This window comes from Lampris incognitus, chromosome 1 (genome assembly GCF_029633865.1).
Source record: "Lampris incognitus isolate fLamInc1 chromosome 1, fLamInc1.hap2, whole genome shotgun sequence".
Lineage (NCBI taxonomy): Eukaryota > Metazoa > Chordata > Actinopteri > Lampriformes > Lampridae > Lampris > Lampris incognitus.
The window spans coordinates 128,910,915-129,199,272 of record NC_079211.1 but is presented as its reverse complement, the minus strand read 5'-3'; the positions used below and the strand labels follow the sequence as shown (position 1 = coordinate 129,199,272).

Here is a 288,358-nt window from a genome sequence, read left to right as displayed (position 1 = left end):
TACACGGTTTCCCATTATCTATGACTTCATCTTCTCATTATCTATGACTTCTCTCTGAGTTTATCTACCTACGGTAGATAATCATTCCTGCAAGGTGAACCAGGAAGTAGCTCAGCAATGTGATCAATTATTGTTGATAGTATTGGTCATTTTGAACAATAACTTTTAACCTTCTTTTCCATTGATACTTCCGAATACATAGTTTTAGATAATTGGGTTGAATTGGATAATTGTGTTCCACGGTGCTGTAAGACACCGCCGTAAAGCTGAGTCAAGGGGTGGTCCCGTCTTCGAGATCTCCAAAATGACACCGGTAAGTAAAATGATATAACCATTATGCATGATGACAAAAACTACAAAAATAGGGCCCAGATTGTTTAAAAAATGAAATTATTCTTTAATTGAGGCCCTGCACCACTACGCTGAAGAAAACCTTCATGTCTAGACTGAGATGTCAGATGGACTTCTCTTTTGTAATAACAACCCCTCCTCTGATTGAGGACTAAGCTGATTCCTTCATGTTAACTTCAAACGCTTCCACGGCAATCTCAATACCCCTGTACACTTTTATAGTGGCAATACCACATTCCACTCGCCTCTTACACCACAGACACACTGCAAAGTAGTTTAAATTGAGGTGGACAAGGTAAAGTCAGGGCACCACACATTTAATGACTGAAATGACAACACACACACACACACACACACACACACACACACACACACACACACACACCACACAGATAACAACAACTATAGTTCTGAGGAGCACAAACATGAAGACAGAAACAACAGGACACACACACGCCCCTCTTAATCGCATATAGTTCTGTTTTGCCACCACATATACTACATATAACAACCCAGTTTCTCTCTTTGCCAATTCCTCAAGTTGACAAGACTGCATTACGCATGTTGATGCCATTGACTCATGTTGATGCTATTGTTCCACCAACCATGCCTTCAGTATATTCACTGTTTGTTTGCGCTTCATCTTTTGTTGCTTTCTCTGCCATTTCATTTCCTGTATTTCTTTCCCTTTCCCTCCTCTTGTACCCAGTTTTCATTAGCTATTGACAACCTCCATTCTGATTTGTGTCTTCAACCGACTCGCTGCAAGAACATGTAAAGATTTGTCCAGATTCCAGATGCAAAAATCAAACACATTTGACTTTTACAACGCAGATCTTGGCCAATCGTTAGGCAAGACATTAGATAGTGGGGTCTTCAACCCTCACACACAATAAGATAATCCATGAAGCCTGGCAACCCCAAATCAACCCACATTCAGCCCAATTTTTTAAACCAGTCATGATGGCCAAATCGTTGCTAAATTGATAGTCCATGGGCCAGACGATATTTCGGTACACTCAAGGTGGCAAAACTTACTTATAATTTTTGAAAGGATCCATGTCTGTAGATGATATTTTGGTATGATAACCATTCCTGAGTGGCAGCTGTATCACAGTTATCAGCTCATGAAGTTAACCACCCCCTAAAGTAAATTGCATTTTAGACGCTGGTGCATATCCTGGTTTAGCCTCATGGTCAGGACATTTTTCAATGTTCTATAATATTGTCTTTGGTATCATTTTAAAGGGGACCTTCTTAGCTTTCATTCAAGCCCTGTTGTGGATATTTCTCACAAATATAGAGGTCACTTGAGCTCTTCAACCCGTCAATAACACACATCTTTCTGCAATTTTCGCCTAAACTATATACTTTCTTTTAGCCCTGTGGCATCTAGGAATATCAGGGACACAAAACACAAAAACTGGAATACTCACAGGACTGTAAAGATTCAGGAAATGTATAATATACCCATACTATTTCATTGTGTGAGGTGATTGTGAGCCTTAAATGAGAACTAGACCAAAGCCAGTTAGGTCACAAACTGGTCTCTATACATTTGTTTAAATACACAATCAAAATACATGATAAAAAGGAATACCATAGTGAGGTAATGAACTATTTTAATATTTTAAACAACATTGACATTTACATATACTTAGTCAATGATACATGTAATCCCATATCATTAGTGGGTATATGTAATGGTAATGGGTAGGGTAATGGGTATATGTGAATATGGTTACATTATTGTTATCAAGCTCTGGGTAACCAAGTCCAGAATCAACATCCTGTGCATCAATAGACTACTACCACAGTAATACCATCAGAATCATCACACTGTCATTCATCAAACTGCTCGTTTCTCTCATCATCTGACTCCCCAAGTTCAAAGTCCAGTTCTGGACCATCCTGCTGTTTTTGGTTACTGCAGGTCTGTAACCTGCACATGTCTGTGCATGGAAGTCCATTTGACAGGCACATGCAGCTTGGCATTTTGCATGAATGCACACACTTGCATGTTAGCATTTCCAAGACCACATCTGGTGCAGGTGGGGAGCGCATCCAGTAAATGGCCAGCTTGCCTTCATCGTCTGTCCATCCATACTCAGTAGGGCTTGGCACCACAGGGTTAGCCTGCAGACAGCACTTCCATATTGCTGCCTGATAGTTGGCTCGTTGAACATGCATAAAGAGACAGTCTCTACATGGTGGCAGCTGGCTGGACTCAACCTCTCCCCTTTTGGTGCAGAAGAGCTGGTAACGCAGTTTGTTCACCTCAGCAGTGCTGCTATTAGCAACATACATCCGACAGGTGAACTGCTCAATTTTCTGGAACAGCTCATCACTCACATTCCATGTCTGTCCCAGTTGACTAAAAGTCTCTTGGCAGGAAGTGTGCTTTCTCACTATCTTCAGGGCATTCAGCTTCCCTCGACCAGCGAATGCACTGACAGTGTCGCAGCCTGTGAAGGCATGTAAGCCAATTAGGCTGTCACAGATGCTGTCTCCAAGTGAACTTGCCAGTTTGGTGATGTCGACAAACCGTGTGCGGTTCTGAGTCCCACACTTCTGGTAGATGGGACAGGTGATGTCCTTCTGGAAGCCAAGACAAAGCACCATGACATCAGTGTCCTCAGTTGTGATGATAACTGACTTTGAGCCCGCATTTGCTGCATGCAATGCATGCAGGAGCAGACGGGTGTCAGCTTCTTCATGTGTGGAGTGCAGTTCTGCTGCTTCCTCACACCCATCTTCTGTCAACTTGTAGCAGGTTTCCTCACAGGTCATGTACAACACCTGGCCATGCAGCATAGCTCTGTATCGTGGGAGTTTCCACTCTTCCACCAGAAACTTGATGAGACTGGTCTTGTTGGAGGAACTGCACAGAAATTTTCTCCACTGCTGGACGTGGTGTCCCCCTGCAAGATTCTTGTACTGGAGAGTGATGTCTCCACCCCGGTTCAGTCGTTCAGCATCTTTGATCGAAGTCTGGTGATAGACATCAAAAACAACATCAATCCTCCCACTCTGTGCTCCCTCATGGAGGACCTGGGTCAAGGCTGACTCTGCCACCTGTGCAAAGGTTTTGTTGTTGCCATTCATTTTTTGGACCAGGCTCATCCCATCAATGATGGAAGTAAATGGGATTGGGATGTCTTCTGCAGGAGATACATTCTTTTCAAGCTCTCTGGCAAGTGCAGCCTTGTTTGTTTTTCGTAAGGACCCATCAGCATTTGCCAGTGCCCATGGTAGTGGCCCAATGGGTAGGCAAGGACATCCTTCAGATTCACCTTCCTGCTTTCAGCCACCAGGATCATGTGACTGAAAAGGTTTCTATCTGCCTTCAGAACCACATCCTGTGCTTTCTTTCCATGAGCTTGTTTTGTGCTGACATTGGAGAATGTTTTCAGGCTTTGCTTGGTCATCTTGTCGTGGAATTTCACAGGTGGTGGGTCTGCATCTAACCTTGTTTGCTGGAATGCTTGGTAGGCCTCTTCTCCTTTCTCAAGAGCTCTCAAGAGATCTACACTACCGTTCAAAAGTTTGGGATCACCCAAACAATTTTGTGTTTTCCATGAAAAGTCACACTTATTCACCACCATATGTTGTGAAATGAATAGAAAATAGAGTCAAGACATTGACAAGGTTAGAAATAATGATTTGTATTTGAAATAAGATTTTTTTTACATCAAACTTTGCTTTCGTCAAAGAATCCTCCATTTGCAGCAATTACAGCATTGCAGACCTTTGGCATTCTAGCTGTTAATTTGTTGAGGTAATCTGGAGAAATTGCACCCCACGCTTCCAGAAGCAGCTCCCACAAGTTGGATTGGTTGGATGGGCACTTCTTGCGTACCATACGGTCAAGCTGCTCCCACAACAGCTCAATGGGGTTCAGATCTGGTGACTGCGCTGGCCACTCCATTACCGATAGAATACCAGCTGCCTGCTTCTGCTCTAAATAGTTCTTGCACAATTTGGAGGTGTGTTTAGGGTCATTGTCCTGTTGTAGGATGAAATTGGCTCCAATCAAGCGCTGTCCACTGGGTATGGTATGGCGTTGCAAAATGGAGTGATAGCCTTCCTTATTCAGAATCCCTTTTACCCTGTACAAATCTCCCACCTTACCAGCACCAAAGCAAGCCCAGACCATCACATTACCTCCACCATGCTTAACAGATGGCGCCAGGCATTCTTCCAGCATCTTTTCATTTGTTCTGCGTCTCACAAACGTTCTTCTTTGTGATCCAAACACCTCAAACTTGGATTCATCCGTCCACAACACTTTTTTCCAGTCTTCCTCTGTCCAATGTCTGTGTTCTTTTGCCCATCTTAATCTTTTTCTTTTATTGGTCAGTCTCAGATATGGCTTTTTCTTTGCCACTCTGCCCTGAAGCCCAGAATCCCGCAACCGCCTCTTCACTGTAGATGTTGACACTGGTGTTTTGCGGGTACTATTTAATGAAGATGCCAGTTGGGGACCTGTGAGGCGTCTGTTTCTCAAACTAGAGACTCTAATGTACTTATCTTCTTGCTCAGTTGTGCAACGCGGCCTCCCACTTCTTTTTCTACTCTGGTTAGAGCCTGTTTGTGCTGTCCTCTGAAGGGAGTAGTACACACCGGTGTAGGAAATCTTCAATTTCTTAGCAATTTCTCGCATGGAATAGCCTTCATTTCTAAGAACAAGAATAGACTGTCGAGTTTCAGATGAAAGTTCTCTTTTTCTGGCCATTTTGAGCGTTTAATTGACCCCACAAATGTGATGCTCCAGAAACTCAATCTGCTCAAAGGAAGGTCAGTTTTGTAGCTTCTGTAACGAGCTAAACTGTTTTCAGATGTGTGAACATGATTGCACAAGGGTTTTCTAATCATCAATTAGCCTTCTGAGCCAATGAGCAAACACATTGTACCATTAGAACACTGGAGTGATAGTTGCTTGAAATGGGCCTCTATACACCTATGTAGATATTGCACCAAAAACCAGACATTTGCAGCTAGAATAGTCATTTACCACATTAGCAATGTATAGAGTGTATTTCTTTAAAGTTAAGACTAGTTTAAAGTTATCTTCATTGAAAAGTACAGTGCTTTTCCTTCAAAAATATGGACATTTCAATGTGATCCCAAACTTTTGAACGGTAGTGTATGGTCACATCAGGTGGAGCCATGTTGCCAGTGGAGAGGCTAACCAAATCAATCTCATCAGGGGACATAGGATTGAGCCAGTTATTCTCCATAAGGTCCATGAGAGACTGGACATCTGCTTCATCTCTCTTGATCCTTGGACTCTGTAGATCTGGATGAGACCATTTGCACCTGCCTTGACCTGTCAGGTCTCTCAGCTGTCTGAGGTACATGCTTCTATACTCAGCTGTGAGATAATATTTGGTCACAGCTCCTGGCTTCAAGCTGAATCCCTTTGTCCCTCCAGCCGTTTGGGTGTCTTTGTTCACCGTTTCTTCTATAGCTTGGTCAACAGGGATTCGGCCAAAGGGATTGGTGGAGCACAGTTGGACTGAGAAGCCTCCTTCCATGAATTCTGTGTACACATCTGGGTGTGTGATGGGCAGCTCAGACATCTGGGCGTAGTAGTAGGGGAGGTAGCGTGCATAATTCATCCTGTCATAAGCAAAGCACCATGGGATCATTGCTCGAATGCTAGCCAAGTGTAGCATCCAGTCTCCCTCTCTGGATGCTCGGATGAGCCCCAACAAGATTTCAACCATGTCCAAATAGGACATCCAGAAGTTCGAGAGGCTGCCGTTTCCACCTCTAAGGAACTCACGGTAGACTTCAAATAGATCCATGATGCGTGTACAAGAGCTGTTCTCGAGGACCTCCTTCAAAGCATGTTGTGAGACTTCTTTCCCAAGGCTGTCAATGGTCTTCAGTGTCTCATTCAGGTGAACCATGTCATTCCTGTGAGTTTCTTCCGACCAGGACAGGAAACCATTCAAGGTCAGTCGCATGAGAGCCTCATACAGGAGCTTGTGTAGTCGCACTGCCCTGTTGTACTTGCGGCCATCCATAACACCAGCAATTGAGCCTTCTGCAATCATGCCAGACTCAATGCAGAGGTCTTTGAGTCCAGCATCTTGGAAACGCTTTCCTATTATTGCCAGCAGTGTGCAGATGGTGTGGAATACCCCAAGCCTAACGATGATATCATGGAACTTGTCATGGTGTTTCCATGTGATCTCGACAGCCTTCGCATACAGGGCTTGGTCAAAGACACAGACAATCTTCCTCAGGCCTAAGCACTGCATGATGCTCAGTGACTGGTTAAGCACCTCGTTGACAGTAGACATTTGTGTCGCTGGAGCATTGATGGTAGGCAGATAGCCTATATTGTCGGGGATGACCGTCATCTCTCCTCGAGTCAGGATGTTGAAGCCTGTCCAGCTGCTGACTGACTGTTCTTCTTGTTGTGACATGCGTGCTAGGACCCAAAGAAGGTTTTTCTCTCTGGCAAGCTTAGTATTGGCTGCAGTATCGGCATCTGACTTTTTGCTTTGTGGTGGCCCTACCCGTTGTCCAGCATTGTAAGTTGGTAACATTGGTGGGGGTCCATCAATGCTTCTCTTCTTTGTTTTGGGAACAGTGGGCATGGGTTGGACAGGAAGTGGGTTGACTGGCTTTGCTTGCACAGCAATCCCATTGACTCTGTGAGATGTTCCCTCACCACTGACAGTTTCTTCAAGACGGTCGATATTGTCCCAGGCTAAAGTTGTGAATATGCCAGGATGGATGTTAGCTGGAAGGGCAATGCCACTCCCTGATGATGAGAGTTTCTGGAGACACAGGGCAGTGTTGATCTCTTCCATCTGTGAATAGGACACACTGTGACCAAGTCGGTTGAGGATGTTTATCAACTCTACATTTCCTGTCAACGATTTGACACTGAATGGCAGAACAATGTGCTTGGAAGGCTTGGTATTTCCACATGTCACTGCATATACTATGTCATGGCCAAATGACTGCAGAAGGCACTGCACTCTCTGGGATGCATGATCAGGATCATTTGAGCCTGTGAGTAGAGAGTACAGAAAGATAATGAGCGACTCTGGAATGGTAGGACATTCTGCTTCTTGTTTGACTTCAGGCGGCCAGGTTTGAGGAACATCTTGACTTTTAATGTCTGCTCTCAATTTGATGGCTGCTTTGGCTATAACATCTTGTGCACTGACACTTTTCAGGGTCTGCAGCTCCCTTTTGAGAGACTGATTTTCTTTGGCAAGTTCCCTCATGGACAAGTTATCGGGATAGAGGAGGAATTTTCCTTTCTCATCAGGGAATATCTGCAAGGCTCCAGCAAACTCACTCTCCAGGTTTCGCCTTATGTGCTTCTTGGTTGATTCCTTGACTTGGGCAATGCCTTGGGAGTTCATTGAAGCTACCAGTCTAGAAGAGAGATCAGTCATTGTCATCACTTGAGGATTGCCAAAAAGCTCCATCCTGATGAAGAGGAACAGCTCATTGTATGCCTTATTCACAGCAGCTTCATACTGGGCTGCAGCATCATCATCTTCATTGCTGGCAACCTCTCCTTTGGAAACCTCTTCTTTGGTGTAAAGTCTATAGCATGACCTGTGGTAGTGCCCTTCAGCTGCTACAAGGTCTCTACTCACAATGGCAAGGATTCTGCTGTCCCTTTTCTTTGTGGCTGCACTACTGATCTTTGCATCAGCTCGCAGTTCTCGACACTGCACCAGTACTTCTCTCGTATTCTGTCTCTTGGAATATTTGCTGTTTTTCTGACAAAATATGCACTCTGCATCATAAGTCCTAGATGTACTTGGAGCATGTCGAGCTACTCTCTTAGATTGTTTCTCTTCAGCAGAGACACAACTTTTCTTTTCTTTTGCAAGGAGGCCATCAAGAATTTGCTTCATAGTGAAGATACTGCGACACTTTCTGTGGTAGTAGATTGCTGGAATCTGTCCCTCAGGAATGTCTTTTGCCAGTTTCAAAACTGGTGCACGATTTCGTATCTGAGCTGCCCTGAGCAGAGTTCTCCATGAGTCGACACTTTGTAGTGAAACCAGCTTATCTGTATCATCAGAACAGTGGATAATGCACTCCACCCGTGGGCACTTTGGTATTGGGTAAAAACTTGCTTGTTCACCAGTGGCCATATTCAGTCAGTTTTCACCTGCCACATACAAACAAATACATGTAACTTAGGTGTATGAACACTACTAAAACAAAGTTTACTTTGCTTCACCAACGTCATATTACCATTATTTATCTTACATAGCCACAAATAGATACATTACCTAGTTGCTATGCAACAGCTGTATTTTGTCCACATGAGGCCGCTAAAATCAACACAAGATGAAAGTTCCTCGTAGCCACTTTAACTAATCATATTAACATATACATTAAAAGAACATGCTAACATTATGGGAAATTAGCTTACAATCTTCTCCAGAGTGAGACAAGAAGATAGATACCAGTTTCCTCTATATGTGTTTAGTAGAAAGCTATCTGGCTGCACGTTAGCCTAGCTTAGCACAATGAATGGAAGTACACAGTACTGGTTATCCTTGGTTGTTGGCCAACTAAGAACTGTCCCAGAGTTTAAGCTAGGCTAATCAGTACCAGGGGTGTTGAAATGCTATATTTGTAAAAATCTGGGCAAATACACAATCGTGAGAGGCACAGAAACAGGTTTCCTGAAAGAAAAATGAAATAGCTGCTCATTTGGAAAGGTTATCATGTATTATTTTACTTCTGTTAGTGTACCAAATAAAATGGCACCAGTGAAGTTGTGTCACCTTGGGTGATATCGATATCTGGTCTGACCCATGGACTAACTGGCTTTGGTCTAGTTAGTTTCTTAGTAATAATGCCCTTCTAATTTAAGGTTCACAATCACCTCACACAATGAAATAGTATGGGTATATTATACATTTCCTGAATCTTTACAGTCCTGTGAGTATTCCAGTTTTTGTGTTTTGTGTCCCTGATATTCCTAGATGCCACAGGGCTAAAAGAAAGTATATAGTTTAGGCGAAAATTGCAGAAAGATGTGTGTTATTGACGGGTTGAAGAGCTCAAGTGACCTCTATATTTGTGAGAAATATCCACAACAGGGCTTGAATGAAAGCTACGAAGGTCCCCTTTAAAATGATACCAAAGACAATATTATAGAACATTGAAAAATGTCCTGACCATGAGGCTAAACCAGGATATGCACCAGCGTCTAAAATGCAATTTACTTTAGGGGGTGGTTAACTTCATGAGCTGATAAATGTGATACAGCTGCCACTCAGGAATGGTTATCATACCAAAATATCATCTACAGACATGGATCCTTTCAAAAATTATAAGTAAGTTTTGCCACCTTGAGTGTACCGAAATAGGAAATGTTGGGCTCTGGCCCATGGACTATGAGCTTGAAAGTTGCCTTGTGTGTCCCTGGCTGAAGAGGATCCAACTTCGGCTCTTGCCAACTTATGCAGGTTGTGCAAGAGTTTAAAAAACACCATTTGCTATGAAAGCAACTAAAACAAATCTCTAGCCTTTTTTTTTTTTTTGTGGATTTGACCCCCTTTTTCTACCCAGTTGTATCCGGCCAATTACCCCACTCTTCCAAGCCATCCCCGTCACTACTCCACCCCCTCTGCCGATCCGAGGAGGGCTGCAGACTACCACATGCCTCCTCCGATACATGTGGAGTCGCCAACCGCTTCTTTTCTGCTGACAGTGAAGAGTTTTGCCAGGGGGACATTGCACATGGCAGGATCACGCTATTTCTCCCAGTTCCCCCTCACCCCCAAACAGGCACCCCGACTGACCAGAGGAGGCGCCAGTGCAGCTACCAGGACACATACGCACACCCAGCTTCCCACCTGCAGACACGGCCAATTGTGTCTGTAGGGACGCCCGACCAAGCCAGAGGTAACACAGGGATTTGAACCAGTGATCCTCGTGTTGGTAGGCAATAGAATAGACTGCTACGCTACCCGGACACCCTACCTCTAGCCTTTTTGATAACCATTTCAAACAATACCCGAGTACCTGTCTGTTATTAGTTTTCATCATAATTACCATCATATTTTCTATTCTGGAGCCCATTAAAAAAAAACAAAAAAATACATTATGGATCAAACCTCTGCTCTGGCTAAATGAGAACATCTTGGCTGCAAAAAGAAAGAACAACCACCATTAATGGAAGTCACAGAGTATCTATGATTGAAATGAAAGGCTTTTCTGCTGAAGTGTCAAAAACTGGCTAGACATAAATGAACCACTTATTATCAGTAATTTCTCTGACCCTAATTGACATCTCTTAACCCCATAAAACCTTTTTTTAAGGTTCTAGTATCAATAGTCAGCTTCTCTTCTATAATCATAGTCCTAAGAACGTTTTAAATATTCTAAAAAGTTGTGAAGATAAGGACACAGATCTCCTTTTCTGATTTGGACCTATCTGACAGCACTGATAATTTTGCAGCGACATGTTGTTTTGAAGTCAGATCGCCCCTGGACTTAGATAACACCTATTTTGGAGCCAACATTGTGACAAAAGGCTTGTATCTGATTTTTTTTTTCTTCATACAATAATTTTTAGGTTCTCTGGCTGCACTCAAGTTTTGTGCACTTAAGATGAAAAGTTCTGTAGTTGCAGTTTCAGTTTGCATACTCGTGACAGTTGTTTTGTAATAATTGCTTCGTTTTATAACCTTGCACCAGCAAAGTTGTAGTTGCACTTGAATTTAAAAACCTGCGTTAACAGCATACTAACACCGTAACATCAGTAGGGCCACTGACTAACCCGGGCCTCATGTACACCTTTAGGAACTTTTTCAGGGACTCTGAACTCAATGTGGTTTTCGGGTAGTGTAGCGGTCTATTCCACTGCCTACCAACACAGGGTTCACTGGTTCAAATCCCCGTGTTACCTCCGGCTTGGTTGGGCACCCCTACAGACACAAATGGCCGTGTCTGCGGGTGGGAAGCCAGATATGGGTATGTGTCCTGGTCATTGCACTAGCGCCTCCTCTGGTCGGACAGGGTGCCTGTTTGGGGGGGGAGGGGAAACTGGGGGGAATAGCGTGTTCCTCCCACATGCTACGTCCCCCTGGTGAAACTCCTCAATCAGGTGAAAAGAAGCGGCTGGCGACTCCACATGTATTGGGGAAGGCATATGGTAGTCTGCAGCCCTCCCCAGATCGGCAGAGGGGGTGGCGTAGCGACCGGGATGGCTCAGAAGAGTGGGGTGATTGGCCAAGTACAATCAGGGAGAAGGGGGGGGGCAAAAAAATAAAATAAAAATACAAGTGTAGTCCACCGGCAAAAACAAAAAAGATTACAAAAACAAGGGAATGGGAAATTTATTACAAATGGCTGGGATACATGAGTGAGAATGTGTACTAGGCCAACTGCACCGTTTGCTACCGGGTTTTCTCTTAGTCATAGAGGTTTGTGACATCTAACAACATGCATTGGGAGAGAACGAGCAGCTGCGGAGGACACAGGGAGTCCTCTCAACCAAGTATGTGGGCATTTTTGTTATATCTTTAGATAAGTCTGCTACTGAAGGGTAATGCAGGTGAAAGAGCAAGACCTGTCATCTTGGACAAAAGGAGCAGTTTTTCCAAACGAGCACTACTATTTATCGAATATTTGTTACAAGTCCACAGTAGTCGGAGCTCCTCAGTCAAAGGTCAGATAGTCCAGCCCCCACTCTGCCGGAGTTCCTTTCAGGAAGTTGGCAATCCTACCTTGAACGCCACATTCTGCTAACTTGTCTGAGGGCTTAAATGCTTATAAACTGACAAACAAGAAACAAATGGCCGTGTCTGCGGTGGGAAGCCAGCTATGGGTATGTGTCCTGGTCACTGCACTAGCGCCTCCTCTGGTCGGTCAGGGTGCCTGTTTGGGGGGGAGGGGAAACTGGGGGGACTAGCGTGTTCCTCCCACATGCTACGTCCCCCTGGTGAAACTCCTCAATCAGGTGAAAAGAAGCGGCTGGCGACTCCAGATGTATTGGGGAAGGCATGTGGTAGTCTGCAGCCCTCCCCAGATCGGCAGAGGGGGTGGCGTAGCGACCGGGATGGCTCAGAAGAGTGGGGTGATTGGCCAAGTACAATCAGGGAGAAGGGGGGGGGGCGCCTCCTCTGGTCGGTCAGGGTGCCTGTTTGGGGGGGAGGGGAAACTGGGGGGAATAGTGTGTTCCTCCCACATGCTACGTCCCCCTGGTGAAACTCCTCAATCAGGTGAAAAGAAGCGGCTGGCGACTCCACATGTATTGGGGAAGGCATGTGGTAGTCTGCAGCCCTCCCCAGATTGGCAGTGGGGGTGGAGCAGCGACTGGGACGGCTTGGAGGTGTGGGGTAATTGGCCGGATACAACCGGGGAGAAAAAAAAATTCCATGGGTGTTTAACAACAAAATTGTAATGAACGATTGATGAATGACGCTCCTGGTCATTATGATTGAGTTAGTTTTCTTTGGACTGACTGTGGTTCCTCTTTAAAACAGGTATATTATATTGAAATCTGTGATTATTCATTCTGAAGCAATACTATTATACACCACAACAGACCATCTGACTAATTAGTTTGCTTCTAAAGGTAACGTTGAATTGAGATTTGCCAAAGTGAAAGGGGTTGAATACTTTTGGAAACACCATAATGCATTTTTCATTTTCTTAAAACATATTTTGTAGTGTAAATCTCATGTTATTCATTAAAATTAATGGTTATTCATTAAAAAGTATTTTTGTAAATTAAAATATCATATATAGAAAATATTAATGTTCTGTGTTGTTACCCAATGAAATAAGGGATTTATCAGAGGGATTGAACAATTTTGCAAGGCACTGTATGCATGCCACATTCTCACTAGGGGCTGAGCCCCCCCAAAGATCTGATCCTAAAATCGCCCCTACTTGACCCCATCTCACTTGTCGGGGAATGGAGGCAAGATTGAGTGAAACCCAGATTGAAAACAAAGCTATTCTAATTGACTCTATTTGCAATCAGTCTGTAACAACGATTCATCATGAGTTAGACAGAGGATGATATTTCCAGTTTCTTCATCATGAAAATAAAGATGCAATCCAGATAAGAGGCCCTTCAATATTTACTAATCATTTTCAAGGCAAAGCTGGATCTGCCACCGAACTTTATGACACAAATTTTAATCCTGTAGGAGTTTGTGCAACATGCAATAGAAGATACTAGATTATTAGATTAACACCGACTAATGTAATCCACAGAAAGAGCCACAACACCCAGAAAAAAAGCTATCACAAACAATCCCTATGTCTCTCAAACTGTCATGTATGAGCGATAAGAACTGGGCAACGCAGTAAAACAGCATGACAAATCAAGAAAAAAGAACATTATTTCTTATAAGTGGGCATCGCCATCATCATCTACTTTACATGAAATTTTAAAACTGGTTTCCTCTCAGAGCAGTCTCAGAAGAAAAATATAAATAGCAAATTGATTGCAGCTTTATTTCTGTTGCTATTATTTGAATTTAAAGTATTTCCGATGACCCTTTAGCGCATGCCTCGACTGAGTTTCATCACTCTTGGGCCCTTGAAACCTGATGAAACCATGGTGCAAAGCAACATTGTGAAAATAAATATATTTCAGATCTGAAAACAGAGATCGGGTACAAATCTGTTTTATTGAAACCTTTGATTGTGTTATATGCAAACGCTTGCTTCATAAAACTTGCTGGCATGTGCCACACACACACACACTTTCTCTCTCTCTCTGAAGGATAACACGTCAAATGACGTCACATATGTGGGAAATAAAAAAATGAAGAAACTACAGGGGCGAGAGAGAGAGAGAGAGAGAGCGAGCGAGCGAGAGAGAGAGAGTACAGGCGTATTCGAAGCATTATGGCTGTAGCGGTTTGTCAAGACAGGTGTGTCCTCATGCAATGTTTGCTGGTACATGTAGGCACTGCAGGACTAGCTCTCTGAACCGGAAAAGGTCATTTTCTCTGTAAATATGAGTAACACCAAAGCGGTTCTAAAAGTTTTAACAGACAATATAGGCCATCAGCCATCAGTACTTCCTTGATGTGCACATTATGAGCAGTGAAATTATCCTATGAATGTAAACTGAAATTCAAGCATCGTGACCTCATATCTGAGCCAAAAGAGATGAAGATAACATGCTGCCTAAATCTGACCCAGAAAATATTTGAGCAATAATTGTTCAGGAGTTAAGCTCAGGACTCCAGAGAAGCTCCTTCTGTCTTGACTCAAATGTGCACACACACACACACACACACACCACATTACAGGGTGGATTTGTATTCAGAGACCTTTTCATAGCTGAATACCAAAAGGTTAAATCATCAAAACTACTGCTAAATCAGAGCCGTACAATGACTGCCTGACAGGCAGGTACTCAAATATATATAAAGAAAAAGAGGCCCACCAAACTAAAGTGAAGACTCCACACATTTCACCATCATCAACCTTTCACACATGGTCGAGTCACAGCTAAGGCAAGGTAACATCAACTAAGTTTACAATTGCCATCACTGATTTGCCTTTTAACGCTAAATACCATTTACCAAGGAAAATGTAACCCATAAAGAGGCTAGCTATTGATATAAATAATGATTAATGTTAATGATAGAAATTAAAGAGCTTATACGACTAAGATTTCTGTCAAGGAGGCTCAGCACCCAATGAATAACCCCCTATTTTAAACACATCTTGAGTTAATCTGATAGCTATCCGATTTAGTCAAACCATGTAAAAATCCAAGTGTAAACAGACCCAAGAAGCTTTGAGGAAGGATTTAAATCCGATTGCTCAAACTACCTCCCGAGCTGGTTTTGAGCAATCCTTTAATTCTTCTTCAATGAGTCTTCTTGGGTCTGTTTACAGTTGGATATTGATTTGGTGTGACTAATAGCTATCAGATTTACTCAAGATGAATGTTTCTGCTACAGTTGAAACACTAGGCTCTTAGACCATTAAATCAACAATTTGTCACACCATTTTTCTGTGCTAAAGGACACTGTTAGTCTAATTTATACTGACTGTCTTCCCCGTCATGTTCCACCATCTTGTCTGTGGAAGTTTATTTGGGCTTTACGCATTTTGTCTCTTCTGTATTGAAGAGTGTCACCAGTGGAGTTTCTCAGTATTGAGTCTATAAGACGTCACACATCACTCTTCCAGCAGTCTGTATGGCGCCCCATAGTGGCATTACAACAGACATACAAAAACATTCACAACGTTCACATAAATTGTCAAACATGCCTGACACTTTTCTTATCAACTCTTAATATTAGAAGTTACCCACCCAGCATGTATTCATTTTACATTTGCCATCCATTTTGGTTTTTTTATTTTTATTTTGAGATACTTTATTGATCCGGGTGGGGAAATTACGCTCTGCATTTAACCCATCCTAGCTGTGTAGCTAGGAGCAGTGGGCAGCCGCCATGCCGCACCCGGGGACCAACTCCAGTTCGTCTTGCCATGCCTTGGTCAAGGGCACAGACAGGAGTACTAACCCTAACATTCATGTCTTTTTTTTTTTTTTAAGGAGCACCCGGAGAAAACCCACCACAGACACGGGGAGAACATGCAAACTCCACAGAGGATGATCTGGGATAACCCCCATGATCGGACAACCCCGGGGTTTGAACCAAGGAACTTCTTGCTGTGAGGCGACTGCGCTAACTACTGCGCCACCATGCCACTTTAACTTGCACCATATGGGATATACTATCATCAGCTTTCAGGCACACAGCATTCATTACAGTGGCTTGCAGAAGTATTCATACCCCTTGAACTTTTCCACATTTTGTCACGTTTCGACCACAAACATAAATATATTTTATTGGAATTTTATGTGAAAGACCAACACAAAGTGGCACACAATTGTGAAGTACAAAGAAAATTATACATGATTTAAAAAAAATTTTACAAATAAAAAACTGAAAAATGCGGTGTGCAAAAGTATTCAGCCCCCCGAGTCAATACTTCGTGGAACCGCCTTTTGCTGAAATTACAGCTGCAAGTCTTTTGGGGTATGTCTCTACCAGCTTTGCACATCTAGAGACTGAAATGTTTGCCCATTCTTCTTTGCAAAACAGCCCAGGCTCAGTCAGATTAGATGGAGAGCATTTGTGAACGGCAGTTTTCAGATCTTGCCACAGATTCTCAATTGGATTTAGGTCTGGACTTTGACTGGGCCATTCTAACACATGAATATGTTTTGTTTTAAACCAATCCATTGTAGCCCTGGCTTTATGTTTAGGGTCGTTGTCCTGCTGGAAGGTGAACCTCCGCCCCAGTCTCAAGTCTTTTGCAGACTCCAACAGGTTTTCTTCCAAGATTGCCCTGTATTTGGCTCCATCCATCTTCCCATCAACTCTGACCATCTTCCCTGTCCCTGCTGAAGAGAGGCACCCCCAGAGCATGATGCTGCCACCACCATGTTTGACAGTGGGGATGATGGTGTGTTCAGAGTGATGTGCAGTGTTAGTTTTCCGCCACACATAGCGTTTTGCATTTAGGCCAAAAAGTTCAATTTTGGTCTCATCTGACCAGATTACCTTCTTCCACATGTTTGCTGTGTCCCCCACATGGCTTCTGGCAAACTGCAAACAGGACTTCTTATGGTTTTCTTTTAACAATGGCTTTCTTCTTGCCACTCTTCCATAAAGGCCAGATTTGTGCAGTGCATGACCAACAGTTGTCCTGTGGACAGATTCCCCCACCTGAGCTGTGGATCTCTGCAGTTTGTCCAGAGTCACCATGGGCCTCTTGGCTGCATCTCTGATCAGTGCTCTCCTTGTTCGGCCTGTAAGTTTAGGTGGACGACCGTGTCTTGGTAGGTTTGCAGTTGTGCCATACTCTTTCTATTTCCGGATGATGGATTGAACAGTGCTCCGTGAGATGTTCAAAGTTTGGGAAATATTTTCATAGCCTAACCCTGCTTTAAACTTCTCCACAACTTTATCCCTGACCTGTCTGGTGTGTTCCTTGGACTCCATGATGCTGTTTGCTCCCCAATATTCTCTTAACAAACCTCTGAGGCCGTCATAGAACAGCTGTATTTGTACTGAGATTAGATTACACACAGGTTGACTCTATTTAGTCATTAGGTCAACATTCGGTCATTCCTCAATCATCAGGCAACTTCTGAAGGCAATTGGTTGCACTCAGAGAAAAGGGGGCTGAATACTTTTGCACATCGCACTTTTCATTTTTTTATTTGTAAAACATTTTTTAAATCATGTGTAATTTTCTTTGTACTTCACAGTTGTGTGCCACTTTGTGTTGGTCTTTCACATAAAATTCCAATAAAATATATTTATGTTTGTGGTCATAACGTGACAAAATGTGGAAAAGTTCAAGGGGTATGAATACTTTTGCAAGCCACTGTACCTACCTATTTACTGACCTGACCAATTATCTGTTGTTTTCTGTTGCCAACAGTTTGTCTAGATTTGTGTAAGTCTGCACAGACATGCTTAATGCGCTACTAGGCTGTGTACAGACAGGGGGAGGAGGATTTGTGCGGGGCAAGTGGGCACATGGGAAAAGAGAGAACAAGGGGCATTGTATCTGAAATTATGCTTTTTTGTTTTTTTGCTCATAGGCTGTTGTATGATATGCATCAGTTCATTATTTAACAAACTAAAGAAAGGGGTATCTCGGTCAATGAGGGAATGAGGACACGGGTTCAAGCCTCTAGGGCAACCCTGTGTACATGTGCCTGTGCTTTTTCATTCAATAGGATGTTTCCCTGGTCTGATATGCATCAATACGGCTAAAATGTAGGCACCACCACCACCATTCACACATACATGCAAAACAATGCATTCTACAGTCACATTAGTTTCATAGTTGTCATTAAAGGATGCCAATGAGACTAACCACTCAGATAGTGGCAGTGGATCAATAGTCCAGATAACACCGGCCTACAGAATACAGTTACCAGCAGCGCATCCAAATCAACTTTGACAAAAGAATAATAACAGACTCAGTTGTTCTTCATTGTTTTCACATTAGCTCTCATTGATTTTTTTTTCTTTTTTATGCTCCTTTTGAGCATACCGGGATGGTAGTTATTGGCCTTGCAAAACATTGACATCAGTATGGAAAACTAACATTAAGTCTTGACTATGGTCTCCCACAGGTTCCATGGTCAAAAATCTTGGTCTCTTGGATGATGCTGAGACCTTTATTCCTTATTTTGTTTCACCTTGACTTGGTTATTGTAATGTCCTTTCTACCTGCCTGCTACGCACCATTATCAAAAACCTCCTGATGCACATGGACTGCACAAGTAATTGTATTTTCGATCGCGATTTCAATATTGGCTTTCCACAATTTATTGATTGTGGCTGGGGGGGGCGATTATTCACACTGGGTTTAGCTTACTCTGGAGTGAAGAAAGTATTATTTTGATTTGAAGATTTGTACATTTGATTGTTTATTTATTAATAATTTTATAAAATCCATTATGAATGTGGAGGCAGGCTTCTATTGATTTAAAATGCTCATTAAAACAATTCTGTTCCCAAAAATGGACAAATGATCATAACTGATTATGATCAGTATTCAGCAAAACAATCGGGATAAATATTTTAGGTATCGCCGTGCAGCCCTAGATGATATGGAAAGCCAGTGCTAGAAACGCTGACTAGAAACACTAGAAGGTTTGTTCATGTTACACCAATTCTAGCCCCCCTTCATTGGCTCCCTATCCATGCCAGATCTGACTTTAAAGTGCCACTGGTAACATAAAATTATTTCATGGGTTTGCACCAGCTTATTTTGTCAGATTTTGATGAAGACTTATGTACCATCCTGCACTCTGATCCAAAGGCATAGACCTCGTTTATGTTCCTGCAGAGTCCAAAAGAAATCAGCAGGTTGCAGAGCTTTCCCTCGTTGCACCTCTTTTCCTTGGAATAGTCTTCCTGCAGACATCGAAAAGGCTATTTCTTGTAGTTTTTTTATAATCTAAAACTAAACCCCACTTATTTTTGTACATTGTCATTTATTCTGTTTGCCTGTTTTGGTGAATGTAATGTAAATGTAAACCCCTCTGAGACCTATCTGTGCTTTAGGGCTATATAAATAGATCTGATTGAACTTCAACTTTTATAATTCCAAACTACTTACGTTATCTGCATGCATTCACAACTGGGAGCTGCTCCATCATAACCGTCTTGGCCCCTGAGCAGCTCCTCCCGAGTTGTTGGGGGTCAAATGCATTGCTCAAGGGCAGGTTGATAGTGACTATTTGTGTTCTTAAGCCAGTCAGGGGAAAAACAAATGGTGTGACATTGGGTCACAAGCCTGCTGAGCTAGGCAATATCTGAAAGGAAACCCTTTCATCCAAAATATAGTGGGTGTATAATTTATGACACTGCCACAAAATGTTGAGTCAAAAGCAAAGTATGGTTGTAAATCTTGATCTGCTTAGAAATATTGTAATAATAAGATTTTACACACATTTTTCAAGTGTGTTTTAGGGATAGAATTCAGGTTAAGTTTAAGGTTAGACACGGTTACAGCTAGGGAATTAATGTAGTCAGTGAGGGTCCTCAAATGGATAGAAAAACAGGTGTGTGTGTGTGCGTGTGTGTGTACGCATGGACAGAGTGAGAGAGCCTGGGAGAATACTGAAACTGGTTGATTGGTTTGTTTTTTTTTCTTCTGAAGATTAAACCGTCATGTTGTTTGTTATGGACTTTAATGAACTTGAATTTAGCTGCAAAGGATTTAATAACCATGCGCCAGGCTTCTCTAAGAACATGTTTTGTTTAATGAGTGTTGCAAGTGGGTAAATGGGAGCAGTGTTTGTGTCCTACCTGAACCTTGTCACAACTGAATTATTCCTTCTTTATAAAAAATAGTATCCTGGAATTTAACAGCATAGTATAAATTAAGAGAATATAAAGCTCCAGGTGAGAACTGCGTTTCAAGCAAAACTTATCAAGGTCTCTCTGTGCATAATTAATGGAAAGTACATTAGCATTACTTATACAGAAAAAAAGACAACAGTATTTTGTGGTACACCAGAGATCAGCATCTTTTGTATGAACTGGAAGAAAATAAAGATGAAATTATTGCCCTTTATAAAATGAAATGAGGAGTATACTTTGATAAGAGATAAATAATTTAAAATTACATTTGGACTGCATCTGGGCGGCATAGCGGTCTACTCCATTGCCTGCCAACACGGGGATCGCCGGTTCGAATCCCCATGTTACCTCCGGCTTGGTTGGGCGCTCCTACAGACACAATTGGCCGTGTCTGCGGGTGGGAAGCTGGATGTGGGTATGTGTCCAGGTCACTGCACTTGCGCCTCCTCTGGTCGGTCGGGCTGTCTGTTCGGGGGGAACCAGGGGGAATAGCGTGATCCTCCCATGCGCTACGTCCCACTGGTGAAACTCCTCACTGTCAGGTGAAAAAAGAAGTGGCTGGCGACTCCACATGTATCGGAAGAGACATGTGGTAGTCTGAAGCCCCCCCCACCCCGGATCAGCAGAGGGGGTGGAGCAGTGACCAGGATGGCTCGGACGAGTGGGGTGATTGGCCGGATACAATTTGGGAGAAAAGGTGGGGGACTACATTTGGACCATTTCTTTTCAGCGAGATGACTGTGATAATAAAAAACTTGGTGTACTGTATAGGAAAAAAGATAAGATGCCACACCTTTGACACAAGCGGAGAATGAGCTGGCAAGGGGAAGTGAGATGTGCCAAAATTGGATAGACTTCCTATAGCACAGTCAATCAATCTTTGATTAAGTCTAAGAGAATTTTCTTGTATCCGTGCTGTACAAACTTCCCCGATGTGCACTTGCTTGCACATGAATGAATGGCATGGCAACACAACATACCCTTCCTAACACCCTTCATCTGAAACCTCAAAGCAAAAATGAGTGAAATGTTGATTAAAAATGCAACACTTGGCATAAGGAGTGCTCCCTGCTTATTTGCATACATTACTATTTGCCCAGAGGGTGTTGCTGATGCTGGAAATCTGCATGCAACAAACAGCGCAAAGGGAATTACACTTGTCGAGCATGCATTCGTTATACACTGATATTTTTACCAGAAGCAACATGACAGAATACAAATTACGATACATGTGCCACGACAGAGTTTTGACTTATTACTTGTGATCTGCTGTGTAATCCACCACCAAAGTTACGGGACCATTTTCCAGTCACATAACCAACAACCAGATGAATCTTTATGCATGCTCAATAATCCAGGTAAGAAAATCACAGAAAGTTGAATCAGTTCATCTGGACACAACGTTTATTGAGAGATACATGCATGATTGACTTTCTCTCTCATTAAATGTTGTGTCCTAGATGAACTGATTCAACTTTCTGTGATTCACTTGATGAAATGAATTGCACAAGAAAGAAGAACCATGAAAGCCACTTTATTTTTGTCATTGTACAGGTTACAGTGAATTTGTTCTCTGCATTTAAGCCATCCTATTGTATAGGAGCAGTGGGCAACTGCAGCGCCCAGGGACCAACTCCAGTTCTTCTTTCCATTGCCTTGCTCAGCAGCACAGACAGGAGTATTTTCCCTAACATGCATGTCTTTTTGATGGTGGGAGGAAACCGGAGCACCCGGAGGAAACCCACACAGACACGGGGAGAACATGCAAACTCCACACAGAAAGGACCTGGGATGTCCTGGGGTTCGAACCCAGGACCTTCTTGCTGTGAAGCAACAGTGCTATCCACTGGGCCACTGTGCTGCCGCCCGCAACAGCAGGTTTTACCATTAGAGGCCTCTTTAAGAAAACCATTTACCATTTGTTGCTGACTTATCTAGATAGAGCTTTTTGGTTACTGGTGTCCAGGATACCTGAAATACGTCTGACAATTATAGAGAAATACACAACGACTGCTTGACATACAAACCCAGGAGGGCTAACTTGAATAAGAGGGCACTGATTCCAGTAACTAGGAGATAGATGAGTGAATACAAACAGTATTCCTAAGGGTGCAGTGCAGGTAAATCTAAATCAACATATTGGAAAATATCAAACCATGTTTAAAGGATATGAATACTAAGATTTGACTAGGTGAACTGTGTCTAATACCAGTGTTGTATAATTTATACTTCAGTTGGTAGTAGAAGGTTTTCTAGGGGCAGAAGCCTTGGTTTGTGTGACTGTAGTAACCCCGAATAGATCGTTAGTGTGAACTAAGCTACGTCTATCACAATTAGGGTTCCCACACATCCTGGAAAACCTGGAAATTGATTGAGACTGTGGAGGTTTCCTCTGATGGTTAATAATGAATAATATGACCTTCCACGAGTAATGGCTGTCATGTTTATCCAGGCAAAAGTCCTGGTTGAAGATTCCTGGAAAATGATTTTAAAAAAGTGAGCGGGAACCCTGCACAATCCATTTAACATTCTCTTTTCTAATCAATCATCCAGCTGCACCCATTGACTGTAGGCAATGATGGGGGGGGGGGGGGGCTGTATCTCCCTCTACAAACCAAGGCTGTTATGCAGCTCTTCATATGAATTAAAAGGTTTTTCCTGGTGTGCCTAGTATGTGTGTATGTGTGTGTTTTCCATGTGTGTATGAGTGTGTTTTCGTGTGTGTGTGTGTGTGTGTGTGTGCGTGTGTGTGTGCATGAGTCCCTTAGGGACTCTGGATGTCAGGGTGCCATGTGTGGTGGCGGTGGCCCTGTTTGGGAGAGGCACGTCATGCAGATGCAGGAGCGCTGCTCCACTTTAACCTGTTTGACTGACAGCCTCCTCTCCTTACTCTTAACACACCATGACAGACCCAGAGCCCTCGGGATAACTCCGACCCCAGGATGCAAACATGTTTAGTTTTTTTTTTAATTTAATTACATTTGCAATTCCAAGTTTTATTTTTTCAAAAACAAGCTATAAGACATCACACAGAAAACTAAGGGCAAGGGTGTTTGTTTGTATATAGTATGGTTACATTAGAAATATGTAATTCAAATGGACAGTTTGTATATATAACAATGTTTTGTATGCAACACTGGTTCAAAAATCAATAAAAAGATTAAAAAAAATACGTCATCCGTTTAATTAAGAACGTTACAGTGCTGTATGTGGCTGTATGGAATATGTTTCATGTGGTAGTAAAGACAGCAAGCCAATGTGATAGATATGAATATAGGGGAAAATACAAGACTAGATAACAAAAAAAAAGAACACTAATGCACTCTTTGGTGGAAAACAATGTAATTTATGACCCCCACCCCCACAATTTGAATTTAGTTTACCTTGTTATTTGTTCCTTGAGTGGGTTTGGTAACTCATAATCTTCTGGAAGTTGTTCTATTAGCCAAAAACTGCATTGATGGCAACAGGCCTTCTTCATATTTGAAAAAAGTGCAAATGTGAGGTTTTCATGTATAATAATAATAATAATAATAATATAGTGGCACATGAGAAATCAGGGTTGCGACTGGACAAATATACCTCGACAAGCCTGACTTTTCCTCAGGCATAATCTTGGAGCCCAGCCATGCACAGCAAAAGTGGATAAGACAGCCGCTAATCTGTTCCCCTCTCCGGACCTTTCATCAGCAGCATATGACTCATATGGAAAAGAATGATACAGTTTCATGATCAACACGCATTACTGGTTGGGCAGGAAAATTGATATGGCATCTCTGTGGGATGGAGGGGAGACAGACACTGACTAACAAGACATAATTAAAAATCACCAACGTAAACTTAGAGGGATATCCCATCATTAAACTGAATTACAAATAAATTGAGAAATGTCAACATAGGCTTAGCTAAACTATATTGATGACTGTTTATGTAAATGCATGTAAGAGTCAGAGCAGTGGGCATGTTGGTATGAGTAAGTCATATTGTAAGGCCAATATCATTTGTCTGGTCTGGGGCTACCCTAAAATCCCGTGGTCCCCCTGCAGGGAGGGGTCTTGGGGCCCTTTCGCAATGGAGGTGCGGTTATAGTGACGCCAATAAAATCAACTATTACAAGCGCGCACGCAACAATTACGTGACTTGCAATAAAAGGATCAATATGCAATGTATACTGAAAGCTCGGTATTATAGCTAAGTTAGTAGTTAATGTCGTCTTCTGATGACTCAACTTGGAATAAAACCCATCACTCAAACCATGTAACGCTAACCAACATGCAGCTCTGTGACAGCAAGCCGAAAACGATCGATACCTCGGCAATGGGCAAAAACAAACTGCTCCGCTCAACCTAGGCCGAGACAGATCTTTTGGTAGCCAGCACAGAACAAACACAATTCTAATGGACCATCCATTCGCAAACGAGCACAGAAAACAGACACACAATCAGGCCTCAGGCTAGGCCAACAGCTCACCATGTGTTAATCTGATTTCATGATCCAATGTATTTTTCTTACCTTTCAGAATGACCAAGCCGTCCTTTCCTCTGCGAATTTGTTAAATCCATCAGACGAGCGCGCTGGCCTTCAATGCCGACAATCGCTAGTCTGTCCTGGGACATATTGCTTCTCGGATAGTTTTTGATGCTTTTCAGTTTTGAAAAAGATCTCTCGGCACTTGAGACGAGCAGCCACGTCTGTGACACTAGGCAGAATAGATGCATGTCTGGTGGGACGAACGCTTCCTATCAGCAAAAAAACACGGCTCACAATACACAGGCCATCTTCGGAGAAGAGCATAGCCATTTACGAGGGATCGTACAAAAAGACTTAGCTCGTTTGCAATAATAGTCATTTGAGAAGCACCTGCCGTTTTCCTCCCTGGGAAAGGGTCCCTCAGGTTTGCATGAATCCAAGTCAAGTATGGGCCTCTTTACCGTGGGATCTGTTAAATCCACCAGGAAATTAGCTCTGTCTGATGGCTACTGTTCATCATTTTCTGTATGTGATTAATGTTTACCTCCTCTTGATTACCATCATCAGGCTCAGTCTCCATGTCTGTTGATCAGTATGGGTGCAGCTAGTAGCGTAGCCTCCATGTTGCTAACAACATGTTCACCTAAATTTGTCCCAGTGCTATCTGCATCTGCATCCCCCCCCCAACACCACACACACACACACACACACACACATTGTAATCGCTTTCTCAGCCATGCATATTGAAGATATTTTCGGCAGTTTTGCTTGATTTTTTTTGTCGTTTCTCATTTTGCCGTTTTTGCGCTCAGCTGACGTGTTTCCGCTTGCTCATTTTGAATCGTTACCGCAGAATTGCCTTTTCGCGGCCAATGTTTCACGTGACGTCTGCACAAGGTTAAAGTTCAAAATCACTGGGGCGACTGTGATTGGATAACACAGGCTGCCTACCATCTTCACTCACTCACCCACGCACTCAAGTTGCATTTTATATAGCGCTTTAAAACAATTTTGAGGTTGATAGCACAATAAAAGTTTGCTTCCTGACGTTTTTATTTAAAAAAATCTATAATAAAAAATATTGACGCTACATATTTTTGCCCCCTGCAGTGCGTGCCTTGCGGGCCCCTCCCCTACGCCTCTGTGCCTGGCTGCATAGTTTAACGAGCAAGTTGCAGCTCCAAGATACAGATTTATTTGACGTTTGAACCTCTAACCTAATATATAAAAAGGTCACTTTTTAGGATTGTTTCGCAACATTATCAGTCCCCGAAACAGGTACACTTTTAAAGTAGAGCCAGCAGTATTTAACGAAATCATCACCCATGATCAAGCCAAATAATGCTCCCTCAGGCGACGGTGCTGTTTGTGCTTAATCATGACTAATTCACATAAAATTACCATTATGCTAAATGCTATTTCACACCTTTCTTGTCAGTTATCAGGCAGTGAGCTGGTTTCATTTCCTGATTAAATTATGTTTTTGTGTGCACATTTAGTGTGCAGATAGTTATGTGTTCTTCCTATGTCTCTGTGTGTGTGTGGGGGGGGTTGAAAGAATCTGTGAAATACTCTTAGGTAATGACTGCACAATTTGTCTTCGGCTTTAGGGAAATTTAAGGAGGCTGTGTTTCAGCCTGAGGAAATTATATGGCAAAAATATTTTATTAATGTACCATTAAAAATTGATTCGTGTTCATTACTTTCCCTGATAACTTTCATCCACTTTGTATGTAGAGCGAGAGCTTCATTTCCACAGAGATGGCATTAATGATTCGATGCAGCATGATGGCTGGATTACTCTATGGCCAGAATTATGAGCTGCCAGTCAAGTAATACATTCATAAGTGACTGTAATAATGACATTAGTATCTCTATTTAGATTTTAGTGACGCTTCCTCTAACATCTGTACTAAAAACCCACGTCACTATTTTCGAGCAGCAGACACTAGGGGCATACAGTAATTAAGTACTTATACACAATAACAAAACAACATCCAGGAGAGTCAATGTCAATGTAGCATAACTGCAAATACAGTATTGTAACGTGCATGGATAAGTAGACATGTTGGCCCTTGGCTAACGAGTCGGACCCATTAGTCGACTGGTTAATGCTGTCACTTGCAGAGTGGGAGATACGGGTTCGCGTCCTGGCTGTGGCGGTTCTCGGGCTGCTCCACGAATTCGCTACAGTATGTAATGTACATTGAAAATGAAGGGGTTTTCACAGAAAGTTGAATCAGTTCATCTGGACACAACGTTTATTGAGAGAAACATTTCATCACTCATCTAAGTGACCTCTTCAGGCTCTGAGAGTGAAGAGGTCACTTAGATAAGTGATGTTATGTCCAGACGAACTCTCTGTGATTTCCTTACCTGGATTATTGAGCATACATGAAGGGTTTTTTACATTGTCCTTTGGGTCATAAACGATCTGCCAATTTTTACAGGGGATCTGCTAAGCTCCTTAAATCACTCCTAAATTCCTTCAGCATTGGAAAAGGAGCAATTATGTATAATGGCTATGCAAAGCATGACTACTAATGGGACTCGCACGGGATTGTTTGGGTTCTTCTCAGAGCCATGAGTGAAATTCAGAGGCTGCCCTCCTTTTTTCTTACTGTTTGTATCCGTCTGTTCAGATGTGATGCCTTTCTCCCCCTCCCCACAGGCCTTGTGGGAGCATCCGCTGATGTTGTGGTATGAGCTGGAATGGATTTGCGGGGGTTGGGGGGGCTCATTCTTACCTTTGCCCCAATCCTTAAAATAAACCTCTTCTTCTTATCAAACCCACACACTCCTGGCTTCAGATACCATGCCATCCAGCCCGCAGGCACTCCCTCCTCTCCTTGGCTCTGATCCCAACCAGATGGAATGTGAAATGATCTGATTCTCTCTCCGGAAAGCCCATTTCACTAGATTAAAAGGATATACATACGTGTGATGTCTAACTTTCACCAATCAGGAGGCAAGCTTGTTAAATAGGATAAAAGTGTTACACCAAAACCTGATTTCCACCATCCAAAAATTAAAGGTTCCATTCCAAAAGTTCTACCTATTTCTTATAGGACAAGAAAAAGAAATCCATAACCAAAACTGAATACCTCAATATAAAAGTATATAACAAAGGGGTTTAAAGGAAGATAATTTTTTGGAGTACATCCCTATTTTATACTCACTGCTCACGTAGTACATGTATTAGGTAAGTTTTGTTTTCAAAGTCATCCATCCGTTTCTTCTCACTGGACACGCAGATCCAGCTTGTTATCTACTATTACAGTGGTGCTTGAAAGTTTGTGAATCCTTTAGAACTTTTAATAAATATTTCTGCATAATTATGACCTAAACATTTTCACACAAGTCCTAAAAGTAGATAAAGAGAACCCAATTAAACAAACGAGACAAAAATATTACACTTGGTCATTTATTTATTGAGGAAAATTACCCAATATTACATATCTGTGAGTGACAAAAGTATGTGAACCTCTAGGATTAGCAGTTAATTTGAAGGTGAAATTAAAGTCAGCTGTTTTCAATCAATGGGATGACAGTCAGGTGTGAGTGGGCGCCCTGTTTCATTTAAAAAACAGGGATCTATCAAAGTCTGATCTTCACAACACATGTTTGTGGAAGTGTATCATGACAAGAACAAAGGAGATTTCTGAGGACCTCAGAAAAAGTGTTGCTGATGCTCGTCAGGCTGGAAAAGGTTACAAAACCATTTCTAAACAGTTTGGACTCCACCAATCCACAGTCAGACAGATTGTGTACAAAAGGAGAAAATTCAAGACCATGTTACCCTCCCCAGGAGTGGTCGACCATCAAAGATCACTCTAAGAGCAAGGTGTGTAATAGTTGGCCAGGTCACAAAGGAACCCAGGGTAACTTCTAAGCAACTAAAGGCCTCTCTCACATTGGCTAATGTTAATGTCCACCATCAAGAGAACGCTGAACAACAATGATGTGCATGGCAGGGTTGCAAAGAGAAAGCCACCGCTCTCCAAAAATAACATTGTTGCCCGTCTGCAGTTTGCTAAAGATCACGTGGACAAGCCAGAAGGCTATTGGAAAAAAGTTTTGTGGACGGATGAGACCAAAATAGAACTTTTTGGTTTAAATGAGAAGTGTCACGTTTGGAGAAAGGAAAACACTGTGTTCCAGCATAAGAACCTTATCCCAGCTGTGAAACATGGTGGTGGTGGTATATCATGGTTTGGGCCTGTTTTGCTGTATCTGGGCCAGGACGGCTTATCATCATTGATGGAACAATGAATTCTAAATTATACCAGTGAATTCTTAAGGAAAATGTCAGAACATCTGTCCATGAACTGAATCTCAAGAGAGCGTGGGTCATGCAGCAAGCCAACGACCCTAAGCACATAAGTCGTTCTACCAAAGAATGGTTAAAGAAGAATAAAGTTAATGTTTTGTAATGGCCAAGTCAAAGTCCTGACTTTAATCCAATCAAAATGTTGTGGAAGGACCTGAAGCGAGCAGTTCATGGGAGGAAACCCATTAACATCCCAGAGTTGAAGCTGTTCTGTACGGAGGAATGGGCTAAAATTCCTCCAAGCTGGTGTGCAGGACTGATCAACAGTTACCAGAAACGTTTAGTTGCAGTTATGCTGCACAAGGAGGGGTCATGCCAGATACTGAAAGCAAAGGTTCACATACTTTTGCCACTCACAGATATGTAATATTGGATAATCTTTCTCAATAAATAAACGACCAAGTAAAATATTTTTGTCTCATTTGTTAAATTGGGTTCTCTTTATCTACTTTTTGGACTTGTGTGAAAATCTCATGATGTTTTAGGTCATATTTATGCAGAAATATAGAAAATTCTACTGGGTTCACAAACTTTCAAGCACCACTGTAGGTCAATGCAATTAACAAGGGGACAAATCCACAATCCTTGTTCACTGCAAACAAACAAACACTCCGCAGTTCAGCCAAAGCTAACATGATGCTAATGTAACAGTGTAACGACCACGGATGTGTCGACTCGCTAGTCCTTGGCTAATGGATCGGACCCTTAGATGACTGTTAGCACAGTCGCCTGTGGTGTGGGGAACTCAGGTTCAATTCCCGACTGCCCCTTGAATACTCGCTACATTGGACGTATGTGTAGACTCGATAGCCCTTGGCTAACGGGTTGGACCCTTTAGTTGACTAGTAAGGGCTAGCGAGTCTACACTGTTACACTAACATGATGCTACAGGAGTCTTAGCAAATTTGAGTGGTCATTGTAAACATTTAGTCATTTTCATTGCAAAATTCCCTCTCAGTGTTTGCTTTGCTGTGCCGTGACGGAGTGACTGCTGCTGGATTGTCCTTTATTTGTTGCATTGAACTGTAAGATGGCAAGCCGGAGCTGCATGTCCAGTCCGAAGAAAATTATATTGACGTCCGTGAAAATGAAACCTACCTATGAACTAAATGGGTGGTGGGAATAAAATGGGGATAAACTTCAAAAAATGTCAAACTACTCCTTCAAGATGACTCACAACTTCACAGTATAATGTATACTTTCATGCAAATCATTTTGTAAGAGATGGCATGGTGCAGTCATGCATTTTGACTGGTGTGTCATAGATCCATCCTTGCAGCCTTGAGACCCGTACACATAATGATTGATGGCTAAGCTAAAAACATGTCACTGACAAATTGATTGATACGGTCACGCTGTTTTGAGAGAACTTCAGTGATACACCAAAGAAAAATACGAATTCCCCAGCATGTGCCAGCATGTATTCCCTACACGCTTCTTGATGCAAAAACCCATTTGGGACCTGTGATGAGAACTACAGTGCCCAGCATGCTGTGTACATAAGAGGAGGGGCACGCAACTATATGTTTTAGCGCGGTTCTGTACTGGGGCATTCTGGGGATTGTCCGGGTCGGGGACTGGAAGCAGATGGCTGAATAAAGCACGTTATTAATCGCGACTCCCTTGCCTGTCGTTTATGCACATGACATGGTGTCAGAAGATCTTCGAATCCACTTACCTCAATAATCGGGAACGGAGTTAGTCCGGTGAGACGAGGAATGGCAACATTTAATCCCCCCGAGGAATTTGATTTCACGCAACCGGCGGTATGGCCGATTTGGATTCAGAGGTTTTCCCGGTTTCGACTAGCAACCAAGCTAAATGCGGAGGACGGTGAGATCCAAGTCAATTCCTTGATGTACGCAATGGGGAAAGATGCAGAAGCTATTTTTAATTCATTTACGTTCGAAGAGGCTTCTCACGCTAACGATTATGGCAGGTTGGTCAGTAAATTCAACGAGCATTTCGTACCACGGAGGAATGTCATCCACGAACGTGCATGTTTTCACCAGCGCTCGCAGAGAGCTGGAGAGACTGTCGAGGCCTTTGTGAGGAGGAGTTTATATGAGTTGGCAGAACACTGCGAGTTCGGGGCATTAAAGGAAGTGCATATTCGTGATAGAGTTGTGATCGGAGTTGCTGACCGAGACGTGTCACAGAAGTTGCAGATGGAAGATGAGCTCACGCTAGGAAAAGCGGTACAAATGGCCCCCCGTCAGTTCGAACTGGTTAAACAGCAAAATGCGGAAGGAATTACAGCTGAACTGAATGCAGTTAGCAAAGCACAGGGCGCCAATACCAACCGCGACCGCAGTAACGCTAGCAACCACTACAATAAGGGCAACGGAAACGCACAGCGGCCCAAAACAGCCTGCCCCCGATGTAACCGCGTGCACGGGCAGCAGCAGGAATGCCCTGCACGCAACGGGCGTTGCAGGAAATGCGACAAGCTGGGACATTTTGCTGCCGTATGTGTGGGGTACTTGGGATTTAGTAGCCCCCCATCTATTTTTTATTTTATATACTTACCTTCATTGACCACTCACTACTAGTAAAGAGGAGAATTGTCTGCTGTGTTGTTGTGATAGCCGGTTCTCGCCACAGGAGGGCACTGCAGGTTAATTGCTTCTAGCCTGTGTGACGTAGTGCTGGCTCCCGCGGTGCACTCTGGGGCATTCGGGTAGAGTCGTCAGATGAGTGTTGCCGTTCGTATAGTGAGCCATGCTCTGAAAACGTGTCCTCTGTAATGTCTATTTGACAGGTAAGCAGACTAGTTAGACATATGGAATTAGGATGGTGATTAAATATGATGTGTAGGTGGGATATGGATGCCTATTAGAAATACCCACGAAGGGACTTTCATATTTATTTTGATAACGTCATATCACTGGCTAACGTTAGCTAGATTGCTAGCGAGTTGCTAACGTTAGCATAGCCATAGCTCCCGCGGTCTGAACCCATTGTTGTGTAGCTTGGCTTTGACATTGTCTGTATGTGTGATTAGTCTCCATTTACTATGTTTAGTGTCTCCACACTGTGTAAATATGAAGGTAGGCCTATGTGTGTTGCTATTTTGATCCCCCCATGTTCCGTAATGTTATATACTGTTTAGCTTTGCTAGCGGTAGGCTAGACTAATGTGAATTTATGGAAGAATATATTTGGTGCTCTTATTGTGTATAAATTGGAGATGAGTGTTGCCGTTCGTATAGTTAGCCATGCTCTGAAAACGTGTCCTCTGTAATGTCTATTTGACAGATGGAGTAAAACAACAAAAACACCAGCCCTTGTAAGTGTCATTCTTATCAAGTGTGCTACAAATATTGGTGCCGAAACCCGGGATCAGCGCCATTGCCACCATTGTCAGGAGAAGAAGTGGGGAGCGGAGTGAGAACACGTGACCAACAATGGAACTGGAGCTTGAGCAACTGCAAGACAGGCTGAGTGAGACCCTCCTGCAGTTAGGGCTGGACCAGTTAAAAGAGGTGTGTGTTATTGCTTAAGTCCCCACTGAAAACCAGACAAAGAGGCATGCGCTGAGCAGACTTATTAGTGAAACTGTGGATGAAGCAATTGAGAAGGAGGATGAAGAGGTAGCACGTCAGTTTCTGTCCAGACTAGTGGACCTCTCTAGTGAAATGAAGCAGAGAGGGGCGGAGTCACATACTGGTGCAGGTGCAGACAGTACTAACAAGGATGTTGCTGAATTGGCAAGCTTACATGAACAATATCAGGCCTTACAGTCCAGCTTTACTGCATCCACAAAAGCGCTTGAGGAAGAGATATCACGCCTCAGTGAAAAACTAAGTCTTAAAGAACCCAGTAGACCTAGTCAACCTTCAAACCCAATCCCATCAGTAATCCAACCCCCTGAAGTGACCATACGCAGAGACTTTAAGATAAATGGCCAAATAGGAGAACGGGGGCAGATAGACAAGTTGTCTTATATAAATCTTACGCATCAGATTGATATGGGGGTGAGAAAAGGCCACAGCGAGTTGGAGATAATAGAGGCTGTAATCCGAGCCATCAGCCCTGGGCTGACTCTCCGAGACTTGTTAGAGATCAAAACCGAACTCACCCTCCCTCAGCTGAGGACCATTCTGAAAGGCCATTTCAAAGAGGATAGCTCTGTGGACCTATATCACCGACTAATCAACATCACACTGGACAGTCAGGAGTCACCACAGAACTTCCTGTTCCGAGCCATAGCATGTAAAGAGAGACTCTTAGCAGCAGCGAGAGAGCCTGGCTCTGATGAACAATACAGCCCTGAACTGATACAGAAGAAGTTCCTAAGAGCTGTGGGAACTGGGCTAGTGAATGACCAGGTAAAATATCAGCTCAAGAGCTATCTCGATGATCAAGCAACTACTGATGATGTTCTCATTGTTAAGATGATAGAGGCCGCGAGTTTCGAGTCAGAGAGACAGCGGAAATTCAAGAAGAGCTCCCACAGTAAGGAAACCAGAGTGCGGGAAGTGCGAGCTGAGGCACATCAGTATCTAGGAGCGGAAGCTGCAGTGGTCGGGGGTCAGGAGTCGTCGCCATCAACATCCGCGAGTGTGAAAGCCCTTAAGACACAGGCAGGGAACCAAAAGGAGTCTGCGTTCTACGAGATAATCCAACAGCTGAAAGGAGAAATGGAACAGATGAGAAAAGCCATGAACCACTCCTCTGGCCAAAGACCTTCTCGTCAGCAGCAGCCTGTGAGGAAGCGCGGATGCAAAGCCTGTCAAGACAGTGAAAGGGGCGACCAGTGCAACCACTGTTTCAAATGCGGACAGAGTGGCCATCTTTCAAGAGGGTGTAGAGCTCAGAGGCCTGAAAAATCGGAGCAGGTAGACACATCTAGCTGTACTGTCACCAGCAAGCTCATCGACGACAGTATTCAGCTACTAGAAGCCAGAGTGTCTGCCCGACAGCGAGACGAGGCAGGGCGGGAACAGCAAGCACCCACAGTGAGTCATATCTCCTCAAAACGCCAGTCACAGCTGCTGAACCTAATTGGAAAGAAATACATGATAAACTGTTACATTGATGGTGTAGCCACACAGGCATTGTGGGATACCGGGTCGCAGGTCTGCCTAATCAGTGAAGAATGGAGGAGAAAACATCTCCCACACACCAAGGTGAGAAGCACAGAAGAGATCCTTGGCCCTGGCACCCTGACTGGTAAAGCAGCAAACCAGACAACCATTCCTTTCTCTGGATGGGTGGAAGTGACTGTCCAGTTAGCACCGAATAGCACCACTCAGACCCCACCAATGGAACTCACTGTGCCAATACTAGTAACCACACACCAGGGCACCGCAGAAGAACCGATCATCGGTTACAATGTAATTGAACACCTGTTAGAGTCTGGAGCTGGACAGCCATCAAGTGTAATCACAAAGGCACTAAGCATTGCGTTCGCGGTTGACTACAAGAAGGCTGAAGTCCTCGTGAAGCTGATAAAGAGCCGAGATGATATGGAAGGTGAGGGGATGGTTAAAGTGGGCCGAGAAAGCATGACTATTCCGGCGGGCCAGACAAAGACTGTTAAGTGTGGTGTTAGAGCAGGGCCCCTCCAAGCAGACCAGAACGTCCTCTTTGAGCCTAATGTGAACCCAAAGTGGCCAGAGGGCCTGAAGGTGGATGAAAACATTGTATGTTTACAGAAGGGAACCTGGTCACGCATCGCTGTCCCAGTGACTAACGTCACAGCTCATGACATCACACTGCCGCCACGGACTCCCCTGGGGCAGACCCAAAGAACTAGAGCCATCTACCCTGCCGCCGTGAAGCCGTTGGATGTGGATGGGACTAGTACAGTGAACCCAGTCATCCCAGGGACCTCCACAACAGGTACAGAACGAAGACCTGTGATTAGAGACACAACAAAGCTGAAAGGGCCAGGTGATGTCAAGACCGAACACCAGGAGGAAGATCTATGGGACCCGCCTGTCCCTCTGAACCACCTGACACCTGAACAACAACTGCAGGTGAGAGAGCTACTGCGGGAGGAGAGTAGTGTGTTCGCACGCGATGACCATGATGTGGGGACTATTCCATCACTCCAGCTCAAGATCCGCCTGAGTGACACCACACCGGTGAAGCGGACATACACATCAGTCCCAAAGCCTCTTCATAAAGAAGTGAAGGAATACCTCGAGGATTTACTGAACAGAGGCTGGATAACTAAGTCAAAATCACCCTACTCAAGCCCAATCGTGTGTGTGCGGAAAAAGGATGGGAGCCTCCGCCTCTGCTGTGACTACCGTGAGTTGAACAAGAGGTCCATCCCAGACCGCCATCCAATACCACGCATCCAGGATATGCTCGACAGCCTGAAGGGGAGTGCCTGGTTTTCTGTCTTGGATCAGGGGAAGGCATATCACCAGGGATTTCTTGAGGAGTCCAGCCGCCCACTGACTGCATTCATCACCCCGTGGGGATTATATGAATGGGTGAGAATTCCCTTCGGACTGTCCTCAGCACCAGCAGAGTTCCAGAGGTCCATGGAGGAATGTTTGATTGGGCTGAGGGACGACATTTGTCAGCCGTATTTAGATGACAACCTGGTCCACTCAACCACATTCGACGAACACCTCCAGCACCTGAGAAGAGTACTGCACCGCTACAGAAGCCATGGAATCAAGCTGACGGCAAGAAAATGTGAACTCTTCAAAAACCAAGTAAGGTTCCTGGGAAGGCTTGTGACCAAGGATGGATACACAATGGACCCCGCTGATGTGGCCCCGGTCCAGGCACTGAAGGAGAGAGAACCTACGACCATCGGAGAGCTCAGGAAGATGCTGGGATTCATCTCGTATTACCGGCCCTACATACCTAACTTCTCCCGAATCGCAAGGCCTCTCTATGACCTCCTCACCCCAGAGAAGACAGCAGCGGGGAAGCTCAAACAAAAGAGAAAGGACAAGGGGAGGAAGGGCTCCCGAGACCATCTGCCCTCCTCCCACCCAGTTAAGTGGACAGCTGAACACCAACAGGTCCTCTGTCAGTTGATTGAATTCCTCATCCAGCCACCAGTGTTGGGCTACCCAGACTTTGAACAGCCCTTTATCCTTCACTGCGACGCGTCACGAGAGGGCCTCGGGGCAGTATTGTATCAAAGACAGTCACAGGGTGGGCTGGCAGTCATCGCGTACGGGTCTAGGACACTGACAACTCCTGAGAAGAACTACCATCTCCACTCAGGGAAGTTGGAGTTCCTCGCGATGAAATGGGCCATATGTGAGAGATTTAGAGATTACCTCTACCACGCTCCATCATTCACTGTCTACACAGACAATAATCCCCTCACCTATGTGCTCACGACAGCCAAACTGAATGCGACCACCCACAGGTGGGTAGCAGAGTTAGCCGATTTCCAGTTCTCTATCAAGTACCGGCCTGGACGAGCCAATGGGGACGCAGATGGCCTCTCACGCATGCCGATGGAGCAGTACATGCAGACCTGTTCACAAGAAGTACACCCCGAGGTCATGAACAGTGTGACCCAGGCGCTGTCAGTACAGCTGGAGAGAGCTGAGCCTTGGATGTGTCCGGTAACCATAGCCACAGCACTAGCCGAGTTTGAGAAGGAACATACATCACCTGTGGCAGAGATACCCAGTCAGACGGTGAGAGACGCCCAGAGGGAGGATGCTGTCATTGGTGAGGTGCTGAAGTACATAACCTCCAATCAGTGGCCTCGGGGAAAAACACAGTGTGCGAGCAGGGGTGTTGCGACACTGATGAGAGAGAAGCATCGGCTGTGCCTTGATGATGATGGCATCCTGCGCCGGAAAACAGCTACCCGAACTCAGCTAGTCCTGCCGAAAAAGTTCCATGAGCTGGTGTATAAAGAACTGCACAGAGACCTGGGCCATCTAGGCGTGGAGAGGGTGTTGCACCTGTTGAGGGACCGTTTCTATTGGCCTCACATGCAGAAAGATGTGGAACATTACATCACACAGGTGTGTAGCTGCCTGAAGACCAAGCGCCCCAACAAACCAACTAGAGCCCCTCTCCCCAACATCGTGACCACACACCCATTTGAGATGGTCTCCATTGACTTCTTACACTTAGAGAAGTGTAAGGGAGGGTACGAGTATATACTGGTGGTTATGGACCACTTTACCCGTTTCGTTCAAGCCTATGCATGCAGAAACAAAGCTGCCAAGACCGCCGCAGAGAAGGTATTCGGGGACTTTGTGCTGAGATTTGGTTTCCCGGCGACGCTGCACCATGACCAAGGGAAGGAGTTTGACAATAAGCTCTTCGCCAAGCTGCAGGAGTACAGTGGAGTCAGGGGTTCTCACACAACACCGTATCACCCGCAAGGAAATGGTCAGGTCGAGCGTTTCAACAGAACGGTTCTGGCGATGCTGAGAAACCTGCCAGCGGTTGCGAAAACGGATTGGAAAGCGTCACTCCCAAAGGTGATACATGCATACAACTGCACCCGAAATGAAGCGACCGGATTTGCACCTTACTATCTGTTGTTCGGCAGAAATCCAAGACTTCCCATTGACCTGATGTTTGGCCTTAGAGCAAAGGACCAGGCACTATCCCATCAAGAATATGCAGAGAAGTGGAAGGCCCGCATGAATCACGCCTATCGCCTAGCATCAGAGACAGCATGGAAGGAGGGGGCCAGAAACAAAACACTATACGACAAAAAGGCCCACGGGACAGAGCTGTATCCCGGATGCAGGGTTCTCATCCGCAACCTGAACGAGAAAGGAGGACCGGGGAAATTAAGACCATTCTGGGAGGACCAGGTGCATGTAGTAACACAGAGGAAGCACGCCGACAGCCCTGTGTATGAGCTGAAGCCGGAGAATGGAAAAGGACGAACCAGAATCATGCATAGGAACCTTCTTCTGCCATGCGACTTCCTGCCGGTGGAACCAAGAGAAGAGGACTTACCTGTGAAACCTAGACGGGAGAGAAAGAAGACAGACAGACAAATGCAGTGGAACCAGGAACAGGACAGTGACTCAGATGATGAGGATAACTGGAGATGCATCGTGGGACGACCAACAGTCAGAGCCAGTGAGCGGATCCAGAGTCAGCTGAGCCCAGACGCCTTGGAGTTCTATCCGGAGGAAAGAGACGGTCAAGATGAAGAGGATTTTGCGGAGCAGCCTGCAACAATAGAGGACAATGGGACAGTGTCAGAGAATGGCGAGACATCTGGAGCTGAAGAAGAGGATGAGCCCGATGACGACAAGAGCCCGGAAGATGCCTTGCAGCCTCCACCAGAAGATGCCTTGCAGCCTCCTCCAGGGGAAGCTGTGCAGCCTGCCAGAGAAAAAGCATATCCTTTGAGAAATAGAAAACCTACACCAGTGTTTACTTATCACAGACTAGGGCAGCCTAGTGTGTCTGGTAGATAAGCAAATCAGACAAGTCAGTATAAATAAATAAATGAAAAAAAATTATTTTTTTTTAAAAAAAACCCAAAAAAAACTTTTGACATGTTACAATTGTTATAGCTATGTGATTTTAGTTGTCCTGTGATCACCAGACATAGAGTTACTGTAGCATTGGTGTTTTAGAACACACCTGTTACCATCAGGGATATTACTATTACAAAGTTATTTGCTTTTAGTCAGATACTATAGCTCCCCGGCCTCAAGACGGACGAAGCAGTGGATTCAAGTGCACATTATTTACTGCAAACATATACCATTAATAGGAGATGTGTGTTATATGTTATGACTGATTACAGTACAGTATCCAGATTGACTCCTGCTTAGTAATAACCTATCTTTTCAATGAAAAGTTATGCAATGTGGACTGGTAGATTTGTTATCTCGGGACGCCATTATCTTTTTGAGGGGAGAGTGTGGGGTACTTGGGATTTAGTAGCCCCCCATCTATTTTTTATTTTATATACTTACCTTCATTGACCACTCACTACTAGTAAAGAGGAGAATTGTCTGCTGTGTTGTTGTGATAGCCGGTTCTCGCCACAGGAGGGCACTGCAGGTTAATTGCTTCTAGCCTGTGTGACGTAGTGCTGGCTCCCGCGGTGCACTCTGGGGCATTCGGGTAGAGTCGTCAGATGAGTGTTGCCGTTCGTATAGTGAGCCATGCTCTGAAAACGTGTCCTCTGTAATGTCTATTTGACAGGTAAGCAGACTAGTTAGACATATGGAATTAGGATGGTGATTAAATATGATGTGTAGGTGGGATATGGATGCCTATTAGAAATACCCACGAAGGGACTTTCATATTTATTTTGATAACGTCATATCACTGGCTAACGTTAGCTAGATTGCTAGCGAGTTGCTAACGTTAGCATAGCCATAGCTCCCGGGGTCTGAACCCATTGTTGTGTAGCTTGGCTTTGACATTGTCTGTATGTGTGATTAGTCTCCATTTACTATGTTTAGTGTCTCCACACTGTGTAAATATGAAGGTAGGCCTATGTGTGTTGCTATTTTGATCCCCCCATGTTCCGTAACGTTATATACTGTTTAGCTTTGCTAGCGGTAGGCTAGACTAATGTGAATTTATGGAAGAATATATTTGGTGCTCTTATTGTGTATAAATTGGAGATGAGTGTTGCCGTTCGTATAGTTAGCCATGCTCTGAAAACGTGTCCTCTGTAATGTCTATTTGACAGATGGAGTAAAACAACAAAAACACCAGCCCTTGTAAGTGTCATTCTTATCAAGTGTGCTACATATGCAAAACCAGAGACGTGAGGGAAGGTCGTTTACCAGGATGATGCGTATGAGGGCGAAGCGGAAAGTGGAAGCCGCCCCTACTTCCTCGGTTGCATAGAGGGGATGGATTTTGAGAAAAAGTGGCAAGTGGAGTTACCGATCTGCGGCAAGTTGGTTAATTTTAAAATCGATACGGGGGCGGACATCACTACCATGTCACAGAGCGCATATAGGTCACTGCCTGAACGGCCACAGCTGGTTAAAACATCAATCGACCTGAGAAACCCAGGGGGAGCACTGCAGTGTGCGGGGAAATTTGTGGCGTGCACTGAGAGACGGGGGAAGATGCACAAAATTGGGATTTTTGTGAAAAAGGGCCAAATGCCAACAATCTATTGAGTCGCAGAGCTGCATGTGAAATGGGCCTAGTTTTTAGAAGAGATCGGTGTAACAGAATTGAAAATGACCTCACTCAGATAAAGTGAATTCTCCCAAAATTTGTATTTTAACATGTTATTGTAATCCAATGCTTTTTGATGGTTTGTGTAAACCCCAGATGTTGTACCGCATTCACTAAGGTTAAATATGAGGCTGCGCGACTGTTTGTCTATTTACTTTCGCTTTGACACATTTTGAGCATTTGCGCTATCCGTACCTTAGAGCTAGACCATCTCCGCAGGAAACTTGTATGCAGTCGCGTTGCAGCAGAAATCTCATGGATTGTTGTTTATTTGTGAATGCAGGCAATAAAAGCCACTGTTAGGAACCCCTGGTCTGAATCTCTATCACGAACACCTGCACAAGTGAGGGTCGTTACACTGGTGCCGTGACTTCTTCTGGATCAATTGGATCAGCTCCGCAAGCAGATCGCCGGCTGCACTGCGCTGTCTTCCTGGAATGTGCAGCGTGATTTTTCTGGTGATTCCGTATATGACCGCTAGGGGACACTCTAACACTGCATTTAAGATATATCCATGGTAGTTTTAATACGAGGAAGCGTAACCACTGTACATTGTCTAGCCATTTCTCTTTAATTTCAGTGTACTATATTGCTATATTTAGAAATATTTTTCTCACATCACACTACAGTTTAGTGTTCCGTATTTTTCAGGTGGTGTGACAGCAATTTTCTGCATTTGTCATTTCTAGTTTTATTATTATTTCTTTTTCTAATTTTATGTTTCTAAAGGTATCATGGCTGAGGGAAATAACAGTCAGGTCAATGGGTTTAAAGGCTTCTCCATGAATAGGGGCAGGGTTGCTCATTTTAATGGTCTGAATGCTAACACATTGTCTAGTGGGTATGGAAGTGAGAGTGCAGGTGGTCTTCAAGAACATGTTAGTGATGTTTGGGACAGGGGGCATAGTGTGAGCCCGGGCTGGTCTCCTAGTGAACAGTTTTTGAGGGTGGATGCACAGACTTCTACTCCGGTGAATGATAGCATTGCCATGCAACGCCTGACTGATATGGTAGGCCAACTGGGAGAGCAAATAGGTAACTCCATTGCAGCTAGACTTTTCTCTTCTGGACTTACTGATCGTACTAATACACATGATACACCTTTGACTGACAAACCAGCGACTGTTCTGACTTCAGGCCCTACACAACATAACACAACGCCAGTAGTAGTTCATGTCAAGACTGAACGTGAACCTGTGACTTTTAGGGGAAATAGTTCTGACAAGTACTCTGTTCAGGAATGGATAGCCATGACAAAAGCTCACCTTAGGAAACAGTCTTACACAACAGCTGAACAGGCGGATGAGATACAAGGAAGGCTTTTAGGAAAGGCAAGAGACGTGGTCAAAGTAGCTCTGAGGAGTGATGACACACTTGATGTGAAGCAGAACCCAGATCTCATGTATGACATTCTAAAGCGATATTTCAGTCAGTCTTCATCATCACTTCCGTTGCAAGATTTTTACACCACACTGCCCAATCCAAAAGAAAATCCAGTCGACTACTGGATCAGACTAAACAAAGCTGCAGACACAGCTGATGAGGGACTGCACCGTCAGGGTAGGAGAATGGAGAACATAAGTGGAGAGGTGGCACAAATGTTCGCGAAGCACTGCCCTGATCTGCAGCTTTCCTCAATTTTGAAATGCAAGCCTGTCAGTGAGTGGACCTCTAAAGACATCCAGCTCAGGATAGATGAATATCAAAGGGAATGGGGTGCATCTGCAACATCTTACAGTGTCCCACAGCTGAAAAGTCACCCTGCAGCTGTGTTCGACAATGATTCAAACACCTGCGCTCACTCTGATTCTCATCGGATGGACCACCAGTCAACTTGTCCACCATGTTCTCATGCTACGTCTTTGTTTCAGACTCCCAGCTCATGCTCAGACTCTGCATGTGCCCAGCAGAACGTCCAGCGACCACAGCACGTCCCGCCGCCACAGAATGCTCAGCAGCCTGATGATGGAGTCCTTGGCCGCATGATGAGCATGCTTAAGAGAGTCTTGGCCAGGGTGGAGCCGCGCAATCCTGAGCGTAGTCAGAAACGCCCCAGCCCTTTCAGCGCACCGCCATGTAGAGTTTGTGGAGATGTTAATCACTCCACCTTGTTTCACTGCAAATCTGACCATCTCTGTTTCAAGTGTCTGGCCCCTGGTCACTCAAGGCAGCACTGTCCAAACAATGCCCCGCCCCAACTCAGCCCGGCTTCGGGAAACTAGCTGACCTGTATTCAGAGGGAGGCAATACAGGTCATAAAGAATCCTCCCACTCGCTAGACACCGATATTTTTGATTCAACTTTTAATTTAGTCAATTTTTCTCAATTTCAGTCAACAAACATTGTGTATCAAAACACTCAGACTGTGGGTGGCAGTGACAGCTTATTTTACGTACTAGTGAAGGTGGGCGGCAAAGTGACTCTTGGGGGTATGCTAGATAGTGGCTCAATGGCATGTACAGTCAGTGATACTGCTATGCGTAATCTGCTCTCTGTTGGGGCAGTGTGTGAAGCAGAGATTCTCCACCGATGTGACTCTCACTGGTGTCGGTGGTCGACGAGTGCACCCGAAGTCAGCCTTTTACATTAACATGGAAGTTAATGACTGCAAAATGATTGTGCCGACGATTGTAGTTGAAGGACAACATGATGACCTAATTATCGGAACCAATGTGATCAAACATACTGTGTGAGTCAAAGAAGTGTAGTACGTACTGGACAGCAGTTTCTGCACCGTCCTCTACCGACACTGAAACCGAACATTTTCTCTCCATGCTAGCTGGCTTGCATAGATGGGGCGCTGGTGAAATGCCTGACAAGATAGGCGCAGTACGTTGCAACTCAGCCACTTGCCTTCAACCCGGCTGTGAATACCTTCTGTGGGGAAAGCTGCCAAAACTCACACATGTGTCTCCTGGTAGTGCGGTGATGACAGAGCCTACGTCAGCACGGTCTGCACCCAAAGGACTCATGGTCGCCAGAGTTGTCACACCCCTGTGGGCAGATGGATGGGTTCCCTTGAAAGTGATGAATGTCTCTGAAAAGCCTTTGTTTTTGAGACGTAACGCTAAGCTTGCTGACCTGGTACCCTGTGTCGCTTTGGAAGATTTAGACCTAGTCGGTGGTCATCAGAGCGCTTCCACTGTGCCTGCTACTCCTGTCTGTCCTGATGCAAGATGTGTTGGGGAGAATCTAGAGTCCATTGGCCTGAGTGAGCTGGACATCAGCCTGTGTGATGCATCATCGGACTGTAAAGACAAGTTGTCCAAACTTATTGTTCACTACCAGGATGTCTTCTCACGCAACCACCTTGACTGCGGCAAAGCAGAAGAGTTTGTCCACAGAATCCACTTGATTGACCAAAAGCCATTCAGACTTCCTTTCAGACGTGTGCCACCGAGCCAGTATCAAAAACTACGTCAGGTCTTCAGTGAAATGGAAGAAAAAGAGATCATTCGAAAGTCAACAAGCGACTATGCCTCACCATTAGTCCTTATCTGGAAGAAGAATGGTGATTTGCGTGTGTGTACTGACTTCAGGTGGCTGAACAAGAGGACTTTGAAGGACGCTCACCCTCTGCCACATCAGGCCGATTGCTTGGCAGCACTTGGTGGCAATTCACTGTTCAGCACAATGGACTTGACTTCAGGATTTTATAACATGCCCTTACAGGAGGATGACAGGAAGTATTCAGCGTTCACTACACCTATGGGGCTTTACGAATACAACAGGCTGCCACAGGGGCTCTGTAACAGTCCAGGGAGTTTCATGAGAATGATGACTTCCATTTTTGGTGATCAAAATTATCTAAGTCCGTTATGCTATTTAGATGATATTTAGATTTTTGCTCCTGATGAAAGTTCTGCCCTTGCACGTCTTGAAATGGTGTTCAAAAGACTCCGTGCCCACAACTTGAAATTGGCACCTAAGAAATGCTACTTTTTGAGGAAGTCTGTCAAATTCCTTGGCCATATTGTTGACGAGCATGGAGTTTCGACTGACCCAGGCAAAATTGAGAGCATAAGCAGCATGACTGTGACTGACTTGATGGAAGCGGATGGAGTGACACCATCTGAGAAACGTGTGCGATCTTTTCTTGGCATGCTAAATTTTTATCAGCACTTCATCCCAGGATACTCAGCCCTTGCGAAGCCCCTGTTCTCACTGCTGGCTGGTCAGAAACAGAAGAAAGGCTGAAAACCTAGGTGTGCTGTAGTGAGCCGCAAACTAAAATCAACCGACTGGACTACTGACCATGATAGGGCATTTGCTGAACTCAAACAGGCCCTCATAGATTCCGTTGTTTTGGCCCACCCAGACTTTAGTCAACCGTTTTTGCTGTCTACGGACGCCTCATTGGATGGCCTTGGGGCCGTTTTATCTCAAGTGCGTGAAGGTGACTCAGTGGCTAGACCAATTGCATTTGCTAGCAAGTCCTTTACTCGGTCACAGAAGAACTATCCAGCCCCTCGATTAGAGTTTCTTGCACTGAAGTGGTCAGTTTGTGACAAGTTTAGCCACTGGTTGAAAGGCCAGGACTTTACTGTGTGGACTGACAATAATCCATTGACTCATATTATGACTAAACCTAAACTTAACTGTTGTGAGCAGCGATGGGTGTCAAAATTAGCCAGTTACAATTTTGACATCAAATATGTGCCAGGCCCAAGAAATATTGTTGCTGACGCTCTCAGCCGTGTCCCTTTTTGCAAAAGTGTCGGTCGCAGACTGGTCAGTGAACCACTTCATGACCTCACCAGAGAAGCTGCTGTTTTGTCTGACACAGCTATTCAACAGACCTTCAGAGAGTCAACCAACCAGTCTGTAATGGCAGAGAAGCAAACACGTCTTGTAGCCACAAATACCCAGTCCCTTCCTATGTCAGCTCAGTCTTTATCCACACAGGAAGTCTCTGCTGTTATCCAGTCACACACTGAATGGGCCTCTGGAGCAAAGACGCGTGCGACAGCCCTTGTGCGTCACCTACCCCAGCTCTTTCCTGACGGTTTGCCCAGCCTGCCTGCCTTTACTGCTGGAGATCTCCGTGATGCACAATCTAGAGATAGTATGTTGTCTCGCATTCGTTTTTTTGTTGAGAGGTCTCGGAGACCATCTAGATGGGAAAGAGCACAGGAGTCGAGTCAAGTCCTGAGGCTGCTGAAACACTGGGAAAAGTTTGTTCTGAGTGATGACGTCTTGTACAGAGTGTCACGTGATCAAATTTCGAAGACAAGACGCCATCAGTTTGTTGTTCCTGATTGTCTGAAGACTAAAGTCTTGAAAGGAGTGCATGACAGTGCAGGTCATCAAGGTCAGTCAAGAACCCTGAGCATTGCCAGACAGAGATTTTTTTGGCTGCACATGGACAGAGATGTGAGAGAATACGTTCGTCATTGTCAGCGTTGTATAGTGAGCAAAATGGCCGAGCCTGTAGGAAGAGCTCCTCTTGAAAGTATTGTCACTTCCAGACAACTGCAACTTGTATGCATTGATTTCTGGTCAGCTGAAGATTCGCACAACAAATCTGTGGCTGTTTTAGTAATGACCGACCATTTTACCAGACTGGCTCAGGCCTTTGCCTGCAGGGATCAATCAGCCAAACAAGTAGCGAAAGTCCTCTGGGAGAAGTATTTCTGCGTCTATGGATTCCCTGAGAGGATCCACAGTGACCAGGGTCCAAGCTTTGAAAGCGAGTTGATCGCTGAACTTCTACAGTTATCTGGTGTGCGAAAGTCCCATACTACTCCATACCACCCGATGGGAAATGGCAGCGTCGAACGTTTTAATCGAACGCTGGGCAATATGATCAGAGCTCTTCCCTCAGAATCAAAGCAAGACTGGCCCAGATGTTTACAAACTCTCACATTCATGTACAATTGCACTGCCCATGAGACAACAGGATATGCACCATTTTACCTGATGTTTGGAAGGGTGCCCCGTCTTCCAGTAGATATCCTGTTTGGAAACATCTTGACTGACCCTGATGTGACCGACTTTGGCAGGTATGTCACGAAGCTGTCTGAGGACCTTAAGGAAGCCATGCTAATTGCTCAAGAGCATGTGACAAAGGAACAGAACAGACAGGCAAGACTGTATAACAGGAAAGCGAAAGGACCGACAATTGAAATTGGAGACCGAGTGCTTGTGGCTAGTAAGAAAGAGAGAGGAAAGAGAAAAGTTGCTGACCGATGGGAGTCTTGTTTACACTGTGACTGAGCTGAATCCCCAAACGCACACATATAAGATACAGGACACTGTCACAGGGCATGAGCGGACTGTCCATCGTAATCTACTTATGCTGGTGAATTTTCTTCCTATTCAAGATGTGCCACAGTCTTCTCAGTCTGGTCTCTCAATGTCCTCAGTCCAGTCCTCCGTCTCTGTCCATTCCATGGCCTCAGGTCAAGCTACGTCAGAGCACACTCAGACTCAAGTGTCGTTCAGCAGGATGAGACTCAATGTGGAGTTGATGATGTGCACAGTCTTGTGAGCGTCCCTGAACCTGAAAATTACTCAGATATCCTGCCTGCGTCTGAGGAGAGAACCAGAGAATGGGTCAGTCACCTGAACAACACCCCAAGTCAACAGTCTCCTGAAGGAGGTGCTAGGGAGCCTTCTACTGACTTTACTAACGACGTGTTGACTGACAAGGTCCCAGACTCACACTCTGAACTCTCTCACGCCTCACTCACTGATGACACTGTTGATAGGGATGACACCTCGACTGTTAGTGGCCATCACACAGTTTTGTTTACAGTTACTTCTGACTCTGTAAGTGACGCTGCACATACTGTTGCACCCACTGAACTGCCTGAGTCTGCACCACACCACACTACACGTCAGGGTCGTGTCGTTCGACCAGTTAACAGGCTCCTTTACACGATAGCTGGACGAGATGTCACTAGACGACTGCGGCAGAATGTTCAGACTGTATGCAGCGCTGTAGTTCAAGCTCTTAGGGCATAAGTCTCTTTGTTTTTTCTTTTTTTTTTGCAGATCTTTCTAATGTCCTTAGAAGTGCGGTACTAGGTGAACACTTATACCTACTTCTATGTGTATTGACAGTTTTTAGGCAAGTGTAGAATGTGTACGGCATTCTATAACCAGTGGTTGGTTGGAGAGTTTTTGACGTCGCTCTCTGTCCACCACATCCTTAAAGGATACTTCTAGAGTCGGTCTTCTTGTGTGTAGTCCCATGACACCAGATGAATCATAGCTATAGTTTACGAACGTGTATAATTTTGTCCAGAATTCAGTGGGGGTGGGTGTAACAGAGTTGAAAATGACCTCACTCAGATAAAGTGAATTCTCCCAAAATTTGTATTTTAACATGTTATTGTAATCCAATGCTTTTTGATGGTTTGTGTAAACCCCAGACGTTGTACCGCATTCACTAAGGTTAAATATGAGGCTGCGCGACTGTTTGTCTATTTACTTTCGCTTTGACACATTTTGGGCATTTGCGCTATCCGTACCTTAGAGCTAGACCATCTCCGCTGGAGACTTGTATGCAGTCGCGTTGCAGCAGAAATCTCATGGATTGTTGTTTTATTTGTGAATGCAAGCAATAAAAGCCACTGTTAGGAACCCCTGGTCTGAATCTCTATCATGAACACCTGCACAAGTGAGGGTCGTTACATCAGGTTAGCGAAGATGTTTTCGGGGACATTGGATTGCTTAATTGTGAACCTGTCATGAATGAGCTTAAGCCCAATATACAGCCTTATGCCCTCAGCACGCCACGCAGGGTCCCTTTCCCTCTCATGCCAAAGGTGGACGACGAGCTGCGATGCATGCAGTCCTTGGGGATCATCACAGAAGTGACCGAGCCCACAGAGTGGTGCGCACCCATGGTGCCCGTAGTCAAAAAGAACGGCAAGATACGGATCTGTGTGGACCTAAAGCGGTTAAACCAGGCTGTTAAGCGCGAGCGGTTTATGCTTCCCACGCTGGAGGACATTATGCCCAAGTTAGCAGGGGCGGGGGTTTTTACAACGCTAAACGCATCGTCTGGCTTCTGGCAAATTCCGCTAGATCCCAGATGTGTAAAACTAACCACTTTCATTACTCCCAGAGGCCGGTTCTGTTTCCAGCGGCTCCCGTTTGGCATCACATCGGCACCGGAGATCTTCCAGAGGAAAATGTGCATTCTGCTGAGAGACCACAAGGGCATGGTCGTCGTCATGGATGACATACTCGTGTACGGCAAGGACCAGGACGAGCATGATAGAAACTTGGAGGCGGTACTGCAGACAATCAAAACATCGGGGCTGAAGCTCAACCGGGAGAAATGCCGCTTCAGCAGGAGCGAGTTGCAATATTTCGGGCACATCATCAGCAAAGGCAGCATCAAACCAGATCCAGGCAAAGTGAAGGCCATCTCAGACATGCAGAGCCCCGAGAATGTCCCTCAGGTGAGACAGTGGCTGGGTATGGTAAATTATCTGGGGAGGTTTCTACCCGTACTGTCATCAGTGCTACACCCGGTGAGTGAGCTGCTGAAGAAAGATGCAGAGTGGCAGTGGGGGGAGCCCCGACAGCAAGCCTTCACCAAGGTAAAAGCAATGTTGTCTTCCACTCCTGCCCTGGCATACTATGATGTAGCAAGGCCCACCATTGTGAGCGCGGACGCTAGTAGTTACGGGCTGGGGGCGGCACTGTTGCAGGTTCAGGGGGACAAAGTTCAGCCTGTTGCCTTCTGCTCCAGAACTCTCACAGATGCAGAGAAGAGATGCTCTCAGTTAGAGAGGGAATGCCTTGCAGGGGTGTGGGCCTGTGAGCGGTTTTCCCGTTATCTGTTAGGCTTAGCTGAGTTTAGCTTACCGACAGACCACAAGCCCCTGGCCCCCCTCATTAATGCATATGATCTGGACAAAGTGCCGCTGAGATGCCAGCGGCTTCTAATTCGTCTAATGCGTTTTAACCCCAGAGCAGTGTATGTTCCGGGTTCACAGCTGGTGGTGGCCGACGCCCTTTCCAGGAACCCACTCCAGGACGGCCGCGGGGCAGACAGACGGGGATATGCATGCGCATGTCGAAGCTGTGATCGAAACCAAACCGGTGTCGAGCACGAAGCTGGACATGTTAAAGCAGGCCACGCGTCAGGACGACACAATGCAGAGGGTGATCGGGTACACCAGAGAGGGATGGCCGAGGCACGTGCCCTTTTATCTGCATTGCTACCACGCTGCAAGGGCATCGCTGTCCGAGGCAGACAGGCTGCTCCTGTACCAAGACAGGATTGTAATTCCCCCCGTGTATCAGGAAGACATCCTACACAGGATTCACGAAGGGCACCAAGGCCTTACAAAGTGTCGTGAAAGAGCCAGGATGTCTGTCTGGTGGCCCAGCATCGGATCGGACATTTACTGGAAAGTTACACAGTGCACATTCTGCCAAATCAATAAGCCTCACAGTACAAAGAGCCCCTACGTACGACACCACTGCCGCCCGGCCCATGGCACAAGATTGGGGCAGACCTTTGTGAGCAGGATGGAAAAAACTACCTAGTGGTGGTTGATTATTATTCCAGGGACATTGAGATCGCCCAGCTACGGACCACCTCCAGTCTACAGGTGATTGAGCAGCTGTAAGGTATGTTCGCACGATGGTGCGTCCCTGGGGAACTTATTAATGACAATGCCACACAGTTTACGTCAGCCGAATTTAGGCAGTTTTTTAGGAACTATGATTTCCGCCACACAACCTGCAGCCCCCACTTCCCCCAGGCAAATGGAGCTGCCGAAAGGGCCGTCGGGACGGCCAAAAGAATTTTGCGGCAGCAAAATGCGGAAGGAATTACAGCTGAACTGAATGCAGTTAGCAAAGCACAGGGCGCCAATACCAACCGCGACCGCAGTAACGCTAGCAACCACTACAATAAGGGCAACGGAAACGCACAGCGGCCCAAAACAGCCTGCCCCCGATGTAATCGCGTGCACGGGCAGCAGCAGGAATGCCCTGCACGCAACAGGCGTTGCAGGAAATGCGACAAGCTGGGACATTTTGCTGCCGTATGCAAAACCAAAGACGTGAGGGAAGGTCGTTTACCAGGGTGATGCGTATGAGGGCGAAGCGGAAAGTGGAAGCCGCCCCTACTTCCTCGGTTGCATAGAGGGGATGGATTTTGAGAAAAAGTGGCAAGTGGAGTTACCGATCTGCGGCAAGTTGGTTAATTTTAAAATCGATACGGGGGCGGACATCACTACCATGTCACAGACTGCATATAGGTCACTGCCTGAACGGCCACAGCTGGTTAAAACATCAATCGACCTGAGAAGCCCAGGGGGAGCACTGCAGTGTGTGGGGAAATTTGTGGCGTGCACGGAGAGACGGGGGACGATGCACAAAATTGGGATTTTTGTGATAAAAGGGCCAAATGCCAACAATCTATTGAGTCGCAGAGCTGCATGTGAAATGGGCCTAGTTTTTAGAAGAGATCAGGTTAGCGAAGATGTTTTCGGGGACATTGGATTGCTTAATTGTGAACCTGTCATGATTGAGCTTAAGCCTGACCCTCACCTAGCGCTGATGTGCTACCGCGCCACACCAATTGCTGCCACAGGTGCGAGCCCCGCGTAGCTCATGACCGGCCGCCAGATCCGGACCAACATGCCTGTGCTGGAGAGGAAACTCCGGCCACAGCTCTTCGACCACAAGGAGGTGGAGAAGAATGACAGAAGGGCAAAAGAGGCTTATAAGTTTTTCTTCGACAGGAGACACTCTGCACGTGCCCTAACCGAACTGCACTCAGGTGAGAGGGTACGAGTCAAACTAGACGGGCAAAAGGGGTGGAACATGCCCGCAGTCGTGGTGAATCCCTCAGGTGAGCCACGCTCCTACACGGTGCGTACGGAAGACGGGGCTGTCTTCAGACGGAACCGCAGGCACCTGCAATCCGTGCCTGCCCCTGCAACTGTTGCAACCCAACCAGCCAGAGACAGCAATGACTTGCAGCAGGAACAACTCAGCCCACCGGTCGCCACCTCATCGGGCACTCCCACGGAGCTGGACATGCCAGCAAGGCCCTCTGGGTTCACCAGCACCTCCAGTGGCAGAGTTGTAAAACCCCCAAAGCGGTATGATGTTTAGATACTGAGTGAGCAATGGGGCAGAATAATCCCCACACTCAGTCGAAGGGCTGGGCAGTCTACCTCACCCTTCAGGTTAATTTTTGAATTTTGAAGTGCATGTCTTCATTGTTAGTTGGTTATGCTGTTAATTGATAAATTGCTAATATGGTATTGCTGTTGCTATGTTTTATAATCTAGCAATGTTATTGTTTCCATTGGAACATACATGTTCTTTAAAAGGAGGGAGATGTGATGAGAACTACAGTGCCCAGCATGCTGTGTACGTAAGAGGAGGGACACGCAACTATATGTTTTAGCGCGGTTCTGTACTGGGGCATTCTGGGGATTGTCCGGGTCGGGGACTGGAAGCAGATGGCTGAATAAAGCACGTTATTAATCGCGACTCCCTTGCCTGTCGTTTATGCACATGACAGGACCTTTGCCCTTTATATTCGGTTTTTAAAAATTAAAGTGTAAATTAAAGCCTTTTTGGTTCATAATTGGCTCATGTGGTCTATGCGGCTTAATTAAAAATAATCTAACGTCATAGGTCAAGGCAAGTGAAGCCCAATGCCACGACAAAATTTCATGGGAAAAGTTCATTATCAAGCAGTAGCTGACTGGTTAATGATTCGGTGATAACACTGAAGAACTTGAAATCCATCATTTCAGTTTAAGGAGCTCGGCAGCTCATTTGGCTGCTTAGCAAATAAAGATGGAGGGGGGGGGGGACCCAAGGAGGCGGCTCTGGGATCATGCTTATTAAAATGGATTATATTATGTTCGATTGCATTGTCAGCTAGGGGACAATCATGTACAGTATTTCTATTTAATAGTCATATGACCTTACAAACCATGACACAAAAACGCATATTCTGTGATTGAGAGTCTCTGTTTCACTTGGTAATTGATAACACTGCCCTTATGCATTCCTCTGCAAATGACATTCCTCATGATGACGAATGAGAGCAGATACAATCAGTAAATCATCAGGGCTTCTTTTCAATGTATTCTCCTCACTTGATATTCATATATCTTCTTTGTCCAAATCTAAGTGTTAGTGTCATTTGGTTTCTGTAATGAATTCTGTTTTCTTGGCATCTTGAGTTCTTCCTTGTTTTAGATATAAAGCACCTCATGAACCTGGTTTCTGACACACTCACTCCCAAACCGACATTTAGTCTCATGTTTAGCTTTACCATCTGTGTAGATTAATCTTCAGGGTGGTTGCAACTACTTGGAAAATGTTTGTCAGTGAGTGCATCTAAAAATATATGCTGTTTTTCACATATTAAAGATGTTAAATTTTTTAAGTCTATATATTATATTATATTATATTATATTATATTATATTATATTGCCGGCAGCCATACCAACATGTACCCTGGCTCTGCTGAATGACAGATGCTAAGCAGGTGTGGGTTTGGTAGTACTTGGATGGAAGACCTCCGGGGAAAACCAAGTTGCTGCTGGAAGTGGTGTTGGTGGCCCGGTAGGGGGCAGTCTTCCCTCTGGTCACTAAACAACAAAAATCCCAAACCCCACTGCAGTGAAGGAGACAGTGGGCTTGAGATGCCGTCCTTCGGATGAGACATTAAACCGAGGTCCTGACTCACTGTGGTCATTGAAGATCCCATTGCACTTATTGCAAAGAGTAGGGGGTTCCCTGGTGTCCTGGCAAAATTCCCAACCTGGCTCTCTCCATCTGGCCACCTAATCATCCCCCCATGTAATTGGCTGACTGACTCCCCCCTCTCCACCTCAAGCTGATGTGTGGTGAGCATTCTGGTGCAAAATGGCTGCCGTGCATCACCCAGGTAGGTGCTACACATTGGTGGTGGTTTAAGTGAGTTTCACCCCTTCACTTTGAAGCACTTTGGGTGTCTTGATAAAGTGCTATATAAATGTAGTCCATTAATTATAATCCTCATTGGTGAAGGTAAGAAAATTAGCAAAATATAATTTTTCTGCACCCCCTGCACTATTCTGTTAGTCTGTTAGCCTCTCCCTTGTATTCTATCATTTGGTATATTGTCCATGTGTTTTCCTTCAAGATAGGATTTCACTGAAACATCATTGACAGAAATACATGTAAGATGTTCTTTTTCACCTTTAATATGTTCAAACTAATAAATCTTTTGCTGAAAGTTTTTAAGTGTTTGTGATTTGTCAACTTGCTTTTCTTGGTTGTGGATTAGCATATCTATCAACACTGACAGACAGAGCCAGCATTAACAGTTGTCAATAGTACTGTCGATGCTGGTTCTTTGGCACACCTACATCAAACAGAGCCATTATTAATGTTATTGTCTAGAGCGGTGTTTATCCTGCTTTGCTAACGTCACAGAGTACCAAGACCAGCCTGCCATTTTTTTAACCTTTAAATGGGTTTTTAACCTGTAGTTATCAGCAAACTCACTAAAGTCTAGGGTTTAGTTACTCTTGAAGACAATGATCTTACAACTGTTTAGAATTGTTTTAGGTGTGTGTGTGTGTGTGTGTGTGTGTGTGTGTGTGTGTGTGTGTGTGTGTGTGTGTGTGTGTGTGTGTGTGTGTAAACTAGTAATGTCTCAAAGTTGGTGTGACCCACAGTACCCACAGGCGCAGTTAAAAAAAATGTTGGCGAAGTTGAGGCTGGTTGTGGGTGAATCAGGTTTATGCAGAGAATATAATGATGAAAAAATCTGCAATTAACGTCCCTTAACTACTTAATCTATTTCTATTCAGATAATCTATCCTGACCTGTCTACACCTGCCTACGCATGCACAACACGTCTATGCTGAGACGGCTCTTCCAATCTCTGGGCTGTGTCGATTACATAACATTTCACATTCCCACAACACGTTCAGGGTTTCAGTCAAATTTTGCAATCAACAAAGCAAATTTGCAGTAAACTTGCTTCAGATGTGCTGTTTAGACATACTGATTTATTTCACCACACCTGCAGTTTAGAACAAAAAATGGCAGACAAGCAATTTCTACAAATATGTCTCCAAGCTTAGACAATGCTTTTTTTGATTGTAGGGTTAGTCCCTTTATAGCCTAATAGCCTATCAAATGAGCACATCTGATCTGTTCAATCCATAGCAAACACAGTAAGCCTAGCTAATTACTCTGTGTTTTAACAATAGCGTATGCCTAAATACTAAACAAATATCCGATCCGGCATCTAAGCCAATGGCGTAATTTTGTTACCCTACAAAACAGGCTAAATTTATAAGCAGGAAACTAAAAATGAAGTGACAAAATTCAAAAAAATTTTAGGCCATATATCCACTGACGTCCGTTTTTCAACCACGGGTTGGGTTGCGGGCAGGTTTGGGTGGCTCCAGAGCTGACCAGTACATCCCTAGTGTACATGTATTAAACAAAAGGCAAACGCACTCAAAATACACTGAAAATCTCTCGAAAGCTACAGCTCTTTAATAACTGGGAACACAATTTTGCAAAAAGAGTTGTGTTTCACATGTATAACACTACATGTTCCTCGTTTGTCCTCTAGCGGAAAGATTTTTTTTGACAACTTCCCTTCATTTTAGGAGTGTTTAACATTTAGTATGAGCAAATAAAGGAAAGCCTTTTTCAGTATCTCTGAATGAAAGCACCAAGGTCTAGACTGGACTGTTTGTATAGTTGCACGCGCCTTTTATTTTTTTTCTTCTCAGATACAGAAAAGCACATAACCCAGAGCATAGAAGACCAGGCCTGGATGAGGGAGAGACAACTTCATCCAAGGGGGACACGTTGAACAGAAAAAGGACTTGGGCTGAGCACAGCAGTTTAGTGTTTGTTTTTTGTTTTTTTATAACAGTTGGATTAGCAAACTGTACGTGCACATCTTATTTGAAATATTAAAAAAATATTTCTATAAATCACCTGTAAATAATCAAGGCTCTCTGCTCTGACATCGGCCACTGGCAGTCCCTTCTCCATACATGATATTAGCGGCGTTTAATTTTTCTTTTATTTGCTCCATGATGTTGATGATGTTTTTCATTGTCTCTCAACAATACATCTCACAGGTCTGATGGTTAAATCATTTCTGTCAATAAACCTGGGATTGCTCAAAATACAAAACAAAAGAAAAAAATGTAAAAAAAAAAAAACACACACAGAAGAAAAAACAACAGATAAAGGATTACAATTGGTGAAACATCTCCAAAAAAAACCTGTTTTAAAACAGATTAGGCATAAATAAATACATTTAAACAAGGCTGCATTTTCATTAAAAACAGTTCTGTGGTAACCCATCACCCTGCCAACTACCGCTGAGTTCAGCAATAGAAGGAGCTTAGGTAAAAATAGACAAGCCAAATAGGGAGAAATTCAAAATAGAAAAAAAAGAAAAAAGAAGAACTGCCTTCATGTGTATACAGATACCAATTTTAATTGAGTCACAAAGTAAGTAATAATTAAGAGAGTGCTTTGCAATGTGTCTCATTTATACTGTATTAAATGTACTAATGTGAAATGTTAGAAAGAAGAATGCTACATATGTTTTGAATATGTATTATATTGAAGAAACATATATTCGAATTACTGTCTTTTTTTAAATTTGTAAAACTATTATTCACTCCGTAGCTCACTAGATTATTCCTGCCAACAAGTAAGGCCCAAGTGGAATGGGCTCAGTAAATGTGAATCCTAAACTCTTAACAGCAGTGCTAAATTTTGTACGCAACCAAAACCAATTGCACCTCCCTGAGATGAAGACTATTCCAATTAAATAATACCTCTAGTTTGACAATGCAACCAAGAAGGTAAACATTGACAACACTGCGACGGCTATAGGTTGCTTTTACACAGCAATGGAGATCCAATCTGGATCTTGGCTGTTTAAAAAGAAAGGAAGTCCAGATTCCTTGCAATTTCCTCCTGTTTAGGCCATCATGAAATCAGATCTACACCACAGAGAGTTCAATTTTCTTTTTCCCTGTGTAATACGTAGTGATGGGTTAATTCCACAGGTTTTTAAGCCCCACCAGACACAACGTAATTTATTGTTCAATAGTGCCAGTAGAACACAATACAATCACAACCTACAGTCACGTCCAGCTAGTCTACTTATTGCCATGAACCCCTTTAGCCAATCGACATTTTGATCCACTGTGAGTTTCCAGTATGTACACCCTAAGCGCATTACAATAAACTTAGATTGTGTGCACTATATCTGAGTGCAGAAAATAATGATTCTCCCATGGATAAGTTCACAAACGTTCGATTGCAAGTATATCGTCTTTTATCTTCAAATAAATAAGTCTTTTTTTCCCATTCAAACAAAAGCAAACAACATTATCTCGAACATAATACAGAAAAAAAAAGAAGGTAACTTGTACCCTCAAATTAAAACTTCACTTGCGGTATTCCTCTCCTGTTTTCTTATAGAAGAAAGTACAAACTAGTCCACACTTTATAAAGAGGCTGCCATGTGCTGGGTCCACTTTAACACACTCAGTCCAGTGACTGACTGATAAAACAACAGAAATAATAAAAAAAAAAGGTAAACAGAGACAGTTGCTGTGGAATGTCAACAGTCATGTTTTCAAAAGTGGCTGGGAATGGGATGAACTGTGTGGAAGCTGGACATATTTACAGGTGAGGGTTTATGTGGTACCAGAGTGTTAGAAAATCTCTATTCCTTCCAGTGCCTGGTATGCCAAAACTGGCAGATTGAAAGAGAAAATGAAGGAGCTAAAGACGTGTATGCGTGTGCATGTGTGCGTGTGTGTGTGTGAGGGTAGGAAGCAGGGTAGAGGCAGAAGAAGTAGGGCAAGCTGACCACAGCTTGTCTGACATCAATCTAGAATGGTTGTTTGTTTTTCTCTTCATCCAACATTCACTGAACACATATCTGATTCTTCAAGCTGTCAAGGAGAGAGAGAGGGAAGGGCATTAATGATAATACACAACAAAAAAATATCGCATATGCTTACAGGACATTATGTTTTTATACAACCTGGGTCTGATTTCGAAGTTTTTGCCATCGTTTATATGATATTGTTTCCCTCACCGGCTTCATTTTGGAGATTTCGGACATGAGACACCATTGGACACAGATTTACAACATTGTCCGATGGGGCATCTGAACATATAAGCCAGACATGTTTTAACAACTCCAACTGAACCCAATTATGCATTTAATGAATTTGGAGGTGAAAACCAAACTGCAAGTCAAAACCTATCCCCAAAAATGTCCAATATAATCGATTCACCATATTGCTGAGCTACTTCCTGGTTCAACTTGCAGAAGTGAGCAGCCCATAGTAACCATTCAAAGTACATGCCAAGCCAGCACAACAGAGAAGTCATATATAATGGGAAATTATGTCTACAGTCTAACTGACGAACTAAATTTTGTTGCTCTTGTTGATGGCGGCGTGAATTCACGTTTGCGGCGGCCTCACCCAGTACTGTCCATGCTGTGTCTTTTGTCCACGTCTAAGTTGTTTCTTTGTTTTTGGCTGGAAGAGCTGGCGCTCGATTGGCTGGGAGAGCTTGGTCTGCTGTATCCTGTGGAGTATGGACCCAGGGACCACGGCCCTGCCCGGAGCTGTGCCCGCGGAGGTAACACTGAGGGCGGTCTAGTAGCAGCCTCACCTATCATTGACTGTGTTTTCAGTGTCATCATGTGGAGCGCAGGGAGGTGTGTCGAAGGTGTCTGGCTGGGAGAGCTAATGTTGGATCGGCTGAGGGAGCTTGGTCTGCTGCGTCTGGTGGGCCCAGGGACCACGGCCCTCCTGGAGCTGTGCCCGAAGAGGAAACACCGAAGGAGGTCTGACAGGACGTGGACGCGGGGCAGGCTAAGCTAACTGCTAGCCCATGCACACTGGCTGTTCTGACAGCCGTCCTGGCTGGCGTTCGTTCTCTTAGACCGTGATTTTTTTGTTTAGTTTGGATATATGTGTTCTTGCAGTTCTTGCAGTTTTTGGATATGTGTTTTTGACTTTGGGTTGCACTGCTGTGGGCCGGAGGGAAACGATATTTCATTTCAAAGTGTTCCTGATCCCTGAAAGGACAGGTTTACAGTTGCCCTTGTAAGACGGCTTTATAAAGCCGTGTCTAGAGGTAGTATAATGTCCAAAATCTCCCTTAAGAAGCCAGTGTGTAAAATAATACCATAACCAATATGCATGGTTGCAAATTCTACAAAAAATAAAACCCATGGTGTAAGAAAATTAATTTTCCCTGAATAATCTACATATTTACAATGCCACACATCAGCAAGAGGTTGATTGCTTCTACAATGCAAGGACATGTCAAACTTTTAAAGAATCAGATCCTTTGGCTTTAAGGTGATATAATATGTGATATATCTTACTCAAGGCAATTCAGTACATACAAAGTAAAATACATTGAATTCAATCCATATTAGAGACTTACTCACCCTGTTTTGTTGACAGCGTAGTGAATGAATATTGCAATAAAATGAATTCTTAACACATCAAAAGCATCCGAAGTATGGGAATACTAAAAAATGATGCTATTATATTATTTTCAAAAGTAGCGTTTAACCACAAAACTAAACCATAAAAATAGAGATATTATTTCTCCCTTTGTTTTCTGCATTCTCAAATGGTTTTTTAATATGCTGGTGTAAGAAAATCTTACATTGTTGGGAATATGTAGGCTTATGACTGCAGTTTAACATGTGATTGTGGTTTTTTTGAAGCCTGTGCACCCCACACACACACACACACACACAAACACACATGCACACACAGACACACACACACACACACACACACACACACACACCGCCAGAGCCCTCCACCCCCCGAGATGTTTCTACAAATCGACCATTTGTGCCTCCCCTCCTTGCCGCGTACTTCAGGCAATGCTTGACTTTAAGGGGGCCTCATTTTTCCACAGCTACACTTAATTCTCCATATGTTCCCGTAATTCTCCTGATAAAACATGCAGCAAAACGATTTCATTCAAGAGGTTAAATTTGTCCTTTGAGGCATTCTACAGCGCCCATTTTTAAAATGAAACCAAATCTAATGGGTTGATGTACTGTATGAGAAAAACCCAGGCTGAAATATGGAGTGTCTAATTGCGGAGGTCTCAGAAGTATGGTTCATTTAACCGTTCAGTTTTGTATCCACTTAATCCAGTTCAGGGTCACATGGTGCTGGAAGCTATCCTGGCAATCACTGGGTGGAAAGAAGGGGGGAGACACCCATGACAGTTTACCAGACCACCCCAGGGCCCACACACCCAATCAATCCCACACATTATGCGACTGTGACAGTCTGGAACATTTACTATTGTCTATCATGCTGTATGATGGGAAAAAGGTAAAGTCATGGTAGAGCCCTCCTGTCAGACTGTGTGTTGAAGTGAAACTACAGTACTATTGCATGTCTGTCTGTCCTGGAAGAGGGCTCCCTCCTCTGTTGCTCTCCCTGAGGTTTCTCCCATTTGTCCCCCCCTTTTTTTTTCCTCCCTAATTGAATTTGGCCAACTATCCCACTCTTCTGAGCCATCCCAGTCACTGTTTCACCCCCTCTGCCGAGCTGGCGAGGGCTGCAGACTACCACATGCTTCCTCCGATACATGTGGAGTTGCCAGCTGCTTCTTTTTACCTGACAGTGAGGAGTTTCGCCAGGACGTAGCACGTGGGAGGATCATGCTATTCCCCCCAGTTCCCCCCCCCAAACAGGCACATACCCACATCCAGCTTCCCACCTGCAGACACAGCCAAATGTGTCTGTAGGGAGGCCCAACCAAGCCGGAGATAACACGGGGACTCGAACTGGCGATCCCCGTGTTGGTAGGCAATGGAATAGACCGCTACGCTACCCGGACACCCCTGATAAGGTTTTCTTGTGGAGTTTTTCCTCATTCACATCTAGGGTCAAAGGATAGAGGGTGCCATATATTATTGTATATTGTGCTGACTGTAAAGCCCTTCGAGGCTACTTTGTGATTTACGGCTATTCAACTAAATTTGACTGGACTACAGCTTGTGCGATTAGTTGAAAAACAAAGTTATATGATCTACATTAGCTGGAAGCAAGCCGACTGTGCCTTATGATGCCAAAAAAAAAGGCATTCAAAATGGTCTCCCAGAAGAAATCATGCAGTTGCATCAATAATGCCAAGTTTTTACCTTGAGAAACCTGAAAATAAAAAGAAAAGGGGGATTTGCAAACATTCATCATGTTTACGTTCTGTCCATAGCTGGCATGCTAGGATGTGGTTATTTTCTACCATGCTCCTGCTAGGATGGTGTCATGGCTGTAGTGTCTATCGACATATCCCTCTGCCACACTACACAAACACAGCCTAAATTTACTGACACCGCTAAAACTTGGTCGAAGCCTACAAATCTGTGGGCCGGCACTGTGTCAGCTGCGCACCCTGAACCACCCAAGACAGCAGACTCGACCATCATTCATGACAAATTAGTTGTCCCACGACTTGAAAAATTTGTCTGGAACAACAGAATTCACAGTATGTGGGGGACCTTACATACATACCTTTGGACTGTGGGAGGAAACTGTAGTACCTAGAGGAATCCTATGCAAATACAAGGAGAACATGGAAAAAAATTCATGCAGAAGGTCTGGTGTTGATGTCAGGACCCTCTTGGTGTGATTGGCAAAAGTGCTAAATACTAAGCCCCTGTGCCTTAGCATTAGTCGATTTTTTATTTTCTGATCAACAACTAGATTATAAATCAACTATGACCAAGACCATATTGAAATGAGTAATAAACCTTTTTTTTTATTTTAACATATTTGAGATGAACATGTTGGTACTGACCTAGGATTGTGGAACTGATTGTCTTTGTGAGAAATTTAAAAAAAAAGTCACATCACACAGCCGCTTTGAGGGAGAAATTGATTTTTCTTTCTTCCAGGGGAAAATGCAACTAACCATCGTCATCATCATCATCACCTCCCACCTGCTGTACCAGGGGTGACAAAAAAAATTTATAATCACACTGTCTATATAATTTTACTGCAAGCTGATTGTTAAAACTGCCCCTTTGTGGCTTTGTTCTTCACGTTGATGTCCTCTGTAAGCGTCTTTGTTGAAGACCTTCCGCTCAAGCACAGCATCATTTCCTTTGCACCGCAGCTCAAGTAGTTTGAGCAGTTTAATCAGTCGGGTGAAGGCTCTCTGAGATCCGTCTTACAATGTTCTGGCAACCATTTGGTTTAAATGGAAACTAATAATTCAAATCCTCCTGCTTCACTAAAAGAAGTACGAGCGTCTAAGATCCTCTCCACTATTTGCCATCCCCTCCATCAAAATGTCAGTGCTCAAATGTGTATCTTCCCCAAAATGACAGCTGGACAGGCTTTTAAAGGAGCTTGGGAATGATATGTGGCCTAAAGCCCAGTCTTCAAATCCCACTAGCACTGCAAAATCCTGCACACACACACACACACACAAGCACAGACATATGTGCACATCCACAGATTCAAAAACCTGAGTGAAATTTTCTTACAGCTACTATATCTTGGTTGCCAGCTTTCTTCTTAAGGGAAAGGGGCTCATAAGTAATTCACCATGATGTGGGTGTTAAGTTACACAGCTCCACAACTCCCAACGGGCCAGCAAAACCATACCACCTGATTGCACTGACCCTATACTTGTGGCTACTCTTGCAACTTAAGTTCATATGGTGTGTGACAAATTGTGTCAGCACATTTCTCAAGTGAAGCATTAGTTATGCATAATTCATCCCCATGCCAGCATTCCACACGGACATTTGGAAATTCCTTTGAAGTTAATTTGCCCTCAGTGGTAAACAGCCTCTCAGTTTCCACCGAGTTGCAGACTGTAATTGTCTGTCGCCGTGTTGGAGGAAGGAAGTCACCTGTCCCGAGACTATTTCACTGCACAATACTGGATTTGCAAATAGAAAGGTAGCATGCAAAAAGTACAGCATGAAAATTCCGGTGAGTTTCACACGTTTCATTATGGATTAATTGGGGATGTTGATGATAAGATTTTGCTGTGAGCTGTCTCAGCAGATGTCAGCTGTGAAGCTGTGCACGTGAAAGGGAAAGACATGGGAATGAAAATCAAGAATTCCCTTTTTGTTTTCCACAACACTGAAAATATATATGTCGAAAGGGCCATCCTCAGAGGGATGTTTTTCTTCCCACATATCTGCATGGAGTGCATATGGAGTAGCCTACTTCAGTCGGAGAGATGATTTCCGATTACTTCCACAAAGAACAAAGTGAATATATGATAAGCAGTGAATGGCAGCAAATGAACAGAAATGGGGGTTAGTATTGCTTCTGTGGCACTGTGGCAAGAGAAGAGAATATCAGCGAGAGGTAGAGAATTCGATAGATATATAAAGAGAGTCAGCAGGTGCACCGATGGGGTCTCATCCCATCTGGAGGCTCACTTATTTCTGCTTCGGCACCAGTTGGGTCCTCAAGCTATGTCCCGGTGCTTTGGGAATTAATTAGAGAGCTGATGATGTGGGAAATGGAGCTTGAATAGTAAACGTGTGACAATCTGGCGGCCCCTCGGTTGCATTGTTTCTTCCCTCTTTTCGTCTTATCTCATCTCTGACGGCTGTGTCTGGGAGCTGCTCTTGTCACTGATGATAGCTACCTTATTCAGAGGCGTAAAGTGGTTTGTCTCTCCAGTGAGCAACTAATGGGCACATGGCATAAAACCATGGCCCAGCCCTCTGTAAAGTCGCCTCTGTGCACTGTTATAAATCACAAAGCCATCATACAGGGGATGCGTGAAGGGAAATTGCCCCCTCCCAAATCCTGGTGGTTTTCTGCTTCAGTACACAATGTGTTTTGCTCAATATTTAGCATTCCAGCACCTTCAAAAACAAAGTGCTTAAAATCACTGTCAGCTTCCAAGATGCTATTCCATACATATTCATATATATTCTAGTTTCTGTAGGGTTTTTTTTCAATCTGAATAAATATAACGACCTTTTAATTCATCATTCAGCCCCCCATAAAGGAAGATGATCATCAACAATATGATTGCTTATAGAAGTATTATTTTGCCAACCAGTCAGGCCCCTTAAGTAACATGAATTTCCTTAAATGTTAACTATAATTCTAATTTTATTTTTCACAAACGAGGGGAACCTAGTTTTGAAACATTTTTCCCAGCCGCTCTCTGTTAATCAATTTGCCTTAGCCAATCAATTTGCCCTTTGCTAATCTCTGGCTTGATACAGATTGATGGTCTCACCAGGATACCCCCTTATGGCAATTTTTGCTGCATTTGACAAATTGTATGCTGCCTGCCCCTGCCCAAACAAACGCCTCCTAGCTTTATCCACCCTCTGTAGCAGACGGTTGATAGGAATTATATCTTGTGCATACTGTACACATTATGCATGCAGGCAGCTTAATTCTGCAACCATTGAACAGATATAAAATATGTTGCTGCCTTGCACCGCTCTGCATGGCAATAAACATGAGCAGACTGAATAACGAGCATTCTTTCTGGCTTTGAAGTCATGACTATTTACATACATGCATGTACTGTGTATGTCTGAAATGCGTTAGCGAGAGAGAAGGATGGTGCTGACATTGGTGGAGATTTTATGGCATGCTGCATACACCCTCAAGGCGCTGAATTCCTCCCCGAGTGACACGTGGCATCCAGAATTGAGTACCATGTTTGTGATAGCGCCAAAGGACGACTCTGAACAGACCTGTCAGTAACCCCCAGAGCAACTGTCTGCTGTCAGGTGGCCTTAAGTACGGAAGGCCAAAAGTCAATGTGTATGCACAATGTCCTCAGAAAATTATATAGCAGATTTGACACTTTTAGCGTTACCTGTACATTTAATTTCAAGAAGTATCAATCCCTATGTGGACACAACTTCATATACCGATGGCACAGGCTGAAATCAACATTTCAAAACCACACAAAATGAAAAAGAAAAATAATAGCCCACCCAGGTTTTCTTCTTCTTTTTTGAATTATTAACTACTGAGAGTTTGACACTTCCAACGATACATCAGCTAGAGCAAAGATTAAGTCAGAGGGATGAGAGTTTACTAATGTTTGACTGAGTAACTGAATGAGTATGTCTTTGATTCCAGTTGATTGAGTAATTCCTGTATATTTCAAGCAGAATGTGGCAATAAAAACACATTTTGCAAGCAAAAAAAAGAAAGAAAAAAAAGAAAGAAAACCACTGCCCGCAAGACAGTAATGACTGTGATGAGACGTGGGGCACAGACAGTATGAGTAGTAAATTGGGCATCATGGATGAGTGAAAGGAAAGTGGTGAAATTCAAAGACATGTCAGGCGGCTGAACTGGTGAATGCATGAACCCGAAACCATTGATCAGTGAATTCCCCCATGATGATGACCAAATAAAGACATTAATTTCTATAAAGTTAAGGACTGCTGACCAAACACCAGATCATTCCCACTGTCTACCATGTTGAATCTCCAATGTAAACAAAAATACTGAAACAGACACTTTTAATGGCGTTGAAGAGTGATCACCCTGTTGAGTAGGGTGTTGACATGTTTGCAACTAAATTTGTGGACCCGAGTCTCACGTCAACAGCAACGACCTGCTACTAACTGGATGATCAAACACAGGTTGAACCCATGTTTGGTAATTGGGTGGCACGGTGGCCCAGTGGTTAGCACTGGTGCCTCACAGCAAGAAGGTCCTGGGTTCGAACACCAGGCTGTCTCAGGGCGTTTCTGTGTGGAGTTTGCATGTTCTCCCCATGTGTGCGTGGGTTTCCTCTGGGTACTCCGGTTTCCTCCCACCATCAAAAAGACATGCATGTTAGGGTTAATACTCTTGCCTGTGCCCCTGACCAAGGCAATGGAAAGAAGAATTAGAGTTGGTCCTCAGGCACTGCAGCTGCCCACTGCTCCTATACAATAGGATGGGTTAAATGCAAAGAACACATTTCATTGTAAGAATACAATTTGTTGTAAGAATACATGCCAAACTAAAGTGGCTTTCTTCTTCTTCAGTACCCCATGTAATACACAGGTTTTGTGCATGAAAAGGGTGTCATGAAGGGGGGTTAGGACCAAATAGAAATGGATTTTAGGTGAGGAACTAAATTATTCTAAGAATATCCAAACCAGAAAGAGCCACATATGTATGTGTGATATGAAAGCAGCAGTGATGTGTATTCTTGCCCTATACCACCTGCTGTACACCTCAACCTCATTTTACCTTGAACTGCAATTTCCTGGAGAAAGAGACTGCTCACAGGGAAGATTGAAATTTCTAATGGGATGCTGAGATCACAGGGGGAGGCCTTTAAACTGAGAATTGATGTGACTCAGACAAAAACCCCTTTTCCCTGGCTTCCCCTGCAATATTTTGGTAATGAAAAACAACCCAAAACGCTGGAATGACCACAAAATGCCTGTGAGCTCTCCAAATAGTGAGTCTATAAAAGTCCTTCATTGAACCACCTTCGATACACAACTTGGTTGTTACAGACGAGTAAAGAGAAATCCTGTTAACCTATTGTGAGGTCAAACAACTGCGGGGGTTAAACAGGTTGAAACGACGTTATAGATCCCCGCATTCGTAAATAAATGAATGATTTGTCTCTGTCCATGGCTTTGTGTGAAAGTGAGAGGGGGTCTGGAGGGTCCGAGAAGAGGTGGGAGGGAGAGAATTGTAATTATATCAATATTTTAGTCCTTTATTTATCATGTCGTTGTCTATGATTTTCAGGTTATGTAATGTTTTGTCACCATATCTATGACGTGTTATTTGGGTGTGCTTTGGTTGATTGTTGTTTGTGACAGTCATGCCAATTAAGCATATTGAGTTGAACTGATTAAAGAAGCAGAGAGAGGATGTCTGGGTGGCATGGCAGTCTATTCCGTTGCCTACCAACACGGGGATCGCTGGTTCGAATCCCCGTGTTACCTCCAGCTTGTTCAGGTGTCCCTACAGACACAATTGGCCGTGTCTCCAGGTGGGAAGCTGGATGCGGGTATGTTTCCTGGTCGCTGCACTAGCGTCTCCTCTGGTCGGTCGGGGTGCCTGTTCAAGGGCGGGGGTAACTGGGGGCAATAGCGTGATCCCCCCACATGCTACGTCCCCCTGGTGAAACTCCTCACTGTCAGCTGAAAAGAAGCGGCTGGCGACTCCACATGTATTGGAGGATACATGTGGTAGTCTGCAGCCCTCCCTGGATCAGCAGAGGGGGCAGAGATGCGACCGGAATGGCTTGAAAGAGTGGGGTAATTGGCTAGGTATAATTGTTGTGGAGAAGGGGAGGAAAAATCAACAAAAACAAAAAATGAAAAAAGAAGAAGCAGAGAGAGAGTGGGGAAAAGAGATGGCTATAGTTGGGAACACATGAGAGGATTTTAAAGGCCAGACATAATCCCAATTTGGCCATGACGACTGATTTTCAAGATCGTGGAGAGACTGTACCGTTCTAAACTGGTCACGTAATTCTGTGGTTGAAGATAACGGCATCATGTTATCTTGGTTGATGATGACAACATCGCATTATCTTATTTGAAGATAATGGCATCACGTTATCTTCAATTGGTCAAAGCGGTCACAACAATATCAAAAAATGTTTAATTTTTACAACCGGAATCTGGAAAAGTCTGAGCTCGTCGGCAGGAGTGTGCGCCTCGGTGACATGACTTGCCGTCACAACCGGTGTGCTTTTCCCCACCGTAATCCGTGAAAATCAGTCGTTAAATAACATGTGATGAGGAGTCTTTTTCCAGTCAGTTGGTACTTTAAACGTCTTCTAGGTGTATTACCGTTTTAAAGCAGCTTCCCTAATCCAGAGGTTAACTGGTCATATCAGCCGAGCGTCTCTTATCGACTCTGCTGCACTCAGCACAGAACCCAACCTCTCCCCCCGGCTCCACACCAAGGCTCTGGGATATTTCCGTCAGGAAGAAAATAAAGAAATTGAAGCCGGGTCAAAGCACAAATTCGAAAACCGAGCAAGTGAAGTGGGCTCTTGGATGAGTGTAGGCAGAGGTGGTTCAAATTAGTTCAATATATTACAGGAGAACACTATTATGGTGGGCCTCTGCTTCGGATGACAGCAGCCAGGGAGAGGGCTAACGTATCCGAGTTTAAGTACTCGTAAAGCTGGCTTGTTAAACAGAGTATTGATCAGACTTCTCATTAGTGCCATTGTCATGAATAAGTAAATTATTTCCTCCTACTGAGTTAAAATTCAATCCTCTAACTGCCTTTCTGGCTTCAGTTCAATGTAGAAATGAAGGGGCTATGTAAGGAAATGGGTTGTAGGCATAGTTTCATAATAACACACAGATTAATGAACCTCTCTTACATAGATCTATCTCTCTGCTTGTGTTTTCATCAGTGTGACCATTTACATGGCATGCTGTGTCCTGTAACCTACTAACCTAAGCTACGCTGTCGGTCTACTTAGCAGAAACATCACCATCAGTGAACCCATGAAAATGAGAATATGAATCACATATTACACAGTATCTGTAAAAATCTGCTTTAAAAGAGAAAAAAAAACAATTTTTTTTGTTGATAAGGTGGCAGTATGTGAAGTTAGATTATACAACTACTCCAAGGAGTGAACAAATGACATCTGACAAGCTCTCTGCAAGTAATGCCTCAAAAACAAACTGTATACATTTTTAAACACTACAATTTTGGCCCTTGTAAGTCATAGACCTGGAAAGAGACTCATTCATTCACATACTCAGGGATGGATAGTCTCTACACGGGCAGGTGGAGAGCGAAGAAATAATTATTTTTTTTTACAGCAGTGTGCTAAAGTTAAATTGCGTTTGGCGAGGCTTAAGAGGTTTGAAAATGAAAACCAAGTGATTTCAACTATGCCTAAAAATGCTCTCAGGCCCTTGTGAGTCACCCTCAGATGGCCCATACAATTTTTCGTCTTGCTATTAGCTGCTTAGAAGTCTTTAGTGAATCATGTCCCCATTAGCCTCGTACTTACAGAGCACCTATGGAGTAAGCTATGTTGCTAGCGCTAGCACTGGGGGTGAAGCAGCTGGGCTCTGATACAAAAAAAGGTTTTTTTTTGTCTTGCTTTCTCTGTTTCTTTTTATATGTGTATTGTGATAATACAAGCATAGCAAAACTGTTATCAAAACTGTTTATTGATTCATTTTCCCTAATTTTTTTAATTTCTCCTTTCTGCTTTGAGAAGGTGGATTGAGCCTTCATTATCTCTCTGGTCACATCCCTCTTTCATTCTTATTGGTTGGTGGAACATCGACCTCAACAGTGTTGTCATTAATATGGAGCCCTCGCAATCCATCCCGATCTATTTATTTTTCACCTGTGATGAAAATGAATAGGGTTTTGGAGCCAGTTGCCAATCAATATACTTATAAAATATAAGCCTTCCCCCGGTCTCATTCGCTGTACCAACGCTCTGACCTGCTGCTTGGCCCTCTATTTCTTGTCTTGTTCATTTTGGTTTTGTTTAGTTGTGTTAAATTCTGTTTCATTGTTAATTTTTCTCTTTCTACACTGTAATATGAACTTGGGTACCTGAGAGGTGCAAATCAAATGTAATGTAAGATAATAATAATAATAATAATAATAGTGTTACAATGGTAAAATTTCATTTAGCAGACAGTTTTATCCAAAGTGACATACATCTGAGAGTTAATACAACACAAGTAAGGATCTAGTCAGGAGGTGACAACGCAAGTAAGCGCCAAAAAACTAGGTTCAAGTCCGATAGGACATAGGTGTGAACAGGCAGTGCACAAAGGCATAGGTCATAGGGTGCATAAAATCGTTTTTTTTCTTTGTATTTTTATTAATACCATCAGGTGTGGAGGTGTAATAATAATAGGTGAAGGTAATAATAATAATAATAATAATAATCATCATCATCATCATCATCATCACCATAATCATAATTATCATAATCATAATAAGTAAAAGCTACATATGACCGGGTTATTACATAATTTAACAAGTTAATGAATTTTAAGAATTATTTTGCTAACAATCATACTTCAAAGGTTGCATCCCCGGACTACATAAGCATAAATAAAGGGGAAAATAGTTCTTAGCTTATGCCAAGCTAAGAACTCCTAGCGATTTCCTAATGCAGCTTCAAAATGAATTTAAAGCCACCTCAACCAATCTAGAAATGCATAGGAGAGCAATCCTCAAAAGTGACGAGTCAATATTAGCGTTAAACATAGTTAAAGGTAATTATTTTAAACTCTGTGTGTTTTTCCATCAGACTGAAACAGGGTTGGATCTGGAATCACTTATTGGGCCATAAAATGTATGTCGTGCTTTTGTCAAGTCAAGTCAACTTTATTCATAAAGCACATTTAAACACAACTAATGATGACCAAAGTGCTGTACAGAGACTAACGACATATATCAAGTAAAAAGAATAGGTATAATCATTTAGATAATCCATAAAAAGACAGCAAATTACTAAAAAACGAGGTCTTAAGAGGCTTTAGAGGTCTATTAATGAGTCGTGGGCTTCAGCAAAAACTGAAATGGATTCAGCTTTGGAGGGAAGAGGAGCCCTTACAGCATATGCTCTAAAAAGAGATGTGGTCTCTGCATTGGGTTGAGAGCCCTCAAAACACAACCTTTACACATGCCCAAAGTCCACTTGAACACAAATTCGCCGAGTTTTTTCTTGCTTGCACTCTACAACAGCTGTGCTTCACATCTCTAACAAGGTACGTCCTTGTTTTGCCATTGCAAAGATGAAGGTCACAAGAGACATAAAGCATCAACATCACCAGCTTCCCTAACCCCCTTTCTGTAGTGTGTAAAGATGTGTCTTTATACTATCTGTGCCAGCTAGCACCAAGCTGTGACCTATACATATACACGCAACACAGGCTACTGTAGGCGATGTGGATGAAATCAGGCTGGTTGCAGGGGGATGCGTATGGTCTGAATCAGGCATGCCTGTGAGAGCTCAGGCTCCACTGAAAGGAGGGTGGGGATGTGTGTGTGGCGGGTGTTGACGGTAAGGGGGATCTGTATGGAATGCCACTGGCTCTGACAAGACAGCGCAGGCAACCGTGACTAAAGCACTGGGCTCTTAAACGGCATGTCACGTCTCCTGATGCCTGTATCCCTATGGATGTGCACAGCCAGCAAGTGCCCAGCAGGGGGAATTAATTCCAGGACATGCACCATGTAAGGCCCATCACTTCTCACCTACTTGCAAGGGCTACGCTGAACCCGCACACAGTTTGCTGACAGAACATCCCAGAAAAGATCAAGGCTAAAGAAAACTACACTCGTCCTGAAAGGGGTGCTGACGGTCCGGGTGATGGGGGGGAGGTGACAAAATGAGTATGAGCTTAGCAACAGGACATCTGAGCCTTGTAAAATACACACACAGTTAGATACTAAACATCCTTGACCAGCGATTTTTAATAAAACATTGATTAATAATGTAGACAGTAAACACATGCTCCTATAATAGTACATTTAAAAATGAAGTATTTCCCCCCCCTTTTCTCCCCAGTTGTATCCGGCCAATTACCCCAATCTTCTGAACCGACCCGGTTGCTGCTCCGCCCTCTTTGCTGATCTGGGGAGGACTGCAGACTACCACATGTCTCCTCTGATACATGTGGAGTCGCCAGCCATTTTTTTCACCCGGCAGTGAGGAATTTCGCCGGGGGGATGTATCACGTGGGAGGATCACACTACTCCCCCCAGATACCGGCCGTGACTCTCATTCTGAGGAACAGGTTAGTGTATACACAGATTCTTATTTGAAATTGGTGGTTGGTTGTTACTTGTAGGTCAAGGCCTGTTGTAGCGTGATTTGTGGATATTAGTTGTGTCTGATAGAGCTTGTTGACTCTGGGTTCGAGATTAGTTCCTCTAGGCACAACAGCCAATTAGCGGCAGTGTGAAAGAAGTGGGCAAATGGCTCAGTTATACGAATTTTCCCTTTAAAACTAATTGCTTTTGATAAGACTGATCTTAAGGGAGAAAACATTCATGGATGCCGACAGTGACCCCCCCCCCCCCTGATATTTGTGTCTTAGGAAGCAGCTCTCACTAAAACACCAACATCATGTATGCATGTTATGTGGAATGCACCATATCTGGAGAGGAAAAGCTTCTTTAGGATCAAGGGATTTCAAGGACAAGGATGAAAGGAGAGAAAACGGCACATCTCATGCTAATGCAGTAGCATTAAGCACTCAGTATCTGCGGTAAGAGGGTGAAATTAGCCCTGTTGCCAGGGTATGTGTGAGTAAGATCCACTCACTTGTTTTGGTGCTTTGAGCCCTGCAGATGTGCATGGTACTGTGCCACTGAGTTCAGTGTGACGCTACACACGTCGCAGGTATAGCTTCGTTTCAGACCTGGAATAAAACAAAATGACAGGCATGCTTAACAAATATAATCTAATTCAAACACATTTTCTAAATCATCATGAAAGATTTAAAAGAGCTGAGAACTTGTTGGGCTTCTTCCTTTTGATTTCAAAGTCATCCATGGGGTGAGAGTGGACATGGCCCGAATTTCCCTCTCTGCACAGACTGGGGTTGCTGGTTGGACGGGTCCCGTTTGGCACGGGACTGGAATCCTGACATCTTGCTGGGATCACAAAACAGCAAGATGACCTTCCCATAAGCAGCGGCATCGCAATTTTCTGGGATTGTATCCAGTTGACCATTTTGCACACATTCCCAATCGCAATCGCACATTTTTTTCTCCACTTTCCCCCCCTGATTTCACACGTCCAATTCCCTGTTCCACCACTGCATGACCCCTACAGTAGTTGGGGAGGGGGAAGACTTTCACATGTGTCCTTGGATACACGTGGAGTAGCCGACTTTTTCTTTTCACCTTGACAGCCGCGGGTCTCTCCAGGGGAATGTAACGTGGGCCAAGGTCCGTATTTCCCCCAGATCTGTCACTTCAGAGTGGTGCTGATAATAATGGCAAAAAAAGCAACCGTGTGTTGCACAAGTATTTGTCAACAAATGAAAAATAGCACCACATTGGCATAATCAAATCCACTCACCATTTATTTACAATGAATGTAAAAGATGTAGTTTTTATGGAGATGATCATCAGAAAAAGGGCTCCGATGTCCTTGTATTTCATGTATGTATCTGAGAGGGTATTTTGCAGGGGAAAAAACTGGATAGAGTGGTTAATCAACAATCCTGGTAATTTGAAATCCAGGAAAATCCTGGGTTTGTGGCCTGAAAGAGACCTACTATGTTGTGTTTTGGTGTGTAGATGGCAAGCTGGGTGGAATGAGTCAGAGGAATGGTATAGCTGTAGAACAAGGTGTCTCCTACATTCTATCTCAGTGGGTGTTGGACAAAAACGTGGCAACTGTATGCAGTAGTAGAGGAGGTATGTAGTAAAATCCTGACTTTTAAGGTTTGGAATTAAAGTGCTAGCACTTACAAGAATCCCTAAGCATGAGTATGTTTTGTGTAGTTGAGCAGATTAAATTTACAACCAATGCCAAATTCAGGGAACCCCATAACCACATGTTCATAATGCAAAATCAATATCCTTGATGCAGATGCATGACCAATAAGTGAGCATTTTTTTAAGCAACGCTTCATAGACTAGGACAATAGGGGTTCATGTTGGAAGAGTGGAGCTATTCAGACAGTAAAATGTCATGCATTTCACATCCCTGGAAATAAGATGCAGAACTCAATATGAGAGCTGAAGGTTCTCAGACACTCCTCACTTCAGTCTTCCTGACAGAAGTGAATCTTTTTCACTATGAAAGTTCGAGTACCTACTGGCAAAAGGATGCAAAGTGCAAGAGGTTCATATTCATCTTCTGATGCTCCAAGACAAATCAATGATGATGCCACTGATGGTTTCTGGGTATTTATGACCTTTCAACATCAGACACACTTACCCTGGCTAGTGAATAAATGTGATGTGTCTGACGTGTCCACGTAGAGGGACTCTGTGGTCCTTAGATTGAGAAAAGGGGAATTTAATTACTTGTTACCTTTTTAATGACATGAAAATGAGATTTAAATTACCAGCATTCTTGTCCATTTTGTGGATGTGTTAAAATCACTCCACTTTTATAAGAGACCATCTGACAAGTTAATTAAACAGACAGTTCTGTCTGTTCAAACAGTAACAGCATCGGGCTGGGGCGGAGGAGAGTTGCAGGTGGAGGGATTGTCACACACCTACATAGACACATTCAATTCTTGCAGCTGTTAATTAGTGGTATTGGCCACAACATAGACCACAGTTTAGACCACATTAGTAACCCTGCAAAGCCTTCCTGAAAGGCACCTTGAAGCTAATTGCTGAATGAGAGCAAAAGGGAAAGTTGAAGCCCAGAGGCAGCAAACCACACAAGAAGATCTATGGCTGTAAAATTAGTAAGCGATAGCACTGATGTCATCATGCTCAGTGTCACCGACAGTTTTACCAGTGCGTTTTTGCTTTGACTGTATAAGCACCCTGTATAATTGTTGTCATGTTTCACTAATGACATCGTGCCATCAAAAATGACCAATTCAGTTGTCGCACTCTCACTTTCAAGTCCCACATAAATATGTCTTGGGGCAAAAGGCCAAGACAAAATAAATGTCTCTTTTGGTTTATTGAATCATATTTTCATACGTTCATGTCTGCAGTTAGATCACTCAGATTGGTTTCTCTAAATTAAAGCACAGGCACATTGATTGGTGGTAGGGTGATGCTGGAAATTTGCTGCCAGTTACCAATTTACTTCTCTAGATGTCCTTGTCAGCAGTTTTCCATTTTGATGAAGGATAATATGTCCCAGAGACTGAAGGGACAAGTCTGCCCCCCCCTGCATTTGTTGATCAGCCACAACATAACTGCACTGTCAGACAGCCCCCACCAGGACCATGATTTCAATTTTGCAGGAGTCCCCTTGGTACAGTCAAGAGCTGACATTAAAATATGGCGATAAGCAAGCGGAGCTGGTGCTATGCATTGGCCTTTTGACAGCTTGCTTCTTAAACAATTTTTGAAAAGGTGAAAAATTGTTCAATGGCCCAGCATCCATCACTGCCAGCCACCTGCGGCACTTGCCCTGCAGCAGTGGTGCACATGAGTGATGGAGCACTGGGAACCTTCAGGCCTCTATAATGTTTCCTCTCCATCACTGTGACTTCCTTCTTTACAAGGCTTTGCTACTGCGTCACAGATGAGTCATTAATTTTGGTTAACTCAAATTATCTCTGGCCTAAAAACAGTAGAATGTGGTTCTGGAGTGGATGCACATCAGGTAAAATGCAGACTGTGGTCTCATTTATTTGGGTTGAGTTCAAATTTTCCAGACTTGAATCGGAGTAACAGGTTAAGCAGGTTTTGCATGTAAAGAAAAATGTTCTGCTATCCCACTTTATTCAACTGATCTTAAGTTCACAGAGGTAACCTTGAACAAAGAATTTGCCCAAAGCCAAATTGAGGATTGCTTTTTAATCTGAAGGGACATGGTTATAGCCTCCACTGCCGGAAAAAAACGATTTTATAAAGTTAATATGCCACAACCCTATCTAAGGGTAAATGAACAGAAAATGGCATCTTTTATCTAGATTACATCTTACATGTGTTACATGCTGGTCGAGCCATTTGTTATCTCATCAGACGAAGATTAGGGTCTCCTATTGGGTTCTCTGTCAAGTAATTTGATTGGCTACCTGCAGGGAAATCTCTTGTGTCCCAGCTACAGTTTAATGGAGAACTATTGCCTTATTGTCCCACGGAGGAAAATGTGATCAATTAACTCTTTAATCCTCTGTGTGGATAGTTTGTGGTGCAGGTGGTGCAGGTCCAAGGTTCATGCTAAATTAACCAGAAACCATCTGCTCCACTCCGGTGGTCCAACTTCAGCTCATTCCCCTATATCACTGCAGCAAAGCATTCAGGTTTGCCATACGGTCTCACAATTCATTTACGACAAACTGTATGACGACTGACAGAAGTGAACAGGCTGGCGGCATATTACAACGGATGGCTTTATGAATTATATTTTCAAAGTGAAACAACAAAATATAACAATGTGTTAATTTTCTCCCCATAAAGGCAGTGGGAATGGGACTGGAGGAAGTCCTGCAACATGCAGCAGTAGTCTGAATGTAATGCAGAGATCTACTGTACGCTGAGGAGAACTGGAAACAGTTTGAAATGAAAGGTGATTTGTGGTCAACTCTGTCAGGTCTATACATTAAACACTTTCCAAATACAGCGGACAGACCCCCTCCTGCTGTTCCTTTTTGAAGATGATTCTGATCTTGGTTTTGCCATCTGTCTCACACTATGAGTTTACAATTAAGACAGCTATCAATCTATTTTAGGGTCTGGAGAGTGGCCAAGAATAAACAAAGCAAAGGAAATGGCTAGTGAATATTGACAGATGGAGATGCAGCAAAACAGATGAGTGGAAAAGGGAGGGAGAGAAAGCGAGAGTGAGGGATCATGGAGAAGCAGGGCTGGATGTGTCAAACTGCATCTTCCGAGCCATCCCGGTCACTGCTCTACCCCCTCTGCCAATCCGGGGAGGGCTAGAGACTACTACATGCCTCCTCCGATACATGTGGAGTCGTCAGCCACTTCTTTTCACCTGACAGTGACGAGTTTCGCCAGGGGGACATACCACGTGGGAGGATCACGCCAGTTCCCCCTCCCACTAGAACAGGCGTCCCGACCGACCAGAGGAGGTGCTAGTGCAGCGACCAGGACACATACCCACATCCGGCTTCCCACCCACAGACACGGCCAATTGTGTCTGTAGGGACACCCGACCAAGCCGGAGGGAACACGAGGATTTTAACCGGCGATCCCCGTGTTGGTGGGCAATGGAGTAGACCGCCATGCCACCTGGATGCCCTCAAACTGCATCGTTAAGGTGTGTTTCACCGATCAACAGCTGTGATGGAATCCGGAAAAAGGAAATTTGATCGGCAGGGTTATTGACAGGTCTGGTCGAAATTTAGCATCTAGGAGGACGTTGCAATCACTAATACACTCATTTAGAATAAATGTGGCCGCTGTAGGAAGAGTTCAAGGAAACTTGTTGACTAATGTGATGAGAAAGAGAGATCATGCAGGTGGCTGTTATGTCTTTATGGGAGTCTAATGTGGTTCCTGTTCAGGTGAGAATAACATTGGTAATAGAGCGAAAGCTCCATGTATCTTTCCTTTTTTCCTTTCATGTTCTCATGTAAGCGTGTTCTCATGGGATAAACAACAGAGAAATAAAGGAGTTCAAAACCTGTAAATCCCCTTAGAGCTAGTTAGCTTCAACACAACAGTATTCAATGCTTTCTCATACAGCTGACGTACTGTACGGCAAGATGAATTTAAAAAGATGAAAAGCAATTCAATGCACGAACCCAAAAGACCAATGTGATATGCCTTTGAAATAAAAATGAAAATTACGTTCCTCTCAGTCTATTTCCTTAGTTTAAAATGATCGCAGTGGACTACAGCTTGGTGTGACCAAAGGGTCTTAGAAGCAGAATTGTTTCTCCATGATTCAGTACATTTAAAAAAGCAGCATATGCTCCATGTTAACGAGGAAATAACTGTACTTTCAAATAAGGCAATAAATATTATTACTTAAATAACACAAAGAAGCTAAAGATAGATCAAGTGAACCTATTTCTTAATATACACCGATCAGCCAAAAATATTAAAACCACTGACAGGTGAGTGAATAACATTGATTATCTCGTTACAATGGTATCTGTCAAGTGGTGGGATATATTAGGCAGCAGTGAACAGTCAGTTCTTGAAGTTGATGTGTTGGAAGCAGGAAAAATAGGCAAGCGTAAGGATCTGATCGGCTCTGACAAGGGCCAAATTGTGATGGCTAGACGACTGGGTCAGACCAGCTCCAAAACGACAGGTCTTGTGGCGTGTTCCAAGTATGTAGTGGTCAGTACCTACCAAAAGCGGTCCAAGGAAGGAAAACCGGTGAACCGGTGACAGGGTCATGTGCGACCAAGGCTCACTGATGTGTGTGGATAGCGAAGGCTAGCACGTCTGGTCTGATCCCACAGAAGAGCTAGTATATATCAAATTGTTGAAAAAGTTAATGCTGACTATGATACACAATACAATGCAGCTTGCAGAGTGCTCATGATGACCCCTGTCCACTGCCTAAAGTGCCTACAATGGGCATGTGAGCATTAGAACTGGACCATGGAGCAATGGAAGAAGGTGGCCTGGTGTGATGAATCACCTTTTCTTTTGCATCATGTGGAAAGCCAGGTGCATGTGTATCATTTATCTGGGGAAGAGATGGCACCAGGGTGCACTATGGGAAGAAGGCAAGCCGGCGGAGGCAATGTGATGCTCTGGGAAATGTTCTGCTGAGAAACCTTGGGTCCTGGCATTCATGTGGATGTTACTTTGACACGTACCACCTACCCAAACATCATTGCAGACCAAGTACACCCCTTCATGGCAATGGTATTCAGGCAGTGGCCTCTTTCAACAGGATAATGCATCCTGCCACAATGCAGAAATTGTTTAGGAATGGTTTCAGGAACATGACAAAGAGTTCAAGGTGTTGCCTTGGCCTCCAAATTCCCCAGATCTCAATACGATATAGTAGCAACTGTGGGATGTGCTAGAAAAACAAGTCTGATCCATGGAGGCCCCACCTCACAACTTTCAGGACTTAAATGATCTGCTGCTAATATTTTGGTGCCAGATACCAGAGGCCATCTTCAGAGGTTTTTCTTTTTTTCTCTCTGTTTTTTCCCCCTTTTTCTCCTCAGTTGTATCCGGCCAACTGCCCCATGCTCCCGAGCTTTACCGGTCACCACTCCACCCCCTCTGCCGATCGAGGGAGGGCTGCAGACTACCACATGCCTTTTCCGATACATGGAGTCACCAGCTGCTTATTTTCACCTGACAATGAGGAGTTTCACCAGGGGGGCGTAGCATGCGGGAGGATCACACTATTCCTCCCAGTTCCCTCTCCCCCCCGAACAGGTGCCCCGACCAACCAGAGCAGAAGCTAGTGCAGCAACCAGGACACATACCCACATCTGGCTTCCCACCCGCAGACAAGGCCAATTGTGTCTGTAGGGACGTCTGAGCAAACCTTCAGAGGTCTTGTGGAGTCCATGCCTCAATGGGTCAGAGCTGTTTTAGTGGCACAAGGGGGACCTACACAACATTAGGCAGGTGGTTTTGAATGTTTTGGCTGATCAGTGTACAACTGCCCCTGACCAAGACTGCAATTTATCATCATCGGCAAAATAAATAAAAATACCTTTGTTCTCTGAAACAACAGTCCTATTGAATAGTGATTACTTAATTTCAAGATGTGCACAATAGTGACTAAATTGACGACAGTATGTGCAGTAGATTCGTTTTCCATCTCATTAACCTCTCTGGTAAATTCAGCATTCTTAATGTTACCGGGAAAACAATATGCAATCTCCATGCTATTCACCCTTCACATATGATAAAGTGGTAAATAACTTAAACTAAACATTTCTATCTTCATCACGCACACTTTTGTCAACAACAATAAGTGCACAGAAAGACACTACAAGCATAATAGGTGGGTATAATTCTTTGTAGTTATAAAATAATACATTTTTGAAAATAAACCGCTTCAAATGTCACATACGAAGCTGGCACTGACAAAGGGTTCAAAGAGTCATACTGTTCACAACCTAGAGATATACACATGCCAAGCATAAATGTACTAAAAAGTCCAATATCTCTCTAAACTACTCAAAGCAATACACCACAGGTACAGGATTAAATTCTCCTATGAAGGTTATCCAAACTATTTTACAGTCTGCTGTAAATCCCAGGGATGCAAAAAACCCACAAAAAAACCCCACATAATGCTCGAACTTTACACATGCTTACTTACAGTGCCCCTGCATATACAGGCAGCTATAGAACATTCAAAGAGCTCCTTTGAAAAAAAGCAAATGTAGGACGTCTGTAGGGAAACATACAATCGAGCACTCATCCAAAATCCCTGCCGACGAGAATGGCTTGAGGTGTCGAAAATTACAAAGGGTGAAATGGAGCTGATATTAAAAGCATGACAAAATAAAGGGAGGATAACAAACAAAAAAAGAATTGTTTCATACTGTATAATACTGTGGATGGAGCAGAGAGGTAGCTGGGCAGGTGCATTACAAGCCCCGAAGGTGTTTCTCTCTGCAGTTCACACATGCTGATGGTGGAGTGCTAATGGTTTGTTCTCCAACTGTGGAGCTGGTGCAATGTTCCCTTTCTCTTTCTCTTTCCCTCTCTCTCTCTTTCTTTTGCTCTCTCATTCCTCATTCACTTTCCACAGACATCTTTATCATGCGGCTGCACTGCAAAGTGTACACAACGATGTACATGTCCCAGGCCAATAGTACCTTCTCCTCCATAGACGTGGTTTAATATTTCAACGGGGCAACCGTCAGAGTCAAAGTGCACCATCTTTTCTTCAGTGCGCAGCCCATCAGACAAGTTGAGAGATGTACAAGGGTGTTGGTGGTGGTTCAAGCATAGCAATGGAGAGGTGGTGGTGGTGGTTGCTTGGGTGTGTATATGTCTGTGCTTGTGTGTTTGTGTGTACGTGAGCCTGTGTATGTATGTCTGTGGGTGTGCGTATGTTCTTGTTCAGCAATGTTTTTGATGACCAATTTGAGTTTTTAACCATGGAAGTGAGGACATTTTGGCTAGTCCTCACTTCTTCAAGGGTCTACTTTAATGTTAGGTCTTCGGTTTAGGGTTAGATTAAGGTTAGGATAAAGGGGAAATAATCACAATTTTCAACACTATCTATCTATCTATCTATCTATCTATCTATCTATCTATCTATCTATCTATCTATCTATCTATCTATCTATCTATCTATCTATCTATCTATCTATCTATCTATCTATCTATCTATCTATCTATCTATCTAGCTAGCTAGCTAGCTAGCTATCTGTCTATCTGTCTGTCTATCTATCTATCTTTGTTGGTGGGATAACACTCCATTGGCAGCCATAAAACTGAGCAGTCTTGTGTGTGTGTGTGTGTCTTGGAAATGCCACAGAAATTGTGTGGAAATGGCTGACATTGAGTGTGAATCACCATCTTGATATGGCATTTGGTAGCATTCACTATAACAGCTGTCTGTTGCATTGTTTTTAGAATTTTCTTGGACATTTTCTTATATAATGTAATTTTCAATCATGTTCCAGTAGCATTTGATAGACACACAGGAGACTGCTCAGTATAATGGCTGCTAAAGGAGTATTTTCCCTATAAACATGTATATAGAGATAACGTCAAAATTTTGAATGTGTCCCTTTAAGGTTATGGTTAGAGACAAGGGACTGAATTAAGTTGATGAGGGTCCTTGCAAGTACATAAAAAAAAGTGTGTGTGTGTGTGCGTGCGTGCGTGCATGCGTGTGTGTGTGTATTGAAGTGAAAGAGGGGAAAAGAGAGAAGAAGGAGGAAGACAAAAAACTGATAAGAAAAATCAACAGAGAAGATCCCAAAAGTGGGTCTTTGCTGTGAAGAATGGGCCTGCCAAGAGCAGCTCAGCAGCCTCATGAATCCAGCAGTCTCATTCCAGCCCCGCCAGCATAGCTGCCTCATACACTTGCTGTGGCCTCATTCCTCTATCTGCGGACGCACAGCGCAAATTTTGACTGTTAAGATGATTTGCAACTTTCTTACTAATTGATAATCACTGGAGAGAAACCCTCATTAGGGGCTAAGTGCTGCACAGCACAGCGAGCACGCTGATATTTTGCAGCCTTGTCAAAATGACTGAGTCGACATTCGCAAATCCGTCTTTGCTAACACAGCCCACTAAATGGGCATTGTGCAATGGAGATGAAGCTGGGAATGGAGATGGCTCTGCGTTACAGATCATCAATTTCAAAGCAGAGGCAGGAAGGCAAAAAAGCAGCCTTCACTGTAGGAGTGAGTATATCCTGTCTGGAGGGAAAATTCTTCACCCAAGACCCAGAATTTACTTGCTCACATTCAAACAAGCTTTTGAACTAACTCACTTTTAAACTCACTTTGACAAGAATGCTGAGTGTTATACTTGTCTAACTTGAGATTGTGCAGTACTGAGTTCCAAAAGTTTAGGGTAAATGCACAATGTGTGTGTGTGTGTGTGTGTGTGTGTGTGTGTGTGTGTGTGTGTGTGTGTGTGTGTGTGTGTGTGTGTGTTCTTACTCAGCTATATTTGTGAGGACCAATTTGAGTTTTTAATCAAAAGAGTGAGGACATTTTGGCCAGTCTTTTCTTCTTCAAGGGTCTGTTTTAGGGTTAGAGCTTGGGTTTAGGGCAGAGCTGTTCCTGACCTGCCTGGGGCCCTGGGCAAAATTCTGCTAAGGGGCCCTCCTACCTGACCCATGAGCCATGTACACCATTTACCATTGCCACACAGTCACACATAACACCTCAGTGCTCCCACTACACTCCTCCATCCTTTAAAATGGGTTGTTTGCTCCATCAGTCGGTCTAAGAATAAGTAGACCTATATAGGACATAATGAGATATAAACAAACAATATTGAATAGAATATTTTTTATAGAATCTTAAAATAAGCTAATGTTAATATTAATATAAATAAGAACATTTCAGAAAATATAAAATGTAGAAAATAATAAAATATATCACTGAGCTTGGGTTCTGCTGTTTGGTAAATAGTCCAGTCCTCACAATATCATACATTTGGCTTTGGCTACACAATGTAAACATTAAGCATACAGAGTGTGGCTGCAGCTATATGTTACTAAACAGTAAAATAAAACCTATAAAGCTGTGTGATTAGCTTTGACTATACAATGTAAACATTAAGCCTAGATGCTATGGCTGCAGCTATATGCACCGCCCGGCTAGGTTAGCAAGACAGACAGACTAGAGAGAGATGCACTGCATGCAAGTACATCAGTTTATTGTCACTGTTATTTGCTGACATCAAACTTGGAGAGGAGAGAACACAAGTTTCTCTGATTGCTGTTCCCGCAATTTACTCTCATATCGTGTTTTTTTCTCTCTCTCTTTTCGTGACCAGAAGGATAGTTCTGCTTCATCCTCTCATCAAAGTTGTAAACAGTGACACCCACTTTGACTCAAGAGGGAGGTAGGGCCCTTGCGTAATTTGTGGGGCCCTGCCCAACTTGCGTAGTGAGTGTATAGGGCCACCCGTCTCTGGTTTAGGGTTATGGTTAGAATTAGGATTAAATGGCGACGGTGTCCAGGTAGTGTAGCGGTCTATTCTTTTACCTACCAATACGGTGATTGCCGGTTCGAATCCCCATATTACCTCTGGCTTGGTTGGGTGTCCCTACAAACACAATTGGCCGTGTCTGCGGGTGAGAAACCGCATGTGGGTATGTGTCCTTGTTGCTGCACTAGCACCTCCTCTGGTCGGTTGGGGCGCCTGTTCAGGGGGAGGGGGAACCTGGGGGGAATAGTGTGATCCTCCCACGCGCTATATCCCCCTGGTGAAACTCCTCACTGTCAGGTGAAAAGAAGCAGTTGGCGACTCCACATGTATCGGAGGAGGCATGTGGTAGACTGCAGCCCTCCCTGGATTGGCAGAGGGGATGGAGCAGTGACCGGGATGGCTCGGAAGAGTGGGGTAATTGGTTGGATACAATTGGGGAGAAAAAGGTGGAAAAATCAACAACAAAAAAAGTATTAGGTTAAGGTTAGACTTCAGATAGTTCTGATGGTTAAGTTTAGGATTAGGTGCTAGGAAATGAATGTGGTCAGTGAAGGTCCTCACAAGTACAGAAAAACAATTGCGTGTGTTTACATATTGAGTATGTGTGTAGGGCTATGGACGAAAACAGACAAAATCATTAACAGTCACCATAGTCTGGACTCTCAACAGCCAACAGAACAGAGCTGTGCTGACAGACACCAACTCATTTCCATTTAATTAGCCACAGCCCACCTATCGACACACAAAGAACCAATCACGGCTGGAGTTGGCATGGCTGGGCTGGGGTGATGGGGTGTCTGGGGTGTGTCTCTATGTCCAATCAGCTGTGAGGAGTTATCTGTTCCACTGGGTCTGGCCATGCACCAATGCCCTTTACAACACCTCAGGGCTCCTTCTGCTATACTGGCACCCAGCCATTCACTGGCTGGAGTTATATTCTGTAATTGTTATTGACATATTGTGACTAGGAGACAATAAGCAAAAGCATTCTCTCCTCCGTTCTGAACTTAACAGCTTGTGACATGCTCGCACACCGAGGCTACTTAGAGACACTCGGGTGCTTTGCTTCCTCCTGCAATCAAACTGACAAGTCAGGTTGAAAGTCAAAGCATCCATCAAAAATACCGCACTGTGCTCCTGGAAACAAGTGGAATAAAAAAAAACTGAATTCAAAATTCCATGTAGCTGATTTTTATTTATTCATTTATTTTCATTAGCTGATTTTTTAAATACCTCAAGTAGTCAGAATCTTAACCAATCTTTAAAACGTCAGTCACATTTTCCGCCGGCCATCTCAGGCAATGTTGATGCCATTTACATTTCATTTTCCTTAATAGTGACAGCTTTTCACCAAAATCTTCGACGACAGAAATGAATTGCAACACATTTCAAAAAACCCTCACAAACCTGTACAAGGGAAACTACACTATGTCGTTACTTATTGTCTATACTACTTGGTGCTTGGCATGTTTCCTGCCTGTCCAGGGATTTAAACCGACAACATTTTGGTGACAGCCTGTTCTGTGACTTTTAGGCCACAGATCTCAATAAAAACACATGGTGGCCAGTGTTGCCTCTAGAACTATTGTATTAGAGTGGGAGTGGTGAGGTGTAGGTATATTGTCCACTGTTGAGGCTGTGGCCCGTCTCGCTTCCTTTACTCCCTCGCCTGGTCATACTGAGGCTACCATTAAACTTTCCCCAGCCTTCCATTACATCACACTTGCAAATAATCCGTTCTACCATGGTAAATGAGTTCTTTAAAAAAAAGCATGCGGCATGAAGATACAAGCAGTCTCGTCACGCCGAGTCACCTTTCAATTCTGATGTCCTATCCAGGGACACCACCTAGCCATTGGTTCAGATTTGTGGATGACACCTGGGTTAAAATTAAACCTCAGGACGTACCACATTTCACTGACCACATTAACTCTGTGGACAATCATATCAAGTTCACCAGGGATGATGTGAAAAATGACAGATTGGCCTTCTTAGACTGTGAAACTGCAATTGGTGATGGGGGACATTTGATTGTTGATGTTTACCGTAAACCAACGCATACTGATCAGTACTTAAGGTCTGACTCTCATCATCCACTGGAGAACAAACTAGGAGTCATCAGAATGCTGTACCACCGAGCTGACAATGTCCCCACCGACACAGCGGCGGCAGAAGGGGGAAAATCCCACATTAAACAGGCCCTGGTTAAGTGTGGTTATCCTAACTGGGCATTTGTCAAAGCCAGGAAGATGCCCAAACAGTGCACCAGCCAACTGAAGAGAGAAGGACAACTGCTGCATAAGCATAAACCAGCGGTGATTCTGTTTGTGGCGGGAGTGTCGGAAAAGGTGAGACATGCATTTTCAAAACATTGCATCTCATTTGCTTTCAAACCCCAAAACACACTGTGCCAGAAATTGGTCCACCCCCAAGGATTGGGTCCCCTGGCACAAACAGAGCAATATAGTGCACGCTGTTAAGTGCCAGGAGGATTGTTGTGACTTGTACATTGGGGAAATTAAACAGACGCTGGCCAAGAGAATGGCACAACACAGAAGAGCTAACACATCAGGCCAGGACTCTGCAGTCTACACCCATCTACAGGCCAGTGGCCACTCTTTCAAGGATGAGGATGTGCACATCCTTGATAGGGAGGAACGCTGGTTTGAATGGGGAGTCAAAGAGGCCATCTAGTTTAAGAGGGAACGACCATCCCTGAACAGGGATGGAATTAGCTGGAATAATAAGAACCATATGTACAACTTTTGTTGTACATATGGGAACACAGGGGGAAACACTTAAGTGTTTCACGTTTTACTGTTGATGGGGGGGGGGGGGATTAGTGGCTATAGCAGAGGACCCACTGGTGGCCCTTGACCAAAGCTCTGCACTGGTTTATTATCAGCGCAACCCGTTGTAAAAAAAAGCGGTACAGTGCAGTGAGAGATGGACTGGACCGCTCCATACCTTTCATCTCACCCATATCCAGGGTCTTTCCCAGTTGCTCCAGGAGGTCTGCTCTTGCCGCGTTCTTCTTGTGCTTTTTGCCATCGTAGTGTTGCTGAGCCATGCCGGGGTTGTTGAACCAGGCGTTGCATAGCTGGCAGTAGCGATCTGAATCCCGACGCAGTCGTGGCGAGGCCATGAGGGCTGTTTCTGGGGAGCTCTTGACAGGACTCGGGGGTACCTCTAAAAAGAGAGGAGAAAAACAAACATATGAAATCATCAAAATGAGGTTGTGATGATTTCCTGAAATAAAAAAAATTAAAAGAAATGACAACACAACTTTCAACATAAGGATGTATTTTGGTTCATTGACAGCTGGGATATCTTTGACTAAGAAAGTAGGAATAAGAAGGGCTTTGGGCTCGACAATTAAGTTGGAGCTGAATCCAAAACAATTTAACTTGGTGCAAGACGCAACACAGTTTAACTTGGTTCTAGAGCCAATCTTGAACTGCCAGTTTTGTGTGTGCTCCCTTTTGAAAAACATGCAACCAAAGTGTAGGTCACAGAGGGTGTGTTGACAAATGCACAAAATAAAAATCAGCTCATTAAAGGGGCGGTTTGTGAGGAAAAAAGGAGAGAATGATGCGAGGGCTTTGAAAAGCACTAATCAGCAGCGCTATATCAGTAAGACTGATTGTGGTCGCCCTAGTACAGTCCTCTGAATAACACACTGTTATCTCAATGAGATGTCTGAAGAGAAAAACCTAAATTCTACTTGGCAAACGGAATGAAGAGCCTGCTCTTTTCTTGGTTGCCCACTTGTGCTTTCATGCATGGATTCCCCCATTAACCCTGGACAAACATCCCTTTACACTGAGTGTTCCCCATCACAAAACTGCACCATCAAGTTAATCAGTTGTAACACGTGAGAGCAGTGGTCAAGTTGACAATTTGTGACATCCCGTTCTATACCATTAAATTTATTCAACATTTCTTGATTTGCAGGCCCTGTGAACAACAAGCGGGCAGGGAGGACGATACAGAAACCTAGCTTTCCTCTCTGGGATGTCAGACTGTAGCATAATAGCAGTATGTTGTCATGGGATTAAGGACTTGAATTGGGTACACGGTTTAGCCGCACTTTCTTGGAGCACTTTTTCATGTGTCTTGATAATACAAAACCAGGCAAAATGACAATACAACAAGCAATGTTTCCAATAATGGCCTGGGGAGTAGGTGAGAGGGTGTGTGAATACGCACACTTTCAAATCCAAGAGCTCACGACTACAACTATAACTTTGCTCTGTTTGCAAAGAGCCAGCTTGGTTGGAGCATATTTATTGTTCACCTTTCCCATGGAGTCTAGGGGATTCAAACCAATAATCTTACAGTCAAACGTTATGCTGGGTGATATGTAGATTGTTATCATCACAATAATTATTGGGAATTTTACATGATATCGAAATATATCATAATATCCATGTTTAAGAATCCAACTGAGGCTCATCACATTGAACTGTTTGGTAATATAAAACCAAAATTAGTTTTCTAATAATAGCCCCTCAAATATTTTAGACCTCCTTTTGCGAGAACTTTTAGACAAGAGATTCTTGTTATAATTAATCTGGACAGCAAAATTGAGTTACACAATATGACGGCATCTGGATTTCATCCTGATACAACACCACTGCAAACAATATTATTTAATTTATGGACAATGATTCAGTATTATTGAATAGACTTGTATTATTGCCCTGCCCTATCCAAAGGCATCTATCAATCTTTAGGTTATTGTTGCCCCATGGCTTTCCAGGTCAAGTCAAGTCACATCAATTTTATTTGTATAGCCCATTATCACAAATTATAAATTTGACTCAGTGGGCTTTACAGCAATACAAAATTCTGTCCTTAGACCCTCGCATTGGATAAGGAACAACTCCCTAAAAAAACCTTTAATGGGGAGAAAAAAATTGGAAGAAACCTCAGAGATAGCAACAGAGGAGGGCGCTCGCTCCCAAGATGGACAGACGTGCAATGGATATTGTGTGTACAGAGTAAAACACAATTTACAGAATACAACATTGAAAGAGGATAACAGAATTATAATGGAATTATAAGATATTTGAAGAATATGATGAGGAAGATGCCACGCAGTGTGCAGATGCTCCCGGAATAGCTTAGGACCTGAGCCACGCGACCACCATCACTATGTAGACCTGGCAGGAAGACAGACTACACATGCACACAGGGGAGACTCACACCACACTATTCACATACACAGCAGAAGAGAAAAGAAAAAAAATATTAGTCACACATTGGAGTGAGAGAAGGATATAACATTGACCACCATCACCATGGAGACCTGGGAGGAGGAAAGACTACACGTGCAGATGGAGGAGACTCACATCAAACCATTCACATACATGGGAGAAGAGAAAGGAGAAGACATCATTCAGAGAGAGACAGAAAAGACATGTGAGAGAAGAGGACAGTTTGCAATAGTCAATCTATACTCTATAATCTTGTTAGCAGAACAGTGCTTGGTAAATTCACTGAGACAGAAACCGGGCCACCATGCAGTGCAGGTTGTGATGTACTCAATTAGGCAACTAATTGTAGTTTAAGGCAAAAAGATGAATTTTAAGTTTGGATTTAAAGGACTCAATAGACTCTCATTTTCTGATGGCAGCAGGCAGGTTATTCCACAAGAACAGGGCCTGATAGGAAAAGGTGCTGCCACTAGCTGACCTCTTTTTTATTTTTAATTTATTTCTGATTTTTCCCTTTTTTCGCCCAATTTAGTGCCCAATCGATCCCTATTCTAGTTCAAACAACTACCCTCGTACTGCACGCATTCGCCAACTGCATCTCTCTGGCCGGCATTCTCGAAGGAGACACCTCGCCACTTTTGTGACAAGGCGAAACTAGGCCGAACCACTGCTTTTTCCAACACACACAGAGACGCATTCATGTGACGAACACAAGCCAACTCTGCCCCCCTCCCGAAGACAGCATTGCCTATTATTGCTGCTTCATCGAGTCTGGCCATCTGACGAGACCGGGGCGCGAACCCTGGTCCCCAGTGGGCAACTGCATCGACACAAAGCCGATGCTTAGACCGCTACACAACGGCAGACGTCTAGCTGACTTCTTTTTAACTTTGTGTACACAAAGGAGCCCTGTATTTTGAGAGCAGAGAGCTCGAGATGGAATGTACGGTTTAAGGAGATCTGACTGGTATGATGGGACAAGCCCATTAAGGCTTTTATAAGTCAGCAGAAGCACCTTGAAGTCAGATCTAACGTGGATAGGAAGCCAATGAAGGGAGGCAAGAATTGGTGTCATCTGGTCAAATTTTCTAGATTTAGTCAGGATTCTAGCTGTGGAATTTTGAACCATCTGAAGACATAGTACTAGCATGTGGCAGATGTGAAAGCAGAACATTACAGTAATCAAGTCTGGATGAAACAAATGCATGTATTAGAGTCTCTGTGTCAGCCATGGACAGGAAAGACCAAATGTTGGCTATGTTATGTAAGTGGAAAAAAGGCAGTCTTGGTGATTCCTTTAATGTGCTTATCAAAAGAGAGGCTGGAATCAACCGCAACACCAAGATTTTTGGCTGCCACACTTTGTGAAATCACAGAATTGTCGATTGTTATTGTTAATTGATCAAATTCGTGTCTATGTCTAGCAGGTCCAACGACCAGCATCTCAGTTTTATCCAAATTTAAAAGCAGGAAATGTTGTGACATCTAATTTTTCACAGCAGCCAAGCAGGCCTCTAAATTAGTCATTTGAGTTTGATCGTCAGCCCTTATAGGCACATACAGCTGAGTATCATCTGCATAGCAATGAAAATGTATACCATGACAGCATATAATTTGGCCAAGAGGGGAAATTAAAGATAGAAAGGTAGAGGGCCAAGCACTGAGCCCTGAGGTATGCCACAGTTAATGTCAGAGAATTTCAATGTAATATTATTATAGCAGACACACTGTGTTCTTCCAGATAAGTATAGCTTAAGCTATGAGAGCGCTAAGCCAGCGTCACTAAATTACAATTTGTTCTGTCTAATAGTATACAGTGATTAATGGTGTCAAAGCCTGCACTAAGGTCCAGTAGTAGAAGCACATAGGTGGAATCAGAGTCCATAGCTAGTAAAAGAGCTTTCACCACTCTGGTCAGAGCAGTTTCAGTGGAGTGACTGGCCCTGAAAACCGAGGGTCTAAGAACAGGATGTTGTGTTGCTTTAAAGCCCCTTGAGGCAAATTTGCAATTTGCGATATTGGGCTATACAAATAAAATTGACTTGAGTTGACTTGACTTGAAAAGGTTCATATAAGATAATATAAGATGTACTTTATTAATCGCCACGAGGAAATTCATTCTCTGCATTTAACCCATCCCAACACACACTGGAAGCAATGGGCAGCCAAGTAGCTAGGAGCAGTGGGCAACTGCTGTGCAGCGCCCAGGAACCAACTCTAATGACTATTGCAAACTGTTCTCTTCTCTAACATGTCTTTTCTCTCTCTCTGAATGATGTCTTCTCCATTCTCTTTTTCTTTGTTTGAATGGTGTCATGTGAGTCTCTCTTGCGTGCATGTGCAGTCGGTTCTCCTCCCAGGTCTCCGTGGTGATGGTGGTCGTCATTTGGATGCTGCCTGCCCTTCCACTCCTCACATAAGTTTTTCTTTTATTACATGATGATGCTGGTCATGTGGCTTGGGTCCTGGACTGCTCCGTTGGCATGTGGACACTGCTTGGCATCCTGTGCATCATGTTCTTCATAAATTCTATGTCCACTATAATTCTGTTATCCTCTTTCAATGTTGTATTATGTAAATTGCATGAACACAACATCTATTGCACGCTGTCCGTCTTGGGTGAGAGATTCCTCCTCTGTTGCTCTCCCTGAGGTTTCTTCCTATTTTTTCTCCCTGTAAAAGGTTTTTTTTAGGGAGTTGTTCCTTATCCGATGAGAGGGTCTAAGGACAGGATGTTGTGTTGCTGTTAAGCCCACTGAGGCAAATGTGTAATTTATGATATTGGGCTATACACATAAAATTGACTTGACTTGTAGTGCAATACACACATCAGCTTTGGTGATGACACATGGCAGCCATTTTCTGTCATAAGGAGGTCAACCCGTCATGGTTGTTGGGTAAAAAAAGAAAAAAGAACAACTTGGAACAAATAAAATTGATTTGATTTGACTTGAACTCTAGCTCTTCTTGCCAAGCCTCGGTCAGGGGCACTGACAGGAGTATTAACCTAAGCATGTCTTTTGATGGTGGGGGGAAACCAGAGCACCCAGAGGAAACCCACACAGACAAGGGGGGAACATGCAAACTCTACACAGAAAGGACCTGGGATGACCTGGGGTTCAAACCCAGGACCTTTTTGCTGTGAGACAACAGTGCTAGCCACTGTGCTGCCCCAATAGATAGTTTTCTTCTATATGGGTCAAAAGTTGTTGATATACAACACTCTATAGTACTTTAGAAAAGAATGAAAGATTAGAGACTGGTCAATAGTTATTAAGTGACCCTGGATCGAGGTGCGGTTTAATAAGTAGAGGTTTGACCACAGCCATCTTAAAACTGCTGGGAACAGTGCCAGTAGTGAGTGATAATTTAACAATGTCCAGCATTGTAGGTCCCAGGAAAGGCCAGCGGTCTTTTAAAAGTTTTGGTGGTAAAGGGTCAAGTAGGCAAGTAGTTGGTTTAGAAGCTGACACGAGCTTAGTCAAAGTATCAAGAGAGATAGTCTCAAAAGCTGTAATAACAGGGGCTATCAGTGACTCATTGAATAGATATGAATTTGGTAAGACACGATCTGCAGGAGTAGGTGAACTTGACCTAATTTTGTGTATGATCTCATCAACCTTATTGCAGAAAAAGTCTAGAAACTCATGGGCCGTGAATGGTGAGCAGCTAATAGACAGCTTCTTTTTAGTAAATTTAGCTAGTGTCAAAGAGAAATCTGGGATTATGTTTATTAATATCGATTAAGTGAGAGAGAAATGCTGCTTTCGCAGCATATAAAGCATGTTTGTATTCAATAAACACTCATGTCAAGATAGATAAAAAATTCAAATTTTGATTTTCGCCATTTACATTCCAGTCTGTTGTAGGCCCACTTAAGAGCATGTGTCTCATCGTTAAACCAAGGTGTATGCCTCTAGTCGCCTAGCTCAGGTAGTGAGAGGTGCAACTGAATCAAGAAAACTAGAGAGGGCCACATTTAAGTCACTAGTGACATTTTCAACAGAGTCAGTCACTACAGTGAAAGGAGCGAAGACTTCAGGCAGCTGCTGGCTAAATGCAGCTACAGTGGATGGACCAATGTGGCAAGTGCTGGACAGGCCAATGAGCTTCAAATTTAATGATAAAATGATATGACACAGCTATCCCTTTAGATAAAACCATAAAACCAAATCAAGGGTGTTACCACTGCAATGAGTTGACTCTTGAACAAACTGAGTGAACCCAAAAGTATCAACAAGCGCCAGAAAGGCTTTACTTAGAGGATCGCCAGCCTTATTCAGATAAATATTGAAATCACCAAGAATTAGAATCTCATCAGAATGATTAACAAGACCTAAGATAAATTCTCCAAGAAATAGTAATGGCCAGGAGGTATATAGAGTATCACAATGTGGACTGAGCAGAATCTGTTCATGGCTGAGGGAGATTGACTTCAGAGTAAATCTCAAAAGCCTCCTGACCCACCTCTTTCTGCTTTTAACAGACAATTAGAAAAACACAGTTGTTCCCCCTAAACCCGAAGAAACACATGCTGCAACTTTAAGGAGTCATAATGTTTGTTTTCATTTCCGGTTTATAGTATGTCACATGGCCTTATAAAAAGGTTTCAATTTAGGCAAAATCAAATTCAAGCATTGACCTGCTATTGCAGAAAAAGAAATGTGAGGATATGAAAGGGTGAGTTTAAGACAGGTGACAAACTCATGAGATGTTTCATGTAGAGAATGAAAATTAACCCACTGAAGCTGAAGAAAAAAAAACTGTATTTGGTAGCCCACCATGTTATATATTATGTAGAATGTCCATCCATCCAACCATTATCCAATCCGCTTATCCTGCTCTCAGGGCCGCTGGAGCCTATCCCAGCAGTCATTGGGCAGCAGGCGGGGAAACACCCTTGACAGGCCGCCAGGCCATCACAGCCCCCCCCCCCCACACACACCCCACACCACACCACACACACCCCCCCCACACATTCACACCTAGGGACAATTTAGTACAGCCGGTTCACCTGACCTACATGTCTTTGGATTGTGGGAGAAAACCGGAGCACCCAGAGGAAACCCACACAGACATGGGGAGAACATGCGAACTCCACACAGAGGACAACCCAGGATGGCCCCCAAGGTTGGACTACCCTGGGGCTTGAACCCGGGACGTTTTTGCTGTGAGGTGACCGCACTACCCACTGCGTCACCGTGCCACCCCTATCTAGAATGTGAGCATTTTATAGCTTTTTGTGTCACCTTTGTAGTGTCATATGAATATAATCTCATCAAGTTAGCAAAAATACCAGTAGTTTATCAGCATCAAGTGTCAAACATAGAAACATTCGAGATTCTCTCCAAAGAATTAACCTCATCAGTAAGTACCAGTGTTAAACCAAAATTTGGGACCCTCAGTTTTTGTGACCCTGCCCTTAAAACACTCTACTTCGGTCACCTCCCAGATGCTAAACCTAATATTAACCACACCGGACCCATATCCAATATCACCTGTCTCCAACCAATACCTAAACTTAACCATCTTGAACTTTGTGCCTAAATTTAACCATATCTAAACTGCCATTTCCTGAAAGAAAGAGTATTTTCATGGAAGGCTCACATAATGTGACAGGTCACAGATCTTATTATAACACCAGCAGGTCAAACCAATATTCACAGCCTCCTCAGTTTTTTCTACTACCCATAAATCATTCAAAAAGGCCACCCTTTTCCCATGGCTAATTGCTGCTGTGACATTTACAGAGCCTGACTAAAACATCGAGCTCACCCACGCTTGCTTCACAGAAACAACTATTTTCATTACACATTTTGAATTAATCTAAAGGTCACCCTCCGTGTATAGAATTAAGATCAATCATTAATACTGTAAATACCAAAGTTTTTTCAAATCATTCAGAGAAAGGCACAGACTTTAATTAATACTTTAAAGTTCAGTGAATGAAAGAATGGCATTTTGGCAAGGTGCCATATTTGGTTAACATAAAAAGGCAAAGGTAATCTAGAACAAGGTGAAGGTTTGTGTTTTTCAAATCCGGATCGGCTCCTCATTACACTCTTTGACCAAGAGAAATGGGATGAGAGAGAGAAGGAATGGAAAAACTAGCTAAAACTAAATAAAATCACATACCCCGCTGCAGTACACAGGGACAACATTACAAAATAAGACCCAACCAAAAGCCATTTATCATTGCAATCTGCAGGTCTTATCCACAATTACAGTGTGTGCAAGTATAATCACAGGCTTTAGTTTAATTTCCCTGTGGCTTATACAAAAAAAAGGTGGTAAGGCCATTCCTCTAACTGCCCACAAGTCTTTATGTTTAGTAGGACCAGCCAACTTGTCACTCATTACGTAAGCTTTAATACTGTGGGATAACTAGTTACCTACACTAAAAATTCCAATCACAGAAAACTAAATAGCACAGAATGAGACCCTTTCCCACCATTCTGTGCATCATTATATTCTTTAACATCCTTCTGTGTTTGATTCAAAGGATTCAAAGTTCCCCTGTGTTCAGCAGCAGGCCTGAAGACATTAGTTTTCCAGGCACTTGGTACTGCAAATTTTCAGTCCCGGGCAATAAATCCCTGGCTGAGCTTCAGCATTTTCACATTCAAGTCCTGATCATGTCAAGAAAAAGAAGCAATCCATGCAGCCACATCTCCCTTTTTTTCTATGTGATATTCACGTTATGTGTGGAACGGCCCCTCTTATGTTAAACTATTTCATGTGTGATACAAGCCAATAATTGCATCGTTTGCAAAAACACTTTTACAATGACAAGGAAATTAGTAGTCAACAAACATAGCCCAGTATGTGGACTATAATCCATTCTTTTTATGTTAGAAACATGTTTTAGCAACGCTGGTGCACGTTAAGATAAATCAGCCGTTGAGGTGACAGTCTTGATGACTCTATCAGGTCAGGGATTAGCGTTAGCGGGTAATTTTGCTCTACCCACATTTTGCTGACAAGTGATTGATACTTAATCTCTCCGTGAATGTGTCCGAGTATAGTATATTGTTGTTAAAAAAAATTATTGAATTAGATTTTAAACTTTTATTTTATTTTCAGTGTAAAAGGAGAGCAATGAAGTTAAGGGAGGTTAAGCAGATGTGGCACCAAATGCAATGACAGGTCATGATTACAGAGGATAGGTCCCAATTAACACACTACCGCTTTACGAATTTAAAATGGAAGGGCAAGAGGTTTTCATTAAAAGCTACAAATGCTCAGTTTAAGACACAGATCACCACAATTATGTTCAGTACTCTGACAAAGACAAATACAAACACTGTAAAACAGATGCATACTTTTAACATTCTTGTTTCAAGTTTCTAATTGCACCTGTGTTCTATCATCTTAATACCACAGTGGATATAAAAATCTGCACACCTCTGTTAAACTGGCAGGTTTTTGTGATATAAAAAAAAAAAAACCCAAGATAAATCATGTTAGAACTTTTTCCACCTGTAATGTGAAATTGCAATCTACAGAAATAAAGTGAAAAACAATCAGAAACATTTTAGGGAAAAAAAAAAAAAGAAAAACACAAAACTTAACATAACTGGGTTGAGTTGCATAAGTGTGCATAAACTTTTAAAATTGGGGATGTGGCTGTTTTCAAAATTAACCAATCAAACCATTCAAACTCATGTTGAATAGTAGTTAGTATAAGCCTGCCATGAAGTGACTCTGATGAACCCCCAAATAAAGTTCAGCTGTTCCTGTAGGATTTTCCTGACATCTTCTTGGGTGCATTGAGCTGCAAAAGCCATGGTCCACAAAGACCTTACAAAGCATGAATGGGGACTCATTGATGAAAGGTGTCCATCAGGAGAGGGGTACACAATAATTTCCAAGGCATTAAATACACCATGGAACACAGTGAAGACAATCATCAACAAGGGGAGAAAATATTACACAAAAGTTTACACTGTATAGTGACCCCTTTGCAAAAGTAAAATACAAAATATGTACAACCCCAGAGCACAGCTGGGCAACAAGATTACATGGGGTGACAGATGGTGCAACTCACTCGTGTCATAGCACAACAATAAAACCTCCTGTGTTAATGATATTTACAAGGCCATACCTTTTCCAATAAATTATGAAGGTAATAAAAACAAAAAAAACAAAAAAACAACACTAAGTCAAAACCTAGTATATGGTTGGGCAGTGTGTGGTCAGTGTTTGAAATTGTGGCCAATTTGTTACAGGGAGAGCAGAAGTAGTGTCTATAATGTGAATTCCTGGATATCAAAAGTTTATATGGAAATTTTCTGTAGTGGTCCCAATAATATTTGTTATTAAAGTGTACTGATGTAGCATATCACATAATCTCTATTATTGCTTGCTGGTTGTCCATCGTGCCCGATGATGACCATCTTCTTCTATTTGTGGGTCCTTTGAGGACTCAGATAGCAGAAGATACCTGCGCAGAGATGGTTTTTAAAGTGGCATGGGGGGTGCGCTTCTCCCAACGCCACATGACTTGATAATCTCTATTAACACACACACACACACACACACACACACAAATATTTATATATATATATATATATATATATATATATATATAAATATATACATATATACACTCACTGGCCACTTTATTAGGTACACCTTGCTAGTACCGGGTTGGACCCCCTTTTGCCTTCAGAACTGCCTTAATCCTTCGTGGCATAGATTCAACAAGATACTGGAAACATTCCTCAGAGAGTTTGGTCCATATTGACATGATAGCATCACGCAGTTGCTGTAGATTTGTTGGCTGCACATCCATGATGCGAATCTCCCGGTCCACCACATCCCAAAGGTGCTCTATTGGATTGAGATCTGGTGATTGTGGAGGCCATTTGAGTACAGTGAACTCATTGTCATGTTCAAGAAACCAGTCTGAGATGGTTCGAGCTTTATGACATGGCGCGTTATCCTGCTGGAAGTAGCCATCAGAAGATGGGAACACTGTGGTCATAAAGGGATGGACATGGTCAGCAACAATACTCAGGTAGGCTGTGGCGTTGACACGATGCTCAATTGGTACTAAGGGGCCCAAAGTGTGCCAAGAAAATATCCCCCACACCATTACACCACCACGACAAACCTGAACCGTTGATACAAGGCAGGATGGATCCATGCTTTCATGTTGTTGACGCCAAATTCTGACCCTACCATCCGAATGTCGCAGCAGAAATCGAGACTCATCAGACCAGGCAACGTTTTTCCAATCTTCTATTGTCCAATTTTGGTGAGCCTGTGCGAATTGTAGCCTCAGTTTCCTGTTCTTAGCTGACAGGAGTGGCACCCAGTGTGGTCTTCTGCTGCCGTAGCCCATCTGCCTCAAGGTTCGACGTGTTGTGCGTTCAGAGATGCTCTTCTGCATACCTCGGTTGTAACGAGTGGTTATTTGAGTTACTGTTGCCTTTCTATCAGCTCGAACCAGTCTGGCCATTCTCCTCTGACCTCTGGCATCAACAAGGCATTTTCGCCCACAAAACTGCCGCTCACTGGATATTTTCACTTTTTCAGACCATTCTCTGTAAACCCTAGAGATGGTTGTGCGTGAAAATCCCAGTAGATCAGCAGTTTCTGAAATACTCAGACCAGCCCGTCCGGCACCAACAACCATGCCACGTTCAAAGTCATTAAATCACCTTTCTTCCCCATTCTGATGCTCGGTTTGGACTGCAGCAGATCGTCTTGACCATGTTTGCATGCCTAAATGCATTGAGTTGCTGCCATGTGATTGGCTGATTAGAAATTTGCGTTCACGAGCAGTTGGACAGGTGTGCCTAATAAAGTGGCCGGTGAGTGTATATATATGAGTGGCAAAGTGGTTAGCGCGGTCGCCTCACAGCAAGAAGGTCCTGGGTTCAAGCCCTGGGTAGTTCAACCTTGTGCATTGTCCCGGGTCATCCTCTGTGTGGAGTTTGCATGTTCTCTCCGTGTCTGTGTGGGTTTCCTCTGGGTGCTCCGGTTTCCTTCCACAGTCTAAAGATATGTAGTTCAGGTGAAGCGGCTGTACTAAATTGTCCCTAGGTGTGAATGTGTGTGTTGGCTGTGTGATGGCCTGGCAGCCTGTCTAGGGTGTCTCATATATACACTACCGTTCAAAAGTTTGGGATCACCCAAACAATTTCGTGTTTTCCATGAAAAGTCACACTTATTCACCACCATATGTTGTGAAATGAATAGAAAATAGAGTCAAGACATTGACAAGGTTAGAAATAATGATTTGTATTTGAAATAAGATTTTTTTTACATCAAACTTTGCTTTCGTCAAAGAATCCTCCATTTGCAGCAATTACAGCATTGCAGACCTTTGGCATAGCCTTTGGCATGAAGGCTATTCCATGCGAGAAATTGCTAAGAAATTGAAGATTTCCTACACCGGTGTGTACTACTCCCTTCAGAGGACAGCACAAACAGGCTCTAACAGGTACTATTTAATGAAGATGCCAGTTGGGGACCTGTGAGGCGTCTGTTTCTCAAACTAGAGACTCTAATGTACTTATCTTCTTGCTCAGTTGTGCAACGCGGCCTCCCACTTCTTTTTCTACTCTGGTTAGAGCCTGTTTGTGCTGTCCTCTGAAGGGAGTAGTACACACCGGTGTAGGAAATCTTCAATTTCTTAGCAATTTCTCGCATGGAATAGCCTTCATTTCTAAGAACAAGAATAGACTGTCGAGTTTCAGATGAAAGTTCTCTTTTTCTGGCCATTTTGAGCGTTTAATTGACCCCACAAATGTGATGCTCCAGAAACTCAATCTGCTCAAAGAAGTGCCCATCCAACCAATCCAACTTGTGGGAGCTGCTTCTGGAAGCGTGGGGTGCAATTTCTCCAGATTACCTCAACAAATTAACAGCTAGAATGCCAAAGGTCTGCAATGCTGTAATTGCTGCAAATGGAGGATTCTTTGACGAAAGCAAAGTTTGATGTAAAAAAAATCTTATTTCAAATACAAATCATTATTTCTAACCTTGTCAATGTCTTGACTCTATTTTCTATTCATTTCACAACATATGGTGGTGAATAAGTGTGACTTTTCATGGAAAACACAAAATTGTTTGGGTGATCCCAAACTTTTGAACGGTAGTGTATATATATATATATATATATATATATATATATATATATATATATATATATATATATATATATATATATATATATATATATATATATATATATACACTACCGCATACTAGCTGTTAATTTGTTGAGGTAATCTGGAGAAATTGCACCCCACGCTTCCAGAAGCAGCTCCCACAAGTTGGATTGGTTGGATGGGCACTTCTTTGAGCAGATTGAGTTTCTGGAGCATCACATTTGTGGGGTCAATTAAACGCTCAAAATGGCCAGAAAAAGAGAACTTTCATCTGAAACTCGACAGTCTATTCTTGTTCTTAGAAATGAAGGCTATTCCATGCGAGAAATTGCTAAGAAATTGAAGATTTCCTACACCGGTGTGTACTACTCCCTTCAGAGGACAGCACAAACAGGCTCTAACCAGAGTAGAAAAAGAAGTGGGAGGCCGCGTTGCACAACTGAGCAAGAAGATAAGTACATTAGAGTCTCTAGTTTGAGAAACAGACGCCTCACAGGTCCCCAACTGGCATCTTCATTAAATAGTACCTGTTAGAGCCTGTTTGTGCTGTCCTCTGAAGGGAGTAGTACACACCGGTGTAGGAAATCTTCAATTTCTTAGCAATTTCTCGCATGGAATAGCCTTCATTTCTAAGAACAAGAATAGACTGTCGAGTTTCAGATGAAAGTTCTCTTTTTCTGGCCATTTTCAGCGTTTAATTGACCCCACAAATGTGGGGTCAATTAAACTTTTGAACGGTAGTGTATATATATATATATATATACAGTACCGTTCAAAAGTTTGGTATCACCCAAACAATTTTGTGTTTTCCATGAAAAGTCACACTTATTCACCACCATATGTTGTGAAATGAATAGAAAATAGAGTCAAGACATTGACAAGGTTAGAAATAATGATTTGTATTTGAAATAAGATTTTTTTTACATCAAACTTTGCTTTTGTCAAAGAATCCTCCATTTGCAGCAATTACAGCATTGCAGATCTTTGGCATTCTAGCTGTTAATTTGTTGAGGTAATCTGGAGAAATTGCACCCCACGCTTCCAGAAGCAGCTCCCACAAGTTGGATTGGTTGGATGGGCACTTCTTGCGTACCATACGGTCAAGCTGCTCCCACAACAGCTCAATGGGGTTCAGATCTGGTGACTGCGCTGGCCACTCCATTACCGATAGAATACCAGTTGCCTGCTTCTGCTCTAAATAGTTCTTGCACAATTTGGAGGTGTGTTTAGGGTCATTGTCCTGTTGTAGGATGAAATTGGCTCCAATCAAGCGCTGTCCACTGGGTATGGCATGGCGTTGCAAAATGGAGTGATAGCCTTCCTTATTCAGAATCCCTTTTACCCTGTACAAATCTCCCACCTTACCAGCACCAAAGCAACCCCAGACCATCACATTACCTCCACCATGCTTAACAGATGGCGTCAGGCATTCTTCCAGCATCTTTTCATTTGTTCTGCGTCTCACAAACGTTCTTCTTTGTGATCCAAACACCTCAAACTTGGATTCATCCGTCCACAACACTTTTTTCCAGTCTTCCTCTGTCCAATGTCTGTGTTCTTTTGCCCATCTTAATCTTTTTCTTTTATTGGTCAGTCTCAGATATGGCTTTTTCTTTGCCACTCTGCCCTGAAGCCCAGAATCCCGCAGCCGCCTCTTCACTGTAGATGTTGACACTGGTGTTTTGCGGGTACTATTTAATGAAGATGCCAGTTGGGGACCTGTGAGGCGTCTGTTTCTCAAACTAGAGACTCTAATGTACTTATCTTCTTGCTCAGTTGTGCAACGCGGCCTCCCACTTCTTTTTCTACTCTGGTTAGAGCCTGTTTGTGCTGTCCTCTGAAGGGAGTAGTACACACCGGTGTAGGAAATCTTCAATTTCTTAGCAATTTCTCGCATGGAATAGCCTTCATTTCTAAGAACAAGAATAGACTGTCGAGTTTCAGATGAAAGTTCTCTTTTTCTGGCCATTTTGAGCGTTTAATTGACCCCACAAATGTGATGCTCCAGAAACTCAATCTGCTCAAAGGAAGGTCAGTTTTGTAGCTTCTGTAACGAGCTAAACTGTTTTCAGATGTGTGAACATGATTGCACAAGGGTTTTCTAATCATCAATTAGCCTTCTGAGCCAATGAGCAAACACATTGTACCATTAGAACACTGGAGTGATAGTTGCTTGAAATGGGCCTCTATACACCTATGTAGATATTGCACCAAAAACCAGACATTTGCAGCTAGAATAGTCATTTACCACATTAGCAATGTATAGAGTGTATTTCTTTAAAGTTAAGACTAGTTTAAAGTTATCTTCATTGAAAAGTACAGTGCTTTTCCTTCAAAAATATGGACATTTCAATGTGATCCCAAACTTTTGAACGGTAGTGTATATATATAATTTGTAGGCACAGGACAAGATTTTGGTATCGGAAGCATTCTGGTTTCTGTTCCGTTTTAGTCTGAATAGTATTGACCAATCACGTTTGAGTAGGCCATGATTTCTGCAGGAACATGCTTTGGTTGTATGTTGTTAACATTCGTGTGGGGAGCGAAAGAGGTTGAACGCATTGACTGAAATGTCGTCTGGACCTATAGGATGTCCTTTATAAATCCCCATGGGAAAATTCAACCTCTGCATTTAACCCATCCCAACACACACCAGCCAGGAGCAGTGGCCAGTCACCGTGCAGCGCCCACGGACCAACTCCAGTTCTTCTTGACATGCTTCGGTCAGGGGCACAGACAGGGGTATTAACCTATGCATGTCTTTTGATGCTGGCAAGAAACCCACACAGACATTGGGAGAAGAAGAACGAAAGCCACTTTATTTGTCATTACACAGTTACAATGAATGTGTTCTCTGCATTTAACCCATCCTATTGTATAGGAGCAGTGGGCAGCTGCAGCGCCCGGGGACCAACTCCAGTTCTTCTTTCCGTTGCCTTGCTCAGGGGCATAGACAGGAGTATGAACCCTAACATGCATGTCTTTTTGATAGTGGGAGGAAACCGGAGCACCCAGAGGAAACCCATGCAGACATGGGGAGAATATGCAAACTCCAAACAGAAAGGAACTGGAATGGCCTGGGGTTCAAACCCACGACCTTCTTGTTGTGAGGCAACAGTGCTAACTACTGGGCCACCGTGCTGTCCTAACGATGTTGATGTATTGTGTGGAGAAACATTCGATTCATGTTGACTACTTGTGAAAGAACCCGGTCATAGATGTTGTCTCTCTACTTCAACTCCATTCTCGTGTCTCAAGTTACTAATATATATTGTATACAATGATGGGCACACAGAAGAGGAAGTCTTCGCAGGAAACAGGCGCCAGCAGCCAGCAGCTACACTGCCCCATAATATTGGCTGTTGCATATCATATAAGCTACAGTCGAGAACAATACTTTCCACTCAAATCTTGGGATGTTTGATTTGCACAAGACCTTTATTTAATTATAATTATAACTATTCTAATTATTTGTTTATCTCTAATTAACTCCCCCTCCTCTTTCATATGTTTCTATTTGCGGATGTCTCATTTTTCTAAGACTCAACGTGGATTGCGATCACTGATAGCACCATGATTGTGTATCATTTGCAACTGCTATCTGCCCCATCTCAAGGTCCATTTCACAAAAGATATTGTGCTAATGATATTACAGTGCAAATATGCTCAGCTTTTGCAGCTGAATGCAATTTGCCCTTGTTTTGCATCTGATTGCAATTATCCATGTGGTAAAGTATCAATGGTGGCTTTGCACCAAGAACACAGTAGGCAGGCTCAATGTCATCCTTGATGTCATCAAGTATAGCAAGACTTGTTTGACCTGCCAACCTGTATCTGCGAATGATTTCAGTCTCAGTTAAATCAAAATGTGATAGTCTCCTTCGAAATATCCACTCAGGAACACGCCTGGCATGATGATGCCTGCGCCTGGCCACAATCACTGCTGCCATGATCACTGGAAAGTCTGGCGTCAGTTTCCACCAACTCTCTGAAGATGCCAATAATTTTCATTCTAACTGCATGTGGCTTTTAGCGCTGGTGTTTGTGATTTGGACATTTTTTGCAATGACACTCATTTGCATTGAAAGGGGCCAATTTTGAGCCATGTATCCATATTACCTAATATAAATACATGCAAATAGCACCGGAGTACCGAGACGCTATTTGCTTGGTAGCACAGTTAAGGGTGTATTTCACCCTTCTGCGGGTGCTTTGAGAATTAATTGGTTTCTTTTTGTCTTATTTATGCAGGTTTAGCGGCCACAAAAGTCGGGCAATCCTTTTGCAAATTCAGAAGTGAGTGTTTCGTCAGAGTGATTGTTATTTGGGGTGCTTTAACTGTGCACTCCCTCTCATGCCTCTCGGCGCTTGGCCGACCAATCGTGTAATGTTGTTGGTCACCTGATACAATGGCCCAGTTGTGTCAGGCTGATCCCTCAGTCACTCTAAACATGATCTCTCAATCAGTGACTTACCACGACCACTCATTCAGGGACATTCACATTTGTAGGGCTTGCCTGCTGGCCAGTCCAACCAAAAATGTACTACATCTACCACTCAGGAACCAGGATGGAAATTGTGCACAGATAAGGACAAGATACCTCTGATTTGCTTGGTGAATGTGAAGATGCCGGGACCGTGTACTGAGAGGATTACATCTGATCTCTGAGGTGTTTGAAATAATATGACACTCACGCCCGAGAAGAGCATTTTGGGGTAAAACATCAGTAAACAAGTTTATGAATCACCCAAGTGTGATGGCATGATTCATCATCATCATCAACTCAGTTAGACAGAGAACATGCCAGTTTCCATAATAGCAGCTTTCTACTCAGTCTGGGGGACACACAAGTATGTCTGCTTATAGGTCTGAAAAGCTTTGTGCTATTTGATGAGGAGTGGGGGTAAATGGCACTTTTTGTTAGTTACAGTTATAGATGTTACCTTCACAATATTCAGGCTAACATTAAGCTTATCTAAGCATCTTATCTCTATTTAACGTTTAATGTTCCATCCATCCATCCATTATCCAAACCACTTATCCTGCTCTAAGGGATGCTGGAGCCTATCCCAGCAGTCATTGGGCAGCAGGCGGGGACACACCTTGGACAGGCTATCAGGCCATCACCACACACACACACACACACACACACACACACACACACACACACACACACACACACACACACACACACACACACACACACACACACACACACACACACACACACACACACACACACACACACACACACACACACACACACACACACACACACACACACACACACAGGGACAATTTAGTGGGGCCGATTCACCTTACCTGCATGTCTTTGGACTGTGTGAAGAAACTGGAGCACCCGGAGGAAACCCACATAGACACGGGGAGAACATGCAAACTCTACACAGAGGACAACCCGGGACGACCCCCAAGGTTGGACTACCCCGGGGCTCGAACCCAGGACCTTCTTGATGTGAGGCGATCATGCTAACCACTGTGCCACCGTGCCAGATATCACTAACCATCTCTTGTTAACTGACCTGCAAAGTTCGAGAAAAGGCTTAATCAAAAACACATGAAACCATAAATGAATCCCACACTCCTCATGATTGTTATGTAAATAGCTGTCTGGACTATATAGACTGCAGTACATTTCATTTCCTGACTGAACTAGTGTGTCACTTCATCATAGTCTTCACTAGACTATTTAGCAGCCAAACACTGTGTCTAAAAGCTGCATTTAGAACTTGCATGACTGTCCGGGTAGCGTGGCAGTCTATTCCATTGCCTACCATGGGGATCGCCAGTCCGAATCCCCGTGTTATCTCCGGCTTGGTCGGGCGTCCCTACAGACATAATTGGCCGTGTCTGCGGGTGAGAAGCTGGATGTGGGTATGTTTCCCGGTCGCTGCAACAGCGCCTCCTCTGGTTGGCCAGGGTGCCTGTACGGGGGGAGGGGGAACTGGGGGGAATAGCGTGATCCTCCCACGTGCTACGGCCCCCTGGTGAAACTCCTCACTGTCAGGTGAAAAGAAGCGGCTGACGACTCCACATGTGTAGGAGGAGGAATGCGGTAGTCTGCAGCCCTCCCCGGATTGGCAGAGGGGGTGGAGCAGTAAACGGGATAGCTTGGAAGAGTGCGGTAACTGGACAGGTAAAATTGGGGGCCCCCCCTTTTTCTCTCCAATCCCCCCCCTCCCAAAAAAAAGAAAAAAAAAGAACTTGCATGACTTTTGTATGCTGAGTGGGGGAAAAAGCACCATGCATACTGTGTGAGCAGTAAAACAATCTAAAAAGATTAAGCATTCGCCAACAAAAGGGATCAAAGCAATCCGAATAATTGCATTTACCTCTTCCTGACTGTGCTTTTCCTACTGGGCTTTCTATTCCCCACCTCCACCCCCGTTCCACCTCAAAACCCCATCTGTGCAACTCAGGAAACGTGTTCTTGGATTTTTCTTTTGTCTCTGAAGAGGGATCACTGCAAGCTGTGCCCGCCGTGGAAAACAAACAACCAAAGAAAACATATCTATCCTATGATTTATCGCCATCTGCAAGAGGAAGTCCCCTAATGCTCACCTGCACCACAGTCTATACGCCGTCTCTCTTACAACTGTAGGAAGGTCACCGATTATTTAAGTCAGGGTGCTTTAGTTTGCTCTCTGCAAAGACTGGTTAAACGTCAACGGCTTAATGAAAACACAACAGAACGAAATTACGTGTCACACAAAAAAAGCTCAGCTGAGTGATTAAATTGAAAGAGTACACAATGCACAAGCATTCATTTGAAATGAGACCTGTCGTGTGATGCTGTGATGGATGTCAGAAGAACTTCTTACAATTGAATGTGTCAAAAACAAAGGATGTGCAGTGACTTTAAATGTTATTCCCCCCTGTCTCCCAAAGCACTAGTATTAGGGGTCTGACAGCGGCGATGGTGGAAGCCTATTAATTATTACTATTAATCCCTGGGAAGTGTGACTGACAACAGGTTGACCTTTGAATGCCATATTGACATAATCTGTAAAAAGAGTCGATTTTGTCTGGGGACATTAGCCACATGTCAAGTGGACAAGACACGGATGTAACTGTTTTATAAGTCTATCCAGACCTTCTTTTATCTGTTGGCATGGTATAATGTTATATAGCCAACTCTTCAAACAAAATGGCTAACGTGCAATAAGATAAAACAAGGTAAGAATCCAGCTTGTCGTCTTTCTGATCTCCACAAGAAACAGGTATTAACAAAGGTCAAATACACTGTGTCCTCTCATCTCTAAATTACCATTAATTTCTCCAGGTGTACGGTTGAGGTCAAGTCAAACAGGTATTAATATGCATTAACACACATGGTTATTGCTTTTCTTAATTCAGAGATGAAGAAGGCTAATTGAAATTTCAAAATTATTCCGTAATTTTACTTATGAGTTTTTATTGGCTGTTTAATGACTTGCGTATTTATCATAGCTACAGTTGCACATGTGGAAGACTCAAATGTGAACACTTAACTGCTTGACTTTATCCATCGTTTCACTGCATTGTCCTTCATTTGTGTCCATTGTTTTGCTTTAGTCATGATTATTATTAGGAATGCACTGATACCACCTTTTCATTGTCAATACCGATTCCCAGTGCAAATCTTTAAGCATCAGCCGATACTGAGTGCCAATCCAATCCAATCCATTACTTCTGCCAAACAGTGCAGATTTAAACCACTGGTGTGGGGTTAATGGGCAAAATAATTAACATATAATCCGTTTTCTTCCAACATTAAAGAAATACTGGCTTCAATGTGCCAAAAATGCAATAAATCAAGCCATTTTGCTTTTGTTAATGACATATTACTCATGGACTTTGGTATCGGATTTCGGTCTTGGGTAAAATCTCTGATAGCGATATTCCATGTTAGCCTGGTTATTCCTGGTTAGCCTGACATCTGCCAGTATCAGTATAGGTGTAGGAGCATCCCTAATTATCATAATAGTGTATTTGTATGGGTCATTTTGTGTCATTGACATGATGGCGCAGAATTAATGTAGATTCAACACAAAGGAAGTACATTTAAATTTGAATACTAAAAAAAAACTTCATTTTGTCTTTGTAGTTACAATGAATTTGTTTTTTGTTTCAACCCATCCTATTGTATAGAAGTAGTGGGCAGCTGCAGCGCCCAGGGACCAACTCCAGTTCTTCTTTCCATTGCCTTGCTCAGGGGCACAGACAGAAGTATTAACCCTAACATGCATGTCTTTTTGATGGTGGGAGGAAACTGGAGCACCCAGAGGAAACCCATGCAGACACGGGGAGAACATGCAAACTCCATACAGAAAGGACCTGGGACGGCCTGGGGTTCGAACCCAGAACCTACTTGCTGTGAGGCAAAAGTGCAAATACTATTGTTTAGTAGCATCTTTTCAACTTTGAACACAGATTCTCTCCTGTGAACTACAGATTTCCAATAAAACCATCAAGGCCATCAAAATTGACTGTTAGCTTGAAAGGCAAATTTCTTACATGCACTAACAGAAATAATAACAAAACCCACGCCTATATGCTAAAGTGCCAATCAAATTTCAAAACAATCAAGGCCATTAAAATTAGATAACAGCTTAGAAGACCATAATTTCTTGTGCACTAATATAAATGAAAATGAACAACAAAAAATGTGTCCCATGCTCAAGTGCCCGTTGAATTTAACGTGTTGTGAATTCATGACGTTCGTTACGTGTTCATCACAGAAGCCCATATGCAATCCAATGGCACAGCGTAGTAGAATATATTCTGCATGAGGGGATGAGGGCTGGGAACAAATGAAGCCTGCTGCTGCGAGGAAGCGGGCATGAAGGCTACACACTGTAACAGTCCAGCTAGAACCAGAGTAGGGGGAAGCATAGCTCTCCATTAGGGCTGGGAGATGTGTCAACATTTTCCTACTGGCCACCGTCAACCCGCCAATCTGCGATTGCCAATATACTGCAGTTGTGGCAGTAAAAGTGGATTTCTGTCTCTGCTTGGATATTGGAAAACTTCTTTTCAAAAAGAAACTTTGAAGAAGGGCTTACTCCAGGCAGCAGTGTGTTTGAGAGTAAGCAAATCTTGCAATGCACCTCCATTATATTTGTGGTGCAGGAAAAAAGTCGTAATCGTTAGATGAGCGTGGCTGGCAGAAATTATAGCTCCTGTATACAGAGATACACCATGGGTGTTTCTCTGTACAAAAAGATCAGAAGAAAAGCTTAATAAGATAAGTGTTGATAAGATCGGAAGAAAACCTCTTAAAGTGTCGCTGTTTGAGCAATTCTGACACCAAAGACCGGTTGCAATCAAGTCTGAACCGTTTTATGATGCTAAAATTTTAGCTCGTGAGCTAGAGGCACATTTGCCAAAAGATTTCACAATAAGCTAGAATTAATGCAGTGCTTCCTCCATATGCCTGGGAAGTCTATCCCCATATTAAGCTGCAGATGGTATAGGAAGTGACATTTATAGCAGCCATTGTGTGTTTTTTCCCAGACTGTTGGATTCAGGCCAGCAAGTGACAACGTGAGCTGGCAGCAGAGTTTAGAAAAATCCCATTCCCATTGTGGAGGCATTACAAAGCATTTGTCTGTGATTATATAAAAAACATCTAATGGCACTTTATATTCATCTAGCCTGCCTGATAAGGGGGGGGGGCAGAGTAATTACTTAAACATGGAAAACTGGACTGCAATTCACACCAACAGTTAACGTTAAACAAAAAATGCATCTGAATGAGTTTGTGCGGCATCGGTAACTGAAATCATGCACGTTTACATCACTGTGTCCAGGAAGCTGAGTAAGAGAACAAAAGGGATCATGCATTCATTTATATAGGCCACATGTGCATCAAAATGCAGCCTCCGTCCAAGCAGCTTATCCTAAGCAGGGTCACAGGGATGCTGGAGCCTATCCCAGCATTCATTGGGCGGCAGGCAGGGAAACACCCTGGACAGGCTGCCAGTCTATCTCAGGGCCGAGACACACACACACACAGACACACACACCTAGGGACAAGTTAGTATGGCCGATTCACCTGACCTACATGTCTTTGGACGGTGGGAGGAAACCGGAGCACCCGAAGGAAACCCACGCAGACACGGGGTGAACATGCAAACTCTACACAGAGGACGACCCGGGATGACCCCCAAGGTTGGACTACCCCAGGACTCAAACTCAAGACCTTATTGCTGTAGGCGACTGCACTAACCACTGCGCCACCGTGCTGCCAAAATGCAGCCTGTGAGAAAAAAAATTGTCTATCATTTTACTCTTCTTGACACAATAATTGTCTTCAAACACTCAATTTTAAATATAAAAGCCTTGTGTGATCCAAATTATAATCGGTTCATACAAGGACACCAAAATTAGAATCATATCTGCACTATACCAAAAATTGAGGACAAATGAGTATTCAGCTAAATATATAAAAGAAAAAAGCGGAACAGTTCAACATAAAAATTTCAGATGGTGATTGGCAAAACAAGTAGAAAATACATCAAACACCCACCAGTTCATGGACACGGAGAGAATTCTCTTGGAAAAATGTGACCCATTTTTTTATCACGCCCAAAATAAAGGGTAAATATCTGAACACAAACCTACCATGCTGGTGGGAATGTGGAATATTAGAAGCAGACCACTCACATATATTTTGGAAACACCACAAAATATCAATGTTTTGGAAAATGGTACACAATACTTTACAAAAGATACTAAGATATGATATCCATATGAGCTACATGGTGCTATATCTGTGTAATTTTACTGAAGGAAATGTACACATAACAGATAGACATCTGGTCAAAATACTGTTAACAGCTAGTAAAAAGGCTATTACAAGGAATTGGGGTAAAGTGGATTCCCCTACCGAGGATCAACGGTTAGAGATAGTAGAGGAACTCTATATAATGGAGGAACTCTATATAATGGAAAAACTGACAAATCCTTCGAGATTACAAGAAGCACAACTAAAGAAAAGTGGCTGGACATTATTCAGAAGCCAGAATAGCGACAAAGATGACAGAAAGACAACTGATCTAGATATGGAAACTGTAAGAATGGATGGACTACTAAGTTTCTAACTCCCAAACAACATTTACTTTTAATTTTTACTTTTTTGTGTTTCATTTTAGGGTTTGTTTGATGTAAAATAATGAAAATACCAATAAAAACTAAAGTAGAAAAAAAGAAGTCCTGTTTCAGATTGTTAAGTATAAATTTAAGGTGTTTTTTTTAAACAAATGAAAACATGAAAATCAACATTCTCCACACTGGCAATGATATCTGCTCATTGGGGGCGCCTATTATATTAAAGTTAATGGTGCAATGTGTGGCTGCATACCCTCTGTGTTTGGGGTGACTAGATAAAGGATGTCAGGCCGCCATGTGCGTTCTGCTTTATCGACAGACAGCAGCCTCCAACAACACTGTCCCTCCCATGAGACGAGCAGATCAACCGTCCCACTCAGCTACTCCAGTCATGTTACTTATGTAGAAATCAATACGCCGGACTGCCTGCTGCCCCGATTTGTCTTCCTGACATTTTCTATTTGTGGCAGATCTGAAGTGCAATAAAACAGAGGTGCTTTAAATTATCACTTTGCAAGATAATAGCAGGTTTTGCTCCGGAGAGGCCGGCTGTTTGTTTTCATTTGTTCTTTGGATATTGAACAGGATGTTAAAGCAGAACCACAGACACACCTATCTTTCTTTTTTTTTTACTTCTTATGACAGTGGTGCATCTCCTGGTACGGGTACATAGGATGTGGTTTGGGATGGTGAGAAAAATCATGAGTGTGCGTGTACACTAGAAAGCATTGTAATGTCCCCGGAGTGTACTTCCATTGTCCAAGCCTAAATCCTGCACCAACCAGCATGACAAACAACTGTGACACCAGCTGAGGCCAAACAAAAACATGTGCCGGAGTTGGAAAACGATTAGTTTTTCTATTGGAGCAGTAAGTTTACATTTTTTCCCCCCACAACACATGCACGTGTGTGTGTGTGTGTGTGTGGATTACATGTATGTGAGTCTGTGAGGAATTGCTTTGTGTCAGGTGTAAGAGGTTCTTCTGGGTCCCTGCAGTTTGCTAAATGTCAGGGCGATTGATAGGTCTGCCAGAGCCTCCGTTGGCTGGGACCAGTGCTGCCTCTGCTCTGGACCATTGGCCACAGATGGCACGGTTAATGGCTGTATCTGTCTTTGACATGTGGGGAAAGGAGGAAACAGCAAATGGGCTGTCTGAACACTCCATCATTGCAATACAACCAATGTTCTTAGACAGCCAGCTGCAAATACAGCGACTGACTGACAAACGGGTTTTCAAACATGCTTGACCTGTGTGGAAATGTATTTATTTTTAGTAGTTGTTTGCTGACCTACCTAATTGTTCTGCACCAGAACAATTCAGATACACTTGAAAAAAACAAGACAAAAAGGAATCTTGGATTTTTTTTTTTTTGGACTGTAGTGAAGGTAACGCGGGACGGTGAACTAAACCCACTTTTATCTCTTCATCTGGTGTGTCACGTAAGTTCAAACAACCTGAACGATTACTTGCAAGTCTTGTTTTCGAACTTTCTCCTACTTTCTCTCCTAATTTGGCTTGTCCGATTCACTTTCCTCCTAAAATCCCGCCATTGCACAACCCCTGCAGTGGCTGAGGAACGTAAGACCACCACATGCATCCTCCGGCTAAGTGCTACTTTTTTACCGCCCCCCCTTTTTCTCCCCAATTGTACTTGGCCAATTACCCCATTCTTCTGAGCCGTCCCAGTCACTGCTCCCCCTCTTCTTCTGCCAATCCGGGGAGGGCTGCAGACTACCACATGCCTCCTCCAATACATGTGAAGTCGCCAGCCGCTTCTTTTCACCTAACAGTGAGGAGTTTCGCCAGAGGGACGTAGCACGTGGAAGGATCACGCTATTCCTCCCAGTTCCCTCTCCCCCCTGAACAGGTGCCCCGACCGACCAGAGGAGGCGCTAGTGCAGCGACCAGGACACATACCCACATCCGACTTCCCACCCGTAGACATGGCCAATTGTGTCTGTAGGGATGCTCGACCAAGCTGGAGGTAACATGGGGATTCGAACCGGCGATCCACTTGTTGGTAGGCAATGGAATAGAGTGCCACGCCCCCCCCGGCTAACTGCTCCTTTTCACCTGCCATCTGCCGGTTGTCTCCAGGACGGTGCAACATGCTCAGAGGCTCACGCCATTCCTCCCACATTTGCCTGCAGCCATATGGGCACTCCCACCACTTATAAGAGTTTCTAATTTTAATAATAATATCTGTGTTATTCAATTGTTTATGTTGTTGTGTGTCTGCGTGTGTGTGGGCGCATCCTCAGAACGCTGATTACCCAGGTGGCCCCAGCCCTCGCGTCCTTCCTTCGGGTCTGTTGAGTCCAAATTAAAACATGCTCCGAATGCCTCAAGTTATTTTCTTTGTATCTCTGGAGTACAGAGGATTTTGTCTGTCAAACTGTTTTCATTTCCTCCACCACGGCCTAAATTAAGTTACCTGGGAAAACAAAAAACAAAAACCCACAATTGGTTCTCATCTTGTAAAATTCATGATATTGGCATTTTACTGTTTACTCTACGTGGTTGTTCATTATGCACGCTGTGGCTGGGTTGAGTCCAGACAGTGTAAAAGACCAGTAAATTCATGTGCACTAGCATGATTGGATGATGAAACTGGCGTTGAAACAAGTGTTACCGAGGCCAACGTTAATTCAGTATGGACCCTGCATAGACGTTGATTGAAGCGGTGCCTCGTTTATCAGGTGTGACAGATCTTTAAGTTGTGCACTTCGGTTCTCACGTTGAGCTACTTCGATTCAGATTCCTGCTTAAGTCAAGTCAGACATACCTTTCTTATGTACCAAAAAACCCTCCCATTTTTAATGGTGTAAAACAAGGAATCTATATAGGAATACATGCCAAAGACTTCGATCATGTCATCGACTGGATACGAATGGTGAAAAATGTGAAACCTTGAGAGAAATTTATCTGATGAAGCAAAACTTTGGTTTTAGGCCAGTTGGGCTGGTTTTGAGGATGGTTCACAGCTTAAGTACCATCCATCCTGCCACTTCATCTTAAGAGAATGAGAAGACAAGACAGTGCAATGGTATGGGTGGTTTCTCCTTTTTTCACCCTGTGGTAACTTCCATCCCTTTTAACATGGCCAACAGTTACAAGTGCATTTACAAATTGCAGGTGTAGATTTTCCTTTCAAGAGAAACGCAACTGGAGAGTAGTTTTTGCACAACTTGGGTAGGAATCATCTGTCAATAAAAATCTTACATAGGCAAAAATAACATCTAATATATTCTTGATTATCCTTATTATTGAGTTTCTTGTTCCTTCATTGTCTACGGTCATCCTAAACAAAACTAAATCCAGCGCACACTTCATTTAAAGGCAATCCATGAGCAGAAATACAGGAAAAGCAAAAATTCATTAGACTTCAAAAATTCATTAACCTGTGGAGTTAGAAAACAACGAGACAGGAGATGTGAGAGTAGACGTAGTCGAGGTAGTTTACTAGCTCCAACTTAGCATGTCATACATTCGACAACGACACTGAACTGTGAACCGGAAGCGGAAGTGCATTATCTGACCCCTCGCCTCTTCCCTTAAAAGTACACCGTCCTCTTAGGTGAATGTCTCCCGTTATATAGATGTGGGTCACCACACAGGCCCCCCCAGAATTCACCTACACAAAACAATGCAAAACAGCAAAAGTGCAAGTCATGAACATAAAAATAGACTCTACAACAGAACAGTCAATGGCATAGTGCAAAGTCATGGGGAAAACAGGTGACGAGTCGGGGGGCAGACCCTGCGGCCATAACGGCTGCGCTTCACAGGAGGGGAAACAGATGGGGCCGAAACCCGGGCCATAGGCGGGGCCGAAGCAGGAACAGAGGCAGGTGCCGGGGCCGACCTAGGAGGGTGCCCCCGCCGCGGGGGTAGGGCCAATTGCATTGGCTCCCCAATGTCCAAGTGAGCGGGCTTGAGACGGTCTATAGCGACCCGCTCCGGCCTGCCTCCCATGTCCACCACAAAGTTCTTATCCCCCACCTCCAGGACGCGGAAAGGCCCGTCATATGGGGGCTGCAGCGGGGACCGATGGCTGTCGTGCCTAATGAAGACATACCTCGCCGATAGCAGATCCTTGGGGACGTAGGACCGGAGGAGGCAGTGTTGAGACATCGGAACGGGAGCGAAGGCACCGGCAGCACTCTGGGACACACTGAGGTGAGAGGCGGCCGACCAGGGAGCCGTAGTATCCGGAAGAAACTCCCCCGGAACCCGCAGGGGCTGGCCATACACCAGCTCAGCGGAGGAGGTCTGGAGGTCTTCCTTTGGGGCCGAATGCAGGCCGAGCATGACCCACGGGAGCCGGTCCATCCAGTCGCAGCCAGTGAGGCTTGCCCGCAGAGCGGCTTTCATGTCCCGATGGAACCGCTTACAAAGTCCGTTGCTCTGCGGGTTGTACGCCGTAGTGCGGTGGATCTTCACCCCCAGGTGCTCAGCGACCGCCGTCCAGAGCTCCGAGGTAAACTGGGAGCCCCGGTCGCTCGTGATGTCACCAGGTGTGCCGAAACGGGCCACCCAGCAGCCGATGAACGCCCGTGCTACCTCTGCTGCCGTCGTGGAGGACAAGGTAATAGCCTCTGGCCACCTGGTGGCCCTGTCCACAATAGTGAGGAGGAACGTATAACCACGGGAGGGGGGCAGGGGACCCAACAGGTCAACATTGACGTGGTCAAACCGCCTCTCTGGAACCACAAACGGCCCTAAAGCGGCCTTGGTATGGCGGTGCACCTTGGCGCGCTGGCACGCCACACACGAGCCGGCCCAGGCTCTAACATCCTTACGGAGCCCAGGCCAAACGAACTTGACGCTCACCAGCTTGGTCGAGGCCTTCACTCCCGGGTGGGAAAGGCCGTGGACGGTGTCGAAAACTCGGCGCCGCCAGGAAGTAGGCACCAGGGGGCGCGGTTGACCGGTGGAGATGTCACAGAGGAGGGTGGTGTTGGCCGCGTCGAACGTCACGTCCTCCAGCCGTAGCGCCGTAAGGGTTGACCGGTAGTCTTGAACGGTCGCGTCCTTGGCTTAATCCGCTGCCATAGCGGCGTAGTCGAGTCCCAAGTGAACGGCGTTAACAACCGCCCGTGAAAGGCAGTCGGCGACGAAGTTATCCTTGCCCGACATGTGTTGTATGTCCGTGGTAAACTCGGAAACCGCCACGAGATGGCGCTGCTGACGCCCAGACCACGGTTCTGAGGTTTTGGCCATACAGAACGTCAGCGGTTTGTGGTCCACGAAAGCGGTGAACTGTCGGCCCTCCAATAGGAACCTAAAGTGTCTGGTTGCGAGGAAGAGACCCAGTAGTTCCCTATCAAAGGTGCTGTATTTGCGCTCGCTCTCACGGAGCTGTTTACTGAAGAACGCCAACGGCTGCCAGCCCCCCCCCCCCCCACCCACTGCTCACACACGGCCCCCACGGCATAGTCGGAGGCATCCGTTGTAAGGGCAATGGGAGCGGCAGGCGATGGGTGAGCTAGCAGCGCAGCGTTGGCCAGCGCGGTCTTGGCGGCCACAAAAGCCTCGTCCATCCCCGAAGACCAGTCCAGCTCGTCCTTAGACTTCTTACCCCGCAGGGCCTCATACAGGGGACACATGATGTGGGCGGCACGGGGCAGGAAACGGTTATAAAAGTTCACCATGTCCAGGAATTCCTGCAGCGACTGTACAGTGCGGGGGCGGGGGAACATGGTGACAGCCTCAACCCTGGCAGGGAGGGAAACGGCCCCCTGTGGAGTGATGTGGTGCCCGAGGAAGGTGATGGACGACTCCCCGAACTGACACTTAGCTGGGTTGATGATGAGGCCGTGTTCACTGAGCCTGTCGAACAGCTGTCTGGGGTGCGTCATGTGTTCCTCCGCCGACGCGCTGGCCACGAGGATGTCGTCTAAGTACACAACAAAAATGGCATGTCGCGGAGCACAGAATCCATAAGGCGCTGACACGTCTGCGCCGCCCCTTTAAGGCCGAAAGGCATACGTAAAAACTCAAAGAGCCCAAAGGGTGTGATGACAGCCGTTTTTGGGACATCCAGTGGGTGGACCGGCACTTGGTGATACCCCCGCACTAAGTCGATTTTGGAATAGATGGCAGCGCCCGCCAGGTGGGTAGAGAAATCTTGTATGTGCGGTATGGGGTACCGGTCGGGGGTCGTGGCATTGTTTAGGCGACGGTAGTCCCCGCACGGGCGCCAACCCCCGTCGGCCTTAGTAACCATGTGAAGAGGGGAAGCCCACGGGCTGTCAGAACGGCGGACAATGCCGAGGCGCTCCATAGTCGAAAACTCCTCCCTGGCTATTGCGAGCTTGGCCGAGTCGAGGCGTCGGGCCCGGGCGTAAACTGGGGGGCCCACTGTGGTGATATGATGTTCCACGCCGTGCTTGGCCACCGCCGAGGATAAGGTGGGTGTGGTGAGCTCAGGGAAATTTGCGAGCAGGCGTTGGTATGGATCCCCGGTGGAGAGTGTGTTAGCGAGGCACAGCGCTCCAGCGCCCCCAAGCGTGCAGGGGTATGACGCAAAAGAGACGGCATCAGTCACGCGACAGTTTTTAACATCCACCAGCAGGTTGAAAGCACAGAGGAAATCCGCACCTAGGAGCGGGGTGGATACAGCAGCCATCACAAAGTCCCAGCCGAAACGTCGGCCGCCAAAACACACGTCCACATGTCTGATACCGTACGTCCGAATGGACGTGCCGTTGGCGGCGTCCATCTGGGGGCCGTGACTGTCGGTCATCGTGTCCACAGCTTGTGCTGGTAGTATGCTGCGTTGAGCGCCAGAGTCAACCAGCAGCCGCCGGCCCGACAAGGAGTCTCTGATGAACAACAGCTTGCAGTCACGGCCGGCGCCCATAGCCGTTAACGAGCGCCGGCCTTGGCGTTTCCCTGAACCCTGTAACTGCAGGGTTTGCGACACCGTTTTGCTTTTGCCCCAAACCTGGCATGGTAATAACAGAGCCCGTCGTCAGGTTGGCGGCGGGCTGTCACCGCAGCCGCGGTGTCCATATAGTCGTACACAGGTGGTGGTGGGGCGGTCTGGTGGGGTAGCAGGGCATGCACAAACTGTTGCCGGTTGGCCAGGAAAACCCTGTCTGCTTCAGCAGCCAGAGAACGGTAGTCCTTGGAGGCGGCGAGAGGAGAACTGGCCAGTGCTGTGCGTACAGGTGCGGGGAGCTGCCTCAGAAAAATGTGTGTGAAAAGAAAGGCCGGATCAGCCGATCCCAGCACAGACAGCATTTTTTCCATTAACTCAGACGGTTTGCCGTCGCCGAGGCCATTCGGGGACAGTAAACGGTCTGCCTTCTCCAGCTCCGACAGTTCAAATAGTTTCAGGAGGAATGTCTTTATAGCATCGTACTTGCCAGCAGCTGGCGGAGCTTCCAACAGTGTCATTGCTCGCGCCGTTGTCGATGCGTCTAACGCCGCCACTACGTGGAAGTACTGCGTTGCATCCTGCGTTATCCCTCTCAGCTGGAACTGGGCTTCCAAATGTTGAAACCACGGCCGTGGATTATGCTGCCAAAAGTCGGGTAGCTTCACAGTAGTGGCGTAAATGCTAGCGTTAGCAATAGCCATGTTGTTAGCACCGGCGTCGGGAGCGGGTACCGCGGCAGCATTATTCCCGGCGTCTTCGTTGTCAGACATACTCGTATTAGTAGTTCGATCACGTCGGGGTCACCAATGTGGAGTTAGAAAACAACGAGACAGGAGACGTGAGAGTAGACGTAGTCGAGGTAGTTTACTAGCTCCAACTTAGCATGTCATAAATTCGACAACGACACTGAACTGTGAAGCGGAAGTGCATTATCTGACCCCTCGCCTCTTCCCTTAAAGGTACACCGTCCTCTTAGGTGAATGTCTCCCGTTATATAGATGTGGGTCACCACAAACCAAGACTTTGGAAAAAGCCAGTGTGGGAACAAACTCGTAGACAAAAATCCCCAGTCTATACAATGAATGGGCCGAGTCTGAATTGGAACAGCTCGGCGGACACATCGCAATATGCACAAAACCCAAACAATGTCAGACGGTCAGAAATGGAATCTGTCCTGACCAACGTTTCCCAGCAGACATTCTCTCCACGTAGAGTTAAATTCATCTTGGTGGGATGATGAAAATGCAAAACAGTCTAGACAAAAGCCTTACAGAGAGAAAACCTCTAAGAATACCGGACATTTTTTTAACGCGGGGCTGCAAAGAACTGTCCATTTAATATACTATAATAAACGAGAAAAGAGCTTTGCATTCCACTATTGCTGATCAACTCTGTTGTCCGTCTGAGAAAATAATAACTGCAGATGCTTTTTCCAATGCCAGTGTAGAGAAAATTCAGTCTAGACAGACCTGCACAAGGAGACCTCAACCTCTCTGAAAAAAGGGTCAGCATCACAAGACAATATTCAATTCACACCAGAAGATTCCAGGGTGAAGAAAAGTGCCGACGAAGAATATTTGAGTCCGGAAAACAACGAGATGCACTCACTGAAAATTTTTTTTGTCTGGAAATCATCACCAGGCATTCTGGGTGAACAAACAAAGCTCAAGGTTCATCTATTCTCATCTCTGGCTTTTTTTAGTGGACTCAGGTGTCGGACCAGGGAGCAATCAAAGTTTAAAGCATTCGCTATGCCTCTCATTCACTTTCCCCTGTGCGGCCATCTCGTTATTCTAGCAACTGTCAATTTGCATGTAGATTCATGGTGAACAGCTGCCTACACATTACAACCACTGTCACACCGCCATCCCCCAGCAGCAGCTGATTAAATCCTAACAAAACAGGCCCAGAGTGGAGAAAAACCACGAGACCCAAGTGACCTGCTGTTTGACAATCTGTAGATAACATGTTGCTACATCGTTGAGGTTTTGGGGCTGGATGAATTTTCATTTGCATTCATGCAATTTCTTTTCTAGCCAAATTTGACGAGCAACACGGGCTTGGAAAACAGGCTCCTTACGACTTTCATAACCCGCATCATGACTCAAAATAGTATCACTATGATGGTCTGACCCTTTCAACTATATTCTGCCCTTAACAGCACTGTGTGTGTGTGTGTGTGTGTGTGTGTGTGTGTGTGTGTGTGTGTGCCATTTTTAAAAAGAGCACCGACTCAAGCCACATCAATGATGCATGTGCAGCCCACTAAGATACCGGATAAGAGGAACAATTATTGGGTCAAAGTTCAACCTGAGAGGCAAAATGCTGCAGAGAGATATTTCACGTATCGATAAAGAAATGGAGAAAGCATGTGAGGAAGATGGCTGCATCAATATGGAGTGAACACACATCCAAACACCCGGAGCAGATATCTCTCACTGCAGAATTAAAGACCAGCTTATCAAGGAATTTCTTCTTGTTTTAAGCCTCACAGAGCATATTTCAAGATACTGCTGGTAAAATGTTCATTACCCTACTGGCAGACATCTTCACTTGTTTCAAGAAATGTGCACTTCATGATAACAGGACTTGTTTCAAGACACCTACTCCAAGACAGAGATTATGTTAAATCAATTTCATGTTCAATTTTAAGTTTCACTTTATTGTCATATGCATATAAAAAACTACCATGTACCTTCAAATGCAATGAAATGCATGTGCCCTGTTTGTTGCTTTAAGATTCTTTTCCTGTTTTTACTTATGACAAGTCTTATAACCAGGAAACAAGTACACACTCTTGAAACAAGCAATATCAACTGTCAGTGGGGTTGGAACATTTTAGCAGCAATACCCCCCCCAATTATACCTGGCCAATCACCCCACTCTCTGAGCCTCCCCGGTCGCTGCTCCACCCCCTCTGCCAACCTGGGGAGGGCTACAGTGGGAGGATCACGCTATTCCCCCCGAACAGGCGCCCCAATCGACAAGAGGAGGCGCCCCAACCGACAAGAGGAGGCGCTAGTGCAGCGACCAGGACACATGGCCACATCTGGCTTCCCACCCTCAGACATGGCCAGTTGTGTCTGTAGGGATGCCCGACCAAGCCGAAGGTAACACGGGGATTCGAACAGGCGATCCCCGTGTTGGTAGGCAATGGAATAGACCGCTACGCTACCCGGATGCCCCTACCAGCAATAGCTTGAAATAAGCATTACAAGACTTACTAAAACCAGATAAAATACCTTGATAAGTGTGTATTTTTTGCAGTGTATTTCACCTTTAAGTTTTTTTTTAATAAATCCAAATTGTTTTTAGTTGCTTTTGCAATATTGCTGATGTAAGATATATATACAAAAAAAAAATGTTGAGGTGAGACAGGTTAGATACCTTTGGCTGTAATGTTGGGCTGCTCCCCCAACAGCAGCTTTAGCCTCTTGGCATGGATTTTACCCTGGTAGTGTGACTGTGCCACCACTGCAGAGGTGAAGGACATGTTACATAGTGTGCAGCACTTGTTCTTGTCCACATCACCTTCCTCGCTACCCTGCAAAAAAAAAAAAAAAAAAAAGACACACAGAAAGGTTTATTGACACAGAAAAAAGAGGGGGGGGGGGCAGAGGCCATCAATACAGAAGTGAATCAAAGACACCTTATAAATGGAAAAGAAATCTGTGAAGAAGTCTGAATGCAAAAAACCGACGTCTATCAGAGGAGGAAAACAGGACCCTGTGTTGCCACTGTCTAATAAGAACTAGCATTTATTGACGTACATTATGCAGTGTATTTTCCACTGGTAGGGCCTAAATGATTCGGTGGGCTACCCCTTTATTTCACAGAAACAAGTCTTGTGCCTTTACGTGTGTTAAAAGTAATCTCTACCACTCCAGCATCGGCTTTTGGTGCAGGATTCTTGGTTGGTTAAATTGTTTTCTGTCCCGGTGCGACACAAATGGAGTCAACTCTTCTCGGAAGACTGATAGCGGAACCGGTTGGACTGATGGCAGACCCCTTCCCGAGTCTCCATCTGTGTTGGCTGATGGGAAACACATTAGAGAGCAGCCTGCCATGCACTGAGAGATGGATGCTCACCGTTTCCACTAATAAAGCAGGGGGGAGGAGAGGAAAACTTAGTTGCACCAAGCGGGGTCATTGGAAGGGCTGCTATTTATCGTTGAGGAAGGAAATGATACGCAAACTTTATTTCTGACGTCTGGTCTTTTCCTTCTAGTGCTTTCCAGAATCAGAAAGTGAGTTTCTAAGCAACCGCTATGAACACGTAGAGATGTGTGTATACTTATTTGTCTATTCCTCATTGCTAAATTGGGATAATTAAGCCATTATCCTTCATGCTGTGTCTGTCTGTGACAGTTTGTGCATTTTATCCCATGATCTCTGTGGTGGTCTGTAGAGCATAACATGGGCGGCACACTGGTGTACATCTGTAGATCTGTAGAGTAATAAACACTCATAAAATCTGTATAGGAACAACAAATCTCAGACTGTCGTCATAAAGAAATTGAAACTGTAATTCTACTCTTTCCCCTATGATGCTCTGACTCTAATCTGTATCTCTGTATCTTTCTTGAATTGAAACCAATTTTATTTACTTTACTTTCTGATTGACTGACTGAGCTAAGAAGCAAGACGTGAGAAGTGAAGATGAGTTTTAAATCATGTTACAAACAGTTTGATTACATTGTCAGTGCTATAGTAACATGAATTATAAAAAAGACCCATTTTTTGAGTTTTGAGATGGAATTATTTATGGAAATCTTATTCTTGATACTCCAACTGTTGCCAAGTCAGTGCAAATACACTTAAATCCCCTTCGGCTATGTACATTTCAAATCATTTTTAGCAGACCCTTGGCCCACCATCCCTAAAAAACATTTCTATCTTTCTCCATTCTAGCCATAAATGAATGCACAAAACACATTCATCCAAGCTGAGCTGAATCTCGGAGCCAGGAATACCATTTCAGACTCTTCTCAACCAGCAAACCCATGTTTTGATCCGTCTGCCCCCGGGTAAGTGTTTCAGGGCAATAATGACAAAAATGAATCCTTCTCCCAGCAGCATTTGCCCCGAGGCCTTCTGCACCTCCTCCTCATTTTTCTCCCCAATTGTATTCAGCCAATTACCCCACTCTTCTGAGCCGTCCCGGTCTCTGTTCCACCCCCTCTGCCAATCCAGGGAGGGCTGAATACTACCACGTCTCCTGCGATACATGTGGAGTTGCCAGCCGCTTTTTTTCACCTGACAGTGAGGAGTTTCGCCAGGGGGACGTAGCGCATGGGAGGATCACGCTATTCCCCCCCAGTTCCCCCTCTCCCCTGAACAGGCGTCCCGACCGACCGGAGGAGGTGCTGGTGCTTTGGTCAGGCGCAGTGACCAGGGCACACACCCACATCTGGCTTCCCACCCGCAAACACGGCCAATTGTGTCTGTAGGGACGCCTGGAGGTAATGCAGGGATTCGAACCGGTGAGCCCCGTGTTGGTAGGCAACACAATAGACCGCTATGCTACCCGGACACCCCCGTAAATTGTTTGGTAGAACAAATAAGAAACAGGTCTGGAAGAAAAAGATCGATTCAGCGCAAAATCGCGATACAAAGCCATAACGGTTTTGTTATCGTGACGATTCTCCTGAATTGCAATAGACAGGTGCCTTGAGGAGGTTTGATGTGATGATTTCTACATCTATGAATGTCTGAATTTAAATTGTTTGAATCTTTTACTCAGGGAAGTATACTCATTCATGTTTTAAGTTTTTGTAATAACCTTTTGCGCGACATACGTTTTTAGAAAGAAGCAATGTCGGAAGAACAATTCCGTACTCGCATTTCTGCCGAAGCCATAATCAGTGTTTTGTTATTTAATAATGAAATCTGAATATCGAATTGCAATATTTGTAATATCATTAAAAAAATATTGCAATATGTATTGAATCAACACTAAAATATCATTATAATGTCGAAGTGGGAGGTGCCTGGTAATTTCCAGACCTACAAAGACGGGAACATTGCTAACGTCCTTTGGCTGATATGGCATTAAAGTTGTTGAAGTTTTGAATCTCGAAAATTTCCGCCCCAGCCATAACATTCACTGTGTGTTTGATCCAGTCAAATGACTGTATGTCAACACAGCATGTAGGGGAGAGAAAAGTTGTTCATTTCAGGGAACTATGCTGCTACTGTAGTGGTTATAGGGGTACATAATTCCCCTTATTGAGCTAGTAGGAACGTTGGTTTACAGCTGCTGTTTTCTTGGTTCGGGTTTACAGTGATACACTTCCGCTGCACGGGTTTTTGTGCTGTTGTTGTAGTGATGGTGAAGGAATAAATGGTGCACGTTGTGTAGCCGAAAGAGAAAGTTGTCACGACTCCTGCTTGAGCTCCTCTACACTACCTCAGATACGGCCTCAGTGTAGTGAGCTGTAATCTGGCCCTGATCATTACTGTGTGGCTGGATAGAGAGGAGGCAAAAGCATCCCTCTTCCTCCCACAGTGTGATAACAGCAGAGTAGGCCTGCCTGAGCGCTGCTGCACTCCCACATATTCTGAGACACACCAGTGTGTGCTGCAGCGCCTACACACAGATGTACAAATATGTATGCGTGCACATATACACACACACACACACACACACACACACACACACACACACACACACACACACACACACACACACACACACACACACACACACACACACACACACACACACACACACACACACACAGCCCTTCCTTTTGCCCTTGCCACTGTCCTTCACTGTGTTACCGTTACTGACTAACACACATGCTAACTAACACACATCAACTCTCTCTCACACACACACACACACACACACACACACACACACACACACACACACACACACACACACACACACACACACAAAATTCCTTACCTAAGGGGGACTTGTAAACTATCATTTCATTCTATTGAAATGATGGCATACCCATTCATAATAATAACAATACAAATTCAGGTTTGGAGCAAAAACAAGGGTTGAGTCGTCATCTAGAAATGGAGAGGAAGCATCATTTCATGGTAAATTAATACTGGGTAAAGCGGTGGCTAATTGCAGGGAAATGTAAGGGCTGGAGTGAGGTGTACTGTTATGTGCCAGACTGATGATCACAGTGTGTTTGGGAGAGCTGAGGAAGGCATTAGCATCTGCACCATGTTATGGATCTATGCTAGTATGCACTGGTCTGGTTAATACGACATGTGCAGCTCAGACACAATTCAGATACGACGTGCCTATTTGGGCATGGGGATTTATAGGGATTTCTAACAACCCTCAATGATCTAAATGGTACTGTCTTGAAGTTTTTCTTCTTCTCAGAAACTGTACATGTCATTTGAAACACATTTAATCTTTTGTCATATTTCAGTAGTCATGTATGGTCAGGCTTTTTTTCTGTAATCTGAACACAAACACTAAGAAATAATTGGAGTTCTGCATGGGCAGGATATATTGCTGTGCTGCACTTTTCTGAAGAGGTTTGTGATGGAGAGAGAGAGAAAGAGAGAGAGAGAGTGAGAGAGAGAGAGAGAGAGAGAGAGAAAAGGCTACAGAAAGCACAGCAGTTCAGAGAAAAAGGGTTTGCCTCATTTCCATTCATGTGAAGCATAATAAAATAATCTTTTTGATTTGCAAGCAGTAAATTCTCTTTGTTGTCAGCGCTGTGCTGCACATTTTCAAGTGAAACGGCGTTTCCTTGCCTGCCTGTATACTTGGCATAATAAAGTATAGTAGTAGCTTTGTGAAGTCTGACCGCACTGGACTTTTATTTTATTGGAACTATACAGTTGGGGGTTTTCCTTCCTGTTGCCAGTGCCTCAGAAGGGCATAGCATTAACTTTTTCTGGATTCCATTCAAGCGGCCTCCATCTGGGGTTCTGCCTTGTGTTTCTAATGCTCAAGTCAATGCACTTCATAGTCCAGGAGCATGGTGCTCCTTGAGATCGTGGCTTTGGGATGCAGCGACGTCTGGTATCCGGATCGGCCCCATCGGACGGCCAGATGGCTTGTGCAGGGCAGCATAACGCTGGGGCTAAATCTGTAGGTCAGGGAACACTCACAACTCGTGTGCATCTCCCCCTGAGGCGTACACGGTAAAAATAGGACAGCTAAGTGTGGGGTTATCCCTAAAAAAGAACTAAATACAGCTTCGGACAATGCAGTCTATTGCTGTCAAGCAGACCGTGCAGGGGAGTGCTGAGCAGTGCACACACACACACACACACACACACACACACACACACACACACACACACACACACACACACACACACACACACACACACACACACACACACACAGTGGTCAGACGCACAGGACTCTGACCTTCACAAGCAAACAGCAGCCGGTGCCAACAGGGACTGAGAATTATCCAACCCTGCAACCCAGAATTCAATCTAAATAATGTGTCACTAGGGAACATGGACCCTCCTGGAGCAGGGCCGAGGAACAAAAATGATGAAGACAAAATTATTACACCCATTGGTGGGGAAAGGGGGTGTCATCCTAAATCTAGTCTTCACTCCATTTTCATACCCAATTAAACCAGCGACTGGAACTTCTATAGATGCAATTTGTATTAATCTGACAAAAAAGCTTCTTTATTTTACTAAATTAAAAAATGTCCTGTTCATCTAATGCCTATTCTGTGTGGGACATCATGGACAGCCTTGCTGTGAGAAATGAAGATAGTCAGATTGGGAATACCATTTCAAGGACACTCATCTTATGAAAAGCTCATTGGCTTGCACAGTCAGCTATTTTGAGGAAACGAACACTGGCTTGTCAATGCAAATGACTTTTCTGCTCTTTTTTCACTCATCCATCCTGTTCTGGATGGAGACTCGGACCCCCCAGGGGCTAGCATTGAGTCAATATCCACTGTGGGAATGGGCTGAGTTTGCCTGGGGTGAAGCTCAATGACAGAGATCATTTAAATGTGACTTTTCATTTTGAAAGGATTTTGCCTTGCACGCGTGCATGCTCTTTTTCACGCATGCTCTTTTTCACCGTTGGACATCTATACTTGGGAGCTGCTCAGTCTCCAACAGTCTCTTAAGCTTGGTTTACACCGCAAGTCTTCAGAAATCAGGAACAATTTATTTGTCATTTCATTTCATGTACATGAAATGGAACAAAATATTGTTTCTCCCAGCCCACAGAAGTGCAACACAAAGACAAAAACAAATATCCCAAAACTAAAAAACATATATATCCAAACTGCAGAAAACTACAAAAACTACAAAACTACAAAAACACTTATCCAAAAACTTCCTTATGTAGCATATCCAAAAAAAATTCCTTGTCCAAGAGAAAGAACGTCAGCCAGGACGACTGTCGGAACTGCCAGTCTACATGGGCTAGCAGTTAGCTTAGCCTGCCTCACTTCCGCATCCTGTCAGACCTCCCTCGGTGTTTCCTCTTCTGGTGCAGCTCCGGGCAGGCCCGTGGTCCCTGGGCCCACCGGATGCAGCAGACCTGGCTCCCTCAGCCACACCAATGCCAACTCTCCCAGCCAAACACCTTCAACACACCTCCACGCACTCCACACAACGGCACTAAAACACAGCCGATGCTAGGTGAGGCCACCGAACAGACTGCCCTCAGTGTTATTGGAACTGCCAGTCTGCATGGGCTAGCAGTTAGCTTAGCCTACCCCGCTTCCGCGTCCTGTCAGACCGCCCTCGGTGTTTCCTCTTCCGCTGCAGCTCCAGGCAGGGTCAGGTTCCCTGGGCCCACAGGTCACAGCAGACCAAGCTCTCTCAGCCGATCCAGCGCCAGCTCTCCCAGCCATCAAACGAAGACACAAACTTAGACACAGATGTGGACAAAGACACTGCATGGTCGGTACGGGCTGAAGCTGCTGTACAGGTGAGTTTGCGCCGCCATCTTGATGCCCAGTTCCAATTTTTTGCCTATATGCAATATTTTTGATCACCTCTTAACATCTACTTAAAAGTGACCCATGTCCAACTCCTGTGCTTACACTATAACTCTTTTGGTTTGCTCTTGAAACAAGCCGCGTGACTGCCTACACCAGTTTGGTCAGAAATAAACAACTAAGACGTGTACACCACATCGTTAAAATGTGAGTGTGTTGCATTTTGAATAATGTAAAATTTGTAACGACCTGAAAAGTCCGACCTGTGCGATAATGTGAGTCTCATCTGGCAGATATCAGGTTCCCATACAATTTATTTCCATGTATGAATGTGGTCAGAATCAGATCTGAAAATATCCCATTCCATTTTTTTCCTGGTTACAAGGTCATAATACAGATTTGCTCTGTGCCACATGTGAGCAAAAAAAAATGTAATTGGGTCACTTGTCCCAGGTCACTGCACTCACTCCTAAGCTACAGCTTAACAGTGGCTGGTTAGGGGTGAGTTGAAGGTGAGAGAATGGGGGTGCATTGACACTAGTTTTATGAAGTTGCACTGTTAAATAGAGAGAGTGGAGTCCACCGTTGTGTGGAGATTATACACACCAATGTTTCCCATTACTTGGCACTATTGTTCCTTAGCGTGTGTGTGTGCGTGTGTGTGCGTGTGTGCGTGCACGCGTGAGGGGGGTTGTGGATGATTCACATCCGGTAATTAATGGGCTTTGAAATACTTTTTTTTTTACATTTTCTTTTTTATTGGCAGACAGAGATCTTACCAGAGAATATTACAAATCTGTTACTTCACGTCTGTTTTGACAATTATATCAATTAAATATCTCAATAAAATCAGGTAAAGGTAGCAAGGAAAAAAAAAATCCAGGTTCAAAATTATTTCCATTAGGTTCACCATCACGACAGCCATCTCTATTATCCGAGGGAATCTTACTTTATTTTTCTCTTACATTCTCAAAGTCACACTTTGACACGAATAAAAAAAATAGATAAGTAATAAACAAATAACTTGGAAATATGAAAACAATTACACTTTTATTTGCTACTTGTTATATTGTGTACTTGTACCTGACAGTTAAAGTGTAATTTTTTTTGGTGGGGGGGCAAAGCAAACATAAGAAAACATAACATTTCCAGATGAACGTTTATCGGGTTCCTTCCTCATTGGCCATATTTCTCAGGCACCAGTTGCTGGTACCAAACAGAACTATGTACAACTGGGAGGAATGGTAATGTTCACGTTATACACACACGTGTCTCACATAAAGTCTTGTCTTTGGTGTCTGATAAAGTCAATCCACCTGGACCACATGTTGGTACATTTATCTTGGTGTACTCTCAGGGAATACACAAATTTCTCCATTGTATATATTTGATGGGATAGGCTCCAGTATCCCCGCGACCCTGAGAGCCGGATAAGCGGTTTGGATAATGGATGGATGGATGGATGTCAATCCATTCCTCTATCACAGGAGCTCAGGGCTTTAGACTCTTGCGGGTTATGGCTCTTTTCCATGCAGCCAGCAGGATTGTCATAAGCATGCTCCTATCTATGAAGTGTATCTCTTGTGGGATATAAGTACAGAACATCGAACCTAAAAGGGGTAGTGGGGCCCTGACACAATGTCAGGCTGTCGGTGAGCGTCTGTGGCCCTAGTTTTTGCGGTGTGTCCCCGAACTTTTCGATTGAATCGGTGGAGTGCGTCGGTGAGAGAAATCACTCTGATTGGCTGTTCAGCTTAGCGAATCAGTGCAGAACATGCATGCTAGTTATGCCGTCGGCTGTAGTCTTTGTGGTGTGTTCAAGCGCTACATTTTGGCCCAGACGGCAGGCGATGTGAGGTGACACAACAGTCGGCCTTCGCCACCGCTAGTCGGTTTGGTGTGTCTGGGCCCTAAGACATTACAGAACATGTGTAGTGGTGAAAACAGAACTCTGGCATAAGATCGAAAATAAACTTGTTATATCAGGTGAGATTTTCTTTTTGGCCACTGAGCTCTTCAGAAACTGTCCGTTGTTCGCTAACATATATCCAAAAAAAAAAAAAAAAGGAAAAAGAAAAAAAAAATCACTGTCCGGGAGAATGAACGCCAGCCAGGATGACTGTCAGAACTGCCGGTCTGCATGGGCTAGCAGTTAGTTTAGCCTGTCCCGCTTCCGTGTCCTGTCAGACCGCCCTTGGCGTTTCCTCTTTGGGTGCAGCTCCGGGCAGGGGCGTGGTCCTTGGGCACACCGGAGGCAGCAGACCAGGCTCCCCCAGCTGAGCCAATGCTAGCTCTCCCAGCCAGACATCCTCGACACACCTCCCCACACTCCACACAATGACACCAAAAACACAGTCAATGGCAGGCGAGGCCACCGCCAGACCGCCCTTGGTGTTATCGGAACTGCCGATCTGCATGGGCTAGCAGTTAGCTTAGCCTGCCCTGCTTCCAGAAGTCAGCAGAAGTCTTGCTTTTCAAAATTACTCTTCCTGAAAAGTCCATAGTGCCCCATATGGCTCGGAGGACAGTAAGCTGTATTGCCTTCCATCCATCCATTATCTGAACTGTTTATCCTGCTCTCAGGGTCGTGGGGATGCTGGAGCCTATCCCAACAGTCATTGGGCGGCAGGTGGAGAGACACCCTGGACAGGCTGCCAGGCCATCACAGGGCAGCTGTATCACCTTTCCTTGCCCATATACTAAACCTTTTTTTCATTCACACTGGGGGAAAAAACCACAACCGAAAACACACCACCTTAATAGTTTTGATATTCTCTATATTGCACACTTTCCAAGTTACCTTCGAAATCATCGAGGACAAATTAACAAATAGATTTGCTCTGTCCAACATACACTCACCGGCCACTTTATTAGGCACACCCGTCCAACTGCTCATTAACGCAAATTTCTGATCAGCCAATCACATGGCAGCAACTCAATGCATTTAGGCATGTAGACATGGTCAAGACGATCTGCTGCAGTTCAAACCGAGCATCAGAATGGGGAAGAAAGGTGATTTAAGTGACTTTGAACGTGGCATGGTTGTTGGTGCCAGACGGACTGGTCTGAGTATTTCAGAAACTGCTGATCTACTGGGATTTTCACGCACAACCATCTCTAGGGTTTACAGAGAATGGTCCGAAAAAGAGAAAATATCCAGTGAGCGGCAGTTCTGTGGGCGAAAATGCCTTGTTGATGCCAGAGGTCAGAGGAGAATGGCCAGACTGGTTCGAGCTGATAGAAAGGCAACAGTAACTCAAATAACCACTCATTACAACCGAGGTATGCAGAAGAGCATCTCTGAACGCACAACACGTCGAACCTTGAGGCAGATGGGCTACAGCAGCAGAAAACCACACCGGGTGCCACTCCTGTCAGCTAAGAACAGGAAACTGAGGCTACAATTCGCACAGGCTCACCAAAATTGGACAATAGAAGATTGGAAAAACATTGCCTGGTCTGATGAGTCTCGATTTCTGCTGCGACATTCGGATGGTAGGGTCAGAATTTGGCGTCAACAACATGAAAGCATGGATCCATCCTGCCTTGTATCAACGGTTCAGGCTGGTGGTGGTGGTGTAATGGTGTGGGGGATATTTTCTTGGCACACTTTGGGCCCCTTAGTACCAATTGAGCATCATGTCAACGCCACAGCCTACCGGAGTATTGTTGCTGACCATGTCCATCCTTTTATGACCACAGTGTTCCCATCTTCTGATGGCTACTTCCAGCAGGATAACGCGCCATGTCATAAAGCTCGAATCATCTCAGACTGGTTTCTTGAACATGACAATGAGTTCACTGTACTCAAATGGCCTCCACAGTCACCAGATCTCAATCCAATAGAGCACCTTTGGGATGTGGTGGACCGGGAGATTCGCATCATGGATGTGCAGCCGACAAATCTGCAGCAACTGCGTGATGCTATCATGTCAATATGGACCAAAGTCTCTGAGGAATGTTTCCAGTACCTTGTTGAATCTATGCCACGAAGGATTAAGGCAGTTCTGAAGGCAAAAGGGGGTCCAACCCGGTACTAGCAAGGTGTACCTAATAAAGTGGCCAGTGAGTGTATGTTTGATGAGTGTTTCCTCAGAAGTGATCGCCGGAAGTGGGATCTATCAGTCATATCCAGCTCTAGTTCCTTCTACCTAGCAAAATAACACTCGATATACTCTTTTCAATCCTGCCATCATTATATTTTGGCTATATTTTAGTTGAAATTGCCTTTAACAAACTCAGCCATGTATCTTATCTCTACTGGCCCCACTTGAGGACAAACACTAATGAGTGCACCCTTAAATAAACTTGCTTCATTTTGCTTTGTATTTGCATTGTACAACTCGGTGCATGCCCGAGGGTTGATTAATATGCATTTTCCCTGCAAAAATAATGAAATGAAATAACTAAAATTAAATGCTTGCTAAACTAACAGAGTTATAGATGCACTTCCTTCTCAAGATTTTGTGCACGCTAAATTTTTAATGTGGCCTCACCATTAAGTATGACCAGCTGCTTCATGCATTACAGTACTCAATAGATTTACAGTAGGTTTAAATAGAATATGGTCTGAGTCACTCATGACCAGGTTTCTTGATGTTTGATAGTGGTGAAATAGGCTCAACGTCAGGTTTCTTTGCCGACAGAGCCCTGAAAATAAAATAAAGCACACCTGGGCAAGTGTTAATTTACCTGGTCTGACATCTAATGTAACAAGATAGATTATAAAATAAAACATTATAATGCTGTCCTAGTTGCAGGATTATTAAAAAAAACTATCCTTTTTGCGCTTTGAAATGCTCTTTGTAGACATTTTTTAAGCTTCTTTGGATCCTGTGGTTAATTTTAGAAATGGTTCAATACCTTAAGATGTAACTCTGGGCTACTGCTTTAATTCTTCTGATTTGTGCCTTTAGTGAGGTAGTTTAGCCTTTGCTGAGAATGACAGCCTGCGTTCCTCACAAAGCAGTGCTTCACATTCATCTGCGTCTTGCAAAGCTCTGAGAACATTTAAGATGTGGGACCGCTTTTAGAAGAGAATGGAAGAGCAAATACAAGCTTTTGTTGGTGGAGGGGGAGTTACGGGAAGCTGCAAGACATGTTTTCAATTAATTGCATTCACAGGAATGATTAATACTTTAATTTTTGAAAAATATTTTCTTTAACATAAAGCAACCAAACCCTAAGCATTAATTTACACAGTATACAGAATAAGTTCCTGCACACTTTTACTGCTGCTCGGCAGATGTGACGGCTGAATTCACCCTTTTTCATTCAAGTATTTTATTCAAGACCATCTAAATGAGCAAGCTCAACTACAAAATCAGAGTTGTGGATAAACAAATGACATTACTGAACATAAACAAAAATGTCATGTTCCTCATATTTTAACACATACTGGAACCTCTATGAGTTCACATCTACTGGGGACATATAGTAGGAGGGATTAAAATTTTACAAAAAAATTGGACTTAAAACATTTTTGTTAAATAATATGATTATACTTCACATAATATTTATTTCTATGTCCTTCAGACGTCTCAAGAGGTGATTAAAAACACATCAGTTATAGTCTTTTTGTCTTCATCCTGGTCATTGTGGCAGCAAAATAATTCACCTCATTAATTTTTCAAGAGGGCTAGCTATTCTTTTTTTTGCCATTTTCCGCCTTTATTAGATAGCGATAGTGAGACGACATGCAGCATAGGGCTTGGGCCGGATTCGAACCCAGGCCGCTGCAGCAAGGACTGAGCCTTACGTAGTATGCGCTCTACCAGGTGAGCCACCGAGGCGCCCCAAGGATAGCTATTATGCCAGTATTTGTAGGTTTTCAAACTTTTTGTACCTTACTTTGTCTTTAAGACTCGAGTAACATCTACTCTATGTCTATGAAATAGCATTTAAGGTGGCTGTGCATTGTTGTATTCACAATCCTGGCCATAAAGACGCAAAGGATAAGCATTCACCAACAGATTATCTGTCAGAGATCTGCGATAAGGAAACAAGGGGTGAGAAATCTGAGAAGAGCTCTGACTGATTATGTCTGTGATCTGTGATGTCTGAACTTTTCTAGAGTTGGTCAGGTCTACAGGCCCACGCCACCGATACAGGCCTGTGTTTGTATTCTGTGTGCATGTACACACACAGTTCAATATCACTTAATATTGGAACAAACCCAATACAGCACATAAGCACACATGAACAGAAAAGATATCATCAAATAAAATACTAAATACTGGGGGCATCCAGGTGGCGTATAACGGTCTATTCTGTTGCCTACCACCACGGCGATCGCCAGTTCGAATCCCCGTGTTACCTCTGGCTTGGTCGGGCGTCCCAACACAATTGGCCGTGTCTGCAGGTGGGATGCCAGATGTGGCTATGTGTCCTGGTCACTGCACTAGCGCCTTCTCTGGTCGGTCGGTCGGCGCCTGTTCGGGGGAAGGGGGAACTGGGGGGAATAGCGAGATCCTTCCACGTACTACGTCCTCCTGGTGAAACTCCTCAATGTCAGGTGAAAAGAAGCGGCTGGCAACTCCACATGGATTGGAGGAGGTATATGGTAGTGGAGAAGCGACTGGGATGGCTTGGAAGAGTGGGGTAATAGGTCAAGTACAACTGGGGGAAAAAGGGGGGGGATACAATAAATAAATAAATAAACTGACTGGAAAGCTCAACGTGTGAGACATATAAGAGGAAACTGAGCAAATTCATATTGGGAATACACAGACTGTGGGGCAAATTTGTTCAACCTATCCTTGGCATGTATTTTCCGCTGTGCATGCTATCGCTGTGGTTTACTGTGCATATTTATTGGGTGGTAAAAGCTACGACAGCAACCGACCAAATTACTTCTCTGCCAAAAAGGTTGGTGTCGTTCATAAAAAATATATGTAAATTGCATTTGGATTACTTTTTGCAAGATATCTTATCCGGAGACACACCGTCATCTAATTCCTCCTGCCCGAGTCTGAGTTCAGAGGGATGGACTCTATGCTGCTGTGGTGTCTCCTCCTGTACTTGTGTTGTGTGATGTGTCCTGTCTGCATGCTGATGGAGGTGCAGGGGACAAAGCAGCAGTGGAGGGGGAAGGAGGCTGAGGGTGGCTCATGATATCAGGCACTAATGTGCCATTCAGGCAAAGCACTATTGGTGCTAATGGGTGGAAAAAGAAAGCCTTTCAATGCAATATGCTGAGTCCGATAAGAATCAGAACGATCTGTTCCCTGGGCTCCCTGTGTGTAAAGTGACAAGGATGTGAATATTAAAGAGGAACTGTCATGGTATTGTTAACAAATTGCATTTTCTGATGCTATATCAGTGCAAGGACTAACCGTGTCCACACATTGCTACACAAAATAACTGCGGCATAAGTCTTGTACACCATTTTACAATCGTCACTGTTAAATCTGCAGTGTCTTCAAAATCCATTACTTTAGTCACTTACCCATAACTGTTAGGTTTGATAAAATGGCGCTTCCATCTTAATGAAGTTCTGTGACCATGTGAGCAGTTCTCCATGGGAGCAGGTTACCACAGTTTACTGGCATGACTACCAGTGTGCACAGTTGTCAGATGTCATCAGCTCAACCAGGTCCAGACGCAGGGCCATGCTGGGCACTACACACTCCAGCAGCCCCCAGGCGTCGGCTGCATGTATTTTTAGATGGTGCCACCTTATAGCCACAGCCTGGTCGCATCACATCTGTGTGGCTTGAATCTAAACCTCCCCATCCAGGGCAATGTGCCCTTTAACTGAAGGCCTAAGGTCAGTCAGCACAGAAACACAGATTAATTTTGACTCTAGAAAGCAAAAAGAACCAAGTGATGAGTGGATGTATGTTGGTTTTATTTATAAGTTTGGTCTGTTTAAATGTATATATGCTGTAACAGGTTCAAGTGTTACACAGAATTGTGAATCATATGGGTCACCATATGATTCATGTATGATAATCTAACCTCCATTTCTAAAACGCATAACTGTGCTATGGAAAATTCAACCACGGTACAGTATACAGTTTATTTATTGTCTAACAACAAGCTCTGTTAAGAGGCTGTGGACACTAACATCCCGGCGGGTAAGTAAATAAACATAAAAGACTATCTAAGGTCACACACACACACACACACACACACACACACTCCACACACACTCCATGACAAAAGACTCCTCTGTCCCTCCAAGGGTGTATAGTACCCACAAGGTTGATTTAATCTAAACAGGAGTGGGACTCAGAGGGGACGTTTTATCAGCTCAAAACTCCTCCTTGGGCACTAACTGTAATTGGTTTCGCATTGAGTTACGGGGCCAAAGTGCTGAGAAAAAAATTAACTATCCTTTGGGGCTCGTGTGGCTATTCCCAAACTGATGTTGCTTCTTGATTTGTGCAAAACAGATGGACAGGGCCGCATGTATGCAGCCAGATGTGGTCTCCTTGTTGTTAAAAAGCTGCTGGATGGCATCTTGTTACAGCCGCCCCGTCTCTCACGTTGTACTATATGTTCTACCAAGCCACAATGAAGTTGAGTTTGGGTAATGTTAATTGCTGCATAGATAAACAACAAAATTGGAAGGCGATAATGGGGTAAGCCAGTCTGGCTATTTTATTATTTTGAGATCAGTGTTTTAAGGACAGATATGAGCAAGACATGCAAACCAATTCTGCAGAAAATCCGTGGAGCTAGTCCATTGAAAATACATTTGAGGTTATAATGTGTATTCATTATCACCACCAGGCGGATCGCCTGGAGGGGATTATGCATTTGGTTGTGTGTGTGTGTGTGTGTGTGTGTGCCTGCAGCTAATCTTGCAAACTACTGGATTTATCAGCCTAAAAATGTTTTTTTGCACAGTTGAAATACTTTTATTATGATAATCTTGGGGAATTTCACACAATATCAATATATAACACACATCACAATATCTGCTTACATGCAAAAATACCACATTTAAGAATCCAATTTGAGGTTCCTCACATTTAACTGTTTCATAATGTTAAGTATAATATCAAATGAAAAATTAGCTTTCAAATATCCATCCATCCATTATACGAATCACTTATCCTGCTCTCAGGGATGCTGGGGCCTATCCCAGCAGTCATTGGGCAGCAGGCGGGGAGACACCCTGGAGAGGCAGCCAGACCATCACATAGGGCTGATACACACACACACACAAACACACACATTCATACCTAGAGGCAATTTAGTATGGCCAATTCACCTGACCTACATGTCTTTGGACTGTGGGAGAAAGCTGGAGCTCCTGGAGAAAACCCACACTGACACGGGGAGAATGAGCAAACTCCACACACAGGATGACTCAGGCCAACCCCCCCCCCCCCCCCCCCCAGGTTGGACTTCCCCGGGGCTCAAACCCTGAACCTTCTTGCTGTGAGAGGACTGCACTAACCACTGCTCCACCGTGCCGCCCCAGTTAGTTTAGTGGTTTTCAAATAATACTCCCTTAAATATTACGGTCAGGAAGATAACAAAAAAGTCAGTGATGGTCTGGCGGCCTGTCCAGGGTGTCTCCCCACCTGCCGCCCAATGACTGCTGGGATAGGCTCCAGCATCCCTGCAACCCTGACAGCAGGATAACCGGTTTTGATAATGGATGGATGGATGGGTGGATGGATATTACAGACCTCATTTTGTGAGAAATTTTGGGTAGTAGATTATCGTAATTATAAATTTAGAAGAAAAAAAGTGTATCACGATATGACAATCATGACATTTGGAGCTCAACACTCTAAAGACAGTGGAGATGGATGTGGACTTCAGAAAGTACCCAGCCCCACCCGCCCCCTTCAACCTGTGTGGCTCCCCAGTCAACACTGTGGAATCCTTCCGCTTCCTGGGCACCATCATCACCCAGGACTTCAAGTGGGAGCTGAACATCAGCTCCCTCACCAAGAAGACACAACAGAGGATGTACTCCCTGTGGCAGCTGAAAAAGTTCAACCTGCCAAACCCAATGATGGTGCACTTTTACACCGCCATCACTGAGTCCATCCTCACCTCCTCCATCACTATATGCTATGCTGCTGCCACTGCCAAGGACAAGGGCAGACTGCAGCATATCATTCGCTCTGCTGAGAGGGTGATTGGCTTCAACCTGCTGTCCCCCAGGACCGGTATGCCTTCAGGACACTGAGGCGAGGAGGAAAGATTTTGGCCGACCCTTCCCACCCAGGCCAAGGTCTCTTCAAAACACTGCCCTCTGGCAAGAGGCTAAGCTCTATAAAAACCAGAACCTCACGCCACAAGAACAGCTTCTTCCCTACAGCAATAGGCCTCTCCAATGAGCCCCCAGACACCCACAGTCTCTGACACTGACCCCCACTCATCCTATTCTATCTTCCCTACTGTGCTCTCTGTACATGGACACCTTGCATAAAACCTGCACCACCCTGTAAATAATTCTTATTCTGTACACAACTTCTTCAAATTCTCATTTAACTTTTTGTTGATACAGCTCCTGCCACCCAGTGCCGGGCATCAGGGGCTGCCATGTGGTCTCACTTGTTTCATCTCTGAACCAGTGTTGATTGCACCTCACTTTTATTTTGGTTTCATTTTATCTTGTATATATATATTTTTATTTTATTTGTTATTGTCCCCTGCTTTTTCTCCTTAATTGTACTTGGCCAATTACCCTATTTTCTGAGCTCTCCCGATCGCTGCTCCACCCCCTCTGCTGATCTGGGGAGGGCTGCAGACTACCACATGCTTTCTCCGATACATGTGGAGTCGCCAGCCGCTCCTTTTTACCTGACAGTGAGGAGTTTCACCAGAGGGTGACGTAGCACATGGGAGGATCATGCTATTTCCCCCAGTTTCCTCTCCGAACAGGCGCCCGAACAACCAGAGGAGGCGCTAGCGTGTCGACCAGGACATATACCTACATACGGCTTTCCACTCGCAGACACGGCCAGTTGTGTCTGTAGGGATGGCCAACCAAGCCAAAGGCAACACGGGGATTCGAACAGGCAATCCCTGTGTTGGTAGGTAATCAAATAGACTGCTACACTACCCAGATGCCCTTTATTATTGTTTTTAACATTTATTTTCATTATTTACTGTTAATCTTTCCCTCTTGCACCAACTTACCAAGACACATTCCTTGTATGTTCTTGTATTTGGCAATAAGTATGATTCTGATTCTGATTACAATACTGGGATTTCACCCCAATACAATACCACTGACAGGCGATGAGTGCTAATATTGAATTATTGCCCTGCTCCACTAAAAACTCTAGAAATACATCCTAAGTATAATAATATACTATGATTTCAATTATAAGATAAAACCTTAAAGATCAACGAGAGAATATTTTTCCACCATCCTGTTTTAACATTATTTGGTTTATTCAAATCTGGGCAAACTCAAAACTTCATGTTCATTATTGTCAGAAACTGTTATACTTGGGAAGTAACCTGTAAATCAACCATTTTCCATAATGAGGCCCTTAAGTAGATGACACAAACCACCAAACTCTCCTTTCTGAATAAATTGGTTATGAAAGTGAGTCTTTTATAAAGGATGAAAATCCCCTGATACTGATGCTGTAGCATGGACCGTTCTCTTGAGAGCACCGCACAACTGATGCTACCACATCCCCACAACCACCACAAAGCCTATGCAGACTCCAGCAGACAGCAATACACAGAATAGTAAGGGCTTTGATCGTGAGAGCAGCAGAAAAGGTAGCATAGGCCACAGAGAGAAAATAAAATAGACTTGCCTCTATCTATTCTCATTTTGGAAATGTGTACTTCGTCAAAAGTGTTGGTTGTGCTGTGAAATAATAATAATAAATACAATACTAATCTGCCAATCAAGGACTGCCTGCTGCAGCAGCTGATAAAACCTTCTGGCACATTTCTCAGACTTCTGTGGTGTCCCACCCATCCCCCCACCCCCACCCCCACCCCCATGTTTAAATCAAGATGTATTCATCGCTGAAATCTGAGAAAGGAGGTTACCCTGTCAATCAATCATTAGATCCTTTAAATTTCCATTGAATACAGAATGTGTTTCCTTGATTCAATTTGCATGTGTCAGAGTTTCTTTCAGGCCTTCATGTCCAATCCAGAACAATAAGGGATGTTTTTGTTTATTTGCTCATCTTTCTTTCTTTCTTTCTTTCTTTCTTTCTTTCTTTCTTTCTTTCTTTTTTTCTTTCTTGCCTTCTTTTTTTTTTTTAAATTTATTTCTGATTTTTCCCCTTTTTTTCTCCCAATTTAGTGGCCAATTGATCCCTATTTTAATTCAAACACCCACCCTCGTATTGCATGCGTTCGCCAACTGCATCTCTCCGGCCGGCAGTCTCGAAGGAAAGCGCCTCCCCACTTTCGTGACAAGGCGAATCCAAGCCGAACCACTGTTTTTCCGACACACACAGAGACGCATTCACATGACGAACACAAGCCGACTCCGCCCCCCTCCCGAAGACAGCGTTGCCAATGATTGCTGCTTCATCGAGTCCGGCCATAGTCGGATCTGACGAGACCGGGGCGCGAACCCCAGTCCCCAGTGGGCAACTGCATCGACACCAAGCCGATGCTTAGACCGCTACGCCACCGCGGACTCTTTTCTTGCCTTCTTGAGTTACGTGGCCATGCAAAAAAAAAAAATCAGTCAACAAATCTAGAAATCAAATTTGATAGGTTTGTTATCACATACAATAGCACCGTTACATCACACTTACAGACTGTTGAAGCCACTTCATCCTACAAAGCACCAAGACCATTGAACTACACAGGTGATTGAAGCATGTACACTACATGGCCAAAAGTATGTGGACACACCGTCTAATGATGGATTAGGTTATTTCAGCCACACCCATTGCTGCTAGATGCATAAATCAAGCATACAGCTATGCAGTCTCCATAGACAAACATTGGCAGTAGAATGGGTTGTACTGAAGAGCTCAGTGACTTTCAACTTGTCTCTGTTATAAGATGCCACCTTTCCAACATGTCAGTTGGTCACATTTCTGCCCTGCTAGATATGTCCCGGTCAACTGTATGTCTGTTATTATGAAGTGGAAACGTCTTTGAGCAACAACAGCTCAGTCATGAAATGGTAGGTCACACAAGACCACAGAACGGGACTGCCAAGTGCTGAAGCATGTAAAAATCATCTGTCCTTGGTTCAACACTCACTACCAAGTCCCAAACTGCCTCTGGAAGCAACATCAGCATAAGAACTGTTCATCTGGAGCTTCATGAAATGGGTTTCCATGGCCGAGCAGCCACACACAAGCCTAATATCACCATATGCATTGCCAAACGTGGGTCGGAGTGATGTAAATCACACTGCCATTAGACTCTGGAGCAGTGGAAACATTTTCTCTGGAGTGATGAATCACGCTTCACTATCTGGCCATCTGATGGACCAATCTGGGTTTGGAGGATGAGGAGAACTGCCTCTGCCTGATGCATAATACCAAGTGTAAATTTTAGTGGAGGAGGAATAACGGTCTGGGGATGTTTTTCATGGTTTGGGCTTGGCCCCTTAATTCCATTGAAGAGAAAACAAAACAAAACGGAGGGGCAGATGAGGAACAGATTTGAGGGAAAATGGAAAATGTGCAGGTGGGGGGGGGGGGGGAGTGGCGCAACAGTGAATGTGAGAATAGGTGATGTGGGAGAAAGACAGAAAATGGTAGTGTCCCTTGATGAGTCCTTATCTGGTGCAGGAGTGGCGATTTCCAGACCGATAACTGGCACACTCACAGTAATCACAGCTGAGACCGCGGCCCCCTCACCACTCCATACTACTATCCACACTTACAATGTCAGCTGATCCACTGCCACCATTTCACTCTCAACTCTGCCCTGACAGAGCTGAAATCAAAGTGTTACCAAAGTGAAAATGCCATCCATCGTCACCATAGGGAATTTGATTAGAAGCCGTAATGTATATTAACCATACAAAGCAGACTTCCCATGATCTACGAGACAGTGAAACAATTGTATATGCTCCTGTAGAAGTAACGAGTCAGTTGGATTTCAAATTCCTTCTTGAGAAATCACGTTTCATTCCCTAATTTCTGGTGAGGTACTGCTTCACCTGCAGTCCTATAACAAGTTCCACTGATCAGAAACAGGGCTTTTACCAGTGAGTTGTAAACTGCTCCAAAGTTTATTTTCACTGCAAACACAGCAAGCATCGAATGCTTTAAATTGAGTGTTTGCAGTTGTCACCTCATCTGCCAGTGTCAAAGTTTCGTGAGAACGGAACAAATAAGCTGTTGTTTGCAGGATAGTACACGGGTGAACGCTAACACCAGGCTCCGCCCACAGGTCGCCCTATCATAATTTTATTGGTTGAAAGTATGTTGACAGCCCACTTCGTCTTTGCCCTTTTTTAACCAACTTTTATGCTTGAATTTCTCCAAACCGCCTTTAACTTGATGAGATGGAGGTCTGGCTATGTGAGATTATGTTGGAAGCCACAACATAGCAAAGTAGCGTAAGCTACATCGGCTAGCATCCTGTTCTACCATGTTGTCTCCATCAGATATAATGACAATAATAATAATAATAACAACAATAATAATAATAATAGCTTTATCTGAAGAGCACTTTTCTAAAACAATGTGTTTTTAAGGCAAAAAAATACTTTACATTAATTATGTTTCGCGTATGCAAAGTGGTTGCCACAAGAGGTACAAACTCTTCATGTTTCCACCATATTGCACATAAGGCACAAACTCTTCATGTTTCCACCATATTGTCATATATACATCACTGGATGCAAGCTAGGGTCACTGCCTGTGTAGTGCCCCCATGGCTCATGTGGGTATTGCACCTTGTGGACTTTGTTAATGTTGGAGGACATGTAAAAAGGTACACATTATTAGTCATTCAATTACATCATAAACGTTTTGGCCTAGGGATGAGGAGAACAAATCGCAAAACATTATAATATCTCAGTTGAAAGTTGAATGATTCGCAAAACTTTATGGGATGAGTAGTTCATTCCCTGTGAAGACATCAAGTACACAGTCTTGTAACTTCGTCTTTTTTTCTGTTTTTAAATTTTCATTTTGATTGGAATCAATTGTTATAAGGGACACGATTCATCTTGTAGATAGCTGTATCGATTCAAGCCTCAAAAGTCTTTATATAAAGGATTTTCTGAAATGTCAACAGAAAAAAATGATTGATAAATTTACTTCCAGATCCCGGGCTGCTGAAGAAGCGGGCAATAACATTTCAGCTCTACACCACAGTGACTCCCAATGCCAGTTAAAGGAGCCTTTTAGCTTTAATACTGTTGCACCTTGCGGTAAAACTAACCACAAAATCACAACGTAGACACATGAAATCTTAATCTTGTAAACACGTGTTCACGTTTTTTGCTGGAAAAGGGGAATGGCAGTCATGTTGCATGCTGGTAAAAGCTGCTGCACGCAATGAATCCACTCGCTTAGGTGAGAGTGGAGGAGGATGCATACATACATCACCATCCAAACACACATCGACCAGGGGACTGACAGCACACATACTGTAATTGCCTCTGTCAAACAAGTTGTGTTTTTCAGGTTTGCATATAGGGGAGTGGTATGGATTGGATATCTCACACCGTCTTGCTTTTTTTTTTTGACTCACTAAAAAGGTTTCACTGCCATCCCATCACTATACCCTGACATGTCACATTGTTCATCCATCTATAAATGTGGCAGTGCTGTTCATCTATTTGTTATTATGTCATTAGGACAGCAAGAGATGACAGAGACACAGCGGTGAGAATAGTAGGAAAGTCCATTAAGAGGGAAAGGTTTCCACCTCCGACTGACAGCTGTGAATGGATTTGTGCACGCTCCCTGGAGATTATTGTGAAAGCGTGAGAGTAACACATAGGATGGAGTGCAAGATTTATAACTCACAATGTTGTGCTACAGTACACTCACATTGTCTGTTCTGAGCTTCTTGGCCGGGTAGCCACCATCCACGGGGTGCAACATGTAATACAGTCGTACTTTGTTGGCGTGTTTCCGACTCTGGAGAAAAAGAAAAGGAGAATTGGAAAAGAGAATTGTTAGTAAATTAACATTAGATAAGAGCATGCTTAACATTACAAAGTCTGCAACATCACTTTCGGGGTTTAAAAGGAAGTCTGCACTCAAAAACAATGTGAGGCTCAGTAACTAGAGCACCATACAGTCTCATAGACGGTGGTGATGGGGATTTGCATGGTCAAGCTAACTCCATGTACACAGACTAAATCGTTCTCTGTTAGCACTGCCTAAGGATAATGCATCAGATGATGTCACATACTTAGGAAGTAAAAGCATAGGCAACATGAGAGAGAGAGAGAGAGAGAGAGAGAGAGAGAGAGAGAGAGAGAGAGAGAGAGAGAGAGAGAGAGAGAGAGAGAGAGAGAGAGAGAGAGAGAGAGAGAGAGAGAGAGAGAGAGAGTGAGAGTGAGTGAGTTCGGGTGTATTAAGGGGTGTAGTAACTAAGCAACAGCTCTCTGAACAGGAAAACACAGTTTTCTCTGTAAATATGAGTTGCACCAAAGCAGTCCAAGTTAAAAAAAAAACCAAAAAAAACCAACCAATATAAACTGTCTTGATGCATGCTCAATAATTCAGGTAACGGAATCCCAGTAAATTCAGTCAGTTCATTTGGACAAAAAAAATTGGTGGGAGAAACGTTTCATCTCCCATCTAAGTGACTTCGTCAGTCTCAACTGACTGCAGGTATCCCCAACCTTATAAACAATACAGTTGTATAAGGACCGAAACTGGCGATCTAACACACATTTCATGTGCAAATGTTGTGACTATTAATTAGCATTACAATGTCCATGTTTACTATTCTCAGAGTAACTGTACTGTTTATAAGGTTGGGAATACCCGCAGTCAGCTGAGACTAATGAAGTCACTTAGATGAGCGTATGAGATGTAAAGATAGAACTTAGATGTAGTTTCTCCCACTAAACCTTGTTTCCAGATGAACTCATTCAAGTTTCTGGGACAATATAGACCATCAGTACTTCCTGGATGTGCACATTATGAGTGTTGAAATTTCCCTCTAATTGAGAAATATGTCTGCTGGGGTTTTCTATTCCTCATGAAACCCAGATGCGGATTAAATCTGTGGGGATCTGGCAAGACAAATGCTCTATAGAAATCCACTAGACATTGGGAGAAAAAATAATCACTGCACATGGTGGCTACCTGACACCGAATTCATCCCATAATTAGAGCTCGCTTTATTGTGGGTGGAAGCCAGAGCCTTACCCCAAATCCTATCAAAGTCAAACAGCCATGACAGAAGAGCTGCGATTGTGGAAGGAGGTGGGGTTACTCATTTAATTTCCATGAAAATAATCCCATTTTGACCACGCAAGCTTTAGAAAAATCTGAAACTACCAGAGATGGATTTTTAAAAGAAGGCGGCAGATGGGGAGGGACTGTAGTCATGTGTCGACAGGTGTGACTGGCAGCGAGCTGAGTTACCGTCACTGTGTCTTGCGGGGAGGAGAAAGATAAGAATGTGTTTATTGTTACAAGATACTCTGCAGCGATGCAGTGGACGAGTGCCCAGTGCGTCAGATAGACAGACAGATAAACAGACAAGACAGACAAACAAAACAGACAGACAGACAGCTCCCAGGTTCTTCCCAGATGGACATGACAGAGAAACACATCTTGTCTGTTCAGGAGGAAAAATCGGGGCTGGAGGAATCCATGCATTTCAGCTGTCTGGTTTTAAGGCAGGGGATGTTGCAACCTGAGCTCAATTTCTGCCTTGAAGAAACTAGCAGGCCTGCAAGGCGTGAATATTACCAGGCAAATCATTCATCTGATTGTTGCATTTTTTATTGTATAGAAATCATGGTCTTTTCTGATACCATGTTTCAATCATCAGGTGTCTGCTGTGTGAGATGTACCTGGATTTTCTCAACCATCTGCAATGAATGGCAAATAGTGCTAGATGATATAGAAAAATATTATTATCATGATAACCAAAGGGAATTTTACATGATATCTATAAATGTCACAGTGTCTGCTGACATGCAGCAAAACAGGGAGGCGGGATTTGCTTCTGTATAAATGAAGGTTGGTGTACAGATGTCACAGTGTTGAAGAAATCATGCAGCCCTCACTTAGAGAATATTTTATTGACTGAAAACCATTTTATTCACCATGGGAGTTTTCATCATTTGTTCTGATTGGGGTCCATATTCTACCACAGGCCTGTGTTAGTGAGGCGTTAAACCACCTAGCTGACCAGATAGTATACATGGAGCAGAAATATCCAGATTCCCTTCTCATTATCCTTGGGGATTTTAACAGAGCAAACCTAGCCACAAACTGCCAAAATATAGACAGCATACTAAGTGTCCCACTAGGGACAAAAACACTCTGGATCATTGCTACACAATATTAAAGGATGCCTATCGCTCTGTCCCCTGTGCAGCCTTGGGAATCTTTGATCACTGTCTGGTTCATCTTCTCTCAACCTACAAGCAGAAACTAAAATCTGCCTGGGGTTAAAACTGTGAGGAGATGGACCAACGAGTCAAAACTGGAGCTTCGGGCCTGCTTTAACTGCACTGATTGGAGTGCTTTTGAGGCTGCTTCTACAGAGCTGAGCAAATTTACTGATACTGTGACATCTCACATCAGCTTTTGAGAAGACGCGTGTGGCCACCAAAACTTTCTGCAACTTCAATAACAATAAGCCCTGGTTCTCAGCTAAACTCAGGCAGCGTCATCAGGCCAAAGAGGGGGCCTTCAGGAGTGGAGACAGGATCCTGTACAGTTAAATCAGAAAGACACTGACAAAGGGGGTCAGAGTAGCCAAAAGAGGCTACACTGAAAAGCTGAGAAACAGGTTTTCAGCTAACGATCCTGTGTCTGTGTGGAGAGGCCTGCAGGACATCACCAACTACAGAATACTCTCCCCCCACACTGTAAAGAACCATCAACAAGTTGACGACTTAAATGTGTTTTACTGCAGGTTTGACCAGCCCATTTTCATACCCCTCACACGCTCCATCTCAGGCGTTACACAACCAACTGCACCCACTGCCATCACCTCTCCTCTCCCCACTGACTCTCGACCGGCACTGACGGTCTGTGAGGAGGATGTGTATTAGCTTTTCCAGGGACAGAAGTTCAGGAAGGCACCAGGACAAAATGGCATGTCACCCTCCTGTCTGAAAGTTTGCACAGACCAGCTGGCCCCCATCTTCACACAGATCTTCAGCAAATCACTGGAGCTGTGTGAAGTCCCCTCCTGCTTCAAATGCTTCACTATCATCCCAGTCCCCAAGAAACCCTCTATCACTGGACTGAATGACTACAGGCCCATTGCCCTGACATCTGTGGTCATTAAGTTCTTCAAGAGACTGGTGTTGACCTACCTGAAGGACATTGCAGGCCCCCTCCTGTATCCTCTGCAGTTTGCCTATCAGACAAAGAGGTCAGTGGATGATGCAGTCAACGTGGGACTGCACTACATCCTGCAACACCTCAACTCCCCAGGGACATATAAGCAAGGATCCAGTTCATGGACTTCAGCTAGGCATTCAACATCATCATCCCAGAAGTCCTACTCACCAAACTCACCCAGCTCACTGTCAGGGGATAACAAACTTTCTGACAGACAGGAGGCAGCAGGTGAGGCTGGGGAAAATCACATCCAGCACCCGGAAAATCAGCACTGGTGCCCCCCAGGGACGTGTGCTCTCCCCTCTGCTCTTCTCCCTCTACACAAATGACAGCATCTGTTAAACTCCTGAAGTTTGCAGATGACACAATGATCATCGGCCTCACCAGAGATGGTGACAAGTCTGCATACAGACAGGAGGTTAAATAGCTGGCCCTCTGGAGCAGTCATAACAACCTGGAGCTGAACACGCTCAAAACTGTGGAGATGACAGTGGACTTCAGGGGGAGCCAACCCCCCCCCCCCCCAACCACCACCACCATACTTAACAGCACAGTGTCTGCTGTGGAAACCTTCAGGTTTCTGGGATCCACAATCTCCCAGGACCTAAGGTAGGCATCAAACACAGTTACAATCATCAAAAAAGCCCAGCAGAGGATGTACTTTCTGTGCCAGCTCAGGAAGTTCAACCTGCCTCAGGAGCTGCTGATTCAGTTCTACATTGCAATCATCCAGTCTGTCTTCTGCACATCCATCACCGTCTGGTTTGGCTTGGCCACCAAACAGGAGAGGAAGAGGCTACAATGGACAGTCAGGACTGCAGAGGAAATTATTGGTGCCAACCTGCCCTCCATTCAGGACTTACACATCTCCAGAGTCTGGAAACAGGCAGACAACATCACTGCAGACCCATCACACCCTGGTCACAACCTGTTCCAACTCCTCCCCTCTGTTAGGTGCTACAAAGCACTGTACACCAAAACAACCTGACACTAGAACAGTTTCTTTCTGCAGGCCGCCACTCTGATGAACACTTAAAACAGTCATACAGTGTCAGAAACAATCTCATGTAATATACCTGTAACACTGAACATCCATTGTACCTATATATACTAGATTATATATATTACTAAATACTAAAATTTTTATAAATATATCATATGGTTTAAACAGCATTTAACATATCATCATTGTCAAAAATAAATCTAAGCACACTGTATATTCTGTATATTGTACATGCATATTCGGTCATGTCCACCTTATTCATGTATATAAAGTAATCTGTTAACATTTATTCCTGCATCTTTACACTCTGTGTTACACTATTGTCTTCCTGTTACAAAGGCATTGTTTTTTATATAATATACTTTATATACATATATATAGTATATATGTGTGTGTGTGTGTGTGTGTGTGTGTGTGTGTGTGTGTGTGTGTGTGTGTGTGTGTGTGTGTGTGTGTATCTGTACATAGTTAAATGTTTATGTTTACCTAGTTGTCTTTGTTTTAGCTGCATGCCTATTCTGTGTTACATGGAGAGGAATGGAGGAGCCGGAGTCAAATTCCCTGTATGTGTAGGCCTAAACATACTTGGCCAAATAAAACGGATTCTGATTCTGATTCTGAAATACCATGTTTAAGAATCCAACCGAGGTTGATCACAGTGAACTGTTTGGTAAAGTATAATATCAAACTGAAACTAGTTTTCAAATACTCCCTCAAATAATGCAGACCTCATTTTGTGAGAGATAGATAGATAGATAGATAGATAGATAGATAGATAGATAGATAGATAGATAGATAGATAGATAGATAGATAGATAGATAGATAGATAGATAGACAGACAGACAGACAGATTCTTCATTGTCCCTCTTGAGGAAATTTGTTATCACATCTTGTACATTAAAATAAAAGTTTACATCCATATTATGTACATCTATACAGCCATATACTCACACAGTAATACAATATATAACACAGTCTTATCAAACATACTGTTAACTATTATTTTGGTCTGTTAACATTAGGGAAAGCCAATTCAGTGACACTGCTAACATGATGGGCTAACTAAAACACAAAAAAGGTTTTTTTTTGTGCATTTTTTATTTTTATTTTCATAGCCTAAACTATATATGGTAGTCATGGGAACCAGAGTGCAGATTTCATCTGTTTTGTGTGTGTTTTTGCCCTGCGTACGTACACCTTTACTCACACTACACTCCTGGGAATGTGAACCATCTCTCCTTTTGGTTTTTGTTCCATTCAAGCTAATAAAAACTAGAGAACCAAACAGCATAAGTAACTACCCGATGGTGAGAGACAACCTTGAAGGGGTACACAAGGGGTCCCAGCCCTGTTTGTTCTGACCTAATACTCATGCTTAGCAGATGAAATGATTCATACCAGTATTACTAGTCGGAAAAGCCATGGGGCAAATTGTCAACAGATTGCATTGAAGAAAAAAATCACTTTTATTTTCTTGTAGTTTACCTCAGTGATTTTGTGTTGCTTTAGGACAAGGCGGTTATTTCATTAGGATAACATGTTTCTATTCAAACCAGCTTCAGCCATTTCCCATGCTCGGTGTTCATTATTCATCGGAGTAAATTGCATCTGGCCAGATATTTTTATCTGTGAATCACCATCTTGGTTTTGCTACTCTTCATATCAATGAGGTGAGTAAAGATTTCCAAAATTATGCTGCTCAGCCCTGCAGACATCAACTTCTAGTTTGTTAATTTGAGTGAATGCTGGCCAACAAAAATCATTAAAATGACCCCCCCCCTCCACAAAAGTTTATTTCCGCAGGCTGTCATTCAAATGAACGCTTAACACTGTCAAATAAATCCAACCATTTTGTGTATACTGTACTGTACATTGTACGCATATTGGTAAGCTCTGTCATGTCCATCTACCTCAAGCATGTATGTAAGTAACCTGCAAACACCTATTTCAGCATCTCTGATATATTCTCTGCACCATTGTACTTTATCTCCTCTTATTTCACCTGTACAAGTCAATCCTTGTGTACGTATATATCTGAAGATTGTTGGATTGTAGTGTTGTTATTCTATGTTAAGTACACTGAGAGAGCCATAAAACCAGAGTCAAATTCCATGTATGTGCAAACATACATGACCAATAAACATTATTCTGATTCTGAAAACATGCCAGCAGAACTTCATTTTGACTGAAGACTAATTGTATTTAGTTACAATAAACTGCTATAGTTTTAACTAGTTAAAATGCAGTTGTGATGTATTGCTGTAGTTATAATTGATTGTATAGGCTGGTTTGAAAGACATTCATAACTGTCAGATGATTGCTTTTGCATAAGCCTGTTTTGAGAGAGAGAGAGAAGAGAAGAGAAGAGAAGAGAAGAGAAGAGAAGAGAAGAGAAGAGAAGAGAAGAGAAGAGAAGAAGAAGGACATTTTAGCTGATTGTTTCTACAGTGGTTCATTTCTCCACTTTTGAACATTTTATGAAGGTATGTATTTTTGAGGGCCTTACACCACCGGCTGTAGTTTGTGCAGTCTCCCTCCCTCCATTCATATTGCATCAACACGGCTAAACCTGTGCAGCTGCATCTTCCAAAAACTACATGTCAAAATGCCAGAGTCTTTAGAGCGAGTCAATCGGGCTCAACACATCAGGGAATGTGCAGAGTATAATTAAACTTTTCCTCGTGTGCTGAAAGCAGATTGCATGATTGCTGTGATGAGCAATGCACCTCCCCTCATCCTTCGTCTTTCCCTCCGTACACCTGCTCGCTTCTCCCCTCTACAAGTTTGCAAACTGTGTAAATGCAAACACATACCTGCAGTATGCGTTGTTGTAACTGCAGACTGGAGAAGTTGTAAACATGGAATGTAGCATCGTTTCTGTAATATGTATTCAAGTGCAAGATTAAGAATGTTGTGTACCTTTTATGCAACTGTAATTTCGTGCATTTAGAAACACTTCTAAAATGTCTGAATCCCTTTGTGGGCTCAGGTTAAAACAAATAAGTGTGCAGATGTTTTTGTTGGTCTCGAGGCAAATCCCAGAACACAAGTTCGAAGTTATTCTAAGTGTTCTTCAATATTGTGTTATTTTCTCTATGTAGAATATTCTACACTCTGTAATAGTAAGTAGTGCACTAGTACAGCGACCAGGACCCATATCCACATCCCGGCTTCCCACCTGCAGACTCGGCCAATTGTAGGGACGCCCAACCAAGCCGGAGGTAACACGGAGATTGGATCCGGCGATCCCCGTGTTGGTGGACAATGCAATAGACCGCTACGCTACCCGGACACCCTGTTGATAATCCTTTTTGAGAGAAATAGCACATAATATGTACATGAACGATGCCTGCTACTTGTGTACCTCCCTGAGGAAAGTGGTTGGAGAAACCAGAGTTAAATACACTGTATAATGCACTATACAAACCGATCAGTGAGACACAGTGTCCACTTTAACTATACCAATGGATAGAAGGTACCATGCTGATGGTAGCCTATGGGTAATGATATTTCAGCACACTGCAGGTTTACAGCTACAAAGGCCATGGAGGCGCCAGAGGGCAAAATGCATGGATTCGTTTCTGCTTGGGCAGTATGGCCGAACGGCTGCAATGACGATACTGACCACTGACTGGAGATGTAGGGGAAAAACAAAAAAAAAAGCAATGATCTAGGGACCTCTCTGAGACTCGTGCTTGTATGGCAATGACCCTGAGAGCACGCTTGACATGATCAGGATTGAAGAAAAGAAATCTATATTGCGTTACTGGCACATCAGTGAGCTGATCAACGCATGTGTGAGCAAACAACAACAGTCCTTCGCCCACACCAGCTCTATTCATTGGCATCTCACCAGACTTTAACTCGACTGAGAAAAAAGTAGTTAAAACAAGATAATTTAGTTTAAGTGCTGATCAAAGTAATACCAAATAATCTCTTCCTTCACAAAATAGGAAGTTTATCCTCACAGGGATAAACAGCACCCCGTCAAATGCATGCATAAACGCTAGGAGCTCTTTTCAATCTTTGCCCCTAAACGAATCAAAGCTGAAGAAAAAAACAAAAAAAAAAACCCAAGGGATTTGCCTTTTCATGGGACTAACCCAGGAAATATCATTACTGCCATCTCTATTCATCACAGCACATGAACTCCATCATATCGAGCCCCGTTATGAAACCTTGCATGTGACGTAGCTCGGTACTTCCTTGACCGGAACGGGACAGGGGCTGTGTGCATTAGTGCATTTCCAAGTGTTTTCAGGTTTAGCCTACTCCAGTGGTTCTGCAGAGCTGGCAGTCCATATGAGCTCTTTAACCACAAAATCCAGATAAAGCACTCTGAGTACAGGTCGGGTCAACTAAACACCCAAGACTTGCGAGACAAAGGCTGAACTGTCTCTTCTCATATTGGTTGAGGTGTTACTGTTTTCAACAGACTCAAACTCCATTTTATAGTTTGGTGATTAATGATCATTGCCACCATCGATAATTACATTTGACGGTCAGTCACAATCGCTTTCGGTTTGTACTTTGAGCGATGAGCAACGTATCGTAGCAACGGTCGCTGCACCAATCGCTGAGACTTGCATTCCATTGAACTTTGACCTCATTGTGACATGGTGGCACAGTGGTTAGCACGGTCGCCTCAAAGCAAGAAGGTCCTGGGTTCGAGCCCCGGGGTAGACCAACCTTGCATGCAGTTTGCATGTTCTGCCCGTGTCTGCGTGGGTTTCCTCCCACAGTCCAAAGACATGTAGGTCAGGTGAACGAGCATTACTAAATTGTCCCTAGGTGTGAATGTGTGTGTGTGTGTGTGTGTGTGTGTGTGTGTATATATCAGCCCTGTGATGGACGGCGGTCTATCCATGGCGTCTCTCAGCCTGCTGCCCAATGACTGCTGGGATAGGCTCCAGTATCCTCGCAGCCCTGAATAAGGATAAGCGGTTTGGATCATGGATGAATGAATGACCTCATCGTTGGCTCAGTTGTAATGACAACACTAAAGTTCTGACAACAACATGACATATCATTATAGTTCAGAAAGTTTATTTCAATCATCACATCATCTGCTTGTCAAAGATTCAGTTGCATTAAACACTGTTAGTGTTCCCATGCCTGTGTGCTGAACAGTCATACATATTTTAGACAAAAGAATTATCCTCTGTTATAAACAGATGATGTCATGAAGCCCGCATATGTACAAACACAGCACATTTATCTCCTGGTTTTCCACCTCCTTGTTTTGAAAGCAAATGACTAAACTTTGGCGATGTGGTCTGTTATTGTTCATGTTGATATACTTTTTTTTAGCTACAGTGTCCAAAATCAAAGAGGGGCAGGGATGGATGTTGGTGATATTGCGGCGACGCGGATCAGACAATCATAAATCAGCAAATTATAAACTGGCCTTTAATAGTCCTTCATTACGTTTAATGCAAAAGTTTTCATCCGTAGTGGACCTTTTTTTGGGGGGGGGGGCACACCACAGTCCATACTCAGACATGCATCATCCCATGAATCATTTCCTATTTACATGTAAAACGGCAAAGCTGTCACGTGGCTTTGTGAGGGTATTACTTCATGTTTATTCAGGAGGACCTTCAACGGTGTCAGGCTTCCAGCGGAGAATACATGGTGCTTATCCAATTTTTCCAGGAGGAGGTTATTCAATTCAGAGGAAGAGAATAGAAGACTCAGATAGGACTTATGCAAAATGATAGATCTGTTCCCTCACATTATTGGCTTATAACACGTCACCTTTTTGATAAATGTCTATTTGCAAACCAAGTTGTGGGTAAACAGACGTTCATGTACAGTGCAGACAGTAACTGAGTGCTAAATGTAGACTTGTGTGACTGAAACCACATGAAGCTAACTGACTTGCAGTACATCATTAAAGTGGTATCTGTTTAAAATTGTAAAAAGGAACTCTATTAGCTTTCAAAAATTGCTTTAACACTGTCCATCCATGGCTTTTCCTGCTCCAGCTCTCATTCCCATTCAGGTTTTCACCATCACTCTAAACTGCTGGTTCCCTGGAACCAATCAGACGCATGCTGCATCACAACGAAACATGAGATCAGACTTATCTTGTCTTACATTACATGCATAACATGAAGCAATAAACCTCAACTGCACCAATTTTGACTCCAATGAGCACTGTCAGAGTAGTTGAGAAGTTTTCTAGCATCAAATGGGCTCTCAATTTCTAAAAAAGAAAATATATTTGCGATGTTTCCATTTGCTTTTGCACAAGCTTGTGTTCACCGTTTAAGCCATATCATCTGTTTATATATGCATTAAATGCACCTCACAAATGTGGGGTTTCTCTAGTTTCAATGCTTATGTGGCAAGACAGTTTGTAAACTCTACATGTACTCTACATCAACCATACAGTATACTTGAAAGGAGTTATTCCACTTTTTATCAAATAACTAATTTGAAGCATGGCTGAATAACAATGATAATAATAGTGATGGTGCCAATTCCTGCAAGACTGCTGCACGATAATTAGAAATCCCTAATTATGATATTTTAATACACAAAATAAAGCTCATAAGCAGGGACTTTTTTCTTTTTTATATAAAATGCAGCTGTGATGGCAGTTCCATTTATTTTCATCTATTTGTTTCTCTGTTGAACATATATTGGTCATGTTGCAATTCATTACCTTATCATGACTGTGAAAATTGAGCTAAAGTGTTCATGACGGTGGGAGCTCCTGCAAACACCCTTTGGCAATATCATAAAACATGTTTACAAGTCTTCAAATCAAACTCAAATCATTATTTGAAAATGTGAGGTTTATATTTGAAGGATTGTGAACTAGCCCTACCATACACATGTTGTTGTTGACACAAAAACCCATTCGATTCACTTTCCCCTGTTTTCCTTCCATATTTATTGTCACCTATGAATGCTATTGATTATTGATTTTACTTTTCCCCTCCAATTCAAGAGGAGATGTAGACTACAAGGGAGGAGAAATGTTATGTTAAATTGTCCCTAGGAGTGGATGTGTGGGCCCTGTGATGGACTGGCGGCATATCTAGGGTGTCTCCCTGCCTACCGCCCAATGACTGCTGGGATAGGCGCCAGCATCCCGCAACCCCAATTGGGATAAGCAGCTTGGATAATGGATGGACGGAGAAATGTTATCATAGGACCTTGTTAGGCCATAAGAGGACTTTGAGAAAAGGACAATAGGAGAAAAGTACAATATTTTGAAAGATGGCTCAGAATATTTTGAAGAGTGTATTTCCACAACATGATCTCAATGCAATTTCCCATGTGTGTCACTTTGGTTGGCCTCAGAGAGGCGATTTGGAGAGGGATCCGACACCATGCAGCTCCAGCTGTCAGCTGAACAAATAGCTGGTGTGCATGATGTCATGCAAAGGGACCGCTTGGTCCAATCCACTACGCTATGAGAAAATTACAGACTTAGACCTTTAGCTTGGACTGAAATTATGGAGACATGATTAGATTGTTTTTCTCTTTTAGACAGCTCTAATAGTATTCTGTGTTGGAAGAGGGGACAAGGGCAGGTAGCTTTGCTTATGATGCGTGGGGGGTCTCAGTATAAGAACCACAGCTGTGTTATTATCTCAAAAGAAGATTCTGGGAAAGACAACTTGTTTTATCAAGCACCACAATGCAAAAAACAAAAAAAAAACAAAACAAATTGTTCATCTTCCACCATCCAAGTCTATTTCATGTTCTTGAAAGAATTTGAAACAAAGAATTCAGATTATCACTCAGAGGGGTCAGTTGCGAATGGCAAGGTATGAAGGCTGCCATACCTGGAAATCAGGTTTTTTTTTAAATAAATAAATAAAAATAGGAAACTAATTTCCCTTGAATTGCCTTAAAATCGATCATTTGTGCTCAACAAATCTTCCCTGGCTACCCTATTAATATTGCACATTTTGAGTGTTTGCATGTGTGTGTTTGTGACCGCGTTACATATTAGTAATGCATTAAGGGGCTTTCTGACACAATGCGACCAAGGCACCGCTGCGCTATGGAACCAATTATGTCCAATGGCGTGCGCTGCACCACGATGGCATTTCGCTGCACAGTGCGCCCAACAAGTACCCGCACAGCCAATAGAAATGAGGCAGCCAGCCAGGACAGCAAAATGGAGGAAAAGTCAATATCATATGTGTCGGAATTACCTGAAGTGGACAAGTCAACTCAGGTCAATTTTATTTGTATAGCCCTACTACTACTACTACTACTACTACTACTACTACTACTTTCGGCTGCTCCCATCAGGGGTCGCCACAGCGGATCATTTGTTTCCATTTCTTCCTGTCTTCTGCATCTTCCTCTGTCACACCAGCCACCTGCATGTCTTCTCTCACCACATCCATAAACCTCCTCTTTGGCCTTCCTCTTTTCCTCTTCCCTGGCAGCTCCATATTCAGCATCCTTCTCCCAATATACCCAGCATCTCTCCTCCACACATGTCCAAGCCATCTCAATCTTGCCTCTCTTGCTTTGTCTCCAAACTGTCCAACTTGAGCGGTCCATCTAATATAATAATTCCTAATCCTGTCCTTCTTCGTCACTCCCAGTGGAAATCTTAGCATCTTCAACTCTGCCACCTCCAGCTCTGCCTCCTGTCTTTTCGTCAGTGCCACTGTCTTCAAACCAAATAACATAGCTGGTCTCACAACCATCTTGTAAACATTCCCTTTAACTCTTGCTGGTACCCTTCTGTCGCAAATCACTCTTGACACTCTTCTCCACCCACTCCACCCTGCCTGCACCCTCTTCTTCACCCCTCTCCTGCACTGTCTGTTACTTTGGACAGTTGACCCCAAGTATTTAAACTCATATGCCTTCGTCACCTCCACTCCTTGCATCCTGACCATTCCACTGTCCTCCCTCTCATTCATGCATAGGTATTCCATCTTGCTCCTACTGACTTTCATTCCTCTTCTCTCCAGTGCATACCTCCACCTCTCCAGGCTCTCCTCAACCTGCACCCTACTCTCGCTACAGATGAAAATGTCATCCGCTAACATCATCATCCATGGAGACTCCTGCCTGATCTTGTCCGTCAACCTGTCCATCACCATTGCAAACAAGAAAGAGCTCAGAGCGGATCCTTGATGTGATCCCTCATCCACCTTGAACCCTCTGTCATTCCAACCGCACACCACATCATTGTCACACTTCCCTCATACATATCCTGCACCACTCCTACATACTTCTCTGCAACTCCCGACTTCCTCATACAATATCACACCTCCTCTCTCGGCACCCTGTCATATGCTTTCTCTAAATCCACAAAGACACAACGTAACTCCTTCTGGCCTTCTCTATACTTCTCAATCAAAATTCTCAAAGCAAACATTGCATCTGTTGTCCTTTTTCATGGCATGAAACCATACTGCTGCTCGCTAATCGTCACCGCTCCTCTTAATGTAGCTTCTATTATTCTTTCCCATATCTTCATGCTGTGGCTGATCAACTTTATACCTCTGTAGTTGCTACAGTTCTGCACATCGCTCTTGTTCTTGAAAATCGGTACCAGTATACTTCTTTTCCACTCCTCAGGCATCCTCACACTTTCCAAGTTTGTGTTAAACAATCTAGTTAAAAACCCCACTGCCATTTCTCCTAAACATCCCCATGCCTCCACAGGTATGTCATCAGGACCAACTGCCTTTCCACTCTTCATCCTCTTCATAGCTGCCCTCACTTCCTCCTTGCTAATGCACTGCACTTCCTGATTCACTATCCCCACATCATCTAACCTTCTCTCTCTCTCATTTTCTTCATTCATCAGTCCCTAAAAGTACTCCGTCCACCTTCTCTGCACACTCTCCTAGTTTGTCAGCACATTTCCATCTCTATCCTTGATCGCCTTAACTTGTTGCACATCCTTCCCAGCTCGGTCCCTCTGTCTAGCCAATCAGTACAAGTCCTTTTCTCCTTCCTTAGTGTCTAACCTGTCATACAACTCACCATACACCTTTTCCTTTTCCTTTGCCTGTGCCGCCTCTCTCTTTGCTTTATGTTGTCTTCTTGTACTCCTGTCTACTTTCTTCACCTCTCTGGCTATCACACTTCTTCTTTGCCAACCTCTTCCTCTGTATAATTTGCTGTACTTCCTCAATCCACCACCAAATCTCCTCGTCTTCCTTCCTCTGTCCTGATGACACACCAAGTACCTTCCTAGCTGTCTCCCTCACTATTTCTGCAGTGCTTGACCAGCCATCTGGCAACTCTTCACTACCACCCAGTGCCTGTTTTAACTCCTCCCTGAACTCCACACAACAGTCTTTCTTCTTCAACTTCCACCATTTGATCTTTGGCTCTGCCTTCACTTGCTTCCTCTTCTTGGTCTCCAAAGTCATCCTACAGACCACATCTGATGCTGCCTAGCTACGTTCTCCCCTGTCACTACCTTGCAGTCTCCAATCCCTTTCAGATTGTGCCTTCTACATAAGATATGGTCCACCTGTGTGCACTTTCCTCCACTCTTGTACATCACCCTGTGTTCCTCTCTCTTCTTGAAATATGTATTCACCACAGCCATTTCCATCCTTTCTGCAAAATCCACCACCACCATCTGTCCTTCCATGTTTCTCTCCTTGACACCATACCTACCAATCACCTCCTCATCACCTCTCTTCCCTTCACCAACACGTCCAGTGAAGTCCGCTCCAATCACCACTCGCTCCCCCTTGGGTATACTCTCCACCACGTCATCCAACTCACTCCAGAATTCTTCTTTCTCTTCCATCACACACCCAACTTGCGGGACATATGCACTGATAACATTCAGCAATACACCTTCGATTTCCAGCTTCATAATCATCACTCTGTCTGACACTCTCTTCACCTCCAGCACACTCTTGACATACTCTTCCTTCAGAATTACCCCTACCCCATTTCTCCTCCCATTCGCACCATGGTAGAAGAGTTTGAACCCACCTCCGATACTCCTGGCCTTACTCCCCTTCCGCCTGGTCTCTTGCACACACAGTGTGCCTACCTTTCTTCTTTCCATCATGTCAGCCAGCTCTCTCCCTTTACCAGTCATAGTGCCAACATTCAAAGTTCCGACTCACCTCCACATTCCTACCCTTCCTATAGCCCAATATCATAAATTACAAATTTGTCACAAGGGGCTTTAGAGCAACACAACATCCTGTCCTTAGACCCTCATATCAGATACAACCCAAGTTTATGATTGTACAGAGGCCTCGGGATGAAAGCCCTCGCTTGGAAACACGTTTCCACCAAGTAGGCATATCAGGTGTGTTTAAGTCAGGTAGTTTGTAGGTAGGCAATACATGTAGCCTATATGAAAAACATAGCTAGATTTGTTATATGGTTTACAAATTGTCCCCCCTCAACAGCTCTACAGACCTATTCTTCTTCTTTCAGCTTGTTCCCTTCTCAGGGGTCGCCACAGCGGATTGTACAGTTTCCCTCGGTACCCTGTGAGGGCACAGCACCAATGGTGGCTGTTGTTAATTCGGGCCTTGACCGATCCGGTATGGGCTTGTCAATCCGCATACAGCACTAAACTCTATTAAAGCTCTAAACTCTATTAACTCTATTAAAGTTTCTTAATTTAAAATTGGTTCAGTTTTTTTTTGTGTTGTTTTTTTGGCAACAACAAAATGACGAACTTGTCCCGCTAGAGGTTTTGAAAACTCCGCCTTATTTCGCTCCATCCTCCACACTGAACCCAGTGGTGCGCGCAGCCCAAATCGTGTAACGTCTGATAGAGGCTGAATGGGGCAAATTTCTGGAGTTTACCACTACTTTGATTTTTTTTTTGATTTTCCCCATTTTTCTCCCCAATTGTATCCAGCCAATTACCCCACTCTTTCAAGCTGTTCTGGTCATTGCTCCACCCGCTCTGCCGAGCTGGGGTAGACTTTGCCAGCCGCTTCTTTTCACCTGACAGTGAGGCATTTCGCCAGGGGGACATAGCACGTGGGAGGATCACGCTATTCCCCACAATTCCCCCTCCCCCCCAAACAGGCACCCCGACCGACCAGAGGAGGTGCTATTGTAGCGACCAGGACACATACCCACATCTGGCTTCCCACCCGCAGACATGGCCAATTGTCCCTGTAGGGACGCCCAACCAAACCGGAGGTAACATGGGCATTCGAACTGGCGAGCTCCATGTTGGTTGGCAACGGAATAGACCGCTACACTACCCGGATGCCCTGTGTCCTGTCCTGAGTTTTCCTCCTGCAGAAACTCTCTATCCTATATATGATGACCCCTACTGGGAGCAGCCGAAAGTAGTAGTAGTAGTAGTAGTAGGAGTAGTAGCAGTAGAAAAAGAAGCTCTCCTATATCTCCACATTTTATAAAATAATTAAATGGTTTGCAGATTCCCTCATAAACACCCAGTTTTTTTTCAAATGTTACTCTCTCCATTGATAGAGAATTGCACCATATTTTTTGATCCAAGAACCAATTTCAGATGCCTCAGTTTTCTTTCAGTCAAAAGATATCTTTCATTTTGCCTGCAGTATAGCAAAATCAATAAATTTATATTCTTTGAGTTTCAAACTGAGATCTGTTGGATAAGCATAGCAATATCATATTGGAGTCTAGTAAGTCAAGATTCAATAATTTATTCCCATATCAACTTTACAGTTAGTTGATCTGGGATTTGTTTACGTGTGCACAAAGATAACAACAGTAAACATATAATCACACAATACATACAAGAGTGTCCACAGAAACATGCTGTTACAATTATATTACAATAATTTGGTTAAAGTGACAAATTTAACTGCATGTGTAAAATAGGAGTCTATACTTGCACAATCAGTGAAGCATTAAGGATGTGGATTGCTGCAGGGTAAGTGCTATTGTGGAAGTGAGATGTTCTGGTCTTGACACTGCGGAGTCTTTTACCCAAAGGGGGATGATTGAATAGGGGGCTGGCTGGGTATGGGCAGTCCTTTAAAATTTTGAAACCTTTCCATTGAATACGGATGTGATATAAATCAGAAATGGTGGTGACTTCACAGCCAATTATTTCTGAAGTTGTGCGCACAACTCTTGTCCAGCCAGCAGTTTTTTCTTGTGGGCTGTAGAATTGCCATACCATACACTTATTGAGAAAGTGAGCACACTTTCTATTACAGCTCTGTAGAGCTGTAACATTGCAACCCTTGACACTCCAACTTTCCTAAGCTGCCTTAGAAAGAATAGTCTTTGGTGAGTTTTGTTCTGGATGGTGGTGAAGATGTCTTTCCATTTCAGGGAGGAGGAGATTGTAGTCCCAAGGAATTTGAAATGATCCACTCTCTCTACTACCTGGTTGGTAATGGCCAGCGGTAGTAGTTCTACATGATTTTAACGCAAGTCAACCACAATTTCTTTAGTTTTGTTTATGTTCAGTTACAGATTGTAATTACTACACCAGCAGCTGTCTCATCATTGCATATCAGTCCCGCCAGTGTTGTATCATCAGCAAACTTATTCATTTTTACAGTGTCAGAGTGTGAAATACATTCATTGGTGTATGAGTAGAGCAGAGGTGAGAGGACACACCCCTGAGAGGCAACTGTGCTAATGGTCAATGAGTTTGAAAATCTATTGCTGAATTTGACAACCTGTGTTCTGTCCAGTGAGAAGACCAAGACCCAGAGACACAGAGACTGATGGAAACCTAGCTGTGAAAGTTTGTTGTATAGCCTTGTAGGCATTATTGTATTAAAAGCTGAGCTATAGTCTATGAACAGTACCTGAGAGTAGGTGGCATGCACCTCTACATGCTTCAAGATAGAGTGGCGACAGAGAGATACAGCATCATCCACTGACCTATTGGCTCTGTACGCAAACTGATTGAGATCTAGCACAGCACTGGACGGATGTTTACATACTATACGCTCAAACACTTTCATTACAAAGATGTTAAGGCAACGGGCCTGTCGTCATTTAAACAGCTAATAATAGGCTTCTTAGGTACAGGAATTATTACTGCAGATTTAAAGCATGCTGGTACTTTACACTGGTTGATAGAACAATTAATTCAAAATATAAGTCAGAACAGAAGCAAGTTCAGCAGCACACCATTTTAAAGTGGCTGAGGACACAAGCTCACAGCCCGCAGCTTTCCTGCTGTTCTGATTGTGCAGCAGACACCGGACCTCATGCTCGCCAGTCACAAAAGGTGGACTTGCAGGGGGGGGGGGGGCTTCCCCTGTAGGCAGGTTGAGGTTTTGTCAAAATGACAGTAAAATTCATTAAGTTCATCAGGGAGCTTGGGGTCATCATTACAGGCTGAGTGTTTGGCCTTGTAGTTAATAATTTGCTGCAGTCCCTGCCACACACCTCTGCTGTCCTTGTCCTGGAGCTTGTTCTCCAGCTTGTGTTTGTAATTGGCCTTATAGCCTTCCTCACTGCCCGCGTAAATTCATATTTTGTGGATTTGTAGTGTTCTCTTGCCCCTCTTGAATGCATTGTTTTTCTGTCTACGTAACATTTTAACCTCTCTGCTGAGCCATGGCTTGTTGTTGCTAAATACAGTCACTGTCTTGTATGGAATGCACACAGTTTCTGAGAAATGGATGTAAGACATTATAGTATTAGTGTAATCATCTAAGTCATGGCATTGCATGACTCCTTAAAGACAGACCAGTGTGTAATATCTAAACAGTCACTAAGCCTCCCCATAGCCTAGGGAGATCATTGTTTCACCACCCAAGTACTTGGTTTTGTGTGTTTCAATTTTTGACAATACTTTGGGATTAGAAAAATCATGTTAGGATCAGACTGCCAGGGTGCCCGAGCCATGGAATTAAATGCATCAGCAATGACACTGTAACACTGAGCTAGCACTTTGTCATACCTGGTGGCAAGTGACATGGATCTGTTGTTTAAAACTTGGTAGAGTAATTTTCAGGTTGACATGATTAAAGTCACCGAGCATCAGCACCACTGAATTTGGGTGCAAGTTTTCAAAATCCATAATGTGGCTCGCTAACTTCTGGTAAGAGCTGACACCCTAGCTTGCAGTGGAATGGAGACAGCTATCAGTATGATGGAGGAAAATTCCTGCGGCAGGTAGAAGGGTCTGCACTTGATGGTGAGTGACTCTAACTCCGTAAAAGCACACATGTCGGCCCTTCTGTTATTGTGTCCTTGGTGCAGTTGGCCTGGTACAGGGAAAAGCTTTATTTGTGTAGTGTGGAGTCTGGGATGTTTGGGTTCAGCCAAGTTTCTGTAAAGCAGCATGGAGCAGTTTGCAATGTCCTGTCTGCTGCATATGAGGTTATTCAGCTCATCTTGTTTGTTAACCAGGGTGTGAACGCTGGACAGTACTATACTAGGAAGCAGTGTGTGGCGTTTACAATGGCAAATTCGAACTAGAAATATGGCTCTCCTCCCCTGCTTCCTGTGCTACAGATGTTGGTAGCCATTGCTAATGCTGTCCCTTGACTTCGCATCTCCGGTAGCAAAGTCACTTGAGGAGTATTCCATCTTTGGTTGGAAGTTACTCATGATTTGTCAAATATGTAGCAATTCAAGCCTATCATATTTGATTTGAGAGTCGACACGTTCAATCTGGAAAAACATAAAAAACAAACAGACATGTAGCGCAGCACCATGTCGCCATAGAACAGCACCATCTTGGTGTACATAGCAATACCACTAATTTGTGGAATATTACCGGACAAAATGACCGTGATTTTATTGATCACCTCCTTCCAGAATTTCTTAATTTCATCACACTCCCAAATACAATGTATGAATGTTCCTTGAGCCTCATTACATAAGACTAGTGTAAGGTATATTACTATTATATTTATTCAGTTTGACGGGGGTTACATAAGTCCACATCAATCAATTGTATTGAAGTAGCATTAAATTAGTGTTGGCTATTTGCATTTGAGCCTCCTCACAGGCTATGTTCCAAATATCTTAAATCTGCAGTCCATTTGGATACTGGGGTCTCATTAGAGCCAGATGCAAGCCAGATCAAACCATTACTATTACAATTTTTGGTAATAATTTCTTCTAAGGGTGAAATTGCAGGAATACAATGACTGGTTTTGCATAGAAGAGATAAAACTCATCAATTGCAGGTATTTAAAGAAATGCTTCCTTGGGATGTTATGCATTTGAGCAATTAACACACAAGATTTCATCTTTTCCTCCATTTTGCCTTCCGTGCCTGGCTGGCTACCTTGTTTCTCTTGGCAGCACGGGTATTTGTCATAGCGCACGAGCTTGCGGAGCAGCTCGTGGAGCAGCCGCTGTGCCCGCACTTTGCTCAATATAGCAAAAAGCTGCCACGGTGCAGTGCAAGCCATTGAACATAATGGGTTTCAGAGCGCAGTGGTGCCATTGTCTCATTGTGTCTGAAAGCCCCATGACGTGCCGTAATATGCCCGTCAGTGCATATGAGTGTCAGTGAGAGAACTTGTCTGTTCCCCCATGATTTTCGACAGTGTTATGGAAGTATTTTGCCCAGCTGCTTTAGATAAGTGCCAAACAGCCTGTGCAAATGATGTCCATGATTGTGGGTGGTTTTTCCAGGAACAAATTAATTCAAACATGTTACTGAAGACTGAAACTCTTCTTTCAGTTGAAATTTTCTTCCCTGCAGCACTACTGGTGTTATAGAATTTTGTTGATTCCCCTGCAGTATCTGACTCCCCTTGGAATGAGGCTAGGTTAGGTTAGGCTAACCCTGACCCCCCCACCCCCCCTTTAACCCCCTAACCCTAACCCCTAAACCTCTTCACACCAAGGGGAGTCAGATTCTGCGGGGAGTCAAAAAATGCTTTAACACTGGCCCTGACCCTGTTCGTGATGTGTATGTGTAACATATTTCATAAGTATTTTGAAGTAGTCTGACGGGCAAAATAATAATAAAAAAAAGGCGAGCCACAAAAAGAAAAGTCACAGTTGCATTTCCATGCCACCGCATCTAGAAATGCAGCCTCATCTTCCGCCTCAATGTCAACCCTGAAAACCACAATTTTTCAAAAAAATTTGCAGTGTGCAGAGACAAGCTGAAAATGTTGATTATGTCACCCTTAAAGAGAAATTAAATCAAGCAGTTGCATTTGCACAGTCTCATTTTCTGTTTGGTATCAGTAATTTATGAGCATCACCTGCATTGCTACGGACATGAGCCGAACCTGCAATGACATTCTAATACGAAAGCTAGCTACTTAATCGAAATATAGGTTTTATTGTTTATATGTTGTGGGTGAGTGTCAGTGAGGCAAATCTGCAGAATTATTTCCAAAACCACCGGCCATGTTATGTTATGAAAGACTGAGTAAAACCTTTTCAAATTATTGAGGGAGCCGTGGTGTTTAAGATCAACAATGTAAACTTATTTGAGATTCTTCTGGTGGAGTTTTTTCTTCTTTTATGATTTGCTTTTTGCCAGTTCTTCAAATCATATCTGATTCCCATTCCCCACAGTGTTATACGCCTTTGTTCTGGCCACCAGTGGACTTGGCTTATGGATATAATTGCATTTGGGGGGGGGGTGTTTTATTAAAAGTTAATCTACACACACACACACGCACGCACGCACGCACGCACGCACGCACGCACACACACACACACACACACACACACAAAGAAAAAGGCAAACTCGGGGTCGCTTTCTTCTTGCACACTGCAAGGCAAAACATTCCCACATAACCAAACTTAAAATATTAAAAACAAAATCTTTTAATGAGTGCAATTCTCTGTCTGAGTGTTTTTGGGTTCAGCGTGCATTTTAACTTCAGCATTTATAGATTGTGCCCAATTTCACAGCAGCAAAAAAATATCATAACACGCAACAAAGACGCTTTGCCATACCACTCAAGGCGAAATTCAGAAGCTTAGAAAAAAACCAAAAAACACTTTATGTTGTTTTGAATTTGTGTCTTTCAGGACTGGAAGCACCCTGACCTGCCAAAGTCCCAGGGTTATGTGATGAGTCATGCCGGAATTGTAAAACGAATTCAATCTAAATGAGAGGGATACGCATCTCTCGCCGTTTCAATTTAACACGCCTCATCAGCTAATCCCTTCCCTGTCAGAATGATTTGAGGCTGTTTCTAACTTGTTTGATCATCGTTTGAGAGCACAAGGGTTGGCAAAAGCTCTCTGTTCGACCACGGCCGTTTTAAAGAGCTGACTAGAGACTGATGTTTTGGGGGGACCATTCAGGGGCCTCTGAGTCTCTGTGGATTCTGCTACTACTATACCTTCGAATAGCCTAAATAGAAAAGCATCTATGTATTTGCTTACACAGAAGGCTCCTTCTTCTTGGTGAGTTGGAGGCCTGCATGTTTTCTTACACGTGTTATTAGCATGTATAGTGAAGGGGACAGATTCCTCGAGGAGCCGGGCTTCGTCAATTTCCATTTTATTTTCATGAGTCACCTGCACAAACAGGGCAAAATTAATTCCCTGATATTTGTGTTTTGTTTTTTGTTTTTACTCAGCACTGGTTGTACTGCGGGTCTAGTGCAACAATGCTCCCAAAATACTCTTCAGTCCTCCATAAAAGCCACTGTGATGACTCATTTCAGTGTCTTTGGAGTCTCATTCTAGTGCTGCGGATTACTTTTCAGCAGCAGAAAAGAGCTGCTATTTCTATCCCATTAACCCTCGAGTCTATACAAGAGACAGCAGATGATCGATGGATGCTGTGCACTTCACTCTCATGCATGCAGCCTACAGTATTCATATGCTTTCAGATCGCGAATGTGAGGTAGTGTACACATTAGAGGACATCACTGGGCTAATGATGCATGAGAAGTAATTAAAAGAGAGGGTCGCGAAAATATCTCTCTTCCTCCAACAAACACGATCAACACATGGCAGACGGCAACTGGGACAGAGCCAGGCTGCACAGAAGCTGCTGTGATTGCACATTTGCCCTTTAGCAAGTGTCAGTCCCTTTTCCTGTTTGTGTATGCATTTTATTAAAAGTCGCATTTCATAGAAATCGCTTATGTGCATAAGTTTGCTGGTGTATTTGCTTGGTCAACTAGCCGGGGTGACAGTTGTGTTTATAAATGAGCTCCGCTGAGCATTCAATTTGTGCTTCTGTGGAGGAAAATTGGTTTGATTTTGATGTCTCCGTTTTTCCTCATCTGATCTGAAAGTTGACATGTTAATTTATGAGTTGACCGAGTCGCCTCGTGACCCATGGGCTCTTGGAACTTTTTAAAACCCTTTATGCAATTTCAAAGATGCGATTTATCTATTTGTTTGTTTGTTTATTTATTTTTCTGTCAGCAGGGATACTATGTTCTAGGAACATGTTATGGCGAAGGCCATTTAAGGGCAACATGTAGAAATTAAAGACCTGTGCTAATATTGGTAAAGCTTCCAAGAATATGAGTAGACTATTCGTCCGGGACCAATAACCTTCCAATAACCTATTGCAGATGAGCATCTGCATTACTTCACATGAGACCCAATACTGTACAGACACTGGACGATTTAGCACAAACACATTAGGTTTCAATATGTACACATACTTATAATGGAAATAACAGGTTGACTAAATTCCGCATTTCTCTAAACCAGTAGATTACACTGTCCTGTTGACGGCGTATTTTATATATCAGAATGAACTGTGTTGTTATTATCTCCACTACGCGTTAGCTAGCCAGGAGGGAAGTATGCATTGGTCGCGCGCGCGTGTGTCCACGGCTAAATTTGCATACTACTACTACTACTACGACTACTACAGTTAACTTATGAATGTAGTGTAACATGCATGGATAAGTAGACACGTTGGTCCTTGACTAACGGGTCGGACCCTTTAGTCGACTGATTAACGTTGTCGCTTGCGGAGCGGGAGACATGGGTTCGCGTCCCGGCTGTGGCGATTCCCGGACTGCCCCCCAAATTCACTACAGTATGTCCAAAGGAGTTAAATCAAGTGCAACTGGACTTGATATATATCCGTGAAGGCATTGGTAAACATCGGAACACAAAGAGCCATGGACATCTATAGCTCTGACAACGACTCCAAAGAGGATAAATTCTGAGTCTCATCACCAGCCAGTCAGATTAGTGTAACGGGGGCAGTCCTATGCTGTTCTTTGCTGGTCAGCCTGCTGCACGCCCGTCACTCTCATCATTAGCTCTGCGTTGTGTTCTATTTTCGGTGGGGTCCCAGGTGTTGTGGGGGGCCCTCAGTCTCTCATCATCATCATCATGATCAAGGAAGGAGGGGGGGACACACAGGACTCTATTTGGCCCACCTTGCCATTTATTTTGGTTTCAAACCCTTCGACAAACGTCCAGTCCTCCAGCGGGAGCGGTGTTTCTTACGGATGTGGGGGTCGAAGTTCAACCACTGCCCGGACTTCACTCGTGTGCATTAGAAGGAGAAACCGTCCACGGGACTCCGATGTAAGAAAGGATAAACAAGTATTTTATCCCACAGCTTGCAGTATCTTCTTACAGGGATACTCAAGGTTACGTTCTCCTCAACCAGCAAAAACTGTCCTACCGTAAGAAACATGCGTGGCTCGGCTCGATCGCTGCTTGAGACTCCTTCCACAAAACAAAAAATGGCCTCTCCCGCGTTCCCTCTTCCGTGTACCCACAAGACCTCTCTCTTAGAGCGACAGTACACGTATATGACGGTCGTTGTAAAACATACATAAAAGTAAATAATGACATAAAATAAAATTTAGTAAACACAAATAACAGCACACAGACAGGATTTGGTGATATTTCATACTCAAACAAAATAAAATAAAAACATTAAATTTAACCTGGTTACATTCACCCCTCCTGAAATTCACCAACATCCTGACAGCAGGATAAAAAGAGAAAGAGGAAAGGAAAAGCCCATCACTGACTACTGGCACAAGTGAAAAGAAGGACCTAGTCCTCCAGTCAACTTAGGAGCTACCTCGGTTACGAGGTTCAGAAAATAATGAGGTTGATCAAGTCTCAGTATTCCCCTAGATCAATGTGACGCCTGATACGCCACACCATGCACTTGGCCCAAAACAACCCTGTCTGATAGAGACCTAATAACTCACATTAAACTAGTTTGAATGACTCCAACCTCAATCAAAGTTCAAACCCTCACACTCCGTAGAAATGGCATCTGAGCCATAGATTCTATTAACCTGTTCACTGACCTCACCACCCTCCCTGTGCGTGTCCTAACCCGACCATCGCTCTCTACTTGTGTGCGTGAGACAGTGCGAGCTGCAACATCTGTATCGAGTGAGTGTGGTGCTTCTGTGTGCGAATCAGTGTGAGATATAACACCAACATCGAGTGAGTGTGATGCCTCTATGTGTGGTGCATGTGTGTTGTGTGGTGCGTGTGTGTTGGGTGGAGTCTGAGCAGTGGCCCCCACAGGACTGACTACCAGACTAGATGGAATGAACTCTTCCGCTTCTGCCCACTCAGATCTAGGCGAGTCTCCAAGTGATGAGACTGCTAGCCCCACTGCATCCCCTGAGACCGTCAGGCCATCTGCACTGTCCTCCTCATCGGACTCTGCGCAGTCAAGCAACTGACTGGTTGTACTGGACTCCTCACCCTGATCTAACTCAGGAAGGGGCAAGAAGTTGACCTCCAACAAACGGTTCCTGTGCACCACCCTGGTGTGCCCTTCTGCATCCTGAATCTTGTAGACGTGGATATTGGGGTTGCCACCGACAACCGTGTACACTCCGTTCTCCCATTTGTCAGCCAACTTTCTCTTCCCTCGCTCACTCTGGTTCGCAACCAAAACACGATCCCCGACAGACAGGACAGTGCCCTTGGCGTGTCTGTTGTACTGTCACGCCTGATGATGCTGCTCAGCCGTGGAGTGCTTCTGAGCGATCTCCATTGCACTCCTTAGACAAGAAAGCAGAGACTGAGCATAAGAGTCATAGTCAACAACGTGAGGATCATGCAAAACCTGCCTGAACATAACATCCACCGGCAGTCTTGGGACACGCCCATACATCAGGAAGAAAGGCGCATAACCCGTGGTCTCGTGAACAGTGGCATTGTACGCGAGCGTGAGAGAATGGATCTGCTGAGGCCACTGTTGCTTCTGCTGAAGCGGAAGGGAACGGAGCATATTCCCCATCGTGCGATTAAAACGCTCTGTCCTGCCATTACCCATAGGATGGTAGGCCGTCGTGTGGGACTTCGCTACACCCGCCAGCTTGAGAAGCTCTGCAATCAGGTTGCTCTCAAAGTTTGTGCCCTGGTCAGAATGTATTCTCTCCGGAAACCCGGAAACACAGAATACATGATCCCAGAGTTTCTTGGCGACCTGCTTCGCTGTCTGATTGGTGCAGGGGAACGCGTGAGCAAGCTTAGTGAAGTGGTCAGTAACCACTAAGACATCGACTGACCGCTGCTTACTGTCCTCAGCGGACCAGAAATCCATACACACAAGCTGCATCGGTGCGGAGGTTTTAATGCTCTCCAGGGGTGCGCAAGCAGCTGGCTCTGGGGTCTTCCCAAACACACATCTCCGACAGCATCTGACATATGCTCTGATATCCCTCTCCATGTCAGGCCAATAAAAACGCTGCCTTGCAAGAGAGAGAGTACGGTCCTGGCCCTGATGACCAGCGTGATCGTGATGCCAGACAATGCCTTGTCTTTCAGACTCAGAGGTAAAACATACTGAGACCTCCTCTGCTTGGACACTGGGTCCTTTGTCACCCTGTACAAGACACCATCATTGACTTCCAACTTCTCCCACTGTTTCAACAGCCTGAGGACCTTCTGGTCAGCACCATGCCTCTCACGTCTCGATGGCCGCTTCCGAACAGCGACAAAGGGCAACACCTTGGAGATGCAGGGGTCCTGCTCCTGACTCAACCTGAGCTCCTCGGTGGATAACATTGGCAGTGTATCCTGACCACCCGACAGATGCTGAACGTGCTGGACCAAACTGAGTGCTGTGAATACTGATGCATCAGGCCAGTCACATTTGGCTTGACAAAAAGCCATGACCTCAGCTGCATCACAAGCAAACCCAGATCGCGCACTACTCACTGTTTGGGACTGGCAACTGAGTCTGAAAACATCCTGCACAGAGTCCCCCTCAACCCCGTTGGCTTCCTGAACAAGGGCCGGGTAGGGCTCCCTAAGTAGCCTCTGACTGACGGGCTTGGAAAAAGGGTTGCGACTCAAGGCATCCGCCACCACGTTTTTCTTCCCTGCAGGTGTTTGAGATCGAAAGTGTAAGACGCCAACTTAGACACCCAGCGGATCTCACACGCGTCAAGCTTCGGCTTCGTTAGGAGATAAGTCAGCGGATTATTATCTGTCCAAACGGTGAAGCTTTGACCCTTCAGCCAGTGGCTGAACTTTTCACAAACACTCCACTTCAGCGCCATGAACTCCAGTCTATGAGCTGGATACTTCCGCTGTGAGGCACTGAGGGACTTGCTTGCAAAACCAACAGGTCTGGCCTTGGACTCTCCTCGGGGCACTTGAGACAGCACCGCGCCGAGTCCGTCCAAAGACGCATCGACCGACAAAATCAAAGGCACCTCAAAGTCTGGATGGGCAAGCACCACACACTCCAGTAACATCGTCTTCAACAGATCAAATGCTTCCCCACATTCCACCGTCCAGTCTGCGGAGGTAAGCTTACGGAAGCTGCCATGGGGCTTCTCATCCTTAGCCGACCTCCCCCTCCTCTTTTGTCCAGCTGTAAGGGCGAACAGGGGCTTAGCCACGGAGGAGCAGTTCGGGAGGAAATGCTGGTAGTAAAATACCATACCAAGGAAAGATTTGATCCTACGAACAGAAGGCGTGCACCCATCACCTTCCATGAGATCCTGCACTGTCATGTTGGAGATGACCTCTACTTTGGAGGGATCGACAGACACACCTCCGCCATCAACCACGTGGCCCAAAAACCGCACCCGCTTCTGCAGCAGATGACACTTTTTCGGAGCCAGTTTCAAGTTGTTCTCCCTCAACCTCTGAAACACAGTGCGGAGCCTCGACAGAGCCTCAACCTCTGACGGCGCGAAGACAAGAAGATCATCAAGATAGCACAAAAGCTTCGTGAAGTTCAGATCCCCAAAGATCCCAATCATCATTCTCATGAAGGCTGCAGGGCTATTACAAAGGCCCTGTGGCATGCGATTGTATTCATGCAACCCAAGGGGAGTCGTGAAAGCAGTGTATTTCTTGTCATCTTCATGCATTGGGATGTTGAAGAAGCCAGAGGTGAGGTCCATCGTACTAAAGAGGCAGTTACCACCCAGCGCGGCGAGACAGTCTGACTGGTGTGGCAAGGGATGAGCGTCTTTCAAGGTCCGAGCATTCAGCCATCTGAAATCAGTGCAGATCCGAAGCCCGCCATCCTTCTTCCACACCATAACCAGCGGTGAAGCATATGCGCTCGAGGACTTCCGGATAATCCCTTTCTCCTCACTATCAGTGAGAACCTGTCTCAACTTCTGATAGTGGGCTGGGGGAACCCTCCTGTAGGGCAAGCGAAAGGGGCGCTCATCCACCAGATGGATGCGATGTGTGTATCCTGTGACCTCGCCACAGTCCAGAGAGTCCCTGGAGAAGATGTCATGGTACTCGGTGAGCAGCTGAGTGAGCTGGGACTTGCATGCCTCACTAACCTGACAGGAGCTGAGGTCAATGTCACTGAGTCCGAGCTCTGACAAACTCCTAGCCGGCTGGACAGGGGGACAGGCACTACCTGTGGCGTTGGACTCATGCCTCCCCGCAACTGATTGCAGTCCCTGGAAAACATTAAAGTCCTCAATCGCCAAGCATGGAAACACATCAGCCAACTTGCAGTTCCTTTTCAGCATGATGGCTTTGTCAGATGGATTGACAACAGTCATGGGTACCCACCTATCACCCCAGAGCGGTGTGACAAGTCGACCTACGAGGACACCGCGTGGCATGGCCTTGGAGTCTGTCGGCTCCACAACAACAGTGCTTCCAGCTGACATAGGCACCTTAGCAGGAAGTCTGCCCCAGACTAAGTGCTCGTGCCTCGGTAAGAGTGTCACGGCCTGGGTGAGCTTAACAGTACCTATCTTCTCAGGAACAGCACCACCCCTCCAGCGCTCCACATTCGTGAACATGGACAGGAACTGTTCAACGTCAGGACTAGACGGATGTTCCTGTCTGGACGCGATGTCCCAGTACTCAGTACCACTCTTGAGTACATGGGCCACATGTTTAATGACGTTTGTGCCGACTATCAGATCATCATGCTGACCGGGCACGACCAGAGTGGGTATGACAAAGGAAACACCATAAAGCTGCATGTTGAGGTCATAAAAACCATCAGGCCTAGTCTCCAGACCACCACAGCCAATCAAGACAATGTTCTCTTCAGGCTGCTGCTTCTCAGGTAAAACACCCCCAGAGCGGAGCTTCTCTACTGCATTTTCACTGATACTGCACGACATAGAGCCAGTATCCAACATGCCATTAAGCTGCACACTCTGGTTGACAAGAACAGGAGCATAGAACAAGTCACTGAAAGCCTGAATCCTCTGTGTCGCCTGAATGACCATACGCGAACCCTGAGGTGCTTTGGCACACTTGTCATCATACCATTTAGCCAAGTCGGAGACATCAGTGAGGGATACATCTACATTACCCACACCATCCCTCTCTAGGTGTGGGTTTAGTAGTTTAACGGACGAGACTGACAACCAGCTCTTCCACCAGGCTGAGAACGGAGCTGGTTGGGCGGCTGAGGGTGAGGACAGTCCCTCTTCCAATGACCAGGAGACAAACAGTTTATACATCAGTTCTCCCGGCTGCAGTGGGAAAATGTGGAGTGATCCGGAGACTTACAAACCCTGCACAACCGCTGCGGTGCGTCTGGCACCCGCCCTGCGGCGCTAGCTGGCGGTTGAGTCCGCGTCGGTGTCCGGACTGCAGCGCTAACTGGAACCTGAGTCTGCATTGTGACCAAACGGTCTAGCAAGCTCACCAAAGTCCTCATATAGTCATCACCGCCAAAGACAGGTGCGGGAGACGGTGTAGGACACCTTGCACAAAATGGTGTAGATGACGCATGAGCCGGGACGGGAGATGCCACCACTGGCACGGTCGTGTTCAAGTCGGGAGCCACGTCGACTACAGGGACATGAACCTGTGAATGGAACCTACGCTCTACCGCGCCTGCTTCACGTTGTCCACCTGCAGCAACACGGGACTTCCTCTCCAGCATGTGCTTATCAAGCCTCTCTTGGATCTCGCTAGCAGACCATTTCCCTGCGGACTTGAACTTAAAAACATTGGCAAGAGACTGATCTGGACAGTGTTTGCTAAACATCATGCTTACCTCGTGGCTTGGCTCTTCAATACTACGGCCCTGCCACTTCAAGCATTCGTCAGCCACCTCCACTGTCTTATTAAGCCTAATCCAATACTCCATAGCGTCCTCACCTGGCTTGGGCAGCGTACTGTAAAAGTCCGCCAGGGGCATGCTCGAGTATGTGAGGTCACTAAAGTGTTGCTTCAGTACATCAAAAATAATGTGGGGGTTCGCTATGTGGTCGACAGATGTGTTGCGCAGCTTTATCCTCACCACGTCCCCTGCTTTCCCCATAAGCTTAGCTAGAATCTCATGTGACTGCTCACTAACTGGAATGGCTCGCTTCCTCAAATAAAAAGTCATAAGGCTCTCCCACTCATGAACTGTAAACTTATCAGAGCTATCGCCCCTGAAAATAGGGGGCTCCCTAGCGTCTGTCTGCATTACTACCCTAACACTAGGCACTGTCTCCGAACGCTGTTCAGCAGACCTAGCACTGTCTGTGTGTGTGTTTCTAAGCATTTGTGTTTCCTGCAGCTTAGCAGTGATTGACTCTCCTATCTTCTCTGCCAACTGAGTAATGAGCATGGCTAACTCACCCACTGGCTGCTCGCTGTTACCCAGCACAGCCCCTTCGCTGATACCTGGCCTGGCCCGTTCTACGTAGCGTGTGGAGGTGAACTGAGGAGTGCCAAATGTGGTCGGGTCTCTAGGTCCTGGTGCTCTGGTGTCTGGTTCCCCGCCCTCTAAGAGCTGCCCGAAACTCCTACCTACACCTAGCCGTAAACCCCCACCCACATCTAACTGGTACCCCCTCTCCATAGCACACTGGCAATCCAAAAGATCCTGATCAGCAATGTTACCCCCACCTACGTACGAACCACCCTCTGCCATGTTCCTACCTCTAACACTCAGATAAAATAAAAAATAAAATAAAAAAGTGAAAAGCTCAATTCATTTAAATAACTGAATCTAGAAAGCAATAAGATATTGAAACAATCACATACAATCAACAAATTCACCAATAGATTAATCACATATGCACATATCTAGTAGTTTACATCAATAGATTATTCACACGAGTCCTTCAATCACATCAACATTAACTTTTTTTCCTTTTTTTTTCCATGTGTTTTTCTTCCTTCAATATATACAAATGTCCTGTTCACAAGCCCAGTCCATGGTAACCACAGCTATGACTGTCCAGTGTCCACACAGCTCAACTCCAGTCCACTGTAACATGAGTGTACAGTCTATAGAAATACCTGAGGACGTCTGGGGCTTGATGACGACAGCAGCCTCCCGCGGCGAGCAACTGATGTCGCTCTCAGGATCCAGGAGAGTCACGGCACCAATGTAACGGGGGCAGTCCTATGCTGTTCTTTGCTGGTCAGCCTGCTGCACGCCCGTCACTCTCATCATTAGCTCTGCGTTGTGTTCTATTTTCGGTGGGGTCCCAGGTGTTGTGGGGGGCCCTCAGTCTCTCATCATCATGATCAAGGAAGGAGGGGGGGACACACAGGACTCTATTTGGCCCACCTTGCCATTTATTTTGGTTTCAAACCCTTCGACAAACGTCCAGTCCTCCAGCGGGAGCGGTGTTTCTTACGGACGTGGGGGTCGAAGTTCAACCACTGCCCGGACTTCACTCGCGTGCATTAGAAGGAAAAACCGTCCACGGGACTCCGATGTAAGAAAGGATAAACAAGTATTTCATCCCACAGCTTGCAGTATCTTCTTACAGGGATACTCAAGGTTACGTTCTCCTCAACCAGCAAAAACTGTCCTACCGTAAGAAACACGCGTGGCTCGGCTCGATCGCTGCTTGAGACTCCTTCCACAAAACAAAAAATGGCCTCTCCCGCGTTCCCTCTTCCGTGTACCCCCAAGACCTCTCTCTTAGAGCGACAGTACACGTATATGACGGTCGTTGTAAAACATACATAAAAGTAAATAATGACATAAAATAAAATTTAGTAAACACAAATAACAGCACACAGACAGGATTCGGTGATATTTCATACTCAAACAAAATAAAATAAAAACATTAAATTTAACCTGGTTACATTAGCTTGGTCTAGTCAGAAAGGCACGAACTGAGGAAGCCTCTTGGATAAGAGGCGAAACGTCTTCCCGGATATATACCAAGTCCAGCTGCACTTGATTCAACTCCTTTGGATAACCATGACCTGGATGAATGAGAACATTCACAGACATTATGACTGTATGATGAAGAACCTTTCGTGGTTGCGGTGATTAAAAACCTTCAGAAAAAAAAGTTTGTTCCCGCTATCGCTCCCTCCCCTCATTCACTCCCTAGCTCGCTCGACCCGTTAACGCTGCTTTCCATCGCTCCCTGCTCCGAGTCAGCCATGCGCATGCGTGACTCACATTTCCTGTCGCTTTCGAGTCAACCATGCGCATCAGGCAACGATAGTGTCAAAACCAACACATATTTGGGAATGAGACTTGAAAGTAAAGGAGAAGCCGATCGTATTTCACAAGCCAGCAAACCATCCACTGCTGATTTCAGCACAGGAGAACTGGAGGAGAACTGGAGGAATACTGGATGAACCAAAAATAATTGGCTTGTTCATACCGCCGCCACGCGGAAGTGCCATAGTCTCCAATGTTAAAACTATAAAAATACAATTTCAAGAGTAGGATTGATTACAGTCACCGCTGGAAATCATATCAGTGGCCACATGGCTGATCTAGGTTTTCTTACCGTTGTTTCATGAAAGAAAGTCAATCAGCAGAGCAACCATTCGCCTTCTTTCATTTTATATCACGAATATTCAAGATTCAACACTTTATTGCCATATCAACAGAATTGGTTGGAATGTGTCTCAGTGAGCTCACTTAAACACAGGCAAACATATAGAACCACTCACTTATAAAGCATATTGTAGCGAATTCGGGGGTTAGCCCGGGACCGCCACAGCCGGGACCGCGAACCGGTGTCTCCCGCTCCGCAAGCGACAACGTTAACCAGTCGACTAAAAGGTCCGACCCGTTAGACAAAGACCGACGTGTCTGCTGATCCATGCACGTTACAATATAAATAAAATGATCATGAAAGCATAAAACAAATGGGTTGAATAAAATAAGCTCCAGTACAATATGTCTGACATTCTTGTGTAAGAAGTGGGGTTGTTGTGAAGCCTCTAGCAGGGGTGTCAAACTCCAGGCCTCGAGGGCCGCAGTGTCTGCAGGTATTTGTTGCAACCGTGCACTACACCATCTGATTTCACTAATTACCTCACCTCCTGGATCAAGGAGGGAAAGGCACTAGTTTAATCAGGTGGTGTAGTGCATGGTTGCAACAAATACCTGCAGACACTGCGGCCCTCGAGGCCTGGAGTTTGACACCCCTGCTCTAGTGTGTTGGTGTAGTGTTCTGTGCCGGTCGCGTTTCACTCTCAACCTTCACCGCTGGCTAGCAGAAATGCGAACAGGAGAGCTGAGTGCGTTAAGTCTCTCCCTGCCAGTACATAGCCTCTCCAACAGCAAACCCTATGTAGCGCCTCCTCGTGGCGACACACGGTAACTGGGTACACCTTGGACCCTGGCTGAACTACAAGGGACTCGGAGGAGGTCTGGCCCCTAGACGTGCGGTAGGTAGGCCCACCGGTGTGTGGATATTGCCTGATGCCCACGAACCAGCCCCCAGCTATGGGTTAAATAGTGCCAGTGCCTAGTGGATACCTCGGGTAAACCCCTACAGAAAATCAACGTCTACAGTGTTGTGGGTTTTGTTTTTCTTGCCCTTTTGTATCTGTTTAAGTGGGAGAGTACTGCTGGCAGCGTGTGTGGCTGCTGCTTCCCCCTCTCGTAGCCCCCCCTTCTCATCCACCCCTGTATGTCTATGTTATGTTTATCTGTCGTCTTGTTTCTCCCTGTTTATTGTAAAGCGACTTTGAGTGTTAGAAAAGTTCTATATAAGATGTCTGTGAATGTTCTCATTCATCCAGCTCATGGTTATCCAAAGGGATTGAATCGAGTGCAACTGGACTTGGTATATATCCATGAAGATGTTTCGCCTCTCCAATATATATAAGATTGATTTATTATTATTATTATTATTATTATTATTATTATTACATAAGAACACCATGGATAAAACACTAGCACATGTAGAGCAATCAGCAGCAGCATCTAATGACCACTAGATGAAGCGTTTCAAGTCCATAAGTGCAGAATAAAAACATTTTTTAATTAAAACATTTTTAATTTAATTTTTAATTTTAAAATGGTGTTAAGGAGACGGACAGCTTCAGGATATGTGCTATTCTGGAATCTGGATGTTCTGGTCTTAATACTTTTAAGTCTTTTGTGAGTAGGTAGGAAATTAAAAAGTTTGTTAGCAGGGTGAGAGGGGTCCTTTAGAACCATAAGGCCCTTCTTTTGTAGTCAAGCCTTCCTTATATAGGGAAATCGCATCCGGTAATTCTGGATGCGATGCCGGTAGCCATATCAACATGTACCCTGGCTCTGCCAGATGACGGAAGCTAGGCAGGTATGGGCTTGGCTCGTACTTGGATGGGAGACCTCCCGGGGAAATGAGTTGCTGCTGGAAGTTGTGTTGGTGGGCCACTAGGGGGGCAGTCTTCCCTCTGGTCCTAATAAAAAACAACAAATATCAATGCCCCAGTGCAGTGACGGGGACACTGTGCTGTAGGAGATGCCGTCCTTCGGATGAGACGTTAAACCGAGGTCCTGACTCACTGTGGTCATTAAAGATCCCATGGCACTTATCGCAAAGAGTAAGGGGTTCCCTGGTGTCCTGGCAAAATTCCCAACCTGGCTCTCTCCGTCTGGCCACCTAATCATCCCCCCATGTAATTGGCTCAATGATTTCTCTCTCTCTACCTCAAGCTGATGTGTGGTGAGCGTTCTGACCCAAAATGGCTGCCTTGCATCACCCAGGTGGGTGCTACACATTGGTGGTGGTTGAGGTGAGTTACCCCCTTCAATGTGAAGCGCTTTGGGTGTCTAGAAAAGTGCTATATAAATGTAATTATTTTTATTATTCTTCTTCTTATTATTATTATTATAATACCACTTTGTCCAACTGTTTCCTGTCCTCAGCTGACAAGTTGCCAAACCACACAGTTATTGCATGAGTAAGGATGCTCTCCACTGCTGTTCTATGACATTTCGCCATACCATTCCTGTACATACCAAATTTTCTCAGTTCTCTTAAAAAGAAAAGTGCTTTCTTGAGAGATTGTCACCCCCAGGAATTTGTAGCTGTCCAGTTGATGAACCTCAGTGACGAAGGGTAGGTGGTCCCACGGCTCCTGTGAAAGTCCACTACTAATTCCTTGGTTTCAGGTTGTTTGCATTACACCAGTTCTCCAGAGATGAAATCTCACTTCTGTTGGCAGTTTCATCATTGTTGGCGATCAAACCCACTACTGTGGTGTCATCAGCAAATTTAAACATCCTAACAGACTGGGAGTGGGAAATGCAGTCATTTGTGTACAATGAGTACAGGATTGGGGACAGTACACACCCCTGTGGGGACCCAGTGCTAAGTTAAGGGTTTAGAGAGTGTGTAGTTAAGTTTGACCACCTGCATCCTCTCTGGCAAAAAGTCAAGCACCCATTGGCAGAGAGACTGTTCAGCTCCCATATGAAAGAGTTTGTTATACAGCCGGGATGGGAGCACCGTATTAAAAGCTGAACTGCAATCGACACCCAGAACCCTTGCATAAGTGCCAGAGGCCTTTAGGTGTTGAAAAATAGAGTGCAGGCACAATGAGACTGCATCATCAACAGACCTGTTTGCTCTATATGCATACTGATGAGGCTGTAGAACAACACCGGGATGATGGTTATGTAACAGGCGTTCAAAGATTTTCATGATAACATATCAATGCAAAGGGTCTGTAGTCATTCAGATAGCTTGGGTTGGGTTTCTTAGGCAAAGGCCCAATCAGAGCTGACTTAAAACATACTGGGATCTTCTGTTGTGTAAAGGACCAGTTAAAAATCTCAGTTAACATATGCACAGTATTTCAGGGTAGCAGATGATACCAGATCAAGGCCAGCAGCCTTCCTACTGTTCTGCCTGCACAGAAGGTTTCTTACCTCATGCTTCATGATTAAAAATGGTGGAGTTGTGTGCACAGATACACTAACAGAACAGGGCTGTGAGTCTGCTTTTGTACCAAACCTGCAATAAAAGTTACTCAACTCATCAGGCAGGTTAGGTTCAGTACCTAGAGTGATGTGATATGTTTTATAATTAGTTATTAATTGAAATCCCTGCCATAGCCCTCTGCTGTTCTTTTTTCTTTTTTTGGCCTTTCCCCCTCTTTTTTTCTCCAATTGTACCTAGCCAATTACCCCCCTCTTCTGAGCCATCCCGGTCACTGCTCCACCCCCTCTGTCAAGCCGGGGAGGGCTGCAGACTACCACATGCTTCCTCCAATACATGTGGAGTCGCCAGCCGCTTCTTTTCACCTGACAGTGAGGCATTTCGCCAGGGGGACGTAGGGTGTGGGAGGATCATGCTATTCCCCCCAGTCCCCCCCCCCAAACAGGCACCCCAACCGACCAGAGGAGGTACTAGAGGAGCAACCAGGACACATATCGTTGTCCAGCTTCCCACCCACAGACACGGGCAATTATGTCTGTAGGGATGCCCGACCAAGCCGGAGGTAACACAGGGATTTGAACCAGCGATCCCCCTGTCGGTAGGCAACGGAATAGACCGCTACACTACCCCATAGTTCCCGGACACCTCCTCTGCTGTTCTTAGAGTTAAGCTTGTTTTCTAGCTTGTCTTTATACTCTATTTTAGCTTTATTTACTGCCTTTTCAAATTCATACTTAGATATCTTATAAAGATTTTTGTCACCTGATTTGAAAGCTACATTTTTCTTCTCCATAATACTTTAATATCTCTACTAAACCATGGCTTATTATTATTGTGAACCGTTACAAACTCGGATGGAGCACATACATCTTCAACAAACTTAATGTAAGATGTGACCGCCTCAGTGAAAGAGTCCAGGTTGTCATTTGGCTCCCTCAATGGAGACCAGTCAGTTGTAGTAAGACAGTCACTCATCATATCCGTCGCTTGAGGGGACCATTGTCTGAGAGTCCTCCTGCAGGGTTTGATGGCATTCAGTCTCTAATGCTTCTTGGGAATGAGAAAAACAGTGTTCTGGTCCGAGTCTTCAAGGGGAGCTCTCAGTACTGTGTGAAACACCCGTGGAATAACACAGAAACACTGATCGAATATTTTCTCACCCTGGTAGCTGTAAAAATCTGCTATCTATACCTTGGCAATGCTCTCCTTAAGATATCATGGTTGAAATTGCCAAATACCAATACTACCGAGTCTGGATGGACATTTTCAATCACCATAATATGGGGGATAGCTGCTGAGAGGCAGCCGTAGCCCTGGCTTGAAGAGGGATGTATAAAGTAGTCAGGATGAAACATGCAAATTCCCTTCGGATAAAGAATGATCTGCATCTGATAGTAAGTGTCTCATGTTCAAGAGAGCATGACTGTGACATATTCTTAATGTCGGTACACCACCTTTGGTTTACATAAAAGCCAATGCCTCTTCCATGTTGCTTCAGCGACTGAAAACACCGACGGTTAAACGCGTTTGAAGTCTTTTAATAAGGCTTTAAAATTTTGATAGCCGGATCTCTGTCATTTCATGTCAGACTTGATCGCTTTCATACGACGGTCCCGTCTTAGGAGACTGCACATCCACAGACTGACAGACAAAATGCTTTTATAAGGTAGATTTTTTTTAGCTTGAGCACTGCATAGTAACAACTTTTTTTCCCCATAGTTCCTTTTCAGTCGACTTGACACTGGTGCTGGGCAAAAGGTCTTATGATGGCAGGAAAAACAGTGTTTTTTCTGTCCGTGTGTGCATGTATTTCCCCTCTCCCGGTAGGTGAAAAAAAGGTTTGTCACCAAGTCAAAACACCGCAGAAGGGGAGATACGTACAGGTAACTAGAGGAGTGCACTCTACTGAGTGCACTCCTCTAGTTACCTGTACGTTTCTACACAATTGATATGCTGCCATGTGTCATGGAGGGCCATTTGTACACCGATTTTCAATTCAACCCAATGCTACACCAACTAATTTCACTGATTACCACACCGTCAACCACACAGGGGAGGACAAATAACTGAAATCATCTGATGTAGTATAGTTTTGGGTTGAAATTAGGGTTGTAGTATTGGAGTATGGACTCGGCCCATGCTCTGCATCTTGAAGGTCTCGGTCTCATCTCGGATTCCTCAGCATAGTGACTCAGACTTGTCTCAGAAATTGTGGACTAAGGATTATTTTTCACAAGGATTATTTTTCAACACCAGTAGAGTACAAGACTTTCATTTATACTTTTTTTTAATTTTTGAAATGAATATCAGCCTTCCCCTGGGGAGGTTGATAAAGTACAATCTAATCTAATTGGTTTATTTATTTAATGATTAAATTGTGTTTGGGAAACATTGGAAAATTTGAATCTGAAACATTCCATCCTTGGTGGGGTGAAGTATGTCTAAATAAATATTACAGTGTAGTGAAAATTTGACTTTTGCTATGATGGCGGTCTACTGCAGTTCACAGTCATGCTGTTTAATTTGACTGGACACTGTTCTGGTGTCAGTCTATACAAATGTTTTGGCCCTGTTGATCTCGAGCTGGACTTGCCACCTTAAAGTCTTGGATTTGATAAACTTGGCTCTTGCACCTGACTCATACTTGGCCTGGACTCGGTCTCAACTTGGACAGTCTTAACTAAGAGTAGTTAAAATGATGAGCTTGCACACACAGCACATGATGGATTATCTCTGCTCTACACCACTGCCATCAATACAAATGTCTTTACATTTATTAAACTCTGTAAAGAAAGTACTTTGGACTCTGGTACCGATTGTAATCTACAACTGTCTCCTCAGTGTGCAATGGGAGGAGAGCTCGCTAGCTCTCTAGCTTAGACATACTGCAAGTACCATCAATGTAGCACTAATAGGCATCCATATACATTCACCCTGAATGCACACACAGATCTGAAAGGGTTGCACTGATAAAAGGGCATGTGAGCGAGGGAAAGTGAAAGTGGAAAACTGGGACAAGACTATCATGGCAGACACGGCAGGGAAGGCATCCTTGAGAGCAGATGATATTGTCATGTCTAAATGCAGATATTAGGCCTTGTGGTCTCCCCCACATGCTCCAAATCTAATTTTCCCATAAATATTAAACAGCCTGCTCAGTAGGCTGAATTGGTGAATAGAGCAAGCAAAACATCTAGGCCAAGGGTGAGGAAGCGGCTCAGATTCAGGAGGGAGAAATAGAAAGTGAGAGTCAGGGGGGGGGGGGAGAGAAAAAGATGACAAAAATGGAAGACAGCATGACAAAAACATGCAGCTACTAAATCGGTGCCCAGAAAAGGGTGTTGGTTCAGAAAAAAGGAGCCAAAACGAGTCATATGCTTTTTGACCCATATTTACAACAAATGATAAGGAGATAATTACTCTGTTAACTCTAAGCAACAAATGCTTTCCACATGTCAAATGCAAAGCCTGGAGGGGATTTCCATTTTGTACGTTGTATTTAAAACAATGCCACATTATCTAATGCAAATGAAGTGAACTCAGGTGCAGCTATATAGATGCACACAGTGGCATGGTACTGCGGTGTGGAAAATGTGCTGTACTGTGAGGTACAACAATATTTGGTGTTTAGATATGGAGGTTATATGTGGAGCGGCACAGTGCATTTAATAAATGTTCTCCAACCTGATTATTCTCTTATCCCTTGCAAACCAGCTGCAAAGACACAATGCCTTGTGGTCAGCAACACAATCAATCACAAGTACCATGTTCATATGCAAACTCATTTGCAGGGCAGCCAAGATAGAGGAAACCAATATGTCAAGACAAAGAGGGAAAAAGACAGAGAAGCTTGAACAGGAGAAGTAGGCCAATGTATAATGCCGCAGCATTCCCAATGCATCTGAAAACTGTTCTTGTTCAGTGTGGCTGCCACCTCTAAGACCATGAAAGCACAATTAATATTTCTTCATAGAGAGAGGGAGAAAAAGCTAAAAAATACGCTGGTGCACTAGAAACACACATATAAATCTGGTACAACTTGCTCTGAAAAATCAGAAACATACTACGGCTATTGTAACAGGCAAAATGCTGCCATTTTGTAAAAAGTCAGCAGAAGTGCTGACAAATGCCAGCTGACAGGCAAGCTCCCTGAAGTGGAAATGAGATTATTCTGGCCGGAGCAATAAAATACCAAAGAGAAGGATGGAACAAGTAAACCTGGCAAGAGCAAAGGATATTCTTCTGTGGCACATTAATACTTCATGCCACTGAGACACACTGGCGCCACCATTCGGATACCATCAAAGGTTATACACCTAATACCGTCACGGCTAATATCAAGACACATATGGGGCATCACCTGTACCAAATCATATCTCCCATAAAACTCCCACTTGATAAATCTGAAATCAGTGAACCATTAGGCCATGTTATCTGGCACATAATCATCTGAGCAGTCTCCCCTTTGAAAAGGATGGTGGCCGTCAGAACCTGAAGAATTTTGTCATGGCAAAAGTCACCTATAATCTCCCAACCTTTCCTTGAAACTTGAAAGGGAACCTTCAAAATGGAGATGTCATTAAATTAACGCTGAAGTGAATCTGATTAACACGCTCAATGCGGTGCGAGGAAGCGTGTCCTCGGAAATTAATGCAGAAATTAACATGACCTAGGGAGCCACCCTGCTCTTTCCACTGTGGACCCGAGACCCCTCTGATCTGAGCCGCGTCTCTGATGTGTTTGAAGAGGAGATTTAAAAAGATCAATGCCACAAAACGCCATTACAGTACTTCTGAGGTCGCCACAATGGCCTTAGCTTTACTCGCGGATTCAAAGCTTTGATTAACCACAATGTACATTATTCAAATTAGAGTTATTGATTCGATCAGCAATAACTGCATTAGTAGAGGAGTTTGTTAAAATCGGTGCCGATCTGGAGAGACTCACAAGAGTGTTATAACTTCCTGAGTGGATTGAAAAACGGATTCAAAGATCAAAGATTTGCTAAATCAAATCAAATCAAATCAATTTTATTTGTATAGCCCAATATCACAAATTACAAATTTGACTCAGTGGGCTTAACAGCAACACAACATCCTGTCCTTAGACCCTCTCATCGGATAAGGAACAACTCCCTGAAAAAAAACCTTTAACAGCTAAGCATGTATACAGAATTTGCTCCGATGCAGCTGCTGGGAAATTGCTCAGAGGCACTTCAGCAGCAGTTGCTGCAGTCTTGTACTCTCCTCATCTCCCTGCTGGTGATCTTAAAGACAAAGGTTCCCCTCTGCAAGCAATTAGAATGACAAGGGCGGAGCACACGAAGTGAGGATGTGTCCTTTTTTTAACATATCTGGGAGTCTCTGTGTCTATTCAGAACAACACATTTTTGTTAAACCATATTTTTCATTCACGTTTTGCACATTCTGCTGTAAAGCACCCTGCTTTGTTAGTTTTAAAGAGTGACAGCACCCTTAAGTATTAGCTGTGCTCCACCCTGTCCCGACTCTGAAAAATGTTCAGAAATAGGACATTTGGCAGTGGGTGGTCTGCACACTAGCACAGATAAGAAAATCGGCAAGTGGTTGGTTGGAGGCAGTAACATTCATACACTTCTATATGTGTGATGAGTTTGAACTTAAGTACCTGGGCACAGACCGGTTGCCCTAACATCTGTGGCCAAGAAAGCATTTGAGCCCATCATTCTGTCATACTTGAAATCTTGCACCTCCCCAGTGATGGATCCATATCAATTTGCCTATCAAGCCAACCGGTTTGTTGAGGATGTAGTCAGCATAGCACTCTACCATGCCCTGAGACACCTGGAATCACCAAGCACCCACACACATATCCTGTTCATAGACTTTAGTTCCGCCTTCAGCTCCATCAACCCACTCAAACTCTTTACCATACTCTTGGATATGAACATTGACCTAGCCATATGCCACTAGATTCAGAGCTTCCTGTAGAACAGACCACAGAGGGTGAAGGTTAATAACCTAACCTCACACCCTCTTACCCTCAGTACAGGAGCTCCTCAGGGCTGTGTTCTCTCCCCCTAGCTCTTCTCACTTTACTCCACCCACTTTACATCCATGGACAGTTTGGTGAAAATAATAAAATACACAAACAACACTACTGTTGTAGGCCTCATCTCTAACAAAGATGAACCCAGTACTGCAATTAAGTAGATCAAGCTGTCACTTGGTGTGCAAACAGTGACCTCCTGCTTAATACAGCCAAAATCCAAGAACTCATTGTGGACTACTGATGCATGCCGAATCCCAAAATACCCATACAAATAGATGGAGATCCAATCACCACTACTGACTCTTTTAAATTCCTTGGAACATACTTCAGCAATAACCTGAAGTAGAAAATTAACACTGAACACATGACTGCAAAAGCTCGATAACGACTTTACTTTCTTCGGCAGCTTAAAAAATACCGGATCAAACATCAATTTCTCATTCTGTTCTACTTTGCCATCATCGAGTCCATCATCACATCTTCTATTGCGGTATGGTATGGACAGGCAAACAGAAAAAAAAACTACAGCGGATTTTCAACAAGGCATTCAAAATAATAGGCAACCTACTGCCTTCAGTTGAATCTCTACATACTCACCGGACTGTAAAGCGAGCAAAGAAGATCATCTCCGACCCCTCACATCCTGCTCAGCACATCTTCCAGCTCCTTCCCTCAGGGAGGTGTTACAGGTCACTGTCCACTAAGACTAAACGCTTCAAAAACAGCTTTTCTCCCCCTAGCTTTCAGAACTCTGAATTCCTCCCTTTAGTCCCCTCCTCACACATGACTGGCATACTTAGTATGCATATGTACCATTCACCTATTGTATGTGGTTGTGTGTAAAATGTTGTGTATCACTGTATTGTTTCAAGATAATATGTGGAGTGTCTGCTGTTGTCCATGTATGTTTTGTGCTGCAGAGTTTTTTTACATACATATTGTACTGAAAACAAATTCCACCGGCCTTGATTGTTTGGCAAACCCAAATCTAATCTAATATAGATTAGACCGATTAGATTTTGGTCTGCTTATATATGGCAGAGTTCAACCAAGCAGGGGCGCAGTATTAGCAGATTTATTACAGTATAAGCGAATACCATCTTAAGCCATGTTTTCTGTTTTTATCCAACTTTCAAACCGATTTCAAGCAAATAGTTAAATGTCTTGACAGATCTGTTCAAGCGAATAAACTGAATATAGGCCCGCATTCAGGCTAGTCTTCTTTAGTGCCGTTTGTGGAAAACAAAAAGCTGTTTTTAACAGGAACATGCAAACTCAGTACAAAAGGCACCCATCTTTAACTGCTTAAACAGAAATTAAATGATTCATCTCTGACAAACTTCTCCTCAATCTGAGGGAAAGTCAGATTTGCATTTTTTCCCCTCTCCCTGCTGTCATCACCATGACCCAAACATGTCACGATGCATTAGACCCAAAGTGTGCCAAAAAAGACTAAAGATGCACCCCATCTCCAAGAGACAACACAGTGAGCGCTGCATTTGGCATTCACCACACAATAACAAAATAAATATTAGATTTAGTAGGGTACAACTGCTTCCTGTCTTCAGCAATGCCCTGAAGTAGAAAGAAATCCTGCTGCTGCCCCACAGTCACTTAGTATTACTTTAAAAAATTACTAGATGGCTCCCATGACGTACAACAATGTGCACAATGCAGAGATTGGCTCACAGTGGTGGCAGAGCAGCTCAATTAAAAACGTTTCATAGGGCGATAAACTGAGATAAATCAATCTTCACTATGTTTTAATTGCTTTTAATCTTAACAGCCCCTGACCTCTATGGAGAATGCCAAGATAAAAACATATTAAAATGATAAACTGACCCAAAGCAGTTTTACTCACATTCAACAAAAAGTCTGCTCTCTTTCAGAGCTTCTTTTAAAAAAAAAAAACTTGGTGCACTGCAGAGTCTGATATGAGTCCCTTCAACTCCTGTTACTGAAGTTGTCCAGCACCCGGGACCCCTGCAGTCAGACACGCTGGCCATCTAATTCAGGGTGACAGTGAGTGAAGGGCAGCATCTGTGGAGATGGAAAGACGTGTATGTGCGCAACACTCACTGTCTTTTGAAGATATTAGTGTGCGCTAGTGTGGTCTATGTGTCCTGAAGCCAAATATTGAAGAAAATGGAAACATCAGCTGAAGTTTTAGTTTTGTTTTAAAAGTTGAAATCCATGATTTTTTTCTCCGTTAATGAATCAAAATTTTATCCATCTGGAACATGGAGTTGGGTTTCATAATGTTAAGTGACATCTTAACCATCTTTTGGACACTCTTCAGTCTCCGTATACCACTGTTGAAATGCTTGGCCCGGGTAGGATGAACACTGGTGCAGTGGTAAACATAGTACAAGTTGGAAACAAGATTGATTGAAATGTAATGCTGATGTGGCCATGACAATTAATATTACTATACAGGGGTGTCTGGGTAGCATAGTGGTCTATTCCGTTGCCTACCAACATGGGGATTGCTGGTTCGAATCCCCGTGTTACGTCTACCTTGGTCGGGCATCTCTACAGACACAATTGGCCATGTCTGCGGGTGGAAGCCAGATGTGAGTATGTGTCCTGGTCACTGCACTAGCGCCTCCTCTGGTTGATTGGACCACCTGTTCGGGGGAAGGGGGAACTGGGGGGAATAGAGTGGTCCTCCCATGCGCTACATCCCCCTGGCGAAACTCCTTGCTGTCAGGTGAAAAGAAGCGGCTGGCGACTCCACATATATCGGAGGAGGCATGTGGTAGTCTGCAGCCCTCCCCGGCTCGGCAGAGGGGGTGGATCAGCAACTGTGATGGCTCGGAATAATGGGGTAATCGGCCAAGTACAATTGGGAAGAAAAGGGGGAAAGATCCAAAAGAAAAAAAAATAATGTACAGTATTTTTTGATGTAGTTAGTAAAACATTAGACTGTGTGTGTCAGCTTTGGTCCCAGGATCCGTGTTTACAAGGGTGGGAACTGTTTACTGCTGAGCTGACGGCACACCAGCCACAATGGCTGCTACACCATGTTTGTAGTCCCAGAAAATCAGTGTCAACAGGTCTGTTTCTCTCTGCCTCCTGCATCCAACTACATCACAACACTGTTATGCTGCAATATTGAGTATCTGTCGAACAGAATCGCCACATCTTCATCACATTTAAAACAGATAAGATAATGACTTATTAATGGAGAAAAGTCGCAGTTTTCAGCTTTACATTTTGAAAGAAATCCATAAGAGCAATACACATGGGCAAGATGGTTGTCATTAAGAGTCAAAGAAAAGCAGTGAGTGAGTGAGTGACCTGCTCTCTTGGTTAGGTACTGTAGTCCAAAAAAGATCTTTCTTTGGCTGGGTGCAGGTTCAAGAGCAACTGTATTGAAAAGGCAACAGGAAAGACCACACTCCAGGAAAGAAGCAAGAAGGAAATCTTATGAAAATATTTGACCCTTCCTTATATATTTTTCATAGGGCTTGTGGAAAAAGTGCAAAAGGTGAAAAGGTGCCAAGCACAAACATTTCAGTCCATATGGACTTTTTTCAATGCAAAAATGTCCCCAGTGCTTTCAATAATAAAACTAAACACATAACACTTCGGAAAAAAAGTCAGAGGTTATGTCCGCTGCAGTCATTTATTTCTGATGCACTCCTCTAGAATGCAACATTAAGAGTAATGGGGGGGGGGTGTGTTTACTGACAGACTGACAGTGGAAAATGCATGGTGACACAAATACTTTGTTAGCAACATTAAGTCAAGGCAAAGTCATGTAGGGTAGCATAGATGGTACTCTTACCTCGTAATGGGCAACCCTCTGAGACTCAGAAATAAGTTGAGCACTGCAGACTTTGCAGTAGCTGTCTGTGAAAAGCCCTTGATCCACTTCTGTCGACTTCATCTACGGACGAGACAGAGAAAGACATGGACATGCTCACTCAGGTGGATGCGCCATGTTGTAGGGATGTACAATCAACTGGAATCACAATGCACAATAATGACCCCCTGCAAATTCAAAAAAGGGAGGATGCAATGATATATTACAGTACACACCTTTCATATATTCTTCCTAAATAAGGTACTCTGGTTCCGAGCGGAATCCTTGACCTGGAAATCAAGTTATAAGTAAGAGAAAATCTTTCATTTCAATTCAACTGTGCAACTCCCAAGTGTCAATTCAAGACCTCGATTTAAATATATCCAGACTTCTTTGCATTCTGTGAGTGTTTGTAAAAAAGAAAATTATGTGGAAAAAGAGTCCACCTGATTCACATTTGACATTGCAATTGCAACGTTCAAACATTCCCAGTATAATTTCTTTTAATGTCAATAAGCCCTGGTTTGTGGGGGTATGTCAGAAAACAGACAGAGTTTTGTTAGCCAAGAACGTTTGGGCATAAAAGAGATTTGACTGGACATTCCCTTATAATGCATTGGGCAGAAGACATTATATAATAGAAAATCAACGATTACCTAAGATTATGAGCCAAGATATTCAATTGTCTCATGCAATCGTATCTATCTACAATTTCACACAAAATAATCCAAAGTTAGTGTTTCTCTATGCAGTATTCACATATACTTAGTCTTGTACTGTTACGAAACATATAAGCAAGAATTATGACCTAGCTGGGGAATATTGATCAAAGTGTAGGTGGTTTTAAGTACAACATAAATTAGACAACAAAATATGAACTATAAAGTCCTTTAACTATACAACTGGTGCAAGGTGAAAAAAATGTCTAAAAAGAATATAGATGTAGGTGCTGTTTATGTATGAGTTACTGTTGAATAGGGTAAGTGAGCTACTAAACAATTACTTCATTTCATAATTTGGTATGGTGTGCAATTAATATTTCATAACACCCACCGCTAAGATCAGTAACAGATGCTAAGCAGGTTTGGCAGCTGGAGTCATAAAACTTTAATATCAACGGAGCATCAATATCGCACTAAAACTTCTGCCGTGAAGTCAGAATTAGTTTTTGATAATGATAAATAAATAACAACTACAAAACATGCTGATAGAAGATTTCCTAGGAAAAAAAAAACCCAGAATGTACAGTAATGAATGATTAAAAGGTTATAGCTGAAGTGTCTCTGGAGGCAACACGATTCAAGGAGAGACACCTGTGAGAGGCTTTCATATCCTTTCCATCAGCGGGTCCTGTGCCATCTCTGCTTTCTATTACTTATTCAGTCCACTTTCCATTAGAGACTCACATTTCATATTTGGGAGCAGTCATGCTCGACTCGTCCTCATTTACTCTGGCACGTCTTCATTAGGAACAGCTTGAAAGATGGGGGCAGAGGTCGCGTGGGTAGAAAACCAAAACTACATCCAACCACTGCAGAAAGAAGGAGTCTGAATCGGAAAAAAAAAATTGAGTTTGAAGCTCAGTTGAGACAAATTAAATCTAAAAAAAAAAAAAAAGAAAAAGAAAAGAAAATAAGTCTGAGCATAAAATCCTTCAGATTGATTGCACTGGCAGTTTGGCTACTCAGCAAATCCATCCAGCCATCCATTATCCAAACGCTTACCCTGCTCTCAGGGTTGCGGGGATGCTGGAGCCTATACCAGCAGTCATACGGCGGCAGGCGGGGAGACACCCTGGACAGGCCGCCAGGCCATCGCACAGGGCCGACATACACACAAATTCATACCTAGGGACAATTTAGTATGGCCGATTCAACTGACCTGCATGCCTTTGGACTGCGGGAGGAAACCTGAGCACCTGGAGGAAACCCACGCAGACATGGGGAGAACATGCAAACTCCACACAGGGGATGACCCAGGATGACCCCCAAGGTTGGACTACCCCAGGGCTCGAGCTTTCTTGCTGTGAGGCGACCGCTCTAACCACTGCACCACCATGCCACCTTACTCAGCAAATATGGTGTTGAAATAGCAATGCGGGTATTTTTCACTGTATATCATTAGCGCGGGAAGGGGGGGCTGGGGGAATGCAGCGCCCCCTAGTGGTAGGTGCACCCCCCCATAGTGGTAGGTGGCTGTGTAACATCTTAGACCCAACAGTATGCCACCTTTTGCTAACATACAAATGCAATAAATAAATAAATGGATAAATAAATAAAGCATACCTTTATTTTAAACAGTGGGCTAGGGCTGTGTGGAATGTACACTCACAAACAAATAATGACATCACACTGTTGCGACTGGGGGAGGCGGTCACTCTGACTGTCGGCGGTTCTGCCCTGGGAGAGCGCAATGGCTGATGGGACTGTTAATGTTAGATTTAAAATTGTGTGTTAATGATGTGGTGTTCATCATGTTAATGTTATTCTTGCGTTGTTGTTTTGGGGGTTCGACTCGGACTAAGTAGGGGACCGTTTACTGACTGACTGTAGAACCGTGATTAGGACTGATGTCGCCACTTGACATATGCGGGGGGGGGGACTTGTTACATTGTTATGAGTTCTGGTCCGTTCTGGCCGATGAGAATAAAAGAGCACTCCCGAGGTTGTGCGGTGCATGGGCACGGCACTTGCGGTTAGCAAGAGATCTCTGCCTCTCAACTCATTCTCACACCGGCTCGCCACAATACTTTTCGTTTTAGTTGGCAGCCCCGCCCCCCCTACTTAAAACATCTTCCCGCACGCCTGCTGTATATTGTATGTGTATTTGGGGAAAACTGGTCCACAAAATCAAAGAGGGTTGAATCAGTTCATCTGGATGCAACGTTTACAACATCCACAAAAGTTTTGCCTGGCTTCAATAGAGGTCAATAAATAGTTAACTAGCAAATTGGACTGCACAAGCAGTGCATACTACATGTTGTAAGTTGAATATATTCAGCATATCTCATTAGCATCTCCAGATAATGTTTTAAGAAATGAAGATTTCTTGGTCCTGGAGCATGTTTTCATATTCTCTTTTTAGTTTGGATATGGCAAAGTGTCAATATATCAATTAAAAAGCAAAATAATGAAATCTAGGCTTGTCCTCTTCCATTGTATCCCATTCTGTTCCTTCCTCTTTTCACTTGGGCTGGGAATCGGCAGGTACCTCTCAATTCAATATTACAATATTTTACATGTTTTTAAGGCTCCATCCCCTCACAACTGCAGTAGATGTGAAAACTGCAATAATCTAAAGAAATTGTACAAAGACGTGCATTAACTTTACACCCCATGTGTCACAAAAACACGAGTATGTTTCCTCAAGTAAAACATTCAAACAACTCATATGCAGACATCCAGAGATGTAGAAATCATACATCAGCCCCCTCACAGCGTCTGTTCATTGTGCTTCATTGGGTCTCCGCTGAGCTACTGATGCCTTTACTTCTTTCAAGAAAGGCCTAAAAACTTTTCTCTTCACGGCCCACCTTCATGTTTAAATAGTCTCCTTTGGCACTTTGCAGTGACTATCAATTAGGAAATTAGATGTTTAGGAGAGATGGCAGTGGAGTTTTTAACTAGATTGTTTAACACAATCCTGGAAAGTGAGAGGATGCCTGAGGAGTGGAGAAGAAGCATACTGGTACCGATTTTCAAGAATAAGGGCGATGTGCAGAACTGTAACAACTACAGAGGTATAAAGTTGATCAGCCACAGCATGAAGATTTGGGAAAGAGTAATAGAAGCTACATTAAGAGGAGAGGTGATGATCAGCGAGCAGCAGTATGGTTTCATGCCCCGAAAGAGCACCACAGATGCGATGTTTGCTTTGAGAATGTTGATTGAGAAGTATAGAGAACGCCAGAAAGAGTAACATTGTGTCCTTGTAGATTTAGAGAAAGCTTATGACAGAGTGCCGAGAGAGGAGGTGTGGTATTGTATGAGGAAGTCAGGAGTTGCAGAGAAGTATGTAGGAGTGGTGCAGGATATGTATGAGGGAAGTGTGACAATGGTGAGGTGTGCAGTTGGAATGACAGATGGGTTCAAGGTGGAGGTGGGATTACATCAAGGATCCGCTCTGAGCCCTTTCTTGTTTGCAATGGTGATGGACAGGTTGACGGACAAGATCAGGCAGGAGTCTCCATGGACGATGATGTTCACGGATGACATTGTGATCTGTAGCGAGAGTAGGGTGCAGGTTGAGGAGAGCCTGGAGAGGTGGAGGTATGCACTGGAGAGAAGAGGAATGAAAGTCAGTAGGAGCAAGACGGAATACCTATGCGTGAATGAGAGAGAGGACAGTGGAATGGTCAGGCTGCAAGGAGTGGAGGTGATAAAGGCATTTGAGTTTAAATACTTGGGGTCAACTGTCCAAAGTAACGGGGAGTGCAGTAGAGAGGTGAAAAAGAGAGTGCAGGCAGGGTGGAGTGGGTGGAGAAGTGTGTCAGCAGTGATTTGCAACAGAAGGGTACCAGCAAGAGTTAAAGGGAAAGTTTACAAGATGGTTGTGAGACCAGCTATGTTATATGGTTTGGAGACAGTGGCACTGACGAAAAGACAGGAGGCAGAGCTGGAGGTGGCAGAGTTGAAGATGCTAAAATTTTCACTGGGAGTAACGAAGAAGGACAGGATTAGGAATTATTATATTAGATGGACCGCTCAATTTGGACAGTTTGGAGACAAAGCAAGAGAGGCAAGATTGAGATGGCTTGGACATGTGTGGAGGAGAGATGCTGAGTATATTGGGAGAAGGATGCTGAATATGGAGCTGCCAGGGAAGAGGAGAAGAGGAAGGCCAAAGAGGAGGTTTATGGATGTGGTGAGGGAAGACATGCAGGTGGCTGGTGTGACAGAGGAAGACGCAGAAGACAGGATGAAATGGAAACGGATGATCCGCTGTGGCGACCCCTAACGGGAGCAGCCGAAAGTAGTAGTAGTAGTAGTGTGTGTGTGTGTGGTGTTAGTGTGTGTGTGTGTTAGTTAGTGTTAGTTAGTTGTGATCTGTAGCGAGAGTAGGGTGCAGGTTGAGGAGAGCCTGGAGAGGTGGAGGTATGCACTGGAGAGAAGAGGAATGAAAGTCAGTAGGAGCAAGACGGAATACCTATGCGTGAATGAGAGAGAGGACAGTGGAATGGTGGGAAAGAAAGTAAAAAGAAAATCAATTTATTTTGTCATTGTATAGTTGTGTGGTTACAATGAAATTTGTTCTCTGCATTTAACCCATCCTATTGTATAGGAGCAGAGGGCAGCTGCAGCGCCCGGGGACCAACTCCAATTCTTCTTTCTATTGTCTTGGTCAGCAGCACAAGCAGGAGTATCAACCCTAACATGCATGTCTTTTTGATGGTGGCAGGAAACCACAGCATCCAAAGGAAACCCACACAGAAATGTGGAGAACATGCAAACCCCACACAGAAAGGACCTGGGATGGCCTGGGATTCGAATCCGGGAGCTTCTTGCTGTGAGGCAACAGTGCTACCGTACTGCCAAACAAAAGAGTGAGGATGCAAGGAGTAGAGGTGACAAAGGTGGATGAGGTTAAATATTTGGGGTCAACTTTTCAAAGTAATGGGGAGTGCAGAAGAGAGGTGAAGAAGAGTGGGCAGGCAGGATGCAGTGGATGGAGAAGAGTGTCAGGAGTGATTTGCAACAGAAGGGTACCAGCAAGAGTGAAACAGAAGGCTTACACAGTGGGACTGATGAAAAGACAGTAGGCAGAGCTGGAAGTGGCAGAGTTGAAGATGCTAAGATTTTCATTGGGAGTGACAAAGGACAGGATTAGAACAAGTCTATTAAAGGGACAGCCCAGGTTTGATGGTTTGCAGACAAAGCAAGAGAGGCGAGACTGAGATGGTTGAGGAGATGGAGGAGATGCTGGGTATATTGGGAGAAAGATGCTGAAGATGGAGCTGCCAGAAAGGAGGGAAAGAGGAATGCCAAAGAGGAGGTTTATGGATGTGGTGAGGGAGGACATGCAGGTGGCTGTCATGACAGAGGAAGATACAGGAAACAGGAAGAGATGGAAACGGATGATCCGCTGTGGTGACCCCTAACAGAAGCAACCAAAAGTGGTAAAAGAAGAAGACTATTTCATATAAAACTACTATGATATGATTACTTTGTAGCAAATGTACAACATGTAAAGATACTATGATATGATAACCATATGATAAAGCTACTATTACTACTGCTAGCTGACCTGGGACTCCTGGCTGTCCCGCAATCTAAACTTAAGCTCAGGGGTGACTGCGCCTTTACGGTTGCAGCCCCTAGACTGTGGAACAGTATTCCCCTCACTATCAGATCTGCCTGCCCCCTCCCCCCACAAATATAAATATAGATATACAATAAAAATACAAATATACTACAATACTGCTTAATATAGAACTACTATCATATGATGACAATGGAGGAAATATACCACTACCGCTACTTCATATAGCACTATGACGATATAATTACAGTGTAGCAAATTTACAAGTTTACAAGTACTACTAATTTACAATTTACAAGTACTACTTCATTTAGAGCTGATATGATATGATTACTATGTATAAAATGTACTACTACCACTACTTTACATAGAACTGCTATTATATGATGAGTATGTAGCAAATTTACTTCTACTATTTCTTCATACTTTACTACTGTGATATGATTACTATGTAGCAAATATACTATAGGTACTACCATGTAGAGCTACTATGTAGAAAGTGTACAACTACTACTACTTCATATAATACTACGATGATATGGCAAATATGTTACTACTACTATTTGATATAGTATGACTATGATGATTACGAGGTAGCAAATGTACTACTACCACTACTTTATAAAGAACAGCTATGATATGATTACCATGTAGTGCTCTATGATACCAGTTGCCATTTGAATTTCTTTCAGTAATTGCTGACTCTCTTGTAAGTGTATTTGGATTCAAGTGTCTGCCAAATGATTAAATGTAATGTAATGTGACTTTATGATTCTGTGGAAATGCTGCAATATTAAAATCGTCATATTGCGATTTTTCTTTTTTTTTCCACCCACCCTAACCCTATTTTTCACCTTTGGCATTTAATATCATCATCCCCATGAATAATGTGACCTTGACCGTGGTTACAACAGCTGAGCCATTTCATCAGTGGACTGTGGTAACCAACAGGGGGGTGGGGGTGGGGTTAATACTGAGAGAGTGAGGGTGAAGACCAACGTGTCAGGACACATGCCATCCGTGAAACAGGAGAATAAATAAATCAGATATGCTCATCTCTTCAGTCTTGTAATCAGTTGAGAGCAGCGGCATTTCTTGGACTTGCATGGTGGTTAAATTCCACAGGACAAACAACATTAATGAAGGGGTTTAAGAGCTCTTCCAGCTCACCTCATCTTCAGGCCCTGAACCAGCATTGAAGAGGGTGCAAAGATACCAGCTATGAATCATGGATCACCCTAAAATGTGTTTAGAGGCAGAGGCAGTGGTGACTGTAACCGCAGCGGTCTGGAAAAGCTTTCCTGCTCATCTTTTTAAGTGTTTTGTCCACAACAACTCTTTATTATACGTCATCATTCTTGACAATCTGGAATAGTTTGTGCAGCTCCGTTTTCAGGTCACTGCGGCATTCTCACCCTTGCGCAAATTGTAAAGACTTGTGATTAGGGCCGTACAATATATCGTTTCAGAATCGACATTGCAATATACTACATGTGCAATAGTCATATTGCAAAAGGATGCAATGAAAGGTAAATTGGTCCCATGTAAAACTCTTGTTGCTTGGTAGAAAAACATCTGGAAAGGTCCACTTTTTGTGGCTACTCGAGGGGAAAATTAAAACTACTCTCACCCATCTGATATATAATATAATTTAGTCTTATTTAATGACTTCTTGTACATTTATCTTATTTTCCCCCTCTAAAATCACCCTAATCATTACTAGAATGTAGAATTTCTTTTCAAATGCAGCTTTTAAAAGTTAAATGCTGCACATATCTGCTGAAATGATGCAACTCATTTTTATTCTGTAATATTGCCAAGCAGCTCAGCCCAAGTGAGCTACATGGGGCTGTCTTCTCGTGGGCCCACCACCTGCAAGAGGAAGTGTAGGGGCCATGTGCGATGCCAAACGGGTGGCGGGTTGGGATGGAGGCCCTGGTGGACTGGACTTATGGTGCAGAAACTGGTTTCTGGTACGTGGAATGTCATCTCTCTGAAGGGGAAGGAGCCGGAGCTTGTATGGGAGGTTGAGCAATACCGATTAGATGTAGTTGGGCCCACTTCTACGCACAGCCTTGGCGCGGGAACCAACTCCTGGATGGGGGCTGGACTCTCTCTTTTCTATATTTGCCAAGTGAGAGGCGGCGGGTGGGTGTGGAGTTTACTTGTTAGTGCCCAACTGAACACTGCTGTGTTGGAGTTTGTCCCCACGAACGAGAGGGTCGCCTCACTGTGACTTCTAGTTGCAGGGGGGAAATACACCATCACAACAATCAGAGGATTGTCGTGATGGTGTACATGCCAAATGGCAGCTCGGAGTACTCAGCTTTCCTAGAAGCACTGGGAAGTGTCCTAGTGAAGGCACCATCTGGCGACTCTGTAGTTCTACTTGGCAATGATTTGCTGATGACACCACAATCATTGGTCTGATTACTGGGGTGATGAAACAGCATACAGGAGAGAGATGGCAAGTCTGTTGACATGTTGTGACAGCAACAACCTCCCTCTCAACATAATGCCAAGGAGATGAAAGTGGACATGAAGAAGGAGAGGAGACCTCATCAACCACTGACAATATGTGAGTCTGAAGGGGAGAGAGTCAGCAGTCTTAAAATCCTGGGCGTTCATATCAGTGATGACCTCACTTAGTCATGTAATATCACCCAGCTGGTCAAGAAAGTACAACAGCAGCTGTACTTTCTAAGAACACTTAGGAAATTGGATATGTCACTGAATATTCTCAGCAGCTTCTAAAGTTGCATGATAGAGAGTATCCTGACCAGCTGCATCACTGTGTGGTATGGGAACAGCACCGCCATGGACCGCAAACGCCTGCAAAGAGTGGTAAAGATTGCTGAAAAGATCGTCAGTTTACCCCTACCATCTCTGTAGGACATCTACCACCAGAGAGTGCATAGAAGAGCCTGCAGCATCATCAAAGACTCCACCCACCCCCAATACAGGTTTTTCACACTTATGCCCTCTTGCAGGGGGTTCAGAAGTGTGAAACGCATAATCTCTAGGCTGAGGGATAGCTTTTATCCTCAGGCCATCAGACTGATCAACAAATCCAATCTATTGCCCCAGGCCCCCATCCTAACCCTCCTCACCAAACAGGTAGTTCGCTCACCCCCTCATCCACACACATGCACCTACACATGCATACACACACAGATGCACACACACAACTCACTGCACATTCAAGACATTTACCCACCGTCTGTATAAAGAATTTTATGTCTGTTTATATACTGTCTGTACATGGAATTTTGCACAAATACAGATCTTGGACAGATACAGTTTTTGAACAGATACAATATATTGCCACCATGCATTGTATATTGTACATAGTATTCTTTGGACCGTTTATTTATTTTCCCTTTTTATCTCTGCTAATATTAATTTATATTTTTTTCTTTATTTTATATTCTATTTTCGTTTTGATGATGACATTCAGAGTGGAATGCATAGGAGGAATTTCATTGTATAGGAAAACTTGTTTTTAACTGTGCACATGACAATAAACACTTTGACTTTGACTTGACTTGATGGGGAAACTTGGAAAGGGATGACTGGGAGGAACGGCCTCCCTGATCTGAACCTGAGTGGTGCTTTGTTGTGGACTTTTATGCAAGTCATGGATTGTCCATAACGAACACCATGTTCAAGCATAAGGCAGGTCATAAGTGTATTTCATACCAGAGCTCCTTAGGCCAATGGTCGATGATCGACCTTGTAGTCATGCCATCAGACCTGCAGCCGTATGTTCTGGACACTCAGGTGAAGACAGGGACAGAACTGTCAACTGATCACCACCAGGTGGTGAGTTGGACCAGATGGCATGGGAGGCTGCCAGACAGATCTTGTAAACCCAAGCGTGTGGTGAGGGTGAACTGGGAACGTCTGCCTGAGGACCCTGTCTGGAAGGTCTTCAACACACATCTCCGGATGAGCTTCTTCATAATCTCGAGGGAGGTTGGGAGTGTGAAGCTGGAATGGACCCTGTTCAAAGCCTCCATTATTGAAGTGGCAGCTTTAAGTTGTAGTCAGATGGTTGTCGGTGCATGTCGTGGTGGCAACTCAAGGTCCCCGTGGTGGATGCCATTGGTGAGGGAGGCCATTAGGCAAAAGAAGGAGGACTTCCAGCCTTGGCTAGCTCGGGGGACTCCGGAATTGACTGAGAGGTACTGGCAAGCCAAAAGGGCTACACCAATGCTGTCATGGAAGCAAAAGCTCGGGTATGGGAGGAGTTAAGTGAGGCCACGGAGAAGGACTTTTGGTTGGCCTCAAAGAGGTTCTGGCAAACCGTCAAGCGACTCAGTAGGGGCAGGCAGACCCATAACCAGGCTGTTCTCAGCAGCGACGGGGAGGTTCTGACCTTGACTGAGGATGTGGTTGGATGGTGGAGGAGCTCCTAAACCTGACTAATATGCCTCCCATTGAGGAGGCAAGGCCGGAGGATTCAGGGGGGTCATCTCCCATCTCTCTGGCAGAGGCGACTGAGGTAGTTAGGAAACTCTGCATTGGCAAGGCACCAGGAGTGGATGAGAGAAAGGAGCCAGTTGAGGTGGTTCAGACATCCAGTTAGGATGCCTCCTGGGTGCCTCCCTGTGGAGGTGTTCTGAGCACGACCAACTGGGAGGAGACCCCGGGAGAGACACAGGACACACTGGGGGGATTATATATCCTGGCTGCTCTGGGAATACCTTTGGGATCCCCCAGGAGGAGCTGGTGGATGTGGCTGGGGGAAGGAACATCTGGGCTGGCCTCCTCAGCCTGCTACCACCAAGACCTGGTCCCGGATAAGCATCAGAAAATGATGATGATGATGATGAATATTGCAAAACATAGAACAAAAAGCAAACACACTGTAAGCTTGATTGTTTCCAACATTACAGAAATGTGAAAAATATGATACATATAAACCACTTATCCTGCTCTCAGATCACGGGGATGCTAGAGCCTATCTCAGCAGTCATTGGGCAGCAGGTGGGGAGACACCCCGGACAGGCCATATATATATATATAGTATATATATAATATATATATATAAAATGCAATTTAAAATATGAACATGAAAAATACAGTGGAGGGCATTTCTTCTTAACCTTTTCCTCTACAGTGGATTTTCTTTTTTTCTAATTCCTGATCAGTAAGCCCCGACATTGCCCCTGTTCGTGTCCATCATCAATCATATCACTTAACAGCAGGGCCAAAGGTAAGAACAACAACTGAGTGCCAAGTCCAGCTGAAGGAAGGTAAATCAAGGTAAGGCAAGTTTATTTATATAGCACACTTCATAGACAAAGGTAATTCAAAGTGCTTTACAAATAAGCATAAAAAGACATCAGATAAGAGATAGAATGAGATAAAAAAAAATGACACTTAAAAGAGTCTAAAGCAACAAGAATTTGTTGTTTTTACTAAAAGATAAATTATGATTGAAGTGCAATGCGATAAAAGGTCCAAGTGCAAGTATCTGTGGGCTGGAGATTCAGTTAAAGGTAATGGGGAATATAAAAGCTTTCAGCCTTGTTTTAAAAGTGGTGAGTGTTGGGTCTTGTCTTATATCTTTTGGAGGTTCGTTCCAGCTTTGTGTGGCATCATGTGTAGGAAGAGCAACCACTGCGGAAAGAGTTTACAGTATCTCAATTCCTCTTCCATGGCAAACAATTGATTAACCTAATGGATTTTATTGTAAAACACACAGCTATTATTGCAGGGGGTTGAGTATGCTCTAAATGAAATGCTACTGTGAAAAATATTAATTTTCATCCACGTAATCCATGTAATTAGATAAGGGGGAGGCATTGCAATCATAAACCGACAGGGGGTTTCGCTACACAATTCAATCATCAATCTGATCAGAGCGACCCTTGTGAACAATATTAACACCACCACTCTTGGCGCAGCATAACAGGCTTATTGCGGTGATGCGTACCTCACACACACCGAGTCCGCATGCTGTTTACTTCCTGCATTTGAAACCGAGTGGCTGCCAGCAAATTAGCCGAGGCAAGCTGCATGTAACTGGCAGCCAGAGGCAAGTGGAGGTGAAACAGTGGGAGGGGAGTGGTACAGATGAAAGAGGGGTCAAATTGCTGAGCGCCGAGCAGATGCTCAGGCTACAGAAGGTTGCTTGTAATTCGTTAGGGAAGTTGTTGAGCTGTGAAGGAGGAGGGCAGGGATGGGGGGTTGGGGGGGGCTGTGATGACATTTGGTGGGGTCACACAGACCTGTCCTCTCGGTAGCCCTTTGGCTTGAGGAAAGGTCTGCCGCTGCATTTTTATTTGCCAGTGCTCTCAATGGGGCTGAATCTGATCATAATGGGCAAAATCGTGCTTGTGTCAAATTCTGTACTACGGCCATAGGCAGGACTAACTTGTTGTTTTCTAAGTCGTGAGAGTAAGTCTCAAGTCTTGGCTCTCAAGTCCCAAGTCCTAAACTTCCCGGGATTTAGTTAGCGCTAATCAGAAGGATGGAGTCAATAAATTAAGTTAAAAAGAAGATCAAAGCAGGTCATTAAAATACAAAAGAAAAGCAAGGCAAGTCAGACATTTGGAAAAATTTCTCAGTTGTGACTGACAAAGATGAAAATGAACTGGACTTTGTTAGTTGCAACAAAGGTGCTAAAGTATTCATCTACAACAGGCACAAATCTGGCACCTCAGGGTTAAGACAACACACCTGGTCCATTCTCCCCAGTCAAAGTATCAGGAGCCAGGAAGGAATTAGGAATCAGGGACACTTTGTCATTTCACCTCATGTACTTGCACACATGAAGTGAAAAAAATGCCATTTCCCCCAGCCCACATCAGTGCAACATACAGACAAAAACACATTTAAGAACTATAAGAACCGGTTCAACAAGAGCAGGGTGATTGGCCGGATACAATTGGGGAGAGAAAGGGAGGAAATTGGAAGAAAAAAAAAGAACTACAAGAACACACATATTCAAACTAACACATATATCCAAACCAAACCAAAAAAAAAAAATCACTAGCCAAGGGAACAAATGCCAACCAGGATGACTGTCGGAACCGCTGGTCTGCATGGGCTAGCGGTTAGCCTAGCCTGCCCTGATTACGCGTCCTGTCAGACCTCCCTCCGTGTTTCCTCCTCGTGCGCAGCTCCAGGCAGGGGCCGTGGTCCCTGTGGCAACCAGACGAAGCAGACCAAGCCCTCCCAGCCGATCCAGGACCAGCTCTCCCAGCCAGACACCCTTGATCCACCTCCCCGCACTCCACAGGACGACGTCAAAAACACAAGTCAACGTCAGGTGAGGCCGCCACCAGTGTTATCAGAACTGTCAGTCTGCGTGAGCTAGCAGTTAGCTTAGCCTGCCCCGCTTCCGCATCCTGTCAGATCACCCTCAGCGTTACCTCCTTGGGTGCAGCTCCGGGCAAGGCCGCGGTCCCTGGGCCCACAGCGGAGCAGAACAAGCTCTCTCGGCCGATCCAGCGCCAGCTCTCCTAGCCAACAAACGAAGACTAACTTAGACACAGACGTGGACAAAGACACTGCATCAACGGTACTGAGTGAGGCTGCCACAAATGTGAATTCGCACTGCCAGCTTCCCACGCCGGAAGCGGAAGATGTCAAGCGGAAAGACTAAGCTCTCCTTCAAAGATAAAACACTTGCAACTTGATTGATTAAACAAGATACTACTGAGAAATGTGTCGCACTTTGCTGCAGAGACATTCGGCCGTATGACTCCGTCCCCTAGAAAGGCTTTGATGACATAGAATAGAATAGAATAGAATAGAATAGAATAGAAAGTCTTTCTTGTCATTTTACAGAATACAACGCTGATCAGTGCGTTAATAGACACAGGGAAACAAAACAACACATCCTCAGCAAAATAAAACAACCACAGCTAACAACACATGTTCTAAAATAATAAGTAAATACAATATAACTTTGCCGTGGAATAGGTGTACTTATTGCACTAGAATAACTTTAAAAATGGCACTCGTATGAATGTAATTATACACTAAAGCACAATTTCGCTACGTTATTACTGACAGATATGCATCTCTTTATTAATACTACACAGTAAAATAATGTGTTTTAACTGCGGGAAGGGAGAAGACACAAAATCAATGAAACACCATTGTGCAGACGTGAATGGTCAGATTGTTTGTGGGTGTGGGCAAGAGTGGACACACACATAGCGGGGGTGGATGGTAATGGTCAGACATCCAGCAGGAGCAGAATTAAGGAAACAGTCCCACGCAGGGCTCTATACCACTATATAAACGCTATTTATACAACGAAGCAACCTATATATAATAATGGATTACATTTATATAGCGCATTATCTAGACACCCAAAGCACTTCATATCAAAGGGGGGAAACTCGCCTCAACCACCACCAATGTGTAGCACTCACCTGGGTGATGCACGGCAGCCATTTAGAGCAAGAATGCTCACCACACATCAGCTTGAGGTGGAGAAAATCATTGCGCACATTACTCAGGGGGATGATTAGGTGGCCAGATGGAGATAGCCAGGTTGAGAATTTTGCCAGGACACCAGGGTATACCCCCGGTACTCTTTGTGACAAGTGCCATGTGATTTTTAATGACCACAGTGAGCCAGGACAGCATCTCCCACAGAACAATGTCCCCGTCACTGGGGCATGGGTTTTTTGTTGTTTAGTGACCAGAGACCGAGAGGTCTCCCATCTAAATACAGACCAAGCCCACACCTACTCAGCTTCTGTCATCTGGCAAAGCCAGAGTACATATGCTTTTTTCCCCTCACAACAATGTGTGTTTTTGTCGAGTGCGACCGTGTGACTTGTAGTCCAGAAAATATGGTAATTGATTAAACATGAGAATTTAAAAACTCCCCTTTGCCACCCAAATCTTCGTAAAGGTGTCAAGAACTCCTCTCTCACTTAGCTGATACTGATTTTAGGTGGTAGAGGAGCCTCCATAATTCATGCCCAGGGGAGTTCATTTTAAGTATTAAACTTGTGCATAATTCATACAACACGTTGGATAAAGCTTCTACTTTTGACTTGGGAGTGAAAGTCTTTTTTTTTTTATGGGCTTTTCCTATAGCAAATTTTTAACTTGAGAAATTAATCAAGTTTACAGATGACCACAGGGTTGATAACAGTATTAGATTAAACTAAATATATATTTAATGTGAACACACACATGTTTAAAGGACATAACTAATGAATTATTCCACTATCCTCCTCATGCAGAATTTACATAATCTATGTGTGAATTAATCAGCTTTGGATTTTGTTTTGTTTTTTATAAGCAGAGCCAAAGCCAAAGATCAATGTCTGATACAAAATTATTTAACCTTTTCGTTGCCAATTACTGACAACTCTTACATAATAATTGTTGTTAACAAGAATGAATTAATAGAAGTAAAATTATTAGTCACCTAAAGTCACTGTTTCATCTCTTTCTTTTTTTTCTGAAAAGGTTATGTGTACTGGTGTGAATTGCTAATGTGCCATACTCACACAGCATGGCATGGAGAAGAAAAAAACATAAACAAAATTTCAGCAGGGAGATGTTTTTAGATATGCAGCTGTAAAATATTCATGGCATTCTGTTTTGAACAAAACAGAAAATGTGTTTTCAGAGGATAACAGATGATAAACACAAAATTGGAAGGAACAGCATGGAGTAGGAATGACCAAAACTACTGTCATTATAAGTTTTTTGGGGGTTACTTTGCGCAGACTGACTATTACAGACAGGCTGCAAACCAACTGGACGAATCATCATTCACTGTGCACTGAGCAGGAATTTGATGGCAGCAAATCAATATTATGGTAAGAAGTGAAATCTGGGATGAGAGGGCAGATGATGCATGGAGCAACCTTTTACTATGATCATATTAAATATATATATATATATATATATATATATATATATATATATATATATATATATATATATATAAAATCTAGGGATTCAAGTAAATACTTTAATAGACAGTGCAAGCCTGTTTCATGCCATAAGCAGTCATAAGGATGATTGCTTATGGCATGAAACAGGCTTGCACTGTCTATTAAAGTATTTACTTGAATCACTGAATTATTTTGCTCCTTATTTGTTGAGCTTTTCCCTACCGTTGAGTGTTTCTTTTAATGAAGTTTATATATATATATATATATATATATATATATTAAGATAGATGTAGGAAAAAACTTCAATACATTGCAGTACAAGCCTGTTTCGTGTGTCACACACTCATCAGCTGCCAGTGTGGTTAAACAACCACAAACACAACCATATATATATATATATATCACACTCAGTGTAAAACACCCCTGCTGAACACTAGCAATCTAAGGGACATTCAAATAGATGATGCAGAGAACGCAAGGTTTATTTTAGGGTTCATGTCTTAGGTTATTAGAAAGACTAACCCTGAATACTCAGCTCTTGATAGATTTATGTAAACATGCTTTATCGCATACAGATAAAGTCTTTGCTTCATTGAAAAAAAAATAATGGAAATGTTGTTTATTGCATGTGCTATCTCTAAGAATGTAAATAGACTTTACCAATAATATCTGATCATATTTAAAGTTGAAATTCAGGATACATAATTTACATAATACTAACTAACATATGAAATGTGATGATGATGTGGGTTGCTTCTGTTGGACAGCAGCTAATCTACCATTTCCATAATCAATATTACAGTGTGATAGTGTTCCCATCTAGTTTGATTTCGTCTGTTACAGTACATTAGCCTGTCTGTGTTAGCTTTTGTCCCAGGATCCATTGGAACAAGGGTAAGAACTGCTTACTGAAGGCACACCAGCCACAATGGCTGCTACAATGGCTGCTACACCCTGTCTGTAGATCTCACTGCCAGGGGGAGGGATGGATTGGGGGGGGGGGGGATCAAATATTTCAGCTTTAATGGAGAATTATGACCATATATGCTTCCTGACCTACAGACCTTAGTCTGTTAGGTTAGGTGACCACACCTCCTCCACCCTGACCCTCAGCACAGGGGCTCCTCAAGGCTGTGTTCTGAGCCCCCTCTCTTTCTCCCTCTTTACCCACAACAGCTTGCCAACTCACTCTTCTAATGTAATAGTGCAGTTTGCAGATGACATCACAGTCATTGGCTGTATCACCAACAACGATGAGACGGCCTACAGGGACGAGATTCAGCACCACACATCATGGTGCACTACCAACAATCTTGTTCTCAATGTGCAGAAGACGAAGGAGCTGATTGTGAACTTCAGGAGGTCTAGAAGCTGCAGCCACTCCCCCATACACATCGATGGGGTGGAAGTGGAGCGTGTTTCCAGCTTTAAATTCCTTGGAGTCCACATCAGCAAGGAACTTTCCTGGACATTAAACACCCAGGCCCTTGTGAAAAAGGCCCAACAATGCCTGCATTTTCCGAGGAGCCTGAGCAGTGCCCGTCTATCCCCCAAAATTCTCACCAACTTCTACCACTGCACCATAGAGAGCATCCTGACTAGCTGCACCTCAGTGCGGTACGGCAACTGCACCTCAGTAGACCAGAAAGCTCTGCAGCGGGTCATCAAGGCAGCCCAGCATATCACCAGTACCCAGCTCCCAGCCATAAAAGACATTAATCACAAACACTGGAGGAGTCTGAGCATCAGCAGAGATCCCACCCACCCCAACTATGGACTGTTCTCCCCCCCTGCGCTCTGGGAGGTGCTACAGCAACCTCAGAGCCCGCATTACCTTGCTCGAAAACGACTTCTTTCCCCAAGCTGTTGCCCACCTGAACCTGGCTACCCACTGAATGTCTATGGATATTTTTAAATATTTTGTACTCGTGCACTTTCTTAACTTATTTTTAGCTTTTGGTCTTCATCTGTGTATATCTTATACTGTGTTTGCTGTGTTTGTCTATGTCTGTTTTGCACTGTTTGGCGAAGCTGAAGCCCTTATTTAATTTTTAACATGTGCCTGCACATTGTTTTTAATGACAATACATTGAATTGAATTGAATTAAATATAGTCTATTACCTTGACACAAATTGTAACTTTGCTATTCATTCCTTATGCAATATTTAACTGTATTCCGTAAAAATGGCAATTAAGTAGAGCAACACTGCACATGAACAGAAGAATAGGATGGAGGATGACTGAAGTCATGGCTATAAACCACCAGGAGCAGGTATATTACTATGATTAGTATTACTGTAAAGTCAATACTAAATGACTCAAACTTTGTAGCTTAAACACAGCAAGCCACTAATTCATAAATCCTGGTGCCCTTCAGATAGTCTTCCAGATTAAGTATTACCCTCCACATTTCTCCACTAAGCCCCATCAGATATACAGATATAAACTTCATGTGAAAATCAAAGACAAGGAAAAGACTTTGAAAACTTGAAGCCTGGCTTCAAGTAAAAGAAACGAGTTTAAACCACCAAACACAGCAGGCATCGTCAGCGCCGAGGTGCAACGGCCATATTCATACATTCCCCTATAACCTGTTGCTGACATGGTACGTCATGAAAAACAATGTTCACCTGACTGTCTTGAATCATCGTCCTGAATTTCGGATGGCTTCCGAGGCATCCTAAGCTATCAACGTGGTACTTTCAGTGTGATAGTGCGCCGGAGCGAGCGTGTCACAGCCGATCTGAAGACTGCAGAGCTGCGATTGTTTGCCGAGACAACGGGAGGGAGAAAGTGAGAGAGCCAGAAACAGGCAGACAGAAATGGAGAGGAAAGAGAGACCAGGTTGACTTGGCAACATGAGCTATATCTCTAGACAATTGAAAATTATTCAACCCTGAAGGGGAGACAATAGGCCTATGCAGCAGACTTCTAGACCTGAGGCCACGGTGATGAAATGCTCCAGCAGAAAAGTTCACATTCAATTCTGCAGAACAGACATCCCTATATAAATCAAACCTATAATAATGTCATATCCCTATTTTTACAAAAGCAGGGGGAATAAATCATTTCATCATTGTTCTATCGTCAGCATAATCTGGATTCATCATCATCGTCCACATCATTACACCATTTACAACACAAGATGTCGTGTTCAACACCTTCCAGAACTGAAGTGACAAAGCCAATATGCTGCACAACACAATATTTATTCTGTATTATCATTGTGTGCTAATTAAAAACTCATTAATCCAGGCTTGCAATTACCCTCTTTTCCCAGTTACGATAAATGTAACTAAAACTCATGCTGCAAAAGATTGAATGTCTGAATAGGTAATCACTTTTTCTTTCATTGGCTAACTTTCAAACGGGGCTCTGGTCTGCTGTCTGCTGCAGTGAGCAGACGACTCTCTCAGTTCTCCACGCCAGTCTCACAGGAGGTCAGATGTATGGTCTAGTCTAACGCCTGGTTAGTCTCTGGAGTGCCAGGGTGTCCCGGGTGGAGAGGCGGTCCAGTGACCCAATGACAGCAGGAGTGATCCCTGGCATAGTCAATCTGTCCATCACTGTTATGTTAAAGTGTCTCCGAACAAGACACCGAATCTGTGCTCGTTCCGGGGACACCACGGCACAAATGGCTTGCTCTGCACTCTCTGGTTGAATGTAAAAATGTAAATACATCTGCATCAAAATTTAACTCCTAACTTGTCTAAAAGTGTGTCATTTTACATAATCCCTGATAATCCTTCATGGTTTTGGATTTTGTTTAAATTGTAGTGAAAATTATAAATCGAAGTCAAGATCAGCATGGCCCAAGGGTGCTCTGTATTTACACCAGATAAGCAATCAAAGTGAAAGTGCCATTACTTTCTGTTAGGTGATACACACACACACACACACACACACTTGTTTGCTATACTTGTGAGGACTGTCATTGACTATATTCATCCCCTAGCCCTTAACCCTAACCATCATAACTACATGCCTAACCATAACCCTTACCCAAACCTTAACCTAATCCTAACCTTAACCCTCAACCCAAGGTCCTAACCCTAAAATAGATATACTTAAAGAAGGAAGGACTGGCTAAATGTCCTCCCAATTTCCACATATCCTTGATGTTATGGTTAGAAACTCAAACTGGTCCTCACAGTCCTCACAAATGTAGCTGAACAAGAATACACACACATACACACACACACACACACACACACACACACACACACACACACACACACACACACACACTAATGATGTCTTAACAGCTATACTGTAGCTGTTCTCTGTAGCTGTCCCGACTCCTCTCTTCTTCCCCTGTGTGAGCTACAAGGTCCATGGACGCAGCTAGCCAACACATTATCAGCAGTATTTTGTACATCTGGAGCTCTAAAAGGCCAGTGAGATGCTTCAGCATCCCTCCTTGGAGGTCATATTAGCAAAGCCAGACAACCGAGGTTGCACTCAGGTTACACCCTTGAACTTGATATCCGCCAAGCCTCTATTGTTCTGGAGGCAAGTTCAAGACAAATTGCAGCGCCACGCATTTAGGGTCAATGTAATCTGTAGTTACCTTGTGCTTGTTGCTAACTGGCCAACTCCCATGTTGTGTGACCTGACCACTGTCCACATTTCTGCTGAGTGGAAACATTAGCATGCAGACTGGGCAGAATGCCTACACCTGAGTAATACGGTATACTAAGCTTGGCGATAAGCCAGTGGAGACATTTAGGGCAAATGCTGAGCCAGTTTGACGATAAAATTATGATACAGGTCGACTCACAGAGGATTTTTCTTTCCATTGTGAGCACATCTCAACCTGGAGGATTCAGACAAGCATGTTTTCTATCCAGGGGACAAATTTCATCCTGAGTTTTTCTGTTGTTGTTTGTTGTGAAGGGCTCAGACTACCTCCAGTCCTGCTGCATTACTGTATTTACCACCTCCTGTCTCCACCACACAGGACCAAGCACCGGACCTGGGCAACAGAGCCTTCTTCATAGCTGTCCCCTTCCTCTGGACCCCCCCCCCCCGACACATCAGAGACTGCACTCATCTGTCCACATTCACATCATTGATCAAAACTCGCCTCTTCAGAATTGCTTTTAATGTATGATTGTTGTTGTGTGTTACCTGTTTTTGGAGTGTTGCATTTATGTTCAATTTTACATATGTAAAGTGTCTCTGAGTACTCTATAAATAAAATGCATTGTTATTATTATCATCATTATTACACCAGGTTAAAACATCAAAATGAAATGTTTTTTCTCCACACACACTCCTTTGGTCTCAGTCACTATAAGTACTCCAAACTGAGCGATTAGTTATTTAGTCAGAGTAAGGCTTAGGACTCTCATGGCAGAGGCAGCTAGTAGCGGCAGCTAGTCAGGAGTGATTTGCAATAGAAGGGTACCAACAAGAGTTAAAGGGAAGGGTCTCACTACCACGTTTTAAACGTGGTAGTGAGACCAGCTATGTTATATGGTTTGGAGACAGTGGCACTGACAAAAAGACAGAAGGCAGAGCTGGAGGTGGCAGAGTTGAAGATGCTAAGATTTTCACCGGGAGTGACGAAGAAGGACAGGATTAGGAATGATTACATTAGAGGGACAGCCCAGGTTGTATGGTTTGGAGACAAAGCAAGAGAGGCGAGATTGAGATGGTTGAGGTGATGGATGAGATGCTGGGTATATTAGAAGAAAGATGCTGAAGAGGGAGCTGCCAGAAAAGAGGAAAAGCAAACAGGAAGGGCAAAGAGGAGGTTTATGGATGTGGTGAGGGAGGACATGCAGGTGGCTGGCGTGACAGAGGAAGATGCAGGGAACAGCCAAAAGTGGTAGTAGTAGATGGCAGCAGCAGCAAGTCAATGCACACAACGTTGAGATATACACTCACTGGCCACTTTATTAGGTACACCTTGCTAGTACCGGGTTGGACCCCCTTTTGCCTTCAGAACTGCCTTAATCCTTCGTGGCATAGACTCAACAAGGTACTGGAAACATTCCTCAGAGAGTTTGGTCCATACTGACATGATAGCATCACGCAGTTGCTGCAGATTTGTTGGCTGCACATCCATGATGCGAATCTCCCGGTCCACCACATCCCAAAGGTGCTCTATTGGATTGAGATCTGGTGACTGTGGAGGCCATTTGAGTACAGTGATCTCATTGTTATGTTCAAGAAACCAGTCTGAGATGATTTGAGCTTTATGACATGGCGCGTTATCCTGCTGGAAGTAGCCATCAGAAGATGGGAACACTGTGGTCATAAAGGGATGGACATGGTCAGCAACAATACTCAGGTAGGCTGTGGCGTTGACACGATGCTCAATTGGTACTAAGGGGCCCAAAGTGTGCCAAGAAAATATCCCCCACACCATTACACCACCACCACCAGCCTGAACCGTTGATACAAGGCAGGATGGATCCATGCTAACATGTTGCTGACGCCAAATTCTGACCCTACCATCCGAATGTCGCAGCAGAAATCGAGACTCATCAGACCAGGCAACGTTTTTCCAATCTTCTATTGTCCAATTTTGGTGAGCCTGTGCGAATTGTAGCCTCAGTTTCCTGTTCTTAGCTGACAGGAGTGGCACCCGGTGTGGTCTTCTGCTGCTGTAGCCCATCTGCCTCAAGGTTCGACGTGTTGTGCATTCAGAGATGCTCTTCTGCATACCTCGGTTGTAATGAGTGGTTATTTGAGTTACTGTCGCCTTTCTATCAGCTTGAACCAGTCTGGCCATTCTCCTCTGACCTCTGGCATCAACAAGGCATTTTCGCCCACAGAACTGCCGCTCACTGGATATTTTCTCTTTTTCGGACCATTCTCTGTAAACCCTAGAGATGGTTGTGCGTGAAAATCCCAGTAGATCAGCAGTTTCTGAAATACTCAGACCAGCCCGTCTGGCACCAACAACCATGCCACGTTCAAAGTCACTTAAATCACCTTTCTTCCCCATTCTGATGCTCGGTTTGAACTGCAGCAGATTGTCTTGACCATGTCTACATGCCTAAATGCATTGAGTTGCTGCCATGTGATTGGCTGATTAGAAATTTGCGTTAACGAGCAGTTGGACAGTTGTGCCTAATAAAGTGGCCGGTGAGTGTATTTGGCATGTTCAAGTACTTTGTCACATGCACAGAAATACAAAGTAAAACATGCAGTGAAATGAAGAGAGGTAGACCGTCTGTCATTATGTGAAAAGACATAGACCTGGATAAAAGACAAAAGATCGGTGCATTTTTTCCCTCTTTTTTTAAGTCAAAATAAACAATAAATAAAAAAACAAAAACCTAGCTGTCGTAATGCGAGCTGTGATAAAAATGTTTGTGCTCCATATAAAAAATGCGCTCTACATCCTTTTTGTAGAAGAAATCATTCTTGCATTAGTCTCATAAGTCGCTACCTCTGACATAAATATATAATTCAGCTTGTCATGTTATTTATATTTATTTTTTTGTGTGGATTTTTCCCCCCTTTTTCTCCCCAAATGTATCCAGCCAATTACCTCACTCTTCCGAGCCATCCCGATCACTGCTCCACCCCCTCTGTCGATCCGGGGAGGGCTGCAGACCACCACGTCTTTTTTGATACATGGTGGAGTCGCCAGCCGCTTCTTTTCACCTGACAGTGAGGAGTTTCGTCAGGGGGACGTAGCGCGTGGGAGGATCACGCTATTCTCCCCAGTTCCCCCTCCCCCCTGAGCAGGCGCCCTGACTGACCAGAGGAGGAGCTAGCGCAGCGACCAGGACATATACCCACATCTGGCTACCCACCCACAGACACGGCCAATTGTGTCTGTAGGGACACCCGACCAAGCTGGAGGTTACATGGGGATTCGAACTGGCGATCCCCGTGTTGGTAGGCAACGGAATAGACCACTATGCTACCCAGACGCCCACCTGTCATGTTAATTTCAGAGCCCATTATGTCAGATATCAGCTATCCCTTAACAGACAGTCATTTTACACCGTAGTGAGCTGTATTTTTCTGTTAGTGAATAAGACAACAATAAAAGTAGAAATTAATTTAGGGATGAAAATGATGCCTGAATAATTCCAGTGTTAAGCAAAGGGTTAATCCTATTCACGTTGCTCATGATGTTCAAAAGTTCATCTGTCAAACTGCTGCAAGAGAGCAACGTGACCTTTGACCTGTGCTGTGCTGAAGAACTTCTTACAGCGTTTGGAAAATATCTGAATGGGTGCCATTGTTACTATGGCGCTCGTGTGTTACTTACAGTAAGCCATTTATCAATTCTTTAGATGGTCTGAGTTGAGCTTTGATGGAGGGATATTTCAGGAGACAAATGAAAATGGATGCTGCGCAAGAGAGACAGTTTTCAGTCAGTTTTCAGTTTACAAAAGCAAACATTTGCTGCTGATGAAACTAAAGCGATGAGCTTCAAAGAATTTTATTTATAGATATCACAATTTACCACCAGTAGAGGAAGAGTGCACATGTATTTACCACTTCAAGCCTTTCTAAAATAGATGTGATAACTAGAGCATCTCAGCAGGCATTAAAGTACATAGAAAGGCTCAATATTGGAGTTTAATTATGGAGGCGTTTCATAGCCTGTTTCTGTTTTATAACCTGGCACTGGAAAACCTCATGTATAATGTTATGCAAGATCTGTGTGAAACAACACTATACTATAAAGCCAGCTGATAAATGAAAAATAAAATAAAAAACAGTTAAGAAGTACTGCAAGTGCATGAGTTAGCACATTGCTCTCCAGAGGCATTTGCAGCCTGTGGCATTTGGGGACAGGAAAAAAATGAAAAATGTCTTAAAGAATGAAACTTGGGGGGGGGGGTGGTGCTGAGACGGAGCCACCTTGTGGTTTGCACACAGACCAGCTGATGGTAGGATGCAAGTTCTCCACTGAGAGAGATGGAGACACAGCTTAAAAAGCCTAGCTGAGAATTAGCTACGTCTCTTTTTACCTCATCATGCCCGAGGCTGCAGAGCTAAATAGGAGCCAAGCCATATCTGCAGCTTGAATATGCATTTCAACAGTTCTGTAGGGAAAGCCGAGCCTTGTTTTTCCTTAAATTTGCTGCACTGCATGAAAATGTGACACTTCTTCTACAGGATAATGGGCCTGATCTGCAAGGTAACAACTATGTCAATATATATATATATATATATATATATATATATATATATATATATATTGACCCTTTGTGATAATTTCCCTCAAGTGGACATCTTAAGCAAAGGTCTTAAAGACTGTGTGATGGTAAATGTAACAACATTTTATATAGTGCTTTTCTAACTGCAACAGGAACTCAAAGAGCTTTACAATGAATGAATACATCACATCCACCCCACCCCCCCAAATACACACACACACACACACACACACACACACACACTGATGGCGTGTCAACCATGCAAGGTAACAACCAGCTCATCAGGAGTAGTTAGGGGTTAGGTGTCTTGCTCAGGGACACCTCAATAATTCTACTAGCCAAGGATCGAACTGGCAACCCTCCAGTTCCCAGATGACCTGCTCTGCCTCCTGAGACGCTGTCGTCTAATGTCATCATGAAATGAGAAATGAATCACTAAAAGCAGCAAACTGTTGGGGGGGGGGTCATTTACAGATTTTGTATCATTTTGGAGAAACTAGAGATGCAGTACCTCACAATGAAAAATATCCACACAGCCTGGACAAAAAAACACCTCAAAACAAAACTAATACTCTCGTATTTTACAGTCTCTGAACGTGTTTTTGAAAAAGTTGGCGTTCAAAGAAAGACAAAGACGGGAAGATAGAAAAGGCTAGATTTCATCATTCTACACCCGTTTCTCTTCATCGCGGACCAGACAGGTGTTTTTGCAAGGTGCAGCCCATTTTATTTACCCCAATGTTTGGATTTTATTTATTTGTTTATTTATTTCCAGAAATTTCCTGACCTCTATTTTTCGTTTACTTCAGACGTTTGGGGAGATAATTCTTCCTCGTGGAGAGGGTGAATGTTGTCTGTAATGCTATCTTTTCTTGTTTCTACTATTTTCTGCCACTTTCAACAGCATTTTAACATTGCTCTGATCCAAGATGAAGGTGGCTAGAGATGTGCACTGTGACGGATTTCCTGTCTCAAGCAAGTTTGGAGTCTGTAAGTTGATTTTCGTGCTCAAAATGAATGGGGAACTGCATCATTACATGCATTACATCAAGTAACTCCGTTTGTGCACCATATGCTGTTGCACCATATGGGGCACAAATGGATTAATGTAATGCATAGGTGATTTGCACCGGCTACGTGAGCTGTAACGTGTAGAAACATCGATGGGGTCATATTTAAGACGGTTGTGTTGCTGCCGAAATCACAGCAGTCAAAGATTCGCAGCCAGCTTAACGGCTGGTGACGTGAGTTTTAATTCAAACACCTCAAATGTCCAAATGTCACCTTGTAAAAAAACATATATATACATATATATATACACATACAGCCAGGGCGTCCCTCCTGCAATAGTACACCTTGTTGCAGAGCACGGGGGGTTATTTGAGGAGGGGGTGGGGGGGTGTAGGGGGTAAACTGCTAATGATGCTGACACAATCGTTTACCTTAACAGTCATTAAAACTCATTCACAGCAGAATGGCCAGTAGATAACCTGCAAATTCCCTATTGATCCTCCAACTCCGTAGCGGGGCTTTGTGCACGCTGCGTAAACACGAGAGCGGCGCGCGGCGAGGACGCCGCCGCACTTTCCAAAACGCTCCGTCCACTTCCATTAGTTTCGCGGCACGCAGCGTCAAATCTCGCATCGGAGACAAATCAACACGCGAAGCCCGGCGACGCCGCTCAGCACCGCTGCAGCAGCGCAACGTGGAGCCCATCAAAGTAATATTCACTTTGCATGCACATCTCGTAGCTGTTAGAGAGAGAGATACAGTCCGATTGACAGTCGTAGTTTGGTGCACTGGGGGGGGGGGCGAAGTAGCAATCAATGCTAAATACCTGTAACTCCAAACTGTAGCCCTGGTACAAGTGTGTCGAGAACAACGTCAGCTGATGTTGCACTTGCAGGGAAACTGTATAATCCATTGACCAGATGAGCTCAGCAACGCGTGTAGCTATTAGGCAAAGGACGCTTCCACAGCTGTTGGCAGCAGCATACTGTAGTACAATCGTCTGCTGTTCTCCGCCCCACTTCTACCCTATTGGCTCGCTGGCAGTAGTAGCCCACTAGTTATAAGACTTTGACACGATTTCAACCTTGCAAAAACACCAGTGGAGTACTGATCTGAAAGGTGACTCATTGCAGGTATAGTGGAGCACAGGTCCTGCTAAAAACCCCGATGCGGATGCACCCTTCCGTGTACAATACTGCGCAGAAAAATAGATGGATAAATTAAAAAAAATAAAATAAGAGTAATTAAAATGAATTGGCACATGCAGTATTTATTATTTGAAGTTGCATTTAAAATTCTGTATTTAGCCCAAGCACCGTCCCAGTGTGTTGTGAACTTCAGTGCCTGTGGCTGCAGGGCAATGTTTTGCAAAAAATAGGGTCAGCTATGCAATTTGCAAATAATCTCCACCGCCGGTATCTTGAAGTAGGTCACAATATCAGGTCAGAAAAGATTTGCAATTCTGAAAATGTATAGGGAGGCAAATGTCTTCTAACTGCCTCTGACATTATTCTCATTGTGCTGATTGTTAAAATATAAATATGAGCTTTGTGCGCACTAGGAAGAGCCTTGTTCGCTTCGGTGATACTGTACACCATAGGATCATATTCAGAGTATTTGGCATTCAGCTGTTGCTATGTGGAGTGTCTTAACGTTAGCAGGCAGGTGTGGTTTTACACCATTGCATCAGTACAGGGCACCTGACAGGTGATGGACACGCCGGCTGTGTCAGATATCAACCCCGTGTCTCTCTGCTTTTGGGAATGTGTGTAATCACAGGGCCACCATGTTGCCTCAGGTGGTGCCTCAGGTTTGCTTTTTGATTACACTTTAAAGTGACCTACAAAATGCTTTCCCATGACTCTCAGCCCTAGATGCTCTCTCTCTCTCTCTCTCTCTCCCTCTCTCTCTCTCTATATATATTCAATTCAATATATATATTCAATATATATTCAGCTCAATTCAATTCTCTCTCTCTCTCTCTCTCTCTCTCTCTCTCTCTCTCTACATATATGTTCATTAGTAAATTGCGTTGCATTGCAGGGTAGTGTTATTCATAATGTGCTACGGGTGAGTGGTGAGCGATTACTGATAACCAGGTCACATTTCAGCCAAGTGACTTGTTTTCCAAAAAGTACTACACAGAGCAACAACACATATGTGCAAATGACAAACAACTTACCCCAACATTAAATCAAGTGGGTTATCGGCCAGACATTTCAGCAGCCGTGAGCAAAACCGCTTTCCACGAGGTTGTGGATTAACGGGTGAAATACTTGCCCCTGGTTAAACAGAGCGGACTCCCTTGGTTCCCTAAAGAAAGAAGTAGAAATCCCATCTCAATAGGTAACGGACTCCAAACTGTTTATATGTTTGCACTTGAATGAGGTTACTACGAACTCCCGACAGAGCAGGCAGGTACAATTAAGCTTTCTGAACTGGCCCCGTTTGCTGTGTGTCACAGGCTCCCATGTCCCCCCGCAGCACGCACGGCTGTCGGCGGTGGAGGTTGGCAGGCTGTTCTGGCTCCCATCGTTTTTGCTTAAACTGCCACACAATGGGAGCTAATGCCACCGTCACCCATTCCAACGCTAGCCATTACACAACACAATGTGACCCCGAGAGTCGGCTAGAAACTTAGTAGCTAATTCTCTGCTTTTCTTCTGATAACATAGCGTGTGTGTGTGAACAGATAAGAAAGCCATTGTTTCTGTGGCGTGTGTGTCTGTGTGCATGCGTTTGTGTGTGTGTGTGTGTGTGTGTGTGTGTGTGTGTGTGAGCAAGATTGGGGACCTGTCATTTTGCTCCGTTTGACTCATCTTGAGAAGACATCCCCAATAATACATGCTCCTAGTGTACTTAAATCTAGCCATGTAGCTGGAGGACATGACACTACGCATTATATCACATTCTGAGCCGACTACAACGTCTATTGCCAACACCCCCATTGGCATCAACAGTCCCACATTATGCGCATAGAATTTAAAATCTTCATTTTTTTTATGGTCAAAATTTAGATATCTTCGTGTCGTGTGGGGGTAAGCTGGGTGAATCTCTGCACAGTAAAATGCCAACATATTGCTTTAAACGCCAGCAAAGCGGCTTGAAAGAACACAAGGTTTTCCCTGCGGCTCGTACAAAATACTCAATAAGTAAGAACGCATCGCGCAGACGCTCACACACTCCTGTGCACAGGCGTGTGCGAGCTCACATGCCGAGGCACGTCTGCCAAAAGGAGCGACGGGGCCCAGCCACAGAGGACGGGCTCGGGGGACTTGCTTGACAGTGGCAGAGATGACAGACCTTGACAGGTGAAATATGAGTTCCTCTGGTGCAGGAACAGGAGTACGACAGTAAGCCAGCAAGGTTCACACACACACACACACACACACACACACACACACACACACACACACACACACACACACACACACACACAAAATATCATGTATTACGTCACTGCTAAAAATCCCTTTCCTTCACTTAAAATAACCACACATCACTGGAATGACTCACACATCGGGGTAAAACTACAGGATGCTTAAGGCGCATGGACATGACACATTTAATCACACCTTCCCCTCCCTGTTCAAAACGAGATGGAGCCATTTGTCAGCGGGGTCCCTGTTTTAACAGCATATTGTGTAACCTGGCCGGAGCATCGCTAAGGAAGAGTCAGCTGAAGTGTCTGGGGTTATTATAACACTTCTCCACTAAGGCAACTGGATCCCTCGGTACTAAAAGCCACTTACATGATTGAGCGCAATTTTTATTATGGGATGTGCCTGTGGGGAACCGTGCCCTTGACCCAAGCGGTGCACATCTACCAATTCAGACATGCAGGACTGTGCAGATTATTTTCATGCAGTAGATTAGTGCACCACTTCTCCTCTATACAGAGAGTGAATCCTGACCACTGACCACTTCCTGGACAAACGCTGCAAGTCACACTCTCTCTCTCTCTCTCTCTCCCTCGCTCTCGCTCTCGCTCTCTCTCTCTCTCTCTCTCTGTGTCCTCATTTGTGTCTCCCTCATTCACCCTCTGTGTTGAGTTGATTCTGGTTGATTCCAGACATATGCAAACAGTTAATGGACAGCTAGAATGAACAGATGTAGATGGCTTGATGGGCGCTAGTCAAGTCAAGTGTGTTTGTATAAAAAACCTTAAAAGCTTTTGAAAACTACAAAACAAGATCTTCAGCGTTAGATAACGATGCTTTGTCATTGTGGGCAGAGCAAAAGTAGTGAAAATGAACATAATCCCGAGATTATCTCTCCTCATCTCTGCAACTCCCCTCACATTTGCACAGCAGTGGTTTTAAGGAAATAAATGAATTATTCACTATGTTTTGGTGGAAGGACAGAAAACCTAGAACAAGTCTGAGAAAAAACGTCCCATCTCTACAAACATGCCTGGCTGAGGTATACCTCAAGTTTATTGGTATTGTCTGTCCTGTAATAGCCGATATGCACTATCATGGGCATACATGCACAAGACATTGTGCAGAAGACAGTTGGAGGTGGGTGGAACAAAAAAAAATCATAAGTATATTTCTCTAGCCTTCCTCTGGTATTACCCAAAATGTAATAAAAATATTGATAATCCCTTGATCCGCCATTCATGTGAGGTAGCTAAAGACTTTCACATAGGTTTCAGTGCTTCTGGCCTGTCCCAGTTTAGATGAGAAACCTATTGTCAGCAAAATAATATTACACTGAGTCAGTTGATAGTTGATGGAACTATTGTTCATTTCAATGAACTGAAATGGCAACACAAATTGAACGACTTATCTATATAGCGGAATATGTACCCATGAGGATATAAAAACCTCAAACTGCCTGCCTTGTGGGGACATTTTATGGGTCCCCATGAGGAAGAGGGTGTATTTTAGGGTCAGGACTTGGGTTTAGGGTCCAGGTCAGAATTAGGATCAGGTTAAGGTTAGGGTAAGGGTTAAGGCTAGGCATGTAGTTATGATGGTTAAGCTTAGGGTTAAGTGCTAGGAAATTAATGTAGTCAATGAGTGGTCCTCTCAAGTATAGGGTGACGTGTGTGTGTGTGTGTGCGTGTGTGTGTGTGTGTGTGTGTGTGTGTGTAAATCACATCATATATCATGTATAAATCTGCACAGAAATATATCTGCATGTAAGTACTACTGAGGATGAACACATTTCTTTTTATTTCATCGTATCTCCAAACCAAGCAAAGTTAAAATACATTTTACCCATCAGTTCATCACACTGTTCTTGTGTCTGACTGTGAATTTTAATAACTATATATAACTATATAACTGTATATATATGTGTATATAACTATATGTATGTGTGTATGTATGTACTATACACACACATACATACATATATATATATCACAGCGGTCATAAAGATTCTGTTGATAAGAAATTATTGGAGGTGGTCAGTGGTAAAGGAACAGTTTCTGAGTTGCATAAGTGATCATCCTGCACCACAGATATCTGTTGAACAACCATAAAGTCACAGTGGGAGAGAGATGTAGAGGTTTTTCTCACCACAGATGGATGGGAAAGGATTTTGCAATGTTAAAATTACTTATCAAATTATGCGCGGCACAAAGTTATCCAGTTACAAGTACAACAGTCTATTTAGGTCATATATAACTCCACAAATATTTAAGAAATTGCATGGAAATGTTTTGGATCTATGTGGGCATGGCTGTGGTGGGACAGGTACACTAATACTAGGTTGTGGCACTGCCCAGCAGTAAGAAGATTTTAGGTTGATGTCAATTTCTTACCTTCTAGCTTATGTTTAAATATCCTGATTGTGGCAGCATGGTGTGTGGCGGCACGGTGGTGCAGTGGTTAGTGCGGTCGCCTCACAGCAAGAAGGTCTTGGGTTCGAGTCCTGGGATAGTCCAACCTTGGAGGTCGTCCTCTGTGTGGAGTTTGCATGATTTCCCCGTGTCTGCGTGGGTTTCCTCTGGGTGCTCCAGTTTCCTCCCACAGTCCAAAGACATGTAGGTCAGGTGAATCGGCCATACTAAATTGTCCGTGTCCGTGTGTGTGTGTGTGTGTGTGTGTGTGTGTGTGTGTGTGTGTGTGTGCGCGCTCTGTGATGGACTGGCGGCCTGCCCAGGGTGTTTCCCCGCCTGCCGCCCAATGACTGCTGGGATAGGCTCCAGCATTCCTGTGACCCTGAGAGCAGGATAAGCGGCTTGGATAATGGATGGATGGATGGATGCATCCTGATTGCCCCACAGTGTTTACTGGGCAGTAAGGTAGATGGACTCAGTTCTCGAATGATGCAACTAGCATGTCTCCTCGTGAAGAGGACAACACTCATCCACTGTTTCAGTTTGGAGAACTGCCTCAAGGAATATCTGGATTTGAGCTCGACTCTGCAAATATTGGACAGTGGATTTGAAGGTCCTTGGACTTCAATTAGGTCAGTCTTGAACACACCGCATCTCATCTAGATACACATTCTTATGGAGGTTTGTTGCTCCACATAATGTTTATTCTAGGCTGAAACAACATGGACATGATGTTTGTGTTGAAATGACATGGAATTGATATTTATGTGTGACTGTTGTCAGTCGGTAATAGAATTTGAACTGTCAGTTGAAAGTTGGTTATTTCTGCACTCGGATGGTGGTGACGACACCTGTCCCTGTGTGGAGTCCCCAGACTAGTGCCCCTTCTCAATACCCCCCCCCCTTTCCTTTCTCCCTGTTTTTCTTGACCTTGCTTTGTTATGTACGCTGTTGTGTATTTGTATGTATATGTGTGTGTGTATATATATATATATAATAAAAAAAGTTTATTTTTATCACAAACTAGTCCCAAAGGACTAAGCAATCAGTGCAATATATGACACCCCCTGTCCTTAGACCCTCGACTCGCGTGAGGAAAAACTCCACAAGAAAAATAATGGCAGAAACCTCTGGAAGAGCAACAGAGGAGGGATCCCTTTTCCTGGACGGGCAGACATGAAATAGTTGTGTAATGCACAGCGTAGACAGGAGTACCAGAATTACAATGTACAGCCAGAGATTACATGCAGAGCGGGATTACGAAGACTGTACAACATGGGCTGCATTGCTCCTCTCGTCAGGTGCTTGACTGGAATTGCCCGCCGCATCACAGCAGCATGCTGGGGTAGTTCTCACCAACGTTGCTATAATGAGACAGCGTGCAGACAGCTAGACAAGCTTTGATGAAATAAAGCAGAGAGGGCCCGTGCAACAATGCATACTCTCTGCAGTGGCGCCACCAACAGGCAGGCATTAGGTGGTAATGATTTATGCAATACGTGCCACATTTTGCATCACCTCCCATTCCAACAGATGATAAACAATGATAGGGGCCGAGCAGAAGGACTGAGGATGTGACTTGTAAACCTCATGTTGTCACGTGGGCCCTTCCTCTCTGAAGTCGAGTCACTTCTGTCCCACACTCACAAACATGCTGCATTTCCTGCCCACAGGCAAGACTGGCAGCATGAACACAGCTCTTGGTCAAAGATCCCCCAACAGCAACCTGTCATCACCCCTCTTCTCCCAGGGGTCATGTCTGGAAGCTTCCAATTATGGCACACAGCAGCCTGCATGCTATGTAGGGAGCTGGTGGCAAATTTTGCAGGGGACTGTGACTCGATGCTACCACCATAGTGTATGTCAGAGAAAGGGTCTTGGCAAACGCCCTATAGGGTTATCTGTTTTGACCACCGTAAGCCCCTGTCCTACTTCATTTCTCATTCTTATTCTTAAGGGCCGAACACTAGTATCTCTCTGCCTTAGTGTGACCTTGTAAAGCCTTTGCATGAATTTCGAAAACTCATCAAGGGAATTATCGAGTATAGCATTCACATTGGGTAATGGAGGGTGTAACTGCCTTTGATGTCTAACCCTAAAATAAAAATCTGTATTTATTCTCATTAGACGCGTTTTGTGGGTCAAAGCCCATCTCTGCCTATACAGATTTGTCGGATTTCAGTGCCTTTCTCAGCACCGTGTTTGAGAACCAAAAAAATGCAGCACCCTCATGGACCTTATTTTCGCACATGTGTTCACTGACTCGTGAACATCGCTGTAAACATACCAGGCATATTTTCAGCATTTGCACTGCTCCAGGGGGTCACCTGGCCGTGGTGCAGCTGTTTGCATGCAAACAAATACACATGCAAACACATCATAAATAGGCGATTCATAAAATTAACAGGCACACACACCAATGCGTACTTACACACTCACAATACACCTTTGCTGTCAAATCCTATATCTTGTGCAGTAAACAACGGTTGTGGCAGATGCACAGCAGCAGTCTTGAAATACACACACATTCATACACAGACGTATAGATGCCGTATACATACTGCAGCAGTAATGTGGACAGACATAAGAAGACTGGCTTTTAACTGTCTTGCTTAAACAATCCTAAAAAAAAGATATTTCAACCCTGTGCTGCCTAAATGTGTTTACCTGACATGGCATCTGTCATCTCTACCTGGATCTTTCAAGGCATTTGAACTGAAGTAGTTCATGAAAAGAAGGACCAAAAAAACAAACAAACAAAACACCATGAATCATAGCGATCCCTCTTTAGGTTGCTATATCTAAGATTCCCCCCCCCCTTTTTCTCCCCAATTGTACTTAACCACCCCCTCTGCCAACCCAGGGAGGGCTGCAGACTACCACATGCCTCCTCTGATACATGTGGAGTCGCCAGCCGCTTCTTTTCACCTGACAGTGAGGAGTTTCGCCAGGGGGACATAGCGCATGGGAGGATCACGCTATTCCCCCCAGTTCCCCCTCCCCCCCGAACAGGCACCCCGACCGACCAGAGGAGGCACTAGCGCAGCGACCAGGACACATACCCACATCCGGCTTCCCACCCGCAGACACGGTCAGTTGTGTCTGTAGGGACACCCGACCAAGCCGGAGGGAACACGGTTATATCTAAGATTTTATCAAAAGTAGCTGCTCCTCTGAAAAAGGACCCATCACTTAACAATTGTTTTACTAGTTTAAGCCATGTACATTATATTCAAATGTAACAAACGTACAACTTTGCAATGGTTTTACTTGTCATTAAGACACCTGTTTATAATGAAGTATCTTCAATATATTTCATTATCATCATATGTTGTGGTGAAATGTATACCGATGTGAACCTTTGCACATCCTTTTTTTCAGAGCCACCCCTCAAATCAGACAAAGCCCATATCCACCCCAGCTTGAATTTCAATACACATTTGTCTTCTCCGATTGGCTGATGGAATAATCAATGAAGCAGACTGAAATTGTGGCCTCGCCGGGTCAACCGCCCTCTGGTAAGCGATTCCTGCATTGTCTCTGGCTTGTCTTAATTGCAGCCTCCACAGTATTTGTGAAAGTTCTGCCACAGAAGCAGCAGGCCCCATGTCCGGCGGAGTGATTGATTAGGAAATATCTGCTAGATCTGCTCCCACCAGCAGTATACGGACTTGTGTCGGTGGCTGTGGGCTCTGTTTGCAAAAGCCCATCCATCATGCTATCTTTTCAAACAGACGCAGCGTAACTGACTTTAGCCCCTGGTCTGAATATCCTCTCCTAACCCTCAATCTCCACCTGCTCGCTCTTTAGAAGTGAATCTGGGTGTGAACTTAATATTTTTTTGTTACCTTTGTAGGTAACAAAAAAATACAGGTGATGTCACATCTGTATATGTGTCGGTACACACATATAGTATACTAACTTAAATACATTTTTCCCATATGCTCACAGGTTTTCTAGCCCACATACATATGCATATTTTGAGCGCTTGTGTGCATGCAGACCCATTGCATGCTGGTTATTTAGGGTAGTGTAAGCTCAGCTTCAAGGTTCACGCTCCAGAGATTAGGTTAGACACCTACAGGCATGTTTCATGCCAGGCCCATCGCCGGAATCATGCAATGTGCAAGGAGCCAGCACGAGCTTTACCTGATCCATACTGGTTAGTTCTGTCATGCCTTATCACGCAAAGGTCATCCATGCTCCACTGGTTTACAGCTATCTGTCAGAGCGGCCATTTTGCTATTCCTTTTTTTCTCTGCTCAAGCTGCTTAACGTTTTTCTTCTTTTTTAATGCCTGTACAGCCAGTTTGAAGTTGAACTTTTCGGAGAAGCAGACTATGATGTTTTCATCTGAACAAGTGCCGTAGTCAATAAAAACTTCTCAGTTCTATTTTCATCTGGTATCCCGTGCTGCTAGTCAGTGGTCAAGCCCCTGTGAAATTGGGAGCGTGCTATTGAGCGGCAATGGCCTGCTGGAGAGACATGCATCAGAATATACTTAAGATTCTGCCATGCGAAAACAGTATATCACCAATGCTACAAGCTCAAAATGGGCAGAATGGCCTTTTGCAAACACTTGAAGGGTTCATCCGAAACCATTAATGTGATGTTTGATTTTCCACGTGGGAAATGAGTGACAGAGAGTTTAGACAATTACAGTCTATGTAGCATGCATACTTATTGTGCTTTTGCGTGACTGTCAACTTGTGATTTTGACCTTTTGGTGTGATGGTAGGCAGGTAAGATATCTATCACATGTATGATATGTATATGTATGTATGATTGAGATGGCTTGGACATGTGTGGAGGACAGATACTGGGTATATTGGGAGAAGGATGCTGAAGATGGAGCTCTCAGGGGAGAGGAAAAGAGGGCCAAAGAGGAGGTTTATGGATGTGGTGAGAGAGGACATGCAGGTGGCTGGTGTGACAGAGGAGGATGCAGAGGGCAGGAAGAAATGGAAATGGATGATCTGCTGTGGCGACCCCTAACAGGAGCAGCCGAAAGTAGTAGTAGTAGTAGTAGTAGTATTAGGTGTCATGGTAGGCAGGTAAGATATGTATCACATGATGATGGAGGAATTAAAGAGGGAAGACAGAGGTGAGAAAAGGTAAGAAAGACAGAAGCTTGTTTGACAGTTACAGTATTGTATGCAGCTCTGGATAATCGCATAAAACAAATATAAATCAACAAAACAAATGGTGTGTGTTTGTGTCCAGCAATGCTCCAACTTTCTCGAGGCCCTGAACCTGACAGAATTACTTTAAACCCCTCTTCTTGCTAGCTGACACTAAGTTTCCACAAAAGAATGAGATTTCCTTTGTGAAATTAAATAAAAAAGTGTATAAAGAATAAAATCGTAACAAAACACACACGCGGTCTTTGTAAGTATGGTGGTGTGCTGTTAGTGGTTGTGGCTTCGTTAATGCAGCTGGTTGAAGTTGTGTCGTGGCAGTGTTGTCGACAGCGGAAGAAGGGATTGTGCATTCACTTGAAATGATCTTCAGTCTGTTGCTACCTTGCTCTTATCCTCACCTTGCCAGCCAGACAAACATAGCGAAACAAAAATAATAATAATAAAAAAAGATAAGGATTACAGCTTAGTACCTCTCTGCCTGCGAGAGGGGAGAATAAAACGAGAACAATGCCGGAAAACCTGACTGCAAATCCTTGTCTAACCTCATCATAACCTCAATAGGAAAAACAACTGAGGCAGAAAGGGAAAATCCCTGGCTCTCAGCCTTGACAGAGGGATGCCCGTACCTCATCAACAATGGGCACCTTGTCTTCCACTGATAAAGGCTTTATCAGAGGACGAGTTGCGATGAGCCAGAAAAGACCTGGGCGTCTGGCAGTTTCTGGTGTGGCTCAGATACATCACTCAGGTTTAGAAGCTCAAAATGCACCAAAATCTGCAAATGGACTGTGTTGCCTGACAATACGCCATCCAGCCCAGTAGTGATTGATAAAAGACATGTACTTCTCTTTTAATTCTTTGTATTTTGTCTTTATTTTTTATCAAGTCCCCTTAATTTTGCTCTGTTTTAATGTAACGGTGATAGCAGAAAAGGAATTAACAACTGATGAAGTCTGATTACAAACTGACCACACGGATTGTTTGTTTACTTGTCTTTTGCATAGTTTTACAGCCGATTGCTGTTGTCATTGCTGAGATAACCGTCCATATTCTTCTTTTTTTTGTTTTTGCAATAGACATAATTTTCAAACGTGATCCTGAAAGCACTGATAATACCTAACAGAACGGTTAACAAGTGTCGTTGTTAGTAAAGCCCTGGGCTTTTTTTCTGGGGAGCATACAGAAGGGAAATCACCACATCTACAAGCATCAACAGATCGATGCTCCACAGTTAAATATACCATCAATCACTCAGACACTTAGGACCCAGGGTACTCTGCAGCACATCCACCTGCCCTGAAACATAACGATGAATAAACCATTACTCTGGAGATTAGACCAGATTAAGCAGTCACTGAGAGACGTCTTTTTTAAAGGTTGTTATCCTTTGTATTTCATGTCTTGCAACTGTATATCTTGTTTTTGCACAACGCAGTGTCAAATGCGATCAGAAATTATTACTTGGATGGGGTATACAGTATATCATTGTGCATGCGTTACAGCAAACGTGATTTAAATATTGGGGAGCAGTGATATCTAGTGGCAAATGTCGGAATTACAACTAAATAATTCCATTCTACTTTTATATAGGCGCTGGAAATCTGTGGCTGATATTAATGACAGCAAATATTTTCGGGGTCCTTAAAAATTCTTAAAATGGTTTAATTCATCCATCCATTATCCAAACTGCTTATCCTGCTCTTAATTTTACAAATGTTACTCCTTAAAAGTAATTGAATTGCCTTAATTTTCACATTAAGGCTATATATATATATATATATATATATATATATATATATATATATATATATATATATATATATATATATATATATAGCGCCAGAATTAGCTAGTATCTGAGTTATTTTTTAATATAACCTATATAACCCTAAACCTACCTAATGCTTACCTCTACACTAAACCAATACTCGCCTGCTACACTTTCCTGTTTGGGAAAATGCACAATGTTAAAAATGTAATGACACAATAAAGTATTAGATTTAACTTTCCAGACACACTCATTTTCAGTTGTTTCGCAATCTAAATCTAAAATCAATCGTTTTGTTACAAATATTTTTTTCTAAATGTTTCAAGTATTTCAAATCGATTTGTGTGATGTTTTTGTTTTCATTTAGTGAATTAAAATAACAATAAAAAATAAAAATCAATGAAAAAAGAAATAATTTACCATTCAAGATTAAAAAAAATATTTATATTGTCCATTAATACAGATAGTAATGCCCATTTGCCAAATCATTATGCGGATTGACAAAACCGCCATCGGTGCTGTGCCCTCACAGGTACCGATGGAAACTAGTGTAGTGGGAAATGCCTGGGGATGTACTTGGACTGTTGCACTGGGCACGTGCAGCTAGAGGACCAATCACAGGTTAGCTCGCGCTGTCACAGACGCAACTATATTAGACACCGCGGGGGAGACAAAGGCCAGAACTGTTTAGCAACCATATCGTAGACTGTCACCTTAGCGTGGGATAGAGCAGGGAAACCTAGCGTATCCTGGGCTAGACAGCAGATACGGTGGCTAGCAGTGGTAGTGTTAGCAGCAGACTGCCTCGGTACCTGTAGCTAGCTGACTACCCCCGTGAGCTTCCCCAGAGAGACTGAGAGAGACATTCACCCGGTCACGCCGGAGCCAGAGTACGGAGAGAGAGAGAGACACGCACCCCGGAGAGCAGCCATCCATCTCCCGCCCCGCCTAGAGCTCAGCCGCCCTGTTCCATCACCAGCCCTGGTCCCAAGGTGAGCTTGCTAACCCATTAGCACACGGCTAACTAGCTAACTAGCAGGCCAGCCCTAGCATTGGCGCAGCTATCTAGCTAACGGTGGTGAAGCCCGGTTTGTCGCACCTAAAAGTCCCCGCCTCCATCCATAGTTATCCGGGCTATAGAAAAACCGCGACAAGTGGTGTCAGAAGTGGGATAAAAGGTTGGGATTCGCCATAATCTCAACACCGGAGGATCCTGCCCCGGTCACATGGCGGCATAATTCAGCCTGCACACTGTGAGCTAACCCAGCTAGCAACTGAGTGAGTCAGCCGTTTTGTGAAGCACTGTAATTTCTTCAGCAGTCAAGTAAATCAGTGGAAAAGTGAAAATGTCACAGGACAAGGGAGATGTAGAAGAACAGTCTGAGTTGAGTCTGGATGGTGCTGGTGTGGGGACCGAAGACCCCGGAGAGCACGCCTGGATGAAGCTCCTCCTGGCGCAGATGGAAACCATGAACCAGGCCCAGGTTCAGATGCAACGCCAGATGGAAAACGTGGAACGCCAGGCCCAGGTTAAGATGCAACGCCAGATAGAGATGCAGATGGAGGCCCTCACAGCGCATATCGATGGACTAGCGGAGGCGGTGGCTAAGCGATTTCGTCCCCCCACACCTCCCATTCAGCGCGCCGATTGGGCCCGTCATCGTTCGGATATCCGGGGTGAGCCTCCCGGTTTGTCGCCCATCGCTCAAGTGGTGAAGCAGGGGGTTTCTCCTGGTGGCCCTCAAAGCGATAGTTGTGTAGGGTCGGCAGGGGCTGTGCTCGGAGAACGAACTAGCAGAACGGTGCAAGACATGGGCCTACTCTCGCAGTTCACCCCGGCCCGGGAGAACCCAGGGGCCAGACAGCGAGATGGCGCTGATCACCTGTTGCCAGCAGCTATGGGCGCAGTGGCTAACTTGAGCGACCGGCGCAATGAGGAGACGCCAGCCAGGCCGAGCAGCAAAGCGGCCCCAGCAGCCCTGCGCTATACAGGAAATGGACCCAGTGAGCCCGCACCACTTACCAGCACTCCGATCGGTCATGGTGGAAAAAATGGAGCGACTGCAGTACCACCCCCCGACGGGATGCAGGGTGGCCAAATGTCCCTGGACAGCAACGGCGGCCGAAACCTGCTGGATGACAGCGTTGGAGGGCAGGCAGGTTCCTCTAGAGGTCAACAGAGCCAGACAGGAGACCTTCAAAGTCGGAGCGGCAACCGAAGCTCACAAGGTCCCGACCGAGGACACGAAAATGACATCAAGCTCCTCGCCACTTTTGATGGTAAGGGCGACTGGGATAGTTTCGTTGGACCATTCGAACGGATGGCGAGAAAGAGGGGCTGGACCGACGAGACCCGTTTGGACGCCTTGTATCTCCGACTGAGGGACAACGCCATGTCTTTTGTCATCGCGCAGCCGGCTCCGATAAAAGATGACTACCACGCGCTCATCACCCAGTTACGCCGCCGCTACGGTAAAGAGCTGCCTGGGGGAACTGCGCGCCGTAAACTCAGCGAGGTTAAGCAGGCCAGAGAGATGACCCTCTATGCGTTTGGCGAGGAAGTGAGGGGACTTGTCACACTGGCATACCCGCGGGTTGGTGTTACACTGCAGGAGGCCTACGCTGCAGAAGCCTTTCTGCGCGGGCTGAAGAACCAAAACATCGCATATGAAGTCCTGGGGGCAGAACCCAAAACACTAGCTGAAGCAATCAGGAAGGTTGAGGCACGCGAGTATGACTTTGGAGCGACGCTGGGGCGAGGGGTTGAAGGAGGGGGGAGAGTCCGGCGAGTAGCATGGGAAGACGAGCGGCGTCGCGATAGCTCTCCAAGTCCTCCGCCGGTAGGAGACAGCTTGAGCACCCCCGAGCTCAAGACCCTGGCCAGTGGCATCGACAACATTAACAAGGTGAAGTTGCACAGGCACATCAGCCCAGACCACCTACTCCAAGTGTGTTCTCGAGTATGTCCACTGCTGGAGAAAGAGGTTCCTGCCAGCATGCCTGGTCTCCACAGCATCCTGGGAGCCGGCAGGCAGAACCTCCTGCGTACCAACAAGAGCTGCAAGCATGTTGTGCGGAAGGGCTCAGCGCTGGCTGCTCTGCACTGTGGACGACCCCCAGAGCCTCCTATTATCTATGGGAGTCCACCCAATATCGTGGAGACGAGCAATGGGCGTCGGCTCAATGGCTCCTACCGTCTACGCCAGCTACTGCCTACAGCTGTCTACCAGCACATGAAGATGCACAAGAGGATTCTGGGACATCTCTCCTCTGTCTACTGTGTCACCTTCGACCGCACCGGGCGACGCATTTTCACGGGCTCAGATGACTGCCTGGTGAAGATCTGGGGCACAGATGACAGGCGCCATGCTCTGTTGTCTGCTCCAGCACCAGCCATAGGGCCGCAGGAAACACCTGAAGGAGGTCCTCCCGCTGCTGACATGGAGGAGCCGGGGGCGCAGAGAACAGAGGAGTACGAAGGAGTGACAGAGCAGGAGGAGATCAATGAAGACCTTGATCTCCGGCTGGAGGACCTGTTCCACGCAAACGACGATGGAGGACCCAGCACACCAGGCTCCCCGGCTCGGTTCCAGCCGCTCCAACACACTGCTGCCAGCTACTCTTCAGGCGAGTCGACAATCACCCAACGTCGTGGGACAGCAGCCTGTGCTCCGGGCGGGCAGTCCAACGCCCCTGACCCAGAAGGAGACGAAGCCGACGCCGCTGAGTCCCATCTCCCGTACACCACCAGACGGGGCCGGCCAGTCCGGAGGCCCGCCTGGCTCCTAGACTAACTTTGACGGACGTGACTAGTTGACTTGGGGGTTACTAGGCTAGTCACAAGAGTCCAGTATGGATAGCGACCACCCACATTTGTTTGACGCCCTTTGTTCCGGGCCTAGTTCATTTCGCGGGTGTTCTGTCCCGTTTATCGTGTTAGATTAATAAGACTGATCTTTGTAGTCTGTTGTTCATTTATGTTGAAGGGACTCAACAGTGCTGGAGGGGGGCAGTGTAGTGGGAAATGCCTGGGGATGTACTTGGACTGTTGCACTGGGCACGTGCAGCTAGAGGACCAATCACAGGTTAGCTCGCGCTGTCACAGACGCAACTATATTAGACACCGCGGGGGAGACAAAGGCCAGAACTGTTTAGCAACCATATCGTAGACTGTCACCTTAGCGTGGGATAGAGCAGGGAAACCTAGCGTATCCTGGGCTAGACAGCAGATACGGTGGCTAGCAGTGGTAGTGTTAGCAGCAGACTGCCTCGGTACCTGTAGCTAGCTGACTACCCCCGTGAGCTTCCCCAGAGAGACTGAGAGAGACATTCACCCGGTCACGCCGGAGCCAGAGTACGGAGAGAGAGAGAGACACGCACCCCGGAGAGCAGCCATCCATCTCCCGCCCCGCCTAGAGCTCAGCCGCCCTGTTCCATCACCAGCCCTGGTCCCAAGGTGAGCTTGCTAACCCATTAGCACACGGCTAACTAGCTAACTAGCAGGCCAGCCCTAGCATTGGCGCAGCTATCTAGCTAACGGTGGTGAAGCCCGGTTTGTCGCACCTAAAAGTCCCCGCCTCCATCCATAGTTATCCGGGCTATAGAAAAACCGCGACACTATCAAATCCGCTGTGGCGACCCCTGGGAAACAAGGAACAAGCCGAAAGTAGAAGAATACAGATAGTAATGGACATTTTTCTTTGGTAAGGTACGTAGCTCACATAAAAAGACACATGATACTGTAACGTGCACGGATAAATAGACTCGCTAGCCCTTGGCTAACGGGTCGTACCCTTTAGTCCAGGGGTCCCCAACCTTTTTTGCACCGCTGACTAGTTTAATATTGACAATACTCTGGCGGACCGGGGAAGGGGCAGAGGTGGGTTAATAACGACCGGACTATAGGTTAGGCTTATAAATCAATAGTAGTGTAACTTACACGAATAAGTATACACGTTAGCCTTTTGTTAACGGATCAGATCCTTTAGTCGACTGGTTAACGATGTCGCCCGCGCTGCGGGAGATAGGGGTTCGCGTCCCGGCTGTGGCGACGGTTCCCCGGCTGCCCCCCCCCGAATTCGCCGTATTTCACGGTCTCGCCGTCCCACTTCTGACACCAATGGCGTCCCGGCTGTTGCGACGGTTCCCGGCCTGCCCCCCCCCCCCCAATTCGCTACAATATCATAACATTTAAAGTAACGTTTGGATATTAAACACACAGCATTTTCCTCGCATTAACACACACACACACACACACACACACACACACACACACACACACACACACACATATATATAACAACATCGTAACTCACCAATTTAATCAATTCTCCTGTGGTAGCTGACAGAGGAACCTTTGCCACCTTGTAAGCTGCAGTTTCCCCCCACAGGTTCACGGCACATGTCCTTGGCAGCAGGCAGAAGCAATTCTTCGTCGATAGTGAAAGGATGCTTAGCCTTAGCAATACGACTAGCCACTAAGTAGCCTTAGCAATACGACTAGCCACTAAGTACGACGCTCTCAGAGCAGCAGCATTTGTAGAGAAGCCGAAGCAGTTTTGAGGGCTTCGTTGCCTCATTAGGCAGCTTGTCTCCACATATTACACACACGGGGCTCGGAGCATGCGAGTCACCGGTCGCAATAAAGCCGTTTTTTGGTAAGACACGTCGTATTTCCGATTGAAGGAAGCTTTCTTTCTTCCTTTCTTTCTTTCTTTTTGCTGTGTCGGTCTCTCTGCGTTATCGTCGTCATTTGGCTTTTCATCTCCCCTACCTCCTCTGAAGAAACTCTCAAGCAATGTTTGTTTTTTACCGGTACTCATGGCAGCTAACTAGCTGCCAGTTGACTGAGTGCGTCTCTGAGTTATGACGTTACCATTGGTCTGTCGAATGCCACGCGAATGAGCGATAACATTACATCATTGTACACGCTTCAATTATCCGTTTCAAATTAAAAGCCATGTAGCGTTACACGGTCCAGCCGCTGGATCGAGCGTTTATTTGAATATTGTATATCATATTACTTCCTTGCCCGGTGGTTGGGGACCCTTTCTTTACTCGACTGGTTAACGTTGTCGCCCGTGATGCGGGAGACCCGGGTTCGCGTTCCGGCTGTGGCGGTTCCCGGCTACCCCCCTAAATTCGTTACAATACAATGTACAATACGGGGCGCCGCAATTTTAAAGTCAGGTGTTGAACATAATGTGCAGTCTCACATATACAGCCAGTCAGCCACTGTATTATTTACTGCGCTATAAGCAGCTATTTTGGTCCTTGTGGGTATCCGTGTGTGTGTATGACTTCTGCGCATGTGCAATAAAGTTCTCTTCCTGCCCCACCAAGTACGACTGGACGTCTAATGTTTTCTCCTGCAGTCTAACTCTACAAAAGTATATTAACATACCAAACAAGTATGTAGCTAGACATCCGTGACATAAATATGAACAATGCAACATCAGGAATCCCTGTAGCCCCGCCAATGCCCCTATATTGTGACACTTATGGTAAAACAACGTTTCAATCATTCCCGTCTACTCTAAGAATTTAGGTGTTGCGATATGACACCAGTGTATTTGTATGACTATGTGTTACTGTGTACTATTATTTTGTTTACGACTTTGTCCACAAGTGGGCGGTGTTGCGCTTGCATGCGCGGATTGATTACGTCACTGAGACGCCGTTCATTTTCTTCTTCTCCCAAAACGACCGAATAAACGGAGCCTGCATTTTTCCCTCCAGCAGAAGTTCGGTAGTCAGTACGATTCTTTATAACGGTTTAATAATCCACTTCATCTGCGCAGAGATAGACATAAAGTATTAGTCTAGTCTTCTAACAGGTTATGGGCCCAGATAACGTTGGATTATTTAGTAGTTTGATAAAAGAAGCACACAAAGTGTGATAACCTCGGATGGCGGGATGCGCGCAGGTTAGCACGGAGTAGCAAGTTAGCAAGTGTGAAGCTAGTTAGCATCGAGAGAGGCTATCGGGAAGCTAACGGAACGCTAAGCTAAGCTAACGCTACCTAGGGAGATGGAGCGAAAGAAGAGCAGGTGGCCCACATTCAACGGACAGGCCGATGAGTATGAACTGTGGGAAGAGCGAATGCTCTGTTGCATGCATGGTGTGGGGCTGAAAACCACCATCCTTACCGAGCCCGCGGGACCTTTGACAGCGGAAGAGCAGGCCCTAGACAAGGAGCGGAACGCGGACGCATACTGCGCATTGGCGCCTTTATTGGACAACACAAGCTTGGGATTGATCTTCAGAGAAACGAAGAACAACGGTAGAGAGAGTCTACGGGTGTTGCGGGAACATTACATTGGTAAGGGCAGACCCCGGATTGTCACTCTGTATGTAACATTGACTGGGCTAAAGAAAGCTGATAATGAGACGATCACCGAATACATTATCCGAGCTGAACAAATCATTACGGCTCTCAAAGGGGCGGGAGAAGCACCGAGTGAGGGACTAATGATGGCCATGGTGATGAGGGGGTTACCTGAGAGATATAAGCCATTCACTCTAATGGTAACACATGGCGACAGTGAGTTGACATTGGGACAATTTAAGGCCAAATTGAGAAACTTTGAGGCGCCAGAAGATGTAGCTAATGCTACAGCATCGGACGAGACGTCCGAGAGGGTGATGAAGGCCCACGCAGCGCCTAAGAAAAAGCCAGTGAAACGCTGTGAGGGAGATGATGAACAAACGGTGTGCTGGCGATGCGGTGACAAAGGCCATCGGAAAACGGACTGTTCACGCAGCGTGTGGTGCAGCTTCTGCCGGATCAAGGGTCACACGGACAAAGTGTGCAAGAAGAAGGACCGCGCTGATGGAGCCAGATGTGCACGCGAGCAAGGTGGCGGCGGCGGCGGTGGTCACGGAGCAGGTCGAGGTCAGGGACCGGGGAATACTGCGGAAGAAGAGAACTACATCTTCAGAGTGCAGGCTGGAGAGACCAGCTCAGCAGGACCAGGACAACGGCAACAGTTCAAACCAGGAATGATTGTGGACTGTAGGGCTTCTTCCCACATAGTCAATGATAAGAAGTTCAAGAGCTTTGACAGCTCGTTCGAGCCAGAGAAACACTGCATGGAGCCGGCGGACGGTAAGCGCACCTTTGGTGTGGTGCAGGGCAGGGGAGATGCTACGGTATGTCTGCTCGACAGTGAGGGGCGACGGTGTAGAGTGACACTGCGGAACGCACTATATATTCCATCGTACCCCCAAGAGCTCTTCTCTGTGAAGTCTGCGACAGCACACGGAGCCAGTGTGTTCTTCGAAGAGGGCAGAGGTGCCCTGATGTCACCGGATGGTACCAGGTTTGACATTTTTGTACAGGGGAAAATGTACTATTTGCAAACTGAATGTGTTGTTGAAAAGTGCCATGTGAGCCATGATATAGAAACTTGGCATGAGATAATGGGCCACTGCAACTATGACGATATCATAAAGCTACAGGATATCACTAATGGTATGCATATAAAGGGTAAAGTGTGTAAACCTGACAAAGAGTGTGCAGTATGCATAGAAGGGAAGTTTACCCAAAACAGGAACAGGAAATCTACAGACAAAGCCAAGACACCACTGGAGTTGGTAAACACTGATTTAGCCGGTCCTGTGGCAAACGAGTCCATTAATGGTTTCAGGTACATGCAATCATTTACAGATGTGTGCACAGGGGCTGTGTGTGTTTATTTCTTAAAAACAAAGAGTGACACAGTGCAAGCGACCGAGAAATTTCTGGCAGATGTAGCTCCCTATGGGACAGTGAAATGCATAAGGTCAGATAATGGAACTGAGTTTACAGGCAAGGAGTTTCAAACCCTGTTGAGACGGAACAAAATAAGACATGAGATGTCCTGCCCATACTCTCCCCATCAAAATGGCGTTGCAGAGAGAGAAGGACGCACACTATTCGAGATGGCAAGGTGTATGCTAATAGATAGTGGTCTACCAAAGAGCCTCTGGCATTATGCTGTACAGGAGGCATCCCACACCAGAAACAGATGCTTCAACAAGCACACAGGCACTACGCCATACACGGCAATGACAGGAAAAAAGTGCAACATGGCTAGAATGCAAAACTTCGGGACAGAATGCTATGCTTACCAGCAGGACAAGGGAAAGTTAGATTCTAGATGTGAGAGGGGGCGTTTTGTAGGACACGACAAGAACAGCCCGGCCTACCTAGTCTACTACCCTGACCAAGAGAAAGTACAGAAACACAGACTAGTTAAGTTTATACACAAGGCAACTAGTGAAAATGAGACTCAAACACCAGGTCTGTACCCAGAAGACTGGGTAAGAGAGAGAAAGTCTGTTGAGACAGCTGCAACTCAGCCTAGAGTACAGAAAAATGTACAGACTGACGGTACACAGTCAGCACCCGAGGATGATGACGAGGAGCACCCAAGGGTGACATCACAAGCCTCAGCCAGTGGGAGGTACCCCCAAAGGGAACGCAACCCTCCGAGATACCTGATTGATTATAGTCAGGGCGACAGTGATGACAGCTCACTCACTACTATAGATTATGCATACAGGGCAGTGTGCGGTGTCCCTCTGACCTTTAAAGAGGCCATGGAATCGCCAGAATCAGAAAAGTGGTCCAGGGCAATGGACGAGGAAATGGAGTCTCAAAGAGACAACAAAACATTCACCCTTACGAAATTGCCAGAGGGCAAGAAAACAGTGGGAGGAAGGTGGGTGTATGCGATAAAGACAGATATAGACGGACACGACAAGTACAAGGCTAGATTTGTAGCAAAGGGATATAGCCAGAGAGCTGGGGTGGATTATGGGGAGACATTTTCGCCAACAGCCAACCTAACAAGTGTTCGAGTGCTTGTCAGATGTATCGGCGTAGCGGTGGAGATTGATACAACTTGACACTATTAGTATCTTTAGCCTTTGGCATATTTATTTTCCATCAGGCTCATCATGCGACCATGTTGTCGCATGATCTTGAATCAACAAGTCTACCGGAACTGGTAGGCTACCAACAGAAGAAGTGGCAGTGACATCACATCCTGATGCACTGCCTAGTGTAAACATTGCCCTCTGGAGGACAAATAATATTATTGCCCTCTACTGGGCACAGGAGTTATATCCATTACTATGAACACAATAAGTAAGGGCGTACATTATATTATAATAAAACATTCAACACCCCCACTCGCACATAGCTTATTGTGGTATAACAGTGAAATGTAGAAAACAATAACCAAAAATATTCCCGCTATTTGGGGATTAGTTACCAAAATAACAAAAATACAATGAGTCACACCATACATGGCGTTTTAGCAGTTCAAGTACCAAACAAGTGCTGAGCAAACTTTTTAAGTTGTAGCTTTGTGGCTGGTTTGGTCATCAAGTCAGCGATCATGCTGTCAGTAGGACAGTATTCCAGAGATATCTTACCACTACTAACAGTCTCTCGTATGAAGTGATATTTAATATCAATGTGTTTACATCTTTGGCGATTAACTGGATTTCTTGCTAAAGCAATTGCTCCTTGGTTGTCATCATAAACCTTAGTTTGTGCATATTTGTATTTATCCATACCCTTGAGTAGCTGATGTAAATACATACACTCCTGAATAGCTAACGCTAAGGCCATGTATTCTGCCTCGCAGGTAGATAGTGCAACTGTCGGTTGTTTCCTACTCTTCCAAGAAATGAGAGAGCTTCTCTCACTTAGGCTGACACAATATCCCGTGGTGCTACGTCTATCAGAGACCTCTGAGGCCCAGTCAGCATCACTGTGGATTATAAGCCCTAGCTGACTTTTGTAATCCCTTTTAAAACATAAACCACGGTGACTTGTACCCTTGAGATACCTGAACACGTGCTTTACTGTGTTCCAGTGCTCCTCAGTTGGATCAGAGAAATGTTGGGAAAGTTTGCTGACCACAAAACTTAAATCTGGCCTAGTGCAAGTAGCCAAATAAATCAAACTCCCAACTGTCTCTCGATACAACCTTGGATCTTCCATTTTTTCTGCATCCTCTGTGTATTCTAGTTTTGCCTCGCATGGGGTCTCTCTAGACTTACAGTCTTGCATCCCAAACCTGGAGAGGATTTTATTCACATACCTCTCTTGTGACATAGTGACTTGGCTCCCTGACTGGTGAAAATCAATCCCTAGAAAATGATTGAGTTTCCCCAGGTCTTTCATTTTGAACCTAGCGGTGAGCATCATTTTTACAGTTTTCACAACATCCTCATTGTTAGCGGCAATGATTAGATCATCAACCCATACAATAATGATTACTTTTTCATTTTCCTTTTCCCTTGTGTATTGACAGTTATCAGCAGGATTTTGTTTGAAACCATTTTCTGTGAGGTATGCATGTAACAGAGCATACCAGTTCCTGCCGGACTGTTTAAGTCCATAAAGGGACTTCTGTAGTTTGCATACTAGTCGTTCTCCGGTTTTTGATACCTCCTCATAACCTTCTGGTTGTTCTAGGTATATCTCTTTATCTATTTTTGCATGCAGGTATGCAGTTTTTACATCCATCTGATGTAAAACTAAATCGTCCTGCACTGCTTTCTGCATGACAACTCTAACAGTAGTCATGTCAGCTGTCGGCGAGAAGGTTTCTTCGTAGTCAATACCTTCCTTTTGGCTGTAGCCCTTAGCTACATATCTAGCCTTACATTTTTCTGACCCATTAGCGTCACTCTTTAGGGAATACACCCACCTGCCCCCCACTGGCTTTTTGCCTGGTGGCAACTGGGTGATTTTAAGTCTCATTCTCTTTCAGTGACTGCATTTCGTCATCCATAGCATTTTTCCACTGTTTTGACTTTGTTGACCTGATAGCTTCCTGAAAAGTTTGTGGTATGTCACAAACAGCTCTGTAACAAGCATCTACACAAATTACCAGTGTGTCTGTTGTATCAGTGTCGTATTCCTGTAAATGCGCTGGCATTCTCCTATTTCTAGGTGGGTTCCTTCTAACTCCCCCACTGCTTGGCTGTTCACTCTCGACCTCAGAAACATCACCACCAACACTTTGACCTGATGCATTTTCATCATCATTTATCTCATTGTCATAGACCATGGGTTCTACCTCCCTGTCCTGACATTCACTGTGTGGTCCCTGTGTCTGTGTTTCTTTCTCTTTAGGGGTCCTATTGTTGAACTTCACCAACCTGTGTCGTGATACCTTCTGTGTGTCAGGAAAATATACAAGATAAGCAGGACTATTCTTATCGTAGCCCACGAAAACACCCTCTTTACATCTGGAGTCCATCTTCCCTTTCTCTTGTGTGTATGTAAAACACACAGACCCGAATTTCTGAAGTCTGGACATGTCTGGTTTCTTGCCTGTAAGCATCTCATATGGTGTTTGCTGGGTGCGTTTACTATAGCACCTATTTCTTACGTGTGCTGCGGTCTGCACAGCATGACTCCACAGTGTATCTGGTAACTTGCTGTCTAGCAGCATACACCTACCCATCTCAAAGAGGGTTCGCCAACCTCTCTCCGCTGTACCGTTCTGGTGAGGTGAATAGGGTGCGGATGTTTCATGTTTTATGCCATTTTTGGTTAGCAGTGCTCTGAACTCTTTACTGGTGAATTCGCTCCCATTATCTGAGCGAATTATTTTGACCTTTCCAAAGGGGGCGGAGTCTGCTAAGTACCTCTCTGTGGCCTGTAAGGCATCACTTTTGGATTTGAGAAAATATACGGTCATCGCACCCGAATAATCGTCTGTAAAAGACTGTGCATACTTGTGACCTTCTAGACTTGGGGTTCTCATGGGACCAGCAAGATCCGTATGGACTAGCTGAAGAGGCTCTGTAGCCTTTTTATCTGCCTCTCTATTCCGTGTTTGTGTGAACTTTCCTTTAGTACATATCTCACACATCTGTGCTGGTCTAACAGCACTACCTCGTATTTCCATACCTCTTACCACACCCATTAGTTTGCTTACATCCTCGTAGTTGCAATGCCCTAAAATCTCATGCCATGTTTGCATGTCATGGCACACACTGCAAGTATCAACATTTTTCACAACAGTGGGTAGGTAGAACAAATTACCACTTTCATGGAAATCAAACCTGGTACCCTTCTTGGTGAGCATGTGACTGTCCCCTCTCTTAAAAGTCACTGTCGCCCCTGCATTGGTTGCTCTTGCCACTGAAAAGATGTCGTGCGGGTACGTCGGCATATACAATGCGTCCTGTAGCTGTGCGGTTTGTTCTCGTCCATCGCTGTCTAGTAGAGAGATCAGCGCCGTCCCTCTGCGTTGCGCTGTCCCCGTGCACTTAGTTCCATCTGCCAGCTCGATTGAATGGGCGTCGGGCTGGAAAGTGTTATCGAAGCTCTCGAACATGGCAATATCAGTCACAATGTGAGATGTCGCCCCAGCGTCCACCATGATCCCTTTCTTTTTCACATTGGCTGGTGGCCTGTCGTTGCTCGTCGTCATGAAGAGGAAGTCCCTGTCGTTCCTGCTCTCCTCCTCTTCGTCCTCTGCAACCTTTCGGGCTCCGTCTCCTTTTCCCTTCTTCCTGCACACTGAGTCAGCGTGCGAGTTGCTCCTGCAGTGACTGCACCACACTTTCTGGGTGCACTTGGTCCTGACATGTCCTTTAACACCACATCGGTAACACGTCAGAGTGGCTTCCCCATCTTTTCTTTGTGTCTTGGTGCCTTGTTTGCTTTGCTTAGTGTTAGTCTTCATCACAGTGTCCGCAGATCCAGACGTCCTCATCTTTTCGGACTCTTCATACACCCTCAATCTTCTCTTAAAGTCTTGGAATGTGACATTGTCCTCATTTTGTGTTACATGGACAGCCAGTGGTCTGAATGAGTCAGGCAGTCCATTCAAGATGGTGGCTACAAGTAGCCCATCACTTATATTCTCTCCTGCATCGCGGAGAGCTGTTATAATATTCTCTGCCCTTATTATGTAATCTGTAACAGTCTCAGTTCCTTCCATACTTATAGTGGTCAAGGATGTGTACAGATTCAGAATCCTTGGCTTGCTTTTACCTGTATAGTGCTCTCTTAATATTTTTAGAGCTTTGCGGCCATCTTCAGCAGCATCGTGTCTTATTAATGACAGACTCTTATCATCAAGTGAATTTACTAATTGTGCATAACAGTCTGCATTTCTTGCTACATCTGTAGCTATAGCGTTAGCATCGGCACCGTCGGCTGGTGCTTGTAAAATAGTGTCTTTTAATTTCAGAATGTGTAACCGGCTAAGAAATCTTGTCTCCCACAGATCGTACTTATCCTCTGCTCCGTCGAACACGGGCCTCATTAACTGCTGCTGTAACAAGGAGACCGTTCCTGCTGCAGCCGCCATTATCACTTTCTTTTCCAAGTTCAATCTCCAAACGTTGAACTGCGGCTTGTAGAAACTCTCGTTGCGCGCTTTTCACTGCATTTTCAGCGGGAGTCTCTCGGCGCCGTCTTCAGAAGCCCTTTTAGCCTAGCTAGTAGCTTCACTTGGCTAACAGACAAAAGTTCGTTTTTCTGTTACCTTTCCTTGCTCTAAACTGGCATGACTGGGCCCATAACCTGTCAGATGTATCGGCGTAGCGGTGGAGATTGATACAACTTGACACTAGTAGTATCTTTAGCCTTTGGCATATTTATTTTCCATCAGGCTCACCATGCGACCATGTTGTCGCATGATCTTAAATCAACAAGTCTACCGGAACTGGTAGGCTACCAACAGAAGAAGTGGCAGTGACATCACATCCTGATGCACTGCCTAGTGTAAACATTGCCCTCTGGAGGACAAATAATATTATTGCCCTCTACTGGGCACAGGAGTTATATCCATTACTATGAACACAATAAGTAAGGGCGTACATTATATTATAATAAAACATTCACCAGTGCTTCTAAAGAAGGCGGCTCAATATGACTTGATTTTACACCAGATGGATGTAAAGACGGCCTATCTTCATGCCCCCATAGACTATGACATATACATAGAACAACCTGAGGGTTATATTGAGAAGGGAGAAAAACTAGTGTGTAAACTAGAGAAGTCAATCTACGGCCTCAAGCAGTCTGGCCGCAATTGGAACTTACTGTTTGTTACACGAGTGTTTGACAGGTGATGGTTTTACACAAAACCAATCAGACTATTGTGTGTTCTCCAAGGAGTCACAGGAAAGGATGTCAGTGGTGTATTGCCCTACAGACGAAATGGTTGCGGATGTAATGACGAAGCCCGCATCCAAGGTAAAACTGAAGACATTTGCTAAGGCAATGCTTGGTGTGTGAAATGTGAGTGGTATGGGTTATACCAAGTTTCTTTTCATTTGTTCTATAAATATGAAAAGGTATACAGTAAGCTCATGATTCATAAGTGGGAGTGTTGCGATATGACACAAGTGTATTTGTATGACTGTGTTACTGTGTACTATTATTTTGTTTACGACTTTGTCCACAAGTGGGCGGTGTTGCGCTTGCATGCGCGGATTGATTACGTCACTGAGACGCCGTTCATTTTCTTCTTCTCCCAAAACGACCGAATAAACGGAGCCTGCATTTTTTCCCTCCAGCAGAAGTTCGGTAGTCAGTACGATTCTTTATAACGGTTTAATAATCCACTTCATCTGCGCAGAGATAGACATAAAGTATTAGTCTAGTCTTCTAACATTAGGTCAAATAAAGCACGCAGACATAAATCAGGAAGAATATTCACATTTTAATCCAGTCAAAGGGTACATTGCGACACAAATCAAATGCATTGTAGCCTACATAGCAACCGACTGGTTGATGATGTGTGTTTACGTTGTTTGTCTGTTTGAGCCGTTAACTTAGCTAACGTCAGCTCTGCTAGCTATTGTAAACTACTAATAAGACACGTTAGCCCCTAGCTAACGGGTCTGACCCTTTAGCCGAGCGGTTAGTGATGTCGCCTTGTGGTGCCGTACATCCGTATCGAATCCCGCACCGGGCAAGAAAATAACCGGTTACACTATTGTTGTGGTTATGGGGATACATAATTCGCCTTTATGAGCTGGTATGAACGTTTGTTTACAGCTGCTGTTTTCTCGGTTCGGGTTTACAGTGGTACATTTCCGCTGCGCGGGTTTTTTGTTGTAATGGTGGAAGGAATAAATGGTGCACGTTGTGTAGCCGAAAGAGAAAGTTGTCACGACTCCTGCTTGAGCTCCTCTACACTGGTGACCCCGACGTTTGTCTCTTGGTAGTTATCAGAGACAATCTTTCGAACGAACATGGTTGACGAAATCAACGCGGTTTCTCTCAAATTGCCAGAGTTCTGGGAGTCATCGGCAACATGGTTCGCCCAGGCGGAAGCGCAGTTTGCTATCCGCAAAATAACAGATGAGGCTACTAAATACTACTACGTGGTATCGGCGCTCGGGTGTTCGACTGCAACTAGAGTGGTGAGTCTCCTTACAAATCCTCCGGCTCCTCTACACTATCAATATTGCGAACACATGCTTCTGCAAAAATGTCAAAAGAACCAGTGAATAAGAAAGTAACATACGGCCAAACAAAACTAAACTTTAACAGTAATGTTACACCCCACAACTCCATGGAGCCTGGCCCCCCAAATCGAGAACCAGCGCAAATACAGGCATACGGAGCTGCGCTCTTATAGCGAGACAAACCGTGACACTGACACGTTGGACCGGCGGATGTATTACAAGCTTTGGCGTGATACTGGGCTGCCTGAGCTATCTATGGTCTGTTTTTTTGTCAGTTGTCAGCAGGTGTCGGTGATTGTTACCACGGAAACGGCTCTTAGTTCTGAGCTAGCCTGGTGGTAGGGTGGCTAACTTTTTAGCCTTCAAATTAGTCAGTATTTATTTGTGTGCAACTATCTAATTCACATTAGACTAGTGTGGGAGCAAAAACTAAGACTGGTATAACTCTATAGCCTATAGACCAGTCTAACCTTTGTACAACCAACTCCTGTGTAGCATTGGGTTGGAATGGAACCCTGCAATACTTGGCCCTCCATGGCATATGGTTGGACACCACTGGACTTGTCTATGGTTTTAATATTAAGTGAAATAGCCTACTGATTTAACATTAAACGGAATTTTGGGCATAAATCAAATGATCATCAGTATAAAACCCTCTCATGTGAAAGTGCCTGGGACAAGATCTTATTATGTGCCGGTCATTAGCCCATCCCTCGACATGAAAACGAAACAATTGCTTGCAGGGTTAGTTATTGAAATCTGGGTGCAGTTTTGTGGGGTAACCGGTAAAGCATTTCTCCTCAGATGAACGGAAGAGAGGGAGGGAGACGGAGGAAGAACTTATTTAGGGGAGGAAATATACCAGGTCTCACCCCTCCACACCTCATTTGATAGCATTTCAACCCCAACCACTGCCATTCCATCCCAAAACCACACGCAAGGAATCAGGATTGTAAAACCGACGTAAAAAAAAAAAGAAAGAAAAAGATCATGGTCAGGAAATAAAATTAAGCATTCTGTGAACACACATGGCTCACACCTCCAAGGGAAGACTTGGAAGGGCTATGGGGGTTGGCAGGGGTGCGCCAGGCGTGCGCCAGCTATGCCCACAGCAATGGAGGGGAGCCAGAGAGCCACGTGTTTCTGTCTTGCAATTCCAGCACGGATGGAATCGTGAATCAAGAACATCAAGTGACTTCAAGCAAAGGATCAAATATCGGTGTAGATGCCCAACAGTGTCTTGCCTCTTCCTGAACTGAGCCCAGGAGAGGGTAGTGTCCTGAGACCAGACTAAGATCAAGTAATATTTCGGGATAATTTTATAACGTTTACACTGCTTGGCTCACCAACTTAATGGCATCTACCAAAAAGGAAACTTCAGAGTGCACCAGATCTGTTACGTTTTAAAAAAATATGGCAATATTAAACAAACAAAAGAAGTACCATGAATTGTTTTTCACATAAACGACCAGGGCACAGCTGTGTTGTAATATGTGGCAGACCATGCCTAAATACTAGCCCAAGCAACATAAAACAAACAATACTGTTTGGGCCAATATTTTCAGAAGACTGTCATTCCTAAATTCATTTACTTGTGTGGAAATACGAAAGGGAGAACTAAGGCTGTATCAGGGCCGGCCTGGGGCACAACCGAACTAAGGCCACACGCAGTCACATGAGTAAGAAAGTGGTGCTGGAACACCAGGGATGGGGGGGGGGGGGCGATGGTGTAATACTCTGCTAAGGGACCAAGCTGCATGTGTATTATGCTGCCACCGTGTGGTCGTTGGTGGCTCTTATTTCCCAATTGTCAGATCGTCTATACGAAGTCATTTATGTCAAGCCCTTCTATCATTTAATCGTCTTTTCTAGTTTGCTGCCCATGTGCTTCTAAGTGGGGAACATAAGGGATGTAGGGGATACAGAAGGTTTTGCTCACGTGTCTTATAAAACTCATTTTTGACAGCATTATCAATCTTTTGCAACACAATAAAAATAAAGAGGAAATAAAATGCATCCCGTGAGTAATGCTCACCGGATGCTAATCTGCCTCTATGCATTCTATTGCATTGGCTCTGTGCACTGTCTGTTGGCACCTAAATCTTATCGGTCTCGAACCTAGCTTTGTGGCACTTACTCGTGTTGTTCTCCCCTGCATAGATCCTTTCTTGTGTTGTGTCAGCTCTCAGATGTATGTTGCTTTGGATAAAAGCATTTGCTAAATGAAATTGTAAATTGTAATGTTAATTGAGTAATGAATATAAATAGGGCTTTTACTGGTGGCAACCTTTGGATTACGTGCAAGCAAATCGGTTATTTGAATGGTGAGATAATATTCTTTCAAGGAAAAAAAAACAATCACTGAAGCTTTTCTCCCCCCTCTTGCCACAACTCAGAAAGCCGTATATCAAAATGATTTCAGAAGCTCCCAAAACAAATACAATTTGAAGGGATGTTTATATGCAACTTTTGAATCAACAACTTGTATTTCTGATATTTCTGTTAGCATGTGAAGGCAGGGTTAGCTACAGGTCCTTAGTTTTTCATTTGTTATTAGTCCAAAACTCTTCCAAGCCTGCCCTCATCATTGTAATCAATATGATCACCACTGTTACTTGTCAGTGGCCTGAAGTGGCTGCCTCATTATATATTGCCTTATTGAGAAAAACATACTTGGTCTTAACAACGTATCCATTCATGAGCACAGTTAAAAAATGAAGTCTGTGCACATGCACCAAAGCATGCAAAAGAGGTATTTTAATGTTCTGCTGTGAAACGTGTGCATCTAATTAGCCAGTGGGGCTGTACTATTACCACACCGATGCTTTTCTACTGGCAGCTGCTTTAAATGTTGACCAATACACCACCATGCAAATGTAGTCTATAACATTCCATAAGTACCACCCACTGTTGTCAAATGGCTCTCAGATTTGCTGCCAGTTTTGATACTAGTCAGTAGTTACACCTTGCATGTATTTATTCTCCAAATCATGACTGAAATTGATCCATCAGATTGATTCATCCAAAGGCTATATCTATTTTAGATTGTATATATAGTACATATACAGCCAATTATCAGGCTTAATGAACTAAAATCCATTAACTGGCAATCTTTACTGGTTAGAAAAGAAGCTTTTATTATTTTTATAAGCCAGCTGAAGCTACATTGAGGGCAGATTTTATATGTGCAAATTTTTTTAATTATTGCATTGCAATATGGTAGTTAAATTGTTGCTTGATAAAATTAAATAAAGTAAGAGCTAGTTTTCTCTTTGTGCAAATACTAATGCATATTCCAATGGATTTAATTATGATGTATCTCACAAATCCATTAAGTAGTTAGGCCTCTTCGATGTTTTTTCTGTTTCTCCTCCACCAGAGAGTTTTCCATCGTGTACCGATCGAACGGTATGGTTCCTGTTGGCAATGCATATCACCGAATCCCTGTAGAATGCCAGTGTTTTCTAATGGCCAATTAATATAGAAAGACAATAGTGACAATGTCATTTTTTAGAAGAACTATAAAGAAAAGGACAAAAAAACAGAAGAGTGAAAGAATTTTAGACCCATGACAGATGTTGAAGGAGAGAAGTGGAGATAAGGCACAGGGAAGAGGGAATGCTTGAATGTTGTGGTTCCTCTGCATAACATATTCTCCATTATCTGTCTATGGCCGGCAGAAAGCGGACTGAATATCTTCTGTGTTCAGACACTGGGTGGTACCGATACAGAGCTGGCTTGTGCTGCTCTCAGAGGGGAATACGAAATTCATCCAGAAGCACATCGAAATCAGAAGAGTCCTGTTCTTACCCACCTACTGCTTTTTCCCCTCGAGAAGTCTCCAATGTTTTAGCTGACACAGCTGATGTATTACCTGATCCTGCAGCCCTAACAGAAACATGATGTCGTTCATTATGCGCCCTGCAGGCTTGGACAAATAACAGTTCAATCTCCCATTCAGGGCAGTGAAATACGAGCCGGCCTTTTCTCCACACTCATTCTTCAGATTATCCCCTCTGTCCATGGCTCACACAGGCATTCCTCTATTTGTACTGTAACCCAGCTAATAATGGCTCGCCAGCACAAGGTATGCATTATATTACCAGAAATGCAACTGGCTCCCCCTTTTTTTTTTATAAGTGCCATTCCTTAAGAGTGGTCAGAACGCCCAGGCTGAAATGATCCGCTCTTGTGTTGTCCACGAAAGAGAGCCAAGTGTGGATTTACAAGTCTCAGAATGTACTGGTTTTTGATATAGTCACTCAATAAAATCCCTCTGTCATATCTGTAATCATAACGTCTGTGAATCTGCAGCCAAGGAATGAACGACCAACTCTTGGACTCTTTAACCAACTCTTGCCTCTTGACGTTGGTTTGCAGCAAAATATGACTCAAAATGTGGACTTCTTCACAGACTCTAGCATTGTCATATCAGTTGTAGTTTTAGCCATATGTTCCACCAATTGGTACTGTCTGGGGCTTTTTTTCCTCATAAACCTACTTCACTCTATGTGCGTGTGTCTTTTCTGTTGCTTGGTTTTGCAGGCGTTTCATCTCTCATCCGGAGAGGCTTACCATAAGTGAGCACAGCGCGGAGGGTGAGGGTTATCGCTGAGTTGCTCAAGCACTTCTCAACAGGACACATAGCAGTTAATAGTAATATTTTCTGTTGTGGGAATCAATTGTGTGGCCTTAAAGCTATCAAACTCTAATCATGGCTTAGCTGTCTGTCTCTTTCCCCCACAAAGAGAACAGCGGGGGAGAGACAAAGCACATTGTTATGACCAGGAGGATGGTCCACCACCTCATAAGTCTGCCGACTGGCCAGGAATGCTCAGTCGTATTTAGAGACAGTCACAGCTAAAAAAAAGTTGGCAAATGTTAGACATTTTTTTCCCCAAAATATTATGTTCGCGTGCGCGCGTTTGTGTGTGTGTGTCTGCATGCGTGCATGCGTGTGTGTGTTACCACGTATTTGTGTGAGCACTCACACACATGACTAAAAGGCCTTGGGGGACTTTCTCTGCTGTATAAACAGACAGTGCTGGAAATTCCTCCCTCAAAATATCATTCTAACATCAAATTTACGAGTGTTTTCGTAGCAGCTTGTGATTTCTTGTCTATTTAATCAGAACTCAAAGCCTCAAATCATCAGACATGTTACGTACAAACCACTTTCCCAACTCTTGCCTGGACTTGATATTCTCTGTACCGAGTGCTGCGGGTGATAAAGTTGTACAGCCAAATAGTGTAAATGCTGAGTGAAACATGGGTGAGTAAATGAAAAGAATATGATTTTTTTTTTCACGTGAAAACATGATACCAATTCTTTGTCAATCGTTATTTAAATCAGAACTATATTTAATTTCTATCATTGGTACCCAGTTCATAAAGGTTGCAGAATGACTAATAGTAGTATATTATTAGGAACCTTCTCTCATCCTAGATTTTTTTTTCCATAATTGCATGTTTATTGTGCTTTGTAAGCGGCATGTAACTGTTCATTATAGCGAAACAATTATTTTTATCGTGGTGGTTATCGTCATCAGTGGCCATTATCATCTCTTGCACACACTAACTGCTCAAATAAAATGAATCATGTTAATGATGAGTTTCGAGTAAGGTTAATCTTTCAATTCCATGTGTCTGGATCTGTAGGATTGCGTAGGTGTAGTGTCAATTAAAAAAAAAAGGTTGTCAAGGTTAATTTTAAACCACACATATTGTTTTCTTATTTGAAATTGTTTTCCATACTATAGTCCACCTAAAAAATAGTAATATAATTGATTATTTCTCATTTCTTTTGGATGGATTTTCCACCCAAATTTTGAAAAAGATTTGACAACAAAGAATTTATTCAAATTTCTGAACAATAATTTTACTATCATCCGTAACCATTTTCAACAAAAACTTACAAAGCTATCTATATATGTGTCTACAACCTCCCAATATTGATGTCTTCTCCCTTTCAAACTTGCTTCTGAGTAATCTATAACCACCACCGTGATTCATCCTGTTTTTCATTACACAGGCCTTCATCGCATATACAATGCAGTGCAACTTCTCAATGGATGCTAAAAAGTACCTTGTGCAGTTAGTTGCAACCAGACTTCTGTCAGTTCATAGCTTTTCCAGCAGAATCTGGGCGTGGGTAAGTGAATGAAATGCTCTATAACCTCCGCCAAGAAATAGCATTGACATAAAAGATGGGAAAGGTAATATTGTTATGGACCAAAGGGACTTTAAGGCTCAGTTTAAGTATTTCAATGAAAACTTGTATACCTCAGAAGCGAGTAACAAATAATTAATAGAGTACTTTTTTAGTTAATTGAAAATGCCCTCCTTGGATGAATCAGACAAATCTGAATTGGACAGAAATATGACAACTTTAACAGAGATTGTTATTACAATTAAAAAAATTGAGTCCGGAAAGGCAACAGGCCCAGATGGGTATCCGATAGAATTTTTTTTAACAAATTTGCCATCAAATTACTACTGTTGAAGTCAAAACTGTTTAAAAAAGCTCTTCCCCCAACCTCACACGCCTCTATCTCATTATTGCTCAAAAACAATAAAGATTTGTTGATGTGTGAGTCTTATCACCCAGTTAGTCTACTGTGTTGTGACTATCAAGGGTGTCGGAACCGGGGGGGGGGGACAAGTCCCCCTCAATGTGGGGAAGAGGACATCCACTACTAGATAAATATATATCATAATGGACATATACTCCCTGTATGTGCCAGCATTCATGTCATTCCCCTCCCACAATATGTAAAAGTATGTTATTAACAACAACAACAAAAAATCCCCCCCTCCTCCCCATGTCTTTGGTACTGATAGCAGCCCGCTGAGATGTGATGGTAGTGAAGTGGCAGTGGCACTCACAACTTTTCAAGGCAGCAACAATGAATCCTCCTTTATTCATCATCACGCTCAGGTTTGTAAATTCCCGCACAAACAAAGTGTACTTACCCATTTTTAAAAGATAAACATGTCATTATGATGGAAGTGAAGCACTCAACTTAAAGGCAACTAATTGTAAGCTAAGGCAAAAAGATGAATTTTAAGTTTGGATTTAAAGGACTCAACAGACTCTGATTGTCTGATGGCACTGATTGAATCACGTGGATTTGTAAGACAGTTAATAGTATTAAAAATAACCTGAGGCCTATGACAATTGTTGGACACAAGGTTTGATCGAAACTGTGTTTTTGCTGATTTAACAGCTCTCTGGTACTCTGATAAGCAGTCTCTTAGAATTCCTAAGAAGACATGAAGTTTGTCTTTCTTCCACTTTCTCTCAGCACGTCTACATGTGCGTCTTAGACTGCGGGTTGTGTCACTGAGCCATGGCTCTGTCACTGGTTTAGGGTGTTTGGTTGCAACAGGAGCAACCAAGTCCAGTATGTCAGTGCAGGTAGAGTTAAAAAGAGTGGTAATGCCATCAGCACTGAGATTACAAGAGTCGTCCGGGGCGTGAAGCATAGAGTCTTTAAAAGCAACAGAAAACTGAGACGCCGTCAAAGGGTTAGATGTGCGCAGGGGGCGTGCCGGGGCATGCGATTTAACCTGAGATCAAGACAGAGTCACAACAAATAACACGTGTATCACATATTTCACTGATGCATACACTTAATCCAAAGGCCAACACAAGGTCCAGAGTGTGATCCTTCTCATGCGTCGGGCCAGTTACCAACTGAGTGAGATTAAAAGAGTCAATAAGATTTAAAAAGTCTTTGACCAGGGGTCTGGATTCACAAGAGACATGGATATTAAAATCACCGACAATTAAGAAACTGTCGTAGTTCACTATAGTCCCCGCCACAAAGTCTATGAATTCCTGAATGAAGTCCTTATTGAATTTTGGTGGACGGTACACCACTGCGCGCAACACAGGACAATTACATTTTATTTCAAAAAGCTGCAGCTCGAGGCTGGAGAAGCTGTCAGATGGAGTCTGTCGGCAGTGGAAGCTGGATTTAAATACAGAAGCTAGACCTCCACCTTTGCCAGTGGTCCAAGGCGAGCTGATGAATAAACAAACAGTCAGGGGGAAGAAGCTCAGAAAATCGGGTGAACTCACCAGCGTGAAGCCAGGTCTCTGTCAGAAACATAAAATCCAATTTCCAAAGAGGTAAAGAAGTCATTTAGCAGGAATGTCTTATTAGCTAGCGATCTAGCACTAATGAGAGCCAGACGGACAGTAAGCTCCTCTTTGTCCAACGCTGATGCACTATCCAGCGGGTGAAGGTTCCTGTAATCCACGCCACCTTGGCGGACGCGTCCGTCTGGGAAGAGCAGCCTCCACCGGCAAGTAAAGCTGGCCCACAGAAACGCCAGGACCCCCCAGGAACAACAGGCAGGATCCATCGAATCGGAAAAAAGTGATATACACTGCGAAGGAGGTGAGGATAATTTCCATATGAGGACATTAGCTAAGCCTCGATTTTCACCCGAACACCACCCCGCTTTCCCCGTCTTCTAGGGCGCTTCCTACGGGGAATGACACAAGGTAGGCGGCGCAGGTATGCCGGTATAGCCGATAGCAATGGAGGAAGGTTTGAAAATGGATCTTCCAAATTGTGCTTTAACAGCGACTCATGGGACGCTCGGATATTGAGACGATCATGTAAAAGTAGAACAAAGACGTATTGACAGCATATGCGGCAAAACAGAATAGCAAACAATACGCCAAACAGACCCGACAGACGGCTCGCCGCACACACTGGTGCCATTGTACTCGGTCTTCTCCAGTTTTTTGCCAGGATCTGGTCTTGTGCAGCGATTATCAGACCCTCCATCTCTGCTTTCAGTCCGGTGCTCCTCAGCCACTGGTGTGTCTTTTGTTGGTCCACGTCCGAGTCTTTCTTTATTTTTGGATACTTTCCATGCATTAGTTTGCCCTCCCAGGTTTTTTTGCAGTTGCTTCTGGCCATGATGTTTTGCCTTTTGCTTCACTCGTTTGGCGTAGATGGTAGTTGCCTCATTTTCTGTTGGTGGGGTTTCTGGGACATCAAGCTCTTTCTTGAGTTGTACAGCTTCTTTATTGATGAAGTAGATCTGATGTTTTACTATGTGGAGGAGTGGGTCATCTGTTTTTGTCAGGTATGCATCCAGCCTGATAGTGGTAGTATTGAAGGTCAGTTCGCGTTGGACTAGGCCCCATCCTCCTGAAGCTCTTGGTAGGTACAGCCTGTTCACATCTGCTTTCGGGTGGGGCATTTTCTCCATGGTCAGCACCTTTCTTGTCTTGGTGTTTAGTCTTTTGATGTCGTTAAGTTTCCAATTGATGATGTTGAAGCTGTATGTCACAGATATCGCTAGGGTGTTGATAGCTTAAATTCTGTTAGCCGCATTGAGTTCACTCTTCAGCACCATACGCACTCCCCTGTGGTACTCTTTCCGGATCTTCTCCTTCATGGTTGAGTCTTGTATACCATCTCCTACGTTCACTCCTAGGTACTTGTATGTGCCATCTTGGTCTAGCTCTTTGATTACGGTATCAGTGTCAAGGTCTAAGTCTGCAGTCTTGGTAAGTCTTCCTTTCTTGAAAGTGGCTTTGGCACACTTGTCGATTCCGAATTCCATCTTTATGTCTTTGCTTAAGGTCTTGACGATGGTGAGTAGACCCTTCTGCTGATTGTCGTACTTGGTAAACGTCTTGAGGTCGTCAATGTAGAACAGGTGGGTCAGGTTGCCATTCTGTGATTTGAACCCATTGCTGCCGTTGTTCAGTAGATTGCTGAGTGGCGATAGTGCATGGCAGAAGAGCAGTGGTAATAGTGAGTCCCCTTGGAAGAGTCCGCTTCTGATGTTGATCAGTCTCGGTGTTAACGACACCTCTGCATGATGGAGATTCAGGGTGGTCTTCCAGGTCTTCATGTTCTCCGTGATGAATTTGACAGTTGTTGGGCAGACTCTGTAGATCTAGAGGCTCTTCTCTACCCAGGAGTGTAGCATGCTGTCAAATGCTTTCCTGTAATCCATGCTGTTGACAAGGTCTTTTTCTTCAATTTGACCTCTGGCAATACAGCTTTATTGATGAGTAGCTGGTCCTTGCATCCATAGCTACCTTTCTTACATCCCTTCTGTTCTGCTGGTAACAAGTTGGTTTTGTCGAGGAAGCTATAGACCCTCTCTGTGATGATGGAAGTGATAATCTTGTAAATTGTTGGTAGGCAGGCGATGGATCTGTAATTCTTTGGGTTCTGTGTCTCCTCTGTCTTTGGGAGTAGGTACGTGGTTCCCCATGTGAGCCATTTGGGGCATTTCTTTGGATTCTTGATGATGTCATTGTAGGCTCATGTGAGGTCTTCGTGGATGCTGGGCAGGTTCTTGATCCAGAAGTTAGCAATTCTTTATATATATATATATATATATATATATATATATATATATATATATATATATATATATATATATATTTCTAGTTTTTCCCCTTACCCGATTAACCCAATGGCATATGGCCAGATCTCTTGTCGAATAACTCCCCTGGCTCAATTTTCCACAGGAAGGAGATAGTCGTAACACCAGCTTCCTTCAAACTCGTGTCAGCTGCTCTCCCTATTTTACACGCTGAAGCGTCGCATGGATTACAGTACCTTCAGGCCGCGAAGGAAACGTAGGGAGAATGCTTTCGGTTGCTTGGCTGCAGGCGCCCGGATGGTCCAGAGGGGTCACTGGAGAACGACGAGTCCCGAACACTACACCCTCTACACCCACTATCCCTCCGGTAATGGTGTCCTAATGAATGCCTTACCACGTGGACGCTCTGGCCATGGCCGGTTATGGCGAGTCTGGGGTACGAACCTCCCAGCCACATAACGAGCGGATTGCCAGAATGGCGGTTTATTCCACTCGGCCATCAGAGCGGTCTAGAAGTTGGCAATTCTGTCTATCACTGGTGCCTTCCCGTTGTTGGTCTTGTTGAAGGCAGCAGTGGTCTCAGTGGTGTTGATGTCTGACCATTCTTGTTTCTCTATGTCTTTGTATTGATCCTGTTGTTGCTGGATTCATGTAGCTCCCTCATTGTGTCTTTTGTTGTTCTCCGAGATCTTACTCCAGAACTCCCCGACTTTTTCGATTGTAGGCAGTTCGTTGATGTCTATCTTCTTCTTGCCCGGCTCACGATAGAATTTTTGACGTCTTCTTTGAAGATTGCCAAAAGAACTTGCTCCTCTTGTCGAATCTCCTGAGTCTCTGTACCTTTGCTTGAATTTGTTATTTCAGCATCTCTTTGACTATTGGTATATCATTCCTCTGTTTGATATTGAGCTTTCGTTCCAGTTGTTTCCTTTTTCTTTCTTTGATGTTGGAGTTTTTCTCAATTTCATTCAGAAGTTATAGTTGTCTCCGCAGTATCTTAATCTCCTTCTCAATTTTCTCCTTCCAAACTGGTTGTTTTCTCTTCCATTTCTGTTGTTGTCCTGGTCTTTTTCCTACTGTGTCTGCTGTGGCTGAAGCGGCCGCATATATGAGCTGGCTGATTTCTCTTAGGTTCAACGGTCTTGTCATTTCGCCCTTGATGTTTTGGATGGCTTCGTTGGCGAGTCTGATGACTTCTTTGGAGTGGTGGTCTTTCTTGATCTTTGGGATTATTAGTCATTCTTCAATGGGAATTTCTTTCAGGGTTTCCCATCTCCCATCTGCTTACTGTCATCTCTGCTTCTTTCTCATTGTATTCTTCCTGGACTTCCTCTGCTTGATGTTGTACTTCTGGGGGGTGCATGATGGTGGTTTCTGCTTGTTCTTCTTCCTTTTCACCAGTTGCTGCTGTCTCATCTGGTTTGTTAATGTTCAACTCCTCGATGTTCACTTTGGGGATGCTCTCTCTGATCTTTTTTCATATGTTCTTGAGTTCCAGGTCTGTTAGTCTTTGGTTTTAATGATGTCGCGCCTGACATTGGAGAGTTTGTTGGCATCCAGATCCAATCTTTCCGTGGGGTGTTTTTCTCGTCAGATGTTGTAGGGAGCTTTGGATGTTGATATTACTGTTGGGTTTAGTGAAGCAGTGTAGAGTGCTTCTATGACATCTTTATACTCTTCCCTAGACCATTTCTGTCTTGTTCTTTTTGTTGGGTTTTTAGTTGTTGCACATAGAAGGCCACTGTGAGGAGTGTCCCCAGTGTAGTGTTCCTCAAGTACTTGGTGGGTAGAGTTTGTTCCAGAAGCAGACTCTTCGATCCCAGGCTGGTTCCTTGCTGGGGATTGCAGTCCTTGTTGACCCGCGCGACGACCGATGTGGTATGGTGATTTAGTTAGTCGTAATTGCATCATTGTGTTTAATTGTCAGAGCCCCTTTGGCCGCTTGTATTGCCGGCTTGCCATACTTGCGTTGCCCGGTCCGTGCTACATGGAGGAGGGGTTGAACTTCGACGGACGTTATTATTATTATTATTATTATTATACAAGTTTCCTTTAACTTCATGCCATAATACAACATAATAACCGGGCCCATTCCTTGGGCCTAGGGTTAGAATGAGATAGAAGTCTATTTGATGTATAGTGCCTTTCTTAGGATATGAGATGTTCCAAGAAGTGCGATCTTCTGTAATTATTGTATTCTGATGTTACCCGGGATCCGTTGGGTGTATTCCTCCATCCCTTTTTTACAAGTCCCAGGGCTCCTATCCCTACTGGTATTGTTGTGGTTTTCATTCCCCACATTCGTTCAATCTCTTATTTCAATGTCTTTATATTTCGACAGTTTTCAGTTACTTTTACTGAGGTGTTCCTTTCAGCTGGGATGGACATGTCGATGCAGCTTTTTTCTTTTTTGTTCTTGATGATGATGTCTGGTCTGTTGGCCTTTATCTCACGATCTGTCTGTATTGGCATGACCCATAAGATTATAATGTCGTCTTTTTATGTTACTGTTTGGGGCTCGTGCTCGTACCATTTTTCTTTTGTGGTGATGTTGAATTCTTTGCAAATGTTTCAGTGCAGGTATGTGGTGACCTTGTTGTGTCTTTGTAGGTATTCAGTTTTAGCCAGCTCAGGGCACCCTCCCACGATATGAACAATGGTTTCCTGGAATTGACCACATATCCTGCACGCTGGGTCTGTGCCATCTTTGAGGCTTTTGCTCTGATAGTAATTGGTCTTGATGGCCTGGTCTTGGGCAACAATGATAAAGCCCTTTGTTTTGGATTTCAGCCCAGCTGTTTTGAGCCATTGATTGGTAATACGTATGTTGGTCTACATATTTCTCACCTACTCTTTTTGGGTATTGCCTGTGCATTTGTTTCCCTTCCCATTTTTGTTTAATTTGTTCTTTGGTGTGACACTTTGCTTTTGTTTGACTTTTCAGGCGTGGATGGTTGGAGCTTCATTTTCAGGTTGCAGTGTTTCAGGAGGTTGAGCTCTCTTCTGAACATTGCAGCTTGGTTAGCTACGGAGTACTTTTTGTTTTGTTTTTCATGCTCTCTAGCAATCACGAGAAGGGGGTCATTTTTGGTGTTAAGGTAAGTATCTAGACCTATTGTTGTTGTTTTGTAGGCAGTTTCCAGTTGGATTAGACCCCTGCCACCCTCATTTCTGGGGAGGTACAATCTATGCACATTTGATTTTGGGTGGTGCATCCTCCCTAAGGTGAGTATTTTTCTTGTTTTTCTATCTAGTTTCCTGATCTCTTCTAGTTTCCAGTCGACGATGTTGAATCTGTAAGTTACGACTGGTGTAGCCAGGATGTTGACGGCTTCCATTCGGTTGGATGCATTTAGTTCTGATTTTGTTACCATTCGTATTCTTTGGTAGTACTCCTATTATTATTATTATTATTATTATTATTACATGTTCACTGCACTCAAGAGGTTTGGCTTAGGCCCTACTTTCTGTTCGTGGATCACGATTCTATATACAGCACCCCAAGCCTCAGTATGAACAAATAAGATAACATCTAAAAAACTCCAAATCCCATCATGCAGCCTTCAAGAGATATCAATCTGACCCAGAGGCCATTAACAAGAAACTGTTTGCCACCAGCAAAATGACTGGGAAGTGCTCTGCAGCAGCAATAGAAAAGACAAAACAAGAGGCGTTGGCAAGGAGACAGCTGTGTCTGCAGTCGTCTCGTTGCCAAGGCCTCTCGTTTTGTTATTTTCCTCTTTTGTGCGGGACAAGATAAGGGTGTCCCCTGAGCCCCTGAATAAGCGACGTCGCAATCAACCCCCTGGCAATAATGTTAAAAGAGACCACTAGACTAGTTGGGGTGCAAAGGTGGAAACAATTGCATAAATTATCGCTTTACATGGATGTTCTTCTCCTTTTTCTTTCAGATACCGATTGCTTTAAACCTTATCACCGAGTTCGGGTGGGTGTCAGGATATAAGTTAAATTTAACTAAAAGTGTTCTATTCCCCATAAATGATACAGCACAACAAATTTTGTTCCAGAACTTCTATTTCTCTGTTAATAAGGACAGCTTTACAATTTACAATTTCATTTAGCAGATGCTTTTATCCAAAGCAACATACATCTGAGAGCTGATACAACACAAGCAAGGCTCTAAGAAGGAGAGAACAACATGGGTAAGAGCCCAAAAGCCAAGTTCGAGTCAGAGAGGACATCAGGTGCCAACAGGCAATGCACAGAGGCAATGCATAGAGTACATAGAAGCAGATTTTTTTTCTTCAGTACATCAAGTGCATACGTGTTCGCGAAAGAGCTGGGTCTTTAGTCTTTTCCTTAAGATTGGGAGGGACTCTTCCAATTGAACAGAGTTTGGTAACTCGTTCCACCACAACAGAACTACAGAAGAGAAGAGTCTAGCTAGTGACTTAGGGCCCTGTTTTGTTGGTAGTACCAGACACCTCATTGGCAGAGCCTAGTGAGCAAGAGGGAGCAAAGACTTGAATGAGGGAGTTCAGCTAGGCAGGAGCTGTTTTAGTGGAGGAATATGAGCAGCAGATGACATGTGCTCTTTTGAGCTGATTGAAGACCAGATGTACCGCTGCGTTCTGAGTCATTTGTAGACCATCTGCTTTACTTACTTGGGTGTTTGTGTCACTTAAAAGTACAAGGATCTGTTGGACAATAACTTTAAAACAGAGTTTAATAAGGCCAAACAGGACATGGTGAGATTGTCAACTCTCACCTTGTCACTTGTTGGTAGGAAAAATTCTGTAAAAATGACTATCATGTCCATATTTTTATTTCTGTTTCAAGCAATCCCTGTCTTTATTCCTAAATCCTTTTTGTAAGGAATTAATAAGTGTATGTCTACTTTCATTTGGAATAAAAATGTACCTCGAATAAGGAAAGAATATTTGGAAAGACAGAAGGGGAGGGGTGGTCTGTTTTTACCCAGTTATTTTTATTATTATTTTATGGACATCATCCACAAGTTTATTTTTTGTGTCTCTGATTTATGAGAGGATGAATCTCCAGTTTGGTCTTTTATGGTGCAGCATTCAACTAATCCAGTGTCACTTCGCTCAGGCTCTTATTACTTCCCCTATTCTGGGAAACGCCAATTTTGCTCTATCTCTCACAGGCCCATTTTTCATTTATGTCATAGGGGAGGGATCAAGCATGTGAAGGACCTTTTTAATGATGGCACTTTCTTTCTTTTGAACACTTAAAGAAGGACTTTAATATTAGCAGTTATGTCAAAACACATTTATCTCTAACAACTCCACAGAGTACCTGGATAGATGAATACTTCAACATGGATCCAGCTAGAAGTGGTCCGGGGTCTGTATTGTTGCTACTACTACTACTACTACTACTACCACTACTTTCGGCTGCTCCCATCAGGGGTCGCCACAGCGGATCATCTGTTTCCGTTTCTTCCTGTCCTCCGCATCTTCCTCTGTCACATCAGCCACCCATATGTCCTCCCTCACCACATCCATAAACCCCCTCTCTGGCCTTCCTCTTTTCCTCTTCCCTGGCAACTCCATATTCAGCAACATGTCATTGAAAATTCCTTTTCTGCATTCACACTTGGACTTCTTCCCTGCTGATCTTGGTGCAGTCAGTGACAAACATGGTGAAAGGTTTCACCAGGGCATTGCGACCATGGAAAAGAGGTATCAGGGCAACTGGAATCCATCCATGTTCGTCGACTATTGTTGAACACTGACATGAGAGGCACCAGATGCTGAGTACAAATTAAAATCAGCTGCAAAACATTTTAAGCTCAGTTGAACTAACACAATGTGTCAGCATCATTGTGTGATTAAACATGTTAAATTCAATAAAAGTTATTTTAATGTTTCTCCAAATTCCTATGTGATACAGCAAATCTGAGATTATTGTTGTGTTCAGCTTGACATTGTCTATCATAATCTCTTTTTTTTTCAGGAAGCAACATTTTTGAAAAAAAAATTGTTATTCAGTGTTATCAATATGCATTAGACATGGGTTGTTGCAGTTTGAGATTCTGCATAGGTCACATCTATCTGCGAGCAAGCTGGCCAAACTCCACCCTGGTTTAGACCCAACCTGCATCAGGTGCAGTTGAGACCCAGCTCACCTTAGTCACATGTTTTGGTTATGTCCCAAACTGACCCCTTTCAGACATGTATATTTAATACCTTTTCATGTATGTGTAACAGCACTATTGATCTTAACCCATTGGTCACATTGTTTGGTGTAGTCCCGTATAGGAGACACTGATAATGACTTACTAGGCTGAGGCTATAGCATTCTCTACCTTACTTGCTAGCCATCTGATACACCTTAGCTGGAAGAAATGTATCCCACCATCTCACAAGCGCTGGGTGGAGGAGGTAATGTCCCATCTTAAACTTGAACAGCTGAAATACACTGCCCAAGGTTCCACTCGGAAGTATTATAAGTTCCAGCAACCGTTTCTTTCCTATTTTGAGATTGAGTTCCCTTCCATTAATACAGTGTGGCTAACCCCCCTTCTTATTTTTGTCCAGTACTTGTATTTTTGCTCTCTTCTTCTTCTTCTTCTTCTAATTATTATTATTATTACTTTTTTGAGTATTGAGTATTATATGTGATTGTACACTAAAGGTGAACATAAATGAAAAAAAAATATTTGAAGAAATATTTTTGACATTTTTTGAAATATTTGATAAGAAATAGCAACAACATGCCAAACAGAGAAAGTTGCTTAATTCAAAACTGCTCAATGAACAGCAGTAGCGGGGTTCTGGTTGTAATGGTCAATTTTTACATGTGCTGGGATAGGCTCCAGCTTCCTACGGCCCTGATTGGGATAAGCGGCTTGGATAATGGATGAATGGATGGATTTTAGTTAATTTGTGTAAATCGGTGTGTTGTTAAATGAGATAATATGACCATATATCTAGCCAGTTTAATGGAGTATAAGTTTAAAAAAGACAGACCATGGAGTTTTCAAATTTCATTAATGGCTTTTGATTTAGACTTGATACAGTTTTGCAGCCATCTGATATTTGGATTATATTATGCCTTTGGATATTGTAGATCAAGCCCTTTCATGATTAAAACAAGTGAATCTATGCAATCTTTTTAAAGACCACCTTTGGCGCTTTATCTTTGTTCCAAGGGGAGCTGTGCCAGGAAAAGTAAATATACAATGAATGTTCATCTTTCATAAAAGTGATCTTATTATGCACATCTACATCAAGATAACATAATAAGCAGCCCTGGTTCTGCCTCTATAAGTTGAGTAGAAAGTTGACTTGGAGACTGATCACGATTGTGCTGTGGTGGTTGTACAGATGTGAATGCGATTGGGACAGCGTAGAACTGACATGGAAGAGGCATGGCTATACCAATTAGAGAGAGAGAGGAGTGTATTTATTGTTACTGAAGAGGGCCATCCATCCATTATCCAAACCGCTTATCCTACTCCGGGTCGTGGGGATGCTGAAGCTTATCCCAGCAATCATTGGTTGGCAGGTGGGGAAACAACCTGGGCAGGCCACCAGTCCATCACAGAAGAGGACTGACTGAAGAGGACCAACCCCGTTAGAATTAACTCTAGATCAAAGCCTTCAGATAGGCATCACTTAATGTGTTTGCTGGTATATCCATGTATGACTCCCTAAAGTAAAGGCTGCCAATGTTTGTTTTTGTGTTTTTCTTCTATTGCAGAGCAGCTAATGATATTCAGCTATAATTACTGGTATGATAAGTGGAGACATTCAAATGGACAACAACTGAACTTTTAAAACAATATCGTTTTGGGTTTAGCAGATAAAAGGTTATGAAACTAACTTCATGCATGGAGCTTATGCACTGTATGGCTGTCACAGCTGAAGAGCGTACAGTAAATATGTCTTTCACATGACTTCAAAACAATTACTTACACCAGAACCCAATAACCAAGCACAACAAAAACTCAAATAAGATTTGCTTCATTTCAGATTCTGTGCATTTGCATTTGTAAGTTCAAAGAATTTTCTTTGGTTTGTCGTCCACATGGAAACGCTGAAGAAAAACAGAAGTGCAAAAAACAGAATCCAAAATAAAATTGATAAAATAAAATAATAGCGCAAAAGTCAGACATTGTAAAAATGTTGTTTCTTAATGTATGAATACTAGTGTAGTACATAAATACCAATGCTGGTGCAGACAGTAATGAGGTGAATGGGTGAACAGTCCTGGAAGCCAGTACACCATTAGTGTTCACAGTGGTGCAGCCTGGGGCTTCTGAGTTACCCATCATAAATTTTTAAGTTTTTACCAAATATTTTTACAACTTGATGACGATTACACCAGTTACTAATATACAGAGAAGTCTTTCAAAATATGGTACAGATGCACTGAAACTGGCATTGCAAAATTGTACCCAAGGGCCTGTATTTGCAAACGTTCTCTTCCAAGTCCATGAGGCAAGTAGGATGAGACCCAGCAAGAGTTTGTTAAAAGTAATAGGTTTAACTGCTCGCTGAAAGCCACAAATCAAATCTGGACGAATCCAGATTTAACACCAGTAAATGCAACTTTTTTTTCACCACAACAGTTCTTCCTGAAAGCTAACCCCTTAACTTGCCAACAGCCTCATCTGGATTTCACTGATAAAGTACACTGAATAAACTAAGTATGTTTATTGTAACTATTTTCTCACCAGTAAATTAAACCAAAAAAAAAGAATAAAAAAGAAAAAGAAAAGAATCTTTCTTGCCATCACTGCAACACTGTCATATGAGGGATCAGATCCAAGACTGCTGGAATATAGTTACTGGAACAGCAAACCTACAATGACATCATCCTCTTAAAACTAATGGCTATTATTCAAAAACATATGGCAGTTGGCAGCATGTGTAGTACACTCCACATTTCTCCCCGTACCCCCCGTGGGCTTGTATGAATAAGAAAACAATTGTTTCTCTGTTTTATTCTCTTTTTTTGGTTATCCCGTTTAATGGCTGTAACAGTCTTGACTGCTCACTGCAGGCAACAGTGAAAAAGTGTGAGAGGCAAACTGCCCGAGGTTCTGGACGGTTAACAGCAGGAAGATTGACTGATTGATGACTAATCTGCCAAACTGACTGCGATCCTAAAATTCCAGTAGAACCTGGCCACAAGCACAGCATGTCAACCAAGTCTGATCCTGTAGACAAGCCAAGATGTCAATGTTTTTTTTCTTTTGATTTTTTTTTTTTTTGCTCTCTCAGCTCCAAGTCAGGTCAGCAAAGTGAAAGCCATTACTGCGTTTAAATAACTTTAAAGGAGTCCTATTCTAATGAACTGAGTTTCCTTTGCCCTTCCACAAGTAAGCACTTATTCTCAGAGATGTGAAAATATCAAACCTTGGCTGTCACTGTCAAGTTTAGTTTCCTTATTGAAAAAATAAAAAACCTATTACAAGCCATTTTGGTATTGTGCTGCTGGTGATGTCATAATTGTGAACATTTGAATCCTCCAACTGTCTAACCAATCATCTTCAACCTATGTTTGTATAAGACTATCCATTGGACAGCACACCTGTCACTTCTAGTCTGTCAGCCAATCATAGTAGTATATAGAAAAAATGCGCTACACCCACCAAAAAAAAAGAAAGAAAAAAAGGTATGTTTTCTCCATAGGTAGAGAAAGTGGCTGTGAAACAACTAAAAATTAATTTTAGTATTTTTTTAAATTTTTTTTAGAAACGAAGCTTTATCAACATGCTTCATTGATGCCAGGAAATGATACAAAATTGTCAAAAAAGGATGAAATATGACTCCTTTAATTGAATTTACAGTAACACACTGGTGAAATTGTCACCTAAATCTAGGTAAGAATGGCTAACTTTTATTTAAAAAAAAGGTTTTACAAAGTTCATGCCTGTTGAAAGTTGGCGTTGAAATGCAGAAGCACAAGGGAAGTCATCGTAATGATATATTGCAAACTTAATTTGCACAGTATGCTTCTGCTGCATAACTGCACATATTATTTGTGCCTAGGCTGCCTACACAAAACAAATGAAATGACCGTTGTTTTTTTTTTGCTGGCTACTGATAGTGTGCCATAAAACAGAGAACACAGCCTCACCATTAAACACAAAGGATATTTTTTTATAGGAGTTAGGGAAACGGTTTGGCCTTTGAAGGCAAATACATGGATTAAGAACAGAGAAGTGCTCCACTTCTTAAAACCTCAAGGCTCAGCCGTGGTTCAAAGATTCATAAAACAAAATATTTGAACCTGGCTGAAAAAGAAAGTCTTAGATTACAACACTCTTTTGGCTGCCAAATATTTACACTATATGTCTAAATAACACTTTATTGTTTCCTCCTGTTGATGTGAAGATGTGGCGGTACATCTTAAACCAAAAGATGGCAATGTTAAAAGCAGCCCAGGGGTGTCTACTGAGTGCATATGGAAATCGGTGAGGTCATCTGCAGATACAAAACTATTGTCATATTTGCACATTAGCTTAAAAGTATTGGGAAGTCACTTTTTTAAAAAAAATGTTAGATGACTTAACCCAAGTGTAGCAAGGGTTGTGCTTACTTTTCCTTTCATACCAGCAATCCAAGTTTCCTTTTATGAAATCAGTAATGACTAATGATCACACTGACTAAATTCCAAATTGCTGTGGCAATGCTGAACAAATGGTACACTGAATTAACCTGGAATGTGGATTAAATCGAAATTGTATTTATCACTTACATCAATTTGAGAATTTTGGCGCATTTATGAATCGAACAGGATGTGCTTTCTAGATCATCCCTTATAATAAAAGAAAGCTGTATCTTAGCCCTGAGTTCTTTGAGCTCTTTTGAAGCAAGCTGAAGCAAAGATTAGAAAGCACAGTCCACATCTGAGATGTATTTTCCAATACCAAACCCATTACTGGAACCAGATGAGTAAGATGTTGGTCTGTTTGATACTTCCTGGTTGTAACGAGCCTTTTTATTGACAGATAAAACAGCCTAATGTATGATTGTTTTGTTGTTTGTCCATCTTGTTTTGGAATGATCAAATTGAACACGTAGATTTATTTACAATATCTCATCCAAATGGTTCACCCGAATGTTTGTCAGTGTAGAACAGCCAACAAATCCATAACCCCCCACCCCCATCTGCCTTGTTTTTCTAACTGCCTTGGGTTTCATGCACATTTCCATGTAAGTGTTGGCATATCAAATGCAATGGTATGGGAAAATAATGTTTAGCATGAAAACCCAACCCATGGGCGAAATCTTTGTATAAACAAATCTTTACAAACTGACAGTTGATTACACAGCCTGGCCCATTGGTAGAAACAAAAAACAAAACAAACAAACAACAAAACAAAAAAAAACAATCTTCATCATCAGCCTGAACCATTAATGATATACTGTATCTCAGGATCCGCCTTTAAACTCAATGGAGCTCCACAGAATTCAAAAGACGTTAAGACGGAATTTGGATCTTTTGAAGAACATGGTCAGGAGAAAAAAAAAAAGGGAGTCAAAACATGCATGCGTGAGAGGTCCTTGCTTTCCAAAAATTTAAAAATATTAGTTTGGCTCAACTAGAGCCAGCTGCACTCCGTCTGACATGATGTGTCTAAACCCGTGTGATGCATCGGCAGCTCCTGCCCGGCTTTGTTTTGATAACAGCAGAGACAGTATGTGCACATCATGAGCAAAGCGTTAAATAAAAATTTACAGAGAGATACGATATCGCAATGTCTTGCAAAGGCAGTTTTGAAGTTTGCCAAAAACTGTGCACAGTAGGTAAACTCAATGGCAAGGGTTAACCTTTTTTTTTTTTTTAGTCCTTGCAGAAAATAGCCCTGCAGGAATTGCCGTTGCCAAATCTGAGCTTATGTGCCATATTACAGCCCGTCTATAAAGTGCGAATGAGGCGTTTACAAATGCAGCCATATCAAAGCATGGGTCTGAGGAAATATATGGCGTGTGTTACTTTATAATGCACAGTAAAAAAATTTAAAAAAATCAGTGTAAAAATGTATTTCCTTTTTTTTTGGCTTTGTATAGCTTTTATGGCTAGCCACAGATTTTAGTCTAATGTCTGTGTGCAATACTGCAGAAAGTAATGGCAAACAAATGGACAACCTATAATGTTATCTGGTGACATTCAATCACCAAAAAGAAAACCGATGTCAACGCCACAAAAAGAAAACAAAAGAACATACCGGACACCAATTCGTTTTTTCCATATTTATGTAAAATTGTCTTATGTAATGTAATAGGCAGCGATGCACTGTTGACATTCAAATCATGAAACAAAATAGTGCTACAACGGACCAACGATACTGAGTAAAACAATCCAAACATACAGATTTTGAGGCTCTTTGCTCTCTGATAATTTCTTGCACATTTTGAAAATATAAGACACATGAGCGGGTTTCAAAAGACCGAGCGGATGCGATTACTGATGGACATTGATTACTGCACCCAGACTGCATTACAAAGGAGAAAAAAACCCACATTTCGCTAAATGTCAATAGACAACATATATATGGGAATAATTAAACCATTCTGCCACCTATATCAAATAACAGCTTGTGTACAGTTGTCATCGGTTGAGTTATGATCGACAGTCTAGCCTTGGTTTTCCCGATGTTTTGTTCCCAATAACATGTACGTATATTGTACTTGATGAAGAAGACAAGGCCTACATGGTATCTCGTTTCCTGTAGTGACGTCTCCGACTCTGACAAGCAGCGTGTGGATGTGGATCGGCAGATATGATTTTTCAAGTAAAAGAAAGTAAAAAAAGCTCAATGCAATGACACGACTGAAACTGAAACGATCAAAACGAGCAGTAGTGCAGTCATTAAATCCGACAAAACAATCAGGAAGCACTCTATCATACTATTGTCAATAAGTTATTCAAACATCAACCCTATCTGAAGCTTCATACAGCTTTTAAAGCTAAACATCCTGGCAAAATGTCAGTTCTCTTTCCTAATCATCAATTCTACAACCTATCGCGTCATGATCAGAACAAGGCTGAATTTCAGAGAGATTCGTTCATTGATTATAGGATACATTTGCAGCAAATTCTTGAAGTGTGTAACACAAGTTATCTACACACACACACACACACACACACACACACACACACACACACAAATATATATATATATATATATATATATATATATATATATATATAGTGGAAGTTATTTCAGTGATGAGGAGTTTTAACTGCATTGTCCTTTTGTAAAGAAAAAAGAAATGGACTCAGAGATATCAATCACCACCTTCAGCTAGAAATGGACAATGGAAATTTCAAAGTATATCCATAAATATACAAGGATATATATATATATAGAGAGAGAGAGAGAGAGAGAGAGAGAGAGAGAGAGAGAGACGGAGAGACAGAGAGAGATATAAACAGGGCAATAGAAAGCAAAAACTTGGCTTTTATGGTTGTGCAAGTTCTTATGTAGGTCGAGATGCAAACAAAGGGTGGGATGGTGTGAGTGTGTGTGTGTGTGTGTGTGTGTGTGTGTGTGTGTGTGTGTGTGTGTGTAAGTGTGTAAGTGTGTGTGGGTGTTGGGCAAGTTATTTGAAAACATTCTCAAAAGCAGGACATTTGTAGTTTTTGAGTTTCTTGATGGCTTTTTTGAACTCTTTGCTGGACTTGTCCCACTTGTGGATCCCCGTGATCAGGTACTGCTTGTCCACCTTGCGGCCCATGATTAGATACTGGTTGCCCAAGTTGTCCAGCTGCTGGCAGGGGCAGTCCGCCCCGTTCTTCAGGTACAACACCAGCTTCTTCAGGTCCTTCTTCTTCAGGTTCCCCTCTTTTAACATCTTCTTCCTTTTCTGCAGGATCACCTTGCGGTCCATGTTCTCGCGCTTCACCTCCTTTATCTTCGTCCTGAGAGCTGCAAGCAGAGAGAAACAAAAAAGGATGAATGTACTGAAAACAAAACCATGTATTCTCTCCATCACCTCATGTATGCAGCTGGACATGTGTCATTACCACAGTTAAGCAGTGGTGGTTTAAAAAAAAGCATGGGTACAAAAATGCCGCTCAAGCAATGTAATCCTGTGTGACATGCTCCAAAAATGACATTTGCTAAAGGGTATCAATGGCTAAACAGAGTACCATCACTTGGGGCGGCATGACTCAGGAGGTAGAGGGGGTCGTCTAGTCTAGAAGGTCACTGGTTAGATCCCCAGCTCCTCCAAAGAGCGTGTCGAAGTGTCCTTGAGCAAGACACTGAACCCCTAACTGCTCCTAATGAGCAGGTTGGCATCTTGCATGGCAGCCTCCGCCATCAGTGTATGAATGTGTGTGAATGGGTGAATGTGAGGCGTACACTGTAAAGTGCTTTGAGTGGTCAGTAGACTAGAAAAGTGCTCTAAAAATGCAGTCCATTTACCATTTACCACTCCAAGGACAAACAAATGGTAAGACAAGGCGAGGTGAGTTTCTCTGTATAGCACATTTCAAATACACAGGAAATTCAAAGTGCTTCACGTAAGGCATGAAAATGCATTAGTTAAAATAAATAAAAAATCAAATCAAATAGCATTAAAAGAATAAGAGGGTCAATGTGCAATGATCAAAGTATGAAGTGAATAAGGGTCGAAGTGCAACTTTCAGTAGGTTGGAAATTCAGTTAAAGGCAATGGAAAACTTTTATAAGACTAATTCTGGGGTTGTCTGGGTAGCGTAATGTCTACTCCCTTGCCTACCAACACAGGCATTGCCAGTTCAAATCCCCATATTACCTCCGGCTTGGTCGGGCGTCCCTACAGATACAATTGGCCATGTCTGCGGGTGGGAAGCGGGATTTGGGTATGCGTCCTGGTCACTACACTAGCGCCTCCTCTGGTCGGTAGGGGCAACTGTTCAGGGGGGAGGGGAACTGGGGGGAATAGCGTAACCCTCCCACACGCTACGTCCCCCTGGCGCAACTCCTCACTGTCATGTGAAAAGAAGCGGCTGATGACTCCACATGTATTGGAGGAGGCATGTGGTAGTGTGCAGCCCTCCCTGGCTTGGCAGAGGGGGTGGAGCAGTAACCGGAACAGCTTGGAAGAGTGGGGTAATTGGCCGGGTGCAGTTGGGGTGAGAAAAAAAGGGGGGGGGCTATAACTCTTGAAGGCAATGGAATTATAAAGAGAAATCGTCACAGTGTTAGTGTAATCAGTGAGAGTACAATGGTATGGAAAGGCGAACTATCTGTTTTCCCAGGAATGTTTTCTTCTCCTTAGTTCATCATTCATTGAATATTTGGTTGGATAGGCAGGCATATATTGTTGTTTTTTTAAGCACAAACCTGGTTCACATGTTTACGACTATACATATTCATTCTGTTACACCTCCTGGTGCAACCAGTCTTGTAATTTGAGTGAATGAACAAATACACAGAGTGTAAAGTTTCTTGTCCAGTACTTTGACGTTCATTGGGATCTTCAGTACAGTATGGATGTGGAGGCAGAGGAGAGCATTGGAAATCAGGGGCCTCCTTCCTGATCAGCCCTGGTTCTCTGTAACATTTATTGGCCTCTGTCAGCAAAGCCAAATCCAAATCCAATTTATTTTGTTGGCACTTTTAACTCCACAGGTTTGTCATTAACATCTTTCAACCATTAACAAATAAAATGTACCTGCACATTTTAACCACTAACATCCAAATTATATTCCATGTTCTCTCTTTGCAAACAAGATTTTTTTTTTTTGCACCAAACAGCCTCCTGTTTCATTACCTCTGATCTCTAAATGCATGCATGCATGCTGGGTAAAAAACATCAGCTATATGACTCTTGCTTATGGTCTTCAGCAAACAGATACTAGTTGACTATAGAGATTTTCCTTGGCACTGAAAGCTGAAAACAAGCTAGGTTCTCCCAATGTGCAAAACCGACTGCACCTCTGCAAAGTTTTTCCTGTAAAATCGATAATGGATGATATATTACAATGATACAGAAAATGCTGTATCCATATCCAAGAATATCCTCAATAATGCCCATAGCTATGTGCATTTAAGTGATAATTTTTGCAGCGTTTTTACACTTAGAGAGACATCTGTTCCGCTGGGTAAAGAAAAACAGATGAAGTGATATTTTTGTGTCCAGGGACTCAAAACTGAAAACTGAAGTCTACATTGTCCGATAAGATTTTATTACAGAAATGGAAGCAGTAAAAGTGCACTTCTTGTCTATAAGACTCTGCTTTTTCACTTTTACCTACTTTCAGATGTCACGCAAGGTTTAGCATTTACTCTGATAAGCTTGATCTGTCACTAAACTCTATTTAACCTTCTAATCTGTCTGTTTCCTCCCATTCCCCTTTTGAAACGGAGCACGAGTCCTGCCTCTGGTGGTCCACAACTTCAATATGACCCCGATGTATCGCGGCAACTCGTTTTTTTTTTGCTGCCAAAGTAATCAGTTCAGGTGACCCTGTGACACGATAACATGTGAAAAATAATGTATTGCATGCTATGTCAAATCTAATTCATTGATCTAATGTCACAATGAAGCACCGGGTTAAGTCTAAGATAAAGTCTCGTGACCTGCGGTGTAGGCCATGCCCTAACTGACGAGCGTCTATTCCGTTTCAATTGGACAAGGATTTCCAGTCCTTTAGAGGTGATGAACCCAAACATTGTCTAATTTTACTTAGGTGTTTGGGTATCCATTTAGCCAGACGCTAAACACACAGTCTATGCTCAGTCAATGAGAGAAAAAATTGTTACCTTGGCATTAAAACCTGTTGTAACCCTCAACAGGCAGTCCAAACAGAAATGTCTGAGGTTCCATCTTGTTCTATTTCTCATGTATCTTCCCAATGCCAATTAAAATGTAAGAAAGGAACGGTCCCAATTTTTCCCAGTATTAACAGTGCACATGGTAAGGATTAGGACTTTTATCCTTTGTCTATAGACCCTGAAGCAGTCTCTGTGAGGAGGCTTAGTGTTCACTGAAATCAAAATGGGCAGCATTCATAATTGGTCAGTCATAAAAGAGATGGCTAGCCCACCCCTGAAAGAACTTCATCTTGATTATCCTTGATAATCTGTGGACTTGGCTATGATCTCTTTCTTTGTACCTGGTGTTATGTGTATGCTTCGCCACAAGTACAAAGCGGCTGGTTATGCCATTTGAATTAGTTAAACCGTTGACACGAAATAGGAGAGATTCTCGTGAAGAAATTGTGTTTTTCACTTGTTCGTTATGATCAAATCCATTCTAGGATGGCATTTTGAAAACAACTCACCCATAATTATAATCTGTATGGGAACATTTGGAAATAACTATTTGGACTTTTAAGCAAATCACGGCCAAAAAAAAAAAATCCATCCAGTGGGTGGTCTTTATCAGAGGCTCTTCAGTATGTCTGCATTGCATGGTATCTGAGGTCCCACTGACTTTTTACAATATATCCAAATATGTACTGTGAAAGCTATTTCAGATGTGGATGCAGCATATCTCTATAACAATGTCATTAAGCCAAATTCTTGTATATTTATTGTGCTTGGCACGTTAAGTAATCCTGATTTTAATTTAGGTCAATGACCAGGCCAAGTCAGAAAACTCAGTAATAATCTTTATTCATTCAAGCTGTTGGGAGACATTAGGGGGAGTTTATGGTCCAAAGGCCTTAAACATAGTCATCAACAATGACTTTCAATTGTTAATTTGCAAACACTTTCAGCTGCGCTTTAAAATTTGAATTGGAGCTGTAAATGTTATGGAAAACACAATTATCTGAGTCTACCAAATTTCATTTCTTGATTTGGTTAAGAGAGAATTCCTTCCCTGTGCCTATTTGTGCCTATTTTAGAAATACACTTCAAAAATTTGAAGCATCTAAGGTTTTCTTTTAACCTCTCAGACAAAATAGCCTAACTCAACTCTTTTAGCGCAAGGACCATGAAACATCTGGGGGGGGGGGGGCGTTGTAGGGTTTTTTGTTTATTTTACTTGCAAAATAACAACCTAACTATCAATTCTGGTGGAATTTTCTTTTTACTGTTTGTGTCTGACCCCTGACCTGCTTTCTTCTGCTGGTTTAAAGAGAAGAGACTGACCTCCAAAAGGTGCCATAAACCCCTGTGTGCAACAGGCCCATTCACAACAACACAACATGTCATATCTGAGTGAGCGCTCTTTCCCCTGTGCAGGTCCTTACCATTGTGTACTGTTATTTGGTAACAACCCAGTGAACTGCCAGAGGTTAAGGATCGATGTCATTGAAGGTCTTGAGAGTTAAGTGACATTCAGGTGCTATAAAACCTTAAGCTTAGAGATGAATTGTAGTGGGAACAAAGAGTCGACTGGGATGTGCCGTAAATCCGCCACCAGCTAAGGAAGACAGTGTGTGTGTGTGTGTGTGTGTGTGTGTGTGTGTGTGTGTGTGTGTGTGTGTGTGTGTGTGTGTGTGTGTGTGTGTGTGTGTGTGTGTGTGTGTGTGTCCGGCAAGCAAAGGCCAGACAGAACTGTCTTTTTTCCAGTTTCTCTGGTATTTACAAGATCAAGTCATTTGGGAATGTCAAGTGTGCCTTGGTAATAAACCTCTAAAGCGTGACGTAAATTTCATGGCCAACTCAGAGATTCCGGATCCAACCCTGTTTCAGTCTAATGTAAAATGGTGTATATAAGTGGTATAAAATAATTGCGCCTCTATGTCCAATGTTAATGATGACTCTTTTCACTTTTGAGGATTGCTCTCGTGCATTTCTAGGTGGGTTGAGGTGGATTTTGATCGGTGTTGAAGCTGCACAAAGAATCACTCCAATTATTAGCTTCGTTTGAGCTGTATTTGCCCCTGATATCAACCGGTGGTGTGTGCTTAGTAATTAATTACTTGTGATTTTTATTCTATTGTTTTATTTTTTTAACCTATTATCTGTGAAGCACTTCCAGATCTGTCTCCACAGATGAGAAGTGCTATACAAACTCACTATATTATTATTATTATTATTATTATTATTATCTTTCTCGTTGCTAGCATGTTGAAATTTGGAGTGTAAGAACACAAATTTGAGTACTGTGATCTTGTCTTTCACAATACTGTACCAATTTGCAAAATCCCAGTCAGTACTTCAGATTAAACCAAGAGACGTGACCGCAACACTACTTCATTGTGTAGTTTCCATATCTGGCCACTAGGTGGCAGGTTCAGTATTGTGAGGGCACCACGGTCACACATGCCCGAAATTAACATTGGCAAATTTTCACCTCCCGTTCACTTCCATTCTATGCGAGCGCAGGGGCAAATAAAACATCCGCTTCCGGTGGCAAAGCACAGTCGCAAATTCGCTGGTCAAAGTCCTGCAAAGTTGAACTCAACGCAAAGCGGCGGCGCGAAATTGTTTTGCAACCAGCAGCGACGGTATTTATTCGCCCTTTTGCTCGCATAGAATGGAAGTGAACGGGAGGTGAATATTCACCAGTGTCGATTGCGTGCATGTGTGACCGTGCCCTGAAAGAAACAACAGCAGGCTGTCTGTGTCACTAGCTATGGCTATAGTTACTCAGGTTTTCGGCATATTGAGATTTTTTTCTTTGTGAAAATTTTCTAAAATATTCAATATATCACGGTGTTAGTAGTATATATGTCACAATATGATAAAACGGGACACTTACATTTTGATATGAATCGTATGCCAAATTATTGCCAATACACAGCCCTAGTTAAAATATATAATAACCAAGTATTATATTGTTGTTTGTACATATATACTATATGGACAAAAGTATTGGGACAAACGTCTTAATCATTGAATTCAGGTGTTTCACTCAGACCCATTGCCACAGGTGTATAAAATCAAGCAGCTAGCCATGCAGTCTAAACATTTGTGAAAGAATGGGTCGTTCTGAAGAGCTCAGTGAATTCAAGCATGGTACTGTCATAGGATGCCTGCCGCCTTTGCAATAAGTCAGTTCGTGAAATTTCCTCTCTGCTAGATAATCCACGGTCAAAACTGTAAGTGGTATTATTGAAAAGTGGAAGCGTTTGGGAACAGCAACTCAGCCATGACATGGCAGACCACATTAAGTCACACAGCGGGATCACCGAGTGCTGAGGCACATAGTGCGTAAAAGTCGCCAACGCTCTGTTGACTCAATAACTGCAGAGCTCCAAACTTCCTCTGGCATTAACATCAGCACAAAAACTGTGCGCCGGGAGCTTCATGGAATGGGTTTCCATGGCCGAGCAGCTGTATGCAAGCCTTACAAGCACAATGCCAAGCGTCGGATGGAGTGGTGTAAAGTACGCTGCCACTGGACTCTGGAGCAGTGGAAATGTGTTCTGTGGAGTGACGAATCACGCTTCTCTGTCTGGTAGTCTGATGGATGAGTCTGGGTTTGGTGGATGCCAGGAGAATGTTACCTGCATTGTGCCAACTGTAAAGTTTGGTGGAGGAGGGATAATGGTATGGGGTTGTTTTTCAGGGGTTGGGCTAGGCCCCTTAGTTCCAGTGAAGGGAAATCTTAATGCTTCAGCATACCGTGACATTTTGGACAATTCTATGCTTCCAACTTTGTGGGAACAGTTTGGGGAGGGCCCTTTTCTGTTCCAGCATGACTGTGTTATAGCTGCAAAGGGGGGACCAACTCCATATTAATGCCTATGGATTTAGAGTGGGATGTCATAAAAGCTCCTGTAAGTGTAATGGCCAGGTGTCCCCAATACTTTTGTCCCTATAGTGTATTAAGCAATCCATCCAGGCCATCTATGATACATGGTGTACCCGGAAGGCTCTTAGCACTGTGAAGGACCCCACCCACCCTTCCAACATCCACTTCACCCTCCTACCCTCTGGCAGGAGGTACCGGAGCATCCGTTATGCCTCCACCAGACTATGCAACAGTTTCATTCCTCATGCTGTGAGGTTCCTCAACAACCTGAACACTTAGACCTTCCATAAAATGACTTTTTGACCGTGTTACTCACTATCCATGTCAGGTGTGCTTGAGATGTTTAGGTCTGTGGAGTAATTCTTGTTTTTAATGCGCTTTTTGTTTTTAATATTTATTGTGTTATTTGTTTGTATGTGGCACTGCGGTCCTTGTGAAACGTAATTTTGTTCCCTTGTATGTATGAGACATGCATATAAGGCAATGACAAATAAAAGCAGTCTAAGTCTAAGTCAATATAATTTAAAAGCAGAATGACTGGCAAACAAGATTGAAACACCCTATTCATTTTTGCCATAGGCAAAATAAATAAATATAAATAAATGGACACAGACGTAGTCTGAGAGCCCTGAAATGCCAACAACACTTTAAGAGTTCTGTTGAGGAAGGGTTGGCGCTGGGGAGGGTAAGAATGGATTTCAAACATGGTACACATTATCAGTCCAAAGAAAAAAAAAAATCAACACTTGCTTAAATGAGAACAGAGCTTTCGCAATGAGACACTTCCAGGAACTGAAGCTTTCAGTGGACAAAAATGCTAAATCACTGCCAGGACGAGCATATTTTACACGTGATTGGCAAACACAGATTAATAAAAACCTCTGTACATGTCAGTGATTCCCTCATGTAGTTTCTTTGTGGTTTTCCATAACCGTGTACTTTAGGGTTACTTTGTGCTTCACCACAGATGCAATACACAAAATGTATTGCATCTGTAGTCTGTCCTCTAAACAGAATTCAGACACACTCCTCAATAGTAGATATGGATGCTACTACCACAGGCATCCCCAGTCAAGTCAAAACTGGCATAATCAAATCACAGTGGCGGTGCTCTGGTCTGCTGATAGAAGGATAAAAACAGACGGTAATGAAATCCGGTCATTTTTGTCTTCAAAATGGACATCTTTTCCAAAAGACAGAGATTTAGCATTACAGAGCGCCTGTATTCAAGTTACTGTAGGGCATGGAAAAGATTATTATAATGATAATCATAGGGAATTTTACACGATGTTGATTTATATCACGATATATGCTTGCATATGAAAAAATACCATGTTTGAGAATCCAACTTGATGTCAATCACATTGAACTGGTTGGTAATGTAAAATATAATATCAAACCAAAACCAGTTTTCAAATATCAAATAAGGTTGAATCATTTCATCTTGACAGATACGTTTCATCACTCATGAAGTGACCTCAGGTCACTTAGATGAGTGATGAAACGTATCTGTCAATAAACGTTGTATCCAGATGAACGGATTCAACCTCCTTTGATTTTCTTACCTGGATCATTGAGCATGCACAAAGACAGTTTTCAAATAATACTCCCTTGAATATCTCCGACCTAATTTTAGACAACAAAATGGTGTATGACAATATCTGACTTTCATTCCAATACAATACCAATGAAAGACGATAAACAATAACAAGGAATTATTGCCCAGCTCTGATTCCAAGTGATATCCAGCTTTGTTTTAAGTCCTAGTTGTCCTTTCTTACATTAAACATAAAAGCCACAACTTTATGGTCATCAGTCTAAGACAAACAGCAATATTTCTTGTCACTTGTTACAACTCACTGTAATCAAGTCATATGAAATAATCACTTTACTGGAATCTTTATAGCTTCCCTGTGGCTTGGACACAGCATCAGTGTCAGTGTGCCCATAATTAGCTCTGGCTGTGTATTCTCAGATGTCAAGGGTTAAGGAACTTATGACAAGGAAGCAAAACAACATCTGTCTTAATCAGAGATGAAACAAACCAATAATATGCCAATCTGCTTTTGGCAAACCAGGATGGGAACTGAGAGGCAAATCTCATCACTACAGCATAAACAATGGGGCAATTAGTTAAGCAAATATGTCTTTAAACTTCGCTTTCCGGAGAGTTGGAAAAACGTGTTTCCAATGCGCTGGGCCCTCACTTCCCCGCCTGGCACTTGGAATTCAGCGTGGACATGCCAGGCGTTTTGTGCACAGCTAGCTAATAAAACACGGAGCGTGAAATCCCGTATACCTGCATTTATTGTGCACATATTATGCCGCTTGTGCGCAACCAACAAAACGACAATTCCAGCGATTTCCTTGTTTCCAGATGCTGCTTTTATAAATGAAGCATGTTCCAGAGACCCTCAATCGTGTTAAACACCCATCATAAAATTCAAAGACTACATGGCCGACGGTCTGAAAATAATGTTCTGAAGAGACAAGGCTCTCTTTAAAAAAAAAAAAGAAAAAATCAATAATTATTGTTGTATCAAAAAGTGGGAATGTATGTGGAAATGCCCACCATAAGCATATTGACCTGTACAGGTGTGAAGTCTGTTAACATTCAATTCATAATGTTTAATTTTGACCATTAATTTTTGATTGAAAGTGAACTGACCCCAACCCTTGGACTCAAAGAAGTAGACCAAAACATATTCTAAACAATCAAAAGAGCAGTGGATAGCACGAGCCTGCCCCTTCCTGATGTGAAGATTTAGCACCTAAAGGCTTCCACGCTAGTTTTAAATTACCCCAATTCATCAGTTTCACAATATCAACTTTAAACAATCTGACAGACTGGGACTTAGATTTAGGGGTTAAAAACAAGCTTTTTAGGGTGCCAGATTACCACTCTTAGCTTTTATCCATTTCTAAATTCTAACCTTTAACTTACTTAAAGGACTTTTGACCCTGACACTTTAAGAAAATTAACGACTGTATGAAGCGGTCCCATGGGGAAGCAGTGGCCATGTAGCGGTCACATGAGCAAGGATCCAATGCTTTATCCTCTCTACAAGTCTGTTTGTGCTAAGATTTCACACGGCGTTTTGAAACTGGAAGCTGTTAGGGACAAGTCATGTGCATTTGTGCTTCAAGTACACGTGGTGATTTTTGAGCATCGTGTTATGCTTGTGAAGATCATGATGCTCCGACCAATGGAATTCATGCACAAGTCGAGGCATATCAGAATGAGCAGTATTTGTGTTTGTGTGTGTGTGTGTGTGTGTGTGTGTGTGTGTGTGTGTGTGTGTGTGTGTGTGTGTGTGTGTATTGTTCTGCGTGCATTGGCATGGTTGGTATTGGGCAAGATACCTACCAAACTCACTGGCACACATGTGCTCCAGAATGGTATCTGTTTTCATTTCATTGTCACATGGAGGGCAGATGGGAGGGTAACCTATGGAGAAAAAAAAAAAGAGGAAAGTTTTGTAGTTATTAACACATGTAAAAAATATGTACAATTCAAATCTAAAACAAGCTATTCGTATGTTTCTCTTGCATAGCGATGCTAACAAAGAGTAAACTCAATGGCTGGCTCAGTTATTCACATCCTGACCCACACTGACTTCACAGCCATTTCCCATCAGAGATGTGATGAGAAACATAAAAGCAACAGGGGAAGAGAGCAAAACAGTCACTTCTCATTTGAAACGAATGAGCCGATAAAAATGTTGAAATAACTGACAGAGTAAGCGACCATGACTCTCACTAGCACACATGGTTGGAAAGATCCTGTCCTGGAAAGTTAATCTCTTGGCTGTCTGTCGCTTGGTCAGTGCTCCGGTGACCTGACCTCAGTGAGGAATGTCCTCAGATTTTATAGCCAGCTGTAACCGAGACATGCTGTAAACAGCGCTGTGGGTTATCTACTACATTTAGATAGATGGGTCTTCACACGCTGGTCATTTTGACCCATCTTCCCATTCCCAGGTTCTCAAGAGCCACCACATTCATCTCCGGTGAATGAGATAAACTCTCCCCATGGAGAGTTTATCTCAGTGAGAATACAGTCTGGACAAAATGCAAAACGGAAAAGCTATGGTTGATCTCAGCATTAAGGTGCAAGATGTCTAGGAATGCCCACCCCCCAACCCCCAGACAAAAATGCCCCCATGCATTTGCATGCACGTTGGTGTTTTGTGAAGAACAATACATGAATCGCTGTGAGGAATAAAAGTGTGGATGTCTCCAGAGGAGAGCATGGAAATAAAAACCTGGCCATGGAAATGTCTTTGAGTTTCAATGTTAAGTGAATTGCATGACTTAACCATGACAGTAACTTCTGAATCTATGGAAAAAGTAACTAGATGGAACGCCAACTGCGTTTTTAGCCAAAGAGTAGTTTGGCCTGGGAGTCTATCTGCGAACGTTTAATGAGTACGATTTTTCTTTTTGACACCGACTCTAATGGACCGCTCCGTATTATAAATGGCACGACTTACTTTCCGAGCAAACTTACTTATAAAAGGACAACACTGTATTCATTTACAATGGGGCGGATTTCAACATAAAATATCTGAATACGTGGCACACAAACAAAATACAAATTCATTGTTTATTCTCCATCAGCACTTTTTGCCTTGGTCGCCAGTTGTCCATTACAAGTGTTTGACAAAAGCGTGTGAAAGTAACACCCAGGTATAAAAGGCTTGTCCAAATACACACGCCGTTTATCCAGTTCACAGGGGTCCTTTTTCCCATTTCAGCTCATTTCTCCGTTAAATCAATTATCACCAGCCTGTATTCAGCCCTGAGTGGCAAACACCCTTGGCTAATTTCAACTAACATCCATTAACAGATAAGGTAATTCCTTCAGTGCGTCTTTTCTCATTACCATAGATAGATAGTCATCATTCAATCTTAAAAAAAAAGAGGGTGAGGTAGAATTAACTCTTGGCTGAGCTTTTTTTAAAGGAATATTCATGAGATTAATCAAAGTGCGTGGACTCAGATGGAGCAGGAAAAGAGTGGCATTAACACTTGCCAGACTGGGGAGGTTAAAAAGAGAGAGGGGGGGGGGAGTGAAGAGAAGCCTGAAGTCTTCGTCCTGCTGGGCCGCAGCAAACGGCGGGTTTATTTATCACCGGCGTTGACAACGAATGATAACAGGTGACGTCTGGAGACTGTGGAGCTCTGTGTGGTCCCGCAGCCCAGAAAAGGAGCCTTTTTCAGAAAACCGGGCCCCAGTCCATACCACTGTGTCAGTCATCTACCCCTCCGACCCCCCCCCTCTTTTAAAACACGGTGGGTATTCCCTACCTCATTTCAGATACAGTAAAGTGCTGTGTAAGAGGAGCAGCATTGACTAAGGGAGACTATCCATCGCAGGGACATGCATCCACAGTCCCCGACACTACTTTGAGCTGTTTGAGTGCAGAAATGATCCATGTGGTCTGTGAAAGAGTCTAACGATACGTAAAATGCCATATTTATGAAGTCGATGATGGAAAGTCCCCTTTGTGAGTCGTGAATTATGATCGAGCCAGCTCTGCTTTCCCCCCACTTGGGTACACCTCACCTGGGTATTAGCATTGGCTCCCATTTAGACACTGACAACTAACACACATGCACGTACACACAAACATGTGCACGCGCACACGCACACGCACACACACACACAGCTATAAAGTACAACTTTGCCAAAAACAAGGGTTTCATTGAACCAAACTATTTCAGATTCCTCAAGCATTATCTGTATCTTTGTGCGTTGTTTTCATGCATTTCTCCAAGGTGTCCGTGGTATTTGTCAATTTGGTTCACTTGGCTGGAAACTGGGAAGCAACTTTTCTGGGCTACGTTTCATTTCTGCCCTGATTCTGCAAGAGGCATTTTAAGCTGCTTGACTCGGTCTTTGCTTTCCATCAAGACACACAGAATTCCCAACAGGGTTTGTGAATCTGCAGCCAAGAAACCATTAGCGAGAGACGATAGGGGGCTTGGCCATGTCCTTGAGAGTATTGTTTAGAAACTCCTCGCTCCCCTCTTCCAGCCCCCCCCCACCCCCGACAGCACATTCACACGTTTCTTTTCATTTTGTCAGTTATTTGAACAATCTGTTTTTCAAAAGTTTGCCCATACATTTGTTAAGCTTTCTTCATTCATGTGCATTGGTCAATGACATGCATGCAATGAGAGTTATTTGGTGTTTGTGTGTGTGTGTGTGTGTGTGTGTGTGTGTGTGTGTGTGTGTGTGTGTGTGTGTGTGTGTGTGTGTGTGTGTGTGTACTTGTTTTGCTGCTGGACTGCCTCCTGGTATTGTCCTCGGACTCAACAAACACCTTGAAATAAATTACTACCATCTGTTAGAGCTTTTTCAATATTACAACAGGTCTTTGTCAGTAGCAGACCGCTTCATGTTTGTAGCACACTGAAGCTGGAGCTCATGGATCTTAGATGGGAAACACATTTTAATCATGAGCCTTTTCTGAGGGGAGGCTAACGTCCCAAAGTGGGACTAAATCGGGCAATTACGGGTGAATTCACCCCAAAAGGTTATATTTGGTTTGTTTGCATTGGGATTTACATGTGCAAACAGACCGTAACCTCTGAAACAACATTCTCATGCTCATTTAACTGCATGGGTGTCAATTCTCGCACTCAGGCAAAAGTTAATGGCTGTTTGTTCAACCACTCTGTCAAATATTTAAATCTAGGACTGGATGATATTTGGAGGGGGGGGGGAATCAACATTGCGATATTTTTGTTTTTTTGCCATATACATATATATATAGCAACATTAAAGAATAGAAAGGATGTATATACAACGTCTATAGATATATGCATGGATATACACACCAGATATATGCAGCATTTACCTTTAAAAGCTCCATTTGCAAAGAATTACCCACTCCAGGAATGATTATGACAATTTTAGAGTGGCAATATAAGGCAGATGTCCAGGAAGTCATTAAATCAGACTAAATTATGTTATTTGTTAGATGCATTAGAGTACTCTTCTTCAGGGGCGATCACTTAAAAAGTGGCCCTTGCTAGATTCCATTCTCCATCAAGCAACAAGAGTTTTAGCCCAACATGATGGATGGGCCCAGTTTGCCTTACTTTGCGTCCTTTGCAAAGCGAGTATTGCACATGTGTGTATTGCGATGTCGATTCTGAAACAAATCCAATTGCTCAGCCCTACTTCAAGTTTCAGTAAGGTTCACTTAAGATATGAAAGTTGTAGATGTAACCTTACATTACATCTCTGCCGTGTGAACGTGTGAAAGATATACAAACAGAGCTATATCAAATAAAAGTTAAATTTGATTTTAAGAACTAACAAACTCCCTGCTGAACTCAGCATTGCATGATTAAATGATTAAAAGCCCCCCTCTCCCCACGTTTTGCTGTGTAACGCAGCAAGAGGGGAGCTGACCTGCAGCGTTGGGAACATGGCCGCATTTACCTGTGGGTTTGGTGGCCTCGGTTGCGTTGGTCATGGCGATGCACACGTCGTCCTGAGGAAACTTGTCACAGGTGAGCATCTCGGGCCAGGGGAAGCCGAAGGCTTCCATGATGGGTGTGCAGCCGTCTCTGACCGCCTCGCACAGCCAGCGGCAGGGGTAGATGGGCCGCTCCAGGCACACCGGGGCGAACAGGGAGCAGAGGAATACCTGCGTACCGGGGTGGCAGTTTTTATGCACCAGGGGCACCCAGCTCCCAGCCTGCTGCTTGACCTCAGCCATAGTCTCGTGCTCCAACAAGTTGGGGAGCAGCATCTGGTCGTAACCCACGTTATAACAAAGTCGCAGGTCGTCGGGGATGTCCACGCACTGGGGAGGCTTGCCATAGCTGCGCCCACCGTTGTACAACTCCGACTTCCACGACTTCCAGCTCAAGTACTCATATTCAGTGGCTCTGCAAAGTGACATAAGTGCCATGGTCAAAGCCAGAGGAATCAGCCTCCAGAACAGCTCAGAACACCCCATGTTTGTTTGTTTGTTTTTCCTTTTTTGAAGGAAAAAAAAAGCCAACGCGATCAAATTACTGCAATTCGCTGCGCAGCTCACAGATAAGAATCAGTGAAAGTCGGGACATGTGAGAAGTGGAAGAAGAAAAAAGGGGGAAGAAGTGGAGAAAAGAGGAGTCCAGCTGATCAGTGTTCTGTAAATGGAGTAAAGTCCGTCGTGCCTGTCTCCTTCGTGATTCGCTCCTAGCGGAGGACTGGTCCGCCTGCGCGGAAACGACGCACAAGAGGAGACTGTGAGGCGCGCGCCGGCCAATCAGAGCACGCCTCTGCCTTTTGGCACTCCGCTGTCAATCAAAGTGTTCAATTACCGGAGGTGGGAATAGTGCTGACAATCCCTGCCTCGGCACACACACACACCGCCACTTAGGTGATGGCTCACTCGCGTATATGTGAAAGCAGCAGGTCGAAACAGTTACTCAGGTGAGAATAAACTAGTTTCATGCTGGAAAACTGCTTGACAAAACACTCTGTGTCTTTTGTTCTTCTCGTGTGTACGAACGAACAGAGCTTTAGTTCTACAATTCTGGGAATATTATTTAGTCGACATAGCCTGTGTCATCGGAAACAAACCAAATATATGTTTAGCAATGTACATGTCTCCAAAAACATCCAGTATCGATAACACTTACAATTTATTCAAATTCTTCATTTAGCCATTCCCCCCCCCTTTGTAACGGTTTTTGAAATAAAAAGTAGTAAGATAGAATACTTTACTATAGATCAACTCAAAGTAAAAGTAGAAGTACCACGATTTTATTGTAAACAAATAAAAATACTGTTACAGAGAGAAAAAAATACTCAAGTACTGAAATCAAAGTAGTTGTATTTCATTACTTCTCACCTCTGTGACTCTGTCCATTGCTATGTAAAAACACCACTGCCCCCCCTTTCTAACTAACTTTCCCCTCCTTTGTTTTAGCCAACAGTGAGGAGGTAACCTATGATCTTCAGTTACTGTAACCAATGATCAATGTGGGCAATATTTTCAGAAAAGCATTCACTTCTCACTGAAGTACATTATTCTCTATATCGCAGACAAGTTTGATACAGTTTACTTTGATGTATGCTATGTATTTGATGTATACAATGGCCTCTGTGTCATAGAGTGGTGTGAAGATGCTCTGGTGGAGGTGATGAAGGAGATGGTCTTTGATTTCAGCAGAAAGCGCCCTAGGACAGACCAGTGGTTGTACACACAGCTAGGAGGTGGATGTTGTGGACCAGCATATCGATATCTTGGTTCCATCTTTGATAACACCTTGAAGTTTGAGCAAAACACAGAAGCTATAATCGAGAACACACAGAGATATCACTGCTTCCTTAGGGAAATGAATTCATTCAGTGTCCATAAACTCATCCTACAAACCCTCAACAGTTCCTTCATGGACAGTATCCTGTGTTCCTCCATTAATTTGCTGGTTCCCATCCCTCACTGTCAAAAACAGAAACCGTCTCCAAACCAAAGTGAAGACCTGCTCCAAAAACAACCGGAGCGCCCCTCTGAAGCCTGGCCTCATCCTATGAGCAGCAGGTCAGGACAAAGGCCCATGGCATCATGGGAGTTTTAGTACCCATGTCCTTCAGCCCCAATTCTAGATGCTTCCTCCTCGGTGCCGCTTATGCCTCCTCAATCAGAGCAGAGCATCATTCATTCCACAAGCCGTCCACCCGGTGAACAAGGACCTGAAGAATAATCCTGTGCACATGAAATAATGACATGCCTACCTGCTATGTGGACTATTTCCTCATTTATTTGTTCATTTTTTAGTATTTTTATTACTTTCATTATTTTCCTAATCAGCTCAGCATAGTCCCGAACAGCCTTTTTGCTTCTAATTGTTGGTCTGTGCATACGTACATAAATCTGTTTCCTGTGTGTTTGTACTTATGCCTAAAATCAAATTGCCTTCATGTATTAATAAAGTTGTATTGAATTAAATTGAACTGAACTATGAATGCATGTAATGAAGATTTGTGTCAGCCTTAGTCTGCAAATACAGAGGTGGGTAAACTCTGTTTAGGTGTTTACGCTCCACTACGCCACAGTTTAGCCTGACACAATAACCTGACCCGACAAAAATGAAGAGACAGTTCATGATTTCCAGGACTATAAATTCTAAATTGCACATTACAAAAGTTATCCAGACCCAATGGCTGTTGCACAACATTGTTTTATACAGGTCATTGAATTTGGATTTCCTAACCATTTATTGGGTTTCCGTATTCAACCTAATTACCTCCCTTTGGAATTTGCTCACTTTGCAAAAGGCGCAGCTTTTTGCACTTTCCTACTGATAAGACTTAAGGTGGCAAATCACTCCATTAAATGTGTTTGTGAGCTCAATCATTTGTATCCCATTGTCTTGTTAATGATGATTACCTATCAATGCAAAACTGGGTGCTTAATTTGCAATCACTGAGGGCTTACAGAAAACAGACTTGGTTTGCAACAGCCGTGTGAATTAGTTTATTTACCAAATAAATGCATTTTACAGCTGCCCCAACCACATAGGCTGCTGCTCACCTCAAAGCTTGCTTGCTTAACTTTTGAACCAAAGCCAGGAAGAAACATATTGTGGTTTCATCGGATGCACTCACATGACTGTTTGAACTGGGATTTGAACTTTAATCAGATGAGGAAAGCGGAGTCATGGTGAAAAGCGATGCCCTGGGTTTTGCTCGACATCAGTTGTTAGTTGCAGTCCCTCTAAGATATGTCACTGTCATCGTGCCAGACTTCTGATGCTTGCTCATGAGCGATTCTTCAAAGTATTTTAGGGATGGCACATCTGTTAACATTTCCCAAAAAAAAAAAAAGAAAGAAAGAAAACCAACATCACTGACTTCATTGGGATGGCTGTGTTTGTAGTGCTGCTACAAGAACTGCTTTATGGGGTGATGGCATCCATGTACAGTTTCCACATAAACAGTTACTAAAGCAAACTTGAAGTTTAAGAGACGGGAGGCTTGTCTCTAGCAGACTTGGCTTTTGCTCAAAGGCATGAGGATGTCTCCATTCAAGAGTGATAAGCCCACTGAAAAAAACACCAGGGAGATGTTTCGCATCAACAGTCCAAAATATCCCAATGATAAAAAAATTTAAAAAAAATGCTCATGCTAACATGCTGTTGACCATTCAAACTTGACACAATTAAAAAAAAGCAGCCAGTACCTCTCTAGCTACCAGATATAAAGGCAAGACTTGACATGGATATCAGTGTCATCGTTATCGACTTGAATACATAGAGACATGTAAGCAGACAATTAAAATTCCATACTTTGTGCTTCAGCTACATGTGTTTAACAATAGAGACTAAATATTTAGACTTTCAGGGCCCTGGGAAAATGGAGTTTCCACACAACTCGCTATCCATCTATATTCAGCGGTGTTTAAAATCATAATCTGACATTCATGAGCACATATTGCCATGAAAGGGCATTTTCTGTTGAGCAGGACTAATGTATGTCATCGGATGTCTGTCACACGCCGGCGTGGGCTAAACACTGGATCTCCTCAAGACCACAGTGTCAGTGGGACTCAAACAGAATGGATGTCCACATGGAGGGCTATGGACAGAAAAGTCCTCTCAGAACCAACTGGGGGGGGGGGGGGTTACTGTTTAAGAATAAAGATATCTAGAAGTAAAGAGCAAACCCACTCTTTTGTCAGGTGGCACTTGAATCCGGCAGATGTTAACACAGCTTCGCCTGCTTCAGCATGGAGCTTTGTCAGGCGTCCTTACCTTTTTTCCATGAGTGTTGTCAGGGATGGGGGGGGGGGTGAAATAGTGATGGTTATGGAAAAAAATAATTGCTGTATCATGGATGATTGGCTCCAGACCTTGGTTCAATCACAAGAATGTGTTTGAACGGCAATTCAGACAGGAAAGGAAAGGCAGTTCAGTATTGCCTTTCCTGTAACAGAAAATCTCTCCAATGTGCCGATGCAGCCCAATGAACAATCTAATTGTCAAAGTTGGTTTTTGAGTCGTTTTTTTTACCGAGTATGAGACTGCATGACAGTAAGATGAACCAAGAGAACAATGGTTGCCTGTCTGTTATCTGTTATTGCTTGGCTAATGAAGACCCCTACCATGCTAGGAACATCCAAGCTGCTGGTTATATTTAAAACTTAAAAGAATATGATTGGCACGTTATGTCATAGAAAAAAAAAATCAACCCTCTTTGAATGGGATGTTAAGGACTTAAATGTTGATTTGATCCCAAACAGACTGGCTGTAATTGCAAGAAATAAGGGGTTGTCAAATTTTTCTTGAAAGAAAATTGGTGCACTAATCAGATCAGTATTACATGGAGCACTGCAGATATTCTGCTTAACAACTGGCAAACATTATAGATTTTTTCTTTATGTTATTCTTATATGTCTATACAGCTACCACTTCATAGTTTGTCATCACTGAATGGATGCAAACATTGAGAGAGTTTTGCAAGACGTGGAGGCGCAGCGTTCGGCTTGCCTGTGGTAACTTGTCTGGAAGCGCTGCCCCCGTCATGCCCCCATCATGACTAATGCAGGTAATTTGCGACATTTGGATGCAAACAAGGTGGAGGATTTAAAACTCAGCCATGCATGCTGTGCAGTTACCTTTGGGTTACTGATTCTTCTCTTCTACCCCAGAAGATCGAGGCCAAAACACCTTTCACATAACTCATACCTCGTGTTCAGGCTTCAGGATTATTGCTCGGTGGGGGGGG

The 288,358-nt window shown here is 43.7% G+C and overlaps 2 protein-coding genes across 2 annotated transcripts; both read right to left on the bottom strand.

The window, feature by feature from the left end:
* Positions 1-62,604: 62,604 nt before the first annotated feature.
* Positions 62,605-216,441, bottom strand: zmat4a (zinc finger, matrin-type 4a). The gene is made up of 7 exons (XM_056279595.1): positions 216,355-216,441; positions 189,223-189,324; positions 142,538-142,627; positions 120,088-120,244; positions 85,331-85,552; positions 71,445-71,541; positions 62,605-62,638 (listed from the first exon to the last, which is right to left on the bottom strand). Exons 1-7 carry the CDS (start codon positions 216,439-216,441, stop codon positions 62,605-62,607), a joined length of 789 nt encoding a protein of 262 aa, XP_056135570.1.
* Positions 216,442-267,131: 50,690 nt separating this feature from the next.
* sfrp1a (secreted frizzled-related protein 1a) lies at positions 267,132-283,809 on the bottom strand. The gene is made up of 3 exons (XM_056287799.1): positions 283,079-283,809; positions 278,990-279,070; positions 267,132-268,907 (listed from the first exon to the last, which is right to left on the bottom strand). The coding sequence occupies exons 1-3, from the start codon at positions 283,599-283,601 to the stop codon at positions 268,582-268,584; spliced, it is 930 nt and encodes a 309-aa protein (XP_056143774.1). The 5' UTR covers positions 283,602-283,809; the 3' UTR covers positions 267,132-268,581.
* Between the last annotated feature and the right edge of the window lie 4,549 nt (positions 283,810-288,358).

Coding starts and splice junctions, on each gene's coding strand:
- zmat4a (XM_056279595.1), bottom strand. CDS start 216,441: ATGGATTATACAGTTTCCCTGCAAGTGCAACATCAGCTGACGTTGTTC. Junction 189,325..216,354: donor GCTACAGTTTGGAGTTACAG/GTATTTAGCATT, acceptor TCTCGTCCGTAG/ATGAAGTCGACAGAAGTGGA. Junction 142,628..189,222: donor AGAGGGTTGCCCATTACGAG/GTAAGAGTACCA, acceptor CTTTTTCTCCAG/AGTCGGAAACACGCCAACAA.
- sfrp1a (XM_056287799.1), bottom strand. CDS start 283,601: ATGGGGTGTTCTGAGCTGTTCTGGAGGCTGATTCCTCTGGCTTTGACC. Junction 279,071..283,078: donor CGAGGCCACCAAACCCACAG/GTAAATGCGGCC, acceptor TTTTCTCCATAG/GTTACCCTCCCATCTGCCCT. Junction 268,908..278,989: donor CATGTGTGCCAGTGAGTTTG/GTAGGTATCTTG, acceptor CTCTGCTTGCAG/CTCTCAGGACGAAGATAAAG.